Here is a 288,358-nt window from a genome sequence, read left to right as displayed (position 1 = left end):
TCATGGAAAATGTTAATAAAAATTGAGAAAAAAATAAAAATAAAGAAAATTGCACATGTGTTTGACAGACTAAGAATGTAAAACCGTGGCCCATAGAAATTATGAAACACCAGGTGACAGCCCCACATCCACCCAACCCTGCACCCAACCCAGGTGCATATGTAGGTCACCCACCTGGAGTCACAAGGATCAGGTCACTTGGCCACCAAATTGAGTCCACCACCTGGAGTAGTCTACTCAGGCCCTGTTACGGGGACAGCGCACTCTGTGTCCCCCAGAAAAGCTGTTATAACTGCATTCTTAGAAAGACCAAGGGATTATCTCCAGGTGGGCGAATCTCAGTGCAAAACAAGTAACATATGAATCCAAAGCAAGATATCCCCACCAAGAATGCCCAGTCCTACAGTTAAAAGTTTCAATCAGAACTACTTAGAGGAAACTCCAGAGAAAGAATTCCAAAACACAATTATGATAAATACATGCAGTAAAAGGGCAGGAAATGCAAGAGAACTAACTAAAAGAACTCAATACACACATGAATGAAGTCAAAGAGGACACAAATGGCTGAAAGAATCCCAAGAAAGCACTATCAACTAAAGGTAATGAGAATGTCAAACCATGGAATGAAAAATGAATTCATTGATGAGATAGACAAGCAGGAGAAAAACCCAGTGGAAATAATAAATAAATAAATAAATAAATAAATAAATAAATAAATAAATAAATAAATAAACAAACAAACAAACAAACAAATAGCTTGCAGGAAAACAATACCAAAGGAATATCATCAAGTGGAAGAGAGAATATCAGGACTTGAGGACGAGGCAGAGGATTTAGAACAAGAAGCAAAAGTCAATGACAGGTTTAATAAAATGTTTGAGCAGAACATGAGAATTTGGGCATACCTTAAAAAGATAAAATATCAAAGTCATGGGCATGCAAGAAGGAAAGGAACTACAGATCAATGACAGAAAATATTTTCAATAAAATTATGGAAGAAAACTTTTTGAACCTTATGAAAGGGAAGCCCACCCAGGTACAAGAGGCATACAGAGCACCAAAGTAACAGGACCAGAAAAACGCCCCCCATCACATTGTGTGTACACCACTGAAAACGGAAAAGAAAGAGTGCTAACAATTGTAAGTGATGAACAGCTCATCACTCATAAATACACACTCATCAGAACCACATCTAATTTTTGAATAAAAACTTGAAAAGTCTGAAGGGCTGGGAATGTAGCATTGCAAATATTGAAAGACAATTGTTGACAGCCCAAATTACTATACCTAGAAAAAATGATCTCTCCTAAAAGAAGGAGGGAAAACAAAGGTTTCCATGATAAAAGCCAGCTATGTAAATATATGAACGCTGAGCAAGCCCTATAGAAAATATTCAACAGAGTACATTGCACTAAAAAGAAAAATAAACCTATTCAAGGGGCTACATGAGGAGAAAAGACAATAATCAAAACTAGAACAGATGTGAAAGCAAATGGAAGATCAATAAAACACCAAACCCCAAGAACTTTTCAACTTTACAGGGATTAACTCGTATCTTTTAATTATAACTCTGAATATCAATAGACACAAATTTCCAAGAGAAAGGTCCAGGGTAAAGAACTAGATCGGTAACATGATCCATTCATTGTTTTCAAGAAACCCACCTTAATATCAAAGATAGATATCGCCTTAGGGTGAAAAGATAGAAAAAGTTATTCAAGCAAATAGAAACAGGAAATAAACAGATATGACTATATTCATATCTGACAAAATACATTAAACCAAAAGCAATCAAATGAGTAAAGAAGGCCACTTTATGCTCAAGAGAACAATTTATAAAAAGAATATTATAATCATACACACACATACACACACACCTATAGATATACGCCAATCACAGGTGCACTGAATTTTATAATGTGAAATCTACTAGACATGAAGTATGATATAAATCACTACACAATAATAGTGGGTGATTTTAATACCCCATTACTGTCAATATATCATCTAAACAGAAAGTAAATAAACAATAGGGCTAAATAACACCATAGATCAAATGGACTTAACAGAAATTTAAAGAACATTCTATCCTAACACTATGGAATAGATATTTTTCTCAGTAGTTCATGGAATCTTCTATAGAATATATTACATACAAGGACATAAAACAAATATAAACAAACTCAGGAAAATTGTCTTCCTTCCTTGCATTATATCCAACCACAATGCAATACAACTAGAAATCAACAATAAAAATAACAACAAAAATATCCAGAAAATACACGAAGTCCTGGGGATTGAACAACACACTACTGAACAATGAATGAACAGGTCACTGAAGAAATCAAGAAGGAAATAAGAAAACTTGCTAGCACTGATTAAGAATGAAAAAAAAACATAAAAAACCTATAGGCAGGCTGGAGAGATGGTTCAGCAGTTAAGGTGCTTTCCTGCAAAACCTAATGACCAGAGTTCAATTCCCCATACCCATGCAAAGCCAGATGCACAAGGTGGCACATGCATCTGGAGTTTGTTTGCAGTGTCTGAAGTCCCTAATGGGCCCATTCTCTCCCTCTCTCTCTGTCTGTCTGTCTGTGTGTACAAATAAATAGATAAACAAGATGTCTTTAAAAATCACAAAAAAACTTATGGGACACATTAAAGGCAGTCCCAAGTTTATTGCTGTAAATGCTTACATTACACAAATAGATCACAAATAAATAATGATCCATCTGAAAACTGTGGAAAAACAAGAATAAACCAAACCCCAAAGTACCAGATGGAAAGAAATAATCAAGATCAGGGAAGAAATCAAATGAAGTTGAAATAAAGAAAATAGTTTTAAAAACTGATGAAACAAGGAGCTGATTCTGTAAAAGATAAACAAAATTGATAAGCCCCTGGCCACATTAGGCAAAAGAAAGAGAGAAAAAGACCTTAATCAACAAGATTAGAGATTTGAGAAGGAGATGTTACAACAGAACCATTAAATTTGAAAGAATCATAAAAGGATATATTTCAAAACCCTATATTCCACTAAACTAGAAAATCTGGAAGAAATGGATGCATTTCTTGATACATATGACTCCCCAAGTTAAAGTTTAAAGATAGTCTCAGTAGAATGAATACAAGTAACGAGATTGAAGTAGTAATTAAGATTCGGCTCAACTGATTCAAGGGTGAATTCTACCAGACTTTTATAGAACTGAAACTACAGATTCTCCAGTTAGTTCAAAAAGCAGAAAAGGAAAAAAAGATCCCCAAGTCCTTCTATGAAGACATTGTTACAATAATCCAAAACCAGATAGAGACAAACATAGAAAATAAAATCATAGACTAATATCCCCGTTGATCTTGGACCCAAAAGTTCTCAATAAAATTCTTGTAAATCAAACTCGATGACACATCAAAAACATTCACCTTGATCAAGTAGGTTTCTTGCCAGGGTACAGGGATGTTTCATTATACAGAAATCAACAAACTTACTGCAAGACCCCCTTCATTATTAAAACTAGAGATTTCAGAGTATACAACAAAGCCAAAGCCATAGTAATTAAAGAAGAATGATATTATCACAAAAACAAGCACATAGGACATAGGACAATGGGATAGAAGATACCAATATAAGTTGTATTAACTACAGTCACCTAATCTTTGACAAATAGGCCAAAATGCACCTGGATAAAAGACAATGTTTTCAACAAATGGTGCTAGAGAAGCTGGAAAACTACATGTAAAAGAATGAATCAAAACCATTTTCTTTCTCTCACCCTGCACAGAAATCAACTTCTAATGGATCAAAGATCTCAATATAAGACCTGAAACCATGAGACGACTATGGACATAGACATAGGGAAAGATGTTCCGAATATGAAGCCAGGAGCCCAGGTAATAAGACCAATATCCAACCATTGGCATCTCATGAAACTAAAAAGCTACTGTACAGTTAAGCACAACATAATGGAGTCAATATACAACCTATATGATGGGGTAAAATCTTTGCCAGCTATACAATTGAAAGGGGTTTAATATCTATAGTACATGAACAACTCAAAAAGTTCTTTGCATACTCTAGCAAAAAGTATTAACAACCCAGTCCACAAAATAGGGCAGGTAACTGAACAGAGTTCTCAAATAAAGAAAGACCAATGACCAATAAACACGAAAGAAAGAAAGAAAGAAAGAAAGAAAGAAAGAAAGAAAGAAAGAAAGAAAGAAAGAAAGAAGGAAGGAAGGAAGGAAGGAAGGAAGGAAGGAAGAAAGAAAGAAAGAAAGAAAGAAAGAAAGAAAGAAAGAAAGAAAGAAAGAAAGAAAGAAAGAAAGAAAGAAAGAAAGAAAGGGAAAGAAAGAGTTTGACATCTTTAGCCACCAGGGTAATGCAATTTCAAACGACTTTGAGATACCCTCTCACACAGTTTATAATTGCTATCATCAAAACATCAAATGTTAACAAATGTTGATGCACATGTGGGGAACAATTGCTGGAGTATAAACTGGTATAGTCACTATGGAAATCATTATCAAGGTCTCCAAAATATAAAAATACAGCCGGGCGTGGTGGCACACGTCTTTAATCCCAGCACTCAGGAGGCAGAGGTAGGAGAATTGCTGTGAGTTCTGAGAATGCAGAATGAATTCCAGGTCAGCCTGAGCTAGAGTGAGACCCTACCTCAAAAAAAAAAAAAAAAAAATATATATATATATATATATATATATATATATATATATATATATATATCTCCCATTTGGTCCAGCAATACCACTCCTGGGCATATACCCTAAAGACTAGTCTTTACTGTAGAGACACTTGCTCAGCCGAGTTTGGCGCAGCTCTGTTCACAAACACTAGGAAAGCAAAACGGGACAGATACCCATCAACTGACGAATGGATAATGAAGATATAAAACACATACATAATGGAATTGTATGCAGCTATAAGGAAAATGAAATTCACAGAAACATGTATGGATCTGAAAGGAATTATACTAACTGACATAACCCAGACTCAGAAAAACAAACCCTTTGTGTTCTCTCTTATGTACAGATTTTTACTTGGAAAAGTTAGATTTGTTTGTATGTTATAGTAAGCATTAGCAGTACTGGTCAGGATGCTAGAGTGAGGCTTGCAGTGAGGAGAAATGGGGTGTGATTAAGGGAGAGAATAGTAGATAGGAAAGTGGAGGGACAGAATACAAAGAGGAAAAGGCCTAAGGGGGGAAGAGGGGAAGGGAAATGGAGGGAGAAAAACACACAAAACTAAAGACGGTATAAATAAATACTATAGAAACCTTCGTTAGCTAATAAGATATAACTGTCTTGGGCTGGAGAGATTGCTTAGTGGTTAAAGCACTTACTTGCCTGTGAAGCCCACAGACCCAAGTTCAATTCCCTAGTGCCCAAGTAAGACAGACACACAAGTGGGCACACGCATCTGGAATTCATTTGCAGTGGCTGGAAACCCTGGTGCACCCATTCTCTCTCTCTCTCTCTCTCTCTCTCTCTCTCTCTCTCTCTCTCTTCCCCAATAAATAAATACATAAAATATTTTTTTAAAAAAAAGATATAACTTAGCTGGGCGTGGTGAAGCACGCCTTTAATCCCAGCACTCAGGATGCAGAGGTAGGAGGATCGCTGTGAGTTCGAAGCCACCCTGAGACTCCATAGTGAATTCCAGGTCAGCTTGGGCTAGAGTGAGACCCTACCTTGAAAAACCAAAAAAAAAAAGATATAACTTTCTTAAAACAGAGAAGGGTCATATTTGGGGCAGAAGTATATGCCTGGGCTGAAAGAAAATCTACCCTAAAACCATAGACTGTTGCATGTAAATACCAGTGCCAGGGATGGGTCAACCCCCAGGCAGTGAGTTGTTTGGTCAGCTAAGCCTGTGAAGCCCAAAAACAATGAAGACCATTGCTAAAGAACTTGGTCATACAACAGAACTAGATGTTAATACCCTATGGCTGAAGATGTCACAGGCTATGGTTGCAGGACACTGAGAAGTCAAGCTGGAAGCCGTCTCCCTGGCAGCTAGCTGTCATGGTGCTGGAAAGTGCAATACAAGTTCCTGGGGGCTAAATGTCGTCAACACTCTCAAAGGACAATTGATACTGCAAGCTACAAAATCGACCAGCCAGGCAAGGTTGTACACACGTTAGTGCAATAGTGGCACGTAAGTTACAGGGGTAGATAACTGCTCTCTGACTTGGTATGTGGCCTGCTCATGGGAGGAATTCATTCCTGGTACTTAGAAATGAGTCAAAAGCCTATGGTTTGTATTAAAGTGGCTAAGCATAGTTATTTGAGAGACTTATTGATGTGAATGCCCAATCTTCTTAGCTAAAGAGCAGTGGAGGTTCTCTCTGGAGTCTATTGGTATCCTGTTCATGGGGATCTGACTTGGTTCCCAACACCAGGAATGGCTTTAAACTTTTGAATAACATCCTGAAATCAAAACAACAATGAAGAAATACCTCAGAATTCCAAAGAATAGTGGTTTCCAAAATAGAATTCTATAAACAACAGAAATGCCAATCAAGTACCACGTAAGTAAAGTAAAATAACGAAACTTCCACACTAGAAATGTCTTTTCAAAGATCTACACTCCTTTCACTTCTTCTCAAAAAGCTACTAGAGAACAGCAGATCATAACACAAGAACAGGTAACAAGAAACAAAACGACTATCAAAAAACAGAAGATGTAATCCAAAAAAGAAGAAAGGCAAAAGAAATCTTTGGCAAGATCTCACCCAGGGAGTCACCCAGGCACAAGAATCTATGTTGGAGAAGTGTCACTCAAGAGACACATGTTCGGGGAATGGAGAGATGGCTTAGCAGTTAAGGCACTTGCCTGCAAAGCCAAAGGACGGCCCAGGCTCGATTCCCCAGGACCCACGTGAGCCAGATGCACAAGGTGGCACATGCATCTGGAGTTCGTTTGCAGGGGTTGGAGGCCCTGGGCACCCATTCTCTCGTTCTCTCTCCCTCTCCCTGCCTCTTTCTCTCAAATAAATAAATACAAAATAATGATAATAGAGACACATGTTCAAGGGTCCTAAGCACACAGCCCCCACATGCCAGAGGACAGATGCCCAGATGCGGCTGACACAGACTCGGGTTTTCCTTATTAGACTAGATTATGTGCTTCTTCAGCTCCGGCTTGTCTTCGGTTTTCCACTCATCGCCACAGAACTGTTCTGTCTTTGGATGCACCCGAGTCCTACAAAGCCCCTCACTCACTCTCACTACAGTGCTGTTGAGTCGCCACACCAGTTCTGTTGGATTCCCTGATTAGCAGGTGAGCCTCCTTTTCTCTGGACCCTGGGCTCTGTCAGAATGTCATTGACAGGGCTGGAGAGATGGCTTAGCGGTTAAGCACTTGCCTGCGAAGCCTAAGGACCCTGGTTCGAGGCTCGGTTCCCCAGGTCCCACGTTAGCCAGATGCACAAGGGGGCGCACGCGTCTGGAGTTCGTTTGCAGTGGCTGGAGGCCCTGGTGCCCCCATTCTTTCTCTCTCTATCTGCATCTTTCTCTCTCTGTCTGTCACTCTCAAATAAATAAATAAAAATGAACCAAAAAAAAAAAAAGAATGTCACTGACAAATGGAGCTATGGAAACTCTAATCAGTGGGGAGGCCAGTAAGTCAGGCCACTCCCCTTATGTTCTCCTGGGATCCATCACCTACAGGGAATAGATTTGTGTTCACTGTGTCATTTTTCCAGATCAAGCGATATATATATATATATACATATATGTGCATATATATATGATATATGTGTATATATATATATATGATATATGATATATATATATGAGAAAATACACAAAAAGTACATCATATGGACAGAGAGATAACTCACTCAGTGCAGTCCTTGCCTTGTAAACATGAGGACCTGAGTTTGATCCCCAGAATCCATGTAAATGCTGGGCACAGTGACACACACCTGTAATCCCAGTCCCAGGGAGGTGGAAATGGGACGATCCCTGGGGCTTTCCGGCCAGCCAGTCTAGAGAGACCCTGTCTCATAGGAGGAGGAGGATGGTGTTCATCTGAGGTTGTCCTCTGGTCTCCACACACATGGACAACCCCCCCCCCCCACGCACACAAATATGAGCATGCATACCTGGATCACACACCACAAACACAGACACATGCAAATAATAAAAGAGAGAGAGAGATTTGGCATGCCGGGGCCTCCAGCCATCGCAATCAAAGTCAGCGTGCCACCTTGCGCACCTGTGCACCTTTGTGTGCTTGCAAAACCTTGTGTGTCTGGCTTACATGGGATCTGGAGAGTTGAGTGAACATGGGTCCTTAGGCTTCACAGGCAAGGGCCTTAACAGCTAAGCCATCTCTCTAGCCCTAAATCATCTTTTCAAAAAAGTATTTATTTTTGAGGACTCAGTAAGTCTGGGTGAGCCAAGGCAAGCATCATATTGTTCACTTGGCGTTACATGGGTACTGAAGAATTGAACCCAGGCTGGCGGACTTTGGAAGAAAGTGCCTTTAACCACTAAGCAAACTCCCCCACCCCAGACTATAAATCATTATAGACAGCAATAAAATGAGTTATGAAAAATATATAATGTTTATGTCAAAAAGAAGGGACTGAAGGAAAGCAGACCTCTATGGAGAGAAACATAATGGGGAGAGTTCAGAAAGTCCTGGAGAGCTGGTTAAACACACAATATTTGTAATTTAAATATGCATAGTGTATCTGTAATATGTGGATGCATCTGTATCTTTATATATGTAGATATATTTTATGCTTCTATGTATGTTAGATATTATAATACAAATTAAAATAAATGAAAATTATTTATAATCCAATCATAGATAAAATCCCTTATACTTCAAGTGCTCCTATCTTTGTTAGTGGACTTATATAAAACTTTCAACCTGTTCATTTCTATTTTGATCTTCTTTTTTTATTAAATGTATTGTGGAATCTTTCTAAAGTGAGCCTGTATCTTTTAGCACATCATAGACCTATCCCAAAATAGATTCAATTATTCTCTGCAGACAACATTCCATCTTTTAATTCTCCTCCTAAAATGGAAACAAGCATGATCTGCCCTCTCCCCTGGATCCGGAAATGCAGTAACAACCTGAAAGACATGAACAGGAAGAGCAGAGATTCACTATAAGGCAAGTTCTCAGAGATGGCTCTGTTCTACTCACGATGACTGTTGCTATGACTTTTTTATTGTGACTGTATATCCACACATCAGTATTCCACTAATTTTTTTATTAATTGTGTTGAAGTTTCACACTTCAATAATAGATGTAATAACTAAACTTCTTGGAAGAAAATAAAATCCTATTGTTATATTTACTTTATTTTTAACTAATAATTTGGGTAATTAAATATAAGAAATGTTAAAAAAAAAAAAGACATAAGATCTTCCTTACCACTGTCTCCACCATCCTTTCTTTATATTTTCATGACTACCCATCAACAAGATAATTAGTGGTATATGTCTTTCCAGACATTTCTCTGTGTGATCTCTTCTTTGAAAGGAGAGAAACTACTATGTGCAGTAAAGAGTATTCCACAGGACCTCTGTGGAGGCTTCTTAGCATCTGAGATAATAAGAAACCTGACGTCAGCTGACAAGTCTGCAGGTACTCTTCTTGTTCTTGGAAGTGCTTGTGATGTTTTCCAGTATCCTTTATATATCAATCCATCCCAGCCACTGGACAACAGTGCAGTTTTTCCTTAACAGATCCACAAGCCCAGTTCCTTTGACAAAGGCCATTTGAATCCATTCAGAAAATCATTTGCAAGCAACCCCCTTAAACCAACTCATACTTCAGAATCCTGGGAACCAAGTTTCTCTCAAGTCTATACAGCAGTGCAAACTACTACTGACTCGACTCTCATGCCTCTGCTGGCTTCACACCTGTCTCCTGAGAAACCCAGACACCTCTAACTAACCGACCCCTGGGGCTTAGCCCAAAGGCCAGCATTCACAGGGAGACATCAGTCCACACTTTGTGCCAAACCAGCATTGAAAGCGTAGTGAACACAGACTGAGGAAATACTTGGAGCCTGGAATCATGTCCTGAACCTCAAACCTCTTCTCACCTCATGCCTTCTCTTGCTCTCCGCACCCTTCCCTCACCCTCAGTATCCCTGTAGTTTAATACAAGAGATTAATAGCTTACAAGAAGTGAAGAATCTGGTGACACATGCCTTTAATCCCAGCACTCGGGAGGCAGAGGTAGGAGGATCGCCGTGAGTTCGAGGCCACCCCGAGACTACAGAGTTAATTCCAAGTCAGCCTGGACCAGAGTGAGACCCTACCTCGAAAAACCAAAAAGGAAGAAGAAGAAGAAGAAGAAGGAGAAGAAGAAGAAGAAGAAGAAGAAGAAGAAGAAGAAGAAGAAGAAGAAGAAGAAGAAGAAGAAGAAGCAGCAGCAGCAGCAGCAGCAGCAGCAGCGAAGAATCAAAACCAATTAGACCTACAAGTTTTGTCCCAAGATGAAAAGAGGTAAGCTGTGTCCAAGGTTTCCAAATCCCAATCAGGACCCCGTGGGTAGAAGCCAGAACAAAGCCAGGCATATCAGGAATCAATACAGCGCAAATGAAAAGAAGACGTTGCTGATCTGAGGACCAGCTTGAAGGCTATTTCCTACAGCCAAATTCACTGAACACTGGGAACCTCTGCAGAGAGAGCAGGAAGCACAAAACATCCTTATTCTGGAATTTGGTGAAAGAGAGCTAAAACCTCTGTGTGTGTGTGTGTGTGTGTGTGTGTGTGTGTGTGTGTGTGTGTGTTGTTTGTGTGCACACGTGCATGTGCATGTGTTCACGTGAGTGGTGTGCGGAGAGAAGTTGGCAAAGGGTACCTCCCTCCATCACTCTCCACCTTAGGTTCTGAGGCAGAAACTCCCTCTGCCTCCCTCCTATGGGCTGGGATTACAGTGGCATTTAGGTGTGTACTGGAGGTCCAAACTCCGCTCCTCACACCTGTGCAAGTTCCTCACCCACTGAGCCCTCGCCCGGGTCTCAAAGCTAAACTTTCTAACCAAAACTATAAAGTGGTTTACTTCCCAAAGCTAAAATCAATTCTTTTCAGCAGATGTATTTCAAACACAATTGGCAGCGCAGGAGCGCAAGTCACTCCTTATGCATTTGTCAGTGTTCACAGCATGTCGTTTGAGTCCCCACCACCACCACGCTCAGATTGTGTTTTCCTGGTGTCTTATCATGATTTCCGTGGCTATATTATTAATGATTTCTCTTGCTTCCTCAGATTTATTGAATGTCACCACTATAACATCCTCTGGTACCATGTGAAATATGAAGCTATAAATAAACAATCAAGAGGGGAAGGAATTTAAATTTCTTTCTTTTGGTGCAGTTCCTCTATTTTCAGAATATATTTTCACTGATGAGTAGGGCCCCGCTTTTGGCATCATGCTATGAAAGTGAGTACATTATACTGTGTATCTGGTTGTTGATATCCTTCAATTTTGTTTTTCAAATTGAAAAATTTTAAGTTTCCATCTCATTTATTCAGCAAATACTTTCAGAACAACTTATATGTAGAGAAAATATAAAACATTTTTCAAACTAAAGTTATCAGAAGTAATTCCAGGCTTCCAAAGGGATATGAAGCATCCTTCTCTCTTTGACAACTCTGAACTCTCTGAGAACAGAGAAAGTAAGTAAACACATTTCCAGTGCCAAGCATGGTGCTTGGCTCATAGTAAGAAGATAATGATTATGTGAGTCATTTCTTCTTTAAAAACTATTATTTTTAATTTTTTTTGTTTACTTTATTTGTTTGAGAGCGACAGACAGAGAGAGAAAGAGACAGAGAGAGAGAGAGGAGAGTGGGCGTGACAGGGTCTCCAGCCACTGCAAATGAACTCCAGATGTGTACGCCCCCTTGTGCATCTGGCTAACATGGGTCCTGGGGAATCGAGCCTTGAAACAGGGTCCTTAGGCTTCACAAGCAAGCACTTAACCACTAAGCCAACTCTCCAGCCCTAAAATCTATTTTTATTTATTTATTTGCAAGCATGGAGAGACAGAGACAGAGAGAGAGTGAGAGAGGGAGAGAGAGAGAGAGATAAAGGGCGCACCAGGGCTTCCTGCCACTGCAAACAAACTCCAGATGCATGCCCCACTCTGTGCATCTGGCTTTATGTAGCTACTGGGGAATCTAATGCAAGCAGTTTTAGGCTTTTCAAGCAAGTGCCTAAACCACTGAGCCATCTCTCCAGCCCTTGAGTCATTTACTTTACTTAGGCAGTTGTTTTTTGAAACTATTTTACTCAAAAATATAAAAATAAATATGTTGCACATTCTGCTTTCCCAGAAAGAAAGGGAAATCCTACCATTGTCATTTGGTATAATCTCAGTTAAAAAAAAAAAAATAGAGGCTTATTCCAAAATAGCATGTGGGTTAATTGCACTTTGAGTCAAGATATTAAAAAAAACAACATGACTTTTCCATATACATATTCAGTATGGTAATAGAGGTCAGACTGACCAGTAGCCACTGTGACTGGAAGCGGGCATAATAGCAACTGCTATGGAATGGAAGGCTCTTCCTGCTATTTTCCCTCTCAGGGAATTTATAATGATATCTGATATTATCCTACTTATAAAATGTATAGAGCAGGGGAACGATCGGTAGAAAATGAGGAAGAGAGAATTAGAAAAACACTGGCTCTCCAGTCGTAGGAACTGAGATGTAAACCCACAACGCTTGACCTTGCTTCAGTCTGGGGCAGCCCTGGCAGAGTGAAGAGCACATTTCCTGGGATAATGCTGGCAGTGGGCAGCAACTTAAAACTTCTCTAAATGCTACCTGAAGTTTTTTTAAAAAAAAAAATCAGAATTTCTTTTTTAAATTAAGAGACTAGATAATGAAATAAACCATATGATATGCAAAGGGAACGGGAAGGAAGAAATGAAGATTGCAAAGCCCAATGTGGAGTGTCACTTCCTTTCCTATAAAGCTGAATGTATGAAGTAGAAAGGCGTGTGTTCCTGCTTGTTTTTTCTAAGAGCCCACTGAATACAACAAAAACCAGCATGCTTCACCTGCAGTCTCGCAAGGTTTTTAGAGTTAGCAATAAATATTAAAAGGTTTTAAGGAGCAGCTTTATAAATCATTTAAAATCGGATGAGAAAATGGAATAACGTGCTTTTGCATACAAATAACATATAGCAAGTATGTTATATGACATAAATGCCACACCAAAACCTTGTCACAGTTGATCCTCCATGCATCTAGTTTCAAGAATCTATAAACTAGATATCTTTCAAACACAAATAAACTGCCAGCGTCAAGCATGAGGGTTCTTTTTTTCTGAATCAATTATTTGAGTGGCACTTAACCAATCAACATAAAATAATGAATTGTAATTCAAAAATGAAGTTGAAGTAATCTGAGCCAGAATACATTCCAAGTTGCCAATAGCCTGCCTTTGCAATCTGCTTTTCATCTCTCCAAAAAGAATAAATTATTCCTGCGTAAACAATATCTCAGCACCTGACAGAGTTGGCAGCCTGGCTGAAGACGGCAGGAATATTACCAGCCATGACTGATGGGAAAATTGGGGGCTGCAGAAAGAGGAAAAAGTACACATTCAAATTTAAGACACAGCCGTGGTACATCAGAATCCTTTCAAAAAAATATGTGGCATGACATATTGAGGTCATCATTGATTAAAAAGATGTATCCGCAAAAGAGCCTTCACCTCCAATGAAATCCGCACAGAGCCCGTTCAGGGATACGCTGCTTACCAATTCCTGCTGCAGTTGCACTGTGGGTACCATCAGCTTGCTTCCTCCAGGCTGGGTGGCATGCTTAATTGGGAAAGGAAGCCAATGATTCGGTCCTCTGTGATGTAAAGCCAGCATGAAGACAAGGAAATCCATCACAGCAGAGTAAGAAGAACAAAGCTGGTAAGATTCTGATGAAGAGCACTCAGTTGAATACTAAATTTTCATCATAAATTTCCTGTAAGTTATAGTCATTGGGACAGCCTACTGAAATTGTCTTTTAGTAAACTCCATAACAAAATGATTCTAGAATAGAAAAAATGCAAGCAAATATTACTTCTCCCAAGCTGCAGTCTCAATACTTTTTTTTTTTTTTTTTTTTTTTTTTTTTTTTTTTTGGCTTTTTGAGGTAGGGTTTCAGTCTAGCTCAGGCTGACCTGGAATTCACTATGTAGTGTAGTCTCAGGGTGGCCTTGAACTCGTGGTGATCCTCCTACCTCTGCTGGGATTAAAGGCATGCATCACCATGCCCAGCTTCAGCACATTTTTTTTTTACAGAGAATTTTATGTGCCTTGTCATGAAAAAAGAAAGTTTGCTTATTATTAAATAGAGTTAAAAGAAATACATGTTCCTAATACCACACAAGAAATAGCTCCTTTCTATAACTTTGTAAAAATGTTACCTTTATTCTGTCTGACTGGCAAAGGAATTGTTAATTCAGTTTGTACTGCAGAGACCATGGGCTGACCCTCAGTACCATCTTCTTTCCTTCCCTCTTACCAGTCCAAGATTAACTAGGAAACTGACTCTTACCTCTACGTCCCCAGCTCCTCTCCCAAAGAAAATGTGCCCACAGAGCTGCCTTCCACATTTTGGAGTAAAATGAAAATGATGAGCACAATTTTTAGTTATGCTCTTACAAAGGAAGCAATATATCACCTATTCCCCCCTTACCTCTCATCTCTTTTAAAAGAACAATCAAGGGGGCTGGAGAGATTGCTTAGCAATTAAGGCACTTGCCTGTGAAGCCTAAGGACACAGGTTTGGTTCCCTAGCACCCACATAAACCAAAGTCCTAAATCTCATTTGGGATTAAAGATCGTCTCTTAACTGTGAGTTCTGTAACATCAAAACCAGTTATATACTGTACTTTCAACATGTAAAGGCACAGAGTAAATATTTCCAACTGCTATAAGGTATGACAAGGAGAGACTAGGACAAGGAAAACTCAACAGCCATCCAGCAAACATCAGACATGTGCAGTTCAAGTCCAATACCATAAGCGTCAGGGAAAACTTCTATCCTAAGCCAACAGTTCTCCATGGTAGCCCTTGGAGAGTCTAGGCATATCAAAACATCTTTGGGTCTCCAGACAAACCACAGTCCACCTTCCAGTGGCTTCACCAGGCCCTTTCTCAAGGTCATCGCCCCTGCTTCCTGCTGGATCTCAGCAGCAGCTCCTGGCACCATGGGTGCTCCGTGACCCACTTCACTTATTTCCTTTTACGTTTCCGAAATCAATACTAGTCATGCAGGACACAGCCATATTCTTAATGCAGGATGAAATAAAACGGTGATTTTGAAGAGCAGTTTTCTTCTTTTCAGATCTCCTTTCAAGAGTGGATTCCTAATGTGTTTGACAATAGCAGCTTCAGTAACCTGAAACCAGTCTCTGTGCCAGTAAAATTGAAACTTGTTTCGATTTCTCCAACTTTAACTCTTACCTCTCTCAGTCCCATAACTTTAGCCAAGCAGATCAGTCCACTACAAACTTAACCTTCATCAAACTCTCCGGGCCCGGGCAGCAGAACGCAGTCATCTCTTAGGCCGGTAGCCCAGCTCCAACCAGGTTCTCTGCAGCCTTTCCTTCTCCTTCGAAATTTCATGAGTAAGACCTCCAAATACAAATCTCTCTGAACCTAGCACTTTCCAACCTTCATAAGAATAGTCCATAATTCTTGGCTTGCCACTCCGGAAGTTGTCTTCACTTGCAAGTACCTAGCCTCCCATTCCTCCAGCACGCAAGGTCCAAAAGACAAACATCTACATGGTCAGATTCATCTCAGCCACTCCCCACACTCTTGTACCAATTCTGTCACAATCGGCTTCAGTTGCTGGATGAACTTCCAAACAAAGTACAGTTCTGGGAGGAAGGAATGCATTGAAGCTTACACATAGAGGGGAAGCTCCACATAGGCAGAAGAAGCTGGTCCACTTCCAAAGATCCATGCAGAGAGAGAGAACCACCACCATGAAGCACACTCCAGGGACCCCACGGTAGCAGAACTCCAGCACTCTGCATGTCTTTTTGTCTGGAAACAGATCCACCCCAAAAACACACATCAGGGCTGGACCCTTGGATGCACACACAGTGACACCTCCTCCAACCAGGCAGCTGGAGATCTAAATTACAGACTTGAATAAAACTCCTATATCTATCGGATGGCATCCATTCAAACTATCACAGATGGCTTGGTCTCAGGGGTTAATGCACTTCCGGTACAAGCATGAGGCCCTAAGGGGGCCCGAGACTGCCTGACTTCTGACCCCCAGAGCCTACATAAACAGGTGGACACAGCCATGTGAACCTATAAGCCCAGTCCCATGGGGAGCAGACACTGGAGAACTGCCAGATCTTATGGACAAAAAAAAAACAATGACAAGCTTTGAAATCATCAATAAGAGATGGGCTCAAATAAGAATAGGCAAAAGAGTGACGGAACAAGACACCTGACTTTCCACTCCAGCCACTGCAGGCGAGCACGCGGCCGCAGGCAAGTACATGGGCTGCTGCAAGGACACATACATATGAACACGCCACACAACACAGACCAAAACAAAGAGGAAGACCCAGGGCATGAGGAGAAGTGCTTTGGAGGGCTGTCTTCGAGACATCAAGTGGCCCTTGTATTCTTGTCCTCATAACAACTGCTGCTAGTGTGCAGCACCTGCAGGATATTGGACCCACTGAGGGGGGAAAAAAAGACAAAGGTAGAAGAGAAACTGCAATAAAATGGGGTTCAGTGAACGAGAGATGGGGAAAGAGGCAAAATAAGGTAATGGGGGGATTATGATCAAAATATATCATTTACATGTATAAAAATTTCCGTTAGAAAACTTAAGTTTAAAAAATCTGGGGCTGGAGAGGTGGTTCAGCAGTTAAACGCACTTGCTTGCAAAGCCTGACGGCCCAGGTTCAATTCCCCAGTGCCCACATAAAGCCAGACGCACAAGCAGCACAAGTGTACGGAGTTCGTTTGCAGCAGCAGCAGGAGCCCCTGGAGCGCCCATTCTCTCTTTTCTCTGAGTCTCTCTCAAATACATAAATAATATTAAAAATAAATATAAAACCATGAGTTCGAGGCCACCCTGAGACTACATAGTGAATTCCAGGTCAGCCTGGGCTAGTGCGGGACCTCACCTCGCAAAACCAAAAATAAATAAATAATACAAAAGAAAATATTCGGGCTGGAGAGATGGCTTAGCACTCAAGCGTTTGCCTGTGAAGCCCAAGGACCCCGGTTCGAGGCTCGATTGCCCAGGACCCACGTTAGCCAGATGCACAAGGGGGCGCACGCGTCTGGAGTTCGTTTGCAGCGGCTGGAAGCCCTGGCGCGCCCATTCTCTCTCTCTGACTCTTTCTCTCTCTGCCTGTAGCTCTCAAATAAATAAATAAAAGTGAAAATAAACAAAAGAAAATATTCGACAACCATAAAATGAGAACATCCGCAGACCTTTACAAATGTATGGGTCACTAAAAGGGAAGCAAGAAACAGAGGCATGGACTTGCAGGACCCACGGGTTCTCGGGCACAGTACGGGTTTGCCATGACAGCAGAGGCCAGAGCAGTCACCTGCACATGCCCAGGAGTACAGAAAAGCAGCGGGAGTGGGAGCACGGTGAGGGCCTTCCAGACAAGTACACGCGACTCCGTCAGGTAATGTGTTCGTACCAGACCTAAGGAACCAAGGGGGTGATGGGTATGCCCAGAGACGTCATCACTGCCAGACGGCCCAGCGTCCACACAGGTGAACCCCACCAAGCACAGCCACAGTGGTATTTTAGGAAGACTTCTTGTACTAGACTCAACCCAGGAGAAAGGATGAGGGAAACCCTAAATGAAGAATGCTTTGCTGCCATTCCAGAGCAACAGCGAATCAGAAGAGAAATTGAGTTCTAAAGAAAGTTAATAGGGCTGGAGGGATTGCTTAGTGGTTAAGGCATTTGCCTGCAAAGCCAGAGGACCCAGGTTCGATTCCCCAGGACCCACGTTAGCGAGATGCACACAAGGAGGTGCATGCCTCTGGAGTTCATTTGCAGTGGCTGGAACCCCTGGCACACCCATTCTCACTCCCTCTCTCTCTCTCTCTCTCTGACTCTAATAAATAAATAAAAATTAAGAAAGTTAATAATTTTGGCCCGCCTGCATGTTCTGAATGCTAGGAAACATCAGGTGGACATGCACTCCTCCTGAAATCTCTTCCCCAGAGACCTGAAAGGATGTTTGTACCATGCCAGGTAACACAGGTAGGGAAGGAAAAAAGGTGTTGGCCTAATACAGTTTTTAAAGTTTTGCTTTATTTAAGTAATGATGAGAATAATTTATTTAACATTTACTATTCTTAATATCTTTCAGTATTTATTCAGTGAAAGATTATTGATGAGTTTCTCCTCATAGGCATATCTTTAACTTAACTGTAATGGGGGGGGTGAATTAAATGATTAAATAAATTAAAATCTTGAAATTGAAGTAGATGTTACAGTAAACCCTAAAATTAACTTAAAATGAGAAGAACGGAAATGAAAGAATATAAAATGATAAAAAGTAACAGTTATCCTTTAACTTAAATGTCAAGTTTTAATTAAATGTTTCCTCTTTAGTTACTACTATTGCACTACTAAAATATTTCAATAGCACTAGTAATTAGAGGTTATGAAGTAATGTGGAATCTAATTGCCATTTATAACATAATTTTATTGTAAAACATACTCTGTGCAGAACTGTTTTTCCAAGTAATTTTGAGAACATTGAAGAGAATAAAATGGAATGGGAGGTGGAAATTGGGAAAAGAAAGTGGGAGGAAGGGGGTGGAAATTAGGAAAAATGCAAATAAAATAAAAGAAGACCCTTCCAATCTCAGAATCTGATTTGAGCCATGTGACTTTAGAACAGGGAAAAATTAATCTCATATTTTTTCTGAATTCTTGGTGCTGCTTCAAGTGTTGAAAGAACAAACTCTTAGCCTCAAAGTGGCTGTGCATAGCACCTCTGCGTGAAGCAACTGAGAGGAGAGGAGGGAGTCGGCAGACAAAGAGACGGAAGTAATCCTCAGGTAGAAACATGCCTGCTGCTGAGCCCTGCAGTGCCTAAGGGACATGGAGATGCAAGCTCAGACCACGATGCTGATCAATATGTGCACAGTGTAGCCCAGAGGCCCTTTCCAAGAGTCTATAACCCTTGGAGGGCAGGTGATGCTTGTCATTGCCTCATTTTCAGTAACCTAGGAAACACCTTACCCATTTCTACTAAAGCAATCGATAGCAAGATGATTGTCAAGGCTGATTTTATCACTGAGCACTTAAAAAGAATTAAAAATAAAGTAAAATGGATTGATTTCAAGTATTTTATATTTCGTGGCTCTCAATAAAAAAAAAAAAAAACTAGCATGCCATTAAATGAATTAATCTTTTCTCCCACAGAGGGCTGAAGGTTTTTAAACTCAGTATAAAAGCATGGTATTTTACATCAAAATTAAGCTCTGGTTTGTAGATATTTTTATTTTGAAAGTATGCTAATTTTTCCTCCACTAGACCATAAACTTGTAGTGTGTTCATGAGTATAGTTCAAATAAAACGGCAGGTGTGACACAAGTAAGAAAAAAGATGCCTGATATATTTGGGGCTTGGGTAGAACATATTAGGAATATTAGGACTCTGTGGTAGAGGACCTGCCTGGTATCAGAAATCCTGGATTTGCTATCCAGAACTACCAAAAAAAGTAAAAGTTACCTCGATTCTGTATCAGTTACGATTACTTTTCAACTCAAAGTTTAATTCTGCCAGTGCCCTCTACTTCACACCATCAGGAAATCAAGCAATTGAAACATGCATTCATTTAAAGACCACACAAAGATGGGCATCAAAGCAGAATGGAGAATGAAAATATAGTAGAACATTCATTTGCAAAGACATTTTCAATGCCAAGGATCACGTTCCAGAATCTTCTAAAAAGAGAAAATTGTTTTCATTTCTTTCTCAGACAACTTATTAAAGAAAGAAAAAGTAGCCATGAGAGAACACTTTCATTCAAAGCCTATGAACACATGAGATGCCAAGACATGAAGGTCAAGTTGAACCATATGAAATTGCCAGCATTTCACCATCGCTTGCCTTCTGTCAGGCAGCTTGTGGTTTAACTTGCAACTCGCCATACCAAACATAAAAAATAAAAACCAAGAGCATCTAATTCAAAATAATGTAATTATAACACTGTTACAACACCATATGAAAGTATATTATTGATAAAACACTCCTACCTAGCAAAGAAAATTTAATGATTAAGAAAAGTCATTTCAACATCCCTCACTGATAACCATGTTAGTCCCTGAGCAGAGAAATTAAAAAAGAGTTCAACGTGGCTTCCTCAGGCCCCGCTAGGTATTTAAAGAGAGCTGCTAAAGGGCTGAGGAGATTGCTCCTACCCACTCTTTGGCTCTTAAAATCTTTCCACCCAACATTTACTTCCTAATGTTATAGAATGTTAATGAATGTGTAGTGAAGAGCAGTGCCAAGAACCAGAATTCACAGCTAATGTCACTTTCATACCTCCACCCCCTCACACCAGGGCACATCCTCTCCCCAGCCAAGTACTGAGGAAGGACTTTAGGGGTTTTTGCACCTACCCTCTCTTTACCTTCTTCCCACACCATCCTCTCCCAGGGCTGGCTTTAGAATTCATCTTCAGTGTCTCCAGGAAGGATGTCCAGTACCTATGCCCTGTTTACTACTCTGTCCAACCCACTGACAGCAGATAAGTATTCAGAAACATCAATATGCAGGAACCCTGTCTCAAATCTGCTGACGCAATTGGAATAGATACTGTCTCACCTAAGTTTAGAGGCGGATTCACCTTCCGAGGGGTTTGACTTGGTCAGGTCATTCTTTCTCCCTCTTACATAATCTACAGGATCTGTTTCATCCAAGTGCTGTCTGACCCTAGTCCCAGGAAAGCTTCCAGAGGCAACTGAATCCTAAAGAAGAAAAAGAATTTCTTCCAGGCAAGAAATGTAAGAACATCAGATGTGTATGATGGAGTTAAGTTAGGTCATGAAGACATACTTTGCTAGTGAAAATCACTTGGGAAAATGTAAGGAATGTCTTAAATTAAGATTATTGAAAAGATACAGCAGCAGAAATAGAATTACAGTTATTGGATTACACTAATGACTATATTTTTCTGGAGGGAGCTGGTCTCAGTTTGCTGTAGAGTTGAATGAGCTAGCTAGGAAGAGCTAACCAGCTCCTGAACACACTCAGATTCTACCAGAACAGTATGCAAATTAGATAAGCATCAAAAGCCCATCGCCCTTCTGCTATGCTAATGACTTACACGGATCTAGCCTAGCTTTCACTTAGCCTGGCTCAGCATAAAAACCTTCTCACCGTAGAACAGGAATAATATTTTAAGTGATCAAATGGTAAATGTTTCATTCCATGCAAAGCCTTCTTGTTTTACTCCACTGAATCACAGGCATGAATATTCCACAAGGGCCGAGTCCAGCCTGGAACTTTAGAAGTCACCACAGTCTATTTTCTCTACCTGAGTTAGATGATGACAGTCCAGCGTTTGTTGAGAAAGAAAATGACTCTGCAGATCCTTAAAGCTTCACCTCACACATCCAAAGCGAAGAGGAGCTGGAGAGGAGCTCCCTGGCAACACTTGCTTAGCATGTGTGAGGCCCTAGACCCGACATGAAAGGGGGTGAGAGGAAGCAGAGAAAGAAAGGGCAAGTGATGGGCTAGAGAAATGGCTTGGCAGTTAAGGCATTTGCCTGCAAAGCCTAAAGACACAGGTTTGATTCCTCAATACCTATGTAAACCAGGTGGCACATGCGTCCAGAGTTCATACACAGTGGCTGGAGGCCCTGGCAGCAGCCCATCATTCATTCTCTCTCTCTCTCTCTCTCTCTCTCTCTCTCTCTCTCTCTCTCTCTCTCTCTCTCTCTCTCAATCTCTCTTTCTCCCTTTCTCCCCTTGCAAATAAATTTAAAAAAATTTTTTTAATTAGAAAAGAAATAAAGGTCAAATGTTTTTACTGGCTTATCACATGCAGCCCACATCCCAAGGGAAAAATCCAAGATGCTGATCTGAGAAACTATCAGAAAAGGATGAAAAAGTCCTCCAAGCAGGAGTATTTTAACTTTCCTGGAAATAACATTCAAAATTGTTGGTGTCTTTTGTTTGCTTATCTAAGTATGTGCCACCTTTTCAGGAGAGCGAAGATATCCTACTGCTTACATTCCACTAGAACTTGCAAATCAGGGCTAGAGAGATGGCTTAGTCGTTAAGCGCTCGCCCATGAAGCCTAAGGACCCTGGTTCGAGGCTCGATTTCCCAGGACCCATGTTAGCCAGATGCACAAGGGGACACACGCGTCTGGAGTTCGTTTGCAGTGGCTGGAAGCCCCGGAGTGCCCATTCTCTCACTCTCTCTCTGGCTTTTTCTCTGTCTGTAGCTCTCAAATAAATAAAATAAACAAAAAAAAATTTTTTTAAAAGAACTTGCAAATTGCATGTTCACTTGATTCATCAGCCTCAACCCCACACCAAGTGGCAGTGCTTAAATACAGGTTACTACAGAGTTCTGGAGTAAGAAAGAATATATTTGTATATCCCCATTCTGCCACTTCCTAAACATGTGACGCTGGCCAAGGTTAACTGCTTTGTGCATTTAGAAAATAGACATTTGAAGAGTTCCTATGTCATAAGTGCTGCTATGACTGCTAAATGAAAGTAATCAGAGCTATGTTTATCATGTCAGCGTCCTTTGTTATTGAGATTGTAAAGGAAACAATAGCAATTGCTACAGCGGTGGTGGATGAGCAACAGCAGTGGATATTAGGAAATTGACAGAAGTGTAGCCCATCATGATGTTTGGCACAGATGAGAAAGTGAAACTTAGATCAGTGTCAAGCAGTGTCAAACACAAAGCACTAAATTAACATGGAATTGACTTGTACCCATGGTGTTTCCTAGAATCCTGCAAGATGACATGACATCATTGATTTTTCTTCAAGAACTGAGTGACTCAGCAGATCTTAGTCCTTTCCTTAGTAATCCAATTCCAAGTAACTCACCCTCAGCTTTCGTGCACAGAGAGGTCAGGACAGTCTCATGTCGACGGCATGAATGGAGAGGGGTCGATATGCATTAGTCTTGGGCTCTTTGCTGCTCATGTATGAGAATTCCAGCCTTCAAGAAAACAAAGTGAGATAATCATGGCTGGTCCTGGAAAAGCAGGCATGATGTGGGCAAATCGATAGAGTCGTCTCCCTAAAGTAACTACTGGTTTGTATTTATAAACAACATTGCCAAAGCGTCTTCCTCAATGGTAAATAGGAGATAAGCCCCCATTTAGCATCTTGGCTGACATCAAAATTGTTTATCTAGGGCTGGAGAGATGGATTAGCAGTTAAGGATCTTGCAAAGCCTAAGGACCCATGTTCAACTTTCCAGATCCCATGTTGGGCAGACGCACAAAAGTGAGGCAAGAGCAAGGTTGCAAATGCCCACTAAGTGGCGCAAGGGTCTGGAGTTTGACTTCAGTGGCTGAGGACCTGGCAGGTGTCAATTCTGTCTCTCTCTCTCTCTCTCTCTCTCTCGCTCACTGGCTACACTCTTGCTGTCTCTAAAAATAAAAAATTGTTCATCCAGTGGGGCCTTACTGGGTTTCCATGTATATAATCTGAGAAAACTGAGCTGTAGCATGAAAAATTATTCGAGCTCAGGAACTACCCAGAATAAAGGCTAATATCCATGTACAAAAGTGGGGAAAGAGACCAACTGCTTAATTATCCAAAGAGAATCAGGAGGAAGCACTCCAAAAGAAATCTTCAGCATAAACAAGGTTAAATGAGCTACCTTTGAGTTAAAAAAAGAAATATGTGATCATTTTAACTAGCCTGAAGAATTATTTCCCATCTATTTAAAAATAAACTAGTACACAGTTCAGTTAAATGAAACGAAGTTGAATATTCCAGCCCAGCAAAAGGAATAGTTAAGGAAATGATACCAATTAGCTATTACAATTAGCTAATTGTTCCACTTCTAGCTCTTCCTAAAAATTTAAATATTGGACATCCAAATAAGAGAAGCCATCATTAGATAAGGGAGAAGCCTCCTCCAAATCACCCTTGCACCTGCTTCTGAATGAGATTCACAAATAAAGAATGTTTAAGGCAATTAAAACACACAAGTTACCTTCCAGTAAGCATAAGTTATTCTTTGGGCAATAATGGTGTTATGTTCATTAAGATGAACTATGAGGGCACACATGATCTTATCGGTCCTTTGGTAAATATTCAAATACTAGATGATTCTCCAATTGAACTGAAACCAGGCCTAATTTATAAAGTGACAGAGTGATGATAGAGATAGGTTAATGCCATCAAAAGCAGCTTGGCAGCTTTGTGTGTGTGTGTGTGTGTGTGTGTGTGTGTGCGCGTATGTTGATATTGTTGTTTTGAGGCAAGCACAACAGACTGGTCTTTGTTTGCTTATGCAAGAAAGAAAGAGAATTGGCACGCCAGGGTCTCCAGCCACTGCAATCGAACTCCAGATTCATGTGCTCCCTTGTGTTCATGAGCGACCTTTCACGCTTGTGTCATTTTGCGTGTCTGGCTTACATGGGACCTGGAGAGTCAAACATGTGTCCTTAGTCTTCACAGGCAAGCACCTTAACCACTAAGCCATCTCTCCAGCCAGGAAGCAGCTTTTTACTACATTTCCCTCAGAAGCAAGATGCTCCTCATACTACATCGTCCTCATGGGAAATGCAACAAGGGAGTCTGAAAGCAGAAGATGGGAACAAGGAAATGTTAAAAACACGGTGCCGTTTTAGGGCTTCCATGAGAAAAGCAAAGATGAGAAGTGTGATGTTTTGGAATTTGGCTAGTGTGAATAAGAGCAGAAAGCTCTGGACCATAGTGATTGTTCATAGTTGCCTGGCATCTGCCCCTCCAACGATTAAAACAGAGTAATGTTGCCTTCTGAAGTAGCCACGCAGAAGAATGTCTTCATTCACATGTCAAACACATGCTCCTGGCTGGCCCTTTCATGTTTGTATGTTTTGTTGTTTTGGGTTTGTTTTTTTTTTTTTTTTTTTTTTTTTGGTTTTTTTTGCTGTTGTTGTTGTTTTGTTTTGTTTTTGTTTCTTTGTTTTTCAAGGTAAGGTCTCTCTCTAGGCCACACTGACCTGGAATTCACTCTTCAGTCTCAGTGTGGCCTCAAACTCACAGCAATCCTCTTACCTCTGCCTCCCAAGTGTTGGGATTAAAGGCACATACCACCATGCCTTTAAGAATTGGCTTGCCCCAGACATGTTCTTTTAAGGTGTCAAAGCTTCATAATCCCCAGAAAATTTTGAAATATTTACAATAAAGCAATACAAACATAATGGTTAATTGGTTATATCCAATATCCTATAATTTATGGCAATTCAGGGTTTTTTAATCTAAATCCATTCACAGACTTATAAAGTGCACATTTGCATTTTTGCAGCAATGAAAATATTTTGAATGGAAAAATGAGAATCAGTCTTTGACCTGACAATCCTGAAGCGATAAAAAAAGCACAAAATTTTCCAAGAACAGTTAATAAGCCATGTCAGGAACATTTGAAAACAGCTTTAGTCAGTAAAAGAGAAATGTCCACTGTAAACAGTGTAACAAAAGGACTTGAACATTCAAGTTCAAGATGATGTGGAGAACATACGGGCACACAGGCATGATTAAATCATATTGCGATTTCAATAATGGGCCACGGAATTCCTCTGAGCTTATAGTATGGCTTGAAAGCAGGATGGGAAGTGTGACACGGGGCAGAGGGGAGAAGGGGTAAAAGCAAAGCTCTGACAACCAGCAGACATTGCTCCCAGTCCCCGCCACGGTAACTGCACAACATTGTGTGGGGTTCAGTCACCTAATGTCTTGAGTGGGAGTCACGATTAAGAAAATGGTAAAATGACAAAAGTAGAAATAATGAAACACTTACAAAATATAACTGGTTTTTATAAGACAAAGTAATCCATGCGTAGTGCTAAGAACCATACCTGTCTTACAGGAGGTCGCCAATGGTGCGATTCAACACACGTACTGGGCACACACTAGTTGCCAAGAATGGGTCTAGGTATAAAGATGCAGCAGCAGGGCTGGAGAGATGGCTTAGTGGTTAAGTCGTTTGCCTGCAAAGCCAAAGGACTCAGGTTCAACTCCCCAGGACCCACATAAGCCAGATGCACAAGGGGACGCATGTATCTGGAGTTCGTTTGCAGTGGCTGGAGGCCCTGGCATGTCCATATCACTCTCTCTCTCTCTCTCTCTCTGCCTCTTTCTCTCTCTCAAATAAATATTAAAAAGAAAAAAGAATCCTATGAGTGAAGTCTTGGAGATCAAAGTACAAGTGAAATAAGCAGTAGAGGCCAGTGTTTAAAGACAGCTTTGGGGGCGAGTTTAGCTATAAAAGGAAGCAGGAAAAAATAAATAACTAGCTGCACTTGAACATAAACCCAAGTGAGAGTTTTCAAATATAGGTAATAGGATAGCATATTGAATGTTTGACAAGATGATCTCCTACCTGAGGGGAAATGGGGCTGAGGAAAGGGGAAGCTAGAAGAAGCAAAGATCAGCTAGGTAGGTTTTCCTTCATTGAGTTAGGAAACAATCTACCCACTGTTATAGGAGAGATAACAGACTATATGGTGATGGTTACAAGCACTTTGGTAGGTTTCCTTAATGTTGAATGAATTCTGATTCCTTCTATGTGCCTCAGGAAAATAAGAAGCAAGGGTAGCAACGGGAGTGTTGTCGCATAACTGCTTAAGGAAAAACGCACGTGACTCCACAAGAGCCCATACACTTACAGAGGAAGCCTTGCTCATTGGCTATGAAGAAAAAAGTTTCAGCGATAGAAACCTCTGGCAGTCATCCTCCAAGTTCCCGTCCTCCAACGGGGAGGAACGCTGGTGTCAGCCTCTGCAGCGGACAATAGAGATACGGCGCCTGGACTTGTGTTTCCCAAGGGAGTCTGGACAATAGAGATATGGCTCCTGGACTTGTGCACCCCAGGGGAGTCTGGACAATAGAGATACGGCTCCTGGACTTGTGCACCCCAGGGGAGTCTGGACAATAGAGATACGACTCCTGGACTTGTGCACCCCAAGGGAGTCTGGACAATAGAGATATGGCTCCTGGACTTGTGCACCCCAGGGGAGTCTGTTGCCTCTTCTGCTGCCTCTGCCCAGGCCACAGGTGCTTCCCCTGAGGCAAGGGCTCATCATGTGTGTTTACTGAAGGCAAAAACAGTAATGAGTAAGCAAAGAATCAGCAGTAAGTGCAGGCAGAAAAAGGAAGCCTGACTCCAAAAGTCCCTTAAACATTTGCTCAAGGGAAGTGACTTAGGGGCAGGACCTGTGAACTCCGTTAGAGTCAGAAAACAAGCGCACCATGTGCCACTCACAGACCTCGCAGAGGACATCACTGTGAGCCCACCTGTTGCTTTTAACATTCTTTTTTATTGCTTATTTATTTATTTATTTATTTATTTGAGAGAGAGAGACAGAATGAGCACTGAAGGACTCAGGAACCAGATGGATGCCATGACAGGATTCAGAGTCCTCAGTAGGCCTAAGTTTCTGTTTCCCGGCAAGATGTAAGTTTTTTATCTTCTGTAAGGGTGGGTTTAACAGTTACTGGAAACTGTCTACGCCATACATTCCTGTAGTCATAGATAAGTTCAATTCCCCTAGACCCAGACGGCCAACTTTGCCCGCCAAAATCCTAAGCCAACCAGAAGAGTACAGTGCAGTTACTGTTTAAGTCAACCAATCATGTGCCATCCCCTTCTTCTATGTTCAGATCCCTATAAAAACCCTACCCTCCCGCTACTTGGGGCTCTTGCACGGATCCACTGCGTTGGTGAAGTCAAGAGACCAAGCTTAAGCCCGAAATAAAGCTCCTTACCCTTGCATACGTGTGTGGTTCTCCTTGGTGGTCACTGGGGGTGCCGCGAACTGGGCATAATAGTCACACCAGGGCCTCCAGCCACTACAAACGAACTCCAGACACATGCACCATTTAGTGCATCTGACTTATGCAGACACTGGGTGTAAGGTTCTTGAATGAGCAGAGCACACACAGCCACTCTGAGGCAGGAGAATTGCTGTCTATTGGGGCCCGAGATGCAAAGAGAACAGGAGGCATGCATCTGGATAATTTGGGTTTCTACATAGGTTTTTTCTTTTGGGGAGGGGGATATAGAAGACAAAAGGACTGAGGAATTCAGGGGAGGGCAGGGACCAAGCTGAGGAGGTAATCAATCAGAGAATGGATTGCCATCAGAAGAGGAGCCAGGTTGTCTCTAAGACAAGCAGGAGACATGTGGCTGAGGGCATTGTTAGGTCAGGAGAGTAAGAGTTAGGCAATGTAAACACGTGAAGTTGCTTCGGTCCTCTTCCATCTCAACTCCATCTTGGGACTCTTGTCCTACTGAACGCTGGGGAATTGAACCTAGGTCTTTAGGGTCCACAGGCAAGCACCTTAACCACTAAGCCGTCTCTCCTGCCCTGCTTTTGACATTCTTGTGAGCAATTTGTTGCTTACAATGCCTGCTGCTTTAAGTGATATAGTTTCCATATTTTGCGCGCACGCACACACACACACACACAGTTTTTTGTTTTGCTTTTGTTTTTTGTTTTTCGGTTTTACTCTAGTCCAGGCTGACCTGGAATTCACTATGTAGTATCAGGGCGGCCTCGAACTCTTGGCGATCTTCCTACCTCTGCTTCCCAAGTGCTGGGATTAAAGGCATGGGCCACCACATCCAGTTTGATACTGTTCTGAGTCAGAAACAGGACCAAGTCACTGGGGAGGTAAAACAAGCAGTATGGCTTAAAGTCACTGTTTTGGAAAAGTACCCCTCCACCCTCGATGGTCTGGGGACCACAGGTCCTTTGATGAAGCTAACAAAGATTTGGAAGCTCCAAGAAATGAAGACAGACTCAGAAGTACAGTGAAAACAGAAGTAGCAAACTTTATTGCAAGTGGAGAGCTCCCTTCTGGGATGGGAGGGCCACCAGAGCTGGGAGTCCACTTGAGAGGACTGGATTTTACAGGATATGGTTGTCTTCTTGCCCCTCCTCCCAAAGTAGTGAGAGATGGGGGTTCAGCTCAGTTCATTACCCCAAGACATATAGAACTGCTGGCCTTTTAATTTTTTTTTTCTTTCATTCCTATCTTCTGCTCCTATGGTTTTCTACACCTCTGGTTAATTGAATAAATAAACTGTGTGCATTCCCACTGACCCATTTCTTATTCTGTTTAAACCCCCCTTTCAGTCACATCAGCTTGCCCAACATTCCTTGTCGACACTGATCACTCAAGGCATAGGCAGTTACAGGAAATCTGGTCACATTGTTTTAAGTAAGATGATTACTTGATTGTAAAACACATGCTTAATTAGGTTCCAAGATCAAGATAGGAATTTAACAGAAAGGCATTCCACAGAAACATTCCCTGAGAATTTATTTGTAAGGTCCGTATAAAGAATTCCCATAGTTAATTCCCTCAGTTCATTCCTACAGGAATCAAAGAAACAGCACAGCTATTGAGGAAAAGAAATTTTTTCTGCCCTGCAGCAAACTATTCCTGAACTTTCACCTGAAAGTCCAAGTTACAAGTAACAAAGTTTTGCCTCTATTCTCTGTCCATGATTTATCATTATTACTTGTCTTAGTTACTTTCTCATTGCTGGGACAAAGTATCTGACAAAAATCAGTCCAAGGGAGGAAGGGTTTATTTCAGTTTATGGTTCCAGGTTCCAATCCATTATGGTTGCAGGAGCTTGAGGCAATGTGAAGCAGGTTTATAGTGAGGAAGCAGAGAGTAATGAATGGCGCTGCTCAGCCAGCCTTCTCCTTTTAATGCAGTTCGGATCCCACCCACAGTTAAGGTGGATCTTCCCATATTAATTAACCTAATCAGGATTAGCCTTCACAAGTGATTCTAGGTTAAGTTGAAAATCAGAGATTAACCATCATAATTACTTATTCTCCATAAAGTACTTTAATATATTCTGTTATATGTATTAAAATTGTTATATATATTAAAATATATAGTTATATATATATATCTAATATACATCATATATGCTATATATAATCTATATTATACATGTATCTATAATATAGATTATAATATATAGAGAGATTATAATATAATATAGGTTATGTATTATATAATCTATATTGTGGATATTAGAGTATATATATGTGTGTGTGTGTGTGTGTGTGTGTGTGTGTGTGTGTGTGTGTGTATGAGAGATGGGGGTTCAACTCAGTTCATTACCCCAAGACATATAGAACTGCTGGCCTTTTAATTTTTTTTTTCTTTCATTCCTGTCTTCTGCTTCTTGGTTTTTAATATGTGCGCATGTGACAGTCAGAAGACGACCTCATGTCTAGTTCCTCAAAAAAGCCATCCATCTTTTTGATACAGTGTCTGTCATTGTCTTGAAGCTTGCTAAGTATGTTAGACTGGCTGACTGAAGAGCCTCAAGGGTCTTCCTGTCTCCACCTCCCCAGCACTGGGATTGCAGCCACCATGCTCAGAAGTTTTACTCAGATAACGAGAATCAAGCTCAGGTCATCATGCTTGGAGGCAACTGAGTGAGCTGTCCCCAGCCTTTTGCTTGTCTTCCCCCTACCAAAAAATACTTCCTTCTCTTGCCTTTGTCCTATGCCTTTTCCCTTTGCCCCAATGCTTCTCTCTTGCAAAGCCGGGCTTTCTTTCCAAGTCAGACCACCGGAGGTCTTTTCCTTGTTTATAAGAAGATAATCAGCTACATCCTCTCCTACTGAGTGGGCTGAGGGCTTCAAACAGGAAATGTCTTTGAGATGACTTTCTAAGGCAGCCCAAGATAATTGTTAGGAAAGCATACCCAGAAGCCACTTAGTTCTATTTCATCAGGAAGTATTTCTCCTGAGTGGGCACAAGGCCCTCAATGAAAATCTTTTTCTTGTTTTCTTTTCTTCTTCTTTTTTTTGGGGGGTGGGGTGGGGACGGGAAGAGGGAGGGCTCTGTTTTTGTTTTCTGATACCGACATATAAGCAACGTGAGAAATCAGTCTTTTCCATTTCAGTTGAACTGTGGCACTGGTAAGCTCCAGTCTTACAGGGTACGCAGGTCCATCAACCTACTGCAACACGCACTTAGGAACTGTTTCTGCTAGAGCACTGACTCCCCACTGTGTCCCTGCCTTGCTTGTTTTTTCTTTTTTTCCTTTTTTCTTTAAATTTTCCACTTGCAAAATTAGTGCGTTTAACAGGAATGCGGGAGCCCAGAAACGGAAGCAGGCATCCAGAGGAAGATTTTTGAAAAAGGTTTGCACTCTCCACCCACCAAAGGGATGGAGTCAGGGACAGAACTCGGCCAGGCCTGGGATGCCTGTGGGATTACTTCCCATCCGGGCCTGGCAGAGAGCTTTGTCCCTGATTCCATCCCTTTGGTGGGTGGAGAATGCAAACCTTTTCCATCTTTTCTTTGGAGATCAGCTTCTAACTCCAGACTCCTGCCTTTCTGTAAAATGTACTAATTTTGAGAGGAAAAAATACTAATTTTGTAAATGAAAAGGCATGATAGTCTAATAGCCGACACAAATGTCTGTCTAGAATAGCTCCTTTCCTGCTAGGGCTTCAGGATAATAATACTATACACACAGAAATCTCCTCTCTGGCCAGATCTCAGCAAAGGATCGTGGTTATACTACACATGGATCTTGAAAACAGTTAATACAGTTAACTTTCTTGTTTTTCTAGCCACATCTCCCATCCAAGTAGTTATCTGAATATTCGGTTTCTAGTTAGACTCCTCACAGCCATTCCAAATTCCCATCCAGAGTTTCTGAACTGCTTTGAAGAAATCATCAGAAAAGAAAAATAATACAAAACGGGTCTTCCTCCTGAGATGTAAAGAAGCCTCATATGCTGAGGTTGTGGATAGGGTCAGAAGCCTTCTCATTTTTCCTCCTCAGGAAAAGACCCCTGAAGCCCAGCCACAACACTTCTAACTCTTTCATCTCATTGTCCCAGGGATGGGAGAGACCAGCTCCTCTGCTAACACTAATGAGGGAGTCAGGAGTGGGCTTTATGAATGACAGGGATGTGATCAGTCTGTTACTAATAGTGTGGAGATGGGCTAGAGGGGAACAGAGATAGATGGGGAAGATGAGTCTGGGGAGGTTTCCAGTTCAGACATGAGATAAAGGTCAATGCGTTAGCCATGCAGAGTTTAGAATGCTTTAGTCTGAAGGAAAAGAAAAATCAATCACTATAACTTGGTCACCAAGATCTTGGTCTGGACTCTCCTCACCTTGTAATTCTCTGGGCAAATCATCTGGAGCTCAATTGCAGTGACGGGGGCCCTGGCGCACTCTCTCTCTCTCCCTCTCTCTCTCTCTCTCTCTCTCTCTCTCTCTCTCTCTCTCTCTCTCCCTCTCTCTCTCTCTCTCTCTCTCCCTCCCTCCCTCTCTGAAATAAAATAAATAACTTTTTAAAAAAAGAATTTACAGGAGAGATGCAGGGTATAATGTAGAACAGAGGCAGAGTTTATGGCAGAGTGCAGTGGAGTTCTTTAAAGAGGTGAGAGCGGACAATGGCCACAGAGATAATTGTCATAACGCACACTCTCGTGGAGTGAGAGTGGCAGTGGTCAAAGGAACCATTGTGTAGGACACACTCTCATGAGGTGACAGCAGACAGTGGCCAAAGGATCCAAAATGTATTGTATTGATAGATTTTATGCAGGCTTTATATTGCTTCCGAAATGTCTAGAAAAAATAGCTTTTTCTGAGGGATGTTTTCCTGCCCAGGTAATTGGCAGGTCCACTTGGCTGAGTTATGCAAGGAAGCAGTGGGTGTATCCTTGTTATTTCACGACAAGCCTTCCGCCTAGGTAGAAATCATATCAGGTTTAGGTAGTTGTCAACTTCTAGACAGTTCAAAAATGGCATGTACCCCTCCAGGACCAAGGACACAATCTGATCCTATTTTTGTGATGAGTAATTAAAGTTCTGCGGTTTCCGCTTTTCATCTCACAAGCTGCTGTTTACAAGGGAAGGGTCTACCTCATCCACCCTCTGCAAGCTTCCTGGTGACCCAACAACATCATGCTAAGTCACCAGTACGCATGGGACCAAAGACACTGTGAAGACTATTCGGAAAGTCCAGATGTCAGTCATTAACACATAGACTGGGATTGAAATCAAGAGGTAGAAAAGATTGCCCTAGCTTTAAAGAACACCCGTATCTAAAAAGGATGTAGAAGAGTACTTGGCAAAAGTAGGCAGAAGCTGTCTGAGAAATACAAAGAAAAGCAGGAAAGTGTGATGCCAGGAAAATCAAGAAACAGGTAACCAAAATTGACAAATGCTACCGTGAGAAATGTGAGAATGCAAAAATGTCTATTTTCAATGTGCAAAAGCTAAATCTGTGGGAAAGCCTGTAAGGATGCAGTCAATGGCTCAGCTTTATGGAACCCACCACTCACTCACATACAGGTGTAGCACTCTGATTATACTTGTTGCAAAGATGCAGACCAGGCAGTGCTACCTACCTTAGCTGGGGAGGGGGGAATGTTGTGCACAGATGAGAGAGTCAAAGGTATGAGAGGACTATAAAGTCTCATGTCTTTTACCAAATCTCTTTTTAATGTTTTTTTTTTTAATTTTTATTTATTTATTTATTTGAGAGCGACAGACACAGAGAGAAAGACAGATAGAGGGAGAGAGAGAGAATGGGCACGCCAGGGCTTCCAGCCTCTGCAAACGAACTCCAGACACGTGTGCCCCCTTGTGCATCTGGCTAACGTGGGTCCTGGGGAACCGAGCCTCGAACCGGGGTCCTTAGGCTTCGCAGGCAAGTGCTTAACCACTAAACCATCTCTCCAGCCCACTTTTACCAAATCTCAATTTCTCAGAATCTAATTCTCACATTTATAACAGGAAACTATATTTGCTAAGAGGCACTCAATTTAATGAAGATGTTTTTTGAACCCAGAGTCTCAAGCATGCTAAGCAACTTTCTACCAATGAGCTACATTCCCTGATTTTGATGTATATTTTTAACATTATATTTTAATCTCAATCTTAATGAACTAAGACAAAAAATAGCATAGAATACTGTATAATGCTTTTAATAATTCATTGAATATTTATTTAAAATATCCTAAATATAGGGCTGGAGAGAGGGCTTAGCGGTTAAGCGCTTGCCTGTGAAGCCTAAGGACCCTGGTTCAAGGCTCGATTCCCCAGGACCCACGTTAGCCAGATGCACAAGGGGGCGCACATGTCTGGAGTTCATTTGCAGTGGCTGGAGACCCTGGCGCACCCATTCTCTCTCTCTCTCTATCTGCCTCTTTCTTTCTCTGTCATTCTCAAATAAATAAAAATAAAAAAAAATTAAAGTAAAATAAAATATCCTAAATATAGCTGGGAACAATGCAAATAAAACCTTGCTCTTGCAAGGATATGACTCACTCATTTCTGTGTCTATTTTACCATGATATCTTGAATACAGGCTGCAGTTGTTGATAATTGGTATTGTTAATTTTTTTAAATACGTGTATGCCATCTTTTTAAATGTGTCTTTCCTAAGGCTCTTATACTACCTCATTTTCAACAGTATACTAGCTACTATTGACATCTATATCAATTTAGAATCACACTTGTTGTACTGATTTTATAGTCCATAAATGGATATAATCAACAAAGGAAAAATGTCTACTAAACAAAGATGATGCGTTACCATTTTTATAATGACAGACTGCTTACAACCAATTTGAAAGAAATGTCACTATCTCTACTCAAATGCTGCAATGGCGTAATTAAAACAAGACATTTGTCTTCAAATGTGTCCTTGCTATCACTGCTAATGCACTGGATCATTAGCTCCAACACTGAGCAGCTTCTCACTACCTTGTTCAGTTTAATTAGTGCACCAGATAATATGTAAGAGCATACGCTTCACTGCAACTAACAGTAGCTAACGACTCTTAAAAAGAGACAGCAGTTGCCTTACTCTGTGATGGCTACACTGTGCACACACGTACCTGTACACACTCACCTACGCATATGCACACACGTGCATATATGCACTTGTGTATACACACACACACATATACGTAGCATTGTTGAGCGATATTGGTGCAGTCAGCTTCTCGTTGCTGGCAGAAAGCACCCACCAAAAGCGGTTTATGGGAGGAAAGGGTTTATTTTGGCTTTCTGACTCAAGAGTCTCCGTTATTGCAGGGGGAAATGTGGTATGAGCAGAGAGTGAACCTCACTCCCTGGCCAACACACCAGCAACAGGAGAGTGTGCCAAACATTGCAAGGGGAAGTTGTCTATAACACCCATAAACCTGCCCCCAAACAACACACCTCCAATAAGTTTCCAATTCCCAACCAAGTTGCCATTGGCTGGTAATCAAGCATTCAGAACATGCAAGTTTATGGGGCAATCAAAGCACCACAGCCAACAAGAGCTCTCTCATGAAGAGAAAAGGCCAACCTCATTTCCCCAGGGTAGTTCTTTTTGGAGGGGGCAGGGACTGAATCACATTAAGCAGACAGAGCATGGATTTGCCTGACCATGTGATCATACCAGGCTTTCTAATAGATCATTCCAATCCAAGTATTTAAGCAATATGCAATAGCATTTTGTTTAATGTGACCTGAAACACTGTCAAATTGCTCTGAAATATTAAAGTGAATCAATATTGACGTTGTATCCTTAACAGGAAAGTAACACCATGACGGTGTTAGTTCAGTTCATTAAGTATTTAAGCTGACTCCTCTGCTAAGCTCTTCAAATCTCCAATCTGTACCTGAAGCACTTATTAACAAAACTCACCAGCATATACTGGCAACAGAGAATTTGGACATCTCCTCAACCTCAACAAAGAATCAGCCACGTATCAGTCCCGGCATTAATACTCCACCTGTGTCTCACGTTGCTAATGATTCGGAAACTTCTAAGAGAGATGAGGAAGGGTAAAGATGAAGTGGACTTTGAATTCAGCACACGGCCCCCCCACCTGAATAATTTTCTGTGGTACCATGTGAATACTAAGTCAACAGGCTATAGAGCTGGTCAGAAATAAGGAAAATCCTTTTGTCATTCAGAAAGTCTTCTTTGTCAGAAATTCATGAGTGAGTTAAGGTATTATGAGAAAGGCAAAATCTTAAATTAATATCTAGGATTAGATTCACACTAAATTAATGGCACTACTAATGACTCAAGTATTTTAAGGAGAAGTTGACCCCAGTGTAGCCTCATTTACCATCCCAGAAGAGGCTTTCAGGCACCATCAGTTCATTCACATTATGGCATTACTACATAAAACCAGATGTCTAGACCAGAGGACAGGTAAGGACAACTCTGCCCTAGCGTAAAAGACAGGGTGAGGTCAAAAGCAAATTGTTACCTTCACATGCATTAAGAGATCAAGAGCTTTTGTAAACTGGGGCTCCATCTCTAAGTCAACAATGCAATCAGGATGCTTAGTTTGTAAAAAGAAAAAACTCAAGAGAAATAGATTGGTGCTAGCAAGAATTGATTTTTATTTCCACCGAAAAAAAAATCAGTAGAGGAAGAACTTTCACATTCAATTAATCTCTACTAAGTACCAGTCTATTGAATCAGAAGTGGAGCCAATTTCCATTCAGCCAGCTGTGTGAGGAGCCGTGTGCAAGAAGCAGGAAGCCTGGACATACTGCCGCTTTCTTCCAAAGCCGTCTGGGACACCTCTCCTTGGTCAGTTGTCTGACTAGTCTCTGCCTAGTCCTATTCTGGTTATGGGGAACATAAACAAATTAACCGGGCAGACACAAATATATGATTTACACAATCATGAAATTTTGCCTTTTAAAAAACTTTTTATATCCTGGCTTTTAATCAGTCTTAAAAGCTTTACAGCAAGTTTCATCATTCCCATATCTATTCACTCCGGGACCTGATTACACAAGCCCGATGGGGTAAGTGTCAACCTGGGATAAACTTACCAATAAGCTGTAATGAGGACCTGCTCTGAACACCATGACCCCCACCAGTCTAACGAACCAACTATCGATACCCAAACCAAACTGCACTGCGAAAGGCCTACGCGTCCCGTAAGGGATGCTAAAATGAGGACTCTGATTTTTCTCAGGGAACTTCAATATGACTTCAAAATGAATAATGGACAGGGCATAGAAAAAAGTAGAGAGCTGCCACGAGAATGCAATAGGCAACATCTGGGAGGCAACAGAGACCAGACAGCAGCAGAAGTCATCCGGAAGTAGAAACCACCAGATAGAGAGGAAGTGACTGGCAGACGCCGTTCCTGAAGCGCCATGGCACTGGAAAGGGTGCCTGTGGGTGCAGGGGCCTGCCTACAGTTGTGGAAGTGACGCCTTGTCTCTTGTCTCTGTCCAGAAACCTCCATTAAGCGAGATGGGTGAATATGTTTTGTCATTGGCGATGTGGAAGAACCTACCATATTTTTAGAGACATTAAAGTACATGAAAAAAAATTAAAATAAAACTCTTCATTTGAGTTTTGAGTTTTACACAACTGTTTTATAAAGAGGGATGACATAGTTTCATAAAATCATGCGCTAAGGTTTATTTTTGAGTAAAAACTTATTTAATAGCTTCTGAACGAAACCATATTTTTACAAACATATGACCAAATAAATGAAAAAGTTCATAAGTAAATATCTCTCATAAATAGATTATTATTTGTCACATCTTCTGAAAACAAAGCAAAATAACCCAATTGTTTCATTTTCGGATCCACGAGACAGATGATACACGAGGGTTTCTGTCACTGCTGATTTAATAGAGTTTCTATTCTTCCCTGAGGCTCAGTAATTTGATCCATGTATAATCATTTAGCTCAATTTAATCCCGTCCTTACATAAAACTCTTCTGTTCTCATTTCTGTCACCAACTGAAGCTGTCTTCGGCTGAAGAATGCATTGTTTGTATTAAATAAAAGCCTAACTTTTGCTCACGCCTGTAGTGACCCCTCATCTCCGCAGGTTACTTATGGTGAAATAGGAGCCTCCTTGGATGACCTTTGACCAACTACAGAAATTTGCTGGTGAACCTGAGTGCAAGAGTCAGCTTATCACACTATTTGAGGTCTCGTTTCCCAGAGTAATGACAGGCTTTTCTTGTGGTACAAGGGTCAGAATGTGGGAAACACTGAAACAAAATAAGCTGGCCACGAAGTTACTGATGAGACATCTAGAACGCAACGGCCACCTGCGGGAGACTATGGGCTTGTCTGTGTTGTTACTGATGAGAGATCTAGAACGCAATGGCCAACTGCGGGAGGCTACAAGCACGGTGGACCTTAATTAGGAAAATGTCCTCATAAAAGTGATTTCAGAAAGAAAATTACTACCAACAATGGGACCTGCAAAGAGACCGCCAAATAATTCATGTGGCAATTTATCATCACTGGAAGATGTCAAAGGACAAGTTAAAGAGACACATGGGTTGATTGTGAATTAATGGGTTAGGGGGTAGATTTAAAAATAATTGAAAGTAAATATTAACCAATGTGATGGTTCATATTGATTTCTATTTTGACAAGATCTAGAATCCTCTGTGAGGGCTGGGGAGATGGCTTAGTGGTTAAGACACTTGCCTGCAAATTCAAAGGACCCAGGTTAAGTAAGTTCCCCAGGATCCACATAAGCCAGATTCACAAGGTAGTACATGCATCTGGAGTTTGTTTGTAGTGGCTGAAGGCCTTGGCACACCCATTCTCTCTCTCTCTCTCTTTATTTACATACATACAAACATATATATATGCATATACATACATACATATATATATATACATATACATACATACATATATATACATCCACATACACCTCTTTCTCTCTCTCAAATAAATAATAAATAGAATACTCTGTGAGCGATTATCTTGATTAGATTAATTAAGATAACAAGACCCATCTTAACTGTGGGTGTCACCAGTCCATGGGCTGAGGGCCTGAGCTCTAGAAAAAGAAAACCGCTGGCTGAACGGCAGCACTCTCGCCTGTGCTCTGTGGCCTCACTGGGGACTGACTGGGCCCAGCTCCTGCTGCCGCAGCTTCCCTGCCGTGAAGGACTGTAACCTGGAATGGCGAACTGAAATGAGCTCTTCCTCCCTTTAACTTATGTCTTTTTTTGTCAGATATTTTGTCCCAGCAATGAAAAGTTGACTGGTGTAACCTATATCTTGAGTGCAGGGCATCAGAGTTTGAAAAATGGAAATAGGATATGAGGGTGAGGATGCATTGGGGTGAAGAAAACCCGATTTTCAAATGATCAGAGAGCAAGCCTGCTGGGACTGGACCTGAGAGAGCAGAACAGCGCACCCCTCGCCCTGCCAGCCTAGTAGGTGTGAGGGTGATTACACGAATTTAAAGCAATGCTGTATATAGGCTCCTTTACTCACTGGCTGCATTCAAATGCCCGTGTCGTTGGCTGATTTAGTCAGGTCCAACTTCCTGTATGGTGGCCAGTCAGCGTAGCAGCCTGCAGCGTGTCTACAGAGCAGGGCAAAGAGTCTATGCCAAAGTCATGCCGCAGTAAGATGCTGATGCAAAGATTTAATAAGAAAATAGCGTGTGTGTCTATTCCATATATGTATTTCTAGGGAGAATAGAACCTTTCATTCAAAACATCAATTATAACCAGTACTTGCCATTCCTCCTCCAACTATGGCTCAGTACACTCTTGGCTGCCAAATGCTCCTAGCTTCTTTGGGATCTGCTTGTTTTTATGCCCGGACATTTTCTTAGATCTTGGTAGCAGGGTGACTATTTGCTTTTGTGTTTTTGGTGTTTTTTTTTTGTTGTTGTTGTTTTTGAGACAGGGTCTTATGTATCGCATTCTGCCCTCGAATTGGCTATGTACCCGACAATGTCCTTGAACTCCTAATTGTCCTGTTTCTACTTCTTTAATGCTGGGGGTTACAGGTGTGGACCACCATCATGCTCTGTTTTTGTTGTACTGGGAACTGAACCCAGTCTTTTTTATTTTATTTTATTCATTTATTTATTTATTTTTGGTATTTCAAGGCAGGGTTTCTCTCTAGCCCAGGCTGACCTGGAACTCACTATGTAGTCTCAGGGTGGCCTTGAACTCATGGTGATCCTCCTACCGCTGCTTCCCAAGTGCTAGGAATAAAGGCGTGTGCCACCACACCTGGCAAATCTCGTCTTTATCCATGCTAGTTTTTGACTGGGCTACACACAAACCCCACTGCACGATTGCATTCCAGAGCTCATCTTATGATAAAATCACATATACTAAGAGCCCAAGGCTAATAATTTTGTGGTTTAGCACTACATATCTAAATTTGCCCATATTGTTTAGATTTTAGGTACCATCTTAAGTAAAAAGGTTCTCACCTTGGGACCAAACCTCCAAGCCAGATCACTGGGCCTGGGCCACATCTTTTCTTCCTCCCCTTCTTCTTCTTCTTCTCCTCCTCCTCCTCCTCCTCCTCCTCCTCCTCTTCTTCTTCTTCTTCTTCTTCTTCTCTGTTAGGATCCTTTAGAGCTACAAGTCCTGCCATGATCACAAACACTTGCATATAAACCTCTAGTTATACCTGTGGTACTTTTGGTAAGTTTGTGTCCATCATCCCCAAAGAGGTATTCCTTGATGGTACGTAGAATAGTTCACCTTTTTAAAGGCACTACGAAAACAGAATGAACTGTCCTCTTCTCTTTCAACTTTGTCATCTAAATTAAATGTTATTTTTAAAATATTTTATTTTTTTTATTATTTATTAGAGAGAGGGGGGTGAATAGAGAAACAATGGGCATGCCAGAGCCTCTAGCCATTGCAAAAATAAAAATTCCAAATGCATGCACATCTGGTTTACGTGGGTCCTGGGGAATTGAGCCTGGGTCCTTAAGCTTCCCAAGCAAGTGCCTTAACTGCTAAGCCATCACTCCAGCCCTTAAATGCTATTTAACCTACTATTACATCTTTTGAGTTATAAAGCACTATAAACTTTTTGCATAAAGGCTATAGTTAACATTACAAAAGGATTGTATGAGTCAAGACTTAAAAGCATAAGCAAGACCTCCCAAATGCTAAAGATTCTTTGTTTATAATACTCTAAAAGATTTAGATATCCTAAAAGATTTAGGTTGAAGGGCTGGTATTTCAGTTATCTTCTCATTGCTGGGACAAAATTCATGAGCAGAAGCTATGGGAGGAAAGGACTTATTTCAGGCTTCCAGTTATTTTTCTTTGAGAACTATTATACATGAACATATTACAAAATGATCACAGACCCATGGAATTATATAGTTACAGCCCCTCTCCTGACCCCATTCCAGTGAGGTCCCTCTTCAGTGGAGTTATTTGGAATCTCTGTGGGGTCGTGAGTGCACCAGTCTCTGTAGCTGCGGAAGGGGATGGATTACTTCACAATACACCTTCCTGTGGCTCTTACAGTCTTTCCAAACCATCTTTCTGAAATGTTCCCTGAGCCTTGGTGGGCGTGTTATAAGTCTTCTTTAGTTTTGAACTCTCTACAACCTCCAGATTTCTGCTTTGATGAGTTTAGAGTCTCCTCGGTGTCTCTGGCCATCTCCCTGTAGGAGGCTGTCAGGCTAGCAGTGAGAGCAGCACCTTTTAGGTTTAAATCACAGCATTTGTCTTTCTGAGGTGGTGTGACCTCACCTAGTATAAATTCTTTTCAAGTCCCTCCATTTTCCTGCAAATTTTATTTCATTTTTCCTTACCGCTGAGTAGAATTCCATTGTGTTCATGTACCACACCTTCATTATCCATTCATCAGTTTCATGGGCCTCTGGCCTGATTCCAATTCCTAGCTATTGTGAATAGAGCACCATCAGACATGGCTGAGCAAGTACCTCTGTGGTAAAGACAAGAGTGTTTAGGGTATATACCCAGGAGTAGTATGACTGGGTCAAATGGTAGATCTAGTTTCAGATTTTTGAAGCGCTTTCATACTGATTTCCATAGTAGCTGTACAAGTTTCCCTTCCCACCAGCAGTGGATGAGAGGTCTTCTTTCCATACACCTTCACCAGCATTTGCTGTCATTTGAGGTTCTAATGATTAACCATCTTAACTGACAAATCCTGTTCTCAGTGGCTGGCCCACTGGGTCATGCTGAGCCTCCCAGATTGACTGTGGCTCATCGCATGGACGTGGTACCATGAAGCCAGTGAGTATAGGAGCTGGCCTGTGCTATGAGGCACCTGGTGGGGGAGGAAGCCTCCAATGTGGCTCCAGGGCAGGAGCTTCACTTGGGCTACGGCCTGTACTGGGGTGTCCCAGGCCCAAACCTCCACCTGGGTAATGATTGTGATGTGTTCTTGGATTCAATTTGCAAGATTTTCATTGAGAATTTTTGCATCTGAGTTCATTGGGGATATTGGTCCATAATTTTCTTATTGTACCTCTGACTGGCTTTGGTATTAATTTAATGCTGGTTTCATAGAAGGGATCAGGGAGCACTCTCTACTTTTCTATTTTGTAAAATAACTAGAGGAATGGTGGTCATAGTTCTTCTGTAAAAGTTTGGTAGATGTGAGCAGTGAATCCATCTGGGTCTGGACATTTTATGGTTGGGAGTTTTCTTTCAAATTACTACTTCAATATTATTAGATGATTTATTGCTATTCAGATACTTTATCTCTTCAGGGTTTGGCTTTGGTAGGTCATATGAGTCAAAAAACATCATCCATTTCTTCTACATTTTTCAATTTGGGAAATACAGGTTTTTGAAATATGTCATTATAAGTATCCCAATTTCACTGGTATCTGTTGTAACATCCTTTTTTTAATCTCTAATCTTGTTGATTAGTATCTTCTCTCTGTCTTCTTATCAGTTTGTCCCGGGGTTTAGCAATCTTGTTTAGTTTTTTTTGAAGAACCAGCTGTTGTTTCATTAATGTTTTCTTCATTTCTAATTCATTTATTTCTACCCTGATCTTGATTATTTTTTTTTCCATCTGGTACTTTGGACTTTGGATTGTTCTAGTTTTTCCAATGCCTTCAGACTGAACATTAAGTTATTAACTTGAGATTTCTCTACTTTTGTAACGTAGGTATTTATAACTATCTATGAACTTCCCTCTTAGGACTGCCTCCACTGTGCCCCATAGGTTTTGGTGTGTGTGTTTTCATTCTCATTCAATTGTAGGACTTTCTTCATTTCCTTCTTGATTTCTTCAATGACCCATTTAATGTCCAATAGTGTGCTGCTTAGTCTCTAGGAGTTGGTATATTTTCTGTGGTTTCTCTTGTTAATTTTTATCTTCATTGCATTGTGGTCAGATATAATACAAGGAGTTATGTCAGTTTTCCTGAATTTGTGGAGCCTTACTTTGTGTGTCAAAATATATGATCTATTTTAGAGAAGATTCCATTACACTCATATTTTGGAGGTGTTTGATAATTATGTTACATGAGTAGTATTTGTTCATCTGACTATTTGTTCCTGGCTTTTTATTTTCATGAGCTGTTTTAATATTGCCCAGGTAGCTCTGATTCCTCATGGCACTGTGCTAAGGAACCTAACAGGAAGATGGGGAAGGCAGCCTAGAGACATGCCCTCTGTCTATAGAACTTCCCATTGAGTACTCACCACCATAAGGAAATGGAAGAGTCCATTCGTCCTTTCTCATCCAGGACTCAACTGGCTGAGAGGCACCTTGCCCATCTCCTCAGCTGAACTTTTGTCGAGTATCAGGATGAACAGATCTTGCACTAAAATACCAGGCAAGCATCACAACATAGTCAAATGGTGACAAGTAGGAGAGGAGCTCTATGACTTTCTGTTTCTCTCATATAGCTCAAGGAGGGTCAAAAAGTTAAGATTTAAGCCTTGAAGAATAATCCCTGGGAATGCTTCCTTCTTGAATAACTATCATCTCCTCATACATGCCACATCCTCCAGCCTGTAAGCAAGTCTCCTGAGTAGGTATGGCAGTTAGCTTTGCATTGCTGGCACAGAGCTCTTTCCCAAAAGCAGCTGATGAAAGGAAAATTACTTTGGCTTACAGACTCAAGGAGAAAACTTCATGATGGCAGGGGAAAAGATGGCGAGAGCGGAGGCTGGACATCACCTGCCAACATAAGCAGGAGAGTGTGCCAAACACTGGCAAGGGGAAACTTGCTATAACACCCATTAGCCTGCCCCCAACAACAAAGCTCCTCCAAGAGATTCCAATTCCCAAATTTCTACCAGCTGTGGACCTACTCAGAACACATGAGTTTATGGGACATATCTAATTCAAGTTATCATATTCCACCTATAGCCCCCATAAACTCATGGTCATCCACGTTGTAAAATGCAATACAGTCAGTCCAACTTTTAAACTCTCCATAGCTTTTATCAATCCAAATTCTGTTCAGACATCCCCATAGTTCAAGATTGCTTTCCTATTAGTCTGTAATTATCACAAACAAAAGTTATAATGGTACAGAATAAACATTCACACTGCAAAAGATGGCATTGAGCATAACAAAGAAAGATTGAACCAATACAAGATCTAAAACAAACAGAGCAAATCAAGTTCCAAAGCTCCAGGTCCAACATCTCTAACAGTGACAAAGTCTGCAGTTTTAATTCTACCCCTCCAGCTGGGCTAATCACAGCCATGGGGACAATCATCCCATGCCAGAAGCTCTCTTTGGCACCAATTCCTCAGCCCTGGTATATATACTGGGTCTCCACTGAAACCCAACATCCTCATACCTCCATGCTCAGACTTGCAACAACCCTTCTTCACATTGCCCACAGTCATTTCAAAAAAAAAGTTTTGCAAATCCAGTGACCTTTTGTTCCTGTGTTTGTTATAATCCATAGGACCAGGTATACTACCAATCTTGTTAATCTGGGGGGCAATAAATCCAACTTTGACAGTCAGGACACTCATCATTCAACCCTTTACTTTCAAAAGAGTCTGAGTTTTTTCTGCTGGCCCAATTCAGAACAGCTGGACCAATCTCAACGGTTGCAATCTCTGAAACAAATTGCAGCTGAACGGGCACTATCTCCAACCTGAAACTTTCATTTCTTTCTTTGTCATATCCTTCTGCTCATACCCGTCCATTTTTATACAGTGTAACCCTGCACAAGTTCTCAGGACACAAGCAGGCAGAACACAGCAAGCCTCTCAAACAAACTGCTTCTAGACTAGTCCCAACAAAGTTATTTCTCCCTTATAAGCCAAACCTCACATTCCACACTTCTTACTACACTCAGGTCTTTTAACTCTGACCAGAATGGTCAATGAAACTCTGCCTTTAGCCCTGTAATGCAACTCTTAGACAAAGGTTTTGAATCATCCCACATTCTTCCTGAATGCTGGTTCAAAATGACCAAATGCCAGTCAGGTTTCTAGCAGCAAGAACCCCATTCTACCGGTACCAATTTACCGCTGCAATTACCCTCCCATTGCTGGAGAAAGCAGCTGATGAAAAGCAGATGATGGAAGGGTTTATTTTGGCTTACAGGCTCGAGGGAAAGCTCCCTGATGGCAGGTGAAAATGATGGCATGAGCAGAGGGTGGACATCACCTCCTGGCCAACATCAGGTGGACAATAGCAGCAGTAGGGTGTGCCAAACACTGGCAAGGGAAGCTGGCTATAACACCCATAAGCCTGTCCCCAACAACACCTCCTCCAGGAGGCTCCTATTTTCAAGTTGCCACAAGCTGGGGACCCAGCATTCAGAACATAGGAGTTTATGGGGGACATCAAATTCAAATCAACACATCAGATTCCTACCTTCTTCCGCCAGGAACTCCCAACCACCTCCATTTCATAAATGCCATCACCATACACCTGTTTCTTACAAACTGTAGTGATTTCAGTCTCAGCTGGAAAAACATGTTGGTTTTATTTACCAGAAGCCCCTTCTGGATCCATAGAGAATGAATGAGCTCTGGTACCACAAGTGTGTAAGCGGAAACAATAGGCAATCTCACTTGAATTAATTCTCCATTTGTGAAGTGAGTGGCTGCATATGCCAATGGACAAGTGGCCAGACCCAATGTAAGAAGAGGACTCTTATAGTGTGCAGCAACCTTCTCAAGGCAATAAGCCAGGAGGCCAGCCTGGTATCTCAAATTTGTAAGAAACCAGTTCATGATCTCCAACCCAGGATTTAAGAATTCAAACAAAAGCCCTGGTAAAAATCGGCCACAAACAGCCAGAACGTTTTGGTTTAAAAAAAAAAAAAAAAAAAAAAACCGACAGCTTTCCTAATTTTTGTCTCCACTTCCAACTGGGGCCCACAGAGAAAGTCAAAAATATTCACCCCAATCAGTGACAGCGAATGTCTCGTGTCTAGTGGCCTGATAGCCTTCTCTGTGTCAACAGCCTCCAGCAGGGAACACTTGAAGGCTTCTCTTCTTTCCACTATTAAACCTTCCCTCCATTCCCCTGTCTTCACAGCCTCTACTGCAGCACAAATGACTCACTAGCAACCGAAAGCTCTGAATAAACAGCCTTCTCTTGATTTCCTTAGATCATTCTTAATGACCACAGAAAGTTGGCATGAAGTTCTTCCCTAACTAAGGGCATGCACATCTCATCCTAACAGGAATTACTAATTACTTTTAATTATCCAAGTATCCTAGTAGGCTCATGTGTGTGTGATGATGCCCACTACACATAGACACACACACACACACACACACACACAAAGAAAACATGGTCCTATTTGTATTCACAAGATTTTTAAATTGACTTCTTGAGAAATAACAGGCATCATGCTGCTAAAGGAACATTTGCCTACTGCTTGTTTCTGCTTTTATTACCAGAAACCCACATGTTAGCTGAGAATTGATCTGCCTGAGTCAACCAATATAAATGACACAACTTCCCAATAGATTATGTATTGGCGTAACTGAAAAAGAGGAAGAGCTTCAATCTATCTCATCGCGTTTACCTCACTTTCCCTCAGTTTGATGGCAAAGTTCATTGTAAAGGGCATTACAAAATTCATACAAACAAGTGTAAAACACAGAGAACGTCCTGTAAGAAACCATCTTTGAAAAGAGCAGAAGGAGAAAAGAAAATTAAAAGACAAACCTTTACCCAAAAGAGACTCACACAGAAGAGATTGTTTATGATGGATTACTTATGTTATGTGGAATGAGGGGAGGGAAACAGCATTCAAACATTTCAGATGTTTCTAGGAATAATGGAAATCATTGGGCAACCTGGAGAAAAGGAAGCAGAAGGAAATGGCTCAGCAAATAAGAGTGCTTGTCGCTCAAACATGAGTCTCTGAGAAGGCCTGGGACACCCTGAACACATGCATTCAAAAGCGGGCTTGGCTATGCATAACCATAACCCCAATCCCAGAGAGTCTGACAGAAAACTCCAGCTCCAGGCTCAGTGAGAGGCTCTACCTGAAGGAAACAAGCAAAAGATTGGTAGAAGAAGACTCCTGTCATTGTCCCTTGAACTACGCATGTGCATGCAGGGGGTGTGCACACCTATGCACGTGCACATACACCACACACCACACCACACGTAGTACATCCCCATGCAATGCAAAGAGGGGGACCAGGGAATTCACAACATATTTCTCAGGACATTTGCAGAACTGAACAGAAATTTGTACATTTGTAAATTATTTAAATGATGTGTGTCAACAGGATTTTTTTTTTCCTGGAAAAGCATTTAAAACAAACAAAAAAAAAAAATCTGTTCTCCCCAAACAGAGAAAGCACCAGGAGTCTCAAGAGAAGATTCCGTCCCAGTCCAAGTTGTTGAGTCAACAAGTCTATTTGTGTTACTTACAGGAACGTGTGTGACTCAAAGTCACCTGGGCAACAAGCAGAGAGCTGCATCATTGAGGAGTCCCCTGGGCAACTTATGGGCCACCACACTCCCAAAGAGCCTATTAGCTCTAGTCAATCATCTGTATCCTTAAACACTTTTTATTTATTTATTTACTTATTTGAGAGAGAGAGAGGGAGAGAGAGGAAGAGAATAAGCCCTCCAGGGCCTCCAGTCATTGCAAATGATCTCCAGACGCATGCATTCCCTTTGTGCATCTGGCTAACATGGGCCCTGGGGAAGCGAACCTGGGTCCTTTGGCTTTGCAGGCAAATGCCTTAACCACAAAGCCATCTGTCCAGCCCCATCTATATGCTACACAACCATGTGGATGGCAGAGACCTTGAGAGGGTCTTGTAAAGGCTCATAGGGCTGATGAGCCTGAAGCCTCGTGAGTACCATGAGTCCCTTGTAATCATTAACCTCCCTCTTCCTCCATTAGGTAATGTTAATCGACCCAGTTCTGTGAGAGTCTGCAGCTGAGTCACAGTTGCTCCCAGGCATGACACCAAGGGTTTTGTATACACCAGAGGAAAGGGATGTGCAACCTACATGAATGGAGGAGCCCGGAGTACACATATATTCCACCACCACTGTGACAGTGCGTCTGCTTTTCATCACTGCAATATTTGACTCTGGTTACTTATAGAGAAAGGATTTACTTAGATCATAGGGTTTTTTCTTTGAAGGTGGGGTTGGTTAAAATGCAAGATTGAGCAGACCTATTCACTTGATATTTGGTAAGGGGACAGAGGGTAGCACATCATGGCGGGGACCCATACAGTTAGAAAGAGCAAAGGGAGGGCTGGAGAGATGGCTTAGCAGTTAAGCGCTTGCCTGTGAAGCCTAAGGACCCCGGTTCGAGGCTAGGTTCCCCAGGTCCCATGTTAGCCAGATGCAGAAGGGGGTGCACGCGTCTGGAGTTCGTTTGCAGAGGCTGGAAGCCCTGGCGCGCCCATTCTCTCTCTCTCCCTCTATCTGTCTTTCTCTCTGTGTCTGTCGCACTCAAATAAATAAATTAAAAAAAATAAAAAAGAAAAAAAAAGAAAGAGCAAAGGGAAAGAAAGCCAGCTGAGTCAATCTCCCTCTGCTAAAGATAACAATTTTTTAAAATAACAAGAGAAATATCCCTAACCCCAGTGACTTAAGAAATACCTATAGGGCCCTTCCCAATGATGTTTCTACTAACTTCCAGCAGTTTGACCCTAGGGAATAGGCCTTTAATCACATTGGACCCTTAGAGGACATTCAAGCCACATACAAATGATAGTAGATAGTATTTCTAAAAAAAAAAAAAAAAATTGGCTGAGTGGTCTAACAAGGTATATACAAACAGTGGCCAAATATAGCCCAGAACATTATAAATGCAGCCCAACACTTGATTGTACAGTTCTCATGTGTGACTTTTGTATATTATAACATTATATCACATGATCAAAACAATGAATGCATATATCCTCTTATGACCCATGGGTTGGACGCTCCTGAGTATGGTCCAAGACCATTTTAATTTACCCAATGTGGCCCAGAGAAGCCAAAAAGTTGGACACTCCGGAATAAGATAATCACTTGCAAAAGGATGAAAGAGGACTTTTATAGACCAAACCCAAGAATATCCTGGGAGACGAAATACCAGTCACAGGCTTGACGCAGCAATACCTTAGTCCCAGAAAGAGGACAGGAAGCTTACGCTCTGAGTACAAGATGAGCTTGCCCTTTCTCATAGCCCACGGCGAAACTGTTAGCTTAGGTTAGATTCTGAGTACAAGATTAGATTTGCCCTTTCTCATGGCCCACGATGAAACTGTTAAGAATAGCAAGCACATATTTAAAGGTTTCTATGGCCAGAAAGCCCCAAGAGACTTAATTTTTTGCCTCCTTGCTGTTTCGCATTGGCTCAGTGTGGGTACATCTACATGTAGTGAGTGTGGCCGTGACAAGACAAGATGCAACCACCCAAGAGAGGACCGGCGTCCCCACGAGCCACAGCAACAAGGTTCCCTGCAGACCCTGCACCAAACATTTCCAGAGCAGAACAGGGCCATATGTTCTCAAGTAAGTGGAAGCAGAGTCCTCACGTGAGTCTCCTCCCCATCACCCACCCACCCCCCAACACCCTCAATGAGGGACACCCAGGAAAAAATTGGACAGGGATTCCCAAGAAGCAGAGGCTAGAGGGAAAGCTGGCTCAAAGACTTGCCATGCTCAAAAAAATAATAATAATACTTAGAAAAAAATGAAGAAATAAATGCAGAGCATGTCAAGTGTCTCCAATAAAATATTATTATTTTGAGACTTCAATAAAAAGATAAAGATGAGATTCAAAACAAGATGTCTTATTATATTTCATATGATCCCTGTTTTTATTTTCTTCAAGGATTATATGTGGGATAGGGAAATGATAGTCACTAGGATATAATTTTATTCTCAAGGGTGCTATTTTGAAATTTTTTTAGATGATGGGCTTTTCTTTCTTTACCCTTAGTCTCTACCACCTTAATCATGATGTCGGGTACTGTCCTTGCCATGAGCATCCCAAAGTCTTCCATGCTGTGAGAGGAAGTAGCAGAAACTCTCTGTGACAGAAGGAAGAAGAGCAAAGAGGAAGGGATAGTCACACCTATTTGTCACCTATTTCCCAGGTCCCTAGATGACCGAAGTGATAACAAGGCAGGTGGAACCCAAGGACACCAAGAGAGGAACACTGCCTTTCTCTGGCATAGCCCAGGCAGCCGTGCAGGCTTCTAGTAGCCTGGTCTGGGATTCAGTGCCACTTCAGCAGTAACAAGAGTGAGGAACCCCTGGCGGGTGGAGGTGGCCCAGCAGATGAGCCTGAGGCTTGTGGTCTTGGCTTCCCTACAGCTTCACGCGGCTTCAGGGTTCAGGACCCACGCTAACCAGATGCACAAGGTGGCACATGGGTCTGCAGTTCATTTGCAGTGGCTGGAAGACCTGGCGCGCTCATTCTCTCACCCTTTCCCCCTCTTTCTCTGCCGAATAAATAAATAAATAAAAATAAAATATTTTTTTTTTAAAAAAAGAAATATTGGCATTTTTACAATGTGTCTCCAAGGTTGTGATGAATCTATTATGTGCTCTCAAATGACAACAAGAAATATGTGAGGCTTTTTCCCCATACACTGCATACTAAGCTTTAAAATGAAGTATTATTTCATAATCATATATTTTTTTAATTTTCTGTTGTTTATTTTTATTTATTTGAGAGCAACAGACAGAGAGAGAGAGAGAGAGAGAATGGGCATGCCAGGGTTTCCAGCCCCTGCAAACGAACTCCAGATGTGTGCGCCCCCTTGTGCATCTGGCTAACGTGGGCCCTGGGGAATCAAGCCTCAAACTGGGATCCTTAGGCTTCACAGGCAATTGCTTAACTGCTAAGCCATCTTTCCAGCCCTCATAATCATATTTTAAAATAGTATGAAATTTATCTTAAAAAGAAAGAGTATGGACTCACCAGGGCCTCTTGCCACTGCAAACAAACTCCATATGCATGTCCCACTTTGTGCATTTGCCTTTATGTGGATACTGGGGAATTAAACCCCAGCCTGTTTTACAAGATCCATTTCGCCAGCTCCAGAATCATATTTTATTCTGATATTTGAAAATGAATTCAATGAAAAATGGAGTCATGACAGAAAGATCATTCTGACTCTAATTTATTTCAGAGACTTTATGGAGTTATTTGCAATAAAGATGGTACTTGTTTCCAAAAACAGCCTAGAGCTTGTTTCCAACAAAAACCTAGAGTTTGCCTAACGTCCTTTTTCACAACTCAGTACCAGTTCAGAGGCAGGACAGAGGAGAATGAAGAGGCATTTGTTGTTGGTCGGATAAAGCAAAGATACAAAGACGAGTTCTTCAAAACATCCCATGAAAATATAAATGCTTAAGTCGTAATGGTCACCCTGTTGTCAGCATTATTCTTAGATCTCCTACTTTTTGTCAATGACAACTGTATTTCTTGCTGAACAGCAATTCTGAGAGCCCCCAATAACGTACTACGCATCCCTAAACAGCTACCAGCGAAAGAAATAGTGAGGTAAATGCCACTGGACCAGAGACAAGTTTCAGTAGTGAGAGGAGGAGAAGTCTGAGCACAATTCAGCATCTTTTGGTTTGCTATTTAGCACTGTGGCGTTGGGTTAATGACAGGGGGAAATGAGTGTTGTGGTTTGAATATGGAATGCCTCACATGGGCTTGTGTGTTTGAACACTTGGCCAGCAGCTAGTGTTCCTATTTGAGAAGGGTGTTAAACGTTTAAGAGGCAGAACCTTACTGGAGGGAGTAGGTCACTTGATGGGGGAGGGGGCCTTGAGGTTTCCATAGCATGGCCCCACTTCCTTTCACTCTCTGCTTCCGGGCGATGAATGCAACATGAACAGCTGGCCTCCTGCTCCTGAAACATAAGCCGGAATAAGTCTTTTCCTTCCTGTAGGTGTTTCTTATCAATCATTTAGTTACAGCAATTAAAGTGACTAAGACAATTAGATATCAAAGCTCTCTCTTGGTAAAGCCCCTTAATTCATAATTCAGTAGTAACCATCTAGTTGTAATGTCAGTTATACAGACGGAAAAACATATTTTTCCCAAATAGCCTGAAATCAAGAAAATTCTAGAAAGAGTAGTCTTGGATTCATAAAAGTTCTGATCCATCAGCAGAAGGATACTCCGCCAGGACCAGCAGAGGTGGCAATGACAGATAGGCTCAGCATTGGTATCACCTGGCTTGTCTGTCTATAACTGCAACTGCATCATCTCCAGAACTTCAGATATCTGGGAGAGGGAAGGTCTGCAGGAGACAGAGCTTTGAATTAACAGACAGACACAAAAGCCAGGCAACACTGATTAGTACAGTCAATATCTCATGACATCTAAGATAGGGAGATATACTGGGGCAGACAAATAACACAGAGAACTAAGTCAAATTTTTATAATTATCTGCAAGGATTTCTAACATATTGCCTAAAACCATAACAATTCAGATAAATATTTAGTGAGTAAATATTCAAGTTGTCTAAATAAGCTGAGAATTCTACAAAATTCTACGTATGTGCCTTTATGGAGATTTCTTCTTTTGAAAATATGTAATTTTCATGAGACTATCAAAGGAATATAAACATCCCCTTCCTCTTCCACCCCCCCCCCAAAAAAAGGAAAAGAACCTAGACTCTTAATGCTTCATCTCAAATATTTATCCTTCTCAGAACACAATAGAGATCTGTACTCCTGACAGTTTTGAACTTGTTTTCAAAAATCTATTATCAGGCTATGACTGCATCTCAGTGGTAGAACCCTTGCCCAGCATGTGCAAGGCCCTATGTTCAAGCCTCAGGACTTCCAAAAAAAAAGAGCATGATCAACACTATCTTTGATCTGTCGTATCAGCAATTCACATCCAAGTGACGGGTTATGTTTTCTCTCTTCTAACTCCCAGATTCACAGCATCGATCTGTGTTCAGTCAAAAGACTCTCAGTGGCTCCAAGAAGACGACAGATGTGAGGTGAAGCAACATTGTCCATTTACACGTTATTTATAAGACCTTGAAAAGAATTTTTGTCACATGTAACGTGAAAACAAAAGTTGAGTGACAACTATAAAATCATGCTGTGGGGATAGAGAGATGGCTTAGTGGTTAAGGCACGTGCCTGTGAAGCCTGAGGACTCATGTTTGACACTCCAGGTCCCATGTAAACCAGATGCACAGTGACACAAGCACGCAAGGTCACCCGTGGGCACAAGGGGGCACACTCGTGTGGACTTTGATTGCCGTGGCGGTAGGCCCCGGTGAGCCAGTTCTCTCTCCCCACCTATCTATCTTACTCTCAATCTCTTTCGTACATGCACAGAAGAAAAGGCCAGTCTGTTGGGTTTGCCTCAGGAAAAAAAAAAAAAAAAAAGATTAAAATCAGGCTATGTATTTATAAGACTCACAGTCTGGATGGAAAGATAAGATATCAAGTCTGCTCTGTGGGGCATTTTTCACTGCAGGGAGATGGAATAGGATACTCTCATTTTTATTTTTTATTTTTATTTTTTTGGTTACAGCAGCATCAGCTGATAGCAGTCAAGGACTCATTTTCTTATTGAAATGCATAGATCTTTTACATGTGCCTTAAACTAAAAGGGAAATAAAAATGTTGCATAAAGACATGGTTAAGTATTTATAAATAGCAATATTTATTTTATTTTTTTTTTTGCTTTTTAATGACCACATCCCATTTTCACTAAATTGGCTTATTGTAAGATTATATAATCAAATGCACACAGTTACCAATGCATGATCTTAACCCAGTGCCACTGACTATATAATCATTTCAGCTCTGTTGTGATAATTGCCAGGAGAAAATAATTATATACCATTAATATGATAAGTAAAATTCATAGAGAAAGTACTAAACAATCTACCCAGTCCCCAAAAGTCTTTCCATGGTGCTCACTAGTCAAATCCCATCTGGAGCATTAAGTCAAAAACTTGAACTTCTAGGGGTTTATCAGAACTTTAAACTGTGTCTAATAAAATGTATTCTAATTTTCTCATTTAAAACCAGTACCAAGCCGGGCGTGGTGGTGCACGCCTTTAATCCCAGCACTCAGGAGGCGAAGGTAGGAGGATCGACGTGAGTTCGAGGCCACCCTGAGACTACATAGTGAGTTCCAGGTCAGCCTGGGCCAGAGTGAGACCCTGCCTCGAAAAACCAAAAAATAAATAAATAAATAAAACCAATACCAGAAATAGTAAGGAAAGACTTACTGCTCCTTAAAAATTAGAGACAGGGAGGCTGGAGAGATGGCTTAGCGGTTAAGCGCTTGCCTGTGAAGCCTAAGGACCCCGGTTCAAGGCTCAGTTCCCCAGGTCCCACGTTAGCCAGATGCACAAGGGGGCACACGTGTCTGGAGTTCGTTTGCAGAGGCTGGAAGCACTGGCGTGCCCATTCTCTCTCTCTCTCTCCCTCTATTTGTCTTTCTCTCTGTGTCTGTCACTCTCAAATAGATAAATAAAAATTTTAAAAAAAGGGCTGGAGAGATGGCTTAGCAGTTAAGCGCTTGCCTGTGAAGCCTAAGAACCCCGGTTCGAGGCTCGGTTCCCCAGGTCCCACGTTAGCCAGATGCACAAGGGGGTGCACGCGTCTGGAGTTCGTTTGCAGTGGCTGGAAACCCTGGCGCGCCCATTCTCTCTCTCTCCCTCTATCTGTCTTTCTCTCTGTGTCTGTCGCTCTCAAATAAATTAATTAATTAATTAATTAAAAATTAAAAATAATAAAAATTAGAGACAGGGACTAGAGACATGGCTCAGCAGTTAAAGGCACTTGTTTGCAAGGCCTAATAGTCTGGGTTTGATTCTCTTGTACCCACATATACTAGATGCACAAAGTGATACATGCATCTGGAGTCTGTTTGCACTGCCCATATGAATTATCACAAATAAATAAATAAAAATATTTTCAAAGGAGGCTGGAGGGATGGCTTATCACTTAAGGCACTGCCTGCAAAGCCAAAGGACCCAGGTTTGATTCCCCAGGACTGACATAAGCCAGATACATAAGGTGGTACATGGGTCTGGAGTTCATTTGCAGTGGCTGGAGGCCCTGGCATGCCCATTCTTTCTCTCTCTCTCACTCTCTTTGTCTCTATCTCTATCTGTCTCTCTCTCTCATAAATAAATAAGTATAAATAAATTTGTTAAATTTTTAAAGAACTAAAAGCAGAATTAGTAGACATCTGACATGTGGGTAAGAAAGCAGAGTAGATACTGACTGGGTTTTCAAGTCAGAATAGGTAAAAATAAACTCTGCTCCAGTGGAGGAAAGGAAGAGCTTCAGGAATTCACAGTGGAAGGGAAAGGATGCCTGAAAAAACAGCAGGGTCAAAGACAAGAAACAAAGATAGGAAGTCTCAGTGGTGGGAGGAGAAGCAGAAGCTATTTCTAAAAGCAGTTCGTTTTCTCCTTGCAGAGTGCTCGTGGGTATTGAGCCCTTAAGAGTGAACTACTCAGCTTGATGACCCACCAAAAGTTAATGGTAAGGGGCTGCAGGGATGGCTTAGCTTTTAAGGCATTTGTCTGCAAAGCCAAAGGACCCAGGTTTGAGTTTGATTCCCCAGGACCTGTTAGCCAGATGCACAAGGGGGCGCATGCATCTGGAGTTCATTTGCAGCGGCTGGAGGCCCTAACACGCCCATTCTCCCCCCTCTCTTTCCTTCTCTCTGTCAAACAATAAAATATTAAAAGTTAATGGTAAGACCCTACTGCTGAAGGCACCATATGTCATTGGCACATAACATGGAGAGACCTGGCTGGAATCTAGAAGAGAGTCAGTGCCCAGACAGTTAGCTTGACTAGTGCCAGAAGGTGCTACATGAGCGACTGGGGGAAAATGACCAACATCTTTCCAAGCAACTCATGGTCTAAGCCACTCAGCAGCAAACAACCTAACATGATGCTCACCCAAGTGCAATAGTGGCACACAGTCATGGTGGGTAACCAACTGCTCTCAAATTGGCTGATGGATTTGCTCAGTGGAAAGGAACCCATAGCTGGAATTGGGAAACAAGTCAGAACTATATCCAAAAATTGAGTTCACTCTCCAATATCAAGCCCCACCAATCTTGGGCTACAAGAGGGTCTATACCTATTAAATTCCCTTTAAAATAACAATGGTTGTCCCATTTATCTGGTGCTGACTTCACTCTTCATTGTAGAACCTGCCTCTCTTTTTCAGACGGATGAAGATCCTGAGGAGACAATCAGCCCATCACACCTCACCAGGGCCCCAGCTGAAACCATAGAGTAATTGGGGAAATGAGCAAGAGTGCTGCTTTCTTGGTGAACCTGGTACCAGCACAAGGGTGAAGGAGACAGACACAGAGAACACTCAACTCCTACCAAACCAGAGATCCAGAGACACAGAGGCTCCTAAGACCTCATCACTAAAGTAGACCTAAAACGAACCCAACATGGCTCAGGGCAATTCATGGAAGAGGATGCAGAAAGGTTGTTAGAGCCACAAATTGGGACATTATGCACAGAGACATTGCCTCTTTCCCATAACTGATGGCTATCCCCACAATGCAAGACCTATAATCCCCAATGAGGAGAATCCCTTCAGAGGGGGGAGGGCAGGGAGGAGGCTAATGATGGTACCAACATGGCTGTTTGCACACTATGTACATAACTAATAAAAAAGGCAGTACTGTAATAGACAATAGAAAAGACTGGCAATAGACAATAATACTTTGCATAGAAATGATTTTATGAAATATGCAGATTAAGTGCATATTATCAAGCATTTTGAAAATAAATGACTCTTTAAAAGAAATGGCTGCAAGTAAAAAAAATAAAATAAAAAACATGGGGGCTGGAGAGATGGCTTAGTGGTTAAGCACTTGCCTGTGAAGCCTAAGGACCCTAGTTCGAGGCTCGATTCCCCAGGACCCACATTAGCCAGATGCACAAGGGAGCGCATGTGTCTGGAGTTCATCTGCAGTGGCTGGAGGCCCTGGCGCACCCACTCTCTCTCTATCTGCCTCTTTCTCTCTCTGTCACTTTCAAATAACTAAAAGAAAATTTTAAAAAAACATGGTAATAATTATCTGCTGTAGATCTATGTAAAAAGCTTCTTTGATCTTCTGTGTTACTGAGCCTTACATCTCAAAGAGAGGATGGAAACTTTTCACCTAAGTTTACTTTCTTAGGGTACACCTGGAATTTATGTGCTTGGGTCATCTTGGTCCACGATGTTTATATGTTTGTTTTTGTGTGTTTTGCCCAAAACTTGGCAACATAAAGTTCCAGATACATATATAGATAGATAGATAGAGAGAGAGAGAGAGAGAGAGAGAGAGAGAGAGAGAGAACTGCTCAATAAGAAGCCATTCCCCTCCTCCACAAAAATAGAGCAGATAGCCACACTAACAGATATAAAAATCACAACATGGAAACATGACATGATTAACCAAGGCAAAATGACTGCCCTAAAAGTTCACATGACCCCTCAATAAGTGAACTCAAAGGTACTGAAATAGGTAAAGTGCCCAGTGAAGATTTCAAAAGCTTTTGGCTAAAGTAACCAATGGCATGAAAGGGGGTACAAGCAAGCAGATAAATTCAATCCAGAATCTAGAGGGAAGTCAGCAGTGTGGAGGAAACGGTCAGTAAAACATAGGAGAAAATCAGCAAAATGTTTGGCAAAAAAGCAGTAACATGGAAGAAAAATTCAGAAACATAATTGAGATTTTGAGAAAAAAATAGAAACATTAGATATGAAAATCTGAATGAATCAAATAAAAAACACCAAACTCAAAAGCAATAGATGGCAAGAAATAATAAGGTTCAAGGTAAAAAAGTCATTGAAATGCAGATGAAAAGAACAGTACATAGAATCATCGAATTTTTTTTCTTTGGAAAACGTACAAGATTGACAAATCCCCAGCTAAACTAACAAAAAGAAAGAAAGAAAAGACACAAACTAATAAAATTACAGATGAGAACAGGGAGTTAGTGCTGCAGGAACCAGTGAAATTCAGAGAATCATTAGGGAAGAGCTTGGAAACTTAAATTACAAAATCTAGAAGAAATAGATGAGTAACTAGACTCATACGGCCTAATAAATTAAAACAAAGGGATGAAAACAACTTAGACACATGCATTAACAACCAAAGAGACTGGAGCAGCAATAAAATGGTTCCCTATAAAGAAAAGCCCAGGGCGAATGGGGTCACCACTGAGATTCACCAAATCTTTAAAAGGAGAGGTAGCCAAGGCTCCTTAACTTGTTCCGAGAACTAGAAAGGGAAGGAACACCACCAAACTCATTTTAAGAAGCCATTGTGGTCTGGAGAGATTGCTTAGTGGTTAAGGCACTTGCCTGTGAAGCTTAAGAACCCAGGTTCAACTCCCCAGAAAGAACCCCGTAAGCCAGATGCACAAGGTGACACATGCACAAGGCCATGCATGCGCACAAGATGGCACACACATCTGGAGTTTGATTTCAGTAGTTAGAGGGCCTGGCACACCAATTCTCTCTATATGTATATTTCTCTCTCTGTCTCTCTCTCTCATAAAAAAAGAAGTCATCTGGACTGGAGAGATGGCTTAGCAGTGAAGCGACCCCCGTTCAAGGCTCGATTCCCCAGGACCCACGTTAGCCAGATGCACAAGGGGGCGCACATGTCTGGAGTTCGTTTGCAGTGGCTGGAGGCCCTGGCGCACCTATTCTCTCTCTCTCTCTCTCTCTCTCTCTCTCTCCCCCTCCCTCCCTCCCTCTCTCTCTCTGTCTGTTGCTCTCAAATAAATAAATAAAAATAACAACAATTTTTTTTAATTCCAAATAAAATTCTGGCATATCAAATTCACACATATATTGAGAATATCATCCACCATGACCAAGTTGGTTTCATTTTTCCAGCAATGCAGGTTTGATTCAACATATTGAAATCAATAAGAGCACATAAATAGAATTAGGGCAGAAGTCAAATGATCATCCCAATTGATTCAACGAAAAGCACTTACAGATGTGATATCCCTCATAATAAGTACTTGAAATTGAAGCAATATACCTCATCAAACCTATAACCAACTGTTCTAAATTGAGGAGAAATAGCATTTTCTCTCAAATCTGAAGTGAGGCAAGGATGTCTATTTATCTCTACTCTTATTCAACATAGTGTTCAAAGACTTAGAGCCAAGACATGAGAAATACAAGAGATACAAATAGGAGTAGAAGAAATAAAATTATTCCAATTTGTAGACCGCATGACCCTATACTTAGACAATCATAAATTGACTACCAGCAGTCTCAGACTGGTTAACTTTCAGCATAGTAGCAGGATACAAAAATCAATATATATATATATATAAAATGAGTAGCTTTTCTGTATACCCATAATGAACCTGTCACAAGCAAAACAAGAGGGGGGGAAATTACCTATTACTAATAGCTTTAATGAGTAAATAAATTAAAAACCTAGGAATAAACCAAACCAGAGGTGAAAGAACTCTATAATGAAAACACCAATAAGGAGGGACAATGAAGAAAGAAATTAAAGAAGATACTATAAGGAGGAAAGACTTCCCATGCTCATAAACTGGCAGAATTGATATTGTGAAAATAGCTATATTAACAAAAGTGACTTAATATATTCCACGCAATCCCCATCAAATTCCTAATGTCACTCTATAGAGCTAGAATAAATAATCCTTAGACTTCTATGGAAGTACAAAAGATCCTAAATTGCCACAGCAATCTTTGTCAGAGAGAGCAAAGCTAGAGATATAATACCTGATCTCGAATTATGCTATAAGCCATAGTTGTTTAAAAAAAAAATGGCCTGGTACAGGCCCAAGCAGACAGGTAGGGCAACGAGATAGAACACGACACTCAGAAATAAACTCACACACCTCTAGACACCGAATCACTGACAAAGATGTCAAAAACATGTATTGAAGAAAAGATAGACCTTTAACAAGTGCTGCTGGATTTCCACGTGTAAAAGAATGAGCCTTGTGTCTTAACCTATGCAAAACCCAATTCATGAAGGAGCAAAGACCTCACTGTAAGATCTGACATTTTGAAACTTAAACAGAGATAAAATACCTCAAGATATTGGCATAGTCAAGTACTTCCTGAAAAGAATGCCAACAGAATGGGGAATAATACCAAAACTTGGCAAATGAGATTACGAGAAATTACCCGGCTACGGCATAGCAGAGGAAACCATCTCTAGGGTGAGCAGACAGCCTACACAGCTGGAAACAGTTTGCCAACTAACTATATATCAGACAGGGAATTAATGTCTAGAATATATATAAAGAATATAAAAATGAAGCACTAAAAGCAACCCCAAAATCATCCGATCAACAAATGGGGTAATGAGCTGAATCAATAGACAGTTCTCAAAAGAAGATATACAAACTGCCAACAAATACTTGAAAAAACGTCCAATATCCTCGGCCACCAAGAAAACACAAATTAACCATGTTTGGGATTCCCTATCACCCTAGTGACAATGACCATCATCTCAAAGTCAGGCAGCAAATGCTGGTGCAGTTGTGAGGCAAGAAGAATCCTTATTAACTGCTATTGGAAGTGTAAATTTGTACAGCCACTTTGGAAATCATTATGAAGTTTCTTCAAAAAAAAAAAAAGACTAAAAATAAAACTCCATAGGACCCAGCTACGCTGCACAGGCATATACCCAAAGGGCTTTAAGTAGCATGCCACGGGACGACCTGCTCACAAGAGTCAGGGAATGCAACCAGCCTAGATGTCCATAATCAGATAAAGAGAAGTGGTACATATACACCGTGGATTTTATGCAGCTATAAAGGAAAGTGAAATCATGACATTTGCAGGGACATGGATGCCACTGGAAATCATTGTTAAGCAAAATAACAGAAGGGCCAACAGTGTGTGTGTGTGTGTGTGTGTGTGTGTGTGCGTAACCACAGAGGAAGAAGGGAGCATAGGAGAGGGCAATGAGAGCAGGGAACAAACGAGAATGAAGTAACGAAGTCTGTTACCTCATATACTGAGCTAAAAACCGACTAACAAAACCCTACCAGATTCTGTGCACACAAAGACGCATACGTCCCAAGGAGGAGGCTTTCCCAGGACATCTCTCCTGACCAGCCTCATGCAAATGGCACCAATTACTTATCCTGGAGACACTTAATCACTAATGGAGGATAATCTCAAAACACAACTGTGTCTTCTTAGAAATCTAAGCCCAAATTACTCAATCTATCCAATTTCTACTACAGGAAAAAGAGAAATTCTCCAAAGACTACACTATCTTAGGAGGCTGTAAATTTAAAGCAGCAGAAAATGGGGAAGAAATTTATTAAAGGGCTGAAAGTTATCCACAAATTAAAACATTCACAGCCTAAAGCTGTAATTAGAGCAAAGGTAAAGGCAGGAAATTCATGAAGCTTCCTGGCTGCTCCTCACTCCTCCTTGGGTGCCGTCTCTGCTAATTAATTATCTGGCTCCCATTGTTAATTATGCAGCCTCCCCAAGGTGTGGTAATGTCTCTTTTGCTTCTTTCCCTTTCTCACTATTTTATTCATTAACCCACATGATTTCAATAATATCAGATAGAACTAACCTTTAAAAATTTTTTTGTTTATTTATTTATTTGAGAGCTACAGACAGAAAAGAGACAGAAAGAGGCAGAGAGAGAATGGGTACGCCAGGGCCTCCAGCCCCTCCAATGAACTCCAGATGCATGTGCCACCTTGTGCATCTGGCTTACATGGATCCTGGGGAATCGAGCCTTGACCAGAGGTCTTTAGGCTTCACAGGCAAGCGCTTAACCACTAAGCCATCTCTCCAGCCCAGATAGAGGTAATCTTTTTTTTTTTTTTTTCCTTTTGGTTTTTTCGAGGTAGGGTCTCACTCTAGCCCAGGCTGACCTGGAATTCACTATGGAGTCTCAGGGTGGCCTCGAACTCACATTGATCCTCCTACCTCTGCCTCCCAGATGCTGGGATGAAAGGCATTTACCGCCACGCCCAGCTAGATAGAGGTAATCTTGATTGAGGCGTTATGAGTGCTAAACCCTAAACTGGGAGCTTTGGGAGCTAACTACAAATATCACAGGCCTAATTCCCTTCACGATCCCTCTTCCCCAGTTCCACGAGTTGTGTCAGCTCCATCACAAAGCAGCTCAGAGGATGGCGCAGGAGGAGGGCGAGGCAGAGTGGACCTGAGGTATTCATCAGGCTCCGTCTCTGATGAGTTACATGGTCCTGAGCAAGTCACAAGATCGCCCCCAAAGTACAGGAAGGGTGTACCTAGAGCTGCAAACTGGTGGTCCACTGGACAAATCCAACCCGGAAACACATTTGCTTCGCTTGTATGATGACTTTGAAGTGTTCGAGGTTATGTGAAAATCTGAATTCCTGCTTAGGAAAGGCCATCTTATTGGTTCCCCGCGGTCCTCACTTCTCCATTATGTGGCAAGTGTGTCTTTTTACTCATCTACACTATTTCCAGCCAAGCCCAGCACTGGTTTTACTTCTAATTGCAGCTCAGGCTTTGTCCCCATTCCTAGCTCACTATCATGAACACGCATTTGAAGACTGTCTCGAGCTTTCAGTTAAGCAGATGTATCTCTTTCTATGTGGCTACTAATCCCCTTCTAAATACTGTTTGATAACCACTGCTGTTTAAACTTCTGAGATATCCAAATCTTGCTTTGACCTGTCTCCATAGATCATTCATAACCACATGCTATAAAATCTCTTCTCAAATCAAAATGGTTTTTCCTTTTAAGAAAAAACTGTTTATGGGTTGGAGAGGTGGCTTGGCTTAAGTGCTTGCCTGTGAAGCCTAAGGACCCCGGTTTGAGGCTCGGTTCCCCAGGTCCCACGTTAGCCAGATGCACAAGGGGGCGCACGCGTCTGGAGTTCGTTTGCAGAGGCTGGAAGCCCTGGCGCGCCCATTCTCTCTCTCTCCCTCCCTCTCTCTCTCTCTCTCTCTCTCTCTCTCTCTTTCTCTCTCTCTCTCTCTCCCTCTTTCTCTGTCACTCTCAAATAAATAAGTTAAAATTTAAAAAAAATTTTAAAGACTGTTATGTTTTACCATATGTAAACTTCCTGAATTAAAAGCATGAACTGCCCTGCTTTCTCCAGAGACGCCTCTGGACTTCACATGGCAGCTTCATTCTTCCCATCGAGGCCACCGTGTTTTCACTTCATAGGTCAGTCAGGAGGCTGGAAGGCCTTCAGTGTAGAGGAAGAGGAGAGTTGGAAGCAATGTGGGTAGGACCAAGAGTCAGAGAATGAAGAGAATGTCAACTGCTTCCCAGTTAGATTACTCTGAGGAGGTTTTATTATATTTTAGTCTTCCATCACAAAATAAACCACATAAAACTAGAGTTTGGGGACCAATCATTTCAATTTAAAAGGTATAATTAAGGTTCAAAAGGGCACTAGCTACCTCAAGAGCACTGTACCTGTAGGGCTTTCCTAGAATGTACAAGGCTGTCCTTGAGTTTGGGACGGATTCTGAGCCTCCACACGGTGCCTAGAAGCAACGCCTGTTCTCACACAGTCCCAAGTCAGTAGGAAACACCTCCTAGGCCTGTTTTGTTCATCTTAGGGCTTGAGTCTTAAGAGTTTTCTGGTCTCAATATGCTTTGTCCAAGTCTCACACCTAAGGTTATCCTTATTTTCTCAGAAACCCTTAGGAAGCTTACCTACAGGCAGTGAGAACCAAGCTGCCTTTGCATCTCATGCCCCTGTTCTCCTGCCATTCTACCCCACTGTAGAAAATTCTGCCACACAGGTCTCTGCCATCATCTCTTCCTTTCAAGAGCATCTACTCTTTCCTTCAGTCAAATAATAAAGATCACTAACAAAGAAACTAAACTGACATAACAGTGTAGAAAGTCTACAAAGCAAAACTAATGAGCCACTGATCTTAATATCTTTATGTATCCCCGAATCCATTTAATGAAGCTTGAAGCTTCCTAGTTTGAGTCATGAAATATGCAGTTTACTTGTTGAGAACTGATGACAAGGGCTTGTGAAACATGAACATCATAACTGGGTCATTTGTCCCACTCTGCATTTAGGGAATGAATGGGAGACGGTTCCTCAAAAAGGCAAAGTAGATACAATACAGCTACATACAAATGCCTATTAGAGAAACATATTAGACGTCAGTTTGGGGCAAAAATAATGATAGGAACACTTAGAAGAGGAGATAAAAGTGATGTCATCAAAGTTGTTCAAGTTCAATCCTAATCATCACAACAAAGAAATGGCTTAGCGGTTAAGCACTTGCCCGTGAAGCCTAAGGACCCCGGTTCGAGGCTCATTTCCCCAGGACCCACGTTAGCCAGATGTACAAGGGGGCGCACATGTCCAGAGTTCGTTTGCAGTGGCTGGAGGCCCTGGCGTGCCCATTCTCTCTATTTCTCTCTATCTGCTTCTTTCTCTGTCTGCTGCTGTCAAATAAATAAATAAAAATAAATATATTGGATATGAAGTCATCATCAGAGCCTTGGGCAAAACTGCAAATCCTGCATGCCACACTACAGATCTGTCTCATTTCTGATGAAGGCGTGGTCCTGTCTCCCTCCTATGGCAAAGAAGCACTGCTTGGAGGTACCTGCTGTTCTCCAGGAAGGAGGACTGGAGCTAAGTCCTGTGTGAGACTACAAGACTGGCCATCACGTTTCCACAAACTCTTGGTGCATTCAGTTCCTTGGCAAACATGAGACTGAGGAGAGGACTACCCAAAAAGAGTCCTTCTGAAGAAATCAATGACTCCATGAAAATCATGAAAGCGTGAAAACTATGCAAACGTTATATAAACCACAAAGTGAGCCAAAGAAGTAGGCCAAGTAGGTAGGAGAACAAGCGAAGGCCTTGATTTGGATTCCAAATGTGTTTCTTTCCTCAATTCCTACCAAGGCATGCCATTGCAAGGCCTGGCAGAGAAAAGTACTCAGTGACTGGCCTGTGTGTTGGCTGTCAGGGGAGGGCAGGGGGTTGCCTAATCACTGATGACAGCCTGACGCTTCTCCTGGAGAGCTTCATGACAGGCCTGAACACTTGGAGTCATCAGCTGCCAGAGGCAAGATTCCAGACGGCTATTGCCAGGCATGGACAAAGCAGACCCTCTCGTGAAAAGGCAGCTTACTGAGTCCCAAGAGCAGCCACCGGATGGGGAAGGGAAGGGGTGCGTTTTTCTGATCCCAGTTCCCACACAGAGCTAGAGTTTAGCATTAGCAAGCAAATGCTTAATACCAGTGGGACTTTAAAGAAAGCATCAGAGAGTGTCATTGCCCAGGGCCTGTCCAGCTGGGCTGCCTGTCTTTCCTAGAGTATGTACTTGTCCCCAGCTCCCCCGAGAACAAGACAGGATGCACTTCGCCCCACATTTTCTGTGAAGAAAGCCTGGATTCCACTATCCTAATAGACTAATTATTTTTAATAAATTTATTTTAGTTTATTTTTATTTATTTATTTGAGAGCAACAGACAGAGAGAGAAAGAGGCAGATATACAGAGAGAATGGGTGCACCAGGGCCTCCAGCCACTGCAAAGGAACTCCAGATGTGTGCACCCCCTTGTGCATCTACCTAACGTGGGTGCTGGGGAATCGAGCCTCGAACCGGGTCCTTAGGCTTCACAGGCAAGAGCTGAACCACTAAGCCATCTCCCCAGCCCTAGTAGACTAATTTTTAATACAATATTCTCATTCCAACCAGATTTGGTTCTTATCCCTAGACTGGCTTGAAAAAATGGAGTGGTCCTATTCTAAATTTGCATATACCTCATAGTAGAATATACTAATATTCCTTACCTAAATATTAATTTCCTGTCATACTTAAAGTTGGATTTGTTTCCAAAAGCCCCTGTAAATTCAAATCCTTCAGCACACACATTGATTGAAACACCATGGTATATATTGGCATTTAGTCTGAATATGTTCATATATTATGCCACCAAATAGGTGACATTTTCATTTAAGACAGAAACAGAAATTGAAACCAGGTTAGCAGCTGCACAATACTTGGAGAAGTGCCAGTCGTTTTCCTTGCTGTCCGCCCAGAGCCATAACATCACTGCCCTGTTTTCTATCCTGTTCTGCACGCTAGAGTCATCTGCTTGTGGGGCAGGGTAAATACTACAGGCCCTTGAGGTCATTCCCGAGGGACTGTACCATCACCCTTGCTGTCACTGCCACCCCAATGCACTCAGGGAAGCCAGGTCCTGGGAGCCATACCCAGATTCAGGCCCACACCCCTGTAGGTTCCTCCTGGGCTAAGGATGCGTGTGTGGCCTGATGCTTCGAGACGAGAAGTCCTGCTTTCTTCTTGCCTGTTGCTATTCCAGCAGACTCAGTTTTTTTCTAGCATCAACCATCTCCAAATGCTTCCTCCTATACACTGCACTTATTTATCTTACCTGCTTGCCATCATTTTCTTTTTTCATCTTCCAGACCAGCCTGAAGCACTGGACTTTTATCTATCTGCCGATCACAGCCTGTTAGAGGACATCACGCTCCATCTATCTGGCTGGACCTATCTGGCTCCACTTGAAGATTTATGACGATGCGTCCAATCTTTGTGATGATTTCTGCCTTCTCTGGCCACACTGCTACTATGCCCTGCCATTCGCTGAATAGGTACTCAACAATGGCCTCGCTTGTTTTGTTTGGTTTTTATATTCTCAAATAGTTGAAAATGGGAAAATAAACCTTATTTCGAGTCTAGGTGTACAGTATTTCCAAATATCCAAAGCTCAGTATCGTTTTCCTTTTCAGACCATGAAAGTAGGTATCGCTTACATCTTATCCAAGTGCTGAGAACTTTCCAGTCATGTGGATAAGTATTACTGCCTCAGAAAAGAGCCTTATGCTAGAAAGGTCTTTAAAACTCTCTTTCACTTTAAAACACATTTTTAAAAATTTTGATTTTATTTATTTATTTGACAGAGAAAAGGGGGAGGAGAGAGAGAATGGGCACGCCAGGCCATCCAGCCACTGCAAATGAACTCCAGACGCGTGCATCTCCTTGTGCATCTGTCTAACATGGGTCCTGGGGAATCAAGCCCAGGTCCTTTGGCTTTGCAGGCAAATGCCTTAACCTCTAAGCCATCCCCCGAGCCCTAAAAGACATTAAACGTATTTAATGAAGCATTTGCTTTTTATGCATATGTCTATACATGTGACTAGATAATGAATAATACATGGCATTGAAAAACATGGCTGCTTGCCATCAAGTAGAACTGCAGATGCTGCAGGAATGTGGATCCTGCTGGGTATGGTGGTACATGTCCAGTTTCAGCACATCGAAGGCGGAGTCAGGGGGATTGAGGAGTATTTCTAGACCATCTGAGGAGCAGAGAGACACTGCCAAAACAAAAACCAAGCATGTAGATTCTGTTCATTCTTGGTTTTATACCCCCATTGCCTCTCAGCATGCACTCAAGGCCCTCATCTGAATGTGCATGTAGACCAAGTTGAATAATCTTGTCAGAAGAGAATCTTATGATCTATTTATTGTCTCTTACATTGTTTGACTGGCAAAGTTCACTTCCTGCGGCTTCTTCTAAAGACTTCTTTTTATTGTCTCTTTCTACATGGTCCCTGGGAAGCAGGACCGTTATATTTCCATAAGAATGTTAAGAAGTTGAAAAGCTTGCTTTTGTTGATGCTTTTGAAGGAAATCAGCAACTCTCGGCTTCCCCAAGTAAAATGGAAATGCGTGATGTGATTTTTATTCCCAAATTCACCAAAATACATGTGCTAAATCTATGTTCTAACATTGACCTTCCATCCATATCTGTGATTAGTAACAATACTATCCATACAAACTTAGTTGTTGTTTTTTTTTTTTTTTTTTTTTTTGGTTTTTCAAGGTAGGGTCTCACTCTGGCTCAGGCTGACCTGGAATTCACTATGTAGTCTCAGGGTGGCCTCGAACTCATGGTGATCCTCCTACCTCTGCCTCCCGAGTGCTGGGATTAAAGGCATGCGCCACCACGCCCGGCTCACAAACTTAGTTTTTATTTATTCACCTCTGGCACCACCTTTCAAAGGAAAAAAAAAAATATTTAAAACCTCAAATACTTAAAGTACAAGGCAACTTTATTGACTTAATTTTTTTGATGCCTGGTAGTTAGGAATTAAATCATTTAAAACCTTCAAACAGACAATATAGCCCAAAGATATTATTTCAATGAGAATCTGATGGATCGTTACACAGGAAACTTAAAATGAAACATGTTAATTGACCTGAGAGTACATTCCTTTAAAAAAAATGAGAAGGGGGCTGGAGAGATGGCTTAGCGGTTAAGTGCTTGCCTGTGAAGCCTAAGGACCCCGGTTCGAGGCTTGGTTCCCCAGGTCCCACGTTAGCCAGATGCACAAGGGGGCGCACGCGTCTGGAGTTCGTTTGCAGTGGCTGGAAGCCCTGGCGCGCCCATTCTCTCTCTCTCCCTCTATCTGTCTTTCTCTCTGTGTCTGTCACTCTCAAATAAATAAATAAATAAATAATTTTTAAAAAATGAGAAGGCTGTTTTTATTTATTATATAGTTAAATCGCAGCTTATGGTTTGTCTTATAAAGCTTGGCAAGGCAGGAGGCATGAAGAGAAACATCCCATGTGGTGGGGAGGGAAGGAAGGAAGGAAGGAAGAAAGGAATGAAGGAAGGAAGGAAGGAAGGAAGGAAGGAAGGAAGGAAGGAAGGAAGGAAGAAGGAAGGAAGGAAGGGCAGTTGTCAGAAAGACAGTCTTCACAGTCACACTTAGAGGAGAATGCACACATCCTTGTTGGCCTCGTGATGTCCTTACATGTTGGACACAACTCCCTTTGCAGGAAACAGGAGAAGAGAGGGACAAAGGCCTCTTTGAAAAGCATGATCAAGGGGTCCCCAGAGGATTCTTGAGCTCCTGAAACAAGCTTCACAGCAACAGTTTGACTCTGCTTCCTGCTTCAGTGAAGGCTGCTAGAATATGGATTAGGGGAGCAGCGCTGGGGCGAGTTGCAGATTCATGTTAAAATTTGATTTCCTGTTTCAAGAATACAGTTGATGCGAAATGAAATCAAACAGTGCTTTAAAGGCAAAGGTGACCTATAAAGGGCTCAGTGCATTAAATTCAAACACCAACCATCTTCGTCTCACAAGTAGCCTCTTGAGGAAAGACACACAACATATTCTGTTGTCATTCGTGTTAGAGGCAGAAAGATCTCTGTATCTGAGCAACAGTCATAATAGCAGACAGTGGTGTGAAGAGTTATTTTTGGAACTTGCTTATCAAGTCAAATTTCCATCATCCATATTATCCTACCTATCATTTATTTAAAATTTTTAATAAACAAGACTCATGTTTTCATTACTGTATTAAGTACCCCTTCAGCCCCAAATAATTACATGTTTTACTTCCATGAAAGTGCCTACTCTAAAACAAAAAAAAAAAAAAAAACAAATTAGCTGGAAAACAGAAAATCAAAATATTTATAAGACAATAAATACACATGTTGTATAAAATGTACTACAAATACATAGGAGAATGTCTTAGGGTGCTTCTGATGTGTGGACATTGCTCATGCTTCCTCAGTTTTCAGTGTCCATCAATTGTAGGACACATCAACGAACAATACCTTGGGGGGAAATAACATGGTGACATTTTTAAAATGAGTAGCAATCACACTTTTGTTCTTCAGGATGAAAGTCAACTCAGTTCAAAGATTCCCCGGCATCCCATCAGACCATAATGGGTTTTCACAGCACCACAATGGCATATTCTTCAGAAACCTTGCTTTCTGTTTGCTAACAAACCACTTAGAAACTTAAAAAAAAAAAATTGACCATAAATTTTCAAATGCTTAATGTGTGCTGCCCTTTAATCAAATTTTTTGGATTTTAAGGTACTATATGAATTTGGTGGCTAAAATAAAAGAAGCTCTCTTGAATGTCACCTGGACACTGGTGACAGTGATAGCCATCGCTGGTACCTAATGGTAGAAGAATTTTTCCTTGCCCACTTGCCCTCACCTGAAAAGGAAAGAAAAGAGAAACTGTATCCAAGAGTGGTAATGTACACTAAGCCATTCTACTGCCTGGAACTTGACGGTGACATGCATTCATGGTTTTATTCAATGTTATGCCACAGTATGACAATTTTAAGCACATGTACATGACATACGGTGTTATTGGTCCAGTAACATAGTTGAGTGACCGTGAACCTCGTTGACACCATGGACAGGTTCATATGTCACATAAAACATGTCCTAAGTTTTGTTCCATTTATTGTTGGCCAAGCACTTTCTTTTTTTTTTTTAATTTTTATTTATTTATTTATTTGAGAGTGACAGACACAGAGAGAAGGACAGATAGAGGGAGAGAGAGAGAATGGGCGCGCCAGGGCTTCCAGCTTCTGCAAACGAACTCCAGACGCGTGCGCCCCCTTGTGCATCTGGCTAACATGGGACCTGGGGAACTGAGCCTCGAACTGGGGTCCTTAGGCTTCACAGGCAAGCGTTTAACCGCTAAGCCATCTCTCCAGCCCCAAGCACTTTCTTTTGATATCAACTCAATAGAATGTCTCGATTCCAGAACCTCCTTCAGGTCTGGAGAGAACCATCAGGACAACATGCAGGGTGCATGTTCTGTTAACGGCCAGCAGGCTACACTCCTGTCTACAGAAGCCTAACCAGCTACTTTCACAAAGTTCTCCTCGTCATGAGAAGTGGTAAGCAGGATTTCTAACAGAGTGCCTTTAAAAGAAATGCCTCACCTACCTTCCCAAAATTACAAATCTCTCAGACATGAGGATGTCCTGTTATATGACCACAAGGACTTTGCACGTGCAATGAGCACTAGCAGTTAGTCAGCTTTTAGAGATTAATTATACTGGGGTATGCAGGTAAGCCCAGTATAATCATGTGAGCCCTTAAAAGCAGGTGACTTTCTTTGAGTTCTGGCAGAAGAGGAAGGAAAAAGTTGAATTTCAAGAGATTTAAATTAGGGGGATTTGGGCCACACGAGGAAATAAAGAAAACTCAAGGGGCTTTTGGACCAGAGAACAGACCCAGCTGGAGACCTCTGTGCTGCACTGCAAAGCACTGGGCTCTGCTGACAATTGAATCGCATCAGCCTTGCTTTCTGAGATCCTAAGCTGAGAACCCATCTGAACAAAGGCCCATGAAGACTTGCAGCCTACAGAATGGTGGGTGTTCCCTTAAAGCCAGCATGCTTGTGATCATAAGGCAGGCAGCACAAACAATAGTGGGGAGTGGGATGATTCTAGCCCAGGTAGCCTCGCCTGAGGAGGCAGAGCAGCCCCAATGAGCAGGAAGATGAGCAATACTCGGCTGTCCCGCCCCCCCCCCCCCCGCCTTGCAATCACCTATGGGTAAAGAAAGCCACATCACCAAGAAGAGTGCCTGGGGAAGCTGTCTGTTTAAATGATGAAGATTCTGTGAGGCTTCTGCTCTTAGAAAAGATGGACATTGGGCTGGAGAGATTGCATAGTGGTCAAGGTGCTTGCCTGCAAAGCCTACAAACTCATGTTTGAATCTCCAGGTCCCACATAGCCAGACGCACAGTGACACAAGCACACAGTGTTGCACATGCCCACAAGGGGGCGCAAGTGTCTGGAGTTGGTTCGCAGTGGCTGAAAGTCCTGGCATGCCCGTTCTCTCTCTCTCTCTCTCTCTCTCTCTCTCTCTCTCTCTCTCTCTCTCTTAAAAATAAAAGATGTACATTAAAACTTGTTCTTCAAACTTTTATATTTAAAACTGACATTTAAAAAATAATTCAGCCAGGCATGGTGGCACAACGCCTTTAATCCCAGCACTCAGGAGGCAGAGGTAGGAGGATTGCCGTGAGTTTGAGGCCACTCTGAGAATACAGAGTGAATTCCAGGTCAGCCTGGGCTAGAGTGAGACCCGACCTCAAAAAAACAAAAATAACAATAATAATAATAAAAATTCAGAGGGGGCTGGAGAGATGGTTTAGCAGTTAAGCACTTGCCTGTGAAGCCTAAGGACCCTGGTTTGAGGCTAGATTCCCCAGGACCCACATAAGCCAGATGTACAAGGTGGCACATACATCTGGAGTGTTTTTGCAGTGGCTGGAGGCCCTGGTATGCCCATTCTTTCTATCTATCTGCCTCTTTCTCTCTCTGTCTGTCACTGTCAAATAAATAAAAAGTAAACAAAATATTTTTAAATAATTCAGAATTTAAATGATATATCCTTTAATATCTACACAAAAGGGATTTCTTTAAGGCACTAGTTTTGGCTAATAGCATATGTAATCCATCATGTCTTATGTTATATCAGGAGCATGTGCTCATTTTCTCAGTAATTCAATATCAATTTGGCTTACTAATATCTCCTACACTCACCAAATCTCATGCTCCAAATGAGCATCCTCCCAGAGGGGTGGACATCAACCTTCTTCATCCAGCATAGATTAAGTGACTCCTCTCAGCTGCCAAACAAAGTTTCTAGCAACTGAAGATGATCAACAATGAGCAACATACATTCTCTTCTTTCAAGGAGATGTAAGAGATGCAGTATGGCAGACCCAAAACAAAAGCACTCACTTGCTGAGCTGCCTAAAGTCTTCAGGAGAAACTGAAAGATCAATAGATTGCTGAGATTCAAAGTGTGGAGAGCAGAAAACTGAACCACAAACCCCAGGAGAGATACTGTATATTTGTTTAATTTTTTTTATTTCACCTTTAAAGCAAACCTCTTAGATAAAGAAATGGCCAAAAAATGTGATGAATAAATTTAATAAGTGAAAACACAGATAAGGAACAGAAACCAAGCATTACAAATTTCATCAACACATCTGCACACAGTTCAGCCTGGGAAGAAAATCAACCAGAAGACATTTGATCTGTATTTTCTCAATAACATTACTTCTATCGCTAAGCCAGCATCCTTGGAGCTGGGGCTTGTTTTCTCCCTCTTGTTATTAATTTATTAGTGTAGGTTTACACCTGTCAACACAGATTTACAGCGGTGAAACTACCCATCACAAATATTATAAGCTTCAAGGACACAAAGTTAAGAACTTGAAACACTTAAATTGCTTTAACACTTACTAATACATTTCAATCTCACTGATATAAAAAGGTAAATAGACAGAGTCCTGGGAGCAAAAAAAAAAAAAAAAATTATTTTGGTAATACTTCTAATTATTTTTCTCCTACTCTCCTTACAAATCCTGAAGTTCATCTATGAACCACTACTTCCAAAGTCAACTAATGAAGATGGTAATTCTGTCCATACGAGAATACTACAGAAAACTGGGCAAATTTTTTACTCTCACCTCAGTTCAAATGCAAAAGGATGCACATGTTTTGCAGCCATAACCACTCAGAAGCCCTCCAGTATGTTTATGGGCAGCAGACTCAATATTGCAGTGAAATAAAAGACGATTCATGTGCCTGGGACTAAGCTGTGATACCAAGAGATGACAGGAGATGAATCCTTCTGAGAAGAGCCATTCAAGGCGGGAGAGGCAACGGTACACTGGGATTCACGTGGACCATGGACAGCCTCCTCTTCCTGCCCAGCCTGGCTCAATCCAGACCCACAGCATCTCCCGCCTGGGTAATTACAGTAGTCTTCCAACTGCCTTCCCATCTACTATTCAAATACTTTACAAATTATTTCTCTGCTATACACAACCTAAACCAAATTTCCACTGTTTTGGATTACTTTGCATGTCGGCTTGAAGGCTTTGGATGGCATAAGAGACAAATGAATTCAATTCAAGCTCAGTAAAGGATTAAAAAAGCTCCCACTCTCTGCCTACCTTTCCCTTGAGCCTCTTCTCTCTGGTTATGCTCCTCGGTGTGTTATTTATTTGACTTGATTTGATTGTGTGTGCATAAGTGTTATGTATGTATATGTGTGCTGCTATGTGCGGTATGAATGCAAATGTGCATATGTGATGCATACACATGGAAGCTACAGGAGGTTATCAGATGTCGTCCTCTATCACTCAGCTGTTTATTTCCTTGAGACCGAGCCTCCCTCCCCCCCCCTCCCTCCCTCTCTCTCTCTCTCTCTGCCAGGAGCTACATGTTTCAAAAGTCTCAGGGATTCTCTGGTCTCCAACCCCCTACCAAAGGAGTAACATGAAGGTGTGGCCATGCCCAGCTTTTTACATGGGTGCTGTGGAATCCCACTCAAAAGGTCTTGGTCGGGCTCTCCTGCTTGTGCAGGAAGCTCTTTTATGCACTGAACCATATCTCCAATGTATACCTCACTTCATCTCCCAATAATGTTTACCCCACAGCATAGTTGTTAACAAGATTAAATGAGATGTGTGACAATTCAACATGGTAGTTGCTAAGAAAATACCCACTCTTGTCCCTTTTCCCTGAGAAAAGGAGGTGATTGTGTGAGCTAAACTGCTCCAGTATCACTTCTTAAAGGGGGTAGCATTTGGGCTGGAGGGATGGCTTAGCAGTTAAGGTGTTTGCCTGTAAAGCCAAAGGACCCTGGTTCGATTCTCTAGGACCCACGTTAGCCAGATGCACAAGGGGGTGCATGCATCTGGAGTTCGTCTGCAGTGGCAAGAGGACCTGGTGCACCCATTTCTCTCTCTCTCTCTTTCTCTCTCCCTCCCTCCCTCTTTCTCTGTCAAATAAAAAATATTGTCTTTGAAAAGGGGGTAACATTTGAGTTTGGCCCAGACTAGCAAGAATTTTCACTGACAGACTTTTGTAGAGTCCAAGAGCTTTAACAGAGCCAACTGGCCTTCTTAAAACCAATCCCAGATGCACCTAGGGTCCGGCCTTCAGCTGTCATACCCTTCCCATCACTCACCCTTCAAAGCAGTCTGAGGATAACTAGAGATGAGCAGAATCCAACTTCAAAACCCAAGAACATTATGAACTACAACAGAGACATAAAATAGTAGCAATAGTACTTAGAGGGAAAAAAATATATCTATATTGGATGTATCTGTCCCAAAATAATGTCAAAGGATTGATCGTCCATTTGCACAGAAGTAGACATTCCATTCACAGACAGCCAAGCTGGCATAATAACGCCTACCACCATTCAAACAAGCACAGGGTAGGCAATGCTTTCCATGTGTGGTTGGCTCCAGTGTTAACCGAGCAGTCTAAAGCAATCTCACTTACTTTTATGGCTATATATTCAAGAAGCATCTTTTAAAAAAAAAAGATCTGACTGCTTTTGTGGCTGAAGGGAAGCCAGGGCAGCCTGGAAAACAATTTATAATAATGCGTAGAGTAGTTACATTTTCCACCAAGTCTGGTTGCTCAATCATTCCACCCATATTAATAGCTCTTAGCGGCAGTGCTTGATGTGTGATACTCCCAATCCAATCACCTACTTTAGCCAGAAGAGAGCGAGTACTGTCCAAGTGGGAAAGAGTCCAGGCTTGAAGCTGATTACAAACTCGAGCCTTTATGCAGATCTCTTCCAGCCTGGGTCTGCTGTCACCGAGAAAGGGTGCTGTAGCACTCTGGTCCGCCGTCACCGCGGCGCCGCTTCGTTTCATTTCGGATCGGCAGCAAGGCCTTGTACTACCCGAAAGCCAAAGCAATTGATTCTTTTTGAATTCTGTTGAGATATGTGGAACAATGTGTAATTTGGTTTAGGGACAAAAAAGAAAAAAAGTCTATGTTGTGCAAAAGGACTTTAAAAGGGATAAAAATACAGAAGGTGATTTTCACAGCGCCTGGGACATAGTAGGAATTCAAAACTTTAAAGAGAATTAGAAAGAACTAAAAAAATAAAATAAAATAAAATAAGATCTAAAGATGAAAGCAAAAAGTAAAAAGTGGTTGAAATACTCATTGTTACCATTCATGCTGATTTCTCATCATATATGGATGAATGCAATTGACCCAGCAAAGGCTTCCCAGGCTAGCTTGTCCCCTATCCTCTAATCTACCCACAACATCACAGTTATTGTTTGAATGTGGTCCGGTCCTATTACTTCCCTGCTCAAAATGTTCTATTGTTTCCAAGATTATCAGAATAAAGACCTAAAGTCCTCACCAAGGCCTTCAAGTTTCTCCTGAACTTTTCAGCCTCAGCTTAGCACCCTCCACTCTCGCAAAGGCACACTCTAGAGTCACCCCCCCCCCAATGTCTCCAGGCTTGCTCTCCACTCTGACTTCTGCTCAAGCATCACCATTGCAGAGAGGCGCTCCTTAAACCCGCCTCTTGCACAGCAGTTCAACCACTGCTTGCCCCTCATGCTGCTTTACCGCATGTCATCCTCTCGGCCATCACTACTTCCCATTACGTTTTTCACCTAGGTGTTTGCTGACCTGGCTGTCTTTGCCATTAGAACATTAGCTGCAAGCTGGAGCCTGCTGCACCTCAGAGCCCGGGACACTGTGAGCCACTGGTGGCGAATGGTCGGAGGCCAGGAAGGGGAAAAGTTTCTTTTGTCTCACTGCTTGAAAACTCGTGACTTTATTACCCAGATAAGTGAAAGTGGGAACTATGTGGACATCAACTGTTTATCTATCTCTCTTGATAGAGCCACAAAAAGCAGCATCAGAGTAAAGGACATGGGTTTTGAAAACAAACGAGCAGGATTTAAACACTATCTCCACCATTACACAACTTCTTGACTTGGGACAAGTGTCTTAAGCTCACTACTGCAATTACAGTTGCTCAAACTTACAATGCCCACAGTATAAGCAAGACACTAGGAATACCTTGGGGAAAATGAGCTAATTTTATTTTCTAATTGGTAAATATATAATTAATAAACAATATAAATAATATCATTATCTTTTGTTTGAGCAGAGAAAGAATATGATTCCCATCTAGAAGCATCTAAGCAATAATCCAAGCCTTACAAGTGACATGCTGTAGCAAACACCATTGAAAATCTCAAGGGCTTACTTTTTACTCAGGCAAAGTTCAAAGCAAATACTCTGGGTACATAGTAATTCGGGGATGGATACTACACTCAACCTTAAGTTGGATATCCTCTGCACCCAGGAAGAGGGGGCAAGAAATGAACACAATTCTAAATGCAAAAGGACTAAGTCATCCACACAGCCCCGTCACATCAATCACTGCGCCCTATGAAAAGCAGAGGGTGCACTAGAATTGAATAGCTGCTCATCTCTGCCACGCCTTGCTAACATAAGCAATGATGAAATACATAAGAGAGTGTCCTTGAAGTTAGAAGCCAGCTAAGATTGTTTTACATAGTAATGAGCAAGGATCGCGTTCTTAAGTGATATTTGTTGCCACTGGGTGCCCACCTGAAGCATGCAAATAAAAAAAAAAAAATGTGCCCTGTGCCTGAAGGACAGTGTCTTCTCTAACAGAGTCACCCAGACTATCAGAATACAGCTGCCCAAGATTCAGAACCGTGAGTTTTATACAAGTGCTCCTTATGCCGCTGGCTCAGAGACCATACTTGGTAAAATATAGGCATAGAAGTAGTTACTTCAAGATGGAAGGTTATACATATAATGGCTGCTAGATGTTAACTCAGAGAGAAAAGAAATTCATCCTCTTCAAAAACCCCAGCAGAAGTCAGCTCCAGGATAAAGAAGGAAATCTATGTGGTTCCAGACTTCCCACAGTAAGCCCACACCCACTCCCACAAGAGAGTGTCGTTGCTGTCCAGGGTCTATTTTTGTTGTTGTTGTTGTTGTTTTGGTCTCTTTGTCACTGCAGAAACAACTGGCCCCTCACAGAGAGTAGACTAACTTCAAATGACAGGTTTCTACTCACAAGGGCAAAAGAGAAAAAGATTGACTTGGGCAGATCTAAGACTTAGAAAAAATCATATCTGCGTTTAATAATTTCTGTTTGATTCACCGCACTGTGTGTCTCTGCAAGTAGGGGGAAGTAGGTATGTGGTCTGGGCTGCACTTAGGCTCTGAAGCGATTGTTGCTCATTAACCTTGTACCTACAACATGACATCCAGTGCTTCCACAAGGTAGCTGACAAATCACTACTCATATCAGGTGGCTGGGCCAGAAGCCTGCAAACTATTTTAAGCTCAGGATTCTGCCCCAGAAATCATGCTGAATGTTATCAGTGGTAATCCTGAGAAATTTAAGAACAGTCTGTCCAAGAAAGTAATTTTCAGTGTTTTCCACCTTGGGGGTCTTTAAAAGAGTTTTTTATTGGACCAAAACAAATAAAAAAGAAAGAAAGAAAGAAAGAGAAGTTAAAATTTAGAATGCCGGGCTTTATCCTGACTGCCCGGTTTTGTGATTGTATACTGAACTAGATAGGAGGAAAGAACGGTGGACAGTCAGAGAGCACCTAAATGTGAACTGGGATGGGAGGCTGGGGACAAAAGTGAAACCAGTGTAATTGATTACACCTGAAGCAGGACCTGGCAAGGCAGGGGAGCAGGGAGCCATGGTCTGCATGCCCTTTCCCAGGGGGCAGGGCCACCACAAGCATGATGCCTTAGACTAGACTCTGATCCTGAGAGTGCTCAGACAGTGTGGAGGGCATCAGAAAAACACAAATGCCCTCCATAGAGCTCCGAGAAGTTCCCAATACTCCAACATATTAGGAGGTCCCGATTACTGTGCACAAGCAGCAAACTCTCCAAATGAGTAGCTTCCCCATACCTCTGAACATTCAAGACCAGTGAGTATCCTTGTGGTGCTAATCACAACCTCCCAGCAGTTGCTTCCTTTTGGCTCCGGGGTCCCACTTACCTGACCTACTCGACATCCCTACTTCTCTTCTTTGGAAAATAACTTTTAGACACTCCCTTACAGGACAAGGTGGCTGCCTGCCTGTCACAGGCACCATCATCCTGAAGGTCGCTGATTGCAGAACCAACAACGCTTCCTCCATCTCTGTACTCTGCTAGGCAATCTCTCGGCACTCCAGTTCCCAGTCACCCCACATTCAGGCATGGTTTCTGCTCAGCTGCACAAGTTCTTATCTGTGCCCTCGTCTTCCAGGTTCTTCCCCTAACAACACATCCCTCAATCCAGGCCCAGATAATTTGATAAATAAGTAACCTTTAATATCTCAATCCTGGATACGGTGAGTACAATTGATGGCGTTAACAGCCCCAGTTCCCAACCTTGACCCATACTTTTCCATATGACTCTGCAATGCCCTTTCACACTGTCCCTGGGATTGGTCACAAGACCTTCTTGGCTACTAAGATGCTTTGCCTAGAAAGCAATGGTAACAGCTGGTTTTGCTTGGTATTGCCTCTCCGTAGCTGTTATGAGAATATATATGAGATGTCCTACTGGATGAGAGACATGTGAAGAGGTAAGAGAGCCCAGTCAGCATAGCAGGAGCAACCTTCAGCCAGCTAAAGGTCAAGCACCAGACATAGAAGTGAGCTCGGCTGAGACAAGAACCACTGAGTTATGTCTGCCCTAAACCTCCAAGCCACAGACTAAGTAAATAGATATGATTTTGAAGGTGTGTGTGATTTAGTTTTGTTTTATTTTGGTTTTGGTGCTGGGTATTCTTTCAAAGGCCTTGCACATAGTAGGCAGCGCTCCACCACTCACAATTGAGCTACGTTCCCCAGCTTTGTAGGGTGATCTGTTCTACAACATCACTGTGACAAATAACCAATATTAAAATATACCAAACACCTAGTGAGTTCAAAGAACACATAGCCCCAACTTGCCAGGCTGAAGTTTCTCCTTCATCTCACCACCATTCCATGTCCTGACTGTCCCACACATTGATTTCTGTGACGTTTACATGCTCCTGGGATAATAGTAATAACAGGTCTGCTCTGAAACGGGTCAGCTTTTCTATGAAAAATAAAATTCCACCCTGGATAATTAGGGTCCAGCAATGAGAGCAATAAATCAGGAGTAACTTGGTGTCTTAGAGCTGGCTGTAACTGGTAACAGAGGGAGTTTGCTTTAGTAAGAGTTGACATTTTATAATCTAGACTTACCACTCAGGAAAATGAACCCTAAAAAAAAAATGTTTTCCTGGGCTGGAGAGATGGCTTAGCAGTTAAGGCACTTGCCCGCAAAGCCCAAGGACCCAGGTTCGATTCCCCAGTACCCACATAAGCCAGATGCACAAGATGGTGCGTGCATCTGGGGCTTATTTGCAGTGGTTAGAGGTCCGAGCACACACATTCTCTCTCTCCCTCTTCCCCCCTCGCCTCTATTTCTCTCAAATAAATTAATAAATAAAATACTAAAAGAACATTACTTTAAAAAATGTTTTCCTGACTCTCTAACACTACCCAGATAAATCCCAACAGAATGGCAATATATATATATATATATATATATATATATATATATATATATATATATATATATATATATATATATATATATAACACACACACACACGCACACACACACACACATATGTATGTATGTATGTATGGAACTGTTTCTTTTTCTTTTTTTTTCCTCATGACAAATGAGAGGAGAAATTCCAGTGAAAATAACAGAGGCCATTAGAAAAGACCTTGAGATCCAACTGTAAGAACTAAGAATTGTGGAGAAAAGAAGAAAGCTTAGGGAGATGATTCCAAGGCAAAAGGCATTTGTTTATAAGCAAGCTTGATGACTAAACCTGAATCCCAGAACACATGGAAAGCTGGATGCAAGTCTGTAACCCTAACGTGTCTGGCAATGGGAGGCAGGGTGATGAGGGATCAGAGCTCACAGATCAGCTAGTCTGCTGTCTGAAGCAATAAACAACAAAAGAAACAAGAAAAGAGACCTCATCTCAAAACAAGTTGGAAGATAAAAGCCAATGATCTAAGACTTCCCTCTGACCTCTTTGTGTGCGCTATGATACACGCACCCACATACACAAAGAGATTTGAAATAAAATAAAGGAAACCAACTTGAAATATTACTCTACAATATATTTGCATTTTCTACTACATATTTGTATTTTCCCTCCCTAAGTTGGATGCAAGTTCTTTGAGAACAAGTTCTTACCATATTTTTTTTTCCTTCTGTAGTGACAATGGAGGTCATGCAAGAAAAAGAATTTCAAATTTTGAACTCTATGGTCAGGCAAAGTGACTTAATGTCTGGTTTCTATGGTCAGGGAAAGTGACTTACTATCTGTTTTGTATGGTCAGGGAAATTGATTTAATGTCTGTTTTCTGAGACATAATGTCTATTTCACATTACTATTTTTTTTGATGTGTGAGTGTGTGTGTGTACAAATGCACACGTGTCACGTGTGGAAGTCAGAGGACAGCTTAGGGTGTTGGTCTTCCCTTCAGTCTTGTTGGAGGCAGGGTATCTTGTTCACCACTGTGTTTACCAGGATAGCTGGCCCACAAGCTTCCAGGAAATGGTCCTGTCTCCTTTGGCACACTGGGGTCACAGATACGTGCTCCTACACCAGGCTTTGGATGGGTTCTAGAGGTATGAACTCACACACTTACATTTGCACAGCAAGCAATTTCTTTACTGAGCTATCTGTCCAGCCCTGTTTTTTTCTTTATAGCACTTTATTATTATATAAAACTATCCTACCTATCTGTTCATGTGCTTATTGTCTATTTATCCCCACCTCAAAATAGAAGCACCAGGAAAACAGATCCTCCAAGAAAGGAGCAGGTCCAGCTTTTAAAAATTGTGAGGCACATGATAGGTACTTGTGAAAGACAAGAAGGTGGGTTGGAGAGATAGCTTAGTGGTTAAGGTGCTTGCCTGTGAAGCCTAAAGACCTAGGTTCAATTCCCCAGTAGCCACATAAAAGCCAGATGCACAAGGTAGCACGTGTGTCTGGAATTCGTTTGTAATACCTAGAGGCCCTAGCATGCCCACTCGCTCTGTGTCTGCTTCTCATGCTTTCTTCCTCTCTCTCTAATAAATAAAATAAAATACTTTAAAAGGGAAGAGAAACGAAGGGAGGAGGGTACTTAATAAGGTGATATTGTATATATGTAAGTACAATGATTGTGATGGGGAGGTAATATGATGGAGAATGGAATTTCAAAGGGGAAAGTATGGGGGGGAGGGAGGAAATTACCATGGGATATTTTTTTATAATCATGAAAAATGCTAATAAAAATTTAAAAAAATAAGAATAAATAAATAAAATATTTTAAAAATTAAGAAGTCAAGAAAGAAAGGGGAGAAAGGGAGAGATAGACAGGAAGGAATAGATATATGGATATTTTATCTTCAGGGCTATCTAACATTCCTTTAAAATGTATCCATTAAATAGATTGTATTTGGTTGGACATGCATAGATTTATATAAAGAATTACAATTAATAAAAGGTAACACTATTTTTATGCCTGACAAAATTTAGTTGGTATTCATAAAATCATCATATCCCAAAGCTTTATATGCTATCTATCTGATAATTAATTTTCTAACTTTCCATAAATTTGATGATTCTACATATAGTTATACACACATACATAATCAAGGAACACAAAATAAGCCATGTAACCCTTATGAGTATATTTTTGTGTCTGTATTACTAAAGAGTTGAGTAATATGATGCTTATGGTTGCTTTTAAAATTCTAAAGATCAGTGATAATGAGGAAAAGTACTATTTTGGGCTAAAAGTTATTTACTAAGAAACTATAATCTCTACCAGACATCTCCAAATTTGGTAACTCCAGGAAAATACCAAGCTGCTGTGTTTGCATGTTTAGGCTTGATGCAGAAAAGTCAGCTGGAATTAAACAGTCTTGATCCAAAAATACCTTTCTGCCAACATTAATTTTGAATGTGAAAATGAGATGCCTTTAGCCAGAGCCTAATAAAACATTCTGCTGCCAGGAGCCCCAGCCCCTACAAAGGCAGGACCTGCCATGGGCTATAGCTACAGTCACACAAGCAGAAAATGCCTTTGGCCTATTGAATAATTAAGTTCCTCTGAATTCGTGTAGGCCTCCTTGGAATGAGCACCAATGTATACCCAAGATGACAGTAATAGACTCACCTTCTGATCCATCCTCTCAACGCACCTCTCCATCACAACAGGTGACCTTCTTGGGCAAGGCTCTTGTGTATGTCAGTCAAAGCGCATTGTTTTATGGTGAGTTAATGATGTCACTTGTCATATCTGGGTCACAGATACAACCAACAACAATACCACCCTCTGCTACTTGCTCTCTACTCTCCTCTCTGTTGTGCTCTGTGCATTTGCCTCAGATTGCTCTCTCTGCAGATATGATAGTGAAACCTCTGTGTACCATTCAGCACTCCCCCCCCCACATCATCTTCCTTTAAGCCATATGCATAGTCTGTAACCTATCCCAACCCATCAGTCCAATTTAAACTCATGGCCCAGGAGTTTAAATGTTATCAGCCCAGAGCAAGCTGAGGAACGTTCCCTGTTGAAATCAACTGGGATTCGACAGTAGAAACATCACAGTGAATCAAGACAGGGAAACTGTAGGAAAATCAAGCCAGTGCCGGGCACTCCAAAGAAAGACTATCACAGCATGACTTCAAAGGGAATCTGTTATGAGAGAGAGACGCTTATAACAAGGAGTAGACAGAGTTGACATCCCTCAAAAGTTATCTGAGCTCAAAGGCAGCAATACCATTAACAATCCATCCACTATTCAGAACACTGAAGCTGCTACAGTTAATTGGGGCTCAATTCCATCCTGAGCCCTTCCAAGGTTAGCGGATCCACAAAATCATGGCCATGGTAAGCATCAGTCTTTCCAGAGGGGAGGGGGACAAAGGGGAGAGTAATAGTTCACTGTGTCTATAGTTAGTATATCAATTACCACAAATGCAATAGCTTGAAACAAGACAGCCTTTTTTTTTTTTTTTTTTCTTCTTCCAAGGTAGGGTCCTATTCTTGCCTAGGCTGACCTGGAACTCACTCTATAGTCCCAGGCTGGCCTCGAAAACTCAGCAACACTCCTACCTCTGCCTACATAGACACAGAGTACCAGGCTATGAAAAGTGACCATCTCATGTTTCTTGTCTTCTATGGCTTCAAGAATAGGTATTGATAAGACAATGAGGACAATGCGTGCTCTGTCTCTTGCATGGGTACGTGGGTGCATGTGTGCTATGTGTCTATGCATTCATATGTGTGAGGGCATACATGTGTGAACATGCACGTGATGCCAGAAATCAACATCAAGTGCCTTCCTCATTCATTCTCCATCTTATTATGTGAGACAGTGCCTTTCCCTGATCCTGGAGCTCACCAATTCAGCTAGACAAGCCAGCCAACCCTGAGGGCCTGCCAGTCCCCACCCCATCCCCAACACCGGGATGGCAGGGGAAGCCACTGCACCTGGCTTTTACATGGCTGCTAAGGACCCAAACTTGGGTCCTCGTGCCTGCACGGCAAGCACTTCCCTGACTGAATCATTACCCTGGCCCGATGTGTACTCTTCTACTAAACTTTTATTGCTTCCTTATAATTATTGTAAAATTCTGCTCCTGGGGCTGCAGAGTTGGCTTAGCGGTTAAGGCATTTGCCTGCAAAGCCAAAGGATCCTGTTTTGACTCTCCAGGACCCACATTAGCCAGATGCACAAGGGGGCGCACGCATCTGGCGTTCCTTTGCAGTGGCCAGAGGCCCTGGTGTGCCCATTCTCCCCCCCCCTCAAATAAATAAATAAAATATATTAAAATTCTGCTCCTTTAAAGCATTTCTTTCTTCTTGGATCCAAAAATTCAATTCATAACTCACTCAGTTTTTTAAGCTTATATGTGTGTAATCCCTTTGAAATGTAGAAGATATAGCAAACCCCAGTTTTAGGAATATCCTAGGAAAATAATATGGCCTTCATTTTAAGCAGATAATTTAACATATGCCATGCTACTTAAACTCCAATCCAAACTATTTTATTAAAAATTTAATCACCTCACTGTCCTTTCACCCAATATACATCAACCCTCACCCCTGTAGTCTACGCTTGTACTCCAAAATTCTTTGAACTTTTTTTTTGTGGACTTTGATTCAATCATTATCTCCTACTGTCTTCAATTTTCCCCGACTGTTTTAGTAAAGTCTTGGACCAGCTGTTCCCCTGTGTCTTTGCTGGGGCTCCCGTCTCTCTGCTACAGCCTCCTTTCTCCTCCCGCGCTGACTCCTTCGGCTCCACATGCTGCCCCCTCTCACTTCGCATTTCGCTGTAGACAGTCAGCCTTTGCGGAAAGCTGCTCCAGACGCGCCCCCGTCCCTTAGCGGTGGTTTGCCTAACTAGAACCGAAGTGCTTCCAGACCCTCCACTGCTAGTCTCCAGGTCTTCATCGCCCCGCTGTGCCATCTCTGAACCTCTCCCTGCATGGCTCCACCTTCAGCAAAAGCAGCTTGCTTCATCTCCATCTCCATTCCTTCGTCTTTCTTTGTTTCTTTTCTTTTTTCAGAGAGAATTGTGTTGTTTTTAATGATACTTTACGTAAGCTGAAGTTGACCTAGAACATAAACTCACTAATTATATTTATAAGATCATGTAACAAAAGGTGGTGTTGTTTACATAAAATTTTAGCTCATCATAGGCTTTAGTTAAATCTGACTTTTAAAGACAAAAGCCAAAAAATAAATAAATAAATAAAAGAAAGAAAGAAAACCTTGAAATAAGTCAAACACCAACAAAAGCTTTAGCAGAGACCTGTTGGACTATTTGGATTAATAAAGAAACCAAAAGGTGTCTATAAACAATGTCGTATTTGTTTAAAGCCCAAACAAAACAGGATATATCAACCATTGTTCAAATTAAATTACTTAACTTATTTTTATCAAGCAATTTAAAAGTCACATGGTTTAAAATGTAGAGTCAGGCTATCACATTGGAACCTTGAATTGGAGATCCTCCTGTCTCAGCTTCCCAAGTAGCTGGGATAACAGGCCTAGGTCATTTTGCTATTTATCTTTTTTTTTTTTTTCTGAAGATCTTTAAAGTCCATTTCTTCATCTTTCTCCCCTCCCTTCCATAGGGCTCTCTGTAGCTCTCACATCTGAAGGCATGCAACAGAATCGCCTCTGCTAGGCATGCACTGCCATTATTTCCCTCATAGCCTATTATACAAGGAGAAAACTTCCTACAGTATGGATCCTTTTGAACTGAAGTCAAGTTTGAAACTTGCAAAGGTACATGGCTGATTTCCAAGATCTAGGAAGGTCTGTGATATGCTGGTTGGAGTATGAAATGTCAAAGCCAATGGCCAGTGCTTAAGAATACCTCTACTGGAGTGCTCATCACTGAGACATCTCTATCACATCTTCCAAAGCTCAGGGTCCATTGTGGAAGGGTAGGGCTCCTTACAACGTGCTCCCTCCACACACAAAATGGCCTGGATATCCATGACCTCACAGTGCCTGACACTACCTACACAAGACCATCATAATAGGAGGAAAAGACCATGACATCAGAATAAAAGAGAGAGCCGGGCATGGTGGCGCACGACTTTAATCCCAGCCCTCGGGAGGCAGAGGTAGGAGGATCGCCATGAGTTCAAGGCCACCCTGAGATGACAAAGTTAATTCCAGGTCAGCCTGGACCAGAGTGAGACCCTACCTTGAAAAACCAAAAAACTATAAATAAATAAATAAATAAATAAATAAATAAATAAATAAATAAATAAATAAAAGAGAGAGTGATTGAGAGATGTGGGGATATGATGGACAGTGGAGTTTCAAAGGGGAAAGTGGTGAGAGGGAGAGAATTATCATGGGTATTATTTATTTACAATCATGGAAGTTGGCAATAAAAATACCTTCTTTAAAAAGGTTTTAAAAAGAATACCTCTACCATTAATAAGTCTATTGAATAAAATGACTTATGTATCCTCTCTAGATCTATGTCTTCTTTAAAATATTGGTGAAAAAAAAATTGATTCTTCATCCCAATTATCTTTGCTGCACAACTAACATACTTGACATAAGCAACTACTATTTGATTATTTTCATAGGACCTCATAGGACTTCAGTTAATTTTAAAATTTTGTTGTTTATTTATTTATAGGAGAGAGATCAAGAGTGAAAGAGGCAGAGAGAGAGAGAAGGGGAATGGGCACGCCCAGCCACTACAACCGAACTCCAGACATGTGTGCCCCCTGGTGCATCTGACTAATGTGGGCCCTGGGGAATCGAGCCTCGAACCAGGGTCCTTAGGCTTCACAGGCAAGCCATCTCTCCAGCCCTAAAGTTAATTTCTTGATGTAGAGAGTAGAGAGCTCTCTCCGTCATGCTCATAGAAGATGGGACAAACTGTGGTGGCCATGCTACAAAATAGTGTCTGCCACATCCCCACATTCCCTTCTAGCTCTGAAACTCTAATTCTTGCCTTTATTTAGATTCCTTATAGATGTTCAATTAATATTTGGCCTCTGATACCCAGAAGCTAATTTAAGAAACATAGGATATGAGCACCTTATGTGAATAACACGTCAAGAAGACAGTGCAAAACCACTCTTCTCCAAGCATTATAGTCAGACGACAAGATGAAGTCTTGTACATGTGATGGCAACTCAACCACAGAAGGAATCACTAAAGGTCAGGTTGTCAAAGACAGCATTATGATGTAGAAGTGAGTTTACCAACCCCAAGATATTCACTGGTCTCCTTTAACCTTATAATAATATACCTGAGCAGTAAATACCACACTCCTCATTTTGAAAATTAGAAAACTGTGCCTCTGAGAAGTTAAAGAAACTCTAAGATGAACTCCAGAATGAACTGGGGTTAAAGGCGAATTTCTCCTGTATAGAACTTTTCATAGTGGAGACCAACAAAGAGCCTGTTTTTCGTGTGGGAGACCACATTGATCAGGGCGAGACGTGATAGGAGGCTGGAGCAGGGAGAAGAGTGGCAGTCGGAGTTGACCAGGATACCCACAGAGGAAGGTTATGGGGCCTGAGCAGATTTCAAGGCTCATCTAGTATGACACTATCCACATGGAACCTATAACCTAGGTTTCTTTCTTCCTCAGCAAGGACATTTTCACTTCATGTGCCAGCCTCTCTGATGCCAGTCTCTATGATGGCTGACTGTGCTGTAGAATGTTAGTCACTTATGGTGATTGTGTAAAAGACCCAATTTCTGGTCACTATCATGCAAGTAAAATTAATATCATGGTTGAATATTTACTTAACAATTTATTAGCTATGCCTCTTTACCCATAAGTAGGAAATACACAATAAACAACAAAATTGGCATTTATCAAATGAAGACATTGGGTATTAATGCAAAGATACTATACTTCAAGTTCCCAATGAAATCCCCAGAATTACACAATTCATTCCTTTTAGTGACTTAAAAATATTGAAAAACACATGTGTATCTACGCATGTAAGATATACACACACGCACACATACCTCACACATACACTCCAAGTTGAATATTCACATGACTTCTTAAATTTTTATGACATCTTGCATTTCTGCACTCACTGTTACTTTTCAGATAAAATCTGTTATAACTCTAAGACTATTTACATTTATAGTCCAGATGACTCTAGGACAGGAGGGAGTTGAGCCAAAGACATAAGCCCACTCTTCCTTTGTGGTTCAATTGCATTCAGCATATATTTTATAGCTGTCCTTTGTGATGAGGGATTAAGTATTTAGAGGACAAAGATCTTACGGAGGAGAAAGAAGAACAGTACCAGAGCCTATAAGATGCTTACATTGCATCCAAATTTTGCTACTTAATTAAGAAAGGTTTCTCCTGAAAAGAGAGAGAGCTGCCATTAGAGCAGAAGCTTCTGGCAGAATTTATGGTAAGCATCAATTCGGTTCATTCTGTTCTCTCCTTAGGCTCCAAAAATGCTCTTCCTCTGAACATTTCAACCCACGTACCTCTGGCTGTGATCTTTAATGCTATAAGTCTTGGGACCCTGACTGTGACATCTGGATGGCCACGGGCTGCTCTGTCACACTGAGCTGACGGTTCCAGTTTCCTCTTTCTACAATGCGGGTGCCTCTTCCTACAGGTAAGAGAAGCTCACCTCATCCCACATGCACAAGGAGCTGATTGGCACCTGTCATCCCATCACATGCTAACCGAAGGCTCTGTCCCCAAACCTGCTACAGTCACAGTGACCAGCTCGGCCAGAGATACTAAATAGAAGTACTTAATTGCCCTGTGGCCTTAGCAGCAATAAGGATGGGAACAATACACTGTTACTTGGCGCGTACCGTCCTAATCAGTCAACTCAGTGCTGTCTATACTGACCTCACGGAATGCTCACTACACCCCTAACAAGCGTCTAGCAATCTTAATCCTGTTTTACCGATGAGGAAAAGCAAGGCTCCTCCAGGAGTTGTAAAATGTCACTAGTGGGTGACAGAGTGGCATTTCAAACCCAAGCATCTTAAGACCCTGCTCTCACCCCTCCATCAGCTTGTCTTACTCACTAGGAGGGTCTACAAACATCTGCTCCAGGATGAGACAGAATGAACAGCGCTGAGTAAGTCAACGGGATAATACAAATGGTTCCTCTTCTCTAGCCCAAGGTATTGTCAGATGGGGTATGAGTAAAAGAAGCAGAAAGTAAATAACAGCACAAGAGCTAACGCCACCAAAAATTCCATCAGACGTACAATGTCTCAAAGAGATGCAAGATACTTCCAAGAGTAGACAAATTCATAATTTCTCCTTTAGCCTGTAGCTCCCCTCCTAACCTGTGGTGATGCGTGAATGGAATTGCTCCATCCTTGCAGAGTGCAGATCCTGCAGGCAGCCGACTCACTCTCCCCACAGTTTCAGGAAGACTGAAATGCAGACCCAAGCGCAATCAGTCCCCATTCCTCCAGAACCATGGGACTGTCGTCCATTTTGAATTGTTACACCCCTGAACCACAACCCATGAGTTCCCAAGGCATAGTGAATACATTTATGTCCCTAATGAGAAAGATGATCTCTGGTAAGAGCCCAGCAAAGACGTTTTCCAATTCCTTTATGAATGAATGATCTATTCCCCACCTGCTTTCAATACTCTGATATGCACACCTAAGATTGAATTATATCCCCGAGGGAGATCCTTGGAGCCCATCCTTTGGGTTTCTGGGCTCTTCTAAAGGGTCTCTGGGCTTCACCAAACCACACAGAGAGTGTCTCACACCTTCATCCACACTGGGCAGAGAGAGACCAGTTACTGGTAACTACAGATGCTTTCTGACATAATGGGCAAGAATTTCAAAAGAACCCCAACTGCAAAGCTCCCAAATGTCATGCACAAACCTGGTAATGGTCCATGCAAATTGAATATTTAGCGGGTCTGTGTGCATTCCGTTCCAAGGACTGCCTTTGAAAATGTAGCCCCAGAACTCCAAAGCATTTGTAGCATCATAATCTGTCATCATTAGCAACAATGCTTGACTTGGTGCTCAACATTCTTATTAACCACGCAATTATGAATGCAGACAATGTTTAATCACTTTTTACAAAAATACAGCTGTGTTGTTGGGGAGCTGTCATTTATTGTTTACTAATGATCGATTTTTTTTTTTAACCATCTAGGTTGTTTTCATAAGAGCAGCAGATTAACTATAAAGAATTCATTGCTGGTCATTGAAGGATTTTAAAGTGGAAAACTTTTACAAGATGTGTTCTGTCTTGCTATATTTAGATGGCTAAAACATTCTTGCCAATGTTGGAGAGGAGACAAAAAAAAATCATTTTTTAGACCTCTGGCAAGGACATTGGGCTGAGGAAAAATGGAGGGAAGAGAAAAATTAAGAAAAAAATCTTTTTGCTATAATAAAACACTGATTACATTTTACAGTGGTAATAACTTATCCCAAATAATTACTTCAGCTATTGTCCAGCTTGTTTAAAGGCTGACTGAACTGTGGGCACCAATCGATTTGGTTCAGATTGTTAATAATGGGCTATTATGAAAACATATCGCTGTTCATTCATACCTCCCCTACTCTGGAAGACACTAATTCCTCTCCCTCATTACAGTTAATTAAAGATGAGCCAGGACAGCATTTTGTGGCTAAACCTCTTTTTCCTTGGATGTTGAGAATGGGGTTCTGTTACATTCAATGTCTCCTGGACAGACTGTGATAAGACACACTCATCCCCTGCCTTCCTACAACAATTAATGCTTCAGAACATGTTGCAGGAGATCGGCTTGCCATGTCCACATGCCCACAGCCTCCCTGAACTCAGAGGCTCACTGCATTCCCCTGAGACGCTTCATTTTTCTCTTGGTCAGCAGCTTGTAAGATAAAGACGTGTTTAAAATTCCAACTCCTGGTAGCTGAGGAGAAGGATCAGTGGACCAAGTACTTGTCACTCAAGCTATAGCGCCCTTCCCAAGACCCCACGCAAAAGCCAGAACCATGGCGGGCTTCTGCAATACCAGCATGCTGAGGCTAGCAGGGAGATGAAAGGCAGAGGTAGGAATATCTCCCAGAAGCTCATGGTGAGCAGCACAAAGATGGCGGAGGTACAATCCAGAGTGACAAAGCCTACCTCAAATGAGGTGTACAAGCTAGGACTGCCCCCAAAAGTTGTCCTCTGGCCACACATGTGCTGTGACCTTCACCCACCTGCACTCACATGAATGCACACATACACATTAATTATTCAATAAGATAATTGAGATTGCAACTCTTCATTCTTCTTGAAGGCACACTTTTACTCCAGGTCTTCTATGAAATGTTTAGCCTGGTGCTTTTTGATATTTCAAATCCCCCTTTGTTCACAGCTGCATTATATTTGTTTTAGAAGACGTGGAAAAACACATAGATGCTATCTGAAGTTCTTCACCCAGAAGTAATCATAAATAATTGCTGATAACATTTTATATTGGCTCTCATTTTTCGGCTTTGCATCTGAGACAGCCATGTAGTCTAGGCTATTCTTGAACTCACTATGTAGCTGAGGTTGACCTTGAACAGGATCCTGACCTCCTTCCTCTATCTCCCAATCTCTCAAGTGCTGAGATTACAAGTCTGTGCCCCACTTTCAGCTCCTTAGAGAATTTGTATCTTTATCACATAAGTGTATTGCTTATCTTCCCTTGTTCAATTTTCTTCTATGTAAAAGAGAGAAATAGTAAATAATACTACATGACTATATAAGGTACTATTTAGAAAGACAAGTATTTGACGCAAATTAGGAACCATGTACATTTTAGCTATCACAGCTCTATAAATTAATGAGTAAGAAACAATACTGGGAGAACTCAAAAGTGAAGTCAAACATAGTTAACTGGTACGTTTGTCTGTTTTCTGTTGCTGCAGCAAAACACTGATTCTTAGAAAGGCGTTTTGGTTGAATGTGGTTGCACCCACCTATAATCCCAGCATTTATGGGGCACAGGTAGCAGGATTGACATAAACTTAAGAAAAGCTACATAGTGAGTTTCCACCAGTCAGTTTTCGACTATATAGGGAGACACTGCCTCAAAAAAAAAAAAAATTAAGGAAAATAAGAAAAGAGAAGGAAAATGAATTATTTAGTGTAGGGTTTGGAGGTGTAAGGTTTAAGACACTTACACAGCTTTATCTTTTTGGCCTTTGTCCCAGTTTCCAGTAGGAAGTTCATTTCTGTCCAAGACTACTTTCCTACTTTTCTTGTCTCTGAGCCTTCACCAGAATTGCCCATAATTTTCTGCTTACAGTCGAACACTGTCTAGCCTGCCCTTCAAACCTCTTTCTACTTCTGCCCTTTCCAAAGCCATTTCTACATTTTGATATACACAGCTACAGCAACCAACCCACTCTTTGGTACCAATTTTCTATGTGTCCATTTCCTGTTGCTATAGCAACATGTGTGAGGCTGAAAACTTTTTTTAAAAAGTGGTCTGGGGCTGGAGAGATGGCTTAGCGGTTAAGCGTTTGCCTGTGAAGCCTAAGGACCCCGGTTCGAGGCTCGGTTCCCCAGGTCCCACGTTAGCCAGATGCACAAGGGGGCGCATGCGTCTGGAGTTCATTTGCAGAGGCTGGAAGCCCTGGCGCGCCCATTCTCTCTCTCTCCCTCTATCTTCTTTCTCTCTGTGTCTGTCGCTCTCAAATAAATAAATAAATTAATTAAAAAAAATATATAAAAAAAAGTGGTCTGTTTGACTCATAGTCTTGGGGGGCTTAAAGTCCAAGATCAGACAATGTTTGGACTCTGATGAGGAGCATCTTGGTGATGCCACAACATGTAAAATAAGTAGAAACGGAATCAGCTGCATGCAGAAGGGTCCAACCACATAGAATGGCCTCGTTTTATAACCAATGGCTCATTTAAATAAAAGCCCCTGCCCAAGATGAGTATTAACCCCTTCTCCAAAAGCAGTGTCACAGTAACCTGATGACCTCCCTCCAGGCCTCACCTCTTGGATTCAGCCACTTGTTATTACTGGCTACAATGAAGGCCAAATACATCCCACACGTTAGTAACTAGTAAAATTTCCCACATGTCAGCATTCTCAGATGGTGTGGATGCTGTAAGTCTAGACAGAACCACACTTTGACAATGACTGCCTTGGATCATGTCACTGGAATGAGAGAAACCTTCCACAAGTGAGATGAACACCAGAAAGCAAGGAGAGTAGATTTGTTCTGCTGAGCTTTCCCATGGGGAGGGGACTTCCGGTGGGTTTGTTCTCGCAAGGATGAAGTGGGAAATGGAGCAATGATTTCCACTAGGTATACAAGATTGGAGGCGCAGCTGATCTAGTGCTTTCCAGAGGACTTGAGTCTAGATCATCACTAAGCAGCAAACCTAGTCGTTGTACGTCCATATTGCCTTACCCGGGATACTTTAGTGTCATGCTTGGGAAAAAAAACACCAGAAATGGGAAAAGCAACTCTTCAGACTTCTGTGCCTGAGTGAACATTCAGGACAACTGAAGCAATTTACTGACCTCCCTCATGTTGGCTTCTCCTCACAGGGCCCAAACAATTGAGAAAAACAATAAATATGACTCTTTATGCACTTTAGAAAGCTATTGTTATTGTTTTACATTCAGCTTTTTTCTCTAAGTAGTATGAGCAGTTCCCATTTTCCTTTTAATTTACTTTTAAACAGTTACTTCTGTTGAATATTTTTACTTATTTTTTTCCATTGTAAGTGACCTTATTTAAATTTTCATTGATCATTTACCTTTTGTTACATTCATATGTATATATATATATATATATACATGCATACATACACACACACAAAATACTCTCTAATTTGGAAACTGTGTGTCATAAGTACAAAAGGTTCATAACCACCACTCCAGGGCCAGAAATTCTATAATATAACAATGTTTTTTTTCCAATAACTATAAAAATTGGAATATTTCTCTTGTTGGATGAGCCATTCAATTGTCAATCATATGACACTTAAAGGAATCTGTCACATTGATGCTGAAGTACCAATAGTAATGCTAAAAAATAATATGTCCAGGCTGGAGGGATGGCTTAGCAGTTAAGGTGCTTGCCTGCAAAGCCAAAGGACCCAGGTACAATTCCCAAGGACGCACATTAGCCAGATGCACAAGGGGGTGCACGTGTCTGGAGTTTGTTTGCAGTGGCTGGAGGCCCCGGCATACCTGTTCTCTCTCTCTCTCTCTTTCTCTCTCATTCCCTCTTTCTCTGTCAAATAAATGAATAAATACAAATACAATACAAAAAAAAGTTTTAAAAAATAACATGTCCTATTTCCATAGTAATTTTTTGATTATGAAGATACTGACGTGTTGACGTGACTGACTCTTCTAGTGCTTTATCTGCAAAAGGATAAGTAAATGTTTTGAATTACTGAATAATTAAATGCTGAAATATTCACTTGTCAACATATGCAAAAGGTTAGGCTAAACAGAATTCATTCAATATTCATTAAAACTCACAGAAATGGGAAGAGAAATAACTAAAATGATTCATCACTCTGTCTATTTGGGTTTCAGATATTTAGTGTCAAGTTAAACATAAACTATTAAGTTAGAGGTAGTCTCTGGAAGTGAGAACAGAACATCTGAGTGATAACATAGTCAGCCATCAGAGTGAGACTGTCTGAAATAAAACCCAGCTGCAAGACTTACGCAGGATATCTACTAGACTGTTAGCTCATGTGTGGCTTCTGATGAAACAATCTCCTCTCATTAAACAGGGCTACAAAGAGACCCTCACTTTGGATCAGTGATTCTCAGTCCTTGCTGAATTACCTACAGAGCTTGCAAACTTTCAATGTCCAGTTATGGTTCCTGGATAAATTGGAGGAGGGGCTGGCATTGGTACACCACCGTGCAAGGTCCTGCAGCAGATCCACTACACTTGAGAAACACTACTTCGGAAAATGTAGCTAGTCACCACAACCTAACGTCAGCCCCTCTTCCAAGACTTCAAGAGAAAAGTGACCTCCAAAGGTCCTCCAAGCATCCTATTGCTGTGTAGAGACAGAGCCATGTTTTTTTCCAGGTGCTGATCAGCTTTGTCAAGTTCTAGAAGTAATAGACCTCTCAAGAGGCCATAAATAAGTCCTGTCAGGTTGCAAACCTGTGGAATTATCTGGAAAAAAAATAGTGACAAAATGCCAAACAGGGATAATTGGTGGGCAACCCTGACACTAACATATTATCGGAATCAATTGGAAAGATGGTACCAGTTATTTTAGATTTTCAACATGGCTTTATAGTAACTGCTAAATTGGAATGAAAACGCATGTGCTCAAATTGATAGTGCCCTTAAGTGGCAAGAAAAATCTCTTCTCGACTACTTTGGACCCATTATCTCTGAGGTTTGTGCGATGTAAATTGTACCTTATCCTGCAGAAAGCCACCACCTTTGAAACCTGCCAGCTCAACCCCCTGGGAGTCCAGTAAGCTAGAAGTCACAGCCTGCTCAAACTCCATTGCTGACTGACGAAAATGTGGAATTCTGACCTTAGGTGAGTGTTTTATTTATATTTATATTTATTTATATATTCCAACATATACATATGCAAAATAAAAAATATTCTATATTACATATGCAAATTTATATATGTGTGGAGGTGTCTCATACATATCTCTTTTAATAGTCCATCTTCTTTGGACATTCAATATACTAAGACACATATTTGGGACATAAATTGCTATACATCTTTAAGAGTAAGCATTGTTATCACTCATTCTAAGTAACTACTGAGCAAATATTTCAAAACTATTACTTTGAAATAACACCACACATTTCGCTTAGCTGGAATACCCATATCAATCTACCTCAAGCCACTACCAAATAATGTCCTCTGATTTATTTTGAACATTATGGATTAAGAAATCAATTTGTATAATGTTTGGGCCACTGTGTATTTTGAGGATTTTTGTTATTGTTGTTTTGTTTTGTTTTGTTTTTACAGCTGCTAGCACCACACTGATGAAACTGGTACTGATATAACTGATGGCCTATATCATACTTGCTACAAAGAGTCATGCTTTTAAAAACATTTATAGGGACTAGTCTGATATATGTACAGCTTCTAGTGACATACGATAAAAAGGAAAATTCCATAATAGTTGATACTCAGAAATATAAATCTACTGAAAAACAGTAAGTGTATTGCTTCATTTTTATGTCTCCTATGAAAATAAATTTTTGGATACTAATTCATTTCATTGCTCCAAATTGAAAATTTTACTTCCTACCCTCTGTTAACTCAAGCTCAACTCACCACTACAGTTCCAAATATGGTATGAATTTTATGATATTTTTCACAAGTTTTTCTCAGGTTTTTGATAGAATCATATTACACAGCACAAAAACATCTGTAAATCATGTCTATCCCTTCTCACTATGTGAAAATAAAATTTTTTTTTTCAAGGTAGAGTCTCCCTCTAGCCCAGGCTGACCTGGAATTTACTATGTAGTCTCAGGGTAGCCTCGAACTCACTGCAATCCTCCCATCTCTGCCTCCCAAGTGCTGAGATTAAAGGTGTACACCACCATGCCCAGCTTAAAAATACTTTTTTACATGAAAGTGTACAGACTCAAATTCAATAGTGAGTTTCCTTTTGGGGAAAGTTTTCTAGTTTAGAACCAGGAAGAAAAATGGAAGGTTTTATGAAAACAAGATAATCATTAGCAAAGCAAAAGAATCTTCAAAGGTGCTTGGAGGTCTGCTGACCAATTGACAGCTACCAGCTACCAATAAAGATGAAGGTCAACGTCAACAGGGCAAAATGTCCTGTTCTTGTTACATTCCTAACCAGGGTAATTCATTAACTAGATAAGCAATGCTCAAGAAATACTTGTAGATCTATAAGTATATGTATAAATCATGTTGGTTCAAAACGAACATGTAATTCATACGATGTCTTCAAGCTTAGACAAACTTCTCTGAAAGCTTATCACTTCTCCAGAAAGGTCATTGGTAAGACATAAGTACTTGGTATACCTCAAAATTCAAGGATGACACAGTGTGAATCCAATGGCCAGTCTTCCCAAATGGCTATAGTAGCCACTGTCTCTCAGTAGCACCTGGGAAATGACTTAATGTTGCAAATTTTGGGACCAGGGAATAAGATTTATCATATACAAATGTTAGTTGTCAGATTTTTATTGACTATAGTTATTAAAGGGAGCTATAGATCCTTTTTTCTTTATAAATATTTCCAATTACACTTATTCAGGAATTAACCTGCTTGGAAACTTTACTGGGGATCACTTTAGACCCTAAGTTATAGACTTCTGAAAGGTTGATTAACATTTGAAGCACTGACATTGGAAAAATACCTTTGACTAAATGTCAGATACTATGTTTCCTCAGTTCTGCTCATGTAGATTTCAAACCAGCATCCACTTTCAAACATAAACTATCAATGAGTAACAGAAATAATTTACTGCAAGAACACTTGATTTACATCTTTTTGCGGAATTGAAATTGGGCATTGTTATAAGTAACTAAGATCAGTAGTGGTGCATCTACAAACAGCAACCCCTGAGGTTGAAAATCAGAGATTTTTTTAAGGCACACACATACACACACACACACACACACACACACACACACACACACACACACACGTACATACTCACATACACACAAAGTTTTGAATCAATATTTAAACCATGCCTGCAAAGCCTTCAACAACAGAATTTATAATGGAAACAATGGTAGACATTCAATGACAGAAACATTAGCAGGCCATATAACAATATTATAAATCATTTAAAAATAACAATATTAATAATACGGGTCTTTCAAAACACCCAAGGCACCTCTTTTGCTAACTCGAACCAGACAGTGGCTGTGGCCCTTTAATCACCCACCATGGTGTAGCTTTTTTCCTCTTATAGTGAATGGTGGTACCTCAGCAATAACCTTGATCCAACATTCTGCTAGCAATTACCACATCTTACTTTATCTGCTGGTATCAACTGGTTTGGAAGACATTGCCCTGCATGCATTAATTTCATCATGCTAATAAAGTTTTCTGTTATAAACTTCAAAAGCATATTAACCTGTCTGATGCAATATAAGATATACATATATCTTTCTCATAAATGCTGATATACCAGCATCTCATTTCTATTGCCAAACTTAAATGGGTAAAGTATATTAAAGCCAAAAAGTAACAAGCTATAATCTATAGTGATACAATAACACAACTAAGCACCAACACATTTTTCCGTGAGAAACTGCACCTGGTGTGATTTATACACATTGTATTACTTTAGCATTTGCATCAATGTGAAACCGCTCTTTTCCAGATACCGAATGCTGCACCAGAAGAAGCAGCTGGGCCTTGCTTTTTCACAGAACCCAGGGCAGGGGGGGCCACTGCTACCCTCCCTCAGCTCCCTCGGAATAACTAGCATGTAATGTAACGACTGATGAAAATGTCTAATAACAATGTAGATGTGACCGATGGTGAGAAGCCAGTGTCCCGGGAGCGTAATCCCCGCGTGGAGCAGGTGTGAAGGGCTGCTGAACGAGGAAGACCAGCTTCATAGTCTTGCGCAGGTGTGATGAGCATTCTGTTCCGAGGTCTGCGATCTGAACTAGAGACAACTTTCCCTTCCATCCTCCTCTACCCCCCCTGAACCTGCCCAAGGACCTTCTCCATTTCCAGGTAAGGAATCTCACCTTCCCCTCGCCTCGAAGCCACAGCCATCTTCACTAGCCTCCTGTCCTGTGATGTACAACGTGACACCCAAACACAGCCTGAACTCTTCTCAACGCTGCCCTGCTCTTTTTCCTCCCTCCTCCACCCCAAGTTTCTGCTGGCATGCTCAGCCTAAAATATCATCCACATGGGCTGGCTTAGCAGTTAAGATGCTTGCCTGCGAAGCCTAATGATGCAAATTTGATTCCCCAAGACCTATATAAACCAGATGCACAAGATGGCGCATGTGTCTGGAGTTTGTTTGCAGTGACTAGAGGCCCTGGCGTGCCATTTTCTCTCCCTCTCTCTTTCTCTTCCTCTGTCTCCTCCCTTCCTCTCTCAAATAAATGAATGAATCAATAAAATAAAATAATTATAAACATGAAGCTGTTGCAATCGTGAAAATTAAACTAGAGAATGAAATCCTGTCATTAAAACTGGTGCATGTGACATTTTCCTCTCCAGTCTCCAAGGGCTCATCCACAATGTGACTTTATTAAAGGATCCTCCAAGGTCCATGCAAGATGGAATCACTGCCAGTTCTCAGCCATGAATAGTCTACTCTGTCCTAAATGAATTTAAAATAAAATTTTTTTAAAAAAAGTTGGGCTGGAAAGGTGACTTAGCAGTTAAAGTGCTTGCCTGCAAAACCAAAGGACCTAGGTTTGATTCCCTAGGACTCACATAAGCCAGAAACACAAGGTGGTACATGCCTCTGAAGTTCATTTGCAGTGGCTGGAGGCCCTAGTCCACCCATTCTCTCTGTCTGTCTGCTTCTTTCTCTCTATGTCTCTCAAATAAATAAGTTAATTAATTTTTTAAAAAGTGAGTAAGACTCAATTAAAGTTGAGGCAAAACACACGTGTTCCACAGCTAAAGCAGAGTGGTGACTACCCACAGTCAGGCAGTCAGATGCTTCTGTACAAAAGAGCTGTGCTCTGCCATTGGGCATGGGTCATAGAAGAGCACTGTGCCAGCCAAAGCCCCTTCCTGATCGACACCTTCACGGAGATGAGGCATTCACACATATGCCATGGTACAGGCAGGAGGCCTATGAAGTCAGGAGAATATGGAAAATTTATAGACTAAAACTGCACAAAGACAGCAGACCAAGTTCTTTCAGGAAACGCGTGCTGCCACCACACTGCGGGAGGCCTCGGTGGAGCCCATGCAAACTCTAGAGGGGCCCAGTGTGGATGTGTACAGATCAGAGTTATAAATCTGGCAACAAGCACTCTTTCATGGCCTTGTGAAGACTATAAAACACAGGCACCTCTAAGACTACAACAATCAGGAAGGAGAGAGGCCATTTGGAAAGCTGACATGCATGCAGATATGCTTCTGTGTTTTCAGCCCCTACACACTGTGAACCCCAGCTGGCCTTCCTCTCTGGCCCAAAGAAGCAGCTATGTCCACAAGTGTGTCCTAACCTACTGGAGACATATGGGCCTCAGAAGGTGGCAAATTTGGTCACACACATGGTCAATCGAAAACACTAGCCAAGGACATCGCTTTAAAATTTATAACGAGACCTTTTTAAAAAATTTATCCAGCCAAAGTGCTACCCTGTTTTATTAAATTTTATATCCATTGTATCCATTGCTATCCATTGTAGTCCCACGCTCAGAAAGCAGCAATCAAACTAAAAGGAGGCTGAGCTGGAGGTGGTAGAGCCTATAGACAAATGGACAATTGTCTTTAACCCACCCCCGCCCACCCACACTCGCGCAGGCATTCCTGTGCCTTGAGCTGTCATAGCACCCTCGTTCTAAAATCCAGTTCCAGAGTTTATGGCTTCCTGGAGTTTATAGTCCTTCCCAAGAAGTCTTTCTTCACCTATTCATGTGCATCGTGACTCCTCTCCCATGCGGTCCTTGGGAGAGCCGAGCACCTTGAATGGGGGCATTTATGTAAAGCACGGAGAATGATGACATGTTGATGGGTTTGAATAAGACCTTTGATTCTGGAGGTGTGCGTTTGCGAATGAACACGTGTGTGTTAGAGAGAGAGAGAGACAGAGAGAGACGCAGAGACCAAAACTCATGAGTAGATTCTAACACATTTAACTTTTCATTCTACATGGTTTGAAGAGAGGAAAGAAAGATAAAGATATTTAAACCGTAATTCTTATTCCAAATACAGACCTCTACTGCTTGTCTTAGAATTGTTGAATGAACAATGTATCCGAAACTACAGCCTGTTGACAGTCAGTCCATTTGTCTAAACTTAAGTCTACAGAGAATAAACAATAATAACAAACCTCTCTGCCTAGCTTTTCTGCAACCAAACTGGCCGGCTATTTCATTCACCTTGTTAATTCAACATTGAAAGATTACCTGCCCATCCATCACTGCAGAGGAATTTTAACAAAAAGGCAAATGCCACACCTTGACTTGACTGTGTGGAAGATGCCTGTCAGTCACATCACACCCCCCGCTGTCAGCCAGGAAGAAGGCCGATCCCATGGATTCTCCTGGCCTTCCTCACAATGGAGGAGGAGCTCATTTTCTAGTATTCTGGGGTTTTGTTTGTTTGTTTGTTTTATTTGTCTACACTGAAACTTGGAGGTACCAGGTTTACTATCTATATATCAGAACCTGCCTACAACCCTAACTCTGAGTGAGCAGACGGCCACTGTAGAAATGAACTATAAGATAAACCGTGTCTTGTAACTTATATAATGTGCATCTCGAGGTGAGCATAGTAGCCAGACACCTCACCAGGTAAGAATGCTTTTCACTGGTGCCCTCTGCTTTTGGAGTCAACCAAAATTCTCAAAACATTATGTCTCCAAATGCTCATCTTGTTCCATATAGGAAAAGACATGTATCATAAATTGAGGATAGCATTTCCCTCCTGCCAAGTGTTTGCCTTCTCTGAGGACTACTGTTATTAGGAAGAAACCTTCCTCTTGGTTAGCTAGCCAGAAGATAGAACTCTTTTTTGGTTTGTTTTTTTTTTACTTTTTTAGAGTGAGAGTACATGAAAGAGAGAATTGGCACACCAGAGCCTCAGCCACTGAAATTGAACTCCGGATGCTTGTACCACCTAGTGTGTCTGTGTGACCTTGCACTTGCCTCACCTTTATGTGTCTGGCTTATATGGGATCTGCAGAATAGAACATGGGTCCTGAAGCTTCACAGGCAAGCAACTTAACCACTAAGCCATCCCTCCAGCCCTAAAAGATACAACTCTTTGTTGTTGTTGTTGTTTCAAGGTAGGTCTCACTCTAGCCCAGACTGACCTGTAATGCACTATGTACTCTCATGGTGGCCTTGAACTCATAGCAATCCTCTTAACTCTGCCTTGCAAGTGCTGGTATTAAAAGTGTGTGCCACCACACCCAGCTAAAGATATAATTCTTTTTTTATATTTTATTTTTATTTATGTATTTGACAGAGAGAAAGAGGGAGAGAGAGAATGGGCACACCAGGACCTCCAGCCACTGCAAACGAACTCTAGACACATGTACCACCTTGTGCATCTGGCTAACATGGGTCCTGGGGAGTTGAACCTGGGTCCTTTGGCTTTGTAGGCAAATGTCTTAACTACGAAGCCATCCCTCCAGCCCTAAAGATATAATTCTTAATAAGAAAGGGGGTGGGTAGTTTTTGGCAGAAGCACCCTGCAGGGGTGGAATAAACTTAACCCTAAAATCATAGGCTCAGTCTGGTAAATCCCAGTGCCAGAACTGGATTACCCTCCCACCACAGTGAGCCATTGGTGAAGTAGTCTCATGAGGCCCCCAAAATAATGCAGGCCATTGCCAAAGCACTTGCTTAACCATCCGATCTAAATAGTAAGACCCTTTTGCTGAAGATACCACTCACTGGTGGTAGTCACAGGACATTGAGAGAGTATGCTGCTGAAACTGAGGAGGAAGCCTGCCGTCTGCTGGCTAGTGCTCGTAGTGCTGGAAAGTGCTATGTGAGCTGCTTGGAGATAATGGCCTTTAACAGTGTGGACGGGCAGTGGATCCTGCGGACTACAAAATCAACCAGTCAGTGCAACGGTGGCACACAGGCTATTGGGGGCAACCAACTGTTCTCTGAGTAGATGTGCAGCCTGCTCAGTGGGAGGGAACTCATACCTAGGACTGAGAAGTACAAGTCAAATGCCTGTGGCTTGGAAAGTCATACAACCCAGAGGGACACCCCCACTGTTCTTGAGCTGAAAGGAGAGGTTATGCCCATCAAAAAGTCTTCTGCAAGTCTATATTTATCCCCTTGGATCTATGCTGCTCCCACTCTTGGCTAGAGAATCCGCCGTGTGCAGATGGCAGTGAATTCCAGGGGACCCAAGATCCATCAGTGCAAGAAAAGAAGCCGACTGCCTAGCAAGAGACTAGACGAGTCATTTCTAACACATGTGCCAAGGCCCAGGAAACATTACAGAAGTGACAGATTAAGAATGGGAGCTGCTCTCACTGTTAGCCTGGGAACCTTCTCCAAGGATACAGCGGTAGATGCTGAGGAGACTCAAAACTCATCAAAGCAGAAAATCAGAGGCTCTTGAGAGCTCAATTATTTCAGGAGACTGGTAACATGCCCTCCAAGACTCATGGAATATTGTGGAAGAGGGTGACAAAAAGGATGTGAGAGCCCCAGGGTGAGAAAGAGCATCTTGAGTCATTGCTCCATCCACAGAGCGCATTCATATGACATCACATTAAATACCAATAACCCCAATAAGGAGGACCCTCAGCGGGAGGGGGTGGGGAAAGAGAGCATAAGAGTATGACCCAATGTGAATATGGCCAATATGAAATACGTTCATACCATAAAGTTCTCAATTAATTAAATTAGCAATAATAATTAATAAATAGATTAAAAAGAATTTACAGATTCTATTTTACAAAAAGGACAATAGAAACAAATAATAATAGCAATGGTAAGCATTTCCCAAGTTCTTGTAATATCACAGGCACTGTACTAAGTTGTAAAATACTATATATCAAATCTCAATCTTTGAACACCTCTCCAGGAGATGAGTCCTAGTATTATCATCACCATTTTACAAAGCAGTAAAAACAAGGTATATGTCTATGCTACAGGGCAGTCAGGATTCAAGAGCACAGCTTTTTGGATCTAGCATCCAGGAAATAGTATGGAAATAGGAACACTGGCCTTTGCATGGACTCAAAAGAAAACATACACAGCATGAATGTGTATTTCATAAGTATTACATATATATTTGGACTACATAAATAATTTAAACTCCCAAAGGTTTTCTACATATATATATGTGTGTGTGTATGTGTGTGTGTGTGTATGTATGTGTGTGCGCATGCACGTGTGTGTGCATAGAATATATATATTTGTGGAATTAAAACATAAAGGAGCACACCACCACTGACAGATTACAAAATAATCAAAACTTAAATCAACTCCACCTCCATCCCATTATCAAGGGAAAGGCTGCTTGTGCATTCTTAGTTTGGCAATTAAGGACAAGTATGTTTTGTAAAGTGAAGGTTATTTTGACTTTGATAAGTATAGTGCTCACTGTTTGATCATAAAAGGGCCAGAACTGGGGATGAATTACAGAATACTCTGTCCTTCACTTCAGGCATGATGACTGGACCTCCCTGGCTGTAAATTCCTCCATAGTTGATGGTCCTAGGTGTCAGGAGCAAAAATGATGCATAAGAAACACAACAGTGCATCACGTGCTGCTTCTCCATTGGGTGCCAAGTCAGGGAAGAAAACAGTCTACTTCTGTATGGGTTTTCTGAAATAATACATCAGCAGTATGTTTGGAGAGATCTAAAGAGGAAAATTGAAGCTTGTTTTCCATCCCACAGCCTCCAAATTATCCTTTGTGACTGACAATCGGGAATGACGTGAACCTGTGTACCAGCATCATTGAGTTGGTATCAGCAAGAACAGAGCATGCAGGCTTTCAACTGGGCAGGATAAAGAAAACAGAGCTTATTTTGAGCAGGAAAGAGAGAGAGGGAAAAAAGAAGACATTCGATGAAAGCCAAAGAAACAAGCTGCCTAAATCCTTTGACAAAGAAGAGACAAAGGGGATGGGTTTGCAGAATAACATACAGACCTAAAAATAATGTTCCAGTAATTCTTTAATTGTTTCATTCTATCAAGAACTTTTTTTTTTCCTGGGGAAATCCAAAAGCTTACTTTAAAAGAAAAGCGCTATTTTAAGGACTGCATCTATTAGAATGGTATTTTTTAAGCACTAAGGAGAGTGTAACGAAAGCAATGGAAAAAGGAGAGGCACGCACACAGCTTCGTCTTTGACAGCTGCCTCCCTGGCCGCATCCAAATCAGAGGCTTCTACTGCTGCCAGGGACCTGAGGCTTAAAACTGCCAGTGACTCACCAAGGTCATGCTTGAGATGATAAACGTGCAAGAGCGGAAGAGATAATGCTCTAACTCCCCCACTGAAAGGGCTGTAGCCATAGCCTGGGGGTAGAATACAGGACCCTGCGTTCAATACCTGGCAATGCAAAGTAAATGAATTGCTCAAAGACTACCTGTAGGGCTGGAGAGATGGCTTAGCAGTTAAGCACTTGCCTGTGAAGCCTAAGGACCCCGGTTCGAGGCTCGGTTCCCCAGGTCCCATGTTAGCCAGATGCACAAGGGGGCGCACGCGTCTGGAGTTCGTTTGCAGTGGCTGGAAACCCTGGTGCGCCCATTCTCTCTCTCTCCCTCTATCTGTCTTTCTCCCTGTGTCTGTCACTCTCAAATAAATAAATAAAAAATGAACAACAACGAAAAAAAAGACTACCTGTAAAGAAAATGGCCAGAATTATGGCTCATGAATGCACTAGGCATTTTATCAGAAATCCAAGAAACACATGTATCCAGAAATGCATCATGCTTCCAGAAGCAAGAATTATACTTTCAAAAATCAGATGTTCTTTCTTCTTTCAGATATATTTGCTTTATCCAATATAGAATTAGGGTTACCCACTCACCTACTCTTTCCAGAAAGGAAAAAAAAAAAAATCTAAGAGTTCTTTTTTTTTTTTTTTTTTTTTTCCTTGAAGCAAGCCCAGCAGATTGGCCTTTTTTATGTGAAAAGAGAGAGAGAGAATTGGCACGCCAGGACCTGCAGCCACTGCAGTGGACCTCCAGGTGTGTGCGCATGTACAACACCGTGGGTTGTGTCACTGTGATTCTGGCTGATGCGGAGAGTCAAACATGAGCCCTTAGGCTTCACAAACAAATGCATTAACCACTAAGCCATCTCGCCAGCCCTAAGAAGTTCTTTCCAGTGAGCGAAAGCAAAGCCAAACATTTGAGGACCTTTTGAATTTGAATATCACATCCAGACTTTAAGTGGAAAAACATTTGTACATCAGTAAGCTAAATTCTTAATGACACACCCAGATGGGCAGGATTTGTACTCGAGTGTTTTCCGGTTTCTCTGTGCCCCATCTCATCCCAGGAGTTCAAAATGATCCTTTCTTTTCTAGAAAAATGCAGGAATATAAATCTCTAGTCTGTTTGTTTTCTCATATTCCTAGAACCTGGGTCATATCTGAACATTGCCGATGGCATCTGATTAGCCTGGAGAGCTGCTCCTGTTCATTAGATGGCTACCTAAAACAACCCTCCATCTGGAAGGTCACCTGGAAGAGGGACAGACTCTGAGTGGGTCAGAGCTGCACATGCTCCCTTCAATCTTAAATCCTCATACAGAAATTATACACATGGGCATTTAGAATGGTGGAAAATAAACAAGTTTCTCTTTACTTCCTTACCCACTATCATAATACAAAAGCAGTCAGAGTTCAGGAGGACAATCTTTCCCTCAAGTCAAACTCACCATGATCTCGCAACAGGGAACTTTCCATGATTTCTTGCCATTGGTGAGTCCATCCTGACCATCATCTTTGTGTCATATTCAATCATGTTTTCTAAAACTGAAATGTGGAGTGACAGGCAAGATTCAAACTGTTCTCCAGCCCTACTTCCCAGTTTACCTCCTATAGAATGTTGCATTCACCAGGATTCTCACTTAAAAGTGTGGTTCCTGAGATAAATCATGGCCCCAGCCATGATCCTGCTTCATGTCCATGTCATGTAGATAATAAAGTATGGAAATGATGCAGGATGTTGGGTCCATGGAGGGATTAAATCCCACAAAGATGTAGGAGATCCCAAGACCATGGACCCTGACTTTTAGATCCTTTAAAGAATTGAAAACACAGCCAGGCGTGGTGGCGCACACTTTTAATACCAGCACTGGGAAGGCAGAGGTAGGAGGATCACTAAGAGTTCAAGGCCACCCTGAGACTATAAAGTGAATTCCAGGTTAGCCTGGGCTAGAGTGAGACCCAACCTCGAGCCCCCCCCAACAAAAAAAAATTGAAAAAACAGACTCTGGAAGGGTAAATTACATAACTCAGGAGATTTATTTTAGGGAGAGTTAGGATCCAGAGGAAAGGCTAGCTGAAAGGCTCAAGCTAGGAAGAAACTCACTCTTTCACGCAGCTTGAAAGGGGTATGGAGGGGAGATGGAGACAATCTTTACATAGAGAAATGTCCAGGAAAGAAGCCTCTGGAGAGGGCACACACATGCATGCATGCACACATGCACACGCACACACACACAGAAGGCAAAGCAAGAGAACTCAAACCAAAAGATTCCCTTGTATCAGGGAGCCAAAGAAGACTAAGGAAGAGTAAAGGACTCAGGCTTCAAGAGAGATCACTCACATAGTTAAACAGGAAACCATCCAAAAACTGCGTATAGAAAAGCAAGCAGGAAAAACACCCAGGCAAAAAGAAATCTGGGAAGGAGAAGAGAGACATATACTTGTATAGTCAGATAGATCCTGATGGCCAGGGACACCAAGAAGGAACTTGCACACGTGGTCAGGCTCTTTTATATGGATCAAACGTCCAGTTAGGGTGAGCCTCACCATCAGACTCAGGTGTATAAGGAAGAGATGTGATTGGTTGATGGACTCGAGAGGCTGACTTGGGAGGGGCCAGACTCCAGACCTGATAAGCTGAGGAAGAAGCAGGAAGCTGTTACTGAGGAGTTGCTTGCAGTCATCCTGGATGTGACTAGATCAAACATGGGTTCAAGTCTTCTCAGGTCAGGCAAGGTGATTTCCATTTTCTCCTTGGGCCTCTGTTCCTAGATGACTACTTCCTCCTTCACAAATACAAAAGAGGGCTGGAGAGATGACTTAGCGGTTAAGGCACTTGCCTGCAAAGCCTAAGGACCTATGTTCTACTCTCCAGATCCTGCATTAGCCAGATGCACAAAGGTGAGGCAAAAGCAAGGCTGCACATGCCCACTAGGTGGCACAAGCATCTGGAGTTCATCTACAGTGGCTGAGGCCCTGGTGTTCCAATTCTGTATCTCTCCTGTCTGTCTCTCTCTGTCTCTGTCTCTGTCTCTCTTTCTCTCCAAAACAAAATAAAAAGGGCTGGAGGGATGGCTTAGCAGTTAAGGCATTTGCCTGAAAAGCCAAAGAACCCAGGTTTGATGCCCCAGGGCCCACGTTAGGCAGATGCACAAGAGGACACACATGTCTGAAGTTCATCTACAGTGGCTGGAGGCCCTGGCATGCCCATTCTCTCTCTTTCTCTCCCTCTTTCTCTGTCAGAGAAAGAAAGAAAAGAAAGAAAGAGAGAGAGAGAGAGAGAGAGAGAGAGAGAGGAACAGAGGAAGAGAGAGAAAGACAAAGACAAAAGAAATGCTGATATTCACGGAATAGCTTATATGTGGATCGAGAAGGAGGCATTTCTCCCCCAATGTCCATTAATGCTGCTGGGCTTGGGTGGCACGTCCTGTTGGTTGTCCTCAGATCTTTGTTAGCACAATCAACAGGAGCACATCTCACTCCAGTTGGCAGATGCACCAGAGCCCTCATGCTGATTCTCATCCACCTGACTGTTACAAACAACAGGAAAATGTCATTTTGCTGATACCTTAGATTAAGCTCATGTTTTCAACATTGTATATCAAGGCCTCGATAGTTGGAACTTGAATGTCTCCCAAAGTTACCTGTGCTGATCCCCAGTCTGTGGCACTACTGAGGAGTGCTAGAATCTCTAGGCCCTAGTGGAGGGAAGTTAGTTCATAGGGGATGTGCCCCTGCAGGGAATAATGGAATGCCAGTGTGTCTGTCTCCCTTTTGTGCTTCCTGGCCACCATAAAGTGAAGAGGCATGCCATATATGTCTGCCAAGATATACCGCATGCATGATATACACAGGCCCACAGCAATAAGGTCAAGCAACCCACGGACTGTAATCTCTGAAACCATGAGCCGTCTTTACCTTAGAAGGTGATGGTTGACAGTATTTTGTACAGTGAAAAGAAGTTCACACCGGGCCTAATTACATGCATATGTATATTAAATGCATGTCAGACCCCCAAGGATACCAACAGTGAATGAAACTCAACCCTGTCCATACAGATTTTTATACTCTAGAGAAAAAAAAAATTCAGCAAATATGCATAAAACTAGATAAAAATTCATAAGCCAGTACCCAAATTAACGTACAAAGAGTAATCATAAAATGGAATGAAGTGGGTTTTTTTTTGGGGGGGGAACATTTCAAGTGAATGTCATCCCTGAAGTGGAAGCAACATAGTCCAGTTCTCATTTCTGTCTTCAAAAGTCCTGAAAACTTCTCTCCCTGTGAGTGAATTCTGAGCCACTATATAAGAAGGGAGGGAAAGGCAGGGAGAATGTTTTTTTTTTTTTTTTCCTAACATTGTTTAGAATTGTGGATTTGTGGTGACAATAAAGCAGTGCCTGTGTCTAAGTTGGTTCTACGATTGCAGAATTTTCTATAGACAATACGCCTTCTTATGGCCTGCACCCTGGGAAAACTTCCTGCAAATTCTCCACCCCTCCCAGCTTGTTGCTGGCGGAGCTTCTGAATAGCGAACGCTTCTCCTTAGGTCAGCAGTGGTCAGCCTCTTCTTCGCAGCAGAAGCAACCAGGGTCAAGTTTAATGAATAAAATGGAGGAGCCAGTCTGGCAAGACTGCTGCCAAGCAGAGAAGCAGCATGGCCTTTTACCAAGACTGGGACTGGCATATGCTGCCCTGAAAAGCAGTTCACCAGAGGGATTGCTCGAAAAGTTTTCCACAAAAGCAGAACTGCTTCAGGGTGTGCGATTTCCTTCATTAGCCTATGCAGACTGGGGTGGTTTGATTGAGGCGTTCCCCCATACACTTAGGTGTTCTGAATGCTAGGTTGATGGAGATTGGGAGGGTTAATGCCTCCTGCAGGCAGTGTATTATTGGGTGCAGGCTTATGGGTGTTATAGCCAGTTTCCCCGTGCCAGTGTTTGGCACACTCTCCGGTTGCTGTTGACCACCCAGTGTTGGCAAGGCAGTGATGTCCACCCTCTGCTCATGTCGTCTTTTTCCACTGCCACCATGGAGCTTCCCCTCGAGTGTGTAAGCCAAAATTACTTCTTTCCCCCCACAAGCTGCTCTTGGTCGGGTGATTTCTGACAGCCATGTGAAACTGACTACAACATAGACCATGGACAGATCACTTCAAAGCCCCTCTGGCGCAGTACAACGAAAGTGAATTTCCCACTCACCTACACATGCAATATTTTTAACGTGGATTTTCAGAAGGATGGTGCTTCTTGTAACATCTCATTAGCCTGGGCTGGCACAAGCCCACCTCACCATTGCCTCTATGAGAGTGGTGATAATGTAGTTTAGGGTGACTGGGTCCCTGAAAGTGAACGCAAGGAAAGTCCTTGAACCTGCCCTTGCAGCCTCCTTATCTCTTGCTGCCGAAAAGAGCTCCCCAGATCTGTTTTTCCATAAAGTCAACCTGCGTTCCTGTGTAGGAAGGAGTTTTTCTTTCCTAGAATTAAGATTTCTGGAAGGATTAAACCTGAACCTGGCATTGGGTTGGTTAGCTCAACTCCAAAACTTGGCATCAGGGCTGGTTAGCTCAGCCCCTACTCTGAACCCATAAATGACCCAATTTGGGGGTCTCTAGAGGGGCTTTACCCCCTCCTGCCTTCTTAGGGGCTAGAACTCTTCATGATCTCTCCTCTTTCCTTCTAATCTAATAAAGTCTCTAAATTTTACCCGTTGGTCTGTGGAATTCTTCACATTCATAAGACAAGAATCCAAGAACACCTCAACATTTCCTTGACACATCAGTGTGTTGGCATATATTGGCGCATTGACTCAACTCCTGTACCACATGGGTGCATCCGCATATATTGGTGCATTGGTGAGGAACCTCAAAATTCCAGTTTCAGTAACAGTATGAACAATGATCTACAGTTTCCTCCTGAAAGTGACATAGTCATTCTGCTCACATTTAACACTAGTCAAAGCAAATTAATGAGGATGCTCAACTTCCAAGAGGATGGGGAAGTGTAAGCCTCCTCTGTTCCTAGAAGGAGAAAGGCAGAATATTGGCAAACAGCCTGTGACTGTCACACTTCTTGTGTGTGATCAGTCTGTAAGGGAAACAAGAACCAAGAACCACTTGCACTAGAAAGATTTTAAAGTTTGCTTTTTGTTTGTTTGTTTGTTTGTTTTTTGAGGTAGGGTCTCATTCTGGTATAGGCTGACCTGGAATTAACTCTGTCATCTCAGGGTGGCCTTGAACTCATGGCGATCCTCCTACCTCTGCCTCCCAAGTGCTGGGATTAAAGGCGTGTACCACCACGCCCGGCTTGAAGTTTGCTTTTTTGAAAAAAGTACCTCATCCTCATGATATTGCTATCCCCACGTGTTGGATTTCTTCATATTGCAAAGTTACAAGACGGGTGAAGAAATCACCTTCATGACAGTGGGCACTTGTTAGACATAGGCAAGGAGAGAGGGAGAGAGAGAAAAAGGACATTCCAGAGCCCCTAGCCACTGCAAATGAATGCCAGATGTATGCTCCACTTTCTGCATCTCGCTTTATGTGGGTACTGGGGAACCGAACCCAGGTCCTTAGGATTTACAAGCAAGAGTCTTAACTGCTGAGCCAGCTCTCCATCCCAGTCCATTGGTTTTTTTTTTAATGTTCTCAGTCACAAAAGGATACAAACAGCTTCACTCATCTTGATATGACTCTCAAATACTCAAGAAAATACCAGTTGTAGGCTGGAGAGATGGCTTACTGATTAAGGCACTTGCCTACAAAGCCAGAGGACCCAGGTTCGATTCCCCAGGACCCACGTAAGCCAGATGTAAAAGGTGGCCCACACATCTGGAGTTCATTTGCAGTGGCTGGATGCCTTGGTATGCCCATTCTCTCTCTTTCTCTCTACCTGCCTTTCCCTCTCTCTCTCTCTCTCTCTCTAATAAATAAATAAAAATAAAAAATATTTTTAAAATACCAGTTGTTAAACGCCTGTTGAAAGTCAGGCCATTCTCTGAAGCAACGTCCCCTTTGTACAGCACATGAAAGGAAATTGACAAGAAAAATGTTTCCTCCCTGATTCTGAGGAAAGGCAAAGCTGTCAACAATTTCCCTTGTCAAGAGTGCTTTCGGAGGGAGAAAACAGAGAGCAGCGTCCACACCGCAGGCTTGGATGGGAAGATAATGGTCAGCAGGGCTCGGTGACCTGCCCGCGTTCCCTCTCCCAACAAGCTCTTGACAGGAACCCACCTGCCAGGGGAACAGAAAGCACCTCATTTCACTGGGAGACAAGACACAGTCGCCCAGTTCCTCACGCCAGGAATCCAGGGACAAATTCACAGGTTATTCGAACATATCACTCCTTAGGGGACTCTGCTCCCTGCTTTTTATTTTTAATTTTGATTTTCAGCCAGTATTAGCTCTCTGATGTATCATGAATCATTTCTCTCTCCGCACCCACCCCCACACAAGTTGAAACGCACATGCACACACAATCTTTTTGTCTCATAAAAGTTATGTTCGTTTTTGAGTTTCTTTAAAGCCACCGTGTAGAATGATGGAGATCACAGTGTGGTACTGCTTCCCCACAGTGGCACGATGACTTTTTTTTTCCTGTGATAAGAAATAGCTGCTGTCACTGTTTCTTCCCCAAATACCTTCGAAGCCTTTTCTAAGCACATGCGCTATGCCTCTAATTGGGCATTTCATTAGAGAAGAATGAGGCATGAAGGGAAGCAAAATGATCTGTAGTCATTTGTTTTGGGGACATCCTTCTAGTCATTAGCATCTGAACTCTAGTGGAGTACAGTTTCAATTCCTCTTCACAACCATGGGTAAAGCAATGTTGACAACACATATTTCTTGCTGTCAAAACATTTCACTTACTCCGCAATCTGGAGACAGTTTGAGAGCCATATCACCGGCTAGCATTTCCGAAGCACTCTTCCCATTATTTTAAAATCAGAACGGCACGTGCCTCATGAGAGGGGCACGATATGGGCCAAGATCCAAATTGAAAAGAAAGACACTAACAAAACCAGGGAGCAAAGAGGGCACTGTAAATCACCAGCTTGTTACTGGGCTACAGAGGAAGATGGGCTAGAGCGTGCTCCCTTCCACTGGGAGGGTTCAGTCCCATTGCCCTTGAATTTCAGTCTCCTGGGGAGTCACTAGGGGAATTATGTGAGCTCCCTGCTCAGTTCAAGTAGCATTTTGACACACATTTGAGAAGCATTTCAGGCCAATTATACCTAATTAAGTGATTATTTTTGGCTGGGGGGTAGGTAGGGAAAGAATGGCACAGTTCCCTATGCCCATGAGAGGTTAGCTTGGTACGTGTGCTTTCGGCTAGACAGTAGAGAAGAGGGGAAGATACAGGCAAGTTTGTTCATGGCACCCACAGGAAGATATTGACTAGGGTGCAATCACCTCAAACTGACTCGTTTTCTTGTCTATTTTTTTATTATTTATCATTTTTGAGAGACAGGGAGAGGATCAGTACGCCTGGTCCTTCAGCCGCTGTGAAAGAACTCCAGACGTGTGAGCTCCCTTGTACACATGTGTGACATTGCACGCTTGTCACTGTGTGTCTGGCTACGTGGGACCTGGAGATTTGAACGTGAATTATTAGGCTTTGCAGGAAAGCGCCTTAACTGCTGAGCCATCTCTCCAGCCCTGACTCGTTTTCATTGAGAACTATTTCAAGGAAATAATGTTCATAGAAATGGAAATGTGTGTCCAGACAAAGGCCTCGGGCTTCAAGGAAGATGCTACAGGGCATCACAACCCCTGAAAACAGTGAAGCAAAACTGGAACCCTGACTGCCCAGGCCACAGAACATGGATCAGTCAGATTTAGACTGATGAGCATCACTGATGAAGTTTATGGGAGAAACACCCCCCCCCAAAAAAAAAAGTCTAAGAGAGTGGATAAAGTGCTCTCCAAGCAAAGCAATTACTGATGGCTAGCCTCCCACCACCTACCCCCAGCTATCTTGCAATATATCTTGCTGGGGTTTGCTAAACTTATTTCCCTCCATTTATAAAAGGTCAACTAGAATGCAAATTGGTTTGACGGGAGTGTTTTTGTTGGGTTGTAGTAACATGGCTGGGTTTCCCAGGAAGTGGAAAGCTTATCTTTCCTCTAAAATTTGTTGGTTTGTCAAGTTGATACCAGCTGTTATCACTTTGTTAGAAATCACTGCATGATTTCAAAGTATCTTATTCTCTCTAAAATTATCCTGATGCTTCGGTCTGTCTAGAGCCTCTGCAAGTATGACACTTGCTTCTGTCTTATCTGGATGGGTTAATTAATTTCTCCATCATGCTGTTCAGCTGTTACAGCCCAAGCACCACACTTTACTGAAACGGTTTCCTACAACTTGCATCCTCGGACACAAACAAGTACAGCCCAAGGGTGATTTCTCTCAGGAAGAGGAACAAATTAGGTGGTGGATAACTAGAGCAAAGCCTCTCCAAATTCGTTCCTCTGCTGTGTAGTGGAAGCCTTTACCAGCAAAGGCAAACTCAGTCAAGGAAGAACAGGAAGAAGGAAAGAAAACAATTCCATACAAAGTAGAAAATACTTCACCAAGTAACAAATAAAGAGCCTCTTCCTTCACCCTCTACTACAACCCTATAAAGCATTTTGCTTTTTTTTTTAATTTGGGGGTATTTTTGGTACAGGGGGAGTGGTCTCACTGCATAGCCCAGGGTGGCCTCAAACTCAATCCTCTTTCCTTCACTTCCCAAGTGCCAGATTATAGGCATGTATTAACTTGCCTGGCATACTTTAATTCAGAATTCTTAATACTCAAGTAATCCTGGTGAGCACCCCACCTTTAATATGATAACGGGTGTCCATTGACAATCACTGTGTCCTGGGAGAGTGTCAAGGTCCAAGTTTGGGGCCACAGCCTTTCCTCCTTTGCTTTGTAGAGTGTTTGGAAGGGGTCTAGTCAACTTGACAATTCAAAGAGCTGAATACTCCCTATAGGATCCCATTCACACGACCGTGGAGTGCCACAGGTCTCCAAGAGCAGCACACAGGACTGTCACAGAGAAATCAACGTGAACATAGGATGCAAAGCATGGGGCCAGGACTCCAAGACTGAAGGTGGCTTCGGTTTCTGCTTGCCCTCCACTCCTCTCCAGAAGGAGCAAGCTACCTCTGCAACATGGTCTGTTATCTCCCGGTTTACACTCACTCCACTTACCAAGCTCAAATGTGTGTGTGTGTGTGTGTGTGTGTGTGTGCGCGCGCGTGCATGCACGCGTGTGGAAAGAGAGAGAGAGAGAAAAGAGAGAGGAGTTTTGAAAATACAGATGATTTCTTTTAAAGATTCAAATTTCTTGAATACCACATGAACGCCTCTGAATATTGCTAACAAGCTTACTAAAAATTGGTCAATTTTGTTGCAGACAACATGCATACATGTAAAAGGGCCTTGAGGGCGACTGTCTGGGAGTCACCGTCTCAGTTTACTTGGGTAACACTCAGCAGGGGCTGCACTTTTTTCCTCTTAGAGGGGCTTACCACTAGCTTTCAGTTAGGAGTCCATAACTAGCATTTCTTGACCATCTTGCTTCACCAAGTGGATGCTGTTTATCTGTTTTCCTTGATCATGGAAAGGACACCTGCCATTTTGAACAGTCTTCATGATGCCTAGAGACACCTACCCTGGGGCATTGTAAAGGACCAAGAAATCCACAGATGACTCTCTTACTTCCCAACTGATGCATAAAGGGTTGAGTTCCTGCCGGCCTTTGCTCCCTCCATGAGAGTCATCTATGGTCTGTCCTCCTGTGAATGGACATAAGTCAGGCACTGTGGACATCCAAACTACTCTTACAAGGTCGACACTGGGTATATGTGTGTATGTGTGTGTATACATATACACACACACACACACACACACACATATATATATATACATATATATACATACATATATATACACACACATATATATACACACACACATATACATGTGTGTGTGTGTGTATGTGTGAAAATGTCAAAAATTTAAAATACATACATATATATACACATATACATACATACATATTCCTAAAGCTATGAATCAGTTAAAGAACAAGATGACAAATGTTTCAGGCTTTTAGGGCATGTAGTCCCCGTAAAACCTACTCAGGTCTCAATTGCAATGTGAAAGCAGGTGCAGATAGAAGGGGAGGGAAGAATGCTACTTGCCAGTAAATTTTACCTAAGGACAATGGATTTTGAATTATATATAATTTTCATGTTACAATGCATTACTTTTATTTTTTAACCATTTAAAGCTTTAATTGGGCTGGAGAGATGGCTTAGCAGTTAAGCGCTTGCCTGTGAAGCCTAAGGACCCCGGTTCAAGGCTCGGTTCCCCAGGTCCCACGTTAGCCAGATGCACAAGGGGGCGCACGCGTCTGGAGTTCGTTTGCAGAGGCTGGAAGCCCTGGCACGCCCGTTCTCTTTCTCTCCTTCTATCTGTCTTTCTCTCTGTGTCTGTCGCTCTCAAATAAATAAATAAAATATGAAAAAAAAATAAAGCTTTAATTATTGCCAGGCACAGTAGTACATTGCCTTTGATCCCAGCATTCAGGGGGCTGAAATAGGCAGATCTCCACGAGTTCAAGGCCGTCCTGGAGCTACAGAGTGAGTTTCAGATCAGCCTGGGCTAGCACACAATCCTATTTGAAAAAGAAACAACTATTGTTAGCTTGGTAGCCATATCAGAAAAGTACTGAGTCTAGAATTTGACCTACAGCTGTATCTGGCTAGACACTGTGCTGAAGAAACGAACGTGACCATGAGCGTGCTTGCGCTGGCCCACACGCGAGCAAAGGTGTTGGGCTCTGAAGACAGCCCAAATGCAGAAGCCCCTAAGTGTTCTTTCAGCAGTGATCTCATTGTAAAGAAGATGATAGCTTTCCAAGGGGATTAGATTGAAGTGTAAAAAGTATTACAGTGCATAAGCTCCTTAGGGGCAAAGACTATGTCTCATGCATTTTGGTTTTCCTTGCCTGCCTTACAAATAGTCCACATTCAATTTATTTTTTGTCAACTGAATGTGTTTTAATGAGTTTGTTAAAAGCCATCTCATTACACGATAGTCATCCCTTGAATACTAACTGATGATTCAGAGATTCCAGAATAATTTAGATCAATTGCTTTTAAAAGAGTATTAAAATATTACCCATCATTAACATTTGACTTATTCCTCGGCAGTTTAAAACTGGAAAACTATAACTTATAATTTTTAATGTCTTCTTAAAACTGCTAGAAAGCTAAAACCATTTATTCCTTTTCCTACCATGTATCAAAATGCCAGTTGACAATACAAATGCACTATTCAGACTTCAGTCACCTGAGCATATTATGCAGCCTTGTACTCAGAGTCAAAAGTTTAATTAGTTCTTACCTCAGCATTCATACCCCCTGCAGGCATTTTTAGCATGTTATTAGCAACTTCCATACAGACAGTGCATCATGATCACAGTCCACACCCGCCATCCTCTCTTCCCCCTCTCATAAATGCCCCTCCACTGAAACCTGCCTTCTTTCCAACTAGCCTCTCTCCTATTTTGATGTCTTCATCTTTTTTTTTTTCTCCTATTAAGCACATCTTGTGTAGGTAGTGTCAGCCTCTGTGAGGTCATGAGTACTATGACCACTGTCTGGAAGACGCATTGTAAGCCCTCCTCCCCTTCCTTTGGCTCTTCCATTTTTCCACCATCTCTTCCGCAATGGAACCTAAGCCTTGGAAGCTGTGATAAAGATGTCTCATTCAATGCAGTACACTCCGCTGTTACTTCTTCTCAGCACTTAGGGGAGTTTTGAGTCACCCCAGTGGTCACTGCCATCTGAAAAGAGAAGCTTCTCTGACCAAAACTGAGAGTAGCATTAATACATGGACATAATCATATAAACATAAGTATTTCAAGGGCAGTTTGGTGGGCACAATATGTCCATTTAAGCCAAAAGTCAGTAGTAGTTTCCCCTGTAGGGCTGATGACCTCCCACGCTATAGGTTATTCATTAGGTTTTCAATACCAGCCAGGAATTCCCTTCTGTGGAGCAGGCCTCAAATCCAATCAGAGGCCACTTGGTTTCCTCCATAATAGAGATGCCACCATCGTATCGGATGGTACATTTGTCCTGGCTGGCCAGCTGTTGGCGACTTTTCTCCTCCAATAGGCTGCATAGCTCTTTCCAGCATCCTGACAGCTAGTCAACAGGGAAAGGGCTTTCAGCTCAGCTCCAGCTTGATTTCTCAGTGACCCGCAGCCCAGGCATGCAGAGCCCACAGCAGCAGGGTCGTACCATCTAGTTGATGTGGGCAACCACACGCTTTGTCCTGTAATGTTTAGGTGACATAGGAGGGCCTCCCTGGCTAACAACCAGCTTGAAGGTAGCCCGCCCCTGAAATTTTCCTAATAACAATCTATAGGTTCTGGGCAAAACAGTATCCACTCTCACAGGATACTTCTGCCCAAACTCTCTCCCTTTTTTAACATATATATTATTAGCTAGTGAAGAAGTTGGTTTCCATATGGCTTATTCATAACACCTTAAGTTTTGATCAACCTTCCTCCCACCCCTCTCTTCTCCATCCCTTCCCCTGACCCTACGTAGTCCTCCTACAGGTTTAAGTGTGGCCCTTACTGAGATTCAGAACTTCAGAACACATTAGCAGCCATGAACAGTGCCTCAAGTCCCACACTCAGTCCAAGCCATGTGAATGGAAAGAAAAGCCTTCAGTTATCTTTCAGTTTCAGAAATCACTCCTAGGAAGGACCTCCTTACGGCATTTTCTAGGAAGACATTTTAAAAAGATAAGCTAAGTTCATCAAAATGCATCAAAACCCAGTGATTTTTGATGACTGAGGGGGCCCTCAGTGGAATGGGGGTAGGAAGAGGGGACAAAAGAGGATAACCTGATGGGAATGTGACCAATTTGCAGTATGTTCATATATTAAAGTTCCCAATTAAATGTATATATATATATATATATATTTTTTTTTTTTTTAATATGTGAAAACTTCTCTCTCTTCTTCCAGAGTCTTTTTCCCTCCTCCCTTGATTCATTCACTACCAAACACAGACACAGACAAACACATAAGCTCATGCACCCACACACGAGTTATGGATGTGTTAACCAGTAGATGATAAAGAAAATTTCTTTCAGGTGCAATTTTCCTTCACCAAAGTACAATTTATAGAGAGTAGATCCCAAGAATGATTCGGATCACGATGACCGTGTAATATAGAAACAAGAGCCCACAGACCTGGTGAAATGCCGTATTGCACAAAGGAACCCACAGAAGCTGAGCTCCTCAAAGACACTGCCAAATATTCCCAAAGAGCCCTCCTCGCTGTAGAATACATAAGCACGTGGCAGATGTTCTACATAAAAGGGACGCCCACTAAGTTTCAAACTGAAAACCACAAGTACTACTGTGGTCATCCTCCTACATACTGGTAAGACTCACGCCTTCCCCTCCCATATCACACACACACACAAAAAAAAAAAAAAAAACCCTCAAAATCCCCCAGCATGAACTTCTGTATGTGGTCCAGAGTAATCAATCATCCAATATTACTGCATAAGGGAGAGCCAGACCCCAGTCTTCAGGGATTTGCCCGGTGTGGAGGACAGGCAGTCACCGACAGCTGCACTGGCCTCCACCTTTGCCTCATACAGTCAAGTCTTCACAGGCAGGCTCTTCAAAACACATGTAAGAAAGTGTCATTCCCCCGCCAAACTCCTCCAATGGCTTCCCAGGACTCTCAGGATTAAATTCCAAACATCAACAGGATGATTGAGACTCTTTTCCACATCCCAGGTGCCCACCTCAGTGTGGGCTCTCCTGACTCCTGCTTCTTGTTGGTTTAGCTAATAGGTGGCACTTCTGAGGACTCCACAAGTTAGAGGGGAATACAATTGAAGTTTGCTCACCCCCAGCGTCACCCCTCTGGGTCACTCTGGCTAGCTGTCTCCCTCTGTTGTCACGGCCATCCCCTCTCCTTGACCCCAGGTACTACCCTGGCCTTTCTCGCTTCTTCTAAACTCTCCCCTAATTAAACTTCTCTGTAATTACTTAGTTTGGTTAAGTCTTCATTTCTTTGCCAGAACTCTGGTATACTCCATGTGGCCTATAAATCCTCCTAAATGTCCTGATATGCTCTGGGAGAAAAAGAAGGTAATTACAAAGGGCCCAAGTAGAAGAAGGCCATTGAACCTACATTATAAATCTTAGTCTGTCGAAACTAGCAGATTACGGGCTTGTGGGAATGGCTCTGTGGTTAAAGGCTCTTTCTTCTAAAGCCTGCCAGCCCAGGTTCAAGTCCCTAGTACCCATGTAAAGTCAGATACACAAAGTGCTGCATGCATCTGGTGTTGGTCTACAGCGACAAGAGACCCTGGTATACCATACAATCTCTCTCTCTCTCTCTCTCTCTCCCTCTCTCTCTCATAAACAAATAAATTTTAAAGCAGCATATTATTGTTTGTATTACCAGTGTTTTGTCCATTAATAAATACCAATTATTAAAAAATAATTTAAAAATAGACTTGTCCCCTACTACAGTGGTCTTGGGGTTGATTACTCCACCCCACTGGGTATTCAGAGATAGTTCCTGCTCTGTCTCTTTCTGCTGCAAATATATGTCCTGGTGAGGCAGCTGCCTTGTTTTCTTCCTCCAGGAAGACATTTTCCCTTAAAACTGTAAGCCTGCAATAAATCCTTTCCTCCCATAAGCTGCTTCTGGTCAGGTGTTTTATCCCAGCAACTAAAACACAACTGCTATATCTCCCTTCATATAGCTTCCAGAAACTTAGGAAGAGAAATAACTGAATTTGGAGTCAGGGAGCTACACTAACGGCCCTCAGGATGTCCAATGCTGTATGTAGGAAAAACGCCTCATCTTATCAGGAGCCAGGGAAATGCAGAGGTGTCTAGAGGGCCCCGAGCTGATGGAACACAGGTGCTCCCTGGGGGCGGAATGACAGAGGAAGCCAGGGCGTTACAGTCAATTTCCACACCCTGTGCAGTGAGGCCTCGGGCTCTGCAGACTGTGTCTATGAAGATTTTCACTCATCAGGCAGTCTTCACGCAGCCTTCCATACCCGGAAGCCTCTGTGTATATATATCAGTGAACGTCCCATTGCAGTTGCCTTCTCATTGCCAGGATAAATCACCTGACCGAAAGCCACTGATGGGAGGAAAGTTTTATTCTGGCTTATAGTTTTGAGGGGAAGCTCCACAATGGCAGGGGAAAGAATGGCATGAGCAGAGGCTGGTCATCGCCTCTACCATGTCGGGTAGACAACGGCAGCAGGAGAGCGAGGCGACACTGGCCAGCTGGGGTTAATAAACTTCGAGGTCCATTCCATGCCCACCAGCACGCCTCCCACAGCAAGGCTCCACTGCCCCAACTGCCACCAGCTGAAGAGTCAGGGAGCCACACAAACGCCCCGAGGATGTGCAATGCTGTATGTAGGAAAAACACCTACAACAGAATACATAACTTTATCAGAGACACCTAATCAACCCGCCATGCCTTGCGTGTTTATTACCTCTTTCTCGTTCTCGTGTCTCATCTCTAATTCTCTTACAAGTTTCTTAGGAGTCGGGTTTTATCTCTTGCTCCACACGTTTTAAAACTCCTCTGCAAACACAATAAAGGAGGCATCAATTGTCCCCCTTAGTCACCTCCATGTAAGATAATAGAATGATAAGTGATTAACGATATATAAAAAGAGCCCACTAGCCTGGCGTGGTGGCGCATGCTGCATGCCTTTAATCCCAGCACCTGGGAGGCAGAAGTAGGAGGAGCGCCGTGAGTTCGAGGCCACCCTGAGACTACAGAGTGAATTCCAGGTCAGCCTGGGCCACAGTGAAACCCTACCTCAAAAAAAAAAAAAAAAAAAGGAGCCCATTATGTTCATAAGTTTAATAGTTTAAGAATTAATAGATTGGGTCTGATTATACAATTATTTTTGATAAGCAACAGAAATATTGTGGTATTTTCTATATATAGGGAGGCCATATGTAGGGAAAGCACCTCATCTTTTCCAGATAATAAGAAGCGAGAATCCAAATAAGGAATCTGCAGGGACTTCTTGTCACCTATGAGCCATGAGAGGCCAGAGTATCAGGGCTCACATGTTTCTTCAGATATCAAGGCCAGGACCTGAGGGTCAGACTTCCTTAGACAGTAAGATTTGTTGGTGACAACATAAGGTCAGACCCCCTAGTAAAGCCAAAATCCTCCATGAATCCACACTGAGTGTCTGTCAGCAGGAAATACAGACTTGCAGTTCACATCAGCACCCATTGGTGAGTGGCCTAGCACCATGTTGCAAATAAGGTGACTGAAGATCTGTTGGGTCAAATGCTTTCCAAGGCCCCATGCCTCCTGAATAGGAGAGGAACTAGAGGCTCTGGGCAAGCCTTCTGGCTCCTGAGAGCACCACTCAGCCATTTGCTACGAGAAAGCTCCACTGAGCTGACAAAGCAGTCCCTAGTTGGTCATACAGCTTTCTTCTGAAATCTGCACCGGCATGCCTGAAGTAAATTGGCTTAATGGAGTTTCCTCAGGCATGGTTGTCAACTTGTCTGAATAGCGTGAGGTGATTCTCAGAAAAGGAAAACAAATGAGGAGTTTCTGGCTCAGTGCTGAGGAAAGTTGAAACCTGTTCAGCCCTCAGCTCTCCAGCGTCACCGGTGAATCCTTTTAACAGTGATTGCTTCAACAAGCATTGTTGAACTGCATTAAGTTGGGATCAATCCATTGCACAGCCCAGAGCCTGGGGAGGCACTTTTCACTGGGTTTAGAAACAACTCATCCAGTTTTACCCTTCAAAATGTATAGCATAAAAACAGTTACTCAATTCTTTTTTTCCATGAGAAAAAAAAACAAAATTTGAGCCCAAAATGGACTTCCCTTTTCTAAAATCCTTTTCTTAACTTCTCTTCACATTGTTCCTTTTTTTTTTTTTTTTTTTTAGTAAGAGCCATGGAAACACATGAAGAGAGTATTTCTCTTCCTCAAGGATGCAGCTTTAAATGTGACCTCACACCCCTGGCTGCCAATTTTCAATGCAATCTTTGCTGCTATATCTAAGGATCAGGCAATGAATAGAAGTGATTCGGGGTGTGGAGAAGAAAATGGATGAGGAAATAAAAATGAGAAGTAAATTGGGTTAATACAGAAGGCAGAACAGAAGAAAGTTTATAGGATTTTGCCTCGAGAATAAGATAGAATCAGTCAGCCAATCCTCAAAGCTTTGCTAGTGAGCCTTTTATTTTTTTCTTTTTCTAAAATCTAGAAAGAAAGAAACCTGGTGGAGCAGGCTGGTGAGGAATCCAGGTCACACTGCCCTGGCCGCATGCTCTGCCCTGCTCTGTCATGGAACTGTCATGAAGATTGGTACAGCAAGACCTCCTAGTGCGCATGGAAGTTTCTCCAGAGCCAAGTAGGGCTAAGCATACATTTTTCAATTGCCTAGGACTCTTCCTATCTAAAGCAACCTGCCACTGCGCACATGTACAATGGGAGCTGGAGCCAGCCCCACACCAGAGGGTGAAAGCAGAAACAACCTGCTTTGGTTTTTACTGCCTGCTCAAACCACATGTGCAGACCGATCCTTCCCCATTTCTTGGATAAATCCCCTTGTACAACCCTTTTGTGTCCATTTTAGGCCTGAGAACAGTTCCATGTTAGAAATAACTACCCAGTTAAAAATGAAAATCAAAACCCCAAATGCTCATGTAACCTAGAATTTCTTCCTCCAGGGTGCTACTGTTTGTTTGTTTATTTATTTATTTATTTATTTGAGAGAGAGACTAGGATGCCAGGGCCTCCAGCTACTGCAAACTAACTCCGATGCATGTGGCACTTTGTGCATCTGTCCTATGTGGGCACTGGGGAATCAAACCTGGGTCCTTAGGCATAACAGGCAAATGTCTTAACTGCTAAGCTACCTCTCCAGCACAAGGGTGCTACTGTTTTAAATCTAGAAACATAGTGAAGGAGAAAGCCTATCAGACTACTTTTCCCCATGTCTGCCTTTACCGTTCCATCCCTCCTCCTCCTCCTCCTGCCTTCAGCCAAGGTGGCCCCTCCAGGAGCCTAAAGGAGGAATGCATCAGGGTAAGGAGTCAGCACAGATGGTTCTTTGTGACCTGGCGTTGGCAAATGTTAAGCCAGCTCTTTGCTTCATGCACTTTGAGAGGAACAGGTGACTGGAGACTTCCTTCCTTCCGGGACCTCCATCTAGGCTCCCTGGATGAGGATGTGAGCAGTGCACGGTTCATTAGGCCTGCACTGACCCTGTCGTAAGCACTTGACCAACATTTAATGCAGAAGTCCTTTAACCCCAACCTATTAGAAGTTTGGGAAGATTCCTCACTATGAAGGGAATTCATATCGAATACAATCCTCCTCCAAAATACTTAAGTTCATGGACAGAAGAGGCAAAGGTTAAATGGAATTCGGACAGTCTGGCCACCAGGCACTAAAGAGAGGGACCCTGAAGTTTTCGACCTGCAGCTCAGCCGCTGTGCCATCCTGGCGCCTGCCCCTACGTGCTGGGCACAGCGCCCGTGCCTCCGCGTGCCACAGGCCACAGTCAAGTCCCTGAGGAGCCCCAACGACAAGCCACGTGTTTGCAGAAATGGGCTAAGAGAACTCCTAGAAGACAAACTCTGTGCTTCGCTTTTCTTATTTCCCCCCTGTATTGTTGAGTACCTTGCTCAGCATGAGTGCTCTATTAAAAAATAAAGAACATAAAAACACAGGCAAAATGACTGCCCTCAGTATTAAGAGTCATTCAGACACTCTTTCTACCTATGCATTGCTAAAGTAGGGAACTCAAAGTCAAAATGGACACTTTAGGATGATAAGTAAAAAAAAAAAAAAAATCTAATTTGAGCTGTTAGCATGATATCTCGTTGCCATCCATTTGGATAAGATTCATCTAAGACCATTTTCTGCACTGGCATCCTGAACTGAGTCACAGTGGAAAAGAAAGATTATTTTAGATAGCTAGTGGATAAGAGAAAGAGCATCAACCCTCAGCATTCATCTGCAGTGGCAGATAAGCATTAAATTTGCATAGTTGAGGCCTGGAGGAGCAGGCAGATAGAGGAAGGATGGATGGATGGATGGGTGGATTGATGGATGGATACATAGATAGATAGATAGATAGATAGATAGATAGATAGATAGATAGATAGATGATTGATAGATAGATAGATAGATAATAGATAGATAGATAGACAGACCAGATAGTGTGATGGATTGAGAGTAATGCCCCCATAGGCTCATGTGTTCTGTCCTCAGCTAGTGGCATTGTTTGACAAGGTTGTGGAACTTTCAGAGGGTGAAGCCTCTCTGGAAGAAATGTATAACTGGGGGGGGGGGGTGAGACTTGAAGTGCTAGAGCCAGGCCCTAAATCTCTCTCCCTCCCTCCCTCCCTTCCTCTTTCTCTTTCTTCCCTGCAGACATGACAGTTTGACACCAGTTTGCTGCTTATTCCTACTATGAGCTCTGTCCTCTGAGACTGTAAGCTGAATTCAAACATTTTCCTAAATTACTTCTGGTTTGGTATTTTATCTTAGCAACAAAAAAGGTAACTGATGCAGATGGAGAAAGCAAATAAAAATTAGCAGTAAATGGGGGCTGGAGAGATTGCTTAGTGGTTAAGGCATTGGCCTGTAAAGCCAAAGGACCCAGGTTCAATTCCCCAGGACCCACATAAGCCAGATACACAAGGGGCACATGCACTTGGAGTTCATTTGCAATGGCTGGAGGCTCTGGCATTCCCATTTTTTAAAAAAATTTTGCAGTAAATTATAACAATTCTTTTTTATGAAAGAAAATGGCAGACTTTTTCTTTTCCATGAGAAAGGATTATAACTCTCAGGTGTTCACTGGGATTACTGACCATATTTTATGAATATGAAAGGATATTCAGAATTGCTATGATTTTGTAAATGTACTGGAAAAGTTGCCATAACTGAACCAACAAGCAGAATTTCTGGTAATGAAAGAACATTGGTACTTAGCAATTAACTCCAAAAAAAATTTAATGACTCTCACAAGCATCCTCTGGAAATGGTGTAACTCAAACTCTTCATATCCTCAACACTTCAAAACATCCATTTTCGTACCACACGGAGCTAACTCACCATGCCCTCACTTATGTGTTCCAGTTTAGAAGGGAAAGGGTGCTTCAGGTACAAAGAAAAGAGGCCACTAACAGGAACTACCTGGGGAGGAATGGGGTGTGCTCGAGACTCAGCCTTACCTGATGGATCTGAAGCTTCTAGCAGAAACAATGATAAAAGCAAATTTCATCACCTGTAACGTGTTCTTCGAAGAGTGCTTTGGGCCAGGCATGGTGGCGCATGCCTTTAATCCCAGCACTCAGGAGGCAGAGGTAGAAGGATCGCCATGAGTTTGAGGTCACTGTGAGACTACATTGTGAACTCCAGGTCTGCCTGGGCTAGAGCGAGACCCTACCTCGGGGTGGGGGGGGGTGCTGGAGTGCTTTGGCTCATTTTCCTGTTGCTTCCCAGCTAAAAATTTCTCTTCTGATTTATAAGAAAGGGTATTTAATCCCAAGTAAGCATTTTGCTAAATATTAAACTCTCCAATTCTCCCACTCCTTTCCTGGTCCCTTTATATTTGTCTGGGTAACTCAAGATTGTGGGTTGTACCCCTATAGCAAGAGCAACTGAAATGTTCTGATGGCTATGGCTCAAAATGATGTTTATGTGTGACTATGCAAAATACTGAGGAATGGAATTCAAACTATTTGTCTCTGGTCTCATAGCCATATTATAAATACAATAACACTAACATATTAGGCATGCATGTAGCTAGAATATTCATGGAATTAATTAGTCAATACTGTTTGCATCAATAATATTATCACTTAACATTTATGACAATAACATTTATGACTAAAAACTGAAGATGACCGGGCGTGGTGGTGCACGCCTTTAATCCCAGCACTTGGGAGGCAGAGGTAGGAGGATCACCATGAGTTCGAGGCTACCCTGAGACTACAGAGTGAATTCCAGGTCAACCTGAACTAGAGTGAGACCCTACCTCCAAAAACAAAAATAAATAAATAATAAAAACTGAAGATGGATTCTGTAAGCTACAACAATATTAGCAAAATATAAACCATTTCTCTCACTTGCTAATTTCCAATTTTTGGACTATTTTCATTATATATTGGTTAAAGTTTCTAAAAGTTGCCTTTATTGTGGTTGTTATTTATTATTATTATTATTATTATTATTATTATTATTATTATTATTATTTTCAGTGCTGGGGACTAAACTCAGGATCTTGTGCATACTACACAGGCACTCTACATTGAGCTATATACCTAGACCAGAAATCTCATATTTTCCAAAGTAAATCCCTTTAAATGTAAATAGTAACATGTTTTCCTTCCAACTACTTAATAGTAATACTTATAACTACTAGAGGAGCACCCAAGGATAGAAAATAGCAAATGATTATCTTGGTGTTAGAATAACAAAAGTTTTACCACTGCTAAAGATATCCCAAAATAAATGAACAGAAATGGAAAGATCTACATCTTTACAATAAAGATGCATCATCAGGAAGCCAGAGCATAAATAAAAGCAGAGAAACACCCTTGCATTTGCCCTCAAAAAAAAAAAAAAAAAAAAAAAAACTTGCTGAAGTGTCCAGAACCTCATACTGTGTAGCATGTTTTATATTAAAATAGTATATCACACCTGCCAGGAGACTGAGGCGGAAGCAGAAGGTTGCTGGGGAGCTTAGCTATTGTGTCATTGTTTGCCCGGTAGCAAAGTTATCAAAGAATGAGTCCTGCAATGGGGACAGGCAGAGGAGGTCTGGTGTGGTGCTCCAGCTTATTCACCTGTCAGGACGACAGGGAGAGACACCAACCCTACACGGGTGATTAGAAAGAAGCGGGTGACACCAGCCTTACCAGCAAAAAGCACCCAAGCCCCAAAGTGTCTGCTAATCAATACAAGGCTATTGCTCCTACTCAGGTTGTAAAGATTTAGCTTCAGTTCAAGTAACTATCCTCAAAATTAAATGATCCCATTTTAAAATCCAAACTTCACGAGACACTGCATTACAAAAGAGTACTTACTGTGTACAATTGTGTTCCTTCCCCTACCTTCACTCAATCCAACTCCATCAAAGAAGTTCAGTTCTGTAATTCTAATAAGACCATTACTTGTCTTTTGTTTGACATATACACTTTGCTTATATGTTACCTGGCCCAAGGAGAAAGCCTCCCCTGAAGGTCTTTCAGACCTCTATAATAAACACACTCAGCCTTCTCTGTTTGGTATCAATCCTAGCATTTGGTTGATTTGTATCTAAGGTCTTATGATTTCTGAGGTCATTTTACCCATCATGACAATGCATTTGTATCAAAACTAATCTCTAAGGATTCCTAAAATTAAATTCAGTATTAACATTCACCGTGTCATACTAACTCATTAGCACCTGAGAAATTTGGTTCTTCCCTAAGGAATGATCATTTATCAATTTAACTTAATTTTTAGTTGTTTTCCATGTTAAAATAAATGAGAGTTTGTTTTTCTGCTACAGCTAAAGCATTTCATTTCACATATCTTAAGTAAACAGTGGGCATGGTGTGATACCTCTCTCTCTTTCCCAAGTACAAATCTTGACATACACCTCTGCAGCAGTTCCTGAATGGCACAGTCTTCCCAGTTGGCTGCTCTCTGTCATCCATAAGAACATAGACATCTAAGGAGCATGTGTCTAATGATTAGATGCTCAGCTTCTCTGAGTGCACATTCCAAAATCTGAGTGACCTGATACAGCGCCTGCAGTCATATAGGAATTCATCCCTAATTCATCCCTATCATAAAATGCTTATTCTTCACAAAGAAGAGGAGCCCTTAGTGAACTTCATGAAACCATGAACAAATGGCTTGTTGAGTGGGAAGAAATGGAACTAAAAGTAGCCAAACAGGAACTCTAAGAATGGCTGACGGAAACAGAAGAAAATCAACGAAAAGAAATCAAAATACAAATCAAAGGTTAGCTCAACGAACTGGAAGACAAACAATGAAAAGAACTCAAAGATTTGACGAATAAAATGCAAGATACTCAACAAGAACATTTTTAAAAATTGGCTAAAGGGGAAACAAAGAAAATCAGGAAGCAGTACTCCATAAAAATGAAATCAAGTACAGTCAAAAAGAGATCAGCAGCAGGCTAAAGGAATTTGAGAAGAACCATAGGCCAGTGGAGCAAGCTCAACAAGGACATATTCCAATACAGAAATGAACTCCTAGAAACAATAAAGAGGTCAAATCAAGAAATTAAAACGGAATTCAAGCAAGAGGTGGAAATGTTGAAGAAAAACATAACAGAAAACAGAAATGCAATAACCCTCTTAAAAGGTTCCTAAAGAAAGATTTACCAACAGAACAGACAACGTGGAGGTCAGAATTTCAGAACTCAAGGACAAGAAAGAAGATTCAGACCTGGATTCTAAGAACGTTTTCAAGTTCAAGAAAAGTGGGCAAATAGAACATAAGGGAATTCTGGACACCTTAAAAAAAAAAAATCCGTCAACATGACAGAAGGCGGAAAAAGCTTAACCTTCTTTAAACCACTGACTCGGGCTGATCATTCTCAGGCCCAGAGTTGGGTTGCCCCCCCCCCCAAAGTGAGCTGTTGGTGAGGGAGACCCATGAGGTTCCCAAAATAATATAGACCATGGTCAAAACACTTTGTTTCCTGGCAGAGCTAAAAGGCAAGACCCTATTGCTGAAGACACCACAGGCTGAAGTTAAAGGACATCAAATTACCATGCTGAAACCAAAAAGGGAAACCAGCTCCCTCCTAGCTAATCCTCATAGTGCTGGAAAGCCCTGTGTGAGCCACTGGAGGACACCCACCACCAATAAGCAGACTACAAAGCCAACCAGGCAAAAGAAGCACACACTCGTGCAATAGTGGCACACAGCCTCTGCGGGTAACCATCTGTTCTCTGATGGCACGAGGCCCACTCAGCAAGAGAGAACTCATACCTGTACTGGAAACCAAGTCAAATTCCAATAGTCAGGAAACTCCTACTTCAGCGAGAAGCCCCCACTGCCCCCTGGAGAAGAACAGTGGGCTTTCACAACAAAAAAAAAAAAAAACTCTCAAATAATTTTGCAAACCACCTTTAACCCAAGCTGCTCTCACCGTTAATTGGAGAATCTGCTTTATTTTGCAAATGGCAGAGAAAACAGAGGAGAGTCGATATCCGTTGTTAAGACAAGAATATAACCAACTGCCCACCATGAGACTTGCCACCTCTTCCACATCTGCCAGGGCCCAGGAGAACTTGCAGTGGAAGAGGATCCATAAACACTGCTCTTACTGCTCACCTGACAACCAGCTCCAGGGTGATGGCGGCAGACATGGTGAGCAAGCACAGCATATCAAAGCAGAAATCCAGAGGCTACAAAGAATCCAACACTAAATTAGGCTGCCAACAGGCCTGACATGGCTCAGGGAACATTGTGGAAGAAGGGGAAGAAACATAGTAAGAGCCACAGAGTAGGTGGGAATACCCTGAATATCCCATTGGGATGGACTGAGGCCTTCATGATCCACAGTAAATCCCATAACCCTACAGAAGAGGATCCCAGGGAAAAAGGAATGGGGGTAGGGAATAAAAGAGTGTATTCTGTTTAAAAATTAATTAATTATAAAAATTAATTAGTTAATTAATTTTTAAAAACAGGAATTCAAAGGAGTTATCACTCTGCTACATCTTCCCAAGTGGCCAAACTGAGTGGCCAAACAGAGACAGAATACATACATGGTCTTGTAAGCAAGACATCTTAATAGCCTCCCCTAATTGAATTCACTATGGGATTTATTCCAAATAAAATTTCACTTGTGGAATAATTGATCATAATGTGTGATAAATACATGATTTTGGCTATTGCATATAAAAATAGCTATCAATAACTCAGTCTAGAAGAAATACATTCACCTTTTAGAGTCTTACAGTGATAGAAAATATTAAAAGGTAAATTTTGAAGTGTTTACTTTTGTTCCAGAACAGTATGATGAGATGAATGGCTTTCAAACACCACACTACACTACATGAGAATATGGTTCTGTGTCAGAACTGAATATGGATAAACCCAGCTGAAACACCAGTTTACAATGGCAAAATATAGCTATGAATAGCCGACATACAAGGATATGCCAAATTGTAGAAATAAGCTGGGCATGATGGTGCATGCCTTTAATCCCAGCACTCAGGAGGCAGAGGTAGGAGGATTGCCATGAGTTCAAGGCCACCCTGAGACTCCATAGTAAAGTCCATGTTAGCCTGGGCTATAGTGAGACCCTACCTTGAAGAATCAAAATAATAATAATAATAATAGAATATTTGCAACCAAAAAACAGGGTTGAATCTGACAGTCTAATTTTCTTTATTTCTAAATATCTTAACTTGGCTCCTCCTCATAGGAACCTGACATATCTAGTCAAGTAATTCCTAGACGTTCATCCCTATGTGTCCCCTATGTGATTCTCTCTCTCTCTGTCTCTGTCTCTGTCTCTCTCTCTCCTTCTTCTTCTTCATCTCCCCTCTGACATATATGCTCTCAAATTTATTTGGATAAACATGTATTTATCCCCTCCCACTCCTTCCTATATTCTTCCTGGGGGTGATCTATGATCTGAATAGCGACTGAGATTTGTAGAATCTATAGGATTTCAGATGTTTAAAATAAGTAATCTGTAGTATTTTGCCAGAGAAAACCACTACAGCTATTCTCCGTTACTCCACTTGTGATAAGACAGGGCTGAGGACTTGGGTTATCTCCATCAAGGTCATCAGCCTGCTAAACTACTCTTCATTACTAGTACACTGACAATAATTTGGAAAGATGTAAGTTTTCTCGGAGGTTTGCCTTGTCCTTGGACTCTGCTTGGAAATAAAAGCACAGGGCTCTGGATCTCTGGTTTGGTAGGAGTTGAGTGTTCTCTGTGTCTATCTCCTTCACCCTTGCGCTGGTACCAATTTCACCAAGAAAGCAGCACTCTTGCTCATTTCCCCAATTACCCTTGGTTTCAGCTAACCCCACAATGCATGACCCACATTCCCCAACAAGGAGGGTCCCTGCGGAGGGGGGAGGACAGGGAGGAGGCTAACGATGGTACCAACATGGCTGTATGAACACTGTGTACATAACTAGTAAAATTTTTTTAGAAAGCACAGGGCTATTCCACTCCTAGAAAATCCCCAACAAATGTGGCCTGTGGTTTGTGTTAGAGCTCTCCTTACCTCAACCTGTCCTGATAGTTTCAGGCCAGGAAAACACAGGGAACAGGTTCCAATCAGACCACGGTCCATGGCTCATTCAACTGTTTTCTCTTCCACTAGACTTCTTTCTCCCTTCACTAACCAATGTGACTTTTGGAATTGTAGGAAACATTGGTTGGAGATAGTCATCCCACCCTATTATTAGAAGACTAGTTTCTTAATTCCCAATCTCTCATTGTTCTCCTATCCATCTCACATTTATAATGACAGATTTTAAAAGCTCAAAAGCCAAGAGTTGGTTGACTTCTTGGGATATTTTTTTCCCCTTGTACTATGATTTCCATTAGCACCTTGTGAATAATGAGCTACTGTTGCCTTCTTAAGAGTGGCAGTTACAATTTTTTCATTCTTTCATTTGTCCACTTTCTTCACCAGATATTTATTGAGGTGCTGGAAAGATGGCTCATCAGTTAAGGGTGCTTGCTTGCAAAGCCTAATCCCTGGAGTTCAATTCCTCAGTACCCACATAAAATGGCACATGCATCTAGAGTTCAGAGTGGCAAGAGGCCCTGGTGCACCTATATTTATTCTCTCGATCTATGTCTATCTCTCCCTCCTTCCCTCCTTCTTCCTCTCTATTTCATTCTTCCCTCTTTGTACATCTCACAAATAAATAATTTTTTAAAAAAATTATTGCATCCTACTTCATGCCCTGTGCAGGTGGGGTATACACATGCATATGTTTAAGAATGCATGTGGACGGGCTGGAGAGATGGCTTAGCAGTTAAGCACTTGCCTGTGAAGCCTAAGGACCCCGGTTCGAGTCTCGGTTCCCCAGGTCTCACGTTAGCCAGATGCACAAGGAGCGCATGCGTCTGGAGTTCGTTTGCAGAGGCTGGGAGCCCTGGCGCACCCATTCTGTCTCTCTCCCTCTATCTGTCTTTCTCTCTGTGTCTGTTGCTCTCAAATAAATAAAAATAAAAAAATAAAGAATGCATGTAGAGTCCAGAAGACACCCTTAAATGTTACATTCCTTGAGAAATTTGGCCACCATTTTTGAGACGTGGCCTCTCACCAACCTGAGACTCACCTAACATGCTACACAGGCTGGTCAGCAAAGCCCTGGGGTCCTCATGTCTCCACCCCTCTCACACTGGAATACAGACACGTGATACAATGCTTGGTCTTCTTTTTTCTTGTTTTGTTTTTTTGAGGTAGGGTCTCACTCTAGCCTAGGCTGACCAGGAATTCATTCTGTGTTCTCAGGGTAGCCTCGAACTCATGGCGATCCTCCTATCTCTGTCTCCTTAGTGTTGGGATTAAAGGCGTGCACCACCACGCCCGGCTCCTGGATGATGAGCATCAAACTCAGGTCTTCCTGCTTGCAAGGCAAGAATTTTGTGAACTGAGCTATCAGCCCAGCCCCTAGAGAGTAAAGAGGTGGAGGTTCACGGTCATAAAATGTCTAAGGAGGAGGCAGTTTGTGCCCAAAGACACTGAGGGAGTGAAAGGTTTGTTTTGTGGCAGTAGAAGCTTCAAGTCCAAAGCCCTAAGTCTGAAGAGCATTTGTGTTCGAGAAACACCGTGGAGGTCAATGAAAGTACAAGCGAGCTACTGGAGAACTGTGACGAAATGAGAACTAGGAAGCAGGCAGGAGCCTGAGACCACAGGGTAAACTTAACTTCACTGACTATGAACCGGCTGAGTTTACATGTTGCTGTGGGAGAACGTATGCAATGGGGTGCACCGAGAGAACAAGGAGAGTTGTCCATGCCTCTACCAGAGTCAAAAAAGGAGAGACTGAGTTACATTCAAAAAGCAAGACAGGGGCTGGAGAGATGGCTTAGTGGTTAAGGCACTTGCCTGCGAAGCCAAAGGACCCCGGTCCGATTCCCCAAGACCCATGTAAGCCAGCTGCACAAGGGGCACATGCGTCTGGAGTTTGTTTACAGTGGTTACAGGCCCTGGTATGCCCATTCTCTCTCTGTCTCTCTTCTCTCTCTTTCTTCTCTTTCTCTCTCTTTTTCTCTCTCTCTCTCTGCTTGCAAATAACTTTTTTAAAAAAGCAAGACAGAAAGAATCAAATTTTGGCTGAGGAAATTCAATGTGAAACCTTTCCAAATGACATCAGGGCTGCCATAAATGTTATCCTAGACAAGGGTGTCTGGGCAAGAAGGTGAAGCTGGGTACGAGGTTGCCTTCAGTCTGAGGAAGGGCACCTTTTCTAACTCCTATCCACATGCCACACAGGCAAGGTGGGTAGTGCACTATTTGTGGAAAAACCAATTTCTAGAACCTTTTAGGAACCTGATAATACACATCCAAAACCTTAAGATGTCACGTTTTGCTCCCCATAGCCCCAATATCAGGGTTACTGTAGTTCTCTCTGCTCCATATGTTTTAGTTTCTGGATTTCTAGATTTAGGATTTCTCTTTCCCTGCCACTCTGCCAGTTATTTGCTAGAGTGATATATAGGACAGTACTTCTTAGGTCTCGGCATTATGCTGACTAAAGAAGCCTCGTAGGCATCTAAATTTAAACAAGCGTCATGGCGACCTACAGAAAGAGAAACCCAAAATCAAGTGAAAATCCAAAGGTAGCAGGATAGAAATGTAAGCAGAAAGCCCAAAACTCCAGGCCACATATTCAAAGCAAATATCAGACAACTGTGTGCACAAGGGTCCAGATGAAATTCTGCTGGCTGGCTGGTTCTAGTCTACTACCTTTAGTCTGTAACGTTCCCTCGTGTTGGTTTCCCATGGGTTAAAAACAGCATGGCTGGAGTCTGGGGAGATGGCTTAACTGTTAAAGATACTTTCTTATAAAGCCTGTTGGCCAAGGTTCAAATCCCCAGCCGCTCATGTAAACCCAGACCCCAAAACCAAGGAAAAAAGTAGAACAAGTATCCGGTACTTACTTTCAGGGTCACATATACAAAGTTTTGCACACAAATATTTGCACACATGCACATAAATATTTTTTTAAAAGAGGCATGACTCATTCTCTTACACCATCCCAAGGATGAAAGAAGACAACAGTAGATAAGGCATTCAAGAAGTCTGTTTAATCTCACAGGTTAACTCCCGTGAAATGGCTCTCTGCAGAACTGTTGTTAATTATGAACTTGTGTTCCACGCATGAAGATGAAGAGGAGAGTGGCATTACTCCTCAGAACAACTATGTGCATAGTGACAGATGCACCACGTGTCTGCTTCCCAGGAAAAGAAAGGTGTTTCCAGGGTGCCTTAGAAGGGGGTAATTGCTTCTGGCTAGGTGGACCAAGACTTGAGATTGTCAATAGCATTTTCTGCAGTTGAAGAGGAGAGAATATGAGTATCCCAAGGCAGGCTTGAGCAAATTCATATTATGCACCGCCAGGGCCATGACCTATAGTTGCAATGAGGATCATAGTAACCATATTTAATTTCATATTGAATTTATTAAATCAGCAACTTAACATCCACAAAATGGTAACTAGATGCTATCAACTCCCAACCCACTTACAGCAATCCATTCATCTGGTGACTTTAGATGGCCCCAACCCACAGACTATAATAGTCACCAGTAAACTTGACTTTGATAGTGAAGCCACTTTCAAACACAGTTGATAATTCTAAATCTACCTGCCCTGCCTCGCCCATCCTCTTCCATGGAAACCATAGTAACAGCCTGTGTCCACGGTTCTGCTCCCTCTTTCCCATGGAAGGAGCCTGGATGGAATGCTGTGTTCTCCCAGGGAACTACAACAAAACTTGAAAATCCCTTCATCTTGCTTTCTTCATCTGAACCTCCCTTTATCACACCCCACTCACCCAAGATAATGACACTGAAATCAGGTCTACATTCCTGGAACTCCATGTCTATGAGGGAAGCACAGGAGCAGGAGCGTGAAGGGCACTTTGGTTCCATCAGGGAAGACAGAAGGGAACTGGAGGCCAAATTAGCCAGCAACATCCAGTACAAGCAGCAAGGAGCTGAGGCAGAGATCAGTTTAACATTCCTTAAAATCATGTGAAAAAGACAAAAATCCAAGCTTGTGACTAAAATTAGTGAAAAGAAACAGGTAAATTAAGCAAATTGCCCATTCAGTGAATTGTCTTTCAGCAAATTAACCTAGGACAGACATAACTGGTAATAAAGAAGGAATGGAAATTAACAAAGATTTGGTAACTATCCCTAGGGGGGGTGACCTAACAATTGTGAGTGTTGAATGTCATCGCAAACAAGCCTTTCACACTTTAAGGATCACTTTTTAAAGTAATACAGTAAGTATTTAGAGCAGAGGTCATAAATATATACCCACAGGACAAATAAAAGTGCAAAAACCTGTTCTAATGTGATGCAAATGAATTCTAGCATCATGGGATACATTTTGGGTTATAGTAGCATTGATGATTCAAAAAATATGTTGCATCTCAAACAACTTAGATAGAAATAAAGATAACACAGCTCACAAAACTGTATTAAGAAGATGCAAAACAGAGCCGGGCATGGTGGCACACGCCTTTAATCCCAGCACTTGGGAGACAGAGGTAGGAGGATCGCTGTGAGTTCGAGGCCACCCTGAGACTACAGAGTGAATTCCAGGTCAGTCTGGGTTAGAGTGAAACCCTACCTCAAAAAAACAAAAGAAGATGCAAAATAGGTTGTAGTAATGATGAAACTTGGATTTCCAAAGCTCATGCAAAAAGTATAAAAGAAAAAAAGATCAAAGTGAAAATATCATGTTTCTAAACTCATGATTTGTATATTTTGAAAACATGCAATCCACCTAAATTAAACATGACAACTCAACTTGATTACTCTTTTAAGATATACTTCTTCAAGTTTGGTACTAATTGTTCCATGGTATAATTAAGGAAAAAAAGCCAAGATGAATGCTTATAGCAAGGGGTCAGTAGGAGAGGTATGACCCAGCCTTGAGAACCAGGAAGGCTGCTCACAAAAGGGTATTTATACTGCTGGCAAAACAAAGGGATGAGAGGAGGAAACAGTGTTCCAGTAAGGTACAGAAGATCAGCTGACAGAAAGCTGAAGAAGCCGTTCATCATGCAGTTCAATGGGAAAGAGAGAAATCACCAGTGAAGATACTCAACAGTATCTTTATATTTGGCTTTATATTTGGCCAGCCAGGCCAAATGAGCCAATGCGTGCAATAATGGCACATCTGTTATGTGGGAAACCAACTTCCCTCTAATTTGACTGGGGGCCCACTCCATGGGAGGGAATACATCCCTGATACTGAAAACCTACAACAGGGGTAGTCATGAGCCCTAGGGGTATAATGTCTGCTGCTGTCTGGCTAATTGTATATATATGGTCACCAAACTGCCAGTAAGCACTTCTCTTAATGTTCATACCCATATATTAATGCTACTCTTACTTTTGGTTAGAGAAGCTACTCTTTTCAGATATCAGTAACCATGAATTGAATCAGAAGGCATTATGGTGCTGAGAAGTGACAGAGGAGTGGTCAGCACTGAAATATCTCTATTACACCTTCCATCTGTTGCTGTCTGGTTTGCATTGCTAGTAGAAATCACCCAACCAAGAGCAGCTTCTGGAGAAAAGAGATTTATTTTGGCTTATAGGCTCGAGGGGAAGCTCCACGATGGCAGGGGAAAACAATGGCATGAGCAGAGGGTGGACATCACCCCCTGGCCAACATAAGGTGGACCATAGCAACAAGAGAGTGTGCCAAACACTGGCATGGGAAAACTGGCAATAACACCCATAAGCCTGACCCCAACAATATACTCCCTCCAGGAGGCATTAATTCCCAAATATCCATCAGCTGGAAATCTAGCATCCAGAACACCTAAGTTTATGAGGAACACCTGAATCAAATCACCACATTCCACCTCTGGCCCCTATAAACTGATAACCATACATGATGTAAAATGCAATCCATTCATCTTACTTTAAAAGTCCCATAGTTTTTATCAATTCCAATGAAGTTCATACATCCCCATAGTCCAAGATCTTTTTACTGAGCCATAATACCAAAAAATAACTTAAAAAAAAAACCATAATGGCACAGAATAAATATTCACACTGCAAAAGATGGCATTGGGCATAGCAAAGAAACATTCAACCAATATGAGATATAAAACAGGCAGGGAAAGCATCAAACTCTGTAACACAACAACTCCAACAACTCTAGCCAGTGACAAAACTCCAAGTCCGATAATCCTAACCAGCAACAAGGCTCTGGCATTCCAATTCCACCCCTCCAGCTAGGCTACTCACAGTCCTGGAAAACTTCATTGGTGCTGGCAGCTCTCCTGGGCAGTCATCTCGTGGTTCCGGCATCTCCATTGGGTCTCCACTGCAATCCATGGTTCATCCTCACGGCCCCCTGGGGTCTCCATGCAGGCATCCAGCAAACCTGCTTCACACTGCCCATGGCCATTTCCAAAGCACAAGACCTTGTTGCAAACTAAACGACCCTCTCCTTCTTATATTCCACAATACCAGGTAGGTATTTGTTAGTCCAGGGAGGAGTAAAGCAGACTTTGAAGAACAGGACACTCCTTGAGCACTCAGGCCCCTTCAAAAGAATCAACATTCTTCCTGTTGCCCCAGAGCAGGTCAGCTAGCCCAGTCTCAAAGGTTGTAAACCCTCAGTTGCAGCTGAACAGGCAACAGTTCACCCAAAGGTTTTTCTTTCTATGTCACATCCCTCTGCTCACACCAGTTCATTCTACACAAAGCAACCCTGCACAACTTCTCAGGACATGGGCAAAACAGCAAGCCTCACACAAGCTGCTAGCCCAGTCCAAGCAAAGCTCTTTCTTACCCTCATAAGCCAAACTTCACAGTCCTCAGTTCTTACTGCATTCAGGTCTTTCAACTCTGACCAGATAGTCCATCAAGCTGTGCTTACAAGCATCTCTTAGGCCAAGGTTTAAAATCCTTCCACATTCCTCTTGAAAATCAGCTCCAAAAAACATCTAGCAGCAATCCCACTCCTCGGTACCACTTTACCGTTGCAGTCAGGTTCACATTGCTGGTAGAAATCACTGAACCAGGAGGAGCTTCTGGGAAAAAAGAGATTTATTTTGGCTTACAGGCTCAAGGGGAAGCTCCACAGTGGCAGGGAAAAGCAATGGCATGAGCAGAGGGTGGACATCACCCCCTGGCCAACATAAGGTGGACAATAGCAACAGCAGAGTGTGCCAAACACTGGCAAGGGAAAACTGGCTATAACACCCATAAGCCTGACCCCAACAATACACTTTCTCCAAGAGGCATTAATTCCCAAATATCCATCAGCTGGGAACCTAGCATTCAGAACACCTAAGTTTATGGGGAACACCTGAATCAAACCACTACATGGTCCATTGCGGAAGCGGTGGCAGAACAAATGTAGTAGCCAAAGGAAGGGTAGGACTCCTTACAACGTGCTCCTCCAGACACAAAATGCCTGTGTATCCATGACCTCACAGTGCCTGACGCTACCTACACAAGGCCATCATAATAGGAGGAAAAGGTCATGACATCAAAAGAAAAGAGAGACTGATTGAGAGGGGGAGGGGCTATGACAGATAGCAGAGTTTCAAAAGGGAAAGTGGGAGGAGGGAGGGAATTACCATGAGATATTGTTTACAATCATGGAAGTTGTCAATAAAAAAATAATTTTTTAAATAAAAAATCAGGTTGTGGCTAGAGCAGAAGGAAAGAAAGGAAGCTCCAGCATGTGGGAGGCAGAAATAAGAGGATCGCCATGAGTTCAAGGCAGCCTGGGACTATAGAGTAAGATAGAGCCTAGCCTGGCCTAGAGTGAGACCCTACCTCAAAAAATAAATAAATAAATAAATAAATAAATAAATAAATAAATAAATAAATAAATAAATAAATAAATAGAAAGCAAGAAGAAAGAGAGAAAGAAAGCAAGAGAGGAAAGAAAGGAAAAGAAGGAAGGAAGGAAGGAAGGAAGGGAGGGAGGGAGGGAGGGAGGGAGGGAGGGAGGGAGGGAGGGAGGGAGGGAGGGAGGAAAAGGCTGGAGACATTGAGGAGTCACAGAGGAAACAATCATCTTGTCTTCAGCTAAGCGAGAAAGAATGGGGTGGTTTGCAGTCAGGTTCACTTTGCTGGCAGAAATCACCCAACGAAGAGCAGCTTTTGGAAAAACAAAACGGGGCGGGGGGTGTTTTGGCTAACAGGCTTGAGGGGAAGCTCCATGATGGCAGGGAAAATGATGGCATGAGCAGAGGTTAGACATCACCCCCTGGCCAACATAAGGTGGACAACAGCAACAGGAGGGTGTGCCACACACTGGCATGGGGAAACTGGCTATAATACCCATAAGCCCGCCCCCAACAATACACCGCCTCCAGGAGGCTTGAATTTCCAATTGCCATCAGCTGGGGAGACTAGTATTCAGAAGACCTAGGTTTATGGGGGACACCTGAATCAAATCAGCACAGGTGGTTATTGCAGTAGTGTTGCAAGAAAGGCTGCCCTCTTAGGAATGATGCTGGATCCCAGATCACAGAAAGCCCTAAAGGCCACGGTAACAATAGATACCTGCCACAGTTGTGTTCACACACACACACACACCACACACATATCACACACACTACACAAAACACCACACATACACACCACGCACACACTACACACAACCCCCCCCCCACACACACACACACACACTAGAAGAAAGGCTAATTGGAAGGTGATTACCCTGGCCCTGTGTCACAGGTGAGGACTTGGGCCACGGTGACAGCCATGGAAATGAAGACAAGAAAATGCGCTGAAGAGATGGGCGCTCTTGAAGACGGCACCTGTGTTCCTACTTTATCAGGGCACTGGGGAGAACCAGCTCTGGGGTGGAGAAAGTCACACGACAGGACAGAGCTTAGCAGGTTGAGTGAAACTTCTCTGTGCTATTTCAATAGTATGTTAATGTCCTGTACATTACAGGCATGGGAAACTTCACATCCCACATGCTGCATAAACAAAGGAAAGTTCCAGGACACAGTGTGGAATCACCCAATTCGTTCCATGGAAGATGGAAGTTAATATAATTTTCTCCCGACATGTTTTGAAAGAAAGGAATCTCGCCAGCGTATTAAAGAAAACCTTGTGTCATCACCACGCGGTTGTGTTTTGTGGGCATTTGTGCATCAAGAAGCTGACCCTGGAATTCCAAATCCAGAGAAAAGCACTGACGTATTGAAACCACAGTGGTTCATCAGATAGGACCCCTCTGAGCAACTCATGATTTTAAGAAATTGTATCTTTTTTTCAGAAGGGAGGGTGATTTTCATAGGGAAATCTAGTGTGCACAGATGAAAGTTTCATATTTGTTACCTGTCCTGCTAGATCCACATATTGCTTGATAGTGTTCCTTAATTATGTGTATCATAAAATGGAGCCTGGGGGATAGAGAAAGAGTGGCTTTGCCCACAACACTGAAGTCACGGGCAGTCGGCACTCACGGACACCAGGGAGAAGCACCGCAGGCTATGTTATCCCCAGAGGTGCTGGAGACATCTCTCCCACTGTGGAAGAAACACAGAGATTTGGATGAACGCCCTTTGTCATCAGATAAGGGAACACCATTTAGTAAACACGGAGGTAAGCATTCTGGGCCACTGTCCCTCGTGTGTGTGTGTGTGTGTGTGTGTGTGTGTGTGTGTGTGTGTGTGTGCAGTGAGACAGTCAAGGAGGTCTCCATGGATACATCTGGCTGCATCTGCCTGAATTATTTGTATTGAACAGATTGCTACAGGGTGGTTTTTGTTTTTTCTAGTCTCATTATGTGTGTGTAATGCCAATTAAATAACAGGAATGAAAATTTTAAAAGAAAATATATGCCCCTGCTGGGTTTAGTCTCATTAGTACAAAGTCAAATGATGAGTCCTGAAAAGGGATACAATAGGCAGTGAAGATGGCAATAAGGTTGCAAGTTTCTTTCGCATCACACTAAGAAATGAGTCAGACTTGCTTGCTTGGTAGAAGACACTATAGTCACTCTTATGATAAGTCCATGTTATGCCTTGAGTGGTATAAGTCTCTACTTAAATAAATAGCAGGGAGACCTCCACGAAACATTTCAGAATTCAAAACTATAATGTACAACTACCGAGCCAAGCATTTTAAGGACAGGTGTCACATGTTCTCCTGCATTTAGATAGTGACTTTACGGTGCTAGATGGGTTATATAATGTCGAACATCCAGCTCTTTCAATTAATCAAACCACAGGCAGCTATGAGTCTGCCCACCAGCACTGGGAGGCTCTTAGAATGCAAAATGGATAGGTCTGTCCAAATTAAGCCTCAAATTTAGTCAATTTAAAAGAAAGGACTGGAACAACTTCTAAGTATGGCAGCAGGGCACTAATCCTTAGCTGAACCCCAAGTGAAATACCACATCTCCCCTTCCTGCATTTAGAGAAATGTTAACAGCAGCTATAAAGCCATCCCAAGGGGAAGGCTTAGAACAGTCAACTATGTGCAAAAATGATTTGCCTCAGTGACACACTGGGCCATAGATAATATTGGTTTTTTAAAGTGATCTTAACATTTCATCCCATTTTACCTTCACCCTGAGAAGCAGAAAAACTAGATTTATGCCAATATGTCAGGTGAGAAAAGTAAGGGACAGATAAGGAACCCAGCTTCCTGGGCTACCTCAAGATGCTAGTTTCAGTGAACCCTCCGTAACAGCCGTGCACAGATACACACAAACACCTGTCGACAAAAACAACCCTCACCTGACAAACTTCCCAGACATAGACTCTCAGCTCTGACATAGCACCACGAAGTAAATTCCTCTGCAGAGTCAGGGTGGAGATTCTTGGGCTGGAGGGATGGCTTAGCTGTTAATTGTGCTTGCCTGCAAAGCCTAAAGGCTCAGGTTAGACTCTCCAGGATCCATGTAAACCATGCATCTGGAATTCGTTTGCAGTGGCTGGAGGCCCTGGCCTGCCCATTTACTCTCTGTATCTTCCTTTCTATCTCTCCCTCTCTCTCTCTCATAAATAAATGTGTATATGTATATATATTAAAGAATGGAGAGTCTTATGCTGTGTGCTTGCACATGAATTCCTCAGAGAGGGCACACAGCTTTCAGCACATTCTCCACCTCTAGGGCCTACAAAAGGCTATATAAATCCTTACCTCCACAGCTGAAGGTACGCTATGATTTTGGAGGCGTTTCAAAGAAACCCATAGCTGCTGCTTACCTGTGTGGGAATAATGATGTCAGAAGGAGCATGTCTGGGGGCACCGAGATCCCAGTCATCAAAGCCAGAGTACAATCAACTCTTCAAGGCAATGGGGATACATAAGGCGCAGTACTTTGAAGGGGAGGCAGTGCTTTGCAATGGGAAGATTATGGGATTTGGGGCTCAGATGGATGTCTGGGAGTATTAATTTGTAATCTCAGCCAAGTCGTTCCAAATCTTATGTGATCAGTTCACCTTCCATAAAATAAAATATGAGAATAGTAAGCTCCCCCTCCCAGAGTATAGCAAATGTTCAAGGATATAATTTTGGCTGTGCCCCTGGCAAAGGGAAGACTCTCAATGAATGGTCATTCATTCATTCATCCCCTCTATTTGGAACTCTTAGGAAGGAATCAAGAATAGTAATAACTAATCATACCCTTGATCATCACCATCAATTAAGACCCTTCATAACGGGAACCTTGCAAGGAATCAAGAGAAGAAAGATGGCATGTAGAATAGGAAGGAACAAGAAGAGGCTTCTCAGGATGAGCCAAGCCGAGAACCGAGCCCTGGATAGCCTTGAGCCAGCCATGGCAGCTGACAGCCTGGCCAGTAGGGTTCAAATCCACACTCCTGGACTCACCGCCCTTCCCAGTGTTCCTCACCGACCCATGGTGGCCCCCTGCCCGAGTCTTTACATATTGCCATTCTGTGGTGGTTCTCCACATAAGACGGAAAAACAGCTTTGAATTAAATGAGCAGAGTTAGGAGCGGCGCACAACGAAAGGTAATGTGCCGACATGAAATAACACCCGTATCGCAGGCCAAGTGGCAGAGCAGAATGAACAAACCAACAGAGTGGTTCGTAGTGCCTGTAATAATGCTCTGTAGAGCTGTGGACAGGGATTACAACGCTCTCCGGGGACACTGCATGCTGAAAAGACACACATATGCCCTCCTTTGCACCCCCACCATAGCAGTTCCCTTAGCATTGCTGGGACAAAACACCACCCAGAAGCAGCTTGTGGGGCCGGGGGGCGGGGGAAGGATTTCTTTCTGGCTTACAGTTTTGATGGGAAGCTTCACCATGACAAGGATAGCCTGGCAGGAGCAGACAGATGGTGTCACATCAGAAGGAGATGCAAAAAGGGATGGAGGGATGGCTTAGTGGTTAAGGTGCTTGCTGCGAAGCCTAAGGACCCGAGTTTGATTCTCCAGGACCCATGTAAGCCAGATGCACAAGGGGGCGCATGTGTTTGGAGTTCATTTGCAGAGGCTGGAGGCCCTGGCATGCCCATTCTCTCTCTCTCTCCCTCTCCCTCTCCCTCTCCCTCTCCCTCTCCCTCTCCCTCCCTCTCTCTCTCTCTCCCTCTCTCTCACTCTCTCTCTCTCTCTCTCTCTCTCTCTCTCTCTCTCTCTCTCTCACACACACACACACACACACACACACACACACACAACTAAATAAATAAAATACAAAAAAGAAGGAAGTAGGAAAAGGGGAGCTGAGTGTAGCAAGTGGGGCTACAACACCCCAAGGTCCACTGTCAGTGCCACACTTCCTCCAGCAAGGCTCAGCCTCCCCAAGGCTCCACAATCCTCCCAAGCAGTGCCCCCAGCTGGGGATTAAGGCTATGGGAAATATTGTACCTTCAAACCATCACACCAGCTTTGGTGGCTGACAGTAAGTAACCCAGTATAAGACATTCTAGAAACTCACATACCAGTGCCTTGGACACCCCAGAACAGTCCGGATTTTAAAGAACACAGTATGTAGCCAGGCGTGGTGGCACACGCCTTTAATCCCAGCACTCGGGAGGCAGAGGTAGAAGGATCACCGTGAGTTCAAGGCCATCCTGAGACTACATAGTGAGTTCCAGGTCAGCCTGGGCCAGAGTGAGACCCTACCTTGAAAAACCAACAAAGTAAATTAACTGACTAAATAAAAATAATAAGATACATAGACCATAGACATAGAGTTACACAGTGTGCCAGCCCCTTGAATCTATTGCCAGAGCAACGAAAGCTAGAAGGTCCTTGATACGGGGGTCACAGAGGCTGAAAGCCACGAGACCGCCCTATGTGGGTCTGACTGTGATATTGTCTCATTTAGGCCAGGGGGGAGAAGAGATGATGCAGGACCCGAGCAAGAGCCCCAACCTCAAGGCTTCTGAAGAGAACACCTGAAGGCCAGCACCGAGGTTCAGAATGAGGTACATGTCTGCATGTGCTCACGGGTCTGAACACACTGCCAGGAAGAGCCTCCTCTGGAAATAACTAACACACAATGTTATAAATTACAAAGATGCTGAAGAAAGAAAGAAAGAAAAATTCCCCCTCATGAAGCACATACAAATAAAATGGATAAACTGTCATAGTGTTATATGTTATATACAGTAATATATACCATAGTGATAAAATAATTGATATTTATTTTTTATCATACATAATGAATATATAAACAATTGCTCCTTAGAACCTGGCCAGTGTCTACATCTTGGCTCGTTCGGTGCAGTAACAAACCGGAAGGAAGTTGCCTAGGTTGATCAGGAGTAAGTTGAGAGTTAACTTCTTTCCTCAGTATTGATTCTTGCCTCTCTCCATCTCATACAAATGCACGGGCACATGTCTACCCTGGAATTAAAGTGACCCTGAGGTAGCCAGTGTGAGAAACACGGATCATTGTCTGGTGACTCCCAGAGAATGAAGACAGCGGAGGGACAGATCCTGATGAGGTTTGTATTGACTGGGGAAGAACAAGTCTGAAGGCAGAGGGCTCTGCAGGAACTGGAGTGTGGACAGGGCAGAGGCAGGGCAGGGCTTCATTTATCACGTCTCCTCTGGGTAGATGTGATGCTGACACAAACCACAGAGAGAAGAAACAAGAGGCCGTGCCACCTCTCAGAGAATGCCGCTGGCCCTGTGGTTCCCTCCCCTGCTCAGCTCTTCCCTGTTCTTGGGTCTCTGACTTATTCAATTTTTTTTTTTCTCAGTTCTGGAGATAAAACCTAGAGTTTCCTGCACAGTGGATAAGCTGCTCTCTCCGGGAGCTGCTCTCCAGGCCTCCAGGAGAGACTAAGAGAAAGCCGCCTGCTTCTAAATTTAGCTATCTCTTGTGATTCAGCGCAGCTCTGGGAGGATTCCCTTGACCCCATACCAGTGCTGACGCCAGGGCAATTTCACCACCCATGCTCTTTGAGCTGGAAATCGATATCAATAGGCAAACCAAGGCATTCCTCTACTCCACCACATGTCTAGGAGGCTATGGAAATGCTTCCAGTCCTGGTGGGATAGGAGGTAGTCTATGTGTCAGAAGACTCTGGCATTCGTTCAGTGCCTATCTATGCAAAGCATGGGGGGATCCTTTAGAGCTTGTATTGGGTTTTCAACAGAAATTCCACACTCAACAAATTCGCCACCGATTTGCCGCCAATGAGAAAATGATCGTAATGTTTGCTTAGCTGTGTGGTAGTGAGGAGCAACGTGGTCTGTGTACATGGTTTTAGAAATGACCCCACAGGAAACACCAGTGCAGCTAAGGGACACTTAAGTCAACACTCTGAATCCTTTTGGAAATGCAGAATAAACGATATACAAACTAAGTAAAGGAAAACATATATAACATATCCAGCATTTGGGGAAGAAGTTGGTCTTAAGAATTAGCCAGGGCTGGAGGGATGGGTTAGCAGTTAAGGCACTTGCCTGTGAAGCCTAAGAATCCAGGTTCAATTGTCCAGAATCCACATAAGCCACGTGCACAAGGGGATGCATGTTTATTGAGTTCTTTTTTTAAAATATTTTTTGTTCATTCTTATTTATTTGAGAGCGAGAGAGAGATAAAGAGGCAGACATAGAGAAAGAATGGGCGCGCCAGGGCCTCCAGCCACTGCAAATGAATTCCAGATGCGTGCGCCCCTTGTGCATCTGGCTAACATGGGTCCTGGGGAATGGAGCCTCAAACCGGGGTCGGTAGGCTTCACAGGCAAGCGCTTAACCTCTCAGCCATCTCTCCAGCCCATGTTTAATGAGTTCTTTTGCAGTGGTTAGAGGCCCTGGCACACCCATTCTCTGTCTCTGTCTCTGTCTCTCTCTCTCTCTCTCTCTTTCTCTCTCTCTCTCTCTCTGTGTGTGTCTCTTTCTATTTTGCTTAAATAGTTTAAAAATATTATTTTAAAAGCAATTATCCAAGGCCTTGATGTAATCAACACTATGGACCCTAAAATCCTTTCTAGGGTTACAAAACCAAGCAGTCTCTAACAAACATGAAGCTTGGTGTTAGTCAGTAAGAAACAAATGGTGAGAGCTTCAAAACAAAAATGACATTCCTAGGCTGGAGAGATGGCTTACTGGTTAAGGCAAGTGCCTGCAAAACCAAAGGACCCAAGTTTGATTCCCCAGGACCTATGTAAGCCAGCTGCACAAGGTGGCACATATCTGGAATTCATTTGCACTGACTGGAGGCCCTGGTGCACCCACTCTCTCTCTCTCTCCGTATATATCTGACTATGTCTCTCAAGTAAATAAGTAAAAATAAAATACAAATAAAATTTAAAATAAAAATTACACTCCCCAACAGGAGCATTTGTGAACCACGTATTGGTAGTAGTCGGTTCTGTTCAACACATAGGAAACACTGGGCATGTCATTACTGACTTATTTCACCCGCACAACAAATTATGTGGTGGGTGCTTCCTAAGGCACAGAGGGGTTTGGTAAATTGGCCAATACATAGTTAATCATTATCAGAGCCAGGATCCAAACCAATCCATCAGTCTGATTCCAGGCGCACGCTTTTATTCTAAGCTATCGGGGTCATAGCAAACATGCATTTAGATTTAATTTAGTGCATATAATCCTCTTTGTTTCTCTAAACCAATCCTTTCAGAGGATAGACTGTGAACAATTTTAAGGAAACTGCTTTAAAAAAAAAAATCCTATTTCCTAGTCCTATTTACTTACTCTTCCCAAGAGCACCATCATCCAGAAGAGGAACACTGAAAATAACCATCCATCAGACACCTGACGCACTGGCCACAGAACATATTAAACAACCACCAGGTAAGAGAGTACTCAAAGCTACTTTAGCCCCTAAATAACCTTCTTGGGAAGAAATATGAACACTTTTCCCCTGGAAGCCTCACGTCGTATGTTTAACAGGGATTGAAAATAACCCCATTTCATTCTACATGTCTTTTGTCTGCAACGATAATCGTGAAGCATAAAATGCATGTGCTCACTGGGGAACTGCAGAAAATTAATTCTCAGCAAATTTTGTCAATGACTGTCACTCACTTTCTCGCGTAAAGGATTGTTCTGGTGCCGAGCAGACACATCATTAAGCGCTGCTGTGAAAGGAGATAGATAACACATTCCTCTTTTGCAGGCCTCAAGTCTAAAGGGAAATCAGATCTTGCTTAGAATTGTCATAGTTTGCGTAATTGCCCTTAAAATCCAGCTGTGAGGCATGTTCCTACACGTAGTTACTCATGACCCTGGTCTTTCCTAAGCCTACTACATGAATGCCTTCTCCCCCGGCTCAGTTACGTGACAGCTGCTCACAGGCCCTGTTGTTCCCGCCTCCGTTCATTTGCCCCACAGACAGCACAGTATCTTTGATCAGATTAAACTGCTCCTAGATGTGTATTTTTTTTTCTCAAGGACAAAAAGTGTAGTTTACACATCTCATAATATCACAGAAGTAGGATGCACTCAGTAAGTAATGACTGAATGAATCAATTGTTAAATACCACCAGTGGGCCAATATCTGTCATTTCTTCCTGCAAGTCCCTGGCACTGCTGCCAATCTGTGTTAGGCTCCAGTGTGTCCCTGGATATTTTTTTTCTCCCCCTTTCCAGTGTTCCTTTTTAAACACAAGATGCAGGGCACCAAGTGCCTCATTTCAGCCTGCCATATGACAGTTGCTTAAAAATATTGTCCAAGAATAGATGGGCGAAGACCTGATTATATAATTTGTTTTAGCGTGATCACTTTGAGTTCCCTGATTCAGTCCTTCTGGCCCCAGTCCACAGCATGTGATCTCAACTTCCATTTCAGTCCAACTCTCTCAAATGGACCAGGCAAAAGTGAAAACTCACAAGGGAACGAAATCCTCCGTTTTGACTGACTGTCTGCGTTCCCAACCTCGGGAACTAAAGCCAAGGCTGCAAAGGTTTCAAGGTAGCAGAGAGTCTGCTCCGGCAGACGGGACACTACAGGAGGGAAGAGCAGTCATAAAGGAAGGGCACGTGGCACACAGGAGCAGATGCGCCTGGCCATTCTCCTCTCCAGCATCCGTTCAACAGAACACCGAGGGTTCGGTAGTCTTATCCTCAACACGGCAAATCCAGAGCATCCGAACCTTACAAAAAGGGTGCATTAAACTCTTTGGCTGTTTCATTTTGTCCTTAATAACAAGACCCAGAAAATGGCAGGGGTTTTGAGTTAATCTGAAAGGACTGCTGTAATGGTTTGCATGTAATTATTCATTGATTCCTTGCAAATTCCAGAATTATTTATCATCATCCTGAATCTCCAGGATATGGCCACTAGGAACCCAAACACAAATCTGGTAGAGAAGTCTACATAAACACAGACAATGCACTTTGGGAAGTAAGCCTCAGAGTTATTATGGTCACATGTATCACCTGCAAGACTGGATTTCATGGATCCAGGTACTTACTGAAGTCCAATCCACGCTTTCTTTCTTTCTCAGCATCTAGAGTGAAATGAAAGCAGAAGCAGACACTACTAACTTTGGCGGCAGGCCCCGTCTCACTGAACCAAAGTGCCACAGTCACTCAGGAAATACAAGGGGATATATTTGGGTACTAACCCAATGTTATGTGAAAGCTTCAGAAACTGCATCCACACACATCACATTCCTTGCCAACAACCCGGGCACTGTTTGGAGATCCTAGTGCAGGAGCGTCTGCTATAAGGAACATATCTACCACACTGTCTGAAGATGCTTCTCTTCCGCTAGACACAGGAATACCGCCTGAGGTGCAAATCCCATTTGGATCTGGACTCTTGAAGGTAGATTCATGCAATACCATTGATCCCAGCGTTCGACCGGAGCAGGACAAGCGGTATCTCACCTAGCAGCCTGGCCAGCAAGGGGAAAGCTGAACAGTTAATTACCAGACAGGCTTCTGAACCTAAGGGGAATCTTAATAGACAGAACTAATTAAAATCAATACTCATATAGTAACTGTGAGAAAGGGAGAAGGGGGAAGACTCCAGATACATTTAAAAATGGAAAAGAGAACGAGGAGTCTCAAGTTTTCCTGCCTCCTTGCCATCTAACCCACCAGAAAAGAGTTTCCAACAAGAAACCTTCTGGGAAGGCTCAGAGCCTGGGCACGCACACACGCCCGCATGCACGCCACTGATCAGAAGTGATCAGAGACACCGAACTTGTGAAGCCAGAGGGACTCTGAGGTAGCAGAGCAAGGAGGCTTGCTTTCCTTTCTGGCTTCGCAACCATGGGAAATATAATTTCTTGACACCTCAAGTTTTTTGTCTGTAAAATAAATAAATAACAGAAGCACTCTAAGCTGTCTTTGATGTGTTGTTCTGCTGTAGTCCAGAATATAGGGATTCAAACACAGGTGCGTATAAAGCAATTCCCATTACACCGTGCATTTTGCTCAGGTTTGCCTTTGAGGCAGTAAGTGTGGACCACGTCCTGCTCCTCAGTGACAGCCTGCCTGGCTTTACAACAACGAATGCGCTCGAAGGACAAGTGAACTTTGGTGGTGTTTCAAAATAACTTTTGCCAAATGATAAATGGAAATACATCATCTTGCCCCAACCCTGAATTCTGGTTCTTTTTCTCCAAATCACTGTAGCACTGCTCCTATTAAAGGTAGATTCCGGCACCACACAAATGTTTCAAGTATGAGAAAAAACTGTCCAGCACAAAATTCCTGTGTGGCTGAAAGAACATTGAAGTTGCTTTCCTTTTTAACTTAGTCATATGTGCTGATGCCAGCCAAAGACAGCTCTCCATGACCACATAACAGCATGATAAGAAATAGACCCGACACACAGCAGCTGTGGGCAGTAAGGTAAAAATCACTTTTTTTTTTAACTGTATTGTTCATTTTTAATTGTTAATTTGTTTCACTGGCCAAGCCTGCTCATGGTGAAACATCTAAAGACCACTATCAGAAACACAGCAAAGGGCTAGAGAGATGGCTTAGTGGTTAAGGTATTTGCCTGCAAAGCCAAAGGACCCAGGTTTGAGATGCACAAGGTGGCACATGTGACTGGAGTTCATTTGCAGGGGCTAGATGCCCTGGCATGCCTGTTCTCTGCCCCCTCTACGTGACTCTTTCCTGCTGTCTCAAATAAATAGTAAAAATATTTTTTAAAAGGGATGGAGAGATGGCTTAGCAGCTAAGGCACTTGCCTGCAAAGCCTAAGAATGCATGTTCAAATCTCCAGATCCCACATAGCCAGATGCAAAGTGACATAAGTGTGCAATGTTCACATACACACGAGGGGTGCACGTGTCTGGAGTTCTTTCACAGGGGCTGAAAGTCCCTGGTACACCTCTCTCTCTCTCTCTCTCTCTCTCTCTCTCTCAAAAATAAAATTAAAATAATAATAAAAAACTTTTTTTAAAAAAAAGTGAAAAATTAAGGGTTCTCACTCCTGTCCCTAAAATGCCCTCCTAAGGGAAGCTACGAGCATATGTAAAGATATATGGCTTTCCAAGAGTACACAAGACATAGTTCAACTGGTGGGTTACACGTAGAACTCCCTCTTGTTTAAAACCACAAATATTATCAGCCTTGTATATTGTTCTGCATCTTCTTTTTAACTTAAATATCTCAGATAATGTGCTTTATCATTACCTGCCTCATTATTTTAATGACACATTTGATTTTATGGATAAACATACTTTATATAATAACATAAGTTCCTTTCTAATGGGCACTTACATGGTTTCCAGTCTTTTGCTATTACAAGCATTGCTCAGGTCAATAACTTGGGACACACTGCTATGTGCATGCGTAAATGACTGTGTCTATGAGGTACAGGAAAGAGAAAGATGCCACTGCTGGGCAAGAGGCACACATTGTCAATTTTGAGAGCTACAGCAAATCATCTCCTGGGAAAGGTCTTCCACCTTACATGATCATAACTGAAGAGAGTGCTGCTTCTCACATCTCTCAACAGTGTGATATCAATTTCCTTCATCTTTTACTAATATGAAGGATGGAAAAGAACACTTCATGGTTATTTTATTTTGAAATCTGGCTATGAGATCTGTCCATCTTTTCATGTGTTTCACTGGTGACCATAAGATGTGTCTTGCCAGGGGACTGGAGAGATGGCTTAGTGGTTAAGCGCTTGCCTGTGAAGCCTAAGGACCCCAGTTTGAGGGTCCATTCCCCAGGACCCACATTAGCCAGATGCACAAGGGGGCGCACGCGTCTGGAGTTCGTTTGCAGTGGCTGAAGGCCCTGGCGCGCCCATTCTCTCTCTCTCTCCCCCTCCCTCCCTCTTTCTCTGTAATTCTCAAATAAATAAATAAAAGTAAATGAAATTTTAAAAAGGATGTGTCTTGCCAATCTCCCTGTAGGGAGCATAACTGATGAAGGACCCCAGCCGCTGCTTTCTGCTGCCAGTGACTCCACATGGCTGGGATTCCAAGCAGACTCACTCTCCAAAGACATAAAATGCTACAGAGGTTGACCCTGGCTTAGGGATTCACTAAGAACTATGTAGAAGTTTTCATACCCTGGGCGATGGCCAGAATGTTTCCTTCCCTCAGTCTTTGGCATAGTGCCCAGCGTCATGACTTCTACCAGCTCCCTCCCCAGCTCCCCCTAGCACATCGAACCCCCTCTTTACTACCCTTCTTCTCACCATGCCCAGGTGAACCACTAGCTCTTCACACCTTGTCCTCATCATTTTATTATTAGTTAGGGCTTTTCTTGAGTGGTGTATAGGCATTCCTGATATAAGAATGGTTTTAGCTCTCTTCTGCCACATGTTACAATAATGGTTCTCTGGTTGATCCTAGATTTGTGCCTTAGTTTATGATATTTTTCTCTAGGTTTTCTACCGCACTCTAGGACATCGCTGTAAAAGGTAAGGGTCAAACTCCTCTTGATTTAGAGCACCGTGAACTAAAACAAACAGTAGTAGGGTAACCCCACAAAAGTTTATAAAAAGGAAAATGAAAGGAAGAAGGGAGGCCCACAGGAGTCATTTCCACAGTCCCTCAGCACAGGCAAAGCAAAAATCTCACAGCTTGAGATGAAGAATGGTCCTTGACTATAGACCCTGGTCTGTTCTGTGGGAGGAACAAACTCACCAGCAATGGTTCCTCGTGGCCCTGGGCTCTCGCCCTTGTTCATTCCATTTCTAAGGCCTTGTCTGCAGAGCTCTAATTTGGATACTGATGAACAAACCCTGGTTTGCACCCACAAGTGACGTCATGTCTTCCAACAGTTTTCATTTCCCTGGGACCGGGCATGATGGAACGGCTCTCAGAAAATGCAACCACCGTTGCTATTTGAGTAGAGGATGAGAGCTCCTTGTCCAAATATAACCGCTGTTACTATTTGCGTGGAGCATGAGCGCTCCTTATGCAACCTTGTACAAACAGCTACGCCCATGAGTGTCTCCCAGGAATGTTTCTGAGATTCTTAGATTTGTCATGACTTTGCTTTCTCACCTCTGTGACCCCAAAGTGTTATGCAGACACAGACACACAGACACACACACACACACACACACACACTTTTTCTCTCTCCCATCTTTCTCCTTAACTGCCGGTGCTTTAGTTCTATCAGATTACAATGACAGGCACATCTTTTAGACTCTTTTCTAAGCGATTTTATTCATTTGAAAGGTCTTTTTGGCCAGTGCCTCACCAGTAGGACCCTTGATCCATCCAAAGGTTTTAAGAGGGTATAACAACCATATCCTTGATTTTCTATGCTCTTTGCCATGAGGGCAAGTTGTTCAATTTTCACTTTCACTAGCTGAGTTTGAAAAGCAGTGCTCCTTCTAAGCCACAGACTTTCCAAATTTCTGAATCCTTTTTTGAAAAAAAAAAATACTCTTGCTTGTAATTGATCTTTTCCGAGCTTGCCAAACACAATCGACAGCCACTGTCAGATGCTACTAAGATTCACGCTTTTCAACTTCCTTTGCTCAAGCGTTAGGTCCATGAGGTAAATAACTTCCCTTCACAGTTCCAACAACCAGCACGTTACCCAGTACTTTGCACTGTGTAACATGAACCACCATGTTTTTTAGCTAGGCCAATTCTACCGAATCATACTTTTGTTAAGTTAGCTCCCTGTCTCCTGGATCCAGCTGAATAAATTGCGTTGTGCAACGGGAACAAAATTGCAATGCCTTAGCAAAGTTAATGTCCTGGCTCCCATGACACGTCCAGGTTGCAGGAAGGTCTGCGCTTGTTATCATTACCCAGGGGTCATGCTGACAGCAAGCGTCATTCCTGCAATTATGTCAGAAAGAAGGAAATGTGGGGAGATGTGAAATGGCAGTGGCTCCTTACACTTGTGCCTAGAAGTGACACATATCATGTCTACTCATGTTGCATTAGCCAAGCAAGCCATCAGGTCATGCCTAGCATTGGAAAGAGAGGAATTGTAATTTATTTAAACAAGCAAGGGGAGCTAGAACTATGGAGTGAGCAAAACACTATCACAGCTCCTGGGTCTTCTCTACACGTTCTCCTCTCCGTCTCCTATCCCTCCTTCCACTTCAGCTCACTCCTTCCTGCCCTCCCTCTCTACCACCTCTCCCTCCCCCGCCCCCACTCTTGGTTTTGTCACCAAAAGCCTTGTGTTGGGCTTGATATAATCTTAAGTCCCTTTCCAAACTGGCCCCAAGCTTCCTTTTTCAGTAATCACCAACATGAACAGCTTTGCAAGACAGGTCCTAAAACTAAAATTCTTGAATAAAAAGTGTAAGGAGTAAATATAAATAAACTGGAACTCATTTAAAGCAAACCTGAAGTTGGGCAGTTTGGTCAGATTCCTGGGGCAAAGGACTCATGATTATGCATTGCCCCCATTCTAGGAGCCAAGAGTGGGGGAATCTCCACTTTGCACAAGGCTTAAATCCTGCTCCCTCATGAAAGCCAACAGAAATACTAAGACACGTGGATTGACAGATGCAGCGTTCCACACAAGGGACAGTGAATTACAGGTTCACACGTGTTTCATTACCACTTGCAGCCAGACACAGGGCTCCATGTAAACTAACTAGGTTTGGATAACTACCGAATGCAACGAAATGCCACTATTCCAGATGCCCTGATGAACTTGTAGATGAAAAGTTTTCTACTTCACTTTAAGACAAAGTGTTTATATTGTTTCTCAAGGGCTGGAGAGATGGCGTAGCAGCTAAGGTGCCTGCATAAAATGCCCAAGGACCCAGGTTCAATTCCCCAGGACCCACATAAGCCAGATACAGAAGGTGGTGCATGTGTCTGGTGTTTGTTTGCAGTGGCTGGAGGCCCTGGTAGGGCCAATTCTCTCTCTCTTCCTCTTAATCCCATTTTCTGCCTCTCTCTCTCTCAAATAGGAATAAATAAATAAATAAATAAATAAATAAATAAATAAATAAATAATTTCTCAAACTTTTCATCTTCACATTTACCTAGAGAAGACGGATTAAAGTATTATTCTGACATCTGTAAGCCGTGTTGAGAACTTTTCCAATTCATTCTTGTTCAGCAAGAGATCATTGTCTGTTACCCCTTATTGTAGATTTTCATCTTTCCCTGCAGTACAAAGCCACAAAATGACAGTGTCAGAGTTTTTAGGAAAATGGCAGCACCCAGTGAAAAGAGTGAGGTGGTTACTATTCTTATTTGTGCCTTACATCCCCAGGAAGGCACTTGGAAAGGGAACTTCTTTCTCTAAGCCAGGATTCTACCACTACAGAGCATATTGGTTGGGCTTGACAGTGAGTATAATGCATCCTATGTTGATTTCCCGTGACTCAGTTAGCCCTTTAAGCACCCAATACCCACCACAGATTTAACATTTCCATCAGTCTTTCATTTTTCACATTCTAGTCATTTATTTAGGTGCAAGCAGTTAGAGAGAAGGGGCACATTAGGTCCTCTCACCATTGCAAACAAAGTCCAGACACATGTGCCACTCAGTGCATCTGGTCTTGGGGACTCAAACTCGGGCCAGAAAGCAAGCACCTTTAAGTGCTGAGCTGTCTCTCCACGCCCATTTCCATCAGTTTTACCTCGATTATACCACTGCTAGATCAAAATTTTTAAATTCCTGTTATTTAACCAAAATAAGCTCTTAAACAGATTCCTAAGTACCATTTTTTTCTTTTTTTTTTTTTTTCTTTTCGAGGTAGGGTCTCACTCTAGTTCAGGCTGACCTGGAATTCATTCTGTAGTCTCAGGGTGGCCTTGAACTCATGGCAATCCTCCTACCTCTGCCTCCCGAGTGCTGGGATTAAAGGCGTGCACCACCACGCCCAGCAAGTACCATTTTAAAAAACAAAAAATCACCACCAAGCCGGGCTTGGTGGCACACACCTTTAATTCCAGCACTTGAGAGACTGAGGTAGAATGATCACTGTGAGTTTGAGGACAGCCTGGGACTCCATAGTGAATTCCAAGTCAGCCTGGGTTAGAGTGAGACGCTGCCTCAGGGAGAAAAAAAAAAAAATCACAACAGCAATTTTTCCTGACTGTCTCCACCACTTACATCCCCACCTCCACTGCTTAATCAATTTAGTATTGAACTTTCAAACTAAGCAAGCTTAGAATTTTATAATCATCTTCTTTGATCCTCCAATGCTGGGCCAGCAGCCAGAACATTATCAAGAAACGTGAAGGGTCACTTCCTGAGGTGAATGCTGAAACCCTCAGATGGTTGTGTGTGGCTTGGACATTTTTTCTGTTTTGTGATTGGTTTTGCGGGTCACTGACCAGTGGATATGTGAGCGGCTGTTCTATGCTACATTGGCTATGTTATATTGCCACTGTCCTACCTAGCTCTCTTCTGGGAACACCTCTGTGTGCCAAACTCCACTGCAGACAGGGCCTTTCACCTTCCAAAATTAGCCACTGCTAAGAAACAACAACAACAACGACAAAAATACTTTTTTAGCCTTCCTACGGCAACCCTACCCTCTGAGATGTCCCTCCCTCAGAAATGGATTCTCAAATCTTTATTGCTTGCCTTCAACCTATATTACCTTTCTGAAAAATTGCTTTTAATTAAAAATTTTTCACAAATCCACTTTAAACTTCCTCGTATTGATTTTATGAAATCTATTCATTTTCTCTGGATTCTTAGAAGAAAATAACTTTAAGCATCTACTATCTCAATTTCAATAAACTTACACTACATACACATATATTTTCATTGTATATATTTCAGACAGAAAACCTAGCAGTGAAGAACATACCTATTTCTCTTAGCTATTTGGTCTGTTGGTTTGGCTTCACATCTATGGAAAGCGTATGGTTATGGGGCCAAACTTTGTACAGTCAGTCCTCCCACAAATGCAATGAACTGGATAAAAAGAGAAGAAAGGAGAAATTTGTTCTACAGAAAAAACCTTTTCACTTAAAAAAAAATAGTGGACTTCATACTAATCCCACTAAAATTACTGTTGAACAGTATTCTCAACCTCCATATGCTAAAGACACTCAGTTAAAATGAGATTTAAGGCAACATAAATATCTGGGCTACTATTAGTTTTATTTGTTCTAAAGTATTAACAGTTTAAATGCCATGCTTCTAACTCTGTTTCCTACTCCAGGCTCGGATCGACTCCTGTTCTCATTGGTCAGGATTCTTAGAGACCAGACTGCTCAGGACACCGTGCGGCTCTAGTTTCTCTACAGTTGGTTTACACACATCCAAAGCCCATAAACACTGCATTCATGATGCCAGCCCCCTTCCTGTGAGCTTTGTCTTTCCGCTTAAACTAACATCTGAAACATCTAAAAACTACTTCTAAAGTACTTGGTTCCAGGGATGGAGAGATGGCTTAGCAGTTAAGGCACTTATCTCCAAAGCCGAAGGAACCAGGTTCAATTCCTCAGGACCCACGTAAGCTAGATGTACAAGGGGTACATCCGTCTGGAGTTCGTTTGCAGTGGCTGGAGGCCCTGGCACGCCCATTCTGTCTCTGTCTGTCTCTCTTCTCTCTTCTCTCTCTCTCTCTCTCTCTCTCTCTCTCGCTCTCTCGCTCTCTCGCTCTCTCGCTCTCTCGCTCTCTCTCTCTCTCTGCAAATAAATATCTCTGGAGCATCCTATCTGCAGTGGAACAGGCATCATTTCTGTGGGAAAGAAGCCAAATCAGCAGTTCCTCTCATCCACAGGCATGCTCTCTGTCACCCAGTTTGCCTGGAAGAGTGGATGGTATTAAACCAGGATGTACCGTTTCACTTCAGAGCTCATCTACAGCTGTCATGAAGTACAGTTGATAATGGGCACACAGAAATAGAGGAACAAGATAGGACCATCATAACAACAGACTGGATTAAAAAATGTGAATATTCCTGTCTTGTTTTCCACACACATGTATGCACAGTCTTTTGTGGGAGTTACTTGTCCTTCTTTTACACAGTTATTGGCCATGGACAACAAAAACCAAAGAAAAGGAAAGTGCAGGCAGGGGAAAGTACTGTAGTATGCCTCTGCAGTCATTTACACAAAATCTCATGATCACCATCTTGTAGGTACAAAAAAAAATCCCCATTTACTTTGATGTAATTTGTGTACAGCTAGAACATGTTATATGTCACATTTAGTTTGAACATAACCGTCTTTACCTCCATAAACAAAAGCTTAGGGCTGGAGAGATGGCTTAGTGATTAAGGTGCTTGCCTGTGAAGCCTAAGGACCCATGTTCAACTTTCCAGATCCCATGTAAGTCAGACACACAAAGGAGAGGCAAGTGCATGGTCACACATGCCCACTAGGTGGCACAAGCATTTGGGATTGGATTGCAGTGACTGAGGCCCTGGAGTGCCAATTCTCCCTCTCTCTTTCTCTGTGTGTGTGTGTCTTCCTCTCTCACTCTCTCTAAAATAAAAAAAAAACTAAATTTAAATACATAATGGTTTCTAAAAGACTCTGGAGGGCTGGAGAGATGGCTTAGCGGTTAAGCGCTTGTCTGTGAAGCCTAAGGACCCCAGTTTGAGGCTCGATTCCCCAGGACCCACGTGAGCCAGATGCACAAGGGGGCGGACGCATCTGGAGTTCGTTAGCAGTGGCTGGAAGCCCTGGCACGCCCATTCTCTCTCTCTCTCTCTCTCTCTCTCTCTCTCTCTCTCTCTCTCTCTCTCTTTCTCTTTCTCTCTGTGTCACAGTCAAATAAATAAATAAAAATGAACAAAAAAAAAATTTTTTTAAGACTCTGGAATTATAAACCAACCTTCCAAAACTTGATGTTTTCAATACAACCTCATTTTTTTTTAGTTAGCATACAGAGATATAGGCATCATTCATTCTAGCATTTTCAAAGATAACTTGTTTTAGTGGATTCTTATCTCTCCTACTCTCTCCAACCCCCCTCTGCACGAGCCACCTCTGCCTGCCCTAGCATCCTCCTTCCTTCTGTGGACATGTCCTTTTGCCCTTTCCTCACGCCTCTTCCCTATTCATTCCTTTCTACTCGTTCTTGGTTCTCATTCTACCTGTAAAGATTATGCGCACATTTGCCCCCCTTTATATACATACTTACAAATATTACAAGCCATGACCCACATATCAGAGATGATGGAGTCTGGGTCACTTCACTTAATGTAATTCTTCCCAGACCCATCCATTTTCCTACAAGTTTCATAATTACATTTTCTTCCATTCTGCATAACAGTATAGACACACCATTGTGTATACGCACCGCATTTTCAATAACTACTCATCTCTTGTCACCGGGCATCTAGGCTGATTCCAATTCCCAGCTTTTGTAAATAGAGTGGCAGTGAACATGGATGTACACGCGTCTCTGTGGTAGAGTGCGGAGCCCTTAGTGTATATGACCTGAAGTGGAATAGCTATGTCTTTTATTGCAGTTATAGTCCTGATTTTTTTTTGAGATAACTCCATACTGCATTCCATAGTGACTATACGAGTTTGCACACCCACCATCAGTAAATAAAAAACCCAATACATTGTCAGGAATGATAAATCTCTAAGCAGGCATGTAATGTTCTCCCTACCACTCAGGAGCTTTCTGAGTCTGGTCGGCTAATCCAACTTCAGATGCTACTTCTGTGACCCCTGCCCCATGGGAAAGGTACTGTGCCCAGAGCATTCACGGCCCCAGACCTCTGCCAATCCCAGCAGTTGCCGAAGTTGCGGGAGCAGAAGGACCATGCAAAACTCGCCATCTTTCTTCCATAGAACGGACTTCATCTGATAAAGGAACATGTCTGCATGTAACCTACCCTGCTCCAGGGCTAAGTGGAGCTGGGTGGTTATATTCTATAGTGATATTCATTATTAACCTAAGCACTTTCCACCAGACTATCTATGCTGTTACATCTTGTGACTTTTTTTTCCTCTGTTTTTCCATTTTTTATGTTTCCCAGTTTGTATAAAACCAAAAAAAAAAAAAAAAAAAAGAATGTAGATTTCTTTAGTTTTAGTTTTGCTCTGAATGAAGTCCAAATGTTTGTGATATAACATGTAACTGTTGATTTAAAAAAGAAAGTACACATGTTTTTGATGGGGTTACAGACTTTTCAGATGCCTAGAAATAAACATGCATGGCCATAGTCTGATGACTAGGAGCATTCACTGGCAAGAAAGTTGTCAATAAATTATGAATTATGCTACAGATATAATTCAACATTAGTATGCTAGAAACCCAATAACACCAAAACAAGATGATCAATACTTTAAATCTGGTTTTGACAAAAAACCAGTATACAAAAGAACTAACTTAAACACATTGAACTTTCCCATACATATGGTAAGCTTTATACTTCCTTTCATTGCTGGTACAAAGCACCTGGCCAAAAGCAGCTGATGGGAGGAAATGAATTATTTTGGCTTACACTCTCAAAGAGAAGCTTCAGTCGAAAGTATGGCATGAGCAGAGACTGGACATCACTTCTGCCACAACAGATGGAGAAGAGCAGCAGGAGAGTGAGCAGAACTAACACTGGCAAGCTAGGAACTAATAAAGCTCAATGTGCACACAGTGACACACCTCCTCCAGCAAGGCTCCACCCCCCAAGGTGCCATCAGCTGGAGACCCAAGTATTCAAAGCACATGAGTTTGTGGGGACTTTCGATTCAAACATCACAGTAAGTGTTAAGATTATAATTCTGACCTAGAGGGCAATATCCAATAAGTCAGATATGTGATCAATAAATATCATTCAAAAATTAATTCAAGGGCTGGAGAGATGGCTTAGCAGTTAAGCGCTTGCCTGTGAAGCCTAAGGATCCTGGACCCCGGCACAAGGCTCGATTCCCCAGGATCCACGTTAGCCAGATGCACAAGGGGGAGCATGCGTCTGGAGTTCATTTGCAGTGGCTAGAGGCCCTGGCGCACACATTCTCTCTCTCTCTCTCTCTCTCTCTCTCTCTCTCTCTCTCTCTCTCTCTCTGCCTTTCTCACTCTGTCTGTCACTCTCAAATAAATAAATAAATAATGAAAAAAATTTAATTAATTCAAAACAAGCAGATTTAAAACATTGTTTGGAGCTAGATTTCCCAAGTGGTATCTGTAAGGCCTCAGTCTATAGACATTTCTTGCCTTGGTCAACAAAGCTTGGTGAGACATGATGCAAGTATATCTCCTGAAAATTCCTAACATATACCAACATAGCAAAGCAACACTGCTTAATATGTTCTAACACAGTATTCATTAAATACAATTAAGTATGGTACATTATTTCAAGTAGCACCAATTAATTCCCATGGAACACAGTCTGGGAAGATGCTATGTTATAACAAGGAGCATTGTTGACTCCCTTAAGGAATTCTAATGTATAGAATATGACCCCAAACCAGGCACTCTTGGAGTGGTAGAAAACTCAGTGGTAAGAATCACATTATACAGTTTCAACAATAAGCTTGAGCAAATTTTTAAGCAAAAATTTATATAATATATTGAGAGAGAGAAAGACCTTACATTATAAAATGTATAGGCACTGATGAACATTTTCTTAAGTGAGTGTTTGCCATTTGTGTTTCTTCCTCTGAGAACTGCCTGTCCAGTTCTTTGGCCCAATTTGTGAGTGGGTTGATTGACTTTTTATTGTTTAGGTTTTTGAGTTCTTTGTAGATTCTAGAAATTAGGCCTCTATCAGTTGGATAGCCAGAAAATATTTTCTCCCATTCTGTGGATAATCTATTGGCTCTGCTTATTGTATATTTGACTGTGAAGAAACTTCTCAACTTCATGAGATTCCAATAGTTGAGTGATTGTTTAAGATCCTGAGCTACTGGGGTTTTGTTCAGAAAGTCTTTTCCCATTCCTATATCATGGGAAGTTCCTCCTATCTTTTCTGATCCATTTGGACTTGATTTTTGTGTATGGCAAAATGTGTGGATAAAGTTTCAATTTCCTGCATATAGTTATCCAGTTTGTCCAACACCATTTGTTGAATATGCTGTCTTTTTTCCAGCCTATATTGTTAGGGCCTTTGTCAAATATCAAGTAGCTGTAGTTACTTGACCCAAAGTCTGGTTCCTCAGTTCTGTTCCTTTGGTCTATACGCCTGTTTTTATGTCAGTACCATGCCGTTTTTATTACTATAGCTTTATAATATAGCTTTAGATCAGGTATGGTGATGTCTCCAGAGGTGTTTCTTTTGCTGAGGATATGCCTGGATACCTGAGGCCTTCTGCCTTTCCTTATGAATTTTGAGATCATTTTTTTCTATCTCTGTGAAGAACAATGTTGGGATTTTGATTAGTATTGCATTAAATCTGAATATTGCCTTTGGTAGGATTTCTATTTTTATAATGTTAATTCTGCTTATCTAGGAGCATGAGAGGTCTTTCCATTTTCTCAAGTCCTCCTCAATTTCTTTTTTGAGTGTTTTTAGGTTTTCATTATACAGGTCTTTTATATCCTTGGTTAATGTTATCCCAAGGTATTTTGTTGTTATTGTTGCTATTGAAAATGGGACAATATCACTTATTTCTTTCTCTTTCTTTGTGTTTTGCATATAGAAAGGCTACTGATTTTATGCATTGATTTTGTATCCTGCTACTTTGCTGAAGGAGTTAATCACCTTTAAGAGTTTTGAGATGGAGGCTCTTGGGTCTCTTATATACACAATCACATCATCTGCTAATAGAGTTAACTTCTTCCTTTCCAATTGGTATCACTTTTATTTTTCTCCTGACTTATTGCTTGAGCTAGGACTTCCAGTACTATATTGAAGAGCAGAGGTGAGTGTGGACACCCTTGTCTTCTTCCTGATCTCAGTGGGAATTCCTTCAGTCTCCATTAAGTATTATTTGGGCTTTAGGTGCTTTATACATAGTTTTTATTATGTTGAGATATAAACCATCCATGCCTATTCTCTCCAATGTTTTGATCATGAAGTGATGGTATATTTTGTCAAAGGCCTTTTCTGCATCGTTTAAGCTTATTTATGTGGTGCATTACATTCACAGATTTCTGTATGTTGAACCACCATGCATTCCTGGGATGAAGCCTATTTGATCAAGGTGGACAATGCATTTGATGTGTTGTTGGATTCAGTTTGCAAGAATTTTGTTCAGGATCTTTGCATCTAAATTCATCAAATAGGCCTATAGTTTTCTTTTCTTGTGGCATCTCTGCCTGGTTGTGGTATTAGGGTGATAGTAGCTTCATAGAAGGAATTGGGGAGCTTTCTGTTCTCTGATTGTGTAGCACAGTTTGACAAAAATTGGTTTCAGTTCTTCCATGAAGGTTTGACAGAATTTAACTGAGAAGCCATCTAGTCCTGGACTCTTCTTCTTGGGGAGGTTTTTGATTACCTTTTCAGTCATGATGGGTGTGATAGGTTACTTTATGAGATTAATGTGCTCTGAGTTTAGCTTTGGTAGGTGGTATGTGTCCAGGAATTCATCCATTTCCTCCATATTATCCAGTTTTGTGGAGTAGAGGTTTTTGAAATAAGTCCTGATGACTCTCCCAATTTCACTTGTCTGTTTTGATCTCTCCTCTCCATTATCAAGTTCCCATCAATCATGAGCTACAAGAAAGCCTACACCTATTCAATTCTCTTTTAAAAAATGGTGGGCTGGAGAGATTGCTTAGTGGTTAAGTACTTGCCTGTGGAGCCTGAGGACCCAGGTTCAAAGCTCAATTCCCCAGGACCCACATAAGCCAGATGCACAATGTGGCACATACATCTGGAGTCTGTTTGCAGTGGCTGGAGGCCCTGGTGCACCCATTCTCTTTCTATCTACTTGCCTCTTTCTCTCTCTGTCACTCTCAAACAAATAAATAAAAATAAACAAAAATAAATTTAAAAAAAAAAACAATGGTTATCCCATTTATCTGGTGCTGACTTCACTCTCAGTTGGAAAATTTGATTCTTTTGTTTCAGATGGATGCAAATCCTAAGGAAAGAACCAGCCCACCACACTTCAAAAGGGCCCCAGCTGAAAGTAAGAGTAATTGGGGAAATGAGCAAGAGTGCTACTTTCTTGGTGAACCTGGTACCAGCACAAGGGTGAAGGAGATAGACACAGAGGACACTCAACTCCTACCAAACCATATATCCAGAGACACAGAGGCTCCCAAGACCTAATCACTGAAGCAGACCTGAAATGAACCCCTTATGGCTCAGAGAAATTTACAGAAGAGGGGGCAGAAAGATTGTCAGAGCCACATGTTGGGACATCATGCACAGAGACATTGTCTCTTCCCCATAACTGATGGCTACCCCCGCAATGCACAACCCACATTCCCCAACGAGGAGGGTCCCTGTGGAGGGAGGAGGACAGGAAAGAGGCTAATGACGGTACCAACATGACTGCATACACTGTGTACATAACTAATAAAAAAACGTATAGACACTGAGCCCACTTTCATACACACTTAAACCCAGTCACCACACTATCAGTCACTGAAATGGGATACCTTGGAATGAACTTGACTCAGTCTTCCTAGGACCTTGTATTCCTTGGTTAAAATTCACCAAAGTTTTTTTCTGATCAGCTGCATCCCTAAACAGCCATCATATTCCAACCTTGCTACCTCTTCAACTGATTCCTGGTTGATCAGATTGTAATTTTCAATTTTCCACTATGTGAGTAGAAACACACCATGGAGAACTTGTCAGTTGACTAACTCTCCACTGTAGAAGTAATTTCTTTAAATGCCAGTTCTGGTCATGTTATTTAGAGTCAGGGTTCCCAAAACGTGTGCCAAGAATCACAGGAATGCCACTGTATTCTCATAGGAAATTTAAATGTTCAAAGGAAACACAGTATAAACTCCTAGCTTCAGACAGCTCCTAGGTTAGATATTAGCTCACATTTCATTCATTCTGGTAACTGTCCCATGTCTGCAAAGATGGCGTTTTGAAAAAAATAAAATATTTTATTAGCATACAAAGAATTGGGTTTCATTATGTTTTATTACAAACAAAGCTGGTTGGTTTTTCTTTTCTTCCCTTCCCCTCTCTTTCCCTAATCTTGGTTCTCTTTAAGGTCATAGCTATTTGCCACTCATACAGCCCTGACTGGGACCTAAGAGGAGGTAACATCATTCAAAGGAAGTATACTGAGTTTGTGAAATGCCCCTCCTGGACCTAGCAGGCAGGAAGCTATGCTATCACTATTTCTGTTTTGGTTTTAATTCTAGTGCTCGATGCATACTTGGATAGCTGTAATGTAATTTCTCAGAGATAAAGAATTCAAGGGCTGGAGAGATGGCTTATGATTAAGGCACATGCCTGTGAAGCCTAAGGACCCAGTTTCGATTCTCCAGGACCCACATAAGCCAGGTGCACATGGTGGTCCATGTGTCTGGAGTTTGTTTGCAGTGGCTGGAGGCCCTGGCTTGCCCATTCATTCTCTCTTTCCCCCCCCTCCCCCTCTCCCCCTCTCTCTCCCTCTTTTTCCCTCTCTCTCCCTCTCTCCCTCCCTCCCCCTGTCTTAAATTTAAAAAACAAAAAGAAATCAAATAAGCTAAGTAGAACACAAATGGGCTATAAATTGAGCTTGGCCCTCTAAAAAAAAATCATCCTACAAGTCTACAATGATTTCCAAAACCCTGGCTGGCCTCTCCACAGGGGAAGGACCTTAAGGGCTTGCTCTCCAAACACCATCTTGGGTGCGTCCTGCCACATGGGTTTAGGGAAACTCAAGGATAGAGTCTCTCTCTTCTGCCCTGCCATTACTGGACATCATAGCATACTTTCCCACAAGCTCCAGAGCAGGGAGGGTATGAATGCAACATAAGCATCACCTATCGCTGGCACGGCTTGGGGTTTTGAAAAGGCTTCTTCTCACTCGGCCCTCCCCCCAAAGTAAGCCCCTCTCTCTTTGAGTGATGAGGGCCGCGGCCTTTCCCGTCTCACGGATACACTGAAGTGCTGCTAAAGAGACCAAGTGTCTACACTGGGTAGGAGAAGCCACCAACAAAAGGACAACTTCCCAAGCTGTCCCTGGGAGGGAGAACCAGGGAACCCAGCGCAGCACAGGTGTGGGCAGTGCGCCCTCTAGTGACAGCTTTAGGACGTGCGGATCAAGAAAACCACTGAGATTGCTGGACGTTAAGGGGAGGTTAGCAACCCAGTAGTGATGGTCCTTCCAAGTTTACATCACCGAAACATTTCCTTAAGGAATCTATTATTTTAAAGGTGCTTCTGATACCACTGTTCCAGAAATACCAACCCTCTCCATTCTCTTGGACCCATAAACGCCCTCACATCTTCTGTATTCCTGGAAAGAAGCCTGACCCACCAGGGTGAGCTGGAGGGTGTCATTGCTTTTTAGTCTTTCATAATGAGTCACTTTTTTTTTTTTTTTTTTTTGAAACATGGTCTCTCTGTGTAGTCCAGGCTGTCCTGGAACCCAAGATCCTCCTGCCTCAGTCTCCTGAATCCTAATATAGCTTATAAGTTTGGATCATAGATTGAAGAAATAGTAATACACATGGTGTTAATTGAACACAGGCTATACGCACGCATTGTCCTAACTGCTGTAGATGTACCAACTCATTTAGTTGCCACATCCTTTAGAGGTAGATATGGCTGTTATTTATCTGCTATAGATGAAGAAACTGACATAAAAAAATTAATAGTGTGCTTGTTGAAGTTACCATCTCATGGCAGGGGCAAAACACCCAACCAGAAATAGCTCATGGGAAGAAAGCAGTTATCTCGGGCTTTTTTTTTTTTTTTTTTTTTTTTACAGTGTCAAGGGGAAGTTTCATCACGGTAGAGAAAGTATGACAGAGCAAGCACCCAGCCCATAACCTCACACATAGGCGGCAGGGCAGAGGCGCCCGGAGGGAGTTAGCTCTTAGGTAGACTAATAAACCTGTAGGTCCACCCCACAGCAATACGCCTCCTCCAGCGAAGCTCCACCTCCCAAAGTCTCCAACAGCTGGGGATCAAGTATGAGGCTGAATCACAAACACAGGAGGTGGGGGGGGGGGGGCGTTTCACATTCAAACTGCCACGGGGCTAATACACTCAGTCTGCCTCCACAGTTCATGCACTAGAATGTCACATAAACCGACTATCAAGCCTTCCTCTCCTGAAGAAAGAGTGTTTACTTTGGACTATCTGAGAGAGGGAGGCAAAGAATAGGGAGAACAGTAAGTTGGAGAGCTCAGTACTGAAAGGATGCTGTCACCCCTGGCAGGCAGATTGTGTGGGCACCCCACCACTGTTGCGCACTAAGGGCTCAATCCTATCGATCACAACTGTGACAATTTAAATACCCACTAGTTATTTAAAAATATATCAGCCCAACACTTAGTTAACATTGACATTTTGCCTCTTTAGATGGCACATGGCATTACGCAATTCATATTTATTTTCACTGTGTTTTAGTTGCATATCTATTATTGAACAAGTTTTTGTCCCTAAATAAAATGAATTGTTCCGTGTGGTTGTGTCCAAACGCCTTGATTTTTCAACGTTCCTTAAAACTTAGATGTGAAATCATTTCTCAACACATAATTATTATGGAGACTTTTACACTTACATAATAAATTCTAGCGTCTAGTCATTACTTAAGAAAAATATTGACTTCCACTGCAAATGCTCAGTGTTAGAAGCATTAAAAAGGCTTCATAATTAATTCATTTTGTTCTGTCATGACGTGATTAACCACAGTTTAAAAAATATTTCATGGTATCTTTCAATCCATGGCACCTATCCACCTATTAGACTTAAAGACATGTATAATGTAAAAATATCTTGTCAGCTTAGATCGGCAAGCCCTGCCTCCTCCTGCTATTTCCTACTGGCAAGGTGTCAAAATAAAGCTTATCCAAGAGTTCAGAGTCCCAACAAAATACGCGTGTCAAGCAGCTATGCCACCGGGCATTAGGATCACAAGTGTCTCCTGGTACTGCTGGTGCTCCAAGGGCACCTCAGGGACCACAGATGCTGCATATCTTGACCTTCAAGTGTCCTTGGCTCCCAGATCTGCCAACTCCTCTCTACAATAACTGCACCCCTGGCCCATGGCAGAAGCCAGCCTGGCACACTTCACCTCGTTATCTGTGGGCACACGACCCAACAAGGAAGAGCTCAGAGGTCCCACCTCGTAGTGGTTATTTTCTCCTAAGCGCCCCCAAAACCACAGCCGCTGCCCTGCCCCGCCTCTGCTCTAGCGATTTCAGTCTCTGCGTGGACTGGTGCTCCTGGTTCCATCCGAAGCCTCCTCCTGGATGTGCACAGCGAAGTTTCTTTTTCTTAGAAAATACAAATGCAGCCGGGCGTGGTGGCGCACGCCTTTAATCCCAGCACTTGGGAGGCAGAGGTAGGAGGATCACCGTGAGTTCGAGGCCACCCTGAGACACCATAGTGAATTCCAGGTCAGCCTGGGCTAGAGTGAGACCCTACCTCGAAAAACAGAAAAAAAGAAAAAGCAAAGAAAATACAAATGACTTTCGTAGCAATTCAACAGAAAGAAGAAAAGAAAAGGCACGCACAGCGCAGAGCACGCAAGGGAATGCGCAGCTCCAAATCACCACGTGTGGCTGTGAGCCGGGAAGCCAGTCCCCCCCGGGGCCTGCCCGCGAGTTTCCCCCTTGCCTTTCCTTCTCCTTTAGTACAGATGCCAACGAGTTCTTAGCTTGGTCTTTCTGGCTTTAAGCAAGCTCATGGATGAGAGGGTTCATAAGCTCATGTCCAATGACCAAATGCCTTTTCCTTCGGAACGTATCTGCGGTGCGGGCTGCTCCACAAGCCCATGAATGTCCCCTCCCAAAAATGGCAAGCGTGGCCTCTTTTCTTAGGGGGCATTCCCTCAGCTTTGAGAACAACTGAACCCACAAGGCACTTTTGCAGACAGGTGAAGTAGCCTAGCAGTTAGGTGCTTGAGCTCTGAACAAGGCGGCCAACGTGTAATTTCGGGTTGTATCACTAGCGTGCTGTGCGTTCCTCACCAAGTTAGCTAGCGTCTCTGTGCTGGCATTCCTCGTTTATAAAATACAGGTGGCAACAGGGGCATCTATTTTATCGAGTTTATACAATGACTTGATGAGTTATCACGACAGTGCTTGGTATGCAGTACGTACTACGAACATGCCTGATGAAGACAGTAACAGTCCACCATGCTCATTATATAAGTGCACATTCCCACTCAGTGAGCTCCCACTGGCTTTACTTCCGACTCCTCCACATCCTGTCCGTGTGACTATCAGGACTACATGCAGAGACAACTTGCCAAGTGCATTGTTTCATTTGATGGATAAAGTTTCACTTTAAATCCTCGGTGTTTGGATTTCAAATTAAGTGTATGAACAAGCAGTAATGGTATGATGATAGTTAACCTACAAATGGGAAATCATTTTACAGAGAAATCTTTATTCCTTTTGAGGCAGTGAAAAATTAGGTATTATGTATTAAATTTTGCTGCTGCAAAGCAATAACAGATTGATAAACTGTTGGGGTCTGAGTTATTCTCCAGGTTGAAAGATGCCTTTCGATTGTATTAATCATCAGGACTAAACTCCAGTTGACACAGGAAAGCTTGGCTTCTCAGGAGCCCTGAACAGCTCACCCACAGCAGATCATGCTTGGTGGCCTGCAAACCCCCACCCATGTCAGCTCACACTTAATGAGGAGCCCTACACAGCCCACGCTGCACACCTTTGTTCACACTCGCTGAAGGCAGACTCCTCTCTCGCAGTGTTGAAGAGAAAAGGTTCACTCTGCAAGTTTCCCATCTACCTCTAAAGTCCGTAGAGGTCCCTTATGACATCGATTTTAACAATTTGAATAAGATATTATATTGGAGCCTAAAATGGCATTTAAAATTAAAGTCACTAATCCCAAAGAGTGACAGCAGGGTAAGCATCCATAATCCAAATGCTTTAAAAGTTTAAAACTTCTTTTTCTGTTCTAGACGGACACGGTCTCACGATAAAGTTCAGATTGGCCTTAAATTTGGGATCCTAGTGCCTTAACCTCCCTAGAAGAGGGACTGTAGGCATGCACCACCATGCCTGCTTGAAATCCAAAACATTTTGAGTGCCACTGTGATATCTGAAGTAGAAAAGTGTACACTTGACCTCAGAGGTGGGTCAAAACCTAGGCATACTAAACATTTTACATTAAAACAACCATCAGGGTGATGGTCACTAGGAAGACTCATAACTCACCACAGTGCTGAGAAGTGATAATGGAGTGCTCAGTACTAAGGGACACTTCTCTATGACATCCTCTGAGGCTCAGGAAGCACTGGGGGAAAAGTGGTAGAAAGAATGTAAGAACCAAAGGAAGGAGAGGAATGTTTGGCAATACTGTCTCCCAGCCACAAGTGGCCAGGGTATTCGTATTCATGACTCACAGTGACTGGCGCTGACTACAGGAGACCTGCATAATAGGGAGGAAATGATGACATCAACACAGAAGAAAGGTTAGTTGGAAAGAAGAAGGAGCTCAGTGGGGAGGGATAAGAGAGGGGGAAAGAAAAGGTGATGGGGGGGGCTGGAGAGATGGCTTAGCGGTTAAGCGCTTGCCTGTGAAGCCTAAGGATCCCAGTTCGAGGCTCGGTTCCCCAGGTCCCACGTTAGCCAGATGCACAAGGGGGCGCACGCGTCTGGAGTTCGTTTGCAGAGGCTGGAAGCCCTGGCATGCCCATTCCCTCTCTCTTCCTCTGTCTGTCTTTCTCTCTGTGTCTGTCGCTCTCAAATAAATAAATAAATAAAAAAGTTTAAAAAAAAAAAAAGGTGATGGGGGATTATGATCGTGGTAAATTGTCTGTATGTATGGAGGCCATCAATAAAGAGTTTTAGAAAAATCCACAACCAAGTAAATAGACATAAAGTATGGGGAAAAAAACTTTCATCAGGCCAGATATATAAATTTGAATATGAGAAAAAACGGATTTCATGTTCAGCCTTGGTTCCATACCAAAGATATCCCAAAATTTAAAAAAAAAAAAAAATCAAAGATCCAAAATTTGAAACATTGGTGGTTTAGATAAAGGATACAAACCTGTAGGAAGAAGGGTCTTGCAGTGCTCCTCTCACTGGGCTCCTTGTCTTTTCCCCTTCTCCTACTTCATGTGACTATCTTATATGTTCATTTGTAAGTAGATACTATCCCTACTAAAATCAGTATGGACAATGATTGAGATGGGAGGTAATATGATGGAGAATGGAATTTCAAAGGGGAAAGTGTCGGGGGGGGGGGAGGGAATTACCATGGGTTATTTTTTTATAATCATGGAAAATGTTAATAAAAATTTAAAAATTAAAAAAAAAATAAATAAAATCAGTATGGAGGTTTCTCAAAAATTTAACACCAGACCCACCATCTGCCCCAGCTCTATCACTCATGGGATTTATCCAAAAAACTCAAGTCAACATATTACATAAATACACATCAATTCTTATTGCAGAACTACTTACCATAGCTAAGTTATTGGACCGACTTAGGTGTCAGTCAACATAGGAATGGATAAGGAAATGTGGTATATATACACAATAAGATTTTTTCAGCAGGAAAGAAGAAAGGTATGTCATTTGCAGGAAAATGGATGTATCAGAAGACAATCCTATTAAGTAAATTAAGCCCATCTCAAAAAGACAAATATTATATGTTTTCTCTCATTTGTTATTTTTAGATTTTATGTAGATACATAAAATCATCTCTACAGATAGGATGTAAAAGTAGAAGGGAAGCTGGGCGTAGTGGTTCACATCTTTAATCCCAACACTCAGGAGGCAGAGGTAGGGGATCACTGAGTATGAGGCATCTGACCACTGAATATATAGTAACTTCCAGGTCAGACTGGGCTACAGCAAGACCCAACCATGAAAACAACAACAAAAACAAAAATAGAAATGAAACTAGCCAGAGGGACTAAGGAGACTAATGGGAGGAGAGAGAGGTTAGAAAAGATGGGGTGGGGCTTTAAGGACAAAATGCTTAAGGTACAGTAGACATTTGTATGAAAATTTGAAAAATGAAAATAAAAAGGTAGAAGTTTCCATCACCCTTGCATGTTAAGTAAATTGCTATTTCAATAGAAATGTTAAATGTTGGTCATAAAAGCTGAAGCATGGATATGTTTTCCTGGGAAATTGACTGTTTTCAGAGAGAAATGGTCCTCTTTTCCCTTGACCTAGCACTGTGCCAGCCTGAGGACACAGAGTGGGTAAGGCAGGTGTGGTTTGGGCCTGGATAGAGCCTGCATTCTTGGGAGGGGGAATTAAATGAGTTATCAGAGGCATATAAAGTGTTCAAACATTATGATTAAAATAAATGATGGGCCAGACATGGTTGCGCACACCTTTAATCCCAGCACTCGGGAGGCAGAGGTAGGAGAATCATTGTGTGTTAGAGGCTACCCTGAGACTACATAGTGAATCCCAGGTCAGCCTCGGCTAGAGTGAGACCCTACCTCAAAACACCAAAAATAAGTAAATAAATAAATAAATAATAAAAATAAATGATGGAGTAAAATGAAGAAGGCACTACTTCACCTGAGAGCTCAATATCAGAACCACTTGAAGAGCTGGTAAACTTCACACATCATACCTCAGGTCACTGAGGAAATATGGAGGAGGAATTTACCATGTGATTCCAAATAATAACCAAGATTGAGAATCCTTGTTTTACTCTTACAGAAAAAAAAAAAATTCATAATTTCAAATACTTAAGAAAAATTTGGTCCCTTCCTTAGAAAAACTTAACTTAATAATTAGTTGGCTATCTGATATGACCATCTTTTGCAATGACGGTAGTAAAATCAAATTATGCATGTCAAATATTTATCACAGTAACCTCTACCTAGAAATTGCTCTCTGACTGTCAGTACTCTCATTGATGCTCCCTGTATTCCTATGACTGTTTTTTTGTTTTGTTTTGTTTTGGTTTTGGGGTTTTTTTGTTTTGTTTTGTTTTGTTTTGTTTTTTGGTTTTTCGAGGTAGGGTCTCACTTTAGCCCAGGCTGACCTGGAATTCACTATGGAGTCTCAGGGTGGCCTTGAACTCACAGAGATCCTCCTCCCTCTGCCTCCCGGACTGTTGTTTTTACTGTTACTGTTGCTGGCTCCGTAGCAGAGGACCATGATAACCTTATGACCTTAAGCATCCTCCAAGCAAACTTCCCACCACCCTTGGACAGGCTTCTTCCAGGACCTGTAACAATCTGCAAAGACTGGCCTTCAGACAAGTTCCTTGTTGCTTGTGCCTCAAAGCCCCATTTTTCTGTTTCCATCATGTCCTTCTCACCTAGAAGGAAAAGCACTGCCAAGCTCCATACAAAAGAGAGAGGAAGGCACGTGATCCCCTGGAGCCGTGTGACACTGTGAGGGTCTTCCTCCTGCCTGAACCTCAGCAAAAACCTTGTGCAGCTAACTTTCCAGCTCATCCGAGAATGCCTCTCCCCTAGCAAGTACCCGGTTGCCATTGAATTTATCTCTTTGCTAACACAGTGGTTTGAATGTAAAATGTTCCCCCATAGACCCATGTGCTTGAACACTTAATCCCCGGTTGGATGAGATTCCTCAAGAAGCTTGTGCAGTCTTCAGGAAGTGGAGCCTTACTGGAGAATGTGTAGGCTTTAAGGTGCCACAGTCCGGCCCCACTTGCGTTGTTTGCTCTCTCTACTTTCTCCCTGTTGATGCAAAGGTGTGATACCAGCTCTCTTCTCCTGCCATGCTTTCCCCACTTTGATGAACACGTTGCCTTAAAACTGTAAGCTGACATAAATCCTTTCTTTCTATAAGCTGCCTCTGGTTGGGTATTTCATCCACCCAATGAGAAATAACTGATATAGGTAATAAGGTGAACAAGATTCTACTTTTCTTTCCTGACCTTCAAATAGTGATTTCCTATTTCTGTACACAACATCCAATGTAGTCATCTATAAAATGTGAATAATGACAACAACAATCAGGTCTTTATTTAAAACCTCTTGCCACACACTGGTGAGGTATAAGACCATCACATCAAAAAACATATATTTCCATAGCAAAAATTATGACCCACTCCTGTTTAATAGCATGCTTATTTTTAGCAACATCAGATACAAGAAGATTAATTTTCTATTAAAGTATATACATAGACACACAGCTCACTGGACTCATTGATGTTTTTGTGTGATACAATCAATTGTATGTTTTAAGACTCCCAGATATGTGTTCAGAGTCTCCATCAGCCCTAACCAGAATGAATTACAGCCCATGGCCACCAGTGTGATATATTAGTAATAGTTCTTTTCATTTCAAATCACTCCTTTGGTTTCATATACAGAGTGAGATCATCTGTGGGTAGTAGTGGAGAGAAAGCCAACGAACAGCATGTCAAGTGAATATACTGGAAATAGGAAGCCAAAGCTTGGATGCCCAGCAGGTAATTATGAAATGTTATTTACTAAGCCATGAGAGGATAATGCATATCATTGCTTGTAAATTTGGTTAAAATATAAAAAGAAGGAAAAAAACATGATAAACATGTTGGTGATGAAGGTTGATTATCCACAGCATGAGAGAATCAGCCCAATGCTCTCTGTTCTAGAGGTATTACATCCCATTCAATAGCCTAATATAGCCTGGGTAGAAAACATAATAGGAATTGCTGGCCCTGTGCCTCAAGAATTTTACTTCTGTGCATAGATATCAAGATATCTATGGGCAATTAAAAAAAAAAAGAGAGAGAGAAAAAAGAAAAAAAAAAGATATCTATGGACAAAAGGCAAAGAAACCAAGAAATACAGTAAAAACATAAGGCCATTGTCCAAATCTAAAATCCTTACTAAATGAAATTAGCATTAAAATTCAATTCATGGGCTGGAGAGATGGCTTAGCAGTTAAGCGCTTGCCTGTGAAGCCTAAGGACCCCGGTTCGAGGCTCGGCTCCCCAGGTCCCACGTTAGCCAGATGCACAAGGGGGCGCATGCGTCTGGAGTTCGTTTGCAGAGGCTGGAAGCCCTGGCGCGCCCATTCTCTCTCTCTCCCTCTATCTGTCTTTCTCTCTGTGTCTGTCGCTCTCAAATAAATAAATTTAAAAAATAAAAAATAAAAAAATAAAAAATTCAATTCATATATTAGTGATTTAACTATTTGTCCGAAATCAAAAAGCAAGTATAACATTCTATGCTTTACTGATTTTAACATCTCTTATTTAAATTACTCCAAAATAAAATATGCATTTTTTTGAAATCCAGATGGCAAGGAAGGACATTCACCAAGTGGTGGTGATGAGTTACTGAGGGAAACAGATTTGAGACATATATTCCAGAACATTCTTTAACCTCATTGATTTCCGTTGTTTGGATGATGTTCTCTGGCAAACAGCAGTTGCCTCTGGGCACATATTACAGAGTCAAAATAGAAAGAGGCAGTACCTGCCAGAAAAATTTATAACCCTCGAAAAGAAGGTAAACATCCTACACTCATACCCTTGTTAGCATTCAGAAGCACACAGCCTAATTGTGTAGAGAAGGTTTAATATTCTAGGCGTTGATGTGCCATCAAGTTAAGCATCAATGAGCACATGCAAGGAGGCTCAGTGATTGAAGAAACTTTTCTGGTAACTCTCTGCTAAAATCTAGTGCTCCTAAGTTATCAGCAAGTTATACGCTAGGGATTTCGGCCAATATTCGGACTCATCTGGACCCCAGGTACATGCTGCTGACAGGCGCAGTGCTCCTTCTGACCATCAAGTGCCTCAAGAGAACAGCGTGCATGTCTTGTGAGCAAACATTCGGGGCTTCAGCGTCCCCTCGGCAAGCGCGTCTCCCCGCCTGGCTACAGAGAGGACTTATGGTGCAGAATTCTGATCAAGTCTCTGTGAATCCAGTGTGTGCTGCCACCGAAAACAGCCCAGGTTAACAGGCAAATAAGGAGACGAATAAATCTAGTCATTGCCAGCATCTCAGAGCTGGTGTAGCCCTTGAGGATGCCAGAGGACAGCTCAGGGCACAACTCCAGAGTCACCATCTACAGAGACCTGGGGGCCTGCGTGTCACAGGACACACGTGACTGAAGCTTGAGAAACTGAAGTGCAGGACACTGCACTTCATCCAAGTTCCACTTTTATCTGTCTGATACTGGGCACAGATGAAGGAAGTTTTAAACCTGGTCTACATTATTTTAATATTTCATTTTTATTTATTTGACAGAGAAAGAGGGACAGAGAGAGAATGGGCATGCCAGGACCTTCAGCCACTGCAAATGAACTCCAGATGCATGTGCCACCTTATGCATCTGGCTTACATGGGTCTGGGGTATCAAACCTGGGTCTTTTGGCTTTGCAGGCAAACACACTAACCACTAAGCCATCCCTCCAGCCCAAGTTTTAAAGGCTTAATGCCATCTCTCTTCCTTCTTTCTGTGTTTATTTTTATTTATTTATTTATTTATTTATTTATTTATTTATTTATTTGAGAGGTGCAGACAGAGAGAGAAAGAGGCAGATAGCTAGGGAGAGAATTGTGCACACCAGCGCCTCCAGCCACTGAAAATGAACTCCAGATGCATGCGGCACCTTGTTCATCTGGCTTACATGAGTCCCGGGGAATCGAGCCTCGATATGGGATCCTTAGGCTTCACAGTCAAGAGCTTGACTGCTAAACCACCTCTCCAGCCCCTCTTCCTTCTTTCTTAATGCCACTCAATGAAGACAAATCCTCTGCTCCATGACAAGAAGTAAAAAGTGAAAATGAATTGGGACAAAAAGAGACCAGTGGGGTCCTTTTTGTGCAAAGGATCCATGATAGAGAGATGGGGGGGTCAGTACCTGAGTATTTGGATGAAGGTATTATCTATGTGAACAAATGCGCCCAGCATGCGTATTAATAGGGCAGGAACAATTCTAGGTTAAGGAAAGGAGACTCTGTGGCATACCTACCTGTGCCAGCTCCTCAGCAGATGTGCCCAGTCAGTCTTAATCATTCAGCACATATTGAAAAAGTTTTTTAAAAATTCCCTCATACCACAGAACATCAGTCTCCTGAATTAGATATCCATGTCTATCCCATGACCTATTTGGCTTTTCTCCTTCCCCCGAGCAGCAGAGAGCAGGTCAAACAATGCGATCAAATAAGGTTTGAAATTGCCAGTGGACTTTAGTTATCATTGTCACTCCTTGCTCTCGTTTTCATAAGTAATCAAGCACAGTAAACCGACCCATTTAAAAAAAAAAAAATTGCATTCCTAACTCCACAGCTGGCATATAATTGTGCCTCTCCCTTGGCTACTCTGACTTGTGCAACTGATCTATATGAAGATGTAAAAATCTCCATATATTACTATGATATTCTTAAATGGTCACAGACAGCCTATGAAAGCATATCTTCCAATAAAGGCCAACTTCAGGTAAAAGGTTAATTATTCTAGCAGCTGAGAAGTCTTCCCTCTTGGGCATATCTCAAAGCTGAGAATTTGAACAACAAGGACCATCTCATTGGGCATGCAGAGTAAATAGTCTCGTTAGAAATGTAGTGTGAGAAACTGCTACTCAAATGGGGTCACAGGGGGGAGCAAAAGAAAGAGGCAGCCAAGCATAAGGCTGCTACGGGGTATAATTTATGTCTAAAATCATCTGGGCATGTTGAATGTTAAGACTTCCATTTGCTTAGCACCAGGCAAAGGTTAATAAAAGCATCCATTGAGGAGGCTTCAATGTAAGGATACAGAAAACTTGCCTCAGTGAACTAAGAGGATGCCAGCAAAGGCCTAAAAGGGTTCGGCCAGCCTGCTGACCAAAAGTGTCAGATCAGCCAGTGAAGGCAGCTAAGAAGGAGCTTAATTAATGAGGCTTTGTCATTAGAATCAGGCTAGGCACCAGGGGAAGTGTGCTGGACCACCAATTATGTCAGTGAGGAGGTTATTCCCTTATAGATCAGAAGTAGAGGTGAGGCAGAGCCTAGAGGAGGCAAAACATCAAAGGACCTCTTGGCCACCTGTGAGCCAGGCTATTCCCATAACCCAGTACGTCACAGGTCTTAATTTCTGGCGCCACTGAAACTGAGAAGAACCCCTCTCAGAGAAGAATGGCATAGCCCACAATGCCCACTGAACTTTCACCAGTGCAATTTTAAGATCTTTTCCTGAACATTGGGTTTTATGGCCAAATGCTATTATTATTACAATATTCTTTAAGAAATTTACACTGTAATGAAAGCATGTTTTTCACATGACTGCCCACCTCAAAGTTTGCAGAATGAACATCAGTGGTGGGGCCACTAGAAACATTTCAGGCAAGATATATTTTGGCTTATATTTCAACTATTTTCAGATAAAGACTTTTCCATTCCTGAGTTCCCCATCATAACAGCCAGGATAATAAGACATGCAATATTATAATACTACAAGTCACTCATTCACTGGGGAGAATTTGGTACATGGCAGAATTTACTTCAGTATTATCTGCTCATTTTATTTAATTTAAAAAAATTTTTTAACTTATTTAAGAGACGGAGAAAGAGGAGATAGAGAGAGAATAATTATGTCAGGGCCTCTAGCTACTGCAAACAAACTCCAGATGCTTGAGCCACCTGTGCATCTGGCTTACATGGGTCCTGGGGAATTGAACCTGGGTCCTTAGGCTTCACAGGCAAGCACCTTAACCACTAAGCAATCTCTCCAGCCCTCATTTTATTTTATTTTTTTTTTGTTACTGTAGCATTAACTAGAGATACTTCCTAGATTCTCACTGTCAATCTGAACTATACAAACTGTGCTTAAAATACACAAAGTTTATCTAAGTACATAAAGAATTCTAGCCAAGAGCAATTGTAGCATCTATATTTTCTCCCACTATACTTCTTTATGATGAAGATAGGGATATATTCATCTAAAAGATAACCTAAAATCTTTAATCCATTTTGCCTGCAAATAAGTAAGTAGGAACATTGCAGAAGAGTGGGCAAAAGAATGCCAGGACCTAAAAATGGGGAGGAGTGCTTTGGGCACTATCTTGCAGACATGAAGTGACCATTGCTATCCTGACCTCACAGCAGCTGTAACTGACCTCCACATGATCTGCACAATATTGGGCCCATCAACAATTTGACATGAATGATGGAGGAGGGTAAAAAAAAAAAAGATATCAAAATAGAAGAGGAGCTATTTGAAAAGAAGACAGTGTTGAATGGAAAAGTATGGGGAAGGAGGACAGAAGAAAGTAATTGAAGGAACTTATAGTCAAATTACATTATGTTCATGTATGGAAATGGTCAAAAAAAAGTTTTTGAAATGTTGACAGGAGGGCTGCAGGGATGGCTTTGTGGTTAAAGCGTTTGCCTGCAAAGCCAAAGGATACAGGTTCGATTCCCCAGGACCCACACGTTAGCCAGATGCACAAGGCACATGCATCTGGATTTCGTTTGCAGTGGTTGGAGGCCCTGGTACAACCATTGTCTCTCTCTCCCTCTTTCTTTGTCTAATTAATTAATTAAAAATTAAAATATTGACAGAAGAAAATTAATGTTCTATTTGAGATTAAATATTTTCTTAATAACTGAGAGTTTATACTGCAAGTTTTTGAGTTTTAATTAGATACTTGTATTTCAACATGACGATGTAAAACATGCATTTTATAAGCTTATTAACATTAGAATAAATGCTTTCATTTTTTTTTAAATTTTTATTTATTTATTTATTTGAGAGAGACAGACACAGAGAGAAAGACAGATAGAGAGAGAGAGAGAATGGGCGCGCCAGGGCTTCCAGCCTCTGCAAACGAACTCCAGATGCGTGTGCCCCTTGTGCATCTGGCTAACGTGGGACCTGGGGAACTGAGCCTCGAACCGGGGTCATTAGGCTTCACAGGCAAGCGCTTAACCGCTAAGCCATCTCTCCAGCCCAAATGCTTTCATTTTTAATTTTTCTTATTTCCCATTTAGTGTTTAATGTATTAGATTAAAGACCATGGGTATCATTTTGATTATATAATATATTCTAAATTATGCTCTTTTAAAATATGTATATATGTGTATATGCATTTTCTTTTCTATGTTATGTGTTGTCTTTCACAGCTTAAAATATATTTTTGTTTCAAGTGTTGGTTTGGGTAGAAAGAACTAAATCCACATTGTTTCAGTGAGTTCATTCATGGACTGGGATATGGATTTGGCATGAATTCCAATTACCCCTTCGTTAAAGGTCATCTTCTTGCCGGGCATGGTGACGCATGCCTTTAATCCCAGCACTTGGGAGTCAGAGGTTGGAGGATCACCGTGAGTTCAAGGCCACCCTGAGACTACATAGTGAATTCCAGGTCAGCCTGGGCTAGAGTGAGACCCTACCTTGAAAAAAACAAAAAAAAAAAAATCATCTTCTTGGTACCTGTTGGATTAGAGTTAGGGATTAGGCAGGGGGGCTCTGTCATCTCTCCATCTTTTTGGTATGTGTTGGGCTAGGGATTGGGGAAGGGGTGACTCTGTACTCTCTCCATCTTCTCGGTATTCCTTGGGTTAGGGTTAGGGGTCAGGATGGGGTGGCTCTGTCTTCTGCATCACAGAGGTTTTTTGTTTTTTTGTTTTTTTCCAAACAGAGAATGAGAAGACTTGAATCGGCCAGGCCAAGGATATAATAGCTCCAGATAAGATATGCTGCTTGGTGGATTAATAATTTATAAGATGTTTTTTCATCATTACTTGGACTACAAATGAACATATTCTTGTCTCTTTTAAAGTGATTTCTCACTCAGGGATCTAGAGATGTTTAACACCTTAAATCCTATGGGCTCCACTTTTCTGATTATATTACCAAAGAAATAAGCTAAGTAACTGGAGTACTTGGCATAAGAGGCACATTTCACACACCAACTGCGTGTAAATGTTACCTGCTTATATACAAGTCCCAATGGGTCAGAAGGTACAGCTTCCTCACCAGACACATACACACACACATACACACTTACACACACATACACACTTACACACACACACATACACACACACACATATACATACACAAACACACATACACACACATGTACACATACACACATGCACATATATACATACACATACACACATACCTATATGCACACATACACACACACATACACATGTACACACACACACTTATCAATACACTAGCCACCTCTCCCCATCCATAAGGAATATATGAATGCCTGAAACAAACTTTCTATACTATACACTATGTACTTTTCTATTTTTATATAATTTTTTTTAATTTAGTTATTTGCAAGCAGAGAGAGAGAGAGAGAAGAGAGACTGAGAGAGAATGGGCATGCCAGGGCTTCCAGCCACTGCAAACGAACTCCAGACATGTGCGCCCCCTTGTGCATCTGGCTAACGTGGGTCCTGGGGAATCGAGCCTCGAACCAGGGTCCTTAGGCTTCACAGGCAAGCACTTAACCACTAAGTCATCTCTCCAGCCCTATTTTTCTAAACATACATGCTATGATCATATTGAATTTATAAATTAGATTCAATAATATATTAACAATAATAGTAAAAGAGAATGATTACAACTATTTAAGTATTAAACATTTCCAGAATCACTATTCTTGGACTTTGGGAGCATTATTAAGCAAAATAAAGGTGACTTGAACACAAATACCACCAAGTCAATGCAATCACTAAACCAACTACTAAATAATGAATGAGCCAATAAGGCGTTCAAGTTGGATTCATCAGACACAGTGGAAATTTGTGTCCTAGGTAGGATGGAAAAAGACAGTGTGAAATGTCATCATGCTTCTCAGAATGATGCACAACTGAAAACCTTTATTTCTAGAAATTTCTACTTAATACTTTCAGACTACAGTTGACCATGTGCTACTGAAACCGAACAAAATAAAACTGAACAAGGCTCTACTGTATAATCATTTTCAGGAAAAAAAAAAAAACTACTGCTCGATTATGTTTGTGTATAAACATGTACTTTGCATGACAGAAATTTCAAGTGTTCAAATGCCATATTTATGTTTGCTTGCAGATAGCACGGGGCACATGGTATATGCCCATACAAACACAATAGAATCCAAGAGCCTGTCTTCTACCCTGTAAATTGACCTGCAGAGAAACCATTTGGTTGTAGATAGTCAAGTAGCATTATTCAAGCACATCAACAGAATTCCCTTTCACCACTGAGGCAAGGGTTATGGTTAAAAATACATGTCATCTCCAGAAAGACTTATATTAATTTGGTTTGATCATTGATAGTATTGACTAGTAATGCCATGGCAACATAACTTCTGTCATTTTAAATGTAACAAATTAAAAAATAACTAAAATCAATATGACACGAGTGATTATGTGCTCAAAGATTACATTAAAACTCATCCACTAATTTTTAATAAAAAAGACAAGATGTACATGCTATTCATGCTACCTAGGAATAAAGGGGGAAATAAAAAGCTTTGGGCCATTGGTAAAAAGATACAAGCAGAAGCCAAAAAGAGAAAGATGTTAAAGGCCACATAAACATTGAATTCCTATAAGCGTGTAGCAAGAATGAGATTTAAGCCGCAGGCTCTCAGAGATCCAGAGGTGAAGATTTCAAGGTAAAGTCCCGATTGAGAAGATAATCAGCCACCATTCTGTCTGGGGTAATGAGTGCAACCTCAAAGCCCATCAGAGGCAACCATCACGAGTTAGCTTTTCTTTACAGCTGCTCTTACACACACATTCTCCTCATATTCACATGTGTTTGATAGCTGTGCTATCAGACTCATATGGAATTTTCTATAGTTCTCAGATATAAGGAAACAAAAACTATTCTAACTTCTCATTGTTTTCAATATAACAGACAAATTTGGGGGGGGCGATGAAATCCATCTGATAAACAGAAGAACTCTAAACATATCTATTATACTTTTATTTTCAAAAATGGGTTTTTAAAGCAAGAAATTTTGAGTGCACTGTACAATCTCATTTGGAGCACACTGTGATATGGTATTTTAATTTGAAAAGGAGAACAACTCAGAATCAGCTGAGACTATTACAATTAATCTTTATAAAAGCTCAGTAAAAGTGTCTAGTTACAAGGTACATTTTAAAAAGCACCTTTCCTAAACTAACAAAAACTAGTTAGAAAATGAATTGGGATAATAACTCACATTTACAACAGCAATAAAAGCATGGCACCTAACAATAACGTAAAGAGCAAATGTATGTAACGGATGTGAGTAGAAACACTGAGTTTACCAAGGAATATAAAAAGAGAGAGAAAAGTTAAAGGGATGTAGTTTGGTGGAGGTGAGACTTAGCCTTGTAAAGATGTTCATCCCTTCAAAATAATTTTCTAAAGATTTTATGTGACTTAAGTCAAAGTCTCAGTATTTTAATTGTCTTAGAGCTGGGCAAAAATTATTAAATTATCAGAAGGACAAACAGGTAAAAATGAAAAATAACTGATCAGGAATACAATGAAAGAACAGTAAAGCTACAACCATCAAACCCAGAATGCAGCACTGAGAATCAATAGACTGGAAACAAACCCTAATATACTCAACAGAGTATATTATATATATCTTGCCCAACAGAGATTAAATATGAGTCAAATATATAGCTAAAAGTTTCTAACATCAACATTTTAGAAATTAAACCCAGAGGTTGAATTAATTTCACTAACATATTTACTATGTTATTAATATAGCATCCATGCTCTACCATATTGTATATTTTATTCTATCCAAAATATTATCACTTTGATTCTTAAATATTAAAAATTACTAATGAAATAATTTATATCCTCCAGCTGTTACTGGGCTAAGCATTTGCAATTCTGCAAATATGCTGCATTCAAAGTATATCTCATTTTGACCTAGGCATATTTCAAGTACACAGTAGCAATGTACAGTCAGGAGGCACTCTATTGGACAAAGCAGGTATAGAAAAGACTAATATCTGATCAGAGAAATGCCATGAATTCAAAGAAATTATATTGGAATAATTTTTCTCTGAATGAAAAATAAAAAAGTAAAAATCTGGCTTAACCTTATCTCAAATGTATCTCCAAGGATACGAAAGAGTTAAATACTTCAAACTTTAAAGCTTGAGAACAATATTCAAGTGAGTTCACCAATTCTCCACAGAGATAAAGATCCTCCAACATTTTTTAAAATTTATTTATTTGAGAGAAAGAGGCAGATAGAGAGAGAGAGAGAGAGAATTATGTACCAGGCCCTCTACCTATCACAAACAAACTCTAGATACATGTGCCACCCTGTGCATCTGGCTTATGTGGGTTCTGGGGAATTGAACCTGGGACCTTAGGCTTCACAGACAAGTGCCTTAACTGCTAAGCCATCTCTCCAGCCCTCCTCCAACTCTAAAAGCAATAAAAGAAGTCTTAGGACATTTGATCAATATATTTTGGGTATATAAAATTTCAAAGCTTTAAAGCTTTTTCATATCTGAAATCTAAAAACAAGTAAGAACAAATATTGACCACAAGTATAACAAACAAGATTCTCATAATTCTGAGGAACAAATGCAAATCAAAAAAACCCAAACCAGTAAGAGCAAAAGAGATGAAAGGACAGAGGACAGAAAGAAATAATGTGTGAAAGAAATTAACCAACCAGTAAACAAACAATGGGCAGGCCTGCCTCAGTAGTATCCTGGCAATATCAGTCAAATAAGACCATGTAATGTCCCCTTCTTTCCTCACCATTGTTAATACAGGTGTCTTCTGAATCTCTTCTAACTTACCTCATCTCTGATAAATCCATTGTAGATGGAACCACAATTAACAAATGCTTCTGCCCCTTGGGAGAAGTCTAGATAGAGATGGACTTGAAACTGAGCCACAACCATTTGAATGCCTGAATTATTTAGTGCTCCAAGAATTTAGAGAAAGAAGCAGAAAGAATGGCAGCATGTGTAAGTAGAAGAGACCTTAGACACCTAAAAGAATGGAAATGAGCCTGCTGTAAGAAGGTAAGGTATGTCTGTTTTTCAGACCTTCACAACCATACACATCAAAGGTGACCTCGAATGTTCAGCTAATGCAATGACATATAACAAAAACAATGCAAAGACTGATGATCACAGGCCATTTCTAACACCCAGGTTGGCAGCATTAAAAGAAACATGTCAATTTATAACTCTTCTCATCCAAATCATAATAAATGTATGTAATACAGAACCTACCCTTACGCCTGGTCAGACTCTAAAATTAGGTACAGCCATCTGAGGGTAAGGTATCTTTTAAAGGACACATTGTTAGTCAGAACAGGGATGAATTAATCTATCCTACCCATACAAGACTTACTATATTCAAAAGAGACTAAATTTTAGCTAATTAAATATTTAATAAAGGCTTATTTTATTAGCATATTGATTTTTAAGAGGTCAAAATGATAACACAATTGATTTGCATTTATATGCTAAGGAAACACTCACTTCAAGGGTTAGGATGGCCAGGGCTTTCATAAGAAACACAGGCTCCCCATCTTTAATGTCACTGGGATAACCTAAGTGTTTTCATTTCCATCTTGGCTCCATGGAAAGGGAACAGGGAAGATCAGTTCATGAAAGAAGAGAATAGGATATGAACTGTCCCATAAAACAAGAAGATAAGTAAAAAGCCCTTGTTTTCATCCCTTTATTTTTTTACATTGGGGGGGAAAAAGGTGGAGAAGGGAAGGAAGGAGGCAGGCAAGGCTGTCCAACCATATTCTCCAGACTTGAGCCACAGAGGAGAAATATACTAGATGGAACAGAAATCTCAAGGCAGAGAGAACTGTGACAACATTTTTCTCTGTGACACAAGGCAGAAACCTGCTTCGTAGAACACATGAACTCATACCCCCACAGCCCCCACCTGCTGCCTCCATAGGGTAGCTCTGAGGATTTAGAAAGGGGTGGCATCAGAGTTAGGGCTCCCAACCATGATCAACTCCCATGTGGAGTGGATGTGCCTGGAGAGTCTCATAGGCCATGTGTTTGGGGAATGGGCATCAAGAATGAACTACCTCCAGAGCTCATCGGAGGCGAGGCTCAGGCCAAGCAGCTATTCAACCTGGAGACTCAAACAGACCAATCTCCCGTGGTGGGCAAGAGCCAGCAATGGCCAAGCTGGGTTTGACCGGGCTGACAGATGGTTTCAAACATTCACCAGCCACAAGCAGGAGGATCCAATGACCACTCCCGGAAAACGAAGACAACCTCAGGGGTCAGGAACCCAGCAGGAGAGACGAAGGCTCACAGGCACAGAGTGAGACACAGTGCCAAGTCCCACTTCACATTCCAGAGTGCCAGCCCAAAATATGTTAGCATGCCAGGTGGAGATCAAGCTACTACTGTTTTAAATTTCCAAAGAAGGGGATGGAAAGATGGCTTAGCAGTTAAGGTGCTTGCTGGCAAAGCGGAGGGACCCAGGTTCAACTCCCCAGTACCCACATGAAGATAAATCCAGATGCAAAAGGTGGTACATGCATCTGAAGTTTGTTTGCAGTGGCTAGAGGTACTGAACTTATGTTTACTCTCTCTCTCTCTCTTTCTCCCTTGCTAAGAAATAATTTTTTTTAGAATTCCAAAGAAAACTAAAGTCTTTATATCAAAGTTGATTTGGCTTTATCTATCCAACAAGACTGGGTGAGGAGGAGGAAGACACAGAAAAGGAAACAAACAACAAAGCAAGAAGCTCTGTGTGTGTGTGTGTGTGTGTGTGTGTGTGTGTGTGTGTGTGCACGTGTATGTATAGTGGGGACTGGATATAACCTCACTTCAGTAATGGCTCCTAAGTATGTGAAGGAGTCTGGTCAAATTGTCATACCATAGCAGGAGAAATGACAGGAAGAGGGAGAGATGTGGAAAGAGGTAGTGACGAGGGGAAAGAGATGCAGCTTTGGAGCTCACTTCTTTGTACAAATCCCTACCAGCCTGAAACCATCACAGCTCCTTGCACAGCACCAGGCACAGCTGCCCATACTTCCAGGAATGAACTCTGAATACTTACAAACATGCCACCGGGGCCCTTGTTTTATCTGCTCCATCTTACAGGTGCAAAAAGCAAGGCCTGGAGAGAGTGAGCCATCCCCATGATACAGCCAGGAAGGATTTACACGCTCAGCCCACTCTGGGCTCCCTTCAGCATAGACGCCATGACAGAGCTAAATGTGCCCACTTCTCCATTAGCCTTGTATTCTGCAGTGGGCACCGCTCCTATGACTGTCCTCTGCCATGCGTTCCAGACCCGCCATCTGCAGGGCTTCCCCAATATGTGCCACCACATCAAATCCAGCATGCTGCCTCTGAACACCAGCCTCTCTTCTCCCAAAATCACTCCTCCTTTGGTATTCTCCATTTGGACTCGACACCAGCATCTTCTCAAACCATATAGAGAATCGATCATAGAACCATCCTTGGCTTCCTGCCCTCACACAAAAATCTGTCATCAGATCCCAGAGAGTCCATCCCTCCATAATCTCCAATTCTGCCTCACTTCTCTTTTCAGTTCATTTAGTGTTTGAGAACCCGGGGCTCGAACACTGGGACAACTTAAAATCATAACACAATAACTTCCTGAAAATATGACCTTTAATGATTCTTTTTGTGCCCAAGATTCTCCATCTGCAAAAGAAGAATAATGGCAAGCACTTATTGTTAGAGATTGCTTGAAGGAGTAAATCATGTCTAGAAAGCACTGAGAACAGTGCTTACTATAAAACAAATATGTTTTATTGTTTTAGGACAGACTCTGCAGGACTGGAGAGATGACTTAGCAGTTAAGGCACTTGCTGGTGAAGTCTATGGACCCAGGATCAATTTCCCAATACCCACCTAAAGCCAGGTGCACATGGTGCCGCATGCATCTGGACTTGCTTTGCAGTGGCTAGCAACTCCTGCACACCCATTCTCCCTGACCCCGTGTGTGTGTGTGTGTGTGTGTGTGTGTGTGTGTGTGTGTGTGTGTGGTGGATAGCCCAAGCTGGTCTGTAAGTCACTAGGTAAACCAGGTTTTCCTTGAATTCAAAGCCCACTGAGTGCCGGAACTACAGGCATGCGTCACCATGACCAGCAAAATGTTTTTAATCATGCTCTTTTCTTACTTTTATTTATTCATCTGAGAGAAAGAGGCAAACACAGAGAGAGAATGAATTATGGGCACACCAGGGCTTCCTGCCACTGCAAACAAACCCTAGATGGACACACCACTCTGCATTTATCTGGATACCGGGGAACCGAATATATATTACAATCTAGGTTCCATACATGAGGAACAAGCATAAGACATTTCTCTTTCTGAGTCTGGCTTGTTTTGTTTAACATGACAATCTCTACTTGCATAAATTTTTCCTATAGATGATATAACGTCACTCTTCTTTATGACTGCATAAAATTCCACTGGGCATGCTGGAGAGATGGCTTAGCCGTCAAGGGCTTGCCTGCAAAGCCAGAGGTCCCAGGTTCAATTCCCCAGGACCCACGTAAGCCAGATGTCCAAGAGGCCACACGTGTCTGGGAGTTTGTTTACAGTGGCTGCAGGTCCTGGCGCACCCGTCTTCAATCTTGCTCGCTCATTCTCTCTCTCTTTTTCTCTCTCTCTTTCTCTCTGACTCTAATAACTAAATTTTAAAAATAAAAATAAGAAATTCCACTGGGCTTATAGACAACATGTTCTTTATCCATTATATCCTTTATCCATCCATCTGTTCCTAGGCATCTAGGCTGATGACTTCCACAATCTGGCTATTTCTCCTATCATCCTGAGCACGGTCTTTCTCATTACCATAGCTCTGTGACTTAGACAGGTTGCCCCCATCTTTCACACAAGCAAATTACACTATATTCATAGTTAATTCCAGAGTTCTGCTCCAAACCATACTTCTCCAAACCAATGTGCATATTTCTAAAATGAGGATTTAATGGTGCACTCTGCAATCCTCCAGAACCAGCAAGATGGAGGGTAAACAGCATTCAAAGCCATGCTTGATCCAGCCTCTTTTACCATCTGTGCCTCCCACGCCTCTCCCGCTATGCAAGAGCACTACAAAGTTATTCACAGTTTACTGTAAAGAATATTGCTAATTTGATTCTCTGATTTTGTTCATGTTTCTGCCTCTCCCCAGAATATCCTCTTCCCACCCTGTCCCCTATCTCAGCACATTTAGAAAGCTGCGAGTCAGCTTCAAAACTCAGTCCTTAGCTCATTTCCTCTCGAGTTTCCTGTTGCTACCTACTCCCGCTGCCTGAACCTAACTTGGAAGTGGAGATGACCACCTTTGGTGCAGCATTCCCACTCCATGCATGATGCTTATCCCAGATCTAAGCAACTTGGGCTGTGATCCAGGCCCACTAATACTCTCTTTGTTTACCATGGTCATCCCTCTGGAATCATGACAACAACTTCAGCACCCCAAGTTTTCATCACTCCCACCTTCTATATCCAACAACTGGTACCCCAAAATTTCTTGCCCACAGCCCCTTTCTTCTAGAATGTATAGATCTCAGGTCTGACTTCCCAGAGCCATCCACATAACCGTCTTCCGTCCACAGTGGGGGGAATACTGAACTAAGGAACTGGAAGAGTGTGAATGAGGTGGAACATGAAACTTGAAGTACGTACAAGTTTGTGCAGGGTCTTGTGGAGTGTAGAATGGAGACAGTGATGGGAACTGAAAAGAAGGTAGAAGACCCAGCTGTTCTTGTTAGAATTTTTTTTTTTTATGTATATACTTGAAAAAGAGTATGGGAGCAACAGGGCCTTTTGCTACTGCAAATGAACTCCAGACACATGTGCCACTTTGTGCATCTGGTTTTATATGGTTACTAGGGAATTAAACACAAGCTGGCAAGCTTTGAAGGAAAGTACCTTTAGCTGTTAAGCTATCTCCTAACCCCTGTTCTTTTTTTCTGCAAAATGCTAAGGATAGATCTAGTATATAATCCCTGACATGATCTACAATACTTGATTGCTAATCATTTGGTGTTATGAATGTCTTCACAACCTAAAAGAATTAATATAATCCCACTCACTATACCACACTCAAATCAAAACAGAAGTATTGGGGACTGGAGAGATGGCTTAGTGGTTAAGTGCTTGCCTGTGAAGCCTAAGAACCCCAGTTTGAGGTTCGAGGCTTGATTCCCCAGTACCCATGTAAGCCAGATGCACAAGGGGGCGCATGCATCTGGAGTTCATTTGCAGTGGCTGGGGGCCCAGATGCAACCATTCTCTCTCTCTCTCTCTCTCCCTCTCCCTCTTTCTCTGTCTGTCTGTTGCTCTAAAATAAATTAATAAAAAATAAACAAAAAAATACAGAAGTATATAATTTATTCTTAGTACTCAGGGTAGCTATGTTCTAGGAAGTGATCATGCCTACTGAGTTAATGCATGCTGAGCCAATACTCCTGGAGGAAGAATAGTTAGCTCCCTAAGAGCCTCTAGTCTCAACATTTTCATCACTGGTCAATACATCGTCTTGTTTTATTTGTGTTTCTGTGTTAAAGCAACATGTTTGACATATAACTGCTCAGTCACTAACATTGAGCTCAAGGCAAATCACAATATGATTTGAACACGTTTTCCATAAAGAGTATCTCAGCATTTTTTTTTTCATTTAAAAACACTAAATACCGTCTCATTACTATGTATAGGAGCCACTTTAGACAGTGAAATCATAAACATATAGCATAAAAATTTGAGAAAAAAATGCCACTCTACAGAATATAAAGTGACATTTTGTTACAATATGGAAGTTAAAACAGGGACACAGGGTGTCTCCTCACTTGCCTCAGCAGGGAGCCTGGGTACTGGGCAACTCAAACTTTACATCATTTTATGTCTGTTGACAAATGGCTGTGAAGAATCCCAAGTATTAAGTTCAATATTATAAACTTTAGCAAATAAGCAAATTCACCAACACAAAGTCCAAAAGTAAGGGGGGGGGGGGTATCGTGAATCTCTGGCAAGGCACCCTGGGAATCCCCTGTGAGCACCCAGGGAAGATTATGTACTTCACCATTTATGTAACTGATAAATGAAAGAATGCCTTCCTTTTCAGTGATAATCAATTGCTTCGCATTTCTCTAGGAAATGATGCAAGCCCCAGACCCTCTTTTTTTTTTCAACCAAAAAGATTTATTTTTGTATATTCAAATAGATAGCTGATAAACAATTACAACAATTTTATGTATACTACAACATTATTATTCTTTTTTATTTTTTAATTTGTTTGTCTATTTATTTATTTATTTATTTATTTATTTATTTGAGAGTGACAGAGAGAGAGAAAAAAATGGGCGCACCAGGGCCTCCAGCCACTGCAAACAAACTCCAGATCCATGCGCCACCTTTTGCATCTGGCTTACGTGGGTACCTGGAAATCAAGCCTCAAACGAGGGTCCTTAGGCTTCCAGGCAAGCGCTTAACCACTAAGCCATCTCTCCAGTCCTTTTTTTATTATGATTATTTTTAAAGGTTATATGCACACCCATTTTACGTGTGTACCTATCTGCCTCAGGGCTGGTCACAGACATTGGCTCTCCCTGTTTCAACACTAAGGGCCAAGTGGGAACCAATGTTCCCAGCAGAGCCCTGCTTACCCATTGCCTAGGGGTCAGTTTGCCTCTGAAGGACTCACACCCCATGAACAATGCCATTTTTTATAATCCCAGGTGTTGAGATTGGGTACTACTCTAAGCAATAGAAGCCAGGTAGGAAACACAGAGCTCCAGCAAAGCCAGTCCTCACATTTCTCACAGTGGCTCCGTCCTTCATTGGTACTCACGCTGCACTCGGCAGTTCCGGGGTAGTGAGCTTTGTGAGGCAAGTGTGGCAACCAGTACGCTACAGAAACACACGGGGCAGTGATCCTTGGAAAATAAACTAATGACCTTACAGTAAACATAAATGACACATTGGACTTTATGGTTTCTTCTCCAATCCTAAAAAATCCATGATCCATTTCTTCTTAAAGGCTTTACAGTTTCAAGACCCAGGGCCATTAAACTAAACTTATGAAAATAATGGATAATGGGTCCTAATAAGTGCCCTAAACTGAAGGCATAATCAAGAAAGCAAAATGCTAAAAGAAGGAAGGATGGAAGGAGAAGGGAGGAAGGGAAGGAGAGAGGGAGGAAGCTGCATATGACTTTATTCTGGCCATCAGTGACATTAGGAAGACCCCACACTGCCCCTGAGAGCAGCTCATAGAGAATCACCTTGCCAACAAGAAGACGCCAAGTCTTGCCTTGCCCAGCGTGTTCCTGCAGAAGGTCAATACTTTCAGCATTCCTGTCCCAAGCATCATGAGGCGATATTAGGCAGCCAGCTGTCCCTAGCACATGCTGCCAACAAGACCTGGAATTGTTAGCCACCCAGTGGTGGGTCATGCTCTGATCAAACATGCATTCTCACAATAAGAAATGCGTTTTCATGTTTCCTCCTCACAAAAGGAAGTTTCGCCTAGAAATCAGACAAAATAGAACAATCAAATTTATCTTTGGCTCCTGAGACTTATCACAGCTTCTGTATCTTTCCTCCAGCCATCTTCCGGTCCAGTCTTCCCCTCAGATATCCTAGGACCATATCCATGGCTATCATTTTTATTCTACCCTTATGATGAGTCTGCTGAAAATAAAATTTCCCAACACCTGCAGCAATTTGTCTAAAATCCCCATAATACCCTTTCTGCTCCCATTTTCCTGAATGTCTCACACTCAAACTTTAATTTCTCACCTCGGGTTTGGGGACATTTTAGCATTTGCTTTTCATTTCCTTCTGTCGCCATGGTTGTTTTTGTACTTACCTCATAAATGTGCCACACTTACAGAACTCAATTCAATTAGTAATTAGTTCAGAATTTACATTAAAATTATTCATGTCAGAAGCCTGGCTACACACAGAGTTGGAGAACATTAGACTTTCTGGTTGTATTTCAAGTCAAGATTGAGATCCCAGATCCACGAGCTAGCCCTTTTGCATGCTGGCTCATATTGGAATTATCACAATGACATCCAGAATATTGCTTCATTTTTCTGTAGTGATCTTTATTTACAGACCTAAGAGGTATAAGTGATATTCACTTGGCAACTGATACGAAACAAGCAACATCATAAATTCTATTACTCATTAAGCAAAACAAATATTTCTCTTGCTGTTTTTCAGTCCTGCACCTACTCCAGGAGCTAATGTGCCCAGGGTTTAATTTGCTGATATCATCTAAGTCAGTTTGTTTTATTCCTTTGTATATGTCTTTGGGCCAGAGACAGCATGATATTTTGTCTTCTAGCTTTTAAAGTTTCTAGTTCCTCAAAACAAAGTAAATAGCTTAGAAAGAAAGGGAAGCCTTCCCATTATGTCTTAGTACTGAAGAGAATTTGGTCTGTTTCCAGAACATTCTTCACAGTGAAACACATCAAGATAAGTATGCCATTTCTCAATAATCATGCACACACAGCCTAATCTTATTAATCCTGTTTAAAAATCATCAACATGGTCTCTTCATACTCTATACTGTCCTTCAGCTTCCAGCCTGCAGTATGTAACAACACCATGTACACATCTGCCCTTCTTTCATAAGGCCAATTTCCTCCCTATTAATTAACCTCAGTGCTAATTAAGCTGTTGAGGCCTGCTTGTGGAGTTTATATAAAATAACAATATTTCAGCATCACAGCCCAACAATACAGGGACAATGCCAGTAATCAAAACTCTTCAGTGAGCCAGGCGTGGTGGCACATGCCTTTAATCCCAGCACTCGGGAGGCAGAGGTAGAAGGATCGCCATGAGTTCGAGGCCACCCCGAGACTCCATAGTGAATTCCAGGTCAGCCTGGGCTAGTGTGAGACCCTACCTCGAAAAACCAAAAGAAAACAACAAAAAACTCCAGTGACTCAGGGACAGGAGGAAAGGGTGCTTGCTCTGACTTCAAAAGACTTTGCAGGACAGTTTTGGCTGTTAGCAGCTTGTTTTAAGAGCAATTTCAGAAGGAATTATGTAAGGAATAAACTGAAATAAAAAGCTTTTACAACAAGCCAATGTCACTGCACCTGGGTCTTTCAATCCAGTTGCCCTTTGCTCTTCCCAAATACCTGAGTCTGGGGACAAAGTGGAATTGCTTGACTTGCCATAAACATCCTGATTTGCTCAGACTAGAAAATAAAAACGTGACAATCACCCACTTTTTCCAGAGGCCCCAGTTAGGATAAACAGCTTTGAGAGAAATTCCTTCCTGTGGCAGAATATTAAGCACTAACATCTGAGCAAGTGGATGTTATCTAACAGCCCAGGGTTCCTCTGTCATTCTTCCCTGGTGTACAGTAGAGATGGGTGAGCACTTAATACTTACTTTCAAATCCCACTGTCTTTGAACTCTACTCAAAAGAACCTATCAGCCACCCACCACCCCCGCCCCTGCCAAAGATCAAGGTTTTCACTTTGCTGAGTTCCAAGAAGAAAAGCAGAAGATTCCAAAATGTGTTTCCTAGTCCTGCTTGCGTGGAGATATCCGTGGTGGAAGTCCCAGGAGACGCTTCTCCCATCACTCAGCCATTGCCACTGATCGTTCTAAGTGGCCCAGCATGAGCGAACCAGACCAACAGCCCGTGAGTAAGGAAATTTCAGGCACAAATCACGTTCCTCCTGATATACCACAGCACTTACACTTGCACATTGTATGGTCAGCACAGATCAGATTTAATTAAAGCACTCAATCCCACCATTACCATTTTTGGTGACAGTTCAGGTATAAATATATTAAGCACAATTCTTTCCAGGCACTGCTTGTCAGCACTCTCCTTAAATGCCCTTTTTGTCTTCTCTAGCTTTCTTCCAAAGCTCTGAACTTTTAGCTCGTAAATGATTAGTACCTACATGCTTCTACCTCCAACATTCAAGTTAAATTACTGTCTTTAGCCTTTTTCTAGATTCCTCAGGAGTAATATGTCTCTTCTATCGAACCATAATTCCTCCCTTTTAACTTTAATCAAAACCGTGTTGACATCCCAACCTCCTTTCTCAAAGCTGACTTCTCTATATTTCTCTCTTACTGCCATAGATATAAGTTTCACAGATGTTAGACTTGGCATCCTAATTTATCCAGTCCATGATCACTGCTTGGTTCCACTGTCTCTTGCTCCCACCTTAATCTCTGTTCCTCTAGTTCCCCTACTTTCTGTTGGTATCCTTCTCCCCCATTCATCAATTCAAAAATATTTATTGACTACCAGCCAAATACCAGGATATGTTCTGGGGGCTTAAGGCACATCTGTGTACAGAACAGAGCTGACATTTCTGTGGGGTAGAGACAAGGCAACAAAGAAGGAACATCCTACATAAATGTCACTAGATCAGGGCTAATACTTTGGAGAGTCAGGGGAACAGCATTAAGATGATGGGCTAGCTTTGTGTGGTGGTTTGAATGCATGGCCCTATAGACTCAAGCTTGAAACTTGAACCTCCAGTGGGTGGAGCCTTACTAGGGAAGAAGAAGCTTGTCATTGGGGGTGGATCTGGTAGTCTAGCCCTAAGGTGTATAGAGAGCAGTTGGAGCCCTGAATGTTTTGTGGGGCTAGCAGTTGGTAGTGTCTCTCTACTTGGATCTACAGAAGGGACCAGCTTCTTCTGCCATTCATGGTGTTCCCCTGGAATTTGTAAGCCTGAAATAAACCCTTTTCTCCCATAAGCTAGCTGTTTCTGGTTGGGTGTTTGTCCTGACAAGGAGAAGCTGACTACAACACTTTGTGACTAACATTTAACCTTCAGGATGGAGTTAGCTAAGCAGACATCCGGAAGGGAAAGACCACCAAAGAGGAAAAAGTCATTGGCTTGACAAAAGGTTTCACACAAAAAGTTGTCTTGCCTCAAAGCTTTAAACCTTTACAAATAAACAAGGTGGCCATATGACCAGAGCAGTGTGGCTACGGGAAAAGCAAGGGTCCACCGATCCCTTTGAGACCACTAGCCCTCCTCTATGTGTGCACTTGAATAACACCCTTGGAAATGTCGTACTGTGTGCATCTCTGCCTAGGTAGTTCCTACACATTTTTTAAAAGGAGCTGTGATTGGTGGGGATGTAAACTCTCATAGTCATCATGGGAAACAGTGTGGAGGTCCCTCAAAAACTTAAAAGCAGAGCAACTATACAATCTAGCATTCCCAACTTGTAGGTTTATATGCAAAGGAAACAAAATTAGCATCTGAAAGAAATGTCAAGCTGGGTGTGGGCATGCCTTTCATGCCAGCCCTTGGGAGGTAGAGGTAGGAGGATCACAGTGAGCTTGAGGCTACCCTGAGGCTATATAGTGAACTCCAGGTCAGCCTGGGCTAGAGAGAGAGAGAAAGAGAGAGAGACCCTACCTCATAAAAAAGAAAAGAAAAAGAAATGTCAGCACTCCTGTGTTCCCTGTAGCATGGCAGACAATATTGGAAATAACATGAGTCCCTGGTGGATGATGAAGGGATAAAAGAAATATGGTATGCACACACAGAAATAATATTCAGCCATAAAAGATGTTGCCATTCATAATAGCATAATCCCCAGAGGGCATTAAAAGTGAAATTAGCCCCCCACACAAAAGGCCAAATGCTATGGGAACTTCTTTAGCATGTGATCTCCAGGACTCAAAGAAACAAAGAGTAGAATGCAGACTTTCAAGGTCTGGGAGGTGGGAAACTGTCCAAAGATCCAAATGTCCACCTATAACATGATTAAGTCCTGAGGATTAAACACCCATCACTATGACTAAGATATCTGAAACTGTTTAGGAACGCACATCTCCTAGAACACATCTCAGGAGAGCACCTTTACCACAGCTCCAAAAAGGGAAACTATATAGGGTGATGCGTGCAACGGTTGCTTTCTTGTGGCTGGGAACAAATTCCTGACCAGACGCCACTTAGGGCAAGAAGGGGGTTTATTCGTGCGCTTCAGTTTCAAGGGGCAGTTTCATGGCAGGACGGAAAGGTGGGGCAACACCAAGTATCTGGCCGCTCACTGCAGCCCAGTTCCTCGACGGAGAGCGGCAAGTTGGGTGGGGCTATCAAACCTCAAGGCCCACCCCCAGTGACATATTTCCCCTAGCAAATGTCCATCCCCTGGATGCTCCTCAACCTTCCTGAGCAGCCATCACAGATGGGGATCAAATATCCAGACACATGAGCCTATGGAGGGGGCACTTTATATTCAAACCATCACTATGGATGGGTTCAACAACTTGATTATGATAATCATCAACGTATAAATACGTCAAGTCATCACATGGCATTATTTTGTCAATTTTACCTCAGTAAGACCGAAAAATAAAGCTATACACATTGGAAAGAAAAGCTTGGTGCAGCCTACTTTGTACCAGCTCCTGTGGATGGCAGCTGTCTTCTTTTATATAATATTTATTTATTTATGAGAGAGAGAGAGAGAGAGAGAGAGAGAGAGAGGAAAAAAAGAGAAAGAGGCAGACAGAGAGAGAATGGGCATGCCAGGGCCTCTAGCTACTGCAAACAAACTCCAGATACACGTGCCACCTTGTGCATCTGGCTTTACGCAGGTACTGGGGACTCAAACACGGGTCCTTAGGCTTATGCAAGCAAGCACCTTCACCACTGAGCCATCTCTCCAGCCCCATGAGCTGTCTTCTTAAACTTGAGACACATTTCTGGGAACTCTGGAATACTTGTTTTCTGAATGGAAGACGCCCTAAGTCCCAGTATCGGTACTGGGAAAGCAGAAAGTGGCGTCCATACAAAAGGACCTTCATGAGGGAAATGGCGCAACCATCTGGTGAGATGAGGCGTGTCATAGATCCTCCTCTCTCGGAAATGACTCAGCTCTCTGTGGTGCCTGTCCTTCATGCCCCTCACAAGCTTGAGATGGCCCAAGAAAATTCCAAAGACTGCAGTCATCTTCTTGTAGACAGAAGTACTGTGTCAGGGAGAATATTTTTGCAAGTGTTCATGCACTGAACAAATGTGTAGCTCTTTATCCTGTGGGGCCAAAGAAAAGATGGTCTTTATAGATGAGTAAAGTATACATTTAGAGAATGTAAATTAATAACTCCTCTTAAGTAAAAAAAAAAAAAAAAAATGGGTTCTAAATTGAAGTTGCTCTTAGATTTCACCTCTGGAATCATTTTAAGCACACCTATTGGATCCTATCCTGCAGCTGCTAGCACGGTGTTTGTTAAGTTTGACTACACACTGGATTCACCTGAAGAGTTTCTGCCACAAGGCTGCCTGGGTCCCAGCCCAGCAATTATGACTGAATTCAGAATTTTGTATCTCCCCTGGGTTTCTCCAAAATTCAGCTAAGGTTAAATGTCACTTGTAGAAGGCTAGTTAATAACTGTCTTAAAAATGACCCTGTCCGAAAGTTCCAGACCTTCCCTAAGAGAGTAATTATGCAAAAACGATTATATTAAGGATCTGGAGATGAGGATATTATCTGGATCTCAAGGGGGCTCAAGGTAATCACAATAGTTCATATAAGAGGAAGGCGGGAAGAGAGCAGTCAGGAATAAGACACGTGATACCTCAGTGAAGGTGATTGATGTGTGGAAGAGGTAATGGCCCAAGGTTATATGGGTAGCCTTGAAATGATTTTCTTTTAAAAAGGCAAAGAGGGCTGGAGAGATGGCTTAGCGGTTAAGCGCTTGCCTGTGAAGCCTAAGGACCCCGGTTCGAGGCTCCATTCCCCAGGACCCACGTTAGCCAGATGCACAAGGGGGCGCAAGCGTCTGGAATTCGTTTGCAGTGGCTGGAGGCTCTGGCGCGCCCATTCTCTCTCTTTCTCTCTCTGTCTGCCGCTCTCAAATAAATAAATAAAATATTTAAAAAAAAATTTTAAAGGCAAAGAAAGAGATTATCTTCTGAAGCTTTCTGAAGTCCATAACTTTAAAAGAACAAATGTTTACTGTTTGAAAACATTAAGTTTATAGTAATTTGTCACAGCTCCACCAACAACAAAACTTTACATATCTCTCTTTAAACCTACAAATCTGAACCCAGGGATTAAATACTTGTGTAAGCATGTATATTTTACATTTCCTTTAAGTAAGCCAAACTAAATGTCATTACTTAACTACAGAAGAAAGAAAACAAAGTCTCCCTCCAGCCTCCTTCTTGGCCCTACTGGGTGTGATCAAAGAAGCAGTTTTCCAAGTCTGGGAGAAAGAGAATCAGAAACAGGGAAGCACTGGTTTGTCGAGGCTGCCCCCTTCTGTAGTAAACATGGTCCCACACAGCCAAGTTCAGCTAGCTTTGCAACTAGCTGGCATGTTTCCTGAAAATATGACAGAGCTTTTTTTTTTTTTTTTTTCCCCAGAGCTGGCACAAGCTGCCCCCGCACACTGGAGGAGCCGTGGGAGACATGAAGCAAGCCTCTTACTATTCAACCTGGCTCCTGCAGAAGCCCACCCTTTAGGAAAAAGAAATCTCCAACTTGAGCATGATAGCTTACACCTTTATCCCCAACAATTGTTTCCACTGCTCCAGTGGGGGCTGTGGAAATGGCTCAGTGGTTAAAGACACTTGCTTATAAAGCTTGCCAGCCTGGGTACAATTTCTCAGTACACAAGCACTCTTGAAATAGCAATCTCTTCCTTGTGTTGGGCCTTTGTTGTAGATAGAGGAAAACACACCAGGCACCTCTTTTAGTCATCTTGCTGGCATCACTGTCACCACTCCCTAGCTGCTTTTGATCCCTGTTGCAGTGTTTTAACAACTGTGCGTTTCAAGAAGTCACACTCTTTGAAGAGTAGCTGTGTCTGGAAAAAAAAAAAAAAAACTCTTCCAATCAGCCAGTCTGAGCAGGGTCTAGTCTGACCATCTGCTATGGTCCGCAGACAGGCTTGCTACTGGAATCCTTGGACTGACTGGCCTCGTGCCTGGGTCTGCAGATGGGCAGACCCGGAGTCCAAACCTGCCAGGTGGATCTGTTGATTGGTTTTTGCTAGGATGGAACTGGAATCTATCTCTAGGCCCAGCCTGAACCCAAGATTCATAGGAAGGGATCAAGAACTACGGCCAGCCCTTGAGGCTGAGTCTGCGGGGACTCAAGGCCTCGAATCTGTGTCCTTCAGGATTTCCTGGAGCCTAAGTCTGTGGGAGTGGGTCCTGAGGGTGTCTTGGAGATGGGATCCTCAGGGGTGTACCTGGAGCCTCAGGCCATAGAGGCTGGCCTGACAGCAGTGCCCCGCCCCTCCATGGGCATGGAGCCTTATATTCAAAGGAAATAGCATGAGGGCTCCGTCCAGGGGTGTTGGCCCAGCAGAAGCTAGCCTGATTCCGGGTCAGGACTAAAGCCCGTAGCTGTGGAGGTCAGCGTGGGGCTGGGAGTGGACCCGAGCCAAGAGTCAGCGGGACCTCGCTGGGAAGGGACGGGCCTGAAGCCTGGTGCAGCCCCTTCCCGCCACAGCCTCCTTCTGGAGTTTCCTTCTGCTACCGCTCCTCTGTGCAAACAGCACCACAGTGCTCTGGGTTGACTATGAGATGTCCCCCCGCAGGCTCGTGTTTTGGGAACTTCGCTGCCAGTGTTGGGGAATAATTGGATCCTGAGGGCTTCGACCTAATCAATAGATTTATTTCCATGATGGGTTCACAGCACAGTAGCATTACTGGGAGGCAGTAGAAACTTAGGAGGTGGGGACTGTTGTTGAAGTGGGTCACTGAGGAGCATGAAGTGGAAAGACACGTCTTGCCTCCTGCCCCTTTTTCTCTCTGCTTCCTGCTCTGAGGGGACCACCACGCCCCCTTCCACCATGACATTCGGCCTCACCACAAGCCCAAAAGCAGTGAGACCAAGTGACCACGTCCCAAGAACCTTCTGAAACTGTGAAACAAAATCCACTTTCCTCCCTTTCGTTTGTTTTTCTCAAGTATCTGTTCACGATGACACACAGCTGACTAATATCCACAGCATGCAGCATCGGGTTGCTCTTAATTTAAGTAACTTTTAATTTACTTCCCGTTACCACAGAGTTCCCACCATAGTGTGAGCATAGATCGCCTGCACAGCAACCACTTGCTAATTGAGGAAGAGATTCATCATTCTGGGCTTTGGTGGACTATTGTATTACACAAGGATGAAGTTTACATCGAATCACAACTGCTAGTGGAGTGAAAACTTACCTGCAAGGTTTGGTTCAATTACAAATAATAAGAATATCTTGGGCTAAAAAGGTGGATCAGTGGTTAAGAGCACTTCCTGCACAAGCATGAGAGCCGGAGGGGGCCTGAGAGATGAGTTCAACCCCCAGGACCCACATAAGATAAGGCCACACACATCTGTAAACCCCAGCCCATAGGGGAGCAGAGATCTGAAAATCACTGGGATTTGTGAGGGGGAAAAAAATGCAAGCTTCATTATCCGTAAGACTCTGACTTCAAATAAGAATGGACAGAATTAGCTGGGCGTGGTGGAGCACGCCTTTAATCCCAGCACTCGGGAGGCAGAGGTAGGAGGATCACCGTGAGTTCGAGGCCACCCTGAGACTCCATAGTGAATTCCAGGTCAGCCTGGGCTAGAATGAAAAAGAATGGACAGAAGAGCAATGGAGCAGCATGCTCCCTGCTCCAGTCCAGCCACCGCAGGCAAGCGTACGCTGCTGTATGGGCCCATACCTGTGCATCTACCATAACACCCCACATTACACACAATAATGTCTTCACATATGTTTATATACGGATATATACTTATATATCCGTATGTAAACACAAAAAGATATTAACTCACTGTCTTGTATGCTTTACCTATCCTACATTGTAATTTGTGTGATTAGATCAGTTCTTCTAGTCCTGACGCAAAGGATTTGATTGTCTGACCCAATCTTCTTATTTCAAAAGCGGAGACCAAGATTCCAATGGAGACTGAGAGACATGTCCACCATCAAAGTACCGAAGTCTGGAATCCAAGTTCTTTAGCTCCTGCATCCAGAACCAGTTCCCAGTCGACATGGGCTAGGCGTACGGAGGCCGAAGGTCGAGTGACAACGTGGTGTAGCCGTCCGTCCGTTTCTGAGTTCCTGCTAGGCCTCTCCCCTACTGTCTGCTCCCAAAGACTAAGAGTTCATCCCGTGGACAATTATTTCTGAATGCATAGAAAATACACATGGGCCACTCAGCTTTACTATAGAAACGGTATTTATTCCTTTTAGAAACACTTATGAGAAGTGTTACACGAAACAGAATTGCTGATGGTAGAAGAGGTTACTCCACGTAGGGGGCAGTTTAACAATTATCAGTGCACATTTCAAGAGTGTTTCTAATTAGCATCAACATCTGCGCAGACCTACCGATGAGCACGGAGAAAGGCCTGCCCCAAATAATAAAACCACTCATCAACAAACGCAGCACACCTAAGCCATCATGGAAAGCCTCCAGCGGGTGCTTTGAGCTCTGGCTCTAAAGAGTTGAGTTTCATTCTCCCCTGGCACTGTTTAGGGCTGTTTGCTTTTTAATTGAAACCTTCAAATACATACTTGAACCAATTAAAGAGGGAGGGTGAGAGGTCAAAATTTCACCCACCCCAGAGCGTTCGTCTCAGGCCATACGCATAAACACTAGAGCCGGTTTATGACTGGTTGTACTATTTTGTCGTTTCTCTGCCACCCAGTTGGGTGCTATTGAAATCCAATGATTGATAGGGACTTTATGCCATTGTTCTATCCCTTATCAATTACTGAAGTAGGGAATGGTAACAGATCAGCAATGAAGGCAGTAAGGAAGAAGAAACAAGTAACTACCTGAAGTTTAGACGCTGGCTGCCTCTAACTTTCTCTTCCCTCTGGTCATTTCACTTTCATGCACCAAACAAAGACTTTTTAAAGAATCTTCAAAATGTGTTCCCTCAAGGGTTTTCTTTCAAAATGAAGCCTTGCTTTAGACATCTCTTTTGTGCTTGCTCTGCAGGGCAGCTGGACAATTTCCAATGTGCCTCGGCTTATACACTCTGTTTTATTTTCTCTTTAACAATTTCCATCTCAAACACACCGCAGAGGCAGCCTACACATAAAAACCGTCAGCAAGGTTCAGTTTTAAGGAGAGTAGCCGTGGGCAGAGCTTTGATTCTTTATCTCCTAACAACAGACAAACAGGTCCACAGAAAGTCATGGCAAACCCTGAATCAGGAAGAACAAAAATATCAGATTCAAAGGCTCCTTGCCTTTCATAAATGAGTCTCCCCCCTGTTTTCATTTCCTTCTCAGTTCCAAGTCTGTGTGCACTCCCTGCTTGGGCCCTTAACCAGGAGTGCCTAGCTAGCACATGGCACACCAAATGTGTTCCATGGTCTCAAAAGTGGGAAGCATTAAAAGAGAATGTGTCAGGCTGGAGAGATGGCTTAGCAGCTAAGGTGTTCGCCTGCAAAGCAAAAGGACACAGGTTTGATTCCCCAGGACCCATGTTAGCCAGATGCCAAAGGGGGTGCACGCATCTGGAGTTCATCTGCAGTGGCTAGAGATCCCTGGCATGCCCATTCTCTCTCTCTCTCTCTCTTTCTCCCTTTTTCCCAGTCAAATAAATAGAAATAAAAGATTTTTTTTTTTAAATGTTTAAAAAGACAATGTGTGCCATTTCCCTCAGATTCAGTGTCCATCTGTGCTTGGGTCTAACCTTATGGTTGTTTGAATGAAAAGTAATGAATAGCTTCCTGTGTTCTGAATATTTGGTCCCCAGTTACTGGCAATTTCGGAGATGGAGCCTTTGGGAGGAGGGGCCTCGCCGAAGGAGGTGTGTCACTGTGGGAGGTGGGGTGTTTTAGTCGAGCCCTACTGAGTGCTCATAACCAGCTCGAACTACTTCCTTCCCCTGCTGTTTGCTGCTACTGTGTTTTCTCTGACACCATTAGGGGTGAGGGTACAGTTAGGGTGACTGGACCCCTGAAGGTAAAAAAGGCAGGAAGGTTTTCACTTGCTAGAAATCAAAGATGATTTGGCTTCTTATCTCTTGCCTAGTCTCCCAGACCTGTTTTTCCACAAACAACCAGGACCCCTCCTGGGAGAAAGGTCTTTCATAGGAGTTAAACATGGTGGTTGATCAAGTTCAGCCCTTGGAACTTGGTGTCAGGGCTAACCTCTTCCTGAGACAGCCCCTGGCCCTAACCAACCAGCTGGCCCTCTGGTTCACCTGAGCAGAAAGACAGCCCACCCCCACACGTTATAAATACCTTTCCAAGGGTAAGGCAGACTCGGATCACTTGGGAACTTTCAGCTGTGGGTGAGTTTTTCCTTTGGCTGGGCCTGAGCTGGCTCAGCCCAGGCCCAGTCAGGAGGGACCCCAGCCCTTCCTCTCCACATGGGTTCTTTATCCCCTCCAGCTCTCCACGTGCCAGGAGCTCCTTGAATTTTCTTTTCTCTTTCTCGCCATGCTTTCTTTCTTCCAGGCCCTCCACATGGGATCTCTAGCCACATGGATGCCTTTCCTTGGCTCTGTACTTCCCTCAATAAATATAATAATTTAATAATTATCCTTCTCAGTCTTCTGTTTGTATTCTTTGATTAAAATTAGAAGCAAAGTTAGGGTATGGGGTTCAAGGACTTTCTTGGACCTCTAGCACCTTGTTACACCATGACACTTCCCCTTGAAACTATAAGACAAAACAAACCCTTTCCTCCCAAATGCTGCTTTGGTCAGGTTTTTGTCCCAACAACCAGAGGCAATTGCTACAAACCTGAAGTCTGAAGTTTGTGGATCTCCCATACAATCCCTAAATTTTCCCCTTCAATATTCCAATTGACTTTTATTATTATTTTAAGATGTAACATTTTCTGCTCTGACAGTCAAGCAGAATAATAAGGTCAATGAGAAGATATGTAAAGATGTATAACTAATGCACATTTTCTTTCTTTTATTTGTTTGTGGGGAGAGAGGGAAAGTTTCTGTATTCCCAGGCTGGCCTCGAACTCATAGCAATGCACATTTTCTTAACACTTCATTGATTATAATTCATAAACTATGCAATTCACCCACATTTAGTGCACATGAAGCCATACAATAGGTGGTCCTTCGTAATTGCTTTCATTTACTTCTCATACTGTTTAAAAGGTTTTCAAAAAAAAATATTATTCTTATTTTTTATTTATTTATTTTTATTTTTTTTTTTTTTTTGGTTTTTCAAGGTAGGGTCTCACTCTGGCTCAGGCTGACCTGGAATTCACTATGTAGTCTCAGAGTGGCATCGAATTCACAGTGATCCTCCTACCTCTGCCTCCCGAGTGCTGGGATTAAAGGCGTGCGCCACCACGCCCGGCATTTTTATTTATTTATTTGAGAGAGAGAGAGGGCATGCCAGGGCCTCCAGCTGCTACAAACAAACTCCAGATGCGTGCGCCACCTCGTGCATCTGGCTTACGTGGGTCCTGGGGAATTGAACCGTGGTCCTTTAGCTTTGCAGGCAAGCACCTTAACTGCTAAACCATTTCTCCAGCCCCTGTTTACAAGGTTTATCTCTACTGCAGTATGTATTATAAGCCACTCCACAATGACTGAATAATACTCCATTACGTAGATATTTATTTGTTCATCAATCAGCTGATAGGCACTGAGGGTGTTTGGGGTTTTTGTTGTTGTTGTTGTTTTCCTTAGCTATTAAGAAAAATTTTTCTGGAAACATTTGTTTATCGATTTTTGATGGATACACTTTACTTGGTTAAGTATATGGTTAAGAATGGAATTTCTGGGTATACAGTTTTAACTATATTTAACCATTTGAAAAAGTTGCCACATTACTTTCCAAGCAATGTGTATCATTTTCCATTTCCAACAGCCATGCCTAAGGGTTCAGGCTTTTATTTCTGCTCCCTAACTCTTCTTGTTGCCATATCTTTTATTGCAGCCATCTAATGAATGTCAAGTAGTAACCTCACCATGGGTTTTGACTGCAGTTCCTTGACGGCTCATGAAATTGGGCATCTTTTCACATGCTACCGGACATTTGTGTATTTCTTCTGAGAAATGTTAGTTCAGATCATTCGTCTGGTTTCTTACTTGAGATATTTGCCTCAATATCAGTGGATGTTTAAAAACTGTATAGCAACAAGTATCTTGTCAATTAGAAAATTTACAAAACTTGGACTAGAGAGATGGCTCAACAGTTAAGGTACTTGCCTACAAAGCCTAAGGACCTGAGTTTGATTCCCCAGGACCCAGGTAAAGCCAGGTGCACAAAGTGGTGCATATGTCTAAAGTACATTTGCAGTGGCTAGAGGCCCTGGCACACCCATTCTCTCTCTCTTTCTCTCTCTCTCTCCATATATATGTACATATATAGACATGTATATGTGTGTGTGTGTATCTGCCTCTTTCTCTCTCTCTCTAATAAATAAAATAATTTTTAATTTACAAAACTTTTCTCCAATTGTCTATAGTACAACCTTCACTTTTGTTTATTTGCTTATTTATTGTATATAAATATGTACATGTGATATGCGCACATGTGTATTTCTGTGTGCATGGCCACATATGTTGGACAGATGTGCAAGCACATGTATGCATGAACAAGTAGAGCCAGAGGTGGATGTCTGGTGTTCTCCTCAATACCTCTTTCATTTCCTGAGAGTAGGTCTCTCACTGAACCCAGAGCTCATCAATTCAGCTAGTCTAGCTGGCCAGCTTGCCTGGCGAATCCACCAGTCTCAGCCTACTGAATGCGGGCATTAGAGATGCATGCCACCACACCAGGTATTATTAACATGGGTGTGAGAAATCCACAGTTTGGCCCTGACACTTACAAGGCAAACACTAACTGAGCCATCCTTCCGGCCCTCCCACTTCTACTTTCTTGATGGCATCTTTTGAAGCACAAAAGTCGTCTTTTTTTTTTTTTATTTTGATGATATCATAGGTGTGTCTTTCTCCCTTTATTCCCATGCTCATGGAACTGGAGGACCATATGGCCAGAAACTTACTCATTCCTCAGTGTCCACGTCAAGTTAAGAATCATGTTAATGCTTGCAGAAACAAACCGGTCAAGAAGCACTGCCTAGTACCATGTGAACAAAGCTGTTATCAAAATACTTCACATTGCCCCAAAACTTATGTCTGAAGTCTGCTAGTCACTGAAATCCACAGAAAGGGGGTACAAAAGGACATGTGCATCTGGCTAACGTGGGTCCTGGGGAATGGACCCTCGAACTGGGGTCCTTAGGCTTCACAGGCAAGCGCTGAACCACTAAATCATCTCTCCAGCCCCGCCTATTAAGAATTTATTCAAAGATGCCCTTGTGGCTCTAACCACTGCCACTCAAAGCTGTGGGTTTTGTTCAATTTGAAAGGGCCTTCAAAATTAGGGATGCCATTTGAAAAAAAGAACTGGAATCAAAATTCAATCCAAAAAGTCATTTAATATGTGTCTTTTAATATGAGGTCTTGTGCAATGTTCTTTAACTTTTATCATTTTTGTGAGTTGTGCAGACACTAACCCAACAAGACTGATTCTCACCAGATGGTTACAAATTTGAGTTGTTTCAGTCAGCTACTGAGAGTCCTTTCAACAGAGGAGGAAGAAGACGGGAAGGGATTTAATGAGTCCTGGGTATGTGGTGAGCCAGGAACAGGTCATTATACTGTGAAGTTGTCTCTCTGTAAACAGATCAATTCTCACAGTATTTGTGTGGAGAGGAATAAGGACAAAGCCAGGTAGGGCTAGAACCATTTGATCAGCCAGATGACCACAATGTATCCTTTTTTTTAAACCTGTCAGAACAGTCTTGATCACTTAAGAACTAAATTGAAACATGACCATTCACAGCCTCACTGGATGAATTAAGCCTGCTAGATAACAGGAATTGCAGTCTGCTCACTCTGCAGGTAGAACACAGGCAACTCAATGTTGCTAATACATCTCCCCACGTCCCCAGCACTGCCTCTAAGACCCCAACCATTTCTCCTGCTAAGGGCAACAGTTTCTAAGAAACTGAGTCTAAAATCACCAGGAAAATGCCTGTAATTGGAGTTTTGTTTTCTAACTCTTTTTAAATAAAAATTCTTTCTCTTTCTCCCACTAAGAAAAAAATAATAATTGAAAGGGATAAATCAAAGCTGCACGCCCAGTTTTATAATTCCACCCTCATCTTCTGAAACACTGTCCATGGGGAACTTTGCTAGCATAGGAAGGCGAACTTTGACTGCAATTATTAATACAACATTGAAGAGTATCTTTTTCTTTCCCAACCAACAAAAAAAAAAAAAAACCTTCAGGATCTTTAGAAAATTGTGTCTTTGCTTCCTGACCGTGTTCACAAGAAAATATCGGGGTTGTTGGCAGAACAAAAATTGATACATTATATATAATAATACTCTGGGTTCCTACAACTCTGCCAAACTTCAGGCATTTTTGAATATATTGTTTTTGCCATGAACCCAAGAACTGGAGCAAGAAATGATTTTACCTGTTTCGAGGCTCGGAAGCTGCAGCACAGCATAGCTCATCACCACCAGCAACCTGTGACACCCTGATAGAGACTAGATACCACTGCTCAGGCCATCCTTCTGTGTCTCTGTTTCTATAGCAGTCAGCCAGACACCTCAGATATACACAGCCTACACACACACACACACACACACACACACCCATACACACATACATGGACAAGCTCAGAAGTCCCAGAAACTATCAGGTCTTATCTCTGAGTCTATAGGAGGGTTGGTAAGAGTTATGGTAACTTTCCACTTGCTATCATTCTTCTAGGTTCAATGAAGCTTTCAGGGACACTGGCCCACATGCCCCAGACCCAAGCTGACTAAACACACTAGTGAAAAAAAAAAAACATATACACACACACACATACACACACACACACACACCCCTATGGAGTCAGACAGATCCAAGTCTGAGTTCTGACTCCAGCATGACTTTGAATAAGTGTAATAACCTCCAGCTCACCTGGAAAATAATAACACTGTCTTTGAAGGTTGCAGGGATGATTGACAAGAATAAGAAATATGAACCTGAGCACAGCTCTAGCGCTGAGGCCTGGTATGTGGGCTGCATCTAGTGTGTTGTTTTGATATGACATTTAAGAATCAGTGAGTTGTCTCCACAGCCAGTGCAAATACAAGGATGTGTGCCTTCCACAGATCCACTGGTGGATATAGAGCCCTCCAAAAACTGTTCTTACGATCTCCTCTAGGATAGGAAACTGCCATGCTCCAATAATTTGGACATGAACTGTGGCAGCCCACGCTGAGCAAACGCAAGCACATACCCATGCTTACTCAGTGAATCTCTGACCAGGATCATCCTACAGGTAAGGTTCTCTGCCTTACGTACTGGGAAAAACCAGGAGAGCTATGTGCATTTGTTTTTTTGGTTTTTGTTTTTGTTTTTGTTTTTTGTTTTAATTTTTTATTTATTATTTGAGAGCGCAAGACACAGAGAGAAAGACAGATAGGGGGAGAGAGAGAGAATGGGCGCGCCAGGGCTTCCAGCCTCTGCAAACGGACTCCAGATGCATGCGCCCCCTTGTGCATCTGGCTAACGTGGGACCTGGGGAACCGAGCCTCGAACCGGGGTCCTTAGGCTTCACAGGCAAGCGCTTAACCGCTAAGCCATCTCTCCAGCCCATGTGCATTTGTTTTTCAATGGCTTGCAACCTACTGGCAGGTGGACACATCATTATATGTAGTGACAGCAGACAAACTGCAAACCAAGACCACACGGAGAACCCCAGAGCCTCCACAGAACCTAGAAAGGTCTTTGCTAGGACTCTCTGACTATGCTTCAGGCCCGGGGTATAGCGCAGTAAAGAAAATGGACTTTCCCCAGTTCTTACAGCTAGAGAAATTGGCAATCCTTGTCCCCCAGCCCCTCTTCCCTGGGCTTTCTGCTCTGAAGGAATAGGAACAGCTACCAAATGCTGGTGTATTTACGTGTGTGCTTCAGGGCTTGGAAGGGGTCTGGACTAGCCACGGTGATTTTCCTCATGTTTTGGTAGGTGTTGGGTCAGTTCTCTTCTAGTGCCCTTTGCAAGAATGGCCAAGGTATCTTCCCCATCCAAGGACTTTGGGTGTTATTTTCAGAATATCCAAGTATCTCATGAGGCAATAGAACAAAAGTGATGAGCATCAAGGTCATCCAAGGGCGTGGACGGGCCATGCATGGCATATGGCCCTATTTGGACCTGTCATCCAGGCAGTGAGCAAATCCTGACCGACGGTTCCCTGTGGAGACTCACCTCCCTCCAATCAGCCCGGAAGGGAGTTGGCACCTCTGTCCTTACCCCTGGTGAGGCTGCAAATGCCAGCCCTGGTTGGGCCAGGAGACGGCGCGCAGCCGGCCCCCCGGGTTAGAGCAGGAGGAGAACAGCCCCTCGCAGGCGAGCCGAGGCCGAGAGCAGCATCTGGCGCCCTCGCATTATTCTCCTAGCCCGACAGCCTGCTGGACACATGCACCCTGCCAATGACACAGCCGGTGGCCCTGTCAAGAAATGGAAGCATCTTCAGTGGTTTTGTCCTCCAGCCCAGTGTTGCCCAGCCAAGTCCACTCCCCACCCCCCATGCCTCCCGTACACTGTAACCAAGGGATGTCTGAAAGGAAGGCTGGTCCCTCCCTTGCTTCAAAGCTCTGTCTCGCTGCCAGTTTCTCTGCCGATCTTCCCAATAGGCTGCAGAGCCTCTGGTTAAAAGTTCGTGTCACTTCGTAACCGGCCCTCTCCCTCCTTCCAGCCACTTCCTGCTATGCCCTCCTTTTCCCTCTATGCTGTGGCCTTTGTGCTGAATTTCCTCCAGCCCCATAAGCACTCCTCTCTCCTTCCCTCTCCTCTCTCCTCCTTGCATAAAACTTTTGCCTCCAAATACAACACTCCCTGCGGCTCTAACTCATTACCTTCTTGCCCTTCCGAATTTACTCAGGACTCTGTTAAATACCTTTTCCTCCTGGAAGCTATCTCCCCCACACACACACCCAGACTCCCAAACTGAGACCAAGTGCGATTATATCCTTTCTCTGACTTCCCACAGTGCTTTTTGCTGTTCACATACTATCGTGTAGTACACTATTATGGTGATCACTTTTGTATTGATTATCACTCCCTACCGCCCCAAAACACTCTATATGTTAAGCTCCTTGGGAACAGGACTCTGCTGTTCACCTTTATGAGCATATCCCTTACCTAACATACTGTTGGACAGGTAAACATAGAGCCTGTAAAAAAAAAAAAAAAAAATTCTACTGCATGAATGGATGACAGCAAAGTGTATCCACATGAAAAATGAATAAACAAGGGGCCAGCGGTAGGGCTCAGTGGCAAAGCACCTACACAGAATGTATGGTAAAATCAGATCAAGGAGATTTTAATAAAGCATTAGTTCAACCATTTTCTCTTTATAAATTTAGGAATTGGGGCTGGAGGCATGGCTTGGCAATTAAGGCACTTGCCTGCAAAGCCAAAGGCCCCAAGTTCGATTCCCCAGGACCCGTGTTAGCCAGATTCACAAGGGGGCGCATGTGTCTGGGGTTCGTTTGCAGTGGCTGCAGGCCCTGGCATGCCCATTCATTCTCTCTCTCTCTTTCTCTCTCTCTCTCTCTCTCTCTCTCTCTCTCTCTCTCTCTACCTCTCCCTCTTTTTCTGTCAAATAAATTAAAATAAAATAAAATAAAATTTAGGAATTGGAGCCAAGAGAAGTTAGGGGACTGCCTGGCTGGCAATTAGAAACCCATCCCAAATGAAACTCAGATGCCCAAGTTTCCCAGGAAAAAAGAAAAAAAAAAAAAAAACTCTTATAAACATCAAACTGACTGTTTGCAGGTCAAGTTCTTCTTTTGGGTTAGGCTTTTCCAGCTCTATATCCCACCCATCCAAGGGTAAAATTCGGCAGCACTGCAGGAGCAAGCTCTCCAGGGGAAACCCACCTCGGTCTACTTGGGAATGTCCCGTGACACACACACACTTCAAGAACCTCATGTTCTTCTTTCGCGTTCTTCTTGATGTATGTAAAATGATGGACACGGACAGCCAGACATTCTGCCATCAGACCATCTTCAAAGCCCTCTTACGGTCATAATAAACAGCAGCAGGAGAAAGCTGGAGCTGTCTTTCTAAATTCATTGCTGATTTATTGAATAATCTCTGACAAGCATGATAAACTGTCTTCTCTAAGAAAATAACTAACACCACATTTTCTTCCCGTGGAGCTTTACTTTGGCAGTATATTATAATCTAAATTATAAAAACCTGGTAAAATTGAGTGGACTGGATTATATATGTAACCTCTCTGGAAGCAGGACTTCAATCGCAGATCCTTTTTTCCATGGTGTCCTGGCCTGAGAGCCAAGAGGAATAAACACCCCTGACACGGGGCAGAAGGTTGACAAACAGAGGCCTTTGACTGACTGATCAGCACCAGCTAAAGAAGGAACTGTTGCAAAAGTGAGTGACATCACACTGCCCTCCAGTTTGTAGGAAGTCGTGAAGGGATTGCTTTTCAATCGAGATACTCAGGTTCTCAATGCCTCTGGAATTGACATGAGTGATGGTTAAAATTTATAATCAAATTTTAAAAGCTAAAAATTTCAACTTTTCAAAATAATCTTCCCCTGGGGCCGGAAAGATGGCTTAGCAGTTAAGGTGCTTGCCTGTGAAACCTAAGGACCCAAGTTTGATTCTCCAGGTCCCACATAAGCCAAATGTACAAGGTGGCACATGGATCTGGAGTTTGTTTGCAGTGGGTAGAGGTCCTGGCCTGCCCATTCTCTCTCTCCCCCTCCCTCTCTGTCTCAAATAAAAATAAAAATAAAAATAAAAATAAAAATAAAAATAAAAATAATGGGCTAGAGAGATGGCTTAATAGTTAAGTGCTTGCTTGAGAAGCCTAAGGACCCTGGTTCGAGGCCGATTCCCCAGGACCCACATTAGCCAGGTGGACAAGGAGGCACATGCATCTGGAGTTCATTTGCAGTGGCTGGAGGACCTGGGGCACTCATATTCTCCCTCTCTCTCTCTTTCTCTCTCTCTCTCTCTCTCTCTCTCTCTCTCTCTCTGTTGTTCTCAAATAAATAAATAAAAATCAACAAAAAATATTTAAATAATAATAATAATAATTTTCCCTTGAGATTTCCTAACCTCAAAAGAATGTGGGGTTTTCTTGGCTCCAAAGTCCATAACTGTAAACCTGGTTCCAAATAAGCAAAAATTCTTTACTGTTCCTCATCCAATCACTCAGGGTCGCTCAGAAAGCAATCCACAACAGCCCAGCAGAGAACAATACAGAAACTTGGACGTGTCCTGCTCTGCAGTGGAGGAAGGATCAGAACAACTCTGTCTCCAGAAATATCCTGAGAATGCTTGGGTGAGGAATATTCAATCCCAGGAACACTCTACACAGACTCTGCAACCAACTTATCAGCTGCATTTTTCTGTTATATGGGGGGAAATAGAATTGTTGCTGTTTGGGAAAACTAATAAGCAAACAAGATTGCTCACACTCCATCCAGCACTAAAGAGGCTAAGGAGCCAATTATTTCACTTTCTTCTGTGTTGAAGTTAGTGACATTCTTTCAAAGTAAATTCTTTTGCAAAATGATTTTTTTTTTTTTTTTTGGTTAGAGAAATGGTACTCCTAAAATTCTTAAAGTCTAAAGTAGGATCTAATTAGTAAAGATGTAAATAAGAGATTAAACAAAGATACCACCTATAAGATCAACCCACCTCACTTGATCATATAACTCTGTTGGGCTTACTCTAAGAAAGACCTGGACTTCACTTTTTGGTCTTGCGGCAACACAGGTCCTTCCAGACTGCCTTTGTTTGGAGTTAGATATGAAGTACCCCCAACAAAGGCAAAGCCCCTAGTCATGGGTCCAAGTATGAAGAGGTGATTGGATCACGAAAGCTCTGGCTTCATCATTGGATGAACCCATTGGTGGATTCATAGTTTTGTCACATTATTGGGAAGTGTTGGGAGAAGGCCCTTTAGGAAGAAGTGGTTCACCTTTAAGGGGATCTTGTCTCTGGATCCTTTCTGCCTCTCTCTTTTTCCCCTTCCTGGCTGCCTTAAGGGAAGCAGCTTTGTGCCACCGTGCCCTCTCCTCCATGATGCTCTGCCCGTACTCAGACCAAGGGCAAAAGCAGTATAGCCAGGACACTATGGACTGACACCTCGGGAATGACAAGCCAGAACAAATCGGCTCCTTTAAACCATTTCTCTCGGGTGTTTATTTCACTGAGACAAAGAGACTAACTAACAAGCCCTCCATCCGAGACCTTGAGTAAACAGAAATCACACTGCCTTTGTAGGTCTGTGAAGATGGCCTTTTTAGGGAACCTTTCATGCTTCTTTTTTAAAAAATATTTTTTAGTTATTGATTTACAAGCATAGAAAGAAAGAGGATGACAGAGAGAAGGAATGGGCACGCCAGGGTATCTTGCCACCACAAATGAACTCCACATGCATGTGCCACTTTGTGTATCGGGCTTTATGTGGTTACTAAGGAATCGAACCTAGACTGTTAGGCATTGCAAGCAAGTGCCTTTAACCGCTGAGCCATCTCTCCAGCCAAACCTTCAGTGTTTCTAAGTGAACATGCATCCCTTCGGCTACATTTGTTTTCCCATTGCTGGGACAGACACCAGACCAGAAGAACCTTATGGGAGGAACGTGTTTATTTCAGACTTACAGAATCCAGGGTAACATCATCATGGTGGAAGAAGTTAGCTCCCTTCCATAGATCCACAGCAAAAAGACACCACAAAAAGCTCGCCAACTCCAATAGCCAGAGCTAAAACTGGCTCTGAACACACCTTATAGGGCTAAAGATCTGCCCCCAAGGCCACCTCCTTCAACACACTACTTAAGTAGGAAGCTTAACCTTGCCTTAATTGAAAATCCCTGAGGCTAGGGGGGGGGGGGCATACATTCACATTCAAACCATCACACCTTCTGAAAAATAAAACAAAAACAAAAACCAGTCTAGACTGAAGGACTGAAATGTCCCCAAAGCAACTGACACCTTTCCACATGAAACACTGCAGCTGTCACCTTTCCTCAAGGGAGTTTTTCTTCCTTCGCAGCAGGAAGCAACTCGGTCATTATTCTTTTAATGCACAGAAAGACTTTGAAAAATTTCCAGCAAGGGACTTTTAAAGGATAAGCTGTTTGTTTACACGCAATTTCTTTAGAGACAGGGACCCTGTCCTATTCATCTCTGTAATTATGGGCCTTTTATAATTGTTCAATGACTGCCTGTTGAATGCTGTATGAATAACAATACTTAACAAGAAACAGGGTAATAAGAGAGATGCTTACAACACCATTTGAATAATGAAAGTGATTCTTTACTCCCAAGTTCCCAGCAAGGGGAGGATTTTTTTTTTTTAAGCCTAGTTTGTATGCATTCCGGTTATAAGAAGTTTGCTTACCCCTTGAAGCCCACCTTCTTGCTTTGCATAGCCCAGGTGCTTCATTAAATGTTGCTTTCCTGAAGTTTCCATTTGATTTGGCACACACTCCTGTTGACTTCTATATCCTTAAGTTTCTTGAGTTATTTTCTGTCAAATTAACCCCACCACCACCACCACGAAACAGAAACACTCTGATAACTACGAGGAACAGATGGTAGCAATGGTGTGGTTGCACACACGGAAATTTTACACGTATCTGTTGGATTCAGACCTAGTCCAAGAACATGAGGAGCGATGGGAAGAAGAGGGTGCTGGGAGTGTTCCTCACACACTCTCTAAAGAGTCACAGTAGTCGGGGGACACAGACACCCAAACACAGCCTGGCACCCGGCTTTAGAGAACCCTGGGGGTTAAAGCCATGGCTCAGTAGTAGGGCACTTTTCTGGCATGTGCAAGGTGCTGGGTTTGATCTCAAGCAGAGAGAGAAGGAGGAGTTAAGAAGGAGAGAGAGGAGGAAAGAAAGGAAGGATGAAGTTTCTTCAAGGACAGGCGTCAGGATAGTCACACCTCCTATTTATATGAGGTGATGTCTTCAATTTACATTGGGAAGGTGATTTCATATAGTCCCACAGGGGCAGGGATAGAGAAGAGATATAGTAGTTACCCCTATCCACAGGAGTATGTCCCAAGACGCCTAGGGGATGTCCGAAAGTATGGACTGTTCAGAACTCTCTTTGTAGTATGTTTCTCCCTAAGTATTCATCAGCATTGCCACGGAAGACCAGAGCTAACCTACCTTTTCCAATTTTATGCTCTGGTGAATTTTTGGCATCATTACTAGGGCACAGTAGAGTCGTTATTTTGTTTGCTTGTTTTATTTTAGAGACAGAAAGAGAGAGACAGAGGGAGAGAGAGAATGGGAGCGCCAAGGCCTCAGCCACTGCAAACGAACTCAAGACACTTGCGCCACCTAGTGGCCATGTGAGACCTTGCACTTGCCTGTGGGATCTGGAGAGTAGAACATGGGTCCTTAGGCTTCACAAGAAAGTGCCTTAACCACTAAGCCATCTCTCCAGCCCCGTTCTTTTTGTTTGTTTGTTTGTTTGCTTGCTTGCTTGCCTGCCTGCCTGCCTGCCTGCCTGCCTGCCTGCCTGCCTGCCTGCCTGCTTGCTTGCTTGCTTGCTTGCTTGCTTGCTTGCTTGCTTGTTTTTGAAGTAGGCTCTCACTCTAGCCCAGGCTGACCTGGAACTCACTCTGTAGCTCAAACTCACAGTGATCCTCCTACTTCAGACTCCATGACACTGGGATTAAAGGTGTGCATCACAATTCCCAGATCTTGGGCCATTATGAAGTACAAAAAGGGCAGATTAAACACAAGCACTGTGATGACACAGCAGTCCATCTGATAACCAAGAGGGCTACTAAGTGATGAATGGGTAGGTGATATAAAGTTTGGATACACTGGTCCAAAGGATAATCAATGTTCTAAACAGGTTGGAGCAAGATAGCATGCAATTTTAAACACCGATTGCTTTCTCTAAATTTCCACTTGATATCTCCAGATCATGATTGATCATTAGTAACAGAACCCACAGGAAGCAAAAAGACTAGCAAGGCACAGTGTTCACTTTCTGTCTCCAATGTATCCCATGCACATATTTCAAACATTTCAGCAAATCCAATGTATTCAGGTTTCTAACAACAAGCTTACATCTGGCCAAGTAGAATGATATAAAAAGATTTTCCCTCCCATAAGCAATAGTACACATAGTATTAAAGGTAATTTATATAACATAATTCAATCATAGTTTCAAAACAAGTTACTTAAAGCCCAGTGTTGGGCTGGAGAGATGGCTTAGCAGTTAAGCGCTTGCCTGTGAAGCCTAAGGACCCCGGTTCGAGGCTCGGTTCCCCAGGTCCCACGTTAGCCAGATGCACAAGGTGGTACATGCATCTGGAGTTTGTTTGCAGCAGTTGAAGGCCCTAGTGCACCTAGTATTTCTCTCTCTCTCAAATAAATAAATAATAACAAATATTTTAAAAAATAAGACAGTGATTGCAGGATGGACCACATCTTGCTAATATTCACCAAGGGTCAAAAAGCCAAGCTGTCTTAACAGTTCTGACCTTACTTATCTAGTGGTTTGCTGGCCTGTTTCTTCAAGTCTCTCAGCAGTACCTCTCTATTTCAAGCTCCTTGTGTCTAAGAGATAATAATTGCATCTACCCCATATGATGGTTGAAAAGATTAAGTATGGTTATATATAAACAAATAGAACTATTCCATATGATATTGGTTGTTGAAATCAACAAAGTACCTGTTTGAACTGTGAATCATGGGTCAAAATTTTTACTTTGAGAAAAATAAAATCTCCATCACAACTAAACCTTTTACTTTTCCTTTAGAAAATACTCTTAAATACATGCTCCTACAATTAAACATGCCCCATTTAATGAGGCTCCTGTCATTTGCTTCTTTGGCAAGTGTGAATTTTAGCCTAAAAGGGACACAGATTGAAAGGATAGTGTGTGGCAGAGAATGACAATGACTTTGGCATAAATATGAGTCCAGGGTCCCTTAACTTTCCACTTTAAAAGGCTGAAAAAGGTTGTTAACCCAAAGCCTCGTTTCCTCAATCATGGAGAGGTGACCCTACCACGAGTGTGGAAGCATCTTTGTGAGGATGTCACGTGAGATTATGTAACAGGCCTCAACTGAAGGCCTTCTTCCTGCCTCCAGACAGGACCCCACCTGGTCGTGAAGTTGGCCATTTGGGGCAATGTGCGAGGTCAAGAGCTGAAGACCCTCAACGGCTAATCATACTCCTGGCATCTCAGCAAACCCACAGCTTTTCTGTTTTCCTATCGTTGCAGTTGCCTTCTTGTGGCTGGGACAAAACACCTGACCGGAAGCAGCTGATGAGAGAAAGGGTTTCTTTCAGCTTACAGTCTTGAAGGGAAATTGCATCCTGGCATGACAGAGCAGAGGTGTGATGGCTTCATTCGGGCATCCCCCATAAGCATATGTGTTCTGAATGCTTGGTCCCTGGCTGATGGCCGTTTGGGAACTGGAAGCTTGCGGGATGTGTGTTGTTGGAGTGGGTTTACGTGTGTTATAGCCAGCTTCCACTCGCCCATTGCTGCTACTGACTACCTGGTGTTGGCCAGGAGGTGATGTCCACCCTCTGCTCGTGCCGTCGTTTGCCCCTGCCATCTTGGAGTGTCCGTTTGGGTCGGTAAGCCAAAACAAACCCTTTCTTCCCATAAACCGCTTTTGGTCAGGTGCTTCCTGACAGCGACGGGAAGCTAGCTGCTGGGCATCCTGTCGTGCCACAGCACCCGGAAGGGAGCAGCAGGAGTTCACTACAGCTAGCAAGGGGGAGCTAAGCTATGACATCCCCCAGGCCTGCCCCAGCCGACACACCTCCTTGAGTTCTAATAAAAATCAAGGCTCCACCTCCCAAGCTGCCACCAGGTGGGGGCTGGGCATGAGGCTTACTCACAAACACATGAGTCTATGGGGGAACGTTTCACATCCAAACTATGACTTGAATGATGAAAGCTGGATCAGTGTTCTTTCACACGCTATCCTAGTGGTGAGAAGAGGTGGGAGGCTTACTGGTCCAGTTCATTCAAGACAAGCGCAGAAATGAAATACAGTGTTTGAGCTAGCATCAAGAACTCAAATACTTGGGGCTGGAGAGATGGCTCAGTGGTTAAAGGTGCTTCTTTGCAAAGCCTGATGACTCAGGTTTTATTCCCTAGTACCCAGACAAAGCCATATGCACAAAGTAGCACATACATCTGCAATTCATTTATAGTACACCCATTCTCTCTCTCTCTCTCTCTCTCTCTCTCTCTCTCTCTCTCCTTGTAGATAAATAATGTGTTTAAAAAAGTACTCAGGGGGTGGAGAGATGGCTCAGCAGTAAAGGCTCTTGCTTGCAAATCCTAAGGAGCCAGGTTCAGTTCCCCAGTACCCATGTAAAGGCAGATGCACAGGGTGGCACATGTGGCTGGAGTTCATTTGCTATGGATAGAGGCAGACCCTGACATACCCATTCTCTCTCTCTCTCTCTCTCTCTCTCTCTCATAAATAAATAAATTAAATATTTTTAATAAAACTCAAAGGTCTGTAGCAATCATCTATGTAATAGAAATATGAGAAGCAGGTTGGGTACAACACCAGGGAAGTTTAGAGCTATGGCACAAGAGCTATGGCATAAGATCCCTTTAAAAGTGAATGGTGACGCTCGGTTTGCCTCTGATTTTTCTATGTAAGAATGCAAGTCTAGCCAGGCATGGTGGTGCATGCCTTTAATCCCAGCACTTGGGAGGCAGAGGTAGGAGGATCTCCGAGAGTTCGAGGCCACCCTGAGACTCCATAGTGAATTCCAGGTCAGCCTGAGCCAGAGTGAGACCCTACCTCGAAAAACCAAAAAAAAAAAAAAAAAAAAGAATGCAAGTCTAGCCCTGCTACAGCTTCGAGTTTCTGAACAGAAGCCAGAAATCATTTATGAAATTTTATGAATCCTAAATATTAATATCAAGCTACATTAAAAACAAAGACATACTGTAGGCCAAATAAAAACCCTTGTGTGCCAAGTCAACCCACGGGCCATCCAGTTGCAACTTCTGATCTATAAATCATCATTAAGACCACCACATGGCCACCCCTGGCAGAATCTCAAACGTGAACCATTCCTCTTACCACCCACAACCACTTTTGTTCTTCGGTTCCTATTCAACCAAGACCAGCAAGAGGGTGATAAAGAGAAGCGAGTCTGCTTGGACTCGTTATTTTCAAGGAGAAATCTTACAAAGATCGCTTCAGATGCTTTCTTTGACAAGTCCGAAGCCCCCTTGACATTGAAGGATGTGCCTCCGGATGCCGGGCAAAGAGGAAAAAAGAGGCAGCAGCTCTGGCTCAACTCAGGGGCTCCCCCACCCCCATCTCAGTCCACCCCCGACCTTGATAAGTGTGGTGCAAAGCTGCTGGCTCTCGGGCCACTGACATTTGGAAGCACAGGTGCAGCTCAAAACCCTGGAAGGATTTGGCCAGGCATTCCTGAGACAAGCCCAGGCTTGCATGGGACACTCCCCTGGCAGTCTGTGCAAGAGGTTGAATCTGTCACTGTCTGGCTGCCCTGACCACAGTGCCCGTCGGAGACAAGTGCTGACACAGGTTGACGCCGAACGCCTGAAAGCGGGCTCAGTCGAGCAGGCGCTTGTCACACAGAGCTGCCCCGACTCATATTTCACAGGGCAGCCAGAGGCAGCCGGGCGGGGACCCTGATGCGGCTCACTGGGTTATTTGCCGCGCGGCAGGCTTCATGCAGGGACAGCTGGGCTGCAGCCAGAGAAAGCCTTCTTTGGTGACAACTGCTCAAGGCCCTCAGGAATGGTAGGGATGGAGCCGGCCAGGCCTCGTCCATGCCAAACCCCCACTCCCTCAAGGCACGGTCCTGTAACACCCCCGTGAGGATTCCTGGGGAATGAGCACCAGGAAGCTGGGCCAGGCCAGGAGGAAGGTACATATTTAGGAGTGATGGGAGCCCAGAGGCCAAGCCCTGCCCAGGGTCACGATAGCTGCAAGCCTTTTTAGTTTCTTGTCCCAACAGGTCTCTTTAGAGGAAGCAATGCAAGCCCCCTGGGACTTAAACTACTACGCAAGGAAAGGGTTTTACTTTTCTTTCATTATTGCTACTCTGCAAGGTGCTCCAGAGAACTTGATTCTGTGCTCAATCTGTCTAATTGGTTGGAAAGAAAAATGAAAAAGGCAGAGGAAACACCATCAAATTTAGTTTTGTCTTGGGAGTTCTACAAAGAAATGAATTCTTTCCCTCACTCTTTCTAATTAAGTTGCATAACAATCAAAGGTGGGGATTGTTGCCAAGTGCCTTGTCCATTAACTAAGTTGCTCCCACGGCCCTGTTCTAAAGCCCGCCCTGCATTGGAAATGACTTCCTACCTCCTTTGGGAAACTCTGAGAAGCAAGTTTGAAATAATAATCAAAAGATGGAATCTCTCTCAGAGAAACCACAATTCCAATTAAAAAGCTGAACAAGTTTTGTACTTACACAGCTCCAAATAAGGCAGTAGAAGGAGTTGGCTGAGGATTGGAGAGATGGCTCAGTGGTTAAGTGTGCTTCCCGGGCAAGCAGCGGGGCCTGAGGGAGGGCTGAGAGCGGCCAGGTTTGAATTACCAGGAGGCACTGAACAACTCGGGGTGGCCACACGCACGTGTAGCCCCGGGCCTGTGGGGAGTGGAGACCCACCAGAGAATCCCCCTGGCTTGCCAAGTGCAAGCTCCGGGTCAGTAAGACTCTGTCTCAAGGTAAAACACACAGGTGAGTGGCAGAGGGGACCATCTAACTTCTCCCCTGGCCACCATAGGCGAGCCCACTGGGCACTGCAGCCACACGCGCTCCTCACTACACACGCTGCGCGCGCATAAGAATTGATGATTGCTGAACTACAAGTAAACAAATATGTGACAGTAATACTACCAAAACTAACCACAGGGCTGGAGAGATGGCATAGCGGTTAAGCGCTCACCTGTGAAGCCTAAGGACCCCGGTTCGAGGTTCGATTCCCCAGGACCCGCGTTAGCCAGATGCACAAGGGGGCGCACGCGTCTGGAGTTCGTCTGCAGTGGCTGGATGCCCTGGTGTACCCATTCTCTCTCTCTCTTTCTCTCCCTCTCCCTCTCTCTCTCCCTCTCTCTCCCTCCCTCCCTCTGTGTCGCTCTCAAATAAATAAATAAAAATTAAAAAAAAAATAACCTAACCACAAGCATGTAATGTTGAACACTGAGCATGGAAGAAGCCTTTCTCTACGCTTTTATGTAAACTTGACCGAATCCTCCCAATACCCAATATTGTTGCCCAACATTACAGATGAAGAAAACGAGCTCCAGAAGGCTCAATTAAATTTTCTAACTCAGACAACTTGGAAACGTGAGAGCCAGGATTGCAAGTGAGCAGTGCCTCGAACATACTACAAGATGTTTATTGATTAGAATTGCTGAGGGGCAGTAAAGAAATAGCTCAAATTAGAGTAAGAACTGTTTGATTTATTCTTACAATATAAACAAGACCTATCCGTTTTTGGTGATTTTTCTTAAAACATAAAAATAAGCAGAAAAAAAAAATTTTTTTAATCACATACAGTTTTGACAAGTGATCAAAAATAAATGTAAAATCTCAGTACTCAATTTGAAAAATCAGAATAGCATATGTCATATGTATATATATCACATTGACAAATGCCTCGCAGAGTAGTGGTAACCAGTGCGGTAAAAGTGTACTGTCAACGACCACCGGAAAAGGAGTTGATATATACATCTGTGGGGGACAATTCATAATATATGTCAAAATCCTAAAAATGGTTGATATCATCTCTGGTACTTTTAAGCATGGCTATAAATTCTTTGATATGTCTTACATCAAGTGATGAGAGTCGGCATCTCTTCCTTTGGAGTGATATTGGACTGTGACTGCTAAAACCAATAAATACAGCATACTGACATCATGTGACTTACAAGGTCCCTTTATACTTTCTAAAGCCCTCTGTCTTGTGCCCCTGCAATACACAACATCAGGTTTGAGGAGACTTTAATAATATAGAATGTCTTCATAACGTATTACTTTTATAGGATTTTTTTAAAAATAACAAAGAAAGCACATGTTTACTTTTGTAGGAAAATTATACGTGAAATTTGATGGAAATAGTCTAATACTTAAATAGTGGCTATTTCTGAGTGATGATGCTTTGGGTGATTTATTGTCTTCTTGATGGCTTTCTGGATCTCTTGAATTCACTAAGTAGTAGATACCATACTAACAACGCATGGTGGGACCTCATGTTATCACTTGCCCATTTTCCCTTGAAACAGAGACTTGCTGACCAGGAGCTTGCAGTTTTCAAGCCAGGGAGATTCTCTGGTGGATCTCCACTCCCCACAACTTATAAGAACATTTCACTGAAGACCTGAGCTCAAATTCCAGAAAGTTCTATCTTAGTGTCTTTTGAAAAATACACTACCTCTCTAAACTTTAATTTCCTCATCTATAAAGCAAAAATAGCAACTGATTTCCATAAGGTTAAACAAAATAATGATGGAAGTCTCTGATATGAATTTTTAAAAAAAAAAAACATGTTATTTTATTTTATTTACTTATTTATTTGACAGAGAAAGAGGGAGAGAGAGAGAATGGGCACGCCAGGGCCTCCAGCCACTAAAAACGAACTCCAGATGTGTGCGCCCCTGTGGTGGTTTGAATAGATGGCCCCCAATATAGTCAGTTTGTTTTTTGTTTGTTTGTAGTTTGCATCTGCTGCCACCTGGCTGGAGGCAGTGTCACTGGTGGATCTTAAGGTGTGGTGGTGGATTTCAGATTTCAATCTAAAGATATGTGGGCTGGAGAGATGGCTTAGTGGTTAAGCACTTGCCTGTGAAGCCTAAGGACCCCCGTTCAAGGCTCGATTTCCCAGGACCCACGTTAGCCAGATGCACAAGGAGGCGCATGCATTTGGAGTTTGTCTGCAGTGGCTGGAGGCCCTGGCATGCCCATTCTCTCCCTCTCTCTCTCTCTCTCTCTCTCTCTCTCTCTCTCTCTCTATCTGCCTCTTTCTCTCTCTGTCACTCTCAAATAAATAAAAATAATAAAACAAAAAATTTTTAAAGATATGCAACATGTACCTAGCTGGAGTTCCTGAAGTGTGCTACGTAGCTTTTGGCTTTTGGCTTGTGCTTCTCTCTCTCTGCTTGGGCCTGTGAATGCAGGCCAGTTTCTTCTGCTATAATGGAACTTCTCCTGGATCTGTAAGCTTTAATGAATATCCCTTCCTCCATATCTGTGTCTGGTCTGAAAGTTCATCTCAGTGAACCTGAAGCTGTCTGCTATAGCCCCCTTGTGCAGCTGGCTCACGTGGGTCCTGGGGAATCAAATCTGGGTCCCTTGGCTTTGCAGGCAAATGCCTTAACCACTAAGCCAACCCACACACACACAGAAACCATGTCATTTTTAATTTAATGGTAAGTATCTTGACCAACTTTTCAAACACAACCATAATGAGTACTTGAAATTGAACATCTTTCTTTACATGCTAAGTGAACAAAAACCCTTAATGTTTGATCTCCTGTCTCACCACTCATCCAAAACAAGTGGGATTTGGTAAAACTGCAAACTACTCCTTCCTACCCAGTCTCGACCTACTATAAGTCAATAGAAAAGAAATATCTGGGGTAAAATGAATAGATTGGTCACCAGTTGGTTTTGCTGTCGGGCTGTGAAAGCCCCTCCTGTTATCAGCTTTTATTTTGTTCCCACCATTAGGTGAAGAAAGTCTTAAGATCTAAAGCTTTCCACAGAGCTGAAAAGAAGCACCCTTCTGTTTCCAGGGCTTGTTCCCATCCTCATCGCCATCCCACACGCACATTCTTAGTGACATCACGTATGTACAGGAGCTGAGATTTTTCTGAGGACCCCTCAGTCCTTATCCTCAGCAGTCTGCTTGCACTAACTCACAAGTTATCACCGCAACCCATAATAGTCCAAGCACCCTCCTTGTTTCTCATGTGAGGACTCCAAGACACAAAGGAGTTAAATAATTCACCCCAGACGTCACGGTAGGAAGCAAGGCAGTAAATCCAGTCAGTCACGTTTCATGCCCATACATAGTTCATCTCTCATTTACATTGCTCTACATAATTAATATAACTATTACATCCATTGTGCAGAACATAATTAATATAACTATTATATCCTTTGCATGGGAAGAAAAATATCTGATGGCCTTTCCCAAGTCTTGTCAGAAAAATGAGGCTCGGCCGGGCGTGGTGGCACACACCTTTAATGCCAGCACTCGGGAGGCAGAGGTAGGAGGATCGGCGTGAGTTCGAGGCCAGCCTGAGACTACAGAGTGAATTCCAGGTCAGCCTGGGGCTAGAGAGAGACCCTACCTTGAAAAAACAAAAAAAAAAAGAAGGAGAGAGAGAGAGAGAAGTGAGGCTCAACTTAACAGCCTGACCCAGATGCTACTCATTAAGTTATAGCCAGAGAAAAGGAAAAACAACAACATAAGATTGACTACCTTTACTGCTGGATTATCCTCCCTCCACTGCCCCCCTACACTACCTCAGTAGGATCCAAAGCTCCTTGGGCATATCCTATGAATGCTTGCATTCTGTGTATGCCATCTTACCTACGTGAGGAACTGAAAAGGGTGGACAGTTCCTATCTGCCACACAAGAGCCTCTCTGTAGAACACGCACGCACACGTACACTGTTGTTGAATTACACTGATTCATCTAGCATGGGGTAGCCTAGGTCTGGAGTTAATACCTTAGCCAACACTAAATGTCTGAGCTTTAGGAATGAGTGTAGACTGATAAATGGCATCCCTAACCCTGACCTGGGTTTTGAACCAATTAAGAGATTATCCACGGGACGTGAGCCAAAACAGAGTATCACCTTTGTGCTGATATCGGAGAATGTGGCGTGTATTTGTGAGCCTCACAAACCTAAATTCTACAACTGGACACATACAGTTAGTGCTAGGTCATGCTATATATACTCTCATAGGAAAACTCGGGCTCTTTTTAAGCATGTCTGTCTCCAAACTAGACAGAGAGAATGGAAGCCCATGCCCATGGCCTCCTGCCAACTTACAAATAAAAGGAAGTCGCTTCTTCTCTACCCAGAGAAAAGAAAGTGAGAGGGTTGGAAAAAGCCAGAGAACTTTTGCCCTGTGCCTGATATGACACTGGGGGAATGAGAACCTGGAGAGAGTAAAGAGAAAGATTTTATAGGACTGATGATGGCCAATGGATTTCTTCATCGGATTGGACACTTGATTATTATTTGTATTCTAATTGCTCTTGGTCTTTATCATCCATACGATGTGGTTGGTCTTCCGTACCCACGGGTTCCAACCCACTGTGGACCACAGACACTTGACAGAGCAAAACTGAATTTGTGCTAAACACGTCCAAACTTACTCTTAATCCTTACTCTCTAAACAATTCAGCATAACAGTTATTTACCTAGCACTTACATTGTATTAAATATGATAAGCAATCCTGAGATGATTTTGTTTAGAAGAGGATGGATACATGTTACATACAAATGCCATGCCATTTTATACAAGAGGATTGAGCATCCGAAAATGTTGACCTCTACAAAGGGTCCTGAAACCAAGTCTGTACAGATCTCAAAGGATAACAGTATGTTACATTTAAAAATAAGCCACTTAAAATGTTCCAATTTTAGTTGGTGCTGCAAATCCAGGACTATCACAAAAAGGGTGCTTTAAAATTTCACTTGCACTTCCAATTGCATAATACAGTACTAATGTTGCCTCCAAACACAGACTCAGATGTTTACTGCCATTATCTTCCCTAGAATATGATGCATAGGCAGTCACTGATACATAAATACTTGGCCATCAATGCACACCATCAAGGAAGAAATTGTGAATAGTAAAAATAATAAATAAATCTCATTTTACTGGCTCTTCAACTTATGACTTAGAAAAGAAGAAAATAGAGGCAATTCCAATTTGGAAAAAGATGATATCTGGGGCTGGAGAGATGGCTTAGTGGTTAAGGTGCTTCCCTGTAAATCCTGAGGACTCAGGTTCAATTCCCCAGTACTCACATAAGCCAGAAGCACAAAGTGACACATGTGTCTGGCGTTCATTTGCAATACTGGAGATTCTGTCACACCCATTCTCTCTCTCTCTCTCTCTCTCTCTTTGAGGTAGGGTCATGCTCTAGTCCAGGCTGACTTGGAATTTCCTATGTAGTCTCAGGGTGGCCTCGAATTCACTGCAATCTTCCTGCCTCTGCCTCCCAAAGTGCTGGGATTAAAGGTGTACACCACCACACCCGGCTGTCTCTCTGCCTCTCTCTCTCTCTCTCTCTCTCTCTCTCTCTCTCTCTCTCTCTCTCTCTCAAATAAATAAATGTTTAAAAAAAGAAGAAGAAGGAAGGAAGGAGGGAAAAAAGATTATGTCTGGTCATTTATTTATATGTCAGTTTGGAGAGATAAATAGTTGATTTTGGGTCACGGTGACCACAATTCTTGACAGAAACAATAGAGGAAAGCTTTATCTTGGTTGACAGTTTTAGAGAACTTCAGTCCATCATGCCAGGGAGGGCACAGGCTGAGCAGCTCAGTCCATGGCATGGCTATGTACCGCCCTAAGGCTGTTCTCATCACAGGGAACCAGGATACAGAGACCAAGGCAGGACCCAGCCCTAAGAATCTACTTCTGACAGCAAGAGCCCGCCACCCGGGGAGGAACGTACCAAAGCCGCAGCCTCGGTGAGACATTTTAGATTCCTGCCCTAGCAGAAAAGAAGGAAAAGATTTTCCCATAAATGATCTACGAGAAAACCTGGATAAAGAAATGCTCCTAAGTGTCAGCCAAAAACACTAACATGTGATCCACAAAATTAGTCTCTCTTTTTTTTTTTTGTTCATTTTTATTTATTTATTTAAGAGTGACAGAGAGATGAAGAGACAGACAGAGAGAGAGAGAGAGAAAATGGGCACTCCAGGGCTTCCAGCCACTGCAAACGAACTCCAGATGCATGCGCCCTTTTATGCATCTGGCTAACGTGGGACCTGGGGAACCGAGCCTCGAACCAGGGTCCTTAGGCTTCACAGGCAAGCGCTTAACCGCTAAGCCATCTCTCCAGCCCAACACAAAATTACTCTTAAGTATTTCATTCTGTGTCTGGGATGGGCAACAACGTGAAAAGACTATAAGCAATAAAGACCATGTGGGACCGAGGACCTGACTCCATGGCTGAAGGCACTCGCTTACAGAGGCGGCAGGCAGGAGTTCAAGTCCCTGTCCACATATGTAAAGCCAGACACAAGAACTACTGCCAGCATCTGGCGTTCCATTTGCAGTGGCAAGAGACCCTGACATGCCACACACACACACACACACACACACACACACATGTGCACGTGCACGTGTGCCTGTGCAAATAAATTAATTTTTTAAATATTTTTACTATTTTATTTATTTATTAGAGAGAGAAAGAGGTTCAAAATACCACAGAATTTTAAGTAAACAGGGAAGGCATAGAGCCCTTGCCCGTAAGGAACAGATCTCATGGGAATAACATCTCTTCTAATTCTACCTCTCTCCTTTTCTAAAGTATTTTCAGGGCCATGCCAAGTCAGTGGTGAGGAATTTTCCCGAGGCCCGGAACTGAAGATCTGTAGAAGAGAAATTAAAGAAATCTGTGGTATGAGCATTCTCTTTGGCTGAAAAATTCCCCCCTGGAAACTGACTTTTTTCTTTTTTTAATTTGGTGAATGGTTTTCCATCCAACTTCTTATTTAGAAAAGGAGATACTTTTCTTAGAGACCATTTTCTATAATGTGCAGACGAAAACATTTCAAGTTTAGTACTCACCCCCACTCGGTGGGTGTCTCCATTTTAACTGTGAATCAGTTTCCACACAATAGAAGCCCAGATTGCCTAATATTTGTTTAAACAACTGTGACTTCTTAAGATAATACCTTGTTTCTTCTGTGGGATTTTTGTGCCCTCTTCTGCAATAATGGTCCTTCATTTTCAAACACGTTCTGCCGCCTGCATTTATCTTAGCAGCCTCGAGCATCTGATCCTCAAAGCATTTCCCTCACCCCAGCCCTCAGCCCCACGGCTCTCAAAACCTATTTCAAAAGCCATGCCAGGACTAACAGAAACTGTTCATGACCAGTTAAAAAAAAATAGCTAGGTTTTTCCCCATTTTCCAACATCTGACTTCTTCATTAAGAGAAAAATCTGGGGGCTGAGGAAATGGCTTAGCGGTTAAGGCATTTGCCTGCAAAGCCTAAGGACCCCTGGTTCGATTCCCCAGGACCCACATAAGGCAGATGCACAAAGGGGCGCATGCATCTGGAATTCGTTTGCAGTAGCTGGAGGCCCTGGCATGCCTATTCTCTCTCTCTATTCTCTCCCTCTCCCTCTCCGCCCTCAAATAAATAAATAATAAAACACTTTTTTAAAAAAAAAAAGAGAGAAATCTGCTTTAAAAAAAAAAAAAAAACAAATGGCAGCAAAAACAAGGAAGGGCCAAAGTCCATCAATACAACAACAAATAGATGGCCAACTTCCTAGCATGGTCACCTGCCAGGGATCAGGAGACATCACAGAGGAAGTGGTGACTGAGACACAAGTGCTGCTCTCACTGCTAGCCTGACAACCTCCACCAGGGAGATGGCAGCAGACACTGAGGAGACTCTAAACCCATCAAAGCAGAAATTCAGAGGATGCAGAGAGCTCAACACTAGAGGAGACTTACAACATGCCTGCCAAGGCTCAGGGAACATGGTGACAGGTGGGGCAGAAACATTATAAGTGCCACAGGGTGGGAAGAAGTGCTTTGAGGCACTGTGCCCCCTACCCACAGAGACTGACTGGTTCACGAATGACTCCACAGTGAATCCCAATAACCTCAGTGAAGAGGGCCCTCAGTGGATGGGGCCTAGGGAGAGGGAATGTAAGAGAATAATGGGATGGGAATAGGGCTAATACGCAATGTGGTCATGCGGTGAAGCTCGTAATTAATGAAGGAAAAGTATCCCAGGCTCCGTGGCTGCAGAGCAGCCCCTAGGTAGCCCAACCTTTCGTCCGACTTCCTTTTGGTCTGCCGCTGCGCTGTGAAGTGGCAGAGTTCACTTGCCTCTGATTGTCCTGCTCATGTCAGCGATGGAGCTTTGATGTAGACACTGCCTTGGAGAAAAGAGGAAAACGTGGCAGAAAGGGGAGAATAGGATTAGCAGCTCCAAGGCTTTGAAAAAATCTTGATTTCATTGAAATTGAAAACAAGCTTTATCTAACTTCTTTAGACATTGCTAATCATATTAATTCCAGTTGAAAAGTGAGTTGGTAGGTGTTGTGGGGTTTTTTTGTTTTTTTTTTTCCCCACGCAGGTGAACTTTTTCTACAGGGAGCCTATCAAGGAAAACTATCTCTCCTAGTGCTTCTGGGCAAAGCATTGAAGTACAATCCCACTGAAATCAAAGTGACAGCTCGAAGGCACCCATAATCACCATCTAAGTTCTTGCAGGCCTTGAATACAACTGTCATTCACCAAGGTCTCTTTGTAGACCAGACTAGTAACAATGAATTCAAGACGTAAAGCAAACTTGCCAAAAAGACATAGCCACTTAAAAAAAAAAAAAAAATCTGATGGCAATATCCAATGGCGGATTCAATAGCCAACAGTAAATGAAGGTTCCAGAAAAAGAAATTGCAAAAACAAAACTATAAAGTAACTATTAAAATGTGTTGCATATGTTTCATAGAAGGTAACATAACCCCAGTTCTTATATTTTCCAAGTCAAAAATGAATACACCCTATAAATAATCTGTCGATAAAATTTAATTCATTAATTCTCTGGGTAACTATTATATATAAAGCACCGCAGGCAAAGCAGTGAATACAACAGGTGAAACCCATGCCCTTGTGAAGGTTATATTCCAATAAAAAATAGACATAAGGGCTAAAGAGATGGCTTACTGGTTAAGGCACTTGCCTGGAAAGGCTGAGGATCTATGTTCAACTCCCCAGGTCCCACGTAAGTCAGATGTACAAGGTGACACAAGCGCACACACAAGGTCCCACATGTGCACAAGGGGGCACACGTGTCTGGAGTCCAACTGCTGGAGGCCCTGACACACCAATTCTCTCCCTCTCTCTCTCTCTCTCTCTGTCACTCTCTGTTAAAAAAAATAAGTAAAGCACAATATCCCATAATCATAAGTGTTATGAGGATGATAACCACCACCACATCTAAATCGTAACTAATTCTATGGAAAGCAATGTAAAGAGCTGAGAATTGGACCCAGAAATGCCAGGATTGAAGATTCCCTCAGTTCCCTTTGGATGAGGGATGCAGAGGCCCAAGAAGGTCATTCACTCTTCCCTCAGTCCTGATTGACAGATGGAGCTGAGGACCCACACAGCCCCTCCTCCTTCAGTGCCAAACCACGCCAAAATCACCCTAAACAATCGATTCCACTTAGTCATTCCTCACATGCTATCGAAAGGACATAGGATCTCAGAAGACAAGAGAACGGCCTTAATGAAATTAGCTGGACCAGCCCACTGAAGTGGAGACTGGAGAGGATAATGAGGAAAAGTTTGGACAGAATGAAATGGTACGAAGTATCTTTGTTCCTAAATTTTAAAGGCTACCAGTTATTTCCATCATCAAGAACAAAAAAATAGATGAAAAATTCACATGACTTTTTGGATGAAAAACAAACTAGATAAACCCTATTTAAAGCTTTTTTTTTTCTTTTTTTGAAGGGGTGGGGTTGTTCGAGTTAGAGTCCTGAAATTCCCTATGTGGTCTCAGGGTGGCCTTGAACTCAATTGATTAACTCAATCCTTCTACCTCTGCCTCCTGAGTGCTGGGATTAATGGCATGTGCCACCACGCTCAGCTTAAACCCTATTTACATATGATTCACATGCAGCTAGAATGATGCACTAAGCAAGTGTTCCTGCTTCTACTGTCTTGGCATGTGGTACTCTCTTTTCTCTGTCATCCACGTTAAATTACAAGACTCTACATCCTACATCTACATCTTGCAGATTCCACACTAGTATCTGAAAGGCAAGAGGAACAGCACTAGACCGTGGTGTTGCCTAGGCACTGCGTGCTGCCCACGCGTCCTGCCTCACGATGCTAGGGATCATCTTCAAGTTCCCGGTCACCCACTACCCAGAGAAAGCTACAACACTCAGTCATCCCTGACAACTTGAAACCACAAAAAGACGCTACTGCAGGCTGGAGCGATGGCTTAGCAGCCACTTAGCACTTGGCCTGCGAAGCCTAAGAACTCATGTTTGAATCTCCAGGTCCTAGGTAAGCCAGACACACAGTGACGCAAGCACGCAATGTCGCACATGCACACAAGGAGGCGCATGCGCCCGGAATGTATTTGTAGCAGCTGAAGGCCCTGGGGCACCCATTCTCTCTCCCTCCCTCTTTCTCTGTCTATCCATCTCCTCTCTCTGTCTCTGTCTCTCTCTCTCTCTCTCTCAAATAAATTTATTTTAAAAAGACACTCCATTTTGAAATAAAGAATACTAAAATAAATGGGAAAGTATTTCATGTTCATGGAATGGAACATTTAATATTGTTAAAATATCTGTATTATTCAAGGCAATCTGACCACTGTCAAGTGTGGCAGCCATAAAAATGTGGGCGTATGGATGAATGGAAGGCCATATTAATAGAACAAGAACTTTAAAAAAAAAAAAACTTAAAAGACTTTGGCACTTAATTGGATGAAAAGAAATGTGTAGGAGTGAAAAACATGACCATTGGGTTTGGCATGTGAGCCTCTCTGGCCTTTACATCCTAAGATCTGAGGTTGAGGAGGATTTAAGTGTAGGAAGGGATAAAGGAGTTAATCTCTGCACTTGCTTCCATACATTTGACCCCATTTAAAGTCTTCTTTAGCCATGCCATTTTTCTCTTTCATTAAAAAAAAAGACTGATTTCTATTACCCTTACAGCTGTCTTCCACTCAGCCCTACACAAAGCATAATCAACCCTCTGTTTTAAATTATTTATAAAACACTTAAAGGTTTTATTCTCAGAGCTGATGTGGTTAGCATGCACTTCTCCCACTGCTTAAGTGCCTAACCACTGAACCAGTCCAGACTCCGCGCTGAACTTGTCCACACGATGGTGGGCGGGGAGAGCCATGACATGGGACCTGGTCTTCAGAAGATGGTATCCTTCAGAATAATATTGAACATAGGCAGAGAGCAAACTTGCCCTGTTTCAAAGAGGGGCTAGATCTAAGGGTGCAGCATGCTTCCTCTGGACAGGCTGAAGTGGATGAACACAAGTGATCTTTGCATAAACAAAGAGCTCTACCAGCATTCCCCTCAGGATATTGTGCAATGAACACAGCCCAGAACAATGCTGACCACAGGAAGGAAGAAGTGGGAGGCGATCAAGCAAGGAACACTTGAATCTCTGTTTCATGTAGTTGATGTCTTGCAAGTGACCTCAGCTGGGGTGCTCTGGCTGTATGTGTGGGCGCTGGTCCTTCACATGCAAATATGACTGTGAGGCAGTTTGCTTTGTACAGTTAGGTAAGAGGTTCTTCCTGATGCAAAGTGACCTCCAGAGCCCAAGACCTCCCTTCATTTCAGTATGTGCCAGGGAAGCATTTGATGAATTGCTCTTTCAGAGAGAGTCATGTAAATAACTTTGGGCTTTAGTCTTAAGTGTGGTGGCTCCTCTAACAAGGATCAATAGGGCCCTGGGACTTGGCCCCTCTCTTTGAAGTGTGGTGATGGCAGGGCAGGCTGCTCCAGATCAGCATGGAGTATTTCTCTGTGATTCATTCACATTAGGAACAATTACTCCAAAATGGGCTAAAGTCACAAATGAAGAGGATAAAACTTATTTTAACATATACTAAGCAAAAAGTATGCAGGTATAGAGAACAGCCTCAGCCAGACATTATGGTATACATCTGCAAATCCAGCTTTTTTGAAGGCAGAGGCAGGAGGATTACTATTTTGAAGCCATCCTGGGCTACATAGCCAGGCCTGGTTTAAAAAGAATATATTATTATTATTATTATTATTAGCATTATTATTTAAAATGTTGTTCAGTGGTACAGCACCTGGTTGACCCAAATGAGGCCCTGGGTTTGATATACTATATATATGTAGATGTTACAAACAAGTAGTGTTTCAGGAGTATTCTTTGGTTACTACCCATTCTATTTGCTCCAACACAAATACCTTCACATTCTAATCTCAGTTTCTGTTCTGAGAAAATCAAAGAACGTTTCTGCATGTGCTCCTGGAAAACACTAAAGCCCTCCTGCTAGAATCCTGTCATCTCTTCTCTGAACTCCAATGATAAACCAAATTGGTTATCTAAAGCCCAAGTCTTTAATCTAAGTACAGTGAAACTACATTGGGGACACCCCTGTCCAAATGCCACAGTAACTGCCCGGTGCTATGTGGAACTGCTGCCTTTTGCCATCTCTCATCAGTCCAAAAGTATCTGAGCTTCACCCATTCCCATATCACATTATCCCATAATTGCCTTTCACATTACAGAGTTATTACAGCAGTATGAACTATACCACATAGACCACAGGGACGCAGAGTTGGCTGTCCCTTCTTCCATCCTTCATATGCACCGATCAATGTTTACAGAATTACTTAAGGGAAGAAAAGTTCAGCCTGCACCCAGAAATTAACTATAAGGATTGTCTAATGCACCTATACCATGAAGTGCCCCATGAAGTCACAAAACTTCACTGTAAAACTGCAAGTCTTTCACTGTTCATAAAATATAGATAAATTATCCGGGCGTGGTGGCGCACGCCTTTAATCCCAGCACTTGGGAGGCAGAGGTAGGAGGATCGCCGTGAGTTCGAGGCCAACCTGAGACTTCATAGTGAATCCCAGGTCAGCCTGGGCCAGAGTGAGACCCTACCTCGGAAAACCAAAAGAAATATATAGTGAGAGAGAGAGCAAGAGAGAGAGAGAGAGATAAATTATTTGCTTTGCACTGAGAGGAAATATAAAATTGCATGTATTACACTGGAGGTTTTTGTTTTATTTCAAAATTAAAAACTACTTTCAAAATTCTCAAAACTGACTTGGAGACATTATCTTCGCTGTTTATGAATGACTGTCGTGTCAGTCTCTGATTCGAAGGCTGTCGGTGTCTATCTAGTCTGTTTCCATAATAACAGACTTTGAAAATCTATTTTAACTATCTTCCCACATTGGAAGAAATACTTTAAAATATTACAGAAGCTAACCCATGTGTTATAGTTACCTTCTTGTTGCTGGGACAAAAGCATCCGACCAGAAAAGGCTGTGGAAGGAAATGACTTATTTCTTCTTATAGTCTCAAGGGGAAGGCTCATCATAGCAGGGGCAACATGGCAGAGCAGAGGCTGGGCATCGCATCTCATCACATCAGCTGGGAGGCAGCAACAAGACTGAGCCATCTCTGAACATCCAATGGGTTGGACTAATAAACCTCAAGGTCTGCCCCCAGGGACACACCTCCTCCAGCAAGGCTCCACCTCCCAAATTGCCACCAGCTGGAGGCCAAGTATTGAAACCACACACATGAAGCTATGGGGAATGTTCTGTTCAAGCTCCCACATCCTGTGTGTAGTATTTGTACTTCTTCTACTGAAGTCTTCAGAGGCTCAAAAGATGACAGAATGAATAGGCATAAGGTTGGCAACCCTTATCCTGACCCCTTCTAGTTCCATGACCTAGGGAACCATATGGCCTCTCTTCATCATCCAAAAGAGAAATAGGGGCTAGAGGAATGACTTAGCAATTAAGATGCTTGCCTGTGAAGCCTGAGGCCCCAGGTTCGATTCTCCAGTACCCACATAAGCCAGAGGCACAATGTGGCACATGCATCTGGAGTTGGTTTGCAGTGGCTAAAGGCCCTGGCACACCCATTCTCTCTCTTTCTCTCTCCCTCTCTCTCTCTCTCTCAATCTCTCTCATAAATAAAAAAAAATTGTTAACATGGAGAAATAATTCAAGGTATAGTTGTTGTATGCACAAGGCAGAAGAAGGGGATCAAGAGTTCAAGACCAGCCTGAGCTATATAGCAAGACTGGCTAAATAAAGGAATAAAAATGTAATTGTACTTTGTTTACAGCAGTATAACAGAACAGATATTATAAACAGCTCTCATAATCCTCCTGTCTCAGCCTCCCAAGGATGCTAGGATTACAGGTATGTGAGGCTGTTCTCAGTTCCATCAAAGAACTTTCTAAAGGACATAACAGAAAGTTCATGGAAGAGTTCATAATTCATAGAATAATGTCTTAAAACACACATAGCAACAAGAACTGGAAGGAAAAAACAGATGAAAATATCAGTCTATAAATGGCAAAAACTAGAATACAAAATCACTGTTTGGGTTTGAATTTCAAATGTCCCAAGTAAGCTCATGTGTTTGAACACTTGGTCCACACCTAATGGTGGTGTTGTTTTGGAAGGTTAGGGAACCTTTAAGGGGTAGAGGCTTACCGGAAAGAAGTGGGTCACTGGGCTCAGGCCTGAAGGTATTGTGACAAGCCCCACTTCCTATTTGCTCTCTACTTCCTGTCTGTCCTCATGTGACCATCTCTGCTGCTGTTCCTCTGGCCCTCTAAATTGTAAGCCAAAATAAACTTCCCTTCTGTAAGTTGCCTCTGGTCAGAGGTTTGTTCTCTGCAATGAAAAGGTAACACATACAACAAGTACACTTGCCGTTTAAAGTAACTAATACAATCAGTGTGTTTAAAGATATAAAACAAGCCAGTCAGGAGCCATGTAATGATGGTTCCATCAGTAGTGGATTCATGTGTGACAGCTGTCCTTCTATCAGATGGGGCCCATCGTCTTCTGACCAAACAGTCATCATAATAGCATTATAGCACATTACAGCACATGCATTCCTCATGTGTTAATGATGTCATAAGCAAACCTATTGTACGTTCAGTTGAAGAAAAATATATCACATACAAATATTATGCTACATAATGCTTGATAATAACCATAAGATACCTTCTTACTGACTTACGTATTTACTATGCTTTTGGTTTGTTTTTAGTAAGGGTCTCTGATAGCCCAGGCTGGCCTCAAACTCATGATATAGATGAGGATAACCTAAGCCTCCTGTCTCCGCCTCTTGAGTGCTGCGATTATAGACATGATGTACCACCATACTTGGTTTTATATAGTTTGGGGGATGGAACTGAAGGATTCTTGCATGGTAGGTAAGCACTCTATCAATTGAGATATTTCCCTAGTCTCTCTAGTTATTTTAAAGTGCTCTTTCCATAATAAAGAAACCAAAACAGTAAGCCTTGCTATACTGACAGCAGTATAGCTAACCCTATTTATACTTGAAGTGATTTCATTCCATTTTCTTCACTGTGGCCCCTAAGCATACTAAATACTGTACATGTTAGCAGGAAGAGGCTACACTGAATATTTGACCAGGAAACAAAATAAAAAGTAATTAAAACTACAACATTGGAAAAAATCAGTGATGGTTAAACATGTCCCATTCCACCTTAGCTATGATCTAGGTAAACAAGAATAAAATGACAGAAACTGTTAAAGGAGAGTGAAACTAACAAAAATTTGAGAGGGAGCTATATCAGATGTGGGAAAACTTCAATGGATCTTCACTAATGAACTGTCTCTGATCACCATAACAATGACAGCCAAAGCACAAAGACAGCCATGTTAAAAAGAAAGTCGGGTCTGACCATAATGGTATGTCTACTGCCAACTCTTAGAGGTTTAAATAAATCCTTAATCAGGGGACTTCTGGTTAAGATGGCAGTGTAGGTACCATGCCAAAGCAGCCTGGGGGCTGAAAAGACCAAAAAAAAACCCAGCAAAATACACACTTTTACTAAAAAGTGAGGTGCATAGGAAATTGAAAGGGCAGTGGAGAAGTAGAAGAGATCCAGAGCATCCAGAGCCTGCACAGGCCGGCAAAAGCTGCCCCGGCAGGTCCGCCAACCACAGTGGCGGCAGCGCACTGGAAAGCCACCAGGCTCGGCTCCAGCTGCAGAAAAAGCCAGGTGCAGGGAGCTTCCATTCACACTGGTGCTCTCCGCAACTCAGGAAACCTGAAGGGAGAGTAGCAGTGAGCAACTGAGGAGCAGACCACAAGGTAGAAGAACACGTGGAGCAGCGAGAGAACCAGAGCAGCTGCGGCTCCCTCCCCTCCCCCACCACCTGTGCCCAGCTCCAGCGAACAGAACAGCAGTCCCAGGACCCGGGACTCGGCCACGCCAACTTGAGCCAACAGTGGGACCCAAGCAGGAGCAGAGTCAGGCAGCGACATCAGCGGCTCCGACATTGGCAACAGTGGCCCCAGCAGCGGCAGATCCAGCAGCAGCAGCTTCAGCAGCAGCAGTAGCTGTACCAGAAGCAGGGGTGCCAATCTGGAGGGCCACAGTTGCCAGTCTCGGTTTGCCCCACAGGAAAAGCCAGTGCCCAGCTCCAGAAATCAGAACAGCAGCCCAACGACCCAGGCAGCAACTTGACTGAGACCAAAATCATCCAAGATAACTGGGATTGCACCAGGGAAGGGTCTCACTTGGTCACAAGCTGACTTGGATCCTCAACAGATCAGAAATCTTAACCTCTTTGTTGATAGAGGATCTGGTTGTTATAATAACTACTCTTGCATAAATACTTGGGGCTGTTTTTGATTGAATGTGTACAGTGTTTAGTTAAATTTTAGAATCTACCTGTATTTTGTTCCACTAAGCCTACTTGAATACTCCCATAGCAGGGAAATCCAACCCCTAGGAACACCTTTGTAGATACTCTGAAAATCTTAAGAGCCACACCTAACACCTTAAACTCATTCCCTGAAATCCTTAATCAGTACAATATGAGAGTAAGTAGTGAGTCTGAGAAGTTTTCAAAATTCGAGAGAAGGTGGTTGTGAAAATTACTTGCCAGGGCTGATTTTCAACATGAATGAAACTTATCTACTCTGGAAAGAAATATCTGAAATGGCTTTCATCCATAAGGAGGTCAAGTTAATTCTAGGTTTCAAGGTTTTTAAAGGGCACGATGATGGTCTTACTTGGAAATAATATCGTAGTCTACCAATTTATAAACCTTTGTCATCGGGCACAAGGAGAACTGAGATCCTTCAAGCATATCAACTAAATTCACCACAGCCAATATGCTACAGCAGCAAGAGTAAGTCATCAGTGGCCTGGAATCCTCTTGCAAGACCCCCTCCCCCTCCTTGAAGTTCCATATCAGCAAAATGGAGAATAGCAAACCTTTCAGGTTTTGCTGATTGTTGGGAGTGCTCCTCCTGCAAGCCTCCTTCTAAAGGAATCTTCATCCCAATTTCAAAGAGATTTATCTCCCAGGGTTTTTGCCAAGACTGTTGCTGCAACTGAGGATAGCTGAGATTCCAAGATTTCAACATCTATGACTGCATCAGGAATTTTTCTAGGGTGACATTACCAAGGTCTGTACAAGGTCCATCTAGAGGAAGACACTCAAGACATCAACTCATGACTTCAAAGGATTGTCTTGGGTAGAGGAGGACAAAAAAATCAGCAAGGCTGGACTGGAGAGATGGCTTAGCCATTAAGGTGTTTGCCAGCAAAGCCAAAGGACCCAGGTTCAATTCCCCAGGACCCATGTTAGCCAGATGCACAAGGGGGCACATGCATCTGGAATTCGTTTGCAGTGGCTGGAGGCCCTGATGCTCTCTCTTTCTCTCCCTCTCTCTCTCTCTCTCTTTGCTTTTTCTCTCTGTCTGTCACTCTCAAATAAATAAAGAAAAATAAACAGACAAAAAAAAATCAAGGCTGTTGGAGTGGGTGACACTGAGCATAAGGGTGCTACAGGTGGGTCTCCTGAGGATGGACTAACGTACGGCTGTTGGAACTGGAACAGGCGGTCATAGCTGAAGACGGAAAAAGAAAAGGAGAAAAACAAACGAGGAAACTCACAGTTCTGGGATCTTCTGATGCTGTGTTTGGTTTGGTTTGGTTTGGTTTGGTTTGGTTTGGTTTGGTTTGGTTTGGTTTGGTTTGGTTTGGTTTGGTTTTTGAGGCAAGCCCGGCAGACTGGCCTATTTTATGCAAGAGAATGAGAGAGAACGAGAATTGCCATCTCAGGGCCTGCAGGCACTGTAATCAAACTCCAGATGTGTGTGCCACCTTGTGTGCACGTGCAACCTTACACATGCGTCACCTTGTACAACTGGCTTACATGGGTTCTGGGGAGTAAAACATGGGTTCTTAGGCTTTGCAAGCAAGTGCCTAAATCACTAAGTCATCTCTCCAGCCCCCACAAAGGCATGCATAACTATATTTATAATTCTATTGTTTACCTATGCCAAGAAAAACACTTTAACTGATGTTTTATTTAAGATGTCATTTATAATAGCAATAAAATGCAAAGGTCCTAGAAATAAATATTCTCTATGTATCAAACTAAATTTATTAAAGTAAATTAATAAAGATATAAATCAATAAAAATAATATGCTCATAGAAAAAAACACAGGATTATAAAGAAGTCAACTACTTTCAAACTGATATTAAAAATTAATTCCCATCCAGGCGTGGTAGCACACACCTTTAATCCCAGCACCTGGAGGCAGAGGTAGGAGTATCACCCTGAGTTTGAGGCCACCCTGAGAATACAGAGTGAATTCCAGGTCAGCCTAGACTACAGTGAAACCCTACCTCAAAAAAAACAAAAGAAAAATAATTAATTCCCATCAACTGCAAGCAACTTGTAAAACTTCACATGATAGTTCTAAAATTCATATAAAAGTAAAAGGTCAAAAATAACAAAGATGGTCTAAAGAAAAACAGGTGGAGAGATTCCCTACCAGACATAAGTATTGCAGTGGGAAATAAGGTCTAGGGAATGGAAGAATTTCTTTAAATGTATACACAGCCACAAGTTACAAAGAAAAAAAAATCAATGTATTTGATTACATTAGAATTTATTACTTCTGTTGGCAGAAAATTTTATCAGGAAGAGAAAACAGGGCTGGAGAGATGGCTTAGCAGATAAGGCACTTGCCTGTAAAGCCTAAGGACACAGGTTTGATTCCCCAATACCCACATAAGCCAGATGCACAAAGTGGCACATACATCTAGAGTTTGTTTGCAATGGCTAGAGGACCTGACTCTCCCATTCTCTCTCCTCACCCATTCTCTCTCTCTTTCTCTCTCTCCATATGTGTGTGTATATGTGTGTGTATATGTGTGTGTGTGTGTGTGTGTGTGTGTGTGTATCTGCCTTTCTCTCTCACAAATAAATAAGTTAAGTATTTTTAAGACAGAAAGCCTACAAACTGAAAGAAAAATTATAACAATAGACATTACCAAGGATTCATATCCAGAACATATAGAAAGCTCTTAAAAGTCAACTAGAGGGCTGGAGAGATGGCTTAGCGGTTAAGCGCTTGCCTGTGAAGCCTAAGGACCCCAGTTCGAGGCTCAATTCCCCAGGTCCCACGTTAGCCAGATGCACAAGGGGGCGCACGCGTCTGGAGTTCGTTTGCAGAGGCTGGAAGCCCTGGCGCGCCCATTCTCTCTCTCTCCCTCTATCTGTCTTTCTCTCTGTGTCTGCCGCTCTCAAATAAATAAATTAATTAAAAAAAAATTAAAAAAAAAAAAGTCAACTAGAAAAATACAATACTATGCTTGGGATATAACTTAGTGGTAGAGTACTATAGGTTCAATTCTCAGCATTGCAAAACTCTCTCCTCAGTCTCTTTCTCTCTCTCTCTCTCTCTCTCTCTCTCTCTCTCTCACACACACACACACACACACACACACACACACACACACACACACGAAAATGGACTAAGGCAGAAACAGATCTTACAAAAGAGGGAAATATCAGTAGGATGGTTTATATTGCTTGTCAACTTTGCAGAACCTAGACTTACCTGTGAGGGATTGCCTTAATGAGGTTGAGGAGGGATGACTCATCTAAACGCGGGTGGCACCATTCTATGGGCTGGGGTCATGGACTGTGTAAAAAGGAGAGTCCTTGCTGAGCACCAGTATATATCACTCCCTGCTTCCTCACTGTGGGCTGACTGTGGCCAGCTACGTCAAGCCACCATGCCTTTCCAGGCACAATGGGGTATAACCTTAAGCTAAAATAAACTTTTCCTCTCTTAAAATTATTTTTTCACAGCGACAGTAAGTTAATATAATAGGCAGTTGAAAAGATGTTCAACCTTATTATATATATGAAAATTACAACCAAAAGTACAATCTTCAAACCACTACATTGGCATAAATAAAAAAGAGCAATGCTGAAAGCAAAGTTGTAAAACTACAAAAATTTACACAATTATAGTGAGAGCAATTTGAAAAACACTTTGACATTATTGTATATTTGTCTATTATATATGTTTACATCCAGTAATCCAGCAATATCTTCCTACACTTCTCCATGAAGTTCAGTGATAGTTATATATAGTAAGATTCCTGTGAAGCAATGGATATAATATTGTTTGAAAAAGGGAAGCAAAAGGAAATGACTACAATGTCTGTGCCTATAGATAGGAAAATAGATTGAATAATTTTAAAACAATAAAATTTTACACATAAATAGAAAATAATTAACTACAGATAGCACCATCAACATGAATAAATCTCACAAAAACACACTCAAACAAATTACACACCAAAATAGAAGAGGAACCAGTTGGGGAAAAAAAAAAAGGGTACAGTGGAAGAGGAATAGGAGAGTAGTTATGATTAAAATACACTATGTACATGCATGAAAAATTGTCCGCAAAAAGATTTTTATACAAAGAGAACTACATCCAGTATAACTGGTTATATGTAAAGTTCAAAACCAAAAATGGGAACATGAAAAACAACATTATATATCAAACAAAATGGGAAAATAATTATAGTGATTGGAATGAATATGCATGTCCCTGATAGCCTAGGGTGTTTTTGATTAAGCTTTCTACGTGGTTTCCAGCAAGCAGAGTCCTACTGGATGCAGTGTGTTTCTAGGGGCAGATCTCGAGTCCAGCCCTGTGGCATATTCAGAGCCAGTTCAAGTTCTGGCTGTCTGTTCTCTCTCTGCTATGGATGTGTGATTAAATAAGCCAGCTTTCTCTGCCACGATGAAGCTTCCTCTTCAAACTGTAAGCCTCAAATAAACCCTTTCCTTTTATAAGCTGCATTTGGTCAAGGGTCTTGTCCAGCAAATAGAAGGTAAATGCAGCAGGAAAACAAATGATATATGAAGTGTGGTCATTGCTGCTATGAATCTGACCATGTGAGGGTTTTTTTGTTTTGTTTTGTTTTGTTTGGTCTTTTGGGATGTGTTTACTGGAAGAATATGGAAAGATTAAGTACTTTGGTCTGGAGAAGACTTGTGGTGATACAAGTAGAGCTTGATGAGCTATTCTGTTGAGAGTTGGAAAACTGAATTGTGGATGGCAAAGGCTTGGCTTATGAGGTTTTTAAAGGGAAAGGAATGGAATTTGTTGGAACTGAGCTACTGACCGAAAGGCTGGCTATGTTCTGACCATGTTCTGAGAATGTGAGCAAAGTTGAATTTAGAAGTAATAACCTAGTGTGCTTGGAGGGAGAAAGTATTAAACAGAGAATATAGGAAATATAAAGAGTTCTTTTAGGGCTGGATATATGGCTTAGTGGTTAAGTGCTTTCCTGTGAAGCCCAAGGACCCCAGTTCGAGGCTCGATTCCCCAGGACCCATGTTAACCAGATGTACAAGGGGGCACACACATCTGGAGTTCGTTTGCAGTGGCTGGAGGCCCTGGCACACCCATTCTCTCTCTCTCTCTCTCTCTCTCTCTCTCTCTCTCTCTCTCTCTCTCTCTCTCCCTCTCCCTCTTTGTCTGTCTGTTGCTCTCAAATAAATAAATAAATAAAAATAAATTTTATTAAAGTATTTTTACATAAAGAAATGTAAGCATGATTGAAGTTATAGGCACAGAGACTAGTTTTAAGCCACTTAAGCTACGATTTTTAAGGAGATTACAACCATTAAAGGTGGGCCAATTGTTTTGCATTGGGACAATGGAAAAGATGACTGAGGGTGAAACTGACTCATAGATGGCCCAAGCTAGTAGTAATGCAAATTCTTTTGCAAGGAGAGGGCTTGAAAGAAGCAGTCTGAAGGAGTATTCTGCTCCTTTATTTCCCCCTGGATTTACAAACTTGGCTATGTTACCCACCTGGTATACTAGTTTTAGAAGGATGAGAAATGCAGGAAAGAGTTATGAAGTGCTCATGGTTCTAGGGACCACTAAGATGTAGTTGAAATTCCTGTATGTCAGGTGAGTAAGGCCACTGAATGGAGCTATGAAGATGAAATGTGGGTTGCAATGAAGATCACAGGAATTTGTGGATGCCAGGACTGTGGGATGACTGCCAAGGAAAGCTACTAGCTCTGGCTCTGGTGGATTTGCCTCGTGCAAGCTGAATGGTGAAGGAGCAAAAAACATTACTGAGGTCCTCTGGGGACAAAGGGTTTCATCATGGGTCCCAGATGCCAGATATGGAATCGCAGATGTTTGATGTATGCTTGATGTTTATTGACCTTGCATTGATCCAGTCTCTTCTTATTATGTCTTCTTTTTGTAATGGGAATGCTTGCTCTGTGCCATTATGTGTTAGAAGTATGTAACTTGTGTTTTGATTTTATGGGACTCATAGTTTTAAACTTAATCTGGGACTGTGGACTTTTGAACAGTGTTAAAATTGGTAAAGAAAGTGGGAACTTTTGAAGTTGGATTGAGTGAAACTTGTATTGTGAGTTAGTCATGTGACTATGAGGGGCAAAGGCAGAATGTGGTGGTTTGAACGTAAATATCTAAATATCTCCCATAGCCTCAGTTATTTTTCATTAGACTTCCTACTTAGTTTACACTTGCTGGGGTGGGGGGGTTGGGTACTTGGAGCAGATCTTGAGTGTAAACTTACTCTGTTCAGAGCTAGCTTGAGCTCTGCCTATTTGTTCTCTCTCTGCTATGGATATATCATGAAGTGATCCAGCTTTCCCTGCCACAATGAAGCCTTTCCTCAAAACTGTAACATGAAATAAAATCTTTCCTCTCAAAAGCTGCTTTCGATCAGGAGTTTTGTCCCAGCAATAAGAAGATAGCTGCAACAATAATAAACACAAATTTAATACAAGTCAAAGGAAAAGGTGATAGATCCTTTGATCTGCCCTCAGAGGTACTGGAAATATTCCACTCTTGAGAGATGGTTCAACTGAGGTTCAGACAACAGTGAGTTGCCTGAGAACACCTGGTTGTTAATAGCAGAAGGCTCTAGATTACAACTCTATGAATTAATACTGTTCTCAGTCCTCAGCAACAGGTAGAGATGACTTTGTTCCTGAATTGGCCACTCTGACATGGCTGCATTCTGATTTCAAGTTTTTCTCTTTTTTTTTTTCCTATGCAAAATATCTTTAATTCTCAAACCACACAACTTTCTCCAACAGCCAAGAACTGAAAATGGGAGGTGTGACCTTGGAGCTAAAGGAACAAACTGGGGTGCAACCCAGGATCTCAGGGTAGGGTGCTAATGTGCTCTGAGGTCTCACAGAGGAAAGGGACAGGACAGCTGTGCCACAGTGTGCCAGGCCCCAGGATTACCAGCTGCTTGCTGGCCTTCTTGTTCAGGCTTGGGTTCTTCCAAAGACACTGGCCAGTCCTCAGCCCAGAAAAGGTAACTGCAGGTGGTATCTCACCCTGGGGAGTGCGAGGGACAGCAGGCAAAGGAGTGGGTTCTCAGGGTCACCACGTCTGCTCTGGGCTGAGTTGCAAGGAGGGCAGTGGTGAGCTAGGTGATCTAGAATGGGTGGTCACCCGGCAGCTCCCTTCTGCTCTGGGCACAGCTGTGGACAGTGATGCAATTCCACAGTCTCAGACCAAAGTTCCCTGGGCCACTAGAGCATCCGGGCTTTGATTGTGACTGGACTGGCCCCTGGGGAAGCCTGACAGTTTGGCACCTCAAGGTGGAGATGGAGAGGCAGGCCAATGACTCTGAACTCTCAGCCCTGCACCCATTTAGGATGAAGGCCAGAAGCTACCCCTCCCTCCAGCCCAGGTCCTGATGGGCTCGGAGCCTCCTGACCATGGGTGGCGCATCCTTTGTTTCCCTTGTTTTTTTCATTACAGAGTCCAGGGTGGCCTTGAATTTCCAACAATCCTCCTGCCTCAGTGTCCAGAGTTCTGAAGTTATAAATGTTTGATACCACTGGATGTATGCCCAGTGGCAGTTTTAGTTTTGAGGAGAGAATCCCATGTCCTGTGTGAGAGCTTCTTCAGGGTGGTGTGTTGGTTGGAAGGGGGCTTGGGGCCTCTGTTAGGTCCAGAATGCTCACCTCCCTCATGGCTGTCATGGTGTTCCTGGCTCACACTACGTAGGCTTTTGCACAAGGAGGTAGACGATGTGGTGGCCACAGTCACACCGGGCCTGATGATCCTCAACACCTGCTCTTTCTTGGTCCCAAAGTAGCGCACCAGGATTTTAAGCAGCCGTCTCTGGTGCAACTTACATCTTGCAGCTCCGTCACTTCCTCCTGCTCGGAACCACATGTTCTAGCACCAGCACACGCGTGGTGACAGTGACTAGAAGCTCCAACTTCGGGAATCATTCCAGGACAGACTAGGGACCACGTCCATATCATGTCCTGGTAGACCACAGTGAGGGCTCCTATGCTATTCTTCTCTTCCATACACTGGCAGAACATTTTGATGGTTTTGATGCATCTAATCCCTGTTGTGGGCCACCAGTATGGTGAAGTCTTTGTGCCCATGCCTAGTCTTACTTGGCTCATCCCCCAAATTTGCCTTTGAATTCCTGCAGCATCTGGTCCAGCTTGTCCTGGGTCAGCAGGGAGCTGTGGTCATGACACATGCACAATTGCCTTGCTGGTCTTCCACAGCCTCCTTTCCTCCTCCCCATCGTGTACAGAGGTGCTAGGGCTCAAAGCTACTACACAGGTGCTAGTGTGTCCCGCAGAGAACTGCAGAAGCACTGAAGCATGATATGAACCTGATGTCTGTCTAGACCAAGGTGCTCAGTGTGGTAGTTTGACTGTATGTCCCCCAATAGACTCAGGTATTTTATGATATCCAGATATTGCCATCACTGGTGATGATATCAGACTTGAACTGCAGATGTGTAGTTTGCCTAGTAGTTATAGAGTTTGCATTGGTCCAGTCTCTCCTTGTTATGCCCTATTACGATGGGAATGTTTACTCTGTGCTATTATATGTTGGAAGTATGTAACTTGTTTTGATTTTACAGGACTCACAGTTAAGAGACAGTCTTGAATCTCGGATGAGGCTTGGGACCTTGGAACAATCTTAAAGTTGGTAAAGACTATGTAGACATTGAAGATGGGCTGAATACAATTTACAATGTGAGATGGTCTTGAGTCTATTGGCCAGGGCAGGTGTTTTATTAAAACTTGGATTTCTGGCCGGGCATGGTGGCATACCTTTAATCCCAGCACTGGGGAGGCAGAGGTAGGCGGATCACCATGAGCTTGAGGCCACCCTGAGACTACATAGTTAATTCCAGGTCAGCCTGGACCAGAGTGAGACCTTACCTCTTAAAAAAAAAAAAAAAAAAAAAAAAAAAAAAAAAAAAACCTTGGATTTCTAGCCACACCTGGCTGGAAGAGATGCTTGGGGGATGGATCTGAATTCCAGCCTAAAGGTATACAGAGAGGTTTTAGGCTGGGATTGAGCTTGCTTGTGGTGCTGGCTGTTTGACACTATCTCTCTGCTTGGCTTGCTGCATGAGAGCCAGCTTCTTCCACAATTTGATGGAACTTCCCCGGATCTGTAAGCTTAAAATAAATCCCCTATTACTGAAGACTCCACATACTTGGGCTGCAAGGCCACTGAGAAATCCTGCTGGAACTGAGCTGATAACCTCTTCCATGTAGACCAGCTGACAGAAAGCTGGAAGAAGACATTCTGCATGCAGTTCAATGGGAGAAAGAGATACCACTAGTAAAGATACTCAACAGTGGACATTTCAAGCCTTATATTTGGCCAGCCAGGCCAAATGAGCCAACGGGTGCAAGAGTGGCACGTCTGTCATGGTGGAAACTAACTGCCATATAATTGGACTGGAGGCCCACTCCATGGGAAGGAATACATCCCTGATACTGAAAACGTAAAACAGGGGTAGTCATGAGCCCTAGGGGTGTAACGTCTGCTGATGTCTGGAAAAATGTATATACTATGCTTATCAAACTGCCCAGTAAGCACTTCTCTTAATCTTCATACCCTTATATTAATGCTACTCTCACTTTGGGTAGAGAATATTCTCTTTTCAGATGGCAGTGACCTTGGGACAACTCAGAAAGTATCATGGTGCTGGAAAGAAGTGACTGGAGTACTGAGTAATATCTTGATCACACCTTCCAAGGCTCAGGGTCTAATGCGGAAGAGGTGGCGGAAAGAATGTAAGAGCCAAAGGAAGGGTAGGACTCCTTACAACGTGCTCCTCCAGACACAAAATGGCCTGGATATCCATGACCTCACAGTGCCTAACACTACCTACACAAGACCATCATAAGAGGAGGATAAAAGATCATGACATCAAAATAAAAGAGAGACTGATTGAGATGGGGAGGGGATATGATGGAGAATGGAGTTTCAAAGGGGATATGATGGAGTGTGGAGTTTCAAAGGGGAAAGTGGGGGGAGGGAGTGTATTACCATGGGATGTTTTTTTATAATCGTGGAAGATGTTAATAAAAATTGAGAAAAAATAATAAAATAAATCCCTTCCTCCTATAAACTATACATGGTTTGGATGTTCATCACAGCGACCTGAAGCTTGATTCAACACTCGGCATACTATCTTGCATCAGTAAGGTACATGATAATCTCTACCAGTGCCTAATTAGAACCATTGAGGATTTTAGTTTACGGGAGGACTGTTCTCCTGTCCTCTGCTCAATGCTTTGCTCTGCAGTGGATATGAACCCGGGTAGAGATCTTCTCAGTAAGAGGGAGTCTTGCATCAAAATGAGATTTATTAGTGCCATCTTGCTGGGGGTGGGGGTCCCTCATAGCTGTGGGCTTATGTTGATGTACCACACTTATATTGATGTGCCACATCAACACACAGATATAAACAAGAACTGACGATTTCTTCCAGCGTCTCCCTGTTTCCTTTTCCTCTCTTGGCCCTGATATTTTCATAGGTAGTTTTATTTCACTTGATTTTATTTATATATATTTGAAAGTAGAGACACAGAGAAAGAGCACACACCAGGGTCTCCTACCACTGGAAATGAACTCCAGATGCCTGTGTCACTTTGTGCATCTGGCTTTACATGACTTCTGGGGAATGGAACCAAGACGATCAGGCTTTGTAAAAAAAAATAAATAAATAAAAGCTCCTTTGACTGCCAAGTCATCTCTCCAGCCCCTCAGTTTGGTATTCATTAGGAGCTGGTTTATTTCTTGTCCCAGGGGCAGAGAATGCTGGGAATGTTAATGTATCTGGAAGATGCAAACATTACTGCTTGTTTGTTCCCATGGTCCTGTTTGTTAGAGCTGTGGTCTGTTGCAGCACTTCCCAGATGCCTGAGTAGCCCTTCATCTTAACTTTAAGATCCTCTCCTTCCTGGCTGCCTGATAAACTGGACTGCATTACCCTTTGTTTCCAAGGAGACCACAGCTTCATAAAAAGTCCTTGCCTCTTATGTCTCCCCATATCTGGTCATTAGCGTGGGGTCACCTATGATAACTCCACAAAGAGTACTTGCTCAGGTCATATGTTAGTAAGGTCAGTAAAAATAACAAAATGAAAGATGAGACATTTAAAAGGGTCATTGACCTTCTAAAAATGAAACATTTATGTAATCATACATTCTTACTGCTCTTGTTGGATCAGAAGTGCTACTGTATGTTGACTAAATTAAAGCCATCAGACATGCTGGGAGAATTTGCTAGAGCTTACTTTGACCTAACCCTAGTTTTAGTGTGAAGTGTTATGTCCCCCCCCCACACACACACCACTTCCCATGCACTCACCTCAGCAGGTTCACCTCCTTCTCTTCTCCTCATGGTCTTTGCTATTGTACTTTGAAAGGTACAGATAAGGTTATCAAAGTCATGTACCAACAGAATAGTGGGTTACTTGTGTGAGTGAGGCCACTACCCGGAGACTGGGGTGAGCCTCGGAAGGCTGCCAGGCTCAAGCCAGGCAGGGGCTCCTGTATTCCAGCAGGCTATGAAGTGTAGAGCTCCCTATTTCCCCTTGCTTTGGATTCCAACTCAAATTCTAAATCCGAGTTTTAAATCAGAATGCAGCCACGTTCAGAGTGGCCAACTCAGGAACAAGGTCACCTCTACCTGTTACTGAGGACTGAAAACAGTATTAATTGTACATGGAGTTGTAATCTAGAGCCTTCTGCTATTAACAGCCAGGTGTTCTCAGGCAACTCACTGTTGTCTGAACCTCAGTTGAACCACCTCTCAAGTGAGAACAAGGAACACTGGGCCACATAAATACTTACAACTGAAGGAGGATCCAATAAAACCGCACTGATATGCAGTTTTGCAAGCTATAAAGCGCTCACAGTGCTCCAACTTAGGTCAGTTCCACAAAAGCTGCTTGTCAGGAAATCAGGCAATAGACATAGAAAGAAAGAGAGAGAGAGAGAGAGAGAGAGACAAGGAGGGAGGGAGGGAGGAATAAAGAGAGAGAGAGAGAAAGAGAGAGAGAGGAAAGAAAGAAGGAAAGAAAGAAGGAAAGAAAGAAAGAAAGAAGGAAAGAAAGAAAGAGAGAGAGAGAGAGAGAGAGAAAGAAAGAAAGAAAGAGGGCTGGAGAGATGGCTTAGCGGTTAAGCGCTTGCCTGTGAAGCCTAAGGACCCCGGTTCGAGGCTCAGTTCCCCAGGTCCCACGTTAGCCAGATGCACAAGGGGGCGCACGCGTCTGGAGTTCGTTTGCAGAGGCTGGAAGCCCTGGCGCGCCCACTCTCTCTCTCTCCCTCTATCTGTCTTTCTCTCTGTGTCTGTCACTCTCAAATAAATAAATAAAAATTAAAAATTAAAAAAAAAAAAAGAAAGAAAGAAAGAGAAAAAGGAATGATGGCATCACTTGCCCCATGGAGGGTTGCAGTCATAACATAGGGAACACTGGAGCTCTGGGTGACCCGTTCCAAACAAACAGCGGAAGGAGGAGCAGACCTGGACGTCCTCCCTCCGGGGTACTGATTCTGCCTGTCAGCACTGGTGTGCACAGCATTAGTGCCTCCAAGCAAGAACAGGTTCTCCCCATGCTCCACTGCCCGCCACATAAAACTTACACTGCCTAACTACTCAATGTCATGCATAGTGTTTCTAAAATGAATTATTAGTCCTAACCCTCTACATTATACGTCTCTCATTTTAAAAATTCTGCAACATCAGGTTTGATATGAAGTGGATCACAGTCACGCATCAGGTCTGAAATCCAACCCAGAATACTTCAGAAGGCCTCTGAACCACTGTGATTCTTGGAATTAATGTACACGTTAAAGCCTCTAGCTAGACTAGAGCCTAATAAGAATCATTTGTTGGAGAAAAGAAAAAACCCACAAAAGGGGTTTTACAAAGGTGCTTGCCATTCAGATGCTGGTTTTGAAAGTATACAGTGCTTTGGGCCATCACAGCTTAGGATTTCATTTAAAATACTGACACATGTGAAAACTGTAAATGTTCCTTAGTGTCGGGTCTTAATTTTGTTAAAGTTCTACCAGCTCATATTTGATATACACAAAGAATACATCTGAAACGTGGATACTGTGAAGGTTGATGATTTAGAAAGACATGTATAAGGCTGCTTAGCAATGGGAATAGAGAGAACCAAAGGTACTTCGGGATCTCACAGTGTCCAGAGGCCATCACCAAAGGGAGCACACGGGGTTTGTAGCCAGACAGTATTCTGGGTAATGTGGCGGCAGCAGAAACCATGGGCAGGTGTGGTAGTTTGAATTTTTGTGCCCCCTAATGGACTCAAATGTTTTCTCTTTTTCTTTTATTTAATTAATTTATTTATTTGCAAGCAGAGGGAGAGAGAGAGAGAGAGAGAGGCAATGGGCGTGCCAGGGCCTCTAGCCACTGCAAACCAACTCCAGATGTATGCACCCTCTTATACATCTGGCTTATGTGGGTACTGGGGAATTGAACCTGGGTCCTTTGGCTTTGCAGGCAGACGCCTTAACCACTAAGCCATCCCTCCAGCCCTCGAATGTTTTCTTAAGGCTATAGCTTGGATTTCCAGCCGCCTGGCTGGAAGAGGTGCATCACTGTGGGTAGATCTGGGGTCCAGCCCTAAGGTGTTACTGGAGGTGACCCTGACTTCCAGCCTACATGCACGCAGGGCGAGTGAGCTCTGCCAGAGTCCCGGCAGCTGGTTGCTTGCTTTTGTTGTGGCGAGTGGTGGCTGCTTCTCTCTCTGCAGGCTTTCTGCGCATCTTCTTCCACCATTACAGAGTTTCCCCTGGATCTTGAAACGGTGCCAGGTCTGGAGGTTTATCTCAGCAATGGGAAGCTGACTATGACATCAGGGAAGCTCTCTGGGCTTTGGGTTCTAGTAGTGGTTGAAATTGTGCTTGAAACCAGGAGACATGAGACCGCCCTCTTGACCTGTGTTCCTCCAGCCCTCTCCTTTGTGCACATCCCAGTGCTGAATCTTCGATGACTAAGTATCTAGAACGTTCTGCCCTGAGTTGACTAATATTAGGAGGCATAAAACAAGAAAGAACGTGGACTGGGGAGATGCCTCAGTTGTTAAGAGCACTTACCACTTGCGCATGAGAGCTGGAGACGGCTCCAGTTCCATTCACCGGAACCCACGTAAAAATCGGGGCACAGCCATACACATCCGCAAACCCAGTTCATCGGGGCAGAGGCCAGAGAATCCTTGGGGCTTGCTGAACAAAAAAACACCAGCTCTGGGCTAGAGAAATGGCTTGGCAGTTAAGGCGTTTGCCTACAAAGCCTAAGGACCCAGATTCGATTTCCCAGAACCCACATAAGCCAGATGCACATGGTGGTACATGCACCTGGAGTTCATTTGCAGTGGCTAGAGGCTCTGACCCCCATTCTATCTCCCTCCCTCTCTCCCTCTCTCCCTCTCTCCCTCTCTTTCTCTCCCTCTCTCCCTCTCTCCCTCTCCCTCCCTCTCTCTCTCTCTCTCTCTCTCTCTCTCTCTCTCTCTCTCTCTCTCTCTTTCTCTCCCCCTATTTCTGTATCTCTCTCTAATAGATAAATAAATAAATAAAAATATTTTTAAAACGTAAGTATTGATAGAGATGTGAGCAAACTAATCCCCTTGTACACAGAGTGAGAATGTGAAATGAAGCAGCCCCTTTGGAAAGCGACTTAGAGTTGCCAAGTGACTCAGCAATTCCACTCCCAGGTAGGTATATACCCAAGAGCATGAACACAGGATTCTTGACAGTAATCAATACAAATGTTATGTCCATGTAGTGGAATACTATTCAGCTGGCCTGGAACTCATTATGCTCTTGAGTGCAGGGATTATAGATGTGAGTCACCACACCTTGCCCAAGACACCTGAGCTATTTGCTGTCTAACCTTGAAAATCCAGAAGTCTGCCATCCTGGCTGGCTGAGTTCTCTTTCTGGCAGAGAGATAATCATGGGGTACGGGAATGGACACGGGTACAGATTGAATCAGTCATGAGAGAGTGAAAACTTCTCCTCCAGTAGTGTTCTCTGTCTTCATTCATTCTAACATTTAAATTCAGAAGTTTAGAAATTATATTAAGATCACACAGGATCAAAAGGCCAGATGTTGCGAGCAGGATGACTAATCAAAAGGAGCCTGCTCAATGGGAAGTAATTACTCTAATGTTGGCTTTACAGTGTTTAAACAACCATTTCATTATATTTTTTTTTCTTCACTGATTAAATTTTCTCAACATTTCTAATGCATCATTACATCTGCCTTGCATTTAGATAATATACAGCATTGCTATCAATTAAAAAGTCCCTTTTCTCTTTCATCACCTTAATAAATCTAATTTGCCTTCATTTGCATAAAGTTTGATAAAGAGTGATTAGTTCTCTTATGAACAGCATACCTTGGATGGAAACATCTCATCCATCACTTGGCTAAAAATAGTTATTCACAAGGTATAAGTGGATCCACAAGCCCAGCCACTAAAACTGTATGGGGGGGCGGCATGTGTGGGAATGTAATATGAATGCCATTGTAAAATTACTTTCTTTCCAAAACTGCTGAGGGGTGGATCCAATAACCACGCGGCCATCTAAGGTATTTTGTCTCTTGTTCTTAGATATATAGCCTGAGGAATTATAAGAGAACAACATCATGAATAATCAAATCACATTTTAGCCTTCTCCTTCAATATTCATATTTGCCCTCAGCACATAGAGACTGAGGACACTATAGTTCCTGCCCAAGTAAATGAACTGTAAAGTAATCTCAGGAAGAGACTAGTTCAGATGAAAAGTGGTACTAGGGTATCAAATGGGATAGGTCATCACTTACAGATGCCAAAACTGGGGCTGGAGAGATGGCTTAGTGGTTTCCTGCCTGCAAAGCCAAAGGACCCAGCTTTGACTCCCCAGGACCACATGAGCCAGATGCACAAGATGGTGCATGCAGCTGGAGTTCATCTGTAGCATCTGGAGGGCCTGGTGTGCCCACCCCCTTCTTTCTTTCACTCCCAAATATAAAATAGAATCAAGGTGTTATTCTTAGAAAAAAGATGCCAAAACTGCTGTCGACTCTGGGGAACATTTTTAAGCATTTCAAACACATGGATCAGGTTGGTGAGAGGTTTGCAGTGACAGTGATTCTTCACATGTTCAAACTTAGGGTTTTGATCATCGAAACCCAAAGCCACTAAGTAAGTGCTTTTGAGGCTGGAGGGATGGCTTAGTGGTTAAGGTATTTGCCTTCAAAGCCAAAGAACCTAGGTTTGATTCCCCAGGACCCACATTAGCCAGATGCACAAGGGGGCACATGTGTTTGGAGTTCTTAGCAGTGGCTGGAGGCCCTGGCATACCCATTCCCTCCCTCCCTCTCTTTCTCTCTCTCTCTCTCTCTCTCTCTCTCTCTCTCTCTCTGTAAAATAAATAAAACTAAAATATTTTTAAAATAAATAAAATAGGTGCTTTTGGAAATCAGAAGCAGAGGGTGTGAGGGCATGAGAGAAGAATCAACAGAGATCAATGCATTGTACTCCGCAACAAGCGGGCTAATATCAGGGATACAGCAGGGAGAGCAACTCCTTGTTTAACTCTTGTGACAGAATGAAGCATTGCAAACCAGACTGAGCCACTTGTTTGAATTCTTATGACTCAGTGAGACACTGTTCAGTTCTGTACTGCTATTCATTCCCCTAAGCATAAGCATAAGCCACCAACTTTCACAAAAATGCCACAGATTATAACAAGCACTAAGCCCAAGTTCAGAGTCTTACATTTAAAAGCCCTAACCTCCCACACTTCCTTCTCCTCCTCTGCTTCCTCTGCCCTTGAAACCCTTGTGGGGCCTCTAGAGTGTTGTGCTGACTGTTGCCTTTCATCCCATTACCAGTGAACAATCTGTGGATCCTGAAATAATAGCAGGAACTGCAGGCCTGGTCTCCACTAGGTTCATGGTTAAAAATGAGCAAGTTATTCAAAGGCAAGTTGTGTACGGTTAAGAAATGAGAGCTCAACACTAAAGTAGACTTAATAAAACATACCCACCAAGGCTCAGGGGATTTTGCAGGGAGGGGGGGTGGTAGAAAGATTATGAGAGCACAAGGTGGGAGGGAACATCCAGAGACATTACATAACCCACGACCCCATGGTGAACACCAGCAATCCCACTGAGGAGGGCCCTCAGTAGGATGGGGGAAGGGAGGAGGGAAATGGTACCAACACATGATAAGTCCATACAAAGTTTGTACTTAATAAAAAAAAATTTTTTAATGAAATCTTAAACCATCCCTCCCTGCAAAAAAGAAAGAAAGAAAGAAATGAAATCTTTTTTACAAACATTTTTATTTACTTATTTGCAAGCAGAGAGAGAGAGAATGGGCACATCAGGGCCTCCAGCTACTGCAAACAAACTGCAGATGCATGCACCATCCTGTGCAGCTGGCTTATATGGGTACTGGGGAATCAAAACTGAGTCCTTAAGATTCACAGGCAAGCTCTTTAACCACTAAGCCAATCTCTCCAGCCCAGAAATGAGATCCTTTTATCGAGGACCTTAGTTCCAACACCAGCCATCTAAACAACTAATTACGGGATCTTTAAAGGAAGAGAAGTCTAAGAACTATAAGGATGATGTGATGATTTGCCTCGTCCCAGGAGAGAAGAGCTACAAACACTACCAGCTTGCTGTGACTGGTTACATCTTTAGCCCTGAGACTCCAACCACGTATGTGATTAAAAGTCTCTCATTTCAGATGAGTTATTTTCTTAACTCTCTTCTTCTCTATGCTAGAATTATCTTCTGGCACTTTTTTAAAACTTTTCTCCAATCTACAGAGTAATAGATGCTTTTATTTGTTCTGACTCAAATTATCCGTTTCAGTGCAATTGATCTCATCTCTCTGTGAAGAGGAAATAAAGAGAATTGATCAATAGACCCAGAGGTGGGATTGGCTGGTAGTGAGGTGAACGCTAATTCCCTTTCAGAAGGGCTTGCTTACAACTCCCAGGTGCTAAAGCCATTCACTGAGCCTCTTGTACCTGCGCGTAGCCATACCTGGGAGACGCATCTCCACATATGAAAAGTCAACAACCAGACCCCTTTGTTTTGCTCTTTTCCATTCTCCTGTGGCTTATACACAGATGAAAAGTGAAGTGTTGTCTACTTCAGAAAATTACAACTGTTGGGATCTGGGGATGACTTGCTAGCACGTGCAAGGCCCTGGGTTTCGCCTTTAACACAATGAAATTAAAAAAAAATTAGTTTTTCTAAAAAGGCGATGTGACGTCTTATCCAAATCTCATAGCTAAAATATTGGGCTATCCTTTGGCACTCAGCACTAAAATGTCATAGAAATCTTCAGAATGGTCCAGGCCAATAATCTAAAACACACATAATTCCACAAGTAAAACTTAGGTGAAGATCTGAAAGCCGCTGTCTGAGACTAACTCATCTCCCAAGTCATTTTGACCATCCCAGAGCTTATTAGAAGGCGGATGTTTGCTGGGGCGTCCAAAAGCGGGCTCCCACATGCAGGGGTTAGCAGAGACCGGGGGTTCCCAGCGCTGTGTCAGGTCAGGGGCAGGGCGTGATGGTGGATTCTTCAGTGAGCAGCAGCGCCGGAGAGAACAAGAAGAGAGCTGTGCAGGTTATACTGAGCAGAATGCTGAGATAGTCTATCCGTGCAAGAGCCCCTTAGAACTCTGCAGTTCTGCGTGTCCAGGAGCTGGTCGTCCGAGAAAAGGCCAGAGACAGTGAAGGCAGCCACTAGGAGTCGCCAAAGGGCCAAGAGCAGACCACAGAGCAGAGAGAAGGCTTACATGGGAGAAGTTCTGCTTTTCCAAGTACCTGCAGAAGGAGAAATTGGGGAACGGCATGTATGAAAGGGGGTGGGGAGACACGGCTACTTTTCAGCCAAGTCCATGAAGGTCACAGGGTTCCTGTGAATGAACCGCCACTCTCCTGACAGACAGGAAAAGCTGAGAAACATCAAGGACGTGTATCAAGGCACACAAATTTGGGAAAATACAGGAATGGAAACATTCCAGCGTTCCCTTTCCCTGGTCGTCGGACAGGGAAGTATATTATTTCCCCTAAGCAAAATGCCTTCGAAAGGCAGAGACTGGACCAGACAGAGCTCATCACATCACTTCCAATTACTGCTGCTCAGAGACGTTATAGACAAAGAGGCTGCCTTGAAAACCTGTCCCAGGGGAGTGGTCCTCATTCTCCCCTAAGCCACCATCCCAGCCATGGCCCAGTGCGCTCTCATCCTTGTGAGGCTTCACCCATCACACCCCACCGTCTGTCTCCATCCTGGCTGTGCTCCCCAGCACGTTCTCATTCTCTGCCTGTCCCCGAGCCCTGACCTCTCCTGCTCCCGATGAGATGTAGTTACTGCTCCATATCCTCACCCCCTCGCGCCAACTACGACATGGGGACACTTCAAGGACGCTTTCTACCGAGGCTTTCTCTAGTGCTGGTTACTTTTAATCCTTGAATTAAACAATTTTATTCCAGGCTGGAGAGATGGCTCAGCGCTTCAGGCACTTGCCTGCAAAGCCTAATGGCCTGAGTCCGATTCCCCCAGGACCAAATGTAAAGCAAGATGTACAGAGGGGCGCAGGCATCCGGTGTTTCTTTGCAGTGGCTGGAGGACCTGGTGCGCCCATTCCCCCTCTCTCTTCTACCTCTCTCTGCCTGCAAATAACTAAATAAAAATATAAATTTTAAGGCTGGAGGGATGGCTTAGCGGTTAAGGCGTTTGCCTACAAAGCGGAAGGACCCAGGTTCAATTCCCCAGGACCCACATTAGCCAGATGCACAAGGGGGCGCATGCATCTGGAGTTCGTTTGCAGTGACTGGAGGCCCTGGTGCGCCCATTCTCTCTCTCTCTCTCTCTCTCTCTCTCTCTCTCTCTCTCTCTCTCTCTTTCTCTCTCTCTCTCTGTCAAATAAATAAATAAAAATACTTAAACATATATATATATATTTTTTTTTTAAGAATACTTTCATTCCCATCTATCTACTAATGCCAATACCTTACATGTCTTCTTCTTCCCTGTTCCTCTGAAGCCCATGACCACAGCTACTGCTGATAAAGTCATCTTCTGTGCTGGCAGTTGTTTTCCTTTGCTGAGAAAGACATGTCTTACTGGCTTTCTGACTAATAAAAATCTTTCGTCATTATTCAGTATCCACGGATGCCGGTTTCTGTATCTTGGCCTCTCATTTCCTAAGCCCTGACCTGCCCGACAAACCCTGCTTCCTCCAGACCTTGCCATCACACCACCTCCAAAATCCCAGTATGATGTCCCCCCTCTCTGATCGTCACTGCCTGTCTTCCCAGGTTAGTTTTGAGGCCAGTTCTAATACTTGCTCTTGCTTGCAGGGACTTCCAGGCATGGACATGACTGCATCTCTCACTGCCTATCACCCCTTTACCCCCGTCCCTACAGCTCAGATCCCACGGTCCAGAACTTCAACAACTCCCCTGAAAATATTACTCACTTCGTTGTCCCTTTTCATAGCAGATTGGAAAACGCCTACCTGGTAAAAGACCTAACCTTGGGGGGAAAAAAATACAACTCTAGTACATGACTATTTCCACATAGCTAAATATTTGAGGAAAAAATCACTTGTTGTACTCCTCCTTTTAAATGTACATCACAATTCTCAAATGACCACTTGTGTCAACAACTCTGACACACTCCCCAAGGAAACCTGTGTCCTTACTATCAGAGATGTACATATCTTTTCCTTGTCTCTAAGGGGAAAAAAAAAATTGTATTCTTCAGAAAAGTAATAGAATAAATGCAATCAAATATCGCCTATCAAATATAATAGGAGTTGTCCTGATATTAAGTTTGTCAGACCCTCTACAAGACCATCCCCTCTGCGATGGTGAAGTTCTGGTGTCAGCTTGATCGGATTAGGAATCCACAGGCATTGCTCTTGGGCAGGCCTCTGAGGTTGCTTCCAGGAAGGACTGACTGAAGAAGGAGGTCCTTCCTCCAGAGGGAGCCTCCTCACAGAGTGGACGACCGCTTCCACTGGTGGCTTCACATAAGGAAGCTCTGGGAGAAAAGAGCCCCTTCCTCCCACTTAGTTGCCTGCGCTGCTTGGTGGTGAGCGCCTTCACTTGCACGCGCATCTGTCCCGTTCTGCTGTCCTTTGTCCATATTGGAACCAAGTTCCCTCAGCCTTTCAACATGGACTGAAAACCAGCAGCTCTTTGGGAAGCCTACAGGCCCTCAGGGCTGGACTGGGACTGCTGAGACATGCAGCCGCGTGGACTGAGCGCCCATGGGGCTCCCTGACTCTCAAGCTTGCAGACTGCTATTATTGGACTGCCATAAGCTAATCCAATAAATTCCCTTTTTAATGTAATTCATTCTGATTGATATGCCCTCCATATATATGCTAGATTTCAGTCCCCACCCCAACACAAGAATTCTAATCCATTTCCTTTTAAAAGGCGGTCTTTCTTAGTGGTTTCTGTTTTTATTTTTATCATCATATGAAACTGCTATTTCTCGTCATAAAAAAATAATCCTTTGACCTATACCTCACTCCAAACTTCTGCCCATTTCTCCCCTAGCAAAGGCTTTCTAGAGCTCTCATCCTTATACTCCAATTGAGTTCTGTCTGCCATGTCACAAGAAAGAGCTTTTGTCCAAGTCATGATGAACTTCTGCTATTGGATTTTTGGAGTACTAGTGAACCCCAACTTTTATATTCTTATCCACTCCAGCAAAGAATTGAGGAAATGGATTCTGAGAAGGTTAAACTATAAGGTTTAGTTGGGGAAGCTTGGTATTCAGGGAAAGACTGGAACAGACAGACACACACACAAGCGTGCACATGCATGCCCACACGTACACACACACACCCATGTGGGAAGTGGAGCAGGAAGGAGTAAGCCCTTCACCTTCACATTAGAAGAAAAGCTAAGAGATCATTTACAAGAGTAACAAAATAAGACAGAAGAAAATGTCCGCCACTCCATCCCACCAAGGCTGGGTTGGGGTGAAGGGCTTAGCATCCCCAGAGAACAAAGGACAAGCAGCCAAGACCAAGACACCCCTGCCCACAGGGCAAGCCTTTCCAGAGTTCACCCGGATGGGCTGGACAGTCAGGCTCAGGTGAGTAACGAAGAGAGCTGATTGGTTTTTCTGGACTCAAGGGCCTGGCCCAAGAGGGGCCAGCGCGCCCAGGTATGCCAGACTGGGGAAGAAGTAGGAGCTGTGGCTGTAGAATCGTTAGTTCACAGCCATCGTGAAGGAGGCCTGGTCGGACGCTTGGTTCCAGCTTTGCCAGGACAAGTGAGGTGGCCTCTCCTTGTTCCCCTCTTTGGTTCCCTATCCCTGACTGCTTATTTAAAGAGAGTTACCTTGCTCCCATTTCTCCCTCCCCTTTCTCCCCACTTCTGTCCCTATTTTAGTCAATCTCTCAGAAACTTTCTGCCATGGCTGAGGACTCCCCAGATGCGAGGCCATCACAGTGTTCAGCTATAGGCCCTCCTCCCCCTTTCGTCTGTTCTCTCCCTAGGTGGCCCTCCTACTGCTGCATGCATAGATACGATGAGCTGGACCTAGGACACTAGGGAAAGATTACGATGCGTTATAACTTACACATTTATTGTGAATGTTTCCTTATCCTCAGCCAAGTTATATTTTCACAATATAATCTGGGTCTTATATATAATATAATATAATAATATATGTAATATAATCAAAGTCTTCATAAGAGGTCTCTATTCTCCCTAGACCTTCAGGTCATGTAAGGATCCTAATGGATAGGCCATGAGTACTTAAAAAGATGGAAGCTTTAATCTCTGGGACCAGTCTTCACATCTTTAAATTACAGATATCTTTTTAAAAATTATTTATTTATTTTCCTGTGGGGGGGGAATGCACATGCCACAGAGTGCTTGTGGAGGTCAGGGCTCAACATTAAGGTGTCCGTGCTCATATTCCACATTCTTTCAGACAAAGTCTCTTGCTGATGCAAACTCCAGACTAGATGGCCCGTGACCACCAGATTCTCCCGGCTCTGCCTCCCATTGTATAAGTGTGCTGGGGTCATAGACACGAGTGCCACTTCAAGTCTGGTTTTAACTGGATGCTGGGGAAAATCAAACTTGGGTCAGCAAGCTTTGTAATAAAGTGCCTTTAACCTGAGCCGTCTCCCTACCTCACAGATGCTTTTCATATAATGTTCTAATAATGATTAAACAAAAAAAGCTCAAATCAACTATGATGCATGTATGCATGATAGATACTCACTTGTGCCTCTTCAGAAAGTGAATCTCAAAAAGAAAACCATCTGTGACTGAGGTAATCAGGAAAAGCTAAAAGAGCTAACATTAAAATGGATCTTGGGAGCTGAAAATAATTTCTAAAAAGAAATCATAAATACATAAAGAAACATAAATATGGAGGTGGGCTGGAGAGATGGCTTAGCAGTGAAGCACTTGCCTGTGAAGCCTAAGGACCCCCGTTCAAGGCTCAATTCTCCAGGACCCACGTTAGCCAGATGCACAAGGGGGCACACGTGTCTGGAATTCGTTTGCAGTGGCTGGAGGCCCTAGCATGCCCATTCTCTCCCTCCCTCTCTCTCTCTCCCTCTCTCTCTCTCCCCCTCTCTCTCTCTCCCTCTCTCTCTCTGCCTCTTTCTCTCTCTGTCTGTTGCTTTCAAATAAGTAAATAAAAATAAACAAAAAAAATTTTTAAATATGGGGCAAGGTAATTGCACCAGACTACCAGCACACAGGGTTGAAGATCAGCCTGGTCCGCCAGGAGTTGCTCTCATCAGTCCTCACAGGAACTGAAGACCTGAGGCTGGGCTCCAGACTCCTAACATTCGCTGGCAGGATCTCATCATACTAACTGCCTCCATTACCGCCATGACTTCCAGGATCTTTCCAGATTGCTTTAGAACAACCCCTACTCTGATCCTGGCCCTAAGGCATTACCCTGTCTTCTCAGCATGCAAGCTCCAAGTCTGTTACCCCGGAGCCCTGAAGGGAAGCTGCAGCTCTGACCCGGGATGAAGGAAGGGGAAACTGCCTGCTCTCCCTGTCTCGAATGAAAGGACAAGGACGGTGGATTCAGTTGTAGAGAAAAAAAAAAAACAAGAATTTTAAATTAATCTCACAATCCGGTACAGCTCCACAAATAAGAATGAGTATCCAGAAATCGAAAAGGAGCGACAAGAGTAGGGAAATAAAGAGAAGAAGCCAGGAAAGAAAGATGGATTCTGCTCCATGACATTTTCCAGTTTTCAATAAATATTTATTGATTGATTAAATGCAAGTTCAGGCTCAGACGAGATGAAGTTGTAGGCATTTATATCACACAGCATGTCATGATATTCAGACTGCTGGATGATTATTTACATATTTGGGGGGTTTTGTTTTTTAATTTAATTTTGTTTATTTATTTAAGAGAAAGAAGAAGCCGGGCGTGGTGGCGCACGCCTTTAATCCCAGCACTCGGGAGGAAGAAATAGGAGGATCGCCAATGAGTTCAAGGCCACCCTGAGATGACAGAGTTAATTCCAGGTCAGCCTGGACCAAAGTGAGACCCTACCTTGGAAAACCAAAAAAAAAAAAGAGAGAGAGAGAAAGAAGGAGACAGAGAGAGAGAAAGAGAGAATGGGCATGCCAGGGCCTCTAGCCATTGCAAATGAACTCCAGATGCATGTGCCCTTTTGTGCATCTGGCTTACATGGGTCCTGGAGAGTCAAACCAGGATCCTTTGGCTTTGTAGGCAAATACCTTAACCACTAAGCAATTTGTCCAGCCCCTTTGTTTTGTTTTTTGAGGAAGCCTCTCACTCTAGCCCAGGCTGACCTGGAAATTCACTGTATAATCTCGGGGTGACCTTAAATTCACCAGTGAGGTGATCCTCCTACCTTGGCCTCCTCCTGAGTGCTGGGATTAAATGTGTCAAATTCTAAAAATCCAACTGTCATATAGAAGACCAAGCCAGACAAACAACAACCATTTTCCACCTGCCTTTTAATTCTGACTTCAGTTCTCTTGGAAATATACAAGATACCATTGCTTGCGATGAGAATGCCAGGGAAAGTCATTGATTTCACCTGGAATGCAGAGGCACTTCTGCAAGGCTAACGATATAAAACACTAAGCCTGGGCAAACATACGCTTTTCAATGTTGAAAGAAGGAATTCCTGGCCTCCAGTGTTGTATTCTGCACACCTCAGAATGGAAGCATTTGCTCAAGAGCTCAGCCTAAATCAGACTCTAGAAACAAGAAATCATTAGGTTTTACTAACAATGGTCGAAAGTAGGTTTTAAGCTAGAGCAATAGTACTGCCAGTTCCAGGGCAGGCTGGGCTGAAAGGAATTATTTTTCATTGTTAAAACCAAGTGTTGCAGTTAGGTTCGCATTGCTGGCAGAAAACACCTAACCAAGAGCAGCTTATAGGGAAAAAGGTTTATTTTGGCTTATAGACTCTAGGGAAAGCTCCATGATGACAGGGGAAAACGATGGCATGAGCAGAGAGTGGACATCACCTCCTCACCAACATCAGGTGGACAATAGCAACAGGAGAGTGCGCCAAACACTGGCAAGAGGAAACTGGTTGTAACACCCATAAGCCTGCCCCCAATAATACACTACCTCCAGGAGGCATTAATTTTCAAATCACCATCATCTGGGAACCTAGCATTCAGAATACCTCAGTTTAAGGGGGACACCTGAATCAAGCTACCACATTCTGCCCCTGGCCCCCATAAACTGATAACCATACATAATTTAAAATGCAACGTATTCATCCAAGCTTAAAAGTCCCCATAGGTTTTTTTCCCATAGTTTTTAATCAATCCCAATGATATTCAAACATTCCCATAGTTCAAGATCTTTTAGCTAAGCCATACTGCCAAAGCAAAAAAAAAAAAAAGAAAAAGAAAAACCAAACAAAAAAAAACCGTATTGGCACAGAATACACTTTCACGCTGCAAAAGATAGTATTGGGCATAGCAAAGAAATACTCAACCAATTCAAGATTTAAAATGAACAGGGCAAACATCAAACTCTATAACTCCAAGTCTAACAACTCTAGCCAGTGACAAGTCTCCAAGTCCAATAATTCTAACCAGCAAAAAGCCTCTGATATTCCAATTCTGCCCCTCCAGCGAGGCTACTCACAGTCCTGAAAAACTTCATCTGGGAACGGCAGCTTTCCTCAGCAGCCACCTTGTGGTCTTGGCATCTCCTCTGGGTCTCCACTGCAATCTACAGTCCATCCTCATGGCTCCATCTGGTCTCCATGCAGGCATCCAGCAAACCTGCTTCACACTGCCCACAGCCATGTCTAAAACAAAAGACCATGTTACAAATTTAATGACTCTCTCTTTCCTGTATTTCTTATACTTCATAATACTAGGTGGGGGTGCCAATTTGTTAATCCAAGGGGGAAGAAAGCAGACTCGAAAGGACAGGACACTCCTTCAGCATTCAGGCCCCGTCACAAGACTCTGCATTCTTTTTCTTGTCACAATGCAGGTCAAGTGGCCCAATCTCAATGGTTGTACTCTCATACAAATGAAGCTGAACAGGCAGCAGTTTCAGCCCAAAGATTTCACTTTTTCTATCCCTCTGCTCACACCAGTCCATTTCTGTGCAATGTAACCCTGCACAAGTTCTCAGAACACGGACATAACAGCAAGCCTCTCCCATGAACTGCTTCTAGCCCAGTCAAGGCAAAGCTCTTTCTCGCCCTCATAAACCAAACCTCACAGTCCCTAGTTCTTGTTGCATCCAGGTCTTCCAACTCTGACTAGAATAGTCCATCAAGCTGTACTTATAGCTCTGCAAGCTGTGTTTTAAGCCAAGGTTTCAAATCTTTCCACATGCCTAGTGAAAATCACTTCCAAAAGGCCAAAGCCACACAGTCAGGTTTCAAGCAGCAACAATCCCACTCCTCTGCTACCAACTTTACTGTTGCAGTCAGGTTCACATTGCTGGCAGAAAACACCTGACCAACAGTTTGTAGGGGAAAAAAAGGTTTATTTTGGCATACAGACTCAAGGGGAAGCTCCATGATGGCAGGGAAAACAATGGCGTGAGCAGAAGGTAGGCATCACCTCCTCACCAACATCAGATAGACAACAGCAACAGGAGTGTATGGCAAACACTGGCAAGAGGCAGCTGGCTATAACACCCATAAGCCCGCCCCCAACAATACACTGCCTCCAGGAGGCTTCAATTCCCAAATTGCCATCAGCTGGGAACCTAGCATTCAGAACACCTAAGTTTATGGGGGACACCTGAATCAAACCACCACACCAAATCTTTCTGAAATCAATGGGAATGAAGTTTTAAGAAAAGGGCATGTTCTAGTTAAGAGCAAAAAATAAATAAATAAATAAAGGAAGCTTTAAAATATTTGCCCTTCTTCATCATGGTGTATTAAATTGGTCTGGTTTTATCAGTGGGACAAATTACCAACTCAACATGTTTGCCCAAATTATTATGTGTGACTATGAGAGATATTTGAGAATCGAAGAAATGAAACTCGGGAAATGTTCAGCATGGTGTAGGAGCTCACTTCATATGGATTCTCTTAGCTCCCTAGAAGCTTCCTGAACCTCAGTCCACTATGAGGCCTAAGGACATTATCCCCTCCCCTTGGGTGGATAAAATCCAGGCTCCTATAGTACAGGTGTGTGCATGGAGCCTGAAGTCACATGGGTCCATGTGTCAAGGATTACAAATTCCCTTACTGAAAAATGAAACCCATTAATAGAAGTAAGGAGAGCCGGGCATGGTGGCTCACACCTTTAATCCCAGCACTCACAAGGCAGAGGTAGGAGGATTGCCATGAGTTCAAGGCCACCCTGAGACTCGAAAGTGAATTCCAGGTCAGCCTGGGCTAGAGTAGGACCCTACCTCAAAAAAAAAAAAAAAATAGAACTAAGGATTGTCTGTCAATAGAAGAATCCTTGCTGTAGTTATTATGGAAACTGGAAAATATGTGGATAGAAAAACCATTCTTCACCCTATCAGATGTGTCTTCCCTCAAAAAAAAAAAAAAAATGGTGAATTTAGAGAACTTTCTCAGCCAGGCCCACAAACACAATGGTACAGGGGATTCGTGGAAAACAACCTCCTAAGATTTAGTTTTTAAATTGGTTTTCCACCTCTAAGTCTTGAGATTATTTAATGTCCCCCTTTCCTACTAAAATCCATGCCAAAAAAAATATATATATATACGTAATTATTCACAGTTGCCATCTAGCTGAGCCAGGGTTTACTTGGAGCAAGTTTACTTCCAAAAGTTTAACCTAATTTAGAAACGTTTATTTATGATGAAATGACTTGCAAATTAGCACCTTCTAATTTCAAAAATAACTTTCTACTTCAACATTTTCTTTGCATTTCAAAGAAAATATATATACTAATTAAAAAAAATTTTTAATGTAGGACTGGGGAAACGGCTCAGTGGAGTAAGCAGCACTTGCCACAGAAGCATGAATTCAGCCACACAAGAAGTGGAAGCTTTCTTTTTTGTTTTGTTTTTGTTTTCCGAGGTAGGGTCTCACTCTAGTCCAGCCTGACCTGGAATTCACTATGTCGTCTCAGGGTGGCCTCAAACTCACGGCGATCCTCCTACCTCCACCTCCCAAGTGCTGGAATTAAAGGCGTGTGCCACCACGCCTGGCTAAGGAAGCTTTCTTTTAAGAGACGTGCTTATAATGCCAGCTATGCCTACACGGATGGTGAGAAGGGAATTGGGGCCAGCTAGCCTGGGAAAAAGCAGTGGCAAGTAACATGAGACCCTGCCTCAAGGGAGGTGAAAGGTAAGAACCAACAGCCAAAAGTTGTCCTCTGACCTCCGTACCTGGGAGGCTAAGGCACGAAGCCAGCAAGTTGGAAGCTAACTTCAGCTATGTACCGAAACCTTGTTTCAAAAACAAAAATTTAAAATAAAGACTGGAACCAGGCATGGGGGACACACCTGGAATCCCAGCACTCAGGAGACAGAGGTAAAAGGATCATCATGAGTTCAAGGCCACCCTGAGACTACATAGTGAATTCCTGGTCAGCCTGAGTTAGAGCAAGACCCTACCTCAAAAAAAAAATAATAAATTAAAATTAAGACTGGAAAGATGGCTCGGCAGTTAAGAGCACTTCCAGTATAAGCGCAAGGACCTGAGAAGGGTGAGAGATCCCTAGAGTGTAATCCCCAAGAACCACATAAACAGCTGGGCATGGCTATGTGCATTTATAACCCCAGTCTCATGGGAAAACAGGGTGTCATGGGAAAGCAGAGAGCAAAGAATCACCAGAGTTCACACACACACGCACATGCACACACACACCACATTACACACACAAGCACAAAAAATTAAGAAATAAAATGTAAGTGTGGTGGAGTAAGAGTCAAAGGCTATTTTCCTTGTCCTCAGGTCCCTCTCCCCCTGCCATGAGAATTTATGCCCTAAATGATGAAAGAACAATCTCTGAAAAGCAATTCAGCCAGGGATAGGCAATGAGATCGACATCAAAGGTGGTTTCTTTTTTACTAAGTATTTCAGTGAGTCTTGATAATATAGTATATTTTTGAAGCATATTTATATTTGCATATAAATTACTTTCTAGACATTTGCAGCTGTGGAGTTACATTTGACATGTGAGCAACAAAATGAACCAAATGTGACAGATAATTGAAATATAGTCCTGAGAAACAGCATTATCAATATGAATTAAATACCGCATGTCGTCTTAAAGCCACAGCTTGTGTTAATAAAATGTGTTTTAAAAGCCAAAACTATTTCCATACTTTATGATGGGAAACCATTGGCAGAACCTCATGGGAGGAAGCAATGGTTTTCTTACTATTATTTTACATGCTTTTTAAGAGGTCACGTGACAATCACTCACTGGGCTTCCAAATGTCTCCTCTGTCCATCCAGATAGCCTGGGCTTCAACTTTTGCATATTTTGTGGTTCAGTTTTAGTATCATGTTTACAGCATTTTTACAACTCAACACTGCTTTACAGTCCATTCATACAAATCAAGTATCAGAAGAAAAATTCTATGATATTTTTATGAGAGACAGAGAGTGAGAGAGAGCAAGTGAGAGAGAGAACATTGGCTTGTGCCAGGGCCTCAAGCCACTGCAATCAAGCTCCAGACACACGTGCTGCTTTGTGTGCTTGTGCAGCCTTACACACTTCCATCACCCTGTGCATCTGGCTTATGTGGGATCTGGAGAGTAGAACATGAGTCCTTGGGCTTCACAGGCAAGCGCCTTAACCGCTAACCATCTCTGCAGCTCAAATTCTATAATTTTTAACCTTATTTTACCTCCCTTTATTTTTTTTATTTACTTTGTTTATTTTATTTATTTGAGAGAGAGAGAATGGGCACTCCAGGACCTCCAGCCACTGCAAACGAACTCCAGACGCGTGCGCCCCCTGGTGCATCTGGCTAACGTGGGTCCTGGGGAGTCGAGCCTTGAACCGGGGTCCTTAGGCTTCACAGGCAAGCGCTTAACCACCAAGCCATCTCTCCAGCCCTTTACCTCCCTTTAAAACTAGTTTGTGTTAAACAACAGCAATGGTAACTAACACTAGAATATGGCACTAAGAGGTCTTGGCTATTAACATGTGCTTTGACTCTTTAAACCTCACATGAGCACTGACTAAGCCTGGAATCTCTGAAGAGACCAGAGGACGAAGCAGGCCAGCTGGCAGATTTTCCGAGCACATGAACCCCACAAGCGACCTCAAGAGCCTTAAACTCCGAGGATGATTACAGGTCACATGTCATTGTCAACAGTATGAAACATGGAGTGTATTCGTATCAGTTGTCTACTTTGATAACTCTTCCAAGCATTAGACCTTTTGATTTTCTAGCCCATAACGTCAGAGCTTTCCTCCCACACACGAAAGAAACCCATAAATTACATGCTGGATTTCTGTTTCTTGATCCTTAGGGTTACAACTTTTTTTTTTCTTTTATGAGATTTCCCTAACCAGATTCGTCCATCTGATCTGCCATGTCCAACCTTTGCCAACTAGATAAAGATGGGCACTTGAGCCGCTACAGTTCAACATCCACAACCATCTTTTGTGCAGGAGGCCAACCAGAGCTCCTTGGGAATCTTGTTTTCTGGAGGCACAGTTCTCTGTCTCCCCCATGTCAGTGAGGGGGAGGATCCGTAGAAATTCAATCTATTTCAACAAAAAAAAAAGATCCTTTCAGAAGGAAAGAGTTGGCTGGAGATCAAAGCACAGTCATAACGAAAGACCTACAGTCTTGGAATTCTCACAACAAGCCAAGTGTAAGAAATGAAAAGAAACTACATGAGAGAGGTATTCATGAGAGAACACAGGATGACAGAAAGTGTCAGGGGGCAGATAGCTAGGGGAAGCAAAACAAAAGGGCACACAGAGGGGCTGGAAGAAGCAAGAGGAACTGCCGGGTAACTCTGATGGAGGCCAGTTACACAAGCCTAGAGAGAGGGCATCACTGGCCCTCGTAGGACTGGCCAGACTGGTACAGGCTCAGCTGACGACGTAGGCGAATAGATGCTCAGCCACTGTGTGCAGAGGAAGTGCTCCTGGACCCGCCTGACCAGCTTGTCTCAGGAAGTGAATGCCTCAGCCAGCAGTGCTTGTCCACTGAGAAAATGAGAATAAAAGAACGTGCTTCACAGAGAAGAAGACCGTTTGAAGTATCAGGTTATCCGGCTGGCAAACCCATGGGCGAAAAGGTGTGTTTTTCAAGATTGGAAGTGAAATTAGGTCTTGAAGCTCTATGATCTCAGCAGCTTTACCCAAGAGAAGGGCTTCTAAGCCTGTGCACTGTTTCATGACCTTCTCAAACACAGGTTTTTCACACCAGGAACTAAACCAAAAAAAAAAAAGTATTTAATTAGCTAGAACATTCTATGGTATTGTAAAAGCATCGCAGTTAAGCAATGTTAATTGCCAGTGAATTATATAGCAGCCCTTTGAACAAATTATAAATTTTTTTCCCATTGCCTACTATCATTTCTTGCACAGTTAAGTCTGCCCCTATTGGAAAGAGTCACTTGAAAGACCTAGAATTCCACTGTTGCCATCTGGTCATGTCACAGTGACTGCCACCTCTCAGAGTGACACTCACCAAGAATGACGTGGTGGCATAACTGGAGGGGGAAAAAAAAAAAAAACAGGTTATCAGAGTTCAAGCCAGGTGTTCTTCCACTCTTCATGAGGAGAAGTGAGGAGGGCATCCAGACAAGCTGCAGAGAAAAACCAAAGGCCTTGTTTGTGGCCACAGAGAGCCAAGGTCTTCTATAAAGCTGGAAGCTTTGCTCCAGGGAACCGGCATGGTGTCAAAGTAAGGAAAAGAAGAAACTACACCAGCCCAGAGTCTGCTGTTCTAGACAAACCGCCAGTACCTGATAGGGGAAATGGGGGAATCCGTTTCTCTGCAAAGACAAGCTGCAAGCCAAGGCTAGATAAGTGTGACTTTTACACAGAGGGAAGGTTCCCCAGCACGGCCATTGCTAGGAGAGACTAAGGACGTGGTATATAGGAAGCTTAAGTCCTGAGCACCGAGTGGCTTCAATTGTTAATATCCGCTTTATCTCTTTAAGCCAGTCTTTCCACGTGTATACTGCTGTCAGGAGAAGAAGACACATGTGCAGGATTCGGGGAAGAGAGAAGGGGCCCAAGTGCCTTTAGGTCTTTAGGTTGAAGAGTGTTGCAGTCAGCTTCATGTTGCTGACGGAAAACACCCAACCAAGAGCAGCTTGTGGAAGGAAAGGGTTTAAGTTGGCCTACAGACTCAACAGGAAGCTCCATGATGGCAGGGGAAAACAATGGTGTGAGCAAAGGATGGAAGCCCCTCCTGGCCAAGATCAGATGATTCAGGTGACACCTGAATCAAACCGCCACATTCCACCCGATTTCCATAAGATAATAACCATACATGATGTAAAATGCAATGCATTTGGTCCAACTTTAAAAATCTGCATAGTTTTTATTAAGACCAGTGATGTTCAAACATTCCTATAGTCCAGGGTCTTTTAACTCAGCCTTAACACCAAACAAAATAAGAACCATAACAGGAGCTGGAGAGATGGCTTAGCGGTTAAGCACTTGCCTGTGAAGCCTAAGGACCCCGGTTTGAGGCTCAATTCCCCAGGTCCCACCTTAGCCAGATGCACAAGGGGGCGCACACGTCTGGAGTTCACTTGCAATGGCCGGAAGCCCTGGCGCGCCCATTTTCTCTCTCTCTCCCTCTGTCTTTCACTCTGTGTCTGTCACTCTCAAATAAATAAATAAATAATGGACAAAAAATATTTTTTAAAAAAAGCCATAACAGCACAGAATAAACACTGCAAAAGATGGCATTGGACATAACAAAGAAATAATCAATCAATACAAGATTTAAAACAAACCAGGAAAATATCAATTTGTAGCTTCAAGACCCACAACTCTAGTCAGTGATAAATTTCCAAGTCCAATAATTCTAACCAGTGACAAGTCTCTGGAGTTCCAATTCTTCCCCTCCAGCTAGGCTAGTCACAGTCCTGGAAAATTTCATCCAGTGCCACCAGCTCTCCTTGGCAGCCATCTCATAGTCCTGGCATCCCCACTGGGTCTCCACTGCAACTCCCTGTTCATCCTCATGGCTCCATCGGGCCTCAACACAGGTAATCCAAAAACCAGCTTCAAGCTGCCCATGGCCATTTCCAAACCACAAAACCATGTTGCAAATTCAATGACCCTCTCTTTGCTGCATTTGTTATACTCCATAGTACCAGGGGGGCTGCCAACATGTTAATCCAGGGGAGAATAAAGAAGACTTTGAAGAACACTTCTTCAGCATTCAAGCCCTTTCAAAACAGCCTGCATTTTTCCTGTTGTCCCAATGCAGGTCAGCTGACCCAATCTCAATGGTTATAATCTCTCAAACAATTGCAACTGAACAGAGAGCAGTTTGGGCCCAAATATTTCAATTTTTTTTTTTCTGTGCCAATCCATCTGTTCACACCACTACATTTCTATGCAATGCAATCCTGCACAAATTCTCAGGACACAGGATTAACAGCAAGCCTCTCACACAAACTGACTTTAGCCCAGTCTGGACAAATCTCTTTCTTCCCTTTATAAGCCAAACCTCATAGTCCATAGTTCTTACTGCATTCAGGTTGTTGCAGTCAGGTTTGCATTACTGGCAGGAAACACCAATCAAGGGCTGGAGAGATGGCTTAGTGGTTAAGCGCTTGCCTGTGAAGCCTAAGGACACCGGTTCAAGGCTCGATTCCCCAGGACCCACGTTAGCCAGATGCACAAGGGGGTGCACGCATCTGGAGTTCGTCTGCAGTGGCTGGAGGCCCTGGCGTGCCGATTCTCTCTCTCTATCTGCCTCTTTGTCTCTCTGTCTGTCATTCTCAAATAAATAAATGAAAATAATAATTAAAAAAAAAAAGAAAACACCGATCAAGAGCAGCTTTTGGGAAAAAGGGTTTACTTTGGCTTAAAGATTCGAGGGGAAGTTCCATGATGGTAGGGGGAAATGATGGCATGAGCAGAGGGTGGATATCACCTCCTGGCCAATATCAGGAGGACAATGGCAATAAGAGAGTGTACCAAACACTGACAAGGGGAGACTAGCTATAACACCCATAAGCCCACGCCCCAAAATGCACTGCTTCCAGGAGGCGTTAGTTCCCAGATCTCCATCAGCTGGGTACCTAACGTTCAGAACACCTAAGTTTAAGGGGAACACCTGAATCAGACCACCATGTTTCAAGTTGCTGCACAAAGAGCCCGATCAAAAGCAGTGTGTGGGAGGAAAGGGTTTATTTTGGCTTACAGACTCGAGGGGAAGCTCCACGATGGCAGGGGGAAACAGCAGCACGAACAAAGGGTGGACATCATCTCCTGGCCAACGCTGGGCAGACAACAGTAGCAGAAAAGTGTGGCAAACAGCGGCAAGGGGACGCAGGCTACAATACCCACAAGTCCACCGCCAAAAGTGCAGTGCCCGCACGAGAGTCCAAGAACTACATGGCCAGCAGCTGGAGACCTAGCATTCCGAACACATAAGTTTATGGGTGACACCTGAATCAAATCGCCTCAGTGAGGAATCTGGCTTCAAGCTGTGAGACTACAGCAGAAAGCCACGATCTGCTAGACACTCATCGCCCCGCGTCGCTCCCTCGCTGTTGTCCTCTAACCTGCTTTCCTAAACTCTTGTGAGCATCAGGACTCCCCGTCCCCCACTGCGTCACTTATTATTCTTAGTTCATCTCCTCTCCTTCCAGATTTTCCATTCCTTATTTCTTCCTCCTCCTTTCCATTCTTGGCTTTTGTTACTATAAATTCCTAGATGTTGGATGGTGACAAGTTACTCTACTTGGGAGAGTAGAAAAAATATGGAAGTGACAAATTAGGGCTAATTAAGTGAATATAATCTGTGCTACTCCCTGGAATGATTTTTTGACTAACAGATGAAAATGCACTTCTAAGCTGTTTATATGATGTTTTCCCAACTGCCATCCAGAGATGAGATGTTATTCTTATTTAACTCACCAGAAATGTTCTGGGAATCACATCTTTAGAAATTAACAGCAGCAGCTCGTCCACAATCAGAAACTAAGTAGAATTCAAACCTTTCAGAGACCATCTTCCAAACAAGTCAAAACAATTTCTCTTGCTTCATTAGTTGTATTGTCTTGCACACCTAGAAATCTTCCTGTTAGTTTAATAACCAAATGTATTGTCTGCTTTATGCGTTCAGATTTTACCTTTAATTCTTTGACGTGTCTGAGACTTACTTGTATATATGAGACAAGCATGGAAAGAGACTGATTTTGTTTTAATTTTTTAAATTTTATTTTAGAGAGAGAGAGAATTGGTGCACCAGGGCTTCAGCCCCTGCTATTGAATTCCAGACGCTTCTGCCACCTAGTGGGCATGTGCGGCCTTATGCTTGCCTCACCTTTGTGTGTCTGGCTTATGTTGGATCTGGAGAGTCAAACATGGGCCCTTAGACTTCGCAGGCAAGCATCTTAACCACTAAGCCATCTCTCCAGCCCATGACTGATTTTCCCAGTGCTGTTTATAAACTAACCTATGACTTTCTTATTTGTCTATAATATTCCATTATCATCTTTTAAGGGTTGGTATATGGAGGTCAGGCTAATATCCCTTTAAAGAATAATATAACAATCCCCTTTCCCTGTCATAGCTTTGAACAGTGAGAAATTCAGGGAATGTGTAGTTTTGATTGGCAGCCCTTGCTTAATATAATTTATCACTTATGTGTAGCATGTGTGATCCAGCATATGTATAGCATAAGATGAACAGAGGTTCATGAGGAGTTTGGGGTGTTTTCAGGAACATCAAGGTGAGACAAATGAAATCTGGGACAAGCCTAAGCAATGTCATTGGTTTCTTGGTTTTATGTCTCCATAAAGAACTCAAATCCAAGTATAGCTATGCTGATGGAAAGCAACATTAGGGAGAATCCTCACTCTGCAGCAGTTTGGTTCTTTGCAGGTACCATCTAAATGATCCCTCTGTTTAGGTTTTATTTGCCCTGCTCAATGTCTCTGTAGTCTGATGCTTAAGGGGAACAAATTAAATTCTGTCAGAGGGAATGGCGGGATGGCTTAGCAGTTAAGGCACTTGCCTGCAAAGCTAAAGGACCCAGGCCCGACTCCCCAGGGCCCACATAAGCCAGATGCACAAGGTGGTGCATGCATCTGGAGTTCATTTGCAGCAACTGGAGCCCCTGGTGCACCCATTCTCCCTCCCCCTCCCCCCCCCCCCGCGCCTCTTTCTGTCTGTCAATTAAATAAAAATTTAAAACTTTGGGCTGGGGAAATGACTTAGCAGTTAAGGCATTTGCCTGCAAAGTCTAAAAACCCCACTTTGATTCCCCAGGACCCACGTAATCCAGATGCACAAGGGGGTGCATGCATCTGGAGTTCATTTGCAGTGGCTGGAGGCCCTGGCATGCTCATTCTCTCTTTCTCTCTGCCTCTTTCTCTCTCTCTCTTTCTCTCTCTCTCTCAAACAAACAAATTAATGAAATATTTTTAAAAACTCTGTCAGAGCAAGTTGTGCTCAGCCACGACATACTACTGATTTCATTTAGACAGACAACAACCATCTGTCAAGAGCCCTCCCACTAAGACTCTGTCCAGGTCCACACAAATGCAAGAGGATGTGGAAGGACCTGAAATATAAAGCCATGCTCCCTGTTCAGTTACAAAAGCGATATGAGAAAGCAGTCATGGGCTGGAGAGATGGCTTAGCGGTTAAGCACTTGCCTGTGAAGCCTAAGGACCCCGGTTCGAGGCTCGACTCCCCAGGACCCACGTTAGCCAGATGCACCAGGGGGCGCACGTGTCTGGAGTTCGTTTGCAGAGGCTGGAAGCCCTGGCGCGCCCATTCTCTCTCTCTCCCTCTATCTGTCTTTCTCTCTGTGTCTGTCGCTCTCAAATATAAATATAGATAGATAGATAGATAGATAGATAGATAGATAGATAGATAGATAGATAGATAGATGAAACACAGGTTACCAAGCACAAAGTGACCACAACGACTATGCTGAAAGAATGTTAGGGCTGGAGAGACGGCTTAGCGGTTAAGACACTTGCCTGGGAAGCCTAAAGACCCACATTCGATCTCTTTCTAGATCCCACATAAGCCAGATGCACAAAGGTGACGCAAGCATAAGGTCGCACATTCAGACTAGGTGGTGAAAGTGTCTAGAGCTCGATTGCAGTGGCTGAGGCCCTGGCATGCCAATTCCCTCCCTCCCCCTCTCTCTCTCTCTCTCTCTCTCTCTCTCTCTCTCTCTCTCTCGCTTGCTCTCATCTCTCTAAAATATAAAAAGAAAAAAGAATGTTAAATTTTTGCAGCTACAAAATTGAAATTTCATTACATTTTTTTAACTAGCTACTGTCAATAATGAGAGACAAAACAGCCCCAGACTGTTCCTATCTTGACGTGCAAATCATTTTGACCATTATAACTTCCAGTCTTCAATATTCCTTGCCTTTCAGTGTCCTTTCATACGCTGGATTAGTTAAATCCTCCCTCTTTCCTTTCTACACTTCACATAGAAGTATAAGTATAGTTAAGTGATGAGAGAAAGAAAGAAGAGAGATTCATAGATTCAGGGAATTGACTCATTCTGGTTATAAGTATGAACTATTGCCTCGTAATTTAAACAATAATGCCCAGTAGATTAAAGAGACCAGGATCAGCTTATAATAATTAGAGCGATATTCTGTAAACTCCAAAGTCATAGAAGAGATAAATTTGTACTTCTTTGCATCTAAAGAGGGGGATTATTTCTAGAAACTATATGTCTAGTTTCTTTGAAATAAAATCTTCCTTTGGAGCATTATAAACAGATTTACATTTCCAAATCTCAAGTGACAAAGAACTTTTCACACAAGCAACTGCAGCACCCAGGTGAAGCGACCCCTGCGTGGGCCCTCCTTTGCCGGCTCCTCCAGCGGGCAGTCGTGCTGTGGAAGGAGCAGGCTTGCTGGTTCCTCCCAAGGGGTTGAGGGGATGATGAGCGTGGGATGACTCAGAACCTCTCCTGGCCACCAGAGAAAAACCGCACTGAGTTGGGAGTCTTTTCAAAGCAGGAACTCACAGGAACTCGCTTTATTGCTATAAGCAGTTGCCTATATCATGTTGGGGAGGAAGGCGGGGATTTTAGGATGGGGGCAGAGGTAAGGGCCCATAGTAAACTGTAACTATTGAAATGGTAATTACAATTGCCACGCGGAAGTAGCAGGCCAGAAGCCATTAGGCGTCTTGCTGAGTCCTAGCTGGCCACAGACAGGTCGCCAGACTTCAGCTGCGCTCAGGAAGTCCCACTGGGCCTCACGCCTGGGCCTTTCAGGGTGCAACACTCCTTCACACCAGTGGGGGGCGGAGGGGGCTGAGCAACGGAGACACAGACCCTCTGCGCATGCTCTCCTTCATGCCTGGAGCCAATGGGGCTGGGGGAAGGCACTGACATTTTTCCAAAGGATGGCTCATCTTTTAGGTATGCTTGGTACAAGAGTCCTGGTCAGCTAAACTCTTATGTCACGGTAGAAAAGGATGGTATGAAGAAGAGCATGGTAAGACTGATAAAAAGCAGTTTTACTCTGAGACCAGCTGATGTTTTTGTTGAGTGTACAATCTGTCACTCAGTAACAACCTTCCAGGAGGCAGAACCAGGACAGCAATAATTCGGAGCCCCACCCACACAAGCCAGAAGTCGCTCAAGTCTGAAGACCAGCATGGCTAGGGAAAGTACGTATTAAAAAACCAGGTGCTGGCCGGGCATGGTGGCGCACGCCTTTAGTCCCAGCACTCGGGAGACAGAGGTAGGAAAAACTCTGTGACTTCAAGGCCACCCTGAGACTACATAGTGAATTCCAGGTCAGCCTGGGCTAGAGTGAGAGTCTACCTCAAAAAACAAAGTGCTACCATAGGCAGATGTACTATTTTTCAAAGTCGTAGAGACAGAAGTAATAATAACAGAAGGTGACGCATTACCACAACAGAATGCATCAACAGTGATGAAATTACAGACGCAATGATCCAAGAGAGGAACCAAATAATATCATTATAACTCGTTGCATTATACTAGGTGAACTGCCTGGAAATTTGGCCTGTGTCAAAGGCCGGAATGAAGGATTCAGTGGGGAGAAAGCAAATGATATTAGAAGACTGTCTCTTCTGGACTTGGCTCAGAATTTGAAGTAGAGTTGGTAAAATTTAGCAGGGCAGTTCACACTGCAAGAAGTGCATGACCATAAGGTTCACAGTCGTGAAACATGGCAGGGGTGCCTATGAGCAAGAAGCACAAGACGCATAATAAAGCATACAGCTGACAGACAATGAAGACAGTTCCTGCTCTCTAGAAAGCCCTGACTTGGGCCACACACAGACCTGAACAACTAGAACACAAGGACAACCTGGTGCTAAGGTGTCCAAAGAAAAATCGTATGTTCACAGAAGTAACTTTCAGAGCCTTAACTGGAATCAACTAGACTTCACAGTTCAGATTCAGTGTCTATATTTAAAGTTGAGTCAATTATTCATGGGGCGCACTGGTAATGCGATCTCGGATTTCGAGCCCTTCCCAAGAGGCTAATGCCCTTGAGCATCTGAGTGACACAGGGCAAAGGCCTTCATCTTCTCTTCACATTGAGACAGAGGATTTGTGTATTTAAAGATTGGGGACGTTAAAGAAGTAACCTACAGACTCAAGGTATAAGGCATAAATTCTTTTAAAAAATCAATATTCAGTTTCACAACCAGGGATCCCTGAAGAGTGAGCAAACCTTGGGAAAACAAACAATTTTATAGCTATTGAAAGGATACAAGTTTCGAGATAGGGGAAACATAAAATTTTAAAGACAAGCAAGTTAAAGCCAGTCTAAGCCTTCAAAGAGGGTATTAGAAAATACGTGGTTGCAAGCCAGAAGACTCCTTGGGCCCTAAATAACTAAAGGAAGTGTTTTAAGCAGTGGAAGAAGGTGTGCGTAAGTGACTATGCACGTCCTCCAGCAGGGCATTACCAGTGACTCTGAGGCAGTTAAGTTCTGTTGTCAACTTCATCATATTAGAAATCAAGTAAGATGGCTGGAGAGATGGCTTAGCGGTTAAGCACTTGCCTATGAAGCCTAAGGACCCCAGTTTGAGGCTCAATTCCCCAGGACCCACATTAGCCAGATGTGCAAGGGGGTGCACGCGTCTGGAGCTCGTTTGCAGTGGCTGGAGGCCCTGGCGCACCCATTCTCTCTCTCTCTCTCTCTCTCTATCTGCCTCTCTCTATTTCTCTCTATCCTCTCTGTCTGTTGCTGTCAAATAAATAAATAAAAATAAAATATTATAAAGAAATCAAGTAACAGACACGTCTCTTGGGAAGATCTATGAGGATGTTTCCAGGAAGGACTGATGGAAAGAGGAACAAACACCTTCCCTCAGGGTAGAAACCCACCTGGAGGAAGACTACATATAAAGGAGATCCAAGAGGGCACAGGGCCTTTTGCCCAGCAGCCCAACGCTGCTTGCTAGTGCTTGCGTCTACCCTGCTGCTGCCATCCCTTCATGAACACTGCAACCCAGCTTTCTGGCGTGAACTGAAGACCAGCAGCTTTCTGTGAATCCTCCAGGCATTCGGTGCTATATGAGCTGACAATGTATCCAGCCTCATGGTGTGAGAAGTTACAGAGTTCTCAGACTTTCCAGCCTGAAGACAGCTATTGTTGGACAGCCTGCATCCTGTAAGCTCGTTCAATAAATCTCCTTGATAACGCATACTCGTTCTGCTCATTCTTTTCCCCTGGATCCTGACTAACACACCCCGTTTGCTCTGAGCCACTCATGCTGACATCCCAGGAGACATCCATGGCTGCATTTCATAGTGAACTTGCAAACTTAACGTCTATTAAATGGAACCTGTGTTGTTCCAAGTTGGACTGAGTTAAAACTAACTATTCCAAAATCAACTGGCCCTGCAGAATTTGAAATTTGAATTTAAATACTGAACCAAAGACTTTAATTGGGGGAAATCATCATATCATATAGCTTTGCTGTGAACAAACATAAGCAATAAAGAATAATAAATAAACTTGTATTAGATCTTTTAAAGAATAATGTAGATTAATGAATATATGCTTTTCTCATATATTGAAATTTGAATTTAAATACTAAACCAAAGACTTTAATTGGGGGAAATCATCATAGCTTTGCTGTGAACAAACATAAGCAATAAAGGATAATAAATAAACTTGTATTAGATCTTTTAAAGAATAATGTAGATTAATGAATATATGCTTTTCTCATATTAAAAAAAAATAAATTTGTACACATGCTCTTTATAAAATACTCTCAACATACCAAGAGCAGAAATGCAAGAAAAATCCTCAAGAACTGAAGAAGCCCTTGTCAAAAGGGCATTTGTCTCCTCAACAGAATCTCCTTTTATCCAGCACATTCTCCCTGCTCGTGTACCTGCATATGGAGACAAGAAGCAGATGCCTCGAGAGCAGAGGTTTAAGAAAGAGAATCTAGCACCTTCTCTTTGATGAGCTCTGAAGAACTCAAACTGCTCTGTCCTTAATAAAGACAGCTGCTAAGATGTAGCAAAAGTTTGATCCAAGATCATGAAATCCCACAGTCATGAGATCACCCCAGGAAGGGACATAAAGTGAGCTTTAAATCACACTTGGTTACTTAAGCCTGGGTGTGAAATATATTAAAATTAGAAAAGATGATGACAGAGAAAAGGTTAGCAGAAAATCTGCCAAATTATTTCATTAGGAAATTACTCCAAAGTGCTGTATTTATTGTAAGGCTATTTTTCAAAATTTCTAGTGCTCAGCTTTCCTTAAAAGTATATATGTGAATCCTTATGTCGTATATTGAAGATCAGACACCTCTGTGTCCTATGTGTGTATTTGCATATACATGTGTTTACAAGAAGCGAGGAAGAGAAATTGGAGGTTTTACTTTATTGAAAGGTAAAAAGCACATGAAGGGCTGGGGAGATGGCTCAGTGAATCAGTGGATAAAGCACTCTCTATACAACTCTAAGTACCTGAGTTCAGATCCCCAGACCCCATGTTAAAATAAAAAAAAATAAATAAAGGCCAATGGGGTGGCACATGCCTTTAATACCAGTGCTCGGGAGGCAGAGGTAGGAGGATTGCCATGAGTTCAAGGCCATCCTGAGACTACATAGTGAATTCTAGGTCAGCCTGGGCTAGAGCAAGACCCAAACTCAAAAAAAAAAAAAAATTAAAAGCTAGAAATTATGGTGGGATTCTATAATCCCAGTGTACTTACAGCAAGGAGAAAAGCAAAGACATATTTTTAGCCCTCAGTCTTGCCTCTGCTCCAAGTCAAAACTGCCTCCTATAAAGCAGCCTCCTCCCAACTCCAAACAAGAGCTCCTCACTTCTAGCCTCGCAAACCCTGTGAGCATCACCACCCGCCTGTGGCTCTAGTGAGCAGAGGACATAATGAATAAGGGCTTCATGGTTCTCCCTTTTTCCAAGCCCTCCACTTTCAAGGTAGTCAGAGATCCTTAAATCTTGCCCTACATCTCTATACTTTTTAATAACTCTGCCTTTCCTCCTTTTTTGACCTTAATCAATCAGATTTAGTAAGTATTTATAGAATGCTTCATTAAACAACTGGTTACATGTCATTCTCAAGCTTATGTGTAATATTCTGTGGTGTGAATTGTTTCTGAGATATGAACAAGTGTAGGCTCACTCCAATGGCAGAAACAAATATTTCTGAACAAGTGAACATAAGAAATAAAATCAGAAATGATGCACAGCGAAATAGACTCCAAACCTGCAAGGCTACCTGTGTTCCATTCACAAGGTACTTATAAGCAACAAAGAAGCTGAAGAATGAAAATAAATAAATGGCATGCCAAAGCAGTGACGGTTACACATCTCAAAGTCATCCAAAGTCACCCATTTATCTGGCGTCTAAATATATTCCAAAGACTTAACTATGAACCAAAGTCCTTTATCCATTTTTTATATTTTATTTATTTATTTATTTGCAAGCAGAGGGAGAGAGAATGGATGTGCCAGGACTCTAACCACTGTCAACAAACTCCAGATACAAGCACCATTTTGTGCCTCTGGCTTTTCGTCAGTACCAGGGAATGAAATCCAGGTCATTAGGCTCTACACCTTAAGTGTTGAACCATCTCTCCAGCCACTGTCTCCATTTTTATTTTTATTTTTATTTATTTATTTTTTTTAGTTTTTTGAGGTAGGGTCTCACTCTGGTCCAGGCTGACCTGGAATTCACTATGGAGTCTCAGGGTGGCCTCGAACTCACGGCAATCCTCCTACCTCTGCCTCCCGAGTGCTGGGATTAAAGACACGCGCCACCACGCCTGGTTGTCTCCTTTTTTAAAACATAGGTGTCATAGAGACTTCAAGTGAAAAGAAATAATTTTGTCAATTTTAATAAGGTTCAAAGTAATACAGAAGAATATGTGTTATCATACCATGGGCTTTCTGAGCCTGTGGTTTAAGAGTTCATATCCAGCTATGTACTTGACATTGCTATGCAGATACTGAATAAGCATACCAAACTGAACACCTTGAAAATGGAGTCATTCGTGTCTGCCTGCCCCACCCCCATCCTTTCTGCTCCTCAGTTTATTCCACCTCAGATAGAGGAGGTGGGCCACATTCAGGGTGGTTCGGCTGTAGCCACAAGTAGAGCCTAGCTGGCCTCAAACTCAAAATCCTACTGCCTCACCCTCCTCAGTCTGACTACTGGTGTTGGACCAACCTACCTCAGCTTTACTTTTCAGTAGAAGCGCCAGTTCCAGAAGCACGTCTCATTAAAAAATCATACAATGATATAAAATCAGCATATGGAATGAATCTCACTCAACCAAACAGCAAATAACTTTGTCTCTCCTGACTGCCTTTGAGGCAAAGGCACCCCATGGTCCCAAGATGAGTTAATAAGCAAACTCCTTAAATTTCTATCATTTGTTACAAGAACAAATCTAAATTTTGTTAATTACAATTCGTGTTCAAATATGACAAAGGCCAATCAAGTTCAGTTTAATCCTTAATTCTCTCGTGTACGATTTACAAAAGGTCCAGCCTTGTCAATACGTGAGGTCAGATTGTGGCTGGGAGATCTTAGGAAAAGTAGATCACTGCTGCTCTCATTGCTGGGACAAAGCACCTTCACAAAGGTAGTTGACAGGAAGAAAGTATTTATTTTGGCTTACAGCCTCAAAGGGAAGCGCCACGATGGCAAGGGGACAGCATGGCATGAGCAGAGGCTGGGCATCACCTCCTTGCCACAACAGGTAGGAAACAGCAGCAAGGAAGTAAGCCAAACTCCAGCAAGGGGGAGCTGGCTATATAACACACCAAAGCCCAGCGCCAACAACGCACCTCTTCCAACAAGGCTCTGCCTCACAAATTTTCACCATCTTGGAACCAAGTATTCAGAACAGAACATTCAGAGTTAATGGGGGACTCCTGGCACAAATCATCACAACTGTTAAATATCATTATAGCTCTCTCCTTTCTCCCTCTCTCTCTCTCTCTTTCTATCACTTCGTCCCTCCCTCTCCTTCTTGCAACAGAAAGGGGAGATCCCCATAGGACTTACTGACCTCTTGATTCTTCCATAGCTCCATGTGGTCCTCCTGCCTCCAAGCCCCCCTCACTCACAGGGCCCACGAAGGCCATAGTCGTAGGCAGGGTTCTAGGCTGCTCAAGCCCGTGGGCCTGCCGGAAACTCTTCAGCCACTAGGCTCCATGAAATGATGAGGGTGCTGTCCTCTGCTCCCGCTTCTCCTCTCATGGGCAGCACCCTGCAGCCACTCCTCCCGGACCTTTGTCTTTTCAATATTTTAAGGTGTCATCAAAGTTCTGGTTTTCATGAGGGCATTTTTTTAAAAAATATTTTTGTAATTTTTTTCACTATTCTTATTTATTTGAGAGAGAAAAAGACAGGCAGAGAGAGAGAGAGAATGGGCACGCCAGGGCCTCCAGCCTGCGCAAACGAACTTCAGACACGTGTGCCACATTGCGCATCTGTCTTACATGGGTTCTGAGGAATGAAACCTGGGTCCTTTGATTTTGCAGGCAAGCGCCTTAACCACTAAGCCATCTCATGATGGCAGTTTTGTACATACTTTCTTCTTACTGATCCCCTCACTGCCACCTCCCACCTCCTTGTCCCTTTCTTGGTGCTTTCCTTCCTCCCCCTAAAAGCCCCTCTTCTGTTTTCATGTACCTTGTATTCCATTTTTAAGCAAGGGTCATGGTCTTTGATTGCCATACATTCCCTTCGGTCCCAGCCAGCCGCAAAGGATAGGTTTCAAGGTCTCTTAAGAATTCCTACAGTGTTTGAATCCTGTGTCCTCCAGTTCAGTGATGAGAAAACAGTGACTCTTTCTTGCAAAACCCCAAATCTTGCCGGGCGTGGTGGCGCACGCCTTTAATCCCAGCACTCGGGAGGCAGAGGTAGGAGGATTGCCGAGAGTTCGAGGCCACCCTGAGACTACATAGTGAATTCCAGGTCAGCCTGAGCCAGAGTGAGACCCTACCTCGAAAAAAAAAAAAAAAAAAAAAAACCCAAATCTTTTTAAGTGATTTTTTTTTTTTTTTTTTTTTTTTTTTTTGGTCCCTTCTTACCTGATGTAGCAGAGACATTTGCCATAGGGAAGAAGAGAAAAGATGGAAGCACTCTTTCTCCCTATAAATCCCCTTCAAGGAATAATTCATGATCTTAGTGTAGAACAGGCTGTTCATGTCTCATGCTCACATTTTCTGCTTACACAGATTGGCAAGGGCGAATTTGGCCATCTCTTTGCAAGGCTTTGATTATAGGACTGTCGTGAAATAGTACAGACGCTTCATGACCTAGTACTTTCTCATCTTTATAGCTTCAGTGAAGTCTTTTGACAAAAACAGAAATTCATATCTATAACGAGTTCCAAATGACCAGGGCTTTGTGGCTTTCGGCAGCCAGGAGAAAAGTTTCTGCATACAATGTGTCCAAACAAAAAGCTCTCTATTTTCTTATAGCGTTTAACTCTCTATTTCTTAGAACCACCCCCCCTCTTCAGCTACCAGCTGAGACCAAAATTCTAAATCTAGCAGATCCATCCCAACAGGGACTGTCCAGGGATCCTCACACTGTACAGACATTGCAAGTCAATAACCGATATCATCACTCATCCTAGTAGATAACCAAAAAAAAAAAAATTTTCAGGAGAAATATGGGAAAATTTTAAAAGTCCAACAGAAAAGATCTCCCCCCCCCTTGGAGACTGTCACTAACACCCCGAGTTCTCCATAGTCCTTACCCTCCAGGGAAAATAAGTAGTCCATTCATCTGCTGTATTCTCATGTCTTTACTTCTGGTTAGCACATTCCTCTGCTTATAAGCTGGAAAATGCTTGGAATCAAATGTCTGGTCCTCAAATCTGCTACTTTGGGCTAGGTTTCTCAGTATTGCCTCAGAGTGCATGTGAGGACGGTTTAAGTGTACGTTGGGCCATCCTCTTACAGTGTGCTAGATTGAACTCTCATTCGGTGCATCTTCTCCTACACAGAAATATTTGCCTCTCGCTAGGTTCAGTGCAGCCAGAGGGAATGAAAGTACGCTGTATCTCTTCTCTCCGAGCTTTCCACTGAATCACGCCCCGCTCCCCAGCGTACTATAACCAGCAATGTAATGTGCACATCACTAACAGAATGTTAGCTCCAAGGAGGCCAGGCCTCAGCTTTGTTCTCCGGCGATTCTCACTGTCCCATAACGATGTCTGGCTCAAAGTACAACTTTAATAAATATTTGGGGGATTTAAGTAATTCACCTTTTGCTATAAAGGTTCATCTTGAATATTGTGGCACTTAAATAAGATGTACATTTTGAATTAAAAAAAAAAAAAAGACCAGCTCATGGGCTTTGAATGGGAAGTAAAAGGAGACATGAACATTCTGCTCTACGCTAATGATATGAATTACTCCATGAGGGTGGAGAAACGTAAGATTTCTTTGCATTCTAAATTGAATCAAATCTTGCCAAATGCCCTCACACACAAAAAAATGAGAAAGCCAATAAAAGTCACATTTTATTATTATTATTGTTGTTGTTGTTGTTACCATCGCTTCCATTCTTTCAAACAAGAGACACAGAGCTATAGAATTCAGAAAACAGGACCAGGGTTGTTATTCAACCTTGGTCAGTAAAGGAGATGGCTTTGCCATGTCTCTCTCAATCCCACGATCAGCCATGAGGATTCTCACTGATGCTCCCATGATGAGAACGTTAGTATTTAGTCTGCATGGATACTCACATGGCCATCTTTGGGTGAGATTCTGATATGCACAAAGGCATTGCTTTCCTGGCAATCGATTCTCTACAACTACCTGAAACGAAGGACCCAGGTTTCTTTCCCAGAGCTCAAGTATCATCCACTATCACTGTGCTGTGGTTTGGATGTGAAATGTCCCC

The sequence above is a fragment of the Jaculus jaculus genome, chromosome 14 (assembly GCF_020740685.1).
Source record: "Jaculus jaculus isolate mJacJac1 chromosome 14, mJacJac1.mat.Y.cur, whole genome shotgun sequence".
NCBI lineage: Eukaryota > Metazoa > Chordata > Mammalia > Rodentia > Dipodidae > Jaculus > Jaculus jaculus.
This window is presented reverse-complemented; position numbering follows the sequence as displayed.